This window comes from Rattus norvegicus, chromosome 6 (genome assembly GCF_021556685.1).
Source record: "Rattus norvegicus strain SHRSP/BbbUtx chromosome 6, alternate assembly SHRSP_T2T, whole genome shotgun sequence".
Taxonomy (NCBI): domain Eukaryota; kingdom Metazoa; phylum Chordata; class Mammalia; order Rodentia; family Muridae; genus Rattus; species Rattus norvegicus.
Genome location: NC_141539.1, coordinates 57,875,357 through 58,163,714, shown reverse-complemented (window position 1 = coordinate 58,163,714; position 288,358 = coordinate 57,875,357). Strand labels below are relative to the sequence as shown.

The following is a 288,358-nucleotide window of genomic DNA, read 5'->3' as shown; positions in this document are numbered from 1 at the left end:
AAAGTTATTAAAGTTATAATCTCTGAGAATTTTCAAAGAGAACATATACATATACACACACTACACACACACACACACACACATATATATGAATATATGACAGAACATCTGAAAAAAAGCTCTTTGTACCTTTTAAACATAAAAGACAAAACAAAACATTTTATCCTTGAGACTGCAGCACACGTCTGTGATATTCAGATGCAGTTTTGATTTAAAGTGTATAAAAAACTCATTAATGAATCTAATCACCCAAAGGCTTTGTTTCTAGTGAAGCTCTAGTCATGCCCACAAAAGTGACATAAGATTAGTGAACATGATGGGTTGGCTTATGCTCTGTAATCTCTTTCACTTCATACATTGAAATTATTTAAAGACAAGCCTCTACAAGAGCCAACACTATAGTCAGCATCCTGAGGTACTGTGTTCTCGGTGCTAGTCCACAGACTTCCTAAATAATCCATACATATGTATATCCTACCATGTTATTATCCCACCTCACTCCTACACCCATGCTATAATGAATGGTTCCCGTCTTCTTGACTCAAACTGTCTTTCAGACACCATGGATATTCTGCAATCTTGCTCTGTTTATAGACCATGCAACTCCAGTTACCATTTTAATCTCTGCATTCATTTTGTTTTCTCATCTAGAGTGCTCTGTTCCCTACAGTCATTCTCATTCTTCTTGGTTGACTTTAAACTGTATCTAAGAGCTCTCATGTGTTTCCAATGTTAAAGCTCTCCCCTGCACGTCTCAGCAGGCTTTTTGAATGCTACTGAACACCCGTGGATCAAACAAAGTAAGTATCTTTGCTAAGTAAATGTGATCTCTGTGTCAGTGTTATGGATCCATTGGTACCCAATGCCAGTGAATCAATTCTCTTTACCATTAGTACAAATCAGAAAGTCTCAAAATTAGCTGTTTTCTTTTTCAATCAACTGAGGCTTGCGTAGGAACAGATCCTGTACTCTCCTTAAGACTATGACTGAATAGGCTTTCAGCACATGTACTTTCAAGGAGCTCCTTGGGTTTCAGTATCTACCCAGTGCCAGGACATTATTTTTTCCTAAGAAGATTCCATCTGACTATTTATCAGCTGACCATGAGAAGCCAAACAGCCTGTGCAAACCACAGGAGATTTAGTGATGATCTGTAGATTAAACAAGGCAGAAGTTTTGCCTTCACATGTCGAATCCAGCAGCATCTACATATTTGATCAAACAGTTCATAATGTTTTCTTGGTTGCCACAGTTATAAACTGACAACTGGAGCCAGAATTCCCCAAGTATGACAGAATCCAGAACAATCTAGAGGAGAAAAAGAGGAGCCAATAAATTTTCATGCTGAATCAGAAACTCTGAGAATGGAATCTGAGTATCTATACTTTTAAAATCTCTAGGTAAATGTTTCAAGCAGAAGGGTCTGGAAATACCTTTTCAATGTAAATTTGTGGTATATATTTGTTATAAGTAGTGGATAGTGTCATTACACTATTTTTAATGCCAGTGTAACACATACTTTGAACAAATTTACTCCCCCTTACACTCTTTCTCCCTAGTCCCATTCATTCTCTTGGACAGTCCTTTTTCTACCTTCCTGTCATGAATGGATGGGATGGATGGGATGGATGGATGGATGGATGGGATGGATGGATGGATGGATGGATGGATGGATGGATGGATGGATGGATGGATGCATGGATACATAGGTGGGTGGTATGTCTGTTTAATATCTAGTTTCCACCAATGACTAAAAACAAGCATTATTTGTCCTCTGAGTCTGTGTCTTACTTTCTTGTTATGAGTCGCACCCATTTTCCTGTAAACATCATTTAGTCTTTTGTGTTGCTGAATCGGGCACTCCGATTAATATCTGTATCAACATCTTTGCTAGTCAGAACTTGCCTGGGACGAAACACTTGGTGAGTTAAGTCTCTACCCAATCCCAATAGTTCCTCCTTGCCCAAGTCCTTTCACAGCATTCCAGAGGTCAGTATGTGGAACTCAAGTGACATAAGGAAGTAATAAGGGGACTGAAGTGGAAGGAGGCAAAGCTTTTTGGGGTGAGGTGATGGTCTTTAATCTTCTCAAAGGTCATCACAATGATTGCTCAACCAAGTCATTTTATGCATAAGGATTTGTGTTGTATGACTTCCTTGGGACATGTCTCCAGTGTGTATAGCACTGGTTTTGTCTGCCTAGAATATCCTTTGTGAACGAAAGACAGAAAGCAGCTAAAGGCTTACTCTTGGCAAAGTGTTGGGTACAATCTCAGCTGGACATTCATTTCAGGAGCTAGCCCCTGGAGACAATTTTTCTTTCAATTGAAATAAAAAAAAACAACCTCATAATGTGTCTTCCCTTTTTATTTTACCACAGTAGATACTTTGATACACATCAACCAAGAAGAAAAGAGGATGTTTGTCAGTTGGGATTTTGCTCTTGTGTAAAATTGGAGGTGGAAACAGTGGTTTTGAGGAAAACATTGAAATTCCAGTAAGTGGGATTAATCAGACTTTTATGTTCCAAAGTAAGATTACAAACAGCAAGTAAAAGTTCCCTGGCCCACCAGTGGAAACAAACTTTCTCAAATGAAAATAAAACGGACTGCACAGATGAAGCAGAGGCAATGCTGCAGTGAGTAACACTTGACATTTGGAGACCGGAATCTCAGCTCGCAGCTCTCTCCCGCAGGAGACACTTCTCACCAAATAGTTGGCTCCTTGTGGTATCTAACTTTCTTTGAAACACCAAGCTTGGAGTCTTTAGGGAGATGGGAAATTAATGTAAACCATTTTGGCTTAACTCCTCATGGCCTGAGAACTGTCGCAATCTAGAGTCTAGAAATACAGACTGAAAATGAGTTTTAGAGTCCAAGTGTCTGAGAGATGGGAATAGCATTAATGGGAATAGATTGTTGACAGGCTTGGGCCTGCCACCAGCCACAGAAACTCACTCAGTATGTATCTTGGGACTTTTTCCTGACATTTTTAATAAAGTCTCATTGTTTTGCAGAAACATTTGGACATCCTTATTTATTTGGTGCACCAGGACAGTTGCCATTTTAAATGCAATGAAATATTGAATAACAACGAGATCAACAAAACAATGAAAGCAGCTGTCAAACGGGTTCGTCACGGGTGAAAACCTTCCACACCGTCATCAGCATCACTCATAGAGTTAAAGACAGACATCCAGGCAGATGGAGAAATGACATAGGGGTGGTTACAAGAAGTTCCAACATTGGACCAAAACATAAGATTTGTGTGTGCTCTATGCCTCTCCTAATGCTTCAGAGCTGTGGGGTTCAAGTAACTTGTTGCTTAAGAGCAGACAGAAAGTTGACCATATTTATATTTTTTCTCTAAACCATCTTCACATCCTAAGCAATCCCTCTTGACATCACAGAATCTTCCCACAACTCACACGGAAAAGCCCAGCTTCATTCCACTCTTCTCCATGTCTCCCGGTCTGAAGAGCATAAAGCAATACCACTTAGTAAGCCTTGGGTGGCTGTCTCTGCCTCCTTGACCTATTTGGCACAATGCAGGTGGCATTTGTATCCATTCACACAATGTGTGGACAGTACATAAGGGTCACTGGCAACCTGAGAAGCAGGAATGTCAGACCAACTGGACCAACAATCACCTTGTTTATATCTTTTATAGGCTAATGACAGAATTATGTCCAAAAAGCTCCTGTGAAGAAAATACGTAAAATACAGTCAATATGATTATCTATAGAACACTTTTCTTCTACATATGACAGATTCTTTATTATACTATGACACAATGAACCTAAAACCACAGCAGGAAATAATTATGCTTATAATAAATTTGGTCTTTCCTGTAGCATCTTTTTCTTAGTCAAATAAGACAATTCTCCATTTGTACATTAAACACTAAAGAGTGACCTAATTGTATCATGCTTAAGCATGACTCTCAAAATCCTTAACCTCTCCTGGTAACACAGCCATAACTTCAACAACCATCAACATGGTGATGAGGTTTTCTCTCTAAAGAATTTGACCACAACCTGCTGAAAAGTCCCACAGACAGGGCACAGAGACTGGTGGCTTTGTTCCGTTATCTATTGATAACATGGTTAGTGTTTTCTCTTATAAAGTTCTTATCTTGGAAGACAACTTCACTGATCCAAGAATGAACAATGCTACAATTCTCAAGCTATATTGCAAACCCAGTTAGAGAAACAGTCCACCTATCCAAAGAATAAGAGTGGTTCCAAATAACCAGAGTACTAATGATAGGTAGGGAGTGCTAGTTAAAGCTTGAAATTAGCAGAAATATCAAGATTTCCAGATGTTCAGTATAAAGCATCATTTAATACAGAAAGCATTCACCATTGGCCAATCACACACTGAAAGTACAGAGCTGCCCTGCCAGGGTCTACCTTCCTTGACTGACCATAATTAGAAGTTAAAAGTTGAATCGTGCAAACCATATATGTTATAGATGATTAAACTTTTCAGTTTTATGTGGTTCATTCAAATTCACTGTTTCATGCATTACTTTAACTCTTCCAAAAATCCTGCAGTAAGAGTCTTCCATCGCCAGGGCTCTGCCCTAGAAATGCATGACATCGACACTAGGAAGATTTTCAAAACAAACAAAATCTTACTGTGAGTCATAACAAATCTAAAATTATTCTTCCTCTATAAGCAACTGAGAAGAGGAACAAATATAAGAAATCACAATTGTTGACATTAAACCAGAGACAACAGAGAACTGGGACCCTAGAGAGAAATGAAATATTGCCCAAGCTTTTACATAGAAGTACTCTCTGGCTTACTGGGCAATTTCTCTTGAAACTACTTCCTTCCTGGGGAGTGGAGAGGGCCTGAAGTGCTCTTTTTTACATGTTCATAATATCCAAGAAATGGGAAGTCCACATAGAGCATTGCTAGCATGTGTGGCAAACATCATCTGCACTGCAAAGTATAAACATATGACAAAAGCCAGAAATTATTTTCTGAGGGAAGAAAATGGACCAGAGTAGAGGGTTACAGTGGAGTTTCTAAAACTCACTCAAAGTAAGGAAGAGTTCAAGTTCAAGTCCCTACAGTGAGAAGCAACAACTCTGTAGGTACATGAGGCAATCAGAACAGATCCCACAGTCCAGTATAAATTGAGCTTGTTGGCCTTAAAGGTCATTCTAAATAATCCTGGCAGCTCTCTTTAAAAGATTCAAACAAGTAACCTGGTTTGCAATCTAATCCAAACAAAAAACCCATCAGGTATGTGAAGAACCGAAAAGGAAAGGTAAGCCAAAATCAATGGAAGCAAATTAATCATTAGAAAAAAACATGAAAATAATACATATGAAATTAAAATATCACTAGCTAAAACTTATGGGAAAATAGGAAATGCACAAGAAAACATCAGTGAATTTGAATATAGAAATAGAAATTATCCAAAATCAAACACGGAAATTTTCCTGGAAAAAAATCAGATCTTTAACTTTAATTATAGTTGTGGTTCAAAGAAAGGAAGAGAAATTATTTAAATAAACCATAGTTTAAAATATTCCAATGTTGAAGCAAATGTTAAATCCACAGAGAGGCTAGAAAACTTTAAGCAGAAGACAGGGAGGCAGGAGAGGGATAGACAGAGACAGAACCATAGTTTGGCTAAAAAACAATATAATAAGAGTCATTCAAAGCCAGCAATAAAGAGAAAAACCTTTAAAAGATACAAACAGTAGAAACTGTCACATAAAATACAGAAATATGGATAAGAATATCACATATTTTTCTTTTAAAACCATATAAACTGGAAAATAAGATACCAGATCTTTTTTTAAAAGTTAAATATTTGTGTATATGTGTATGCATGTGTATATAGTCTGTGTGTGCACAGTATGTATCATGTGTGTGTAGGTCTGTGTGTAGTGGAGGGGGTGTGCATGTGTGTGCATATGCATGCATGTGCTTGTTGTGTGTGGATGTGTGTGTAGGTTTGTGGGGGTGTGGGATATGTAGGTATGGGTGTGTTCAGGTACACAAGCATTCATACATGCAGAGGATGAAGGATAAGGTGTTCCTCTGTCTCCGTTATCTCTTCTCTATTTACTGAGGTAGAGTCTTTCGGTGAATTCAAAACTCACAATTTTAACTTCTCTTCTAGATTCATAGTCTCTGTATTCATAGTCTCATATCCATACTCTGGGCTTAGTGATTGGCTGAACTTCCACTCAGTTTTCACACTGGCAATCTGAACTCTAACCTTCCTGTTTCCACAGCAAGCCCTTTGTGTGGTGAGCCATCTCTCCACCAAAGAACAGAACTAACATACAGTCCAGTGATCTAACTTTCAGACATATATACAAAATACCTGGCATCAGCATCTATAGAGGATTCTTTGTAACATGAGTGACAATCATCATGAGGCTGAAGCAACTCACATGTCTACCAGTGGATGCATGAATTCACTAAATGTATTCTGGTTAAGGGGGATAAATGATTCATGATTCACAAACATAATGATACAACATGGAAAGAAAGGGAAGCTTTTCACAGGCTTCAACATAGACATGCATGGAAGATATTCCATGTCATTTAAACAATGTCTGGCAAGACTTATATGAATTCACAGAAATAGAGGGTAAAGGACCAACAAGGGCTTGCAGCAGTAAAGAAGGAAACTGTAGGTAGAGTATCCCTAAGGCTCCCTGTATAAACTGTGGCACATCTACACAATGGAGTAATACTCTGCTATTAAAAACAATGACTTCATGAAATTCATAGGCAAATGGATGGAACTAGAAAGTATCATCCTGAGCGAGGTAACCCAGTCACAAAAATCACACATGGCATGCACTCAGCCCAAAAGTTCTGAAATCCAAGATACAATCCACGGACAACATGAAGCTCAAGAAGGACAACCAAAGTGCGGATGCTTCAGTCCTTCTTAGAAGGGGGAACAAAAACATTCACAGGAGGAAATACAGAGACAAAGTTTGGAGCAGAGACTGAAGGAAATGCCATTCAGAGACTGCCCCACCTGGGGATCCAGCCCATAGTCATACAGCCACAAAACCCAGGCAATATTGCTGAGGCCAAGAAATGCATGCTGACAGGAGCCTGATATAGCTGTCTCCTGAGAGGCTCTGCTATAACATGACAAATACAGAGGAGGATGCTAGCAGGAAACCATTGAACTGAGAATGCAGTCCCCGTTGGAGGAGTTAGAGAAAGGATTGAAGGAGCTGAAGGGGCTTATAACCCCATAGGAACAACAATACCAACCAACCAGAGCTCCCAGAGACTAAACCACCATCCAAAGAGTACACATGGACTGACCCATAACTCCAGCTGTATATGTAGCAGAGGATGGCCTTGTTGGGCATCAAGGGGAGGAGAAGCCCTTGGTCCTGCCAAGGCTTGATCCCCCAGTGTAGGGAAATGTCAGGGTGTGGAGGAAGGAAGGGGTGGGTGGGGGTAGGGAAACACCCTCATAGAAGCCAGGGAGGTGGGGTGGGATAGAGGGCTTATGGACAGGAAACCAGGAAAGGGGATAACATTTGAAATGTAAATAAAAAATATCCAATAAAAAATAAGATTAAAAACAAAAACCATGTAATGTGGCTGGCTGGGAAGTCCCCACTATCCAGTAGCAATTACTGTTTATATACAATGCAAGAGACATTATGAATCATGGAAGTTTTAGAGCTCCATGATCCTTGTAAGCTTTGTTTAGTTCCCGAGCCTTATAAGTTTTCATTGGTTTTCTGAATTTTATGGTCACTGTTCTTTCTTTACAGAAGGGAACTTTTTAATTTTTAAGAAGTATACACATAACATGGAGCTAGAAGTAAAACCAAACCAAACTATACAAACAAATGAATAACCCACAACTAATCCAAAAGAAAGTGGGAAAGTAGAAAAGGAATAAACAGTACACATGAATAAATAGTACAAAAAATGGTACCCTTAAAAGTTAACCATACTGCCAATGCCAATACATGTAAATACTGAAATACTCCAATGAGCAAAATAGAAAGTAGAAGTTTATCTCAGTGATAGAGCAATTGCCTTAGCATGTGCAAGACCCAGTAGATGGAGGGACAGCTGCAAATCAACTTTCAACTATATAGTACCAAGAAATTCATCTAAAAAATGAAACCAACCAGATAGAATGGTACATCACACAATACCAGTACTCAGAGGTTAAGCTAGAAGGATGATGAGTTCAAGGTAGGCAATGTAGGTTATATAATAATAATAATAATAATAATAATAATAATAATAATAATAATACATATGTACATTGGATATGCATATGTATCCACACATAATGATACAGATAATATAAAAGTAGATGAAAGAGCGAAATTAAAAGCTACTTATAAAAGCAGTAGACTTTTAGGAAGATTGGAGAACACTTAAGAGATTGAGACTGGCTGAAGGAAGTGAATCCTGGTCCCATATCCTGTTCATTCTCTACTTTGATTGCTGAGGCAATTTAACCATCTGGCCTGTTGTTCCTGCTGATGTGTCTTCCCAGCATAACAGAATGTGTCCCTTGATTTGATCCCTTACATTTGTGTAGGACAAACTAAATCCTTCTTTCCTTGAGTGGCTCTGGTAAGGTATTTTGTTGCAGCAGAGAAAAGAACTTGTCCACCCATCTCCTGGCATTCACATCCTGGTGCAATCCTCTCCCCTTGAGGATGTACTCAACATAATGACTTGTTTCTAAGAAGTTGAACCTAGAAAACGACTGAGTATAACTTCTGAAAATCATTTTCAAGGTCTGTGTTCCCGTCAGACCCTGTCTTTCTCCCCAACCCATTCCAACTTGTTTGCCTGCTTGCTTGCTCTCCTCAAGTAAACTACCATGTTGTATGATGGCCTATGGAAAACCACATGTAACCAGAAATTGACAGTCATCTCTGACCAATACCCAGGAAGAAACAAAGATCAACTAGCAAGAAATGGGTCTCCCTGTGAGGAACTTGAAATGAAGCCTTCCCTTATCATAATTCGAGAGGAGCCAGACTTAGCTGACTATGATTGTTGTCTTATGAGGGATCCTAAAGAGGGGCCCAGCTAGGCCATGCCCACATTATTGACCCACAAGATATTGTGAAAAAGCATTTGTTTCACAGTTTTATATTGGGGGTAACTTGTTTTACTACAAAAGATAACTAAGTCACCTAGATTTCTGCAGTAACCTTATTTCTCCTATTGCCTGCTCAGAAAATGGCCAGATTTACACTTCCGCAGCCTCCACAAATCATCTCTAAAATATCCATATTCAGAATAAAATGAAAAGATCTTGAAAGACCTAAAGTAGCCTACAACCACCTATTTCTTTGTCCTCAAATGTTAATACTCATGCTTCAACCCATAGACTCATGGGTGTTCCTTGGGAATGCTGGGTGTCCCAACAGTGACCTTTCCCTAAGCCATCTCTACATATGTCTTCTTCCATTGCCTTTTTCAAATCTTTAATCAAATGTTCTCTCCTAATGAGACATCACTTTGGAAACTGGCATGTGACTTTGTTCCTTCTTCCACTTTTTCTTATCCATAGCATGTGTCACCATCTAACTTGTTTATTAACTCTCTTGTTAAATCTATTCTTCTAAAACATGTGGACATGGTTGAGTTTCTTGCCTACTGTGAATGAAATCCTGGGTTAGATGACCAATAACACATAGAACATACATCGAAATTTCAAGGCCAGCCTTAGCAACATGAGACCCTGTCTCAAAAAAAAAAAGAAAAAAGAAAAGAAAAGAAAAAAGAAAGAGGAAGGAAGGCAGGCAGGCAGGCAGGCAGGCAGGCAGGCAGGCAGGCAGGAAGGAAGGAAGGAAGGAAGGAAGGAAGGAAGGAAGGAAGGAAGGAAGGAAAAGAAAAAATGGACTTTCAGTTTATTAACAGATAATAAAAAGAGCAACCCTAATCCAAGTAATAGCAGTCCATAAAAAGTTTGCATCAATTCAAAGATTAGAGTATGCTTGTGTAACGATCTTTCCAAGAAGCCAGAACTATTATGGAATAAGAACTTAAGAATTAAAAATAGAGGCCTGTAGAAATGGCTCAGTGATTGAGAACTCAGAGAACCCAGGTTCAAATCCCAGCACCCACATGGCAGATCACAACTATCTCTAACTGCAATGTCCTCTTCTAGCCTCCATGAGACCAGTTGCATGTGATAATAGATACACATGCTGGCACCAGACTCATATACAAAAAGTAATCATTTTAAATGAATTAAAAAGAGCATGATGACATAGACAGACTAATAAACTAACCACATGTACAGTGTTTCCTTATTATTGAATATGTTGAACATAATAAAAGCTCACACTCACTTGAGACTATGATATGCAAACTGGATGTGTGCCTGCTGAGAGTTTTCACAAAATACCATATCTCTTTTATTATGGAAACATAAAATAGTCCCAAGGCATACTCTGGACTTAATAGAACTTTACCATTAAGCAGTAGTTCTGTTTCCCTGTTAAGCTTTCTGGGTTTCCGTCATACACATACTGAGATCCTGAAACAATCCCCTGGCACCAGAAACAGGCCTGTGCTTGCCAGTGCCTACAAACAAAGGACTATTTTATTCTGCTCACTTCCTTCTTAGAGGAAAGGCCTTCACTCAATGGTGGCAAGCACCCCCATCCCCAAGGCAGTTTGAGTCTAAGTGTTGAAAGGGTGTTACTGGTGGTAGTCTACAAAGTAGAGAATCATGCTGTGAGGGTATTAGTGGCCTGCAATGCTTGGCTATCCCAACTGAAGCTTTTTGGAGGGAGTTGGGGTTTTGGTTCTGGTTTTTGTTTTTTCAAGACAGGGTTTCTCTATGTCTACTTGGCTGTCCTGGAACTCACTCCATGGACCAGGCTGACCTTAAACTCACAGAGATCCACCTTCCAGAGAGCAGGGATTTAAAGCACGTGCCACCACTACCTGGCTACCCTTTCCCTTTTATCTAGGTATGCATTCTTATATACCCACACACATCACAACACAAACACACACTCATGCACAAAGGAGTGGGGGATGAGAGTTATTTTCAAAAACTGCTGTAATAAGATCAAAGAAACTAAATGTTTCATATCCAACTTCTGAAAGTGATTCCATGATTTCTAGTGCTGTCTATGCCCACTGACAATAATCAAACACATCACAGGTGCACACACACACACACACACACACACACACAACACAACACACACACACACCCCTTAAAGCACATTAACAAAGAGAAAAGAGAAGTCTTAAATTGGCCCCTTGGCTTATGCAAACATTAGTGAATCCAGCATGAGTCAATGGAGTCCATGCTGTTCTCTGTCAACTTGTGGGGGCCTATGATGAGATCCAGGGCGCTGGTGACTATACCAGGACAGGCTCTGCAGAACTTCTGACTCAGCTGCACATCAAAGAGTCTGGTTATGTGGGTGCATGGGCAGATCACCCCTAGAGGCATCTGGATGGTCAGCTCTGTGGCATCTAGAGCAGACTTTCCCCAGCACTACATCCATGGTTGAGGGGAGGGTGAAGGATGAAGGGGCAGCTATACCATTTAGGCTGAATGCTCATCATTAAAAAAGTGTTTATTATGAGCCTAAAAGCAATCTAATACCACATGAGCTGATACAATTGATAAATGCTGAAACCACAGCCTGTGTTTAATCATAAGGCTCCCACTTCCTGATGATGTAGCTTTCAGGAAATCTGCTTAATTTTTTCTAAGTTTCAGTTTTCTCATTTGTAAAATGTTGATAAAAATGTTGCGTATCTCCAAGAACTGCCACATCAGGGCATGTGAACATCAAGTGCTTTTGCCAGGCACACAGTGCACCCTCAGGACGTGTTGCTGCTCAAAAGTCCTACATGTGCATCGAGAAGGAAATACTGAGTGTCCGTTATTATGAGGTGCATACTTACTGGGGATGTCAACGGTCCATAAATAATCAAGGAAATATAATGTAAGCAAGATGATAAACAGTGTGAGAAAAGCAAAGGAGAGATTGGAATGATGAAATGACTTGCACCTCCATTGAGAATAGGAGGGATGCAATAAATAGAAGGCAAGCACTCAGTGTCCTCCCTCATACTCAGTGTCCCTAACCTCAAAAAGGAGCAGATCAAACCAGGTAACTCCCCTTCTTCATCATGCAAAATAAACCCTATCTGGAGAGGTGCCTCTGCTAAGTTCTGGCACCTAGACGTCCGAAGTTGCTCCTTTTCCCTGAGGTTGCTATTCGGCATCTTCTAAGGATAAATGTTTTGTATCCCAAAGTCCTTGTCCTTTTAATTATATTACTGATCAAAATTCTATGACCAGTATACCTACCCCAAGCCACCAAATACTCTTAATAGAAGAAGCAAGAGTACTGTATTCCCTTTGCAAGAAACAGCACTCTTAAGCTGAAGAGGAAAAGCAGCTACAGGATGGTACAGAGCACAAATCGCTTTTCATGTCTACATTTAATCCCTAAAAATGCCTTCAAGAGGCTACTGAAATGGAATTATCTCCTCAGTCCCAATCACAATTTCCTTATCCTCGTCTGTTGCTTGCTCCGTCTCTTTAAAGTCGCCATCTTGTCTTCTGTGTTTGGGCTGCTTTGAAGCCTCACATGCTTTGAAAGTGCTACATATTCACATCAAATGTGACCCATGACATTTCCCTTGAGTTAAGCAATGCTGACCTGGTGAGCATGTGACATTTAAATCTGCAAGGAGTCATCAAGAGAAAGAAATCCTTAATGAGTCCACATGAAAGAATAGTGATGCAGGCCTTTCCTGTGTTGTAGTATATCATCACTGTTCATCACCAAGGAGGAGGAGGAGGAGGAGGAGGAAGAGGAGGAGGAGGAAGAGGAGGAGGAGGAAGAGGAGGAGGAGGAAGAGGAGGAGGAGGAAGAGGAGGAGGAGGAAGAGGAGGAGGAGGAAGAGGAGGAGGAGGAAGAGGAGGAGGAAGAAGAGGAGGAGGAGGAAGAAGAGGAGGAGGAGGAGGAAGAAGAGGAGGAGGAGGAGGAAGAAGAGGAGGAGGAGGAGGAAGAAGAGGAGGAGGAGGAGGAAGAGGAGGAGGAGGAGGAAGAGGAGGAGGAGGGGAGGGGAAAAGGAGCAAGAGAAGAAAGAAAAGCATATCATGACTTGAAATATCATCCTCACACAAACATTATCTTTCATTCTTCTTCAAGAACAGTGAATGACATCTTCAACACCCACTAAAAGCTGGAAACCCCCAAATTCTCTCAGTGTCCATGGAAAGGGTCAAAAGGATCATTCCCAGACTTCTGTGCAAGATATTGAAGTAATTGCCAGTCACAGGTAAATCACAGGCTCAGTTCTTCAAGATCAAGTCAGTTACCCCTGAATACCTCTAGCTAAGTAGCAAGGACAGTGGAGATGCTCAAGGAATGTGTGCCATGAATGGGCGGAAATGAACAAATGTCTCCAAAAGCAGCATTTGAATGTTTCCCTGTGGTTGTGTGTCCAAATGGCAGAGAGAGAGGCAGTAAGTGCCCAGCTGCGAGGCCTGCTTGTTAATGTTCCACTTAATTGAAATAGTTTCATGTCCTTGGTATTCAGATGGAGTTATACTGTTCAAGGAAAATAATGAGAAGCTGCCAAAATTCTTGCGCAAATGCATTTCTTATGAAAATACTTATGATTTGGGACCTCTCCTGAACCGTCATCAAATAGTTCGAGCTGCAAGTCATGGCTCTTGAGAAAAGCACGTATTTCACTGAATTTTGTTCCATTGAATATAATAACCCACTCTTACACAGCTATCAACACTGTTAACACACTCTGCAAGTGTGTGGATGCGCACATACACACCAACACATATGCGCACACAATTTCTTTTACCAAGGGTCAACATCACCAAAGGGATAATTAGAATTCAGAAACTGTCATTTGCAGTCCCAAAAGAGCTTGGCTCACACAGGGATTTCATCTCCTACTTACACAGATACAGCTCTGGGAGGGCATGGGACTTCATCCCAATTCCCTGACTGTGGTTTGTACTTGCAAGAACTCTACAGGCAACACCTCAAAAAGGTTTCTCCAGAGCCTTCTCAAAGTGGCTTTCAGCTGCCTTAGCATTGGACCCTACCTAGCCCACCTATGGAAGCTGTGAAGTTTCATTATTTTGTTTCTTCCCACGTGCTTCTGCCCTGGAAGTTTCAATCTTCTTTCAATGTATTACTTCTTCCAACTCTAAAGCTTTTCCTGGCATCGTTTCTTAAGCTTGGCTTGCCTCCCTTCTGCCCGCTCAATCTCTGCCTCTGACCTCCCACTCATTGTTTAAAACAGGGCAAACATTCATTCCTTTCTGGAAGGCCGGCCTCTTCCTCCAGGCAGTTGTATTTCCTCTGTGAGGAGATGAATGCTGTTTTAGGGTGGCTGTGTGATTGTATGAAAATGTGTGAGTAGGGCAGCAGATAGGCTAGGAGTGGATTGTATCTACTCCATACCAGCCCAGGCAAGTCCCTCTGCCTGACTGAGTGTCTGGTCCCTGCTGTTCTTTTGGTGGAAATGAGCACACATGCCTTAGGGTTCCTGGAAATGACAGGAACTCAGGAATTGATAAACTGAGCCCACAAAGATTAGAAGCCTGTGGTTAGAACACTCATGTTATTTTCTATGAAAAGTATATTTTTTTCATAAAACATACTTTGATCACAGTTGCCAACCCCCCAACCCCTCCCAGATCCTCTTCAGCTCCTTCCCTCCCAAATTCACACCCTTTCTTTACTTCTTTACTAAAAAAACAAAACAAGCATCTTTAAAATTAATAACAAAAATTAAAAATAAGACAAAATATAAACAAGCAAACCTAAATAGGATGAAAGAAACAAAGAAAGAAAGAAAGAAAGAAAGAAAGAAAGAAAGAAAGAAAGAAAGGAAGGAAGAAAAAAGAGCCAAAGAAAAAGCACAAGAAGACACAGGTACAGAGAGACACACATTTGCATACATAGCATTCCTACAAAGACACAAAATCAGAAACCATAGTATATACAAGATACGAAATTAGAAACCATAGTATATAAGCAAAAGACTTGCAGGGTCATAAACAAAACAAACACAAAAGCCCAGGCAAAGAATTTTGAGACAAAAAACAAAACCTCCAAAAATACCACTGAGTTCATTCTGTATTGACCATCTACTGCTAAGAATAGGACTTGCTCCTGTGCGGTCTGTATACCCAGTGAGTCTCCATTGGAGAAAACAAAGTGAGTTTTTCCTATGTGAGTGGTTATCAATTGGACGTAGCTTCTAGGTTATGGTTGGAGGTTTGTGCTCACTTCCCCTCTCGGTGCTTGAACTCCGTCTGACTTAGACCAGTGTGCAAGCTGTCAGTCTCAGTGAGTTTCCATGTGTGTCAGGCCTGTTGAGTCCAAGGGCCTTTGCATTTCCTTTGTTCCTCTGTGTTTCCTTTGTGTCTCTCATCCCCAGTAGTTCTTAAAATCTTTCTACTTGCTCTTCCATGGGGTTCCCTGAGCCCTTAAGGGAGGAATTTGATGGAAATATCCTATCAAGGACCAAGTGTTCCAAGATCTCTCACTTTTTTTAAAAAAGGCAGAGAAAGCTTGTCTTCTGTTACTAGATCTCTGTTTAGGATGTCTCTTCTCAAAGAGTGGATGACCCCATGCTTTTGTTCAAGTCAACCTTTCCTCTTCTTCACATCTATTTACAGGTGAGTTCTCCATCTTCAAAACAATCCCAGTCAACTTGACACAAGCTAGGGTCACCAGGGGAAGTGGAACCTCAGTTCAGAAAATGCCCCCATCAGATTTTCTACAGACAATTCCATGGAGCGCTTTCTTGATTAGTAGCTGGACAGTTGGTCCTGAATTATATAAGAGAGCAGCCTGAGCAAGCTATAAGGAACAGGCAGTAAATAGCACTCCTCCATGTCCCTGCTTTAGTCTCTGTTTCCACAGTTTGTGCCTTGACTTCCCTTGTTGATGGACTATGATGAAGAGTTATAAGCCAAAAATCCACTTTCCTACACAAGTTGCCAAGTTTAGTCAAAATCTTTATCACATCAATAGAAATATAACTAATATAGAAACCATTTGTCTTCACAATAGGGTCTGGAATGATACATTGGCATTATAAGAATTTAGTCATGATGGCTTCTCTTTCCCAATTCCCTCCAGGATTAGTAGCTTGGCCATGTAGCCTCCATCATGGGAAAGAGGGTAAGGTTATTTTGTGGTACAGGATGAAGATACCACCACCCTGATATGGAAGAGGGACCATCCAAGAGACCAAAGTGTTTCTTGCCCGACTTAACTATTCCCCTCTGCCAACCCCTGAAAAGTGAGTAATAAAAGTCACTGCTGTCACAACCTACTGTGGTCTCCTTTGGAGCCATAACTGAAAGAGACCACAGAGCTTGAGAAGCATCAAGGGGTTCTTGACACTGGGAAGTGTGCAGAAAGTAAAGACCAAGGGTGGGGAAGCATTGCATGACCCTGTAAGCTCCCTGTGTTAATGCCTCTTTCTATGTAAAAGTACAAAGCCAGGACGTGGCTAGGTTGCTGCTCTCATGTTACTGAGAGATCGAAGGGTAGTGTTGGGAAGCCCAATAGCAATCAGTCCATGTATGCATTGCTCAGTATGTTCCAACTTTAAAGTGTGTGAGTCGTTAGTCAAGAAGTGTGCCGTGAGTCATTCATCGCTAGCCAAAGTCCTGGAGTTTTCAATAAATGGCATCTAAAAATAAGGAAAGATATGCTTGCCCTTTACATGCTAGCATGTTGCCCTTAGTCTTATGTTGTCGTGAGTAGGCAAGAAGCGGGTGGGGTTATAGCCATCTCCTAAAGAACAGAGTTTAAGCACAGTTACACAAATGGTGTGAGAACGATTTACATATGTGCTATGACAGAAAAGCAAGGTGGCCCTCACTTATCTAAACTACAGTCATATTTATAACTTCCATATTGCTGTGAATGGTTACATATGAGTTCTTGCTGGCCAGACAGTGCACACAAAGAACCAAAGCTATATTTCCTTCCTCATCAAACCATTTGGTCCAGACGGGGAACACTGTGTCTGCTAAGGGCCATCAATTCAAAGGACATTGGGGGTCTGGTCTAATGATAGTTACATGTTACAAAAAATATATTGCAACATGTGGCATGAAGTACTTCATCTATACATTTCTAAGGTATAAATAGAGCTAAGTAATGTAAGAATTTCCCAATGCATCTCGCTGAAATCTGAAAATAGAAGGGTTTTTAAAAAAAAAAATTCTGATCATAGTTGGGATAAAGCATTTGCCATGCAAGTGTGAGAGGCAGAGTTTGGGGATCCTAAACCCACATAAACACCAGTAGGCATGGAGGCCACCTATATTCCCTGTGCTCCAGAGACAGAGGATTCCTCAAACAAGCTGCCCAGATAAACTAGCCAGGTCAGTGGGTTACAGACACAAGAGGACCTACACCAATACATAAGGTGAAGAGCAATTGAGGAAGACACCGGATATCAACCTCTGGCTCCACATGTGTGTGCACACACATGGACCCACAAATATGCAAGCACATACACACATGCACACACACCACACACATGACCAACAGTGGTGGTGGTGGTGGTGGTTATTATGATGATGACGATCTCTCACACTACCAGGAAAGAATTAGCTTTGGTGAACTTATCCAGACTAGGAGTTAGGCTGTGGGCAATATCTAACAATGAGCTTTTCCCATACTTTGCTCAGGACTTGGGGCAGGAGGTGAGGGCTTCACACCCATATTTTCTAGAAAGGCGAGTTAGCAAGAGGTCTCCATCTTTCCAAACAGAGACACTGGTTTGAATGGATCATTTAGAATTCCCTATGTCCCTGATTTCTACCTAGAAGCAACTTGGCATACTCAGAAGGGACAGGACTGAGGAAGTGCACCCTCCGTCAGGATCATTCTGTGACATTTTGGAGGCTATGTGGGGTGTCCCAGAGGGTGAGAAGGGTAAGGGAAATGTAGTGTGGACTTGAAAGCCCGGGACACTTGGTGCTTCCCAGGGAAGTGCATGGCTGTCAGAGGCTCTTCACCGTCACAACCAAATTAAATGATTGCTCTGTTTTAGTTATGGGGGATAAGGTTTAGAGAACACATTGCCTGTGTTTGCATATTTTCTGACCTTCTCAAATTCAAACCCTCTTATTTATAACCAGTTACTTTGTCCAATAATTTGGCTTAAAGTCAGTAACAACCTTTGCCTGAGAATCAGGAAGAAGATGGCTTGGGGCAACTGGGACACAAGAAAGAAAGAGATACAGTGTTCACTGAACTGTCCTTTGTACATTTAAAATCTTGCAGCATTAATTTTCATTTTTGTAGATTCCTTATTCCTTATACATTTGCCTACTGCCTACAAGTTATTTGTAACCTCCTAAGTGGTTTTCTTTTCGAGGGTCATTTGCTGACATGCATAGAATGACAGAGACTCTGAGATGCTCCAATAAGCACATTCTTGGCTGAGGTAGAGCCAGGTTAGACTGGGCCTTCCAGCTTCTGTTCTGGAATGAGCTTCAGTTTTAGGAATGAGTAAAGGATGGAGACGAAAACCTATTAGAGGCCATTTTCCTGGGCCAGCTGAGCTACCTCAGTTTGACCCTCATCTCTGGCACCTGTCGGTGTGGCCTCAGGCGAGTCTCTTAATACTTTTGAATGTTCTCTTTCCATTTTGAAAATTTAAAACGATAGAACTTACTCAGAAATGTTTATTTGAATTTGAATTTTGAATTTAAGGTTATAATCTATAAAGATTCTGTGTGACTGTGTTTACACTTTTTGAAGCAGCCATGACTCAAGGCCTTCTAATTCAGTGTTCACCGGGTATGCAACTGCATGAGTAGTAAGAATTAGCACACATAAATGTTCACCGTTTTGTACAGGAGGACTCAGGCATGGGTGTGTTACGTGTAATTACATGGGTGTAAGAATTGCCAAGGCATAAAAAGAAGGTCTATTCCCTGAAGCCCTGTGGACAAACTCAAGACAACAGCCTAGTCCAGATTCTCAACTCCAAATTACAGAGAGGGTTCCATCAAAAACAGGGAAAATGGGAGAGGTTCTTCCTGACCGAGACGAGGACAATAGTCATCGTGCAACTAATGCAGAAGTGACTTTGTCTTTCAGATGTGAAGGAGTGGGTTCTAAGCTCTCAGGCTGGAAAAGGACTCCACCAAGGTCTTGAAAGCCAGAAAGCCAAGATAGCAGGATTCTTAGCCAAGGATCTCTCCCATTCCCCAGACTCAAGAGCATCTGCAGTTGTGGGGTCTTATGTCTGTCTGAGAGACAGGATGAGAGGAGACCAACAGAAGGAACCCCTAAGCCAGCCCCAGCAGCAGACACTGGGGGACAAACTGTGGAAAGGGGAGAGGCTTGAGAAACTGTGGTAAAGCTTTAAGGCATTGTCAGCACGGGTGCCCATTTGAACTTAGGGTGTCTTCTGGGGAGAGGCCCTGGGGAAAACTCAAGTCTTCAAGGGGTTTCCTAACCCACCACAAGGCTAAGAACTTTACTCATAAACTTTCCTTCACCTGTCTTAGTACATTGACTTAGATTTGTTATTTTTGCTGTTGTTCTCCTGATGTTTTCTAAAATGAAATTGAGGCTGTCCTGGCAAACTTCTGAGAGTGGAGCAGTGAGTGGGACAACCCACCATGCTGGGGTTCAGCTCCTGCTTCCTGCTGTGAGGCCGGGACAATACAACAGGTCAAGCCCTGATCCTGGGATAGAGGGGACTTTGTAAATGCTTTCCCTCTGGCATTTCTGAGCCTTTCTCTAGGCACAGTGTCTGAGAGTGCTTCCAGAGAGACACCTCTGTCTCTCCATATCCCTACCCTAAAATGCCTCCGGATCTGAAGGCCTCACTCGCCCTGTACTCTCTCATCGGCAGCTGCGCTAATAAAATCCTTACGTGTTTAATCATGCCTTGGGAGCTGCTTCTCAGATGACCTGGACCAACAAAAGAAGCAGCTTTCTTTTGCATGGTGAGAACCAAAACAGCAGAGACTGCCACCACTCGCTCCCTTCCACATGATCCTCTATCCTGCCAAGACTCAAAGCCACGTGGACTCATGCGCTGGAACAAATTACAGGTTACTGTATGTTTCTGGCTATGTGCTTAGCTCAAATCCTTTGAAGAACACACACAATAGAACTTGAATTTCCTAGCAACCAAAAGACTGTGTCTAAAATAACAAGGGAGTCTAGGAAGGCCATGGCCTCCATGTCATTCCACGTACCCTTCCTCCACATTTCCCTGCGTTCTCTACTAGTTCTTTTCCTCCTTGTTTTGGCAAACACAGTTCAAAACTTTTACTCACCCGATGACCGGTCCCCTAATTTCCCTGCCGTAAGATTATTACGACCCAGTATTACAGAACAAACGTCCTAGAGGGAGCTTTGTCAATTATTTCATTTTCCTACAGGGTGATCAAGTGTCATCAATAATATGCCCCTTTTCTGACTTCTCATCAGTCATCCCCAATGAATCAGAAATGTTGCCCTATCAGGTTGATCAATCACCATGCCGAAACACCACCCATAGCAGGGAAAGAAGTTCTAACCGTGGCCTCTCATCTTTCATTAGCAAAACAGGCCCTTCCAGGAGTTTTCTCCCATTGGTCAGAAATAGTCACATGACCATTGCAGTCAATCATATCACGGAATGGGTAATAGGGTTTCACAATTGGTTTAACCCAATGATTCATTCCATTAGTGGAGCTTTCAAGTATTACTGTTGCTCTCTTCCGTACCTCCACTCCGTCCCTCCCTCCTCACTCCCTGCCTCCCTCTTAGCACTGACTCGGAGATTCCACCTTACCCTTGTCTCTCTGCCGGACACTGTGCCTTTTCTGGGGTGCCTGGATGGGGCTAGTTCTTTACATTACCAGCAACCAACCAATGAAACATTCAGGAGCGGTTTTGCTAAGCAATTTATGGACTCTCTTGTTCACTGAATGCAAAACGCAGTGCACATGTGGAACTTAATGATTCTGAAAATACACATTTTAAGTCAAATATCAGACTAATTAATCCTCCAGTGCTCCCCTGAAAGATTATGAATTCTTTTTCAATCTGAGGGGGATTATGCCGAAGGAATAGCTAACCACAGTAGAAGGTTATGAACATCTGGTACAGTCTGCACTTAAAACTCTAGTTGATAGTCACGCCACCACCTTGGTCTGTCTCCTATTTTGTCATCCCCTCCTGTTCCTCCTCCTCTCCCTTTTCATGTTTTTTGAGGCAGGGTTTTAGACCAGAATTACCTTAAACTTAGAATAGTCCTCCCGCCTCAGCCTCCCAAGTGCTGGGATTAACATTCATGCTCCACGAGGTCTGCCTGCCCCACTGGTTTCCAGATATAGTGTCTCACTTAGGGACTCGACAATTTAAATAATAACTGTGGAATGCATAGTGCACCAAGACATGTTTTCATTAGATAAAACGATTTTTTTGTTTTGTATTGGAAAACGCAAACAACCACAAGCAAAGAGTTTGATTTCACATGAGATCAAATACATACTAAAAGCCTTTGCAGTGTTTGCACTTGAGTTATAAAGTAAATCTCTCTGAACTGGATTCTTTTCATTACATTTTCTTAGTTTTGATCACCTCGTTTGAACGGGTGTTGTTTTTGTTGGTATTGTGTGTTCTTAACCTTTTTGTTCCCCTTGATTTTAGGTCTATAGTAAAATAACTGTCCAAATATTGGTATCTTAGTTACCGTTTCTTTGCTGTTAAAGACACCATGACTCTCTAGTGGCTTCCCCCATTCCCCCTTCCCCCACTGCTACACACCTGACCCTCTGTACTTCTTCTGTCCCCTCTCACACCTGATCCTGTACCCCTTTTCCATTCCCTTTCCTCTTACTCCCAGATCACTCCCTCCTTCTACTTCCCAAGATTACTTTGTTCCCCCTTCTAAATAGGACTGAAGCATCCACAATTTGGTCTTCCTTCTTCTTGACCTTCAAATGATCTGTGAGTTTACACGTGAGTATTCCAAGCTTTTTTTCCCTTATATCCACTTATCAGTGAGTGCATACCATGTGTGTTCTTTTGTGACTGGGTCACCTCACTCAGGATTTTCTAGTTCCATCCATTTGCCTACAAATTTCATGAAGTCATTGTTTTTAATAGCTGAGTAGCACTCCATTGGGTAAATGTACCACATTTTCTGTATCCATTCCTCTGTCGAGGGACATCTGGGTTGTTTTTAGCTTCTGGCTGTTATAAATAAGACTGCTATGAACATAGTGGAACATGTGTCCTTGTTATATGTTAAAGCATCTTTTGGATATATGCCCAGGAGTGGTATAGCTGAGTCCTCGGGTAGTATTATGTCCAATTCTCAGATGTCAGGAAAGCAAGAGGCTCCCTGGACCCACTGGGAATGACTTTAGATAAAATACCCAACAAAGGTGAGAGAGAACCTGTAGAGACCACATCCAGAAGTTAGGCATGGCCACCTGTTGAGGGATGGGGCCATTCACCCATCTCCAAAATATTAACATAGAATTGTTCCTGTCTAAAGGAAATGCAGGAACAAAGAATAGAGCAGAGAATAAAGGAAAGGCCATCCAGAGATTGCCCCACCTAGGGATCTATCCCATATGCAGACACCAAACCCTGACATTATTGCTGATGCCAAGAAGTGCATGCTGACAGGAGCCTGATATAGCTGTCTCCTGAGAGGCTCTGCCAGAGCCTGACCAATACAGATGTGGATGCTTGCAGCCAAACATCGGACTGAGCATGGGGACCCCAATGGAGGAGTTAGGAAAAGGACTGAAGAAACTGAAGGGGTTTGAAACCCCATAGGAAGAACAACAATATCAACCAATGAGATCCCCGAGTTCCCAGGGACTAAACCACCACCCAAAGAGTACACAGGGAGGGACCCAGGGCTCCAGCTGCATATGTAGCAGAGGATGGCCTTATCTGGCATCAGTGGGAGGGGAGGTCCTTGGTCCTGTGGAAATTCAATGCCCCAATGAAGGAGAATGCTAGGGTGGTGAGTCAGGAGTTGGTGGGGATCACCCTCATAGAAGCTGATGCTGAGGAAAGGAAAGTGGAGGAGTGTGGCATGAAGCCCTGGGACCCTCAGGGAGGAGCTGAATTAGCTTCTAAAAATGTTCCCATCTTGTTTGGTGTCTGTACCACCAGCTGACCTGACAGAATGGCCCAGGCAGCTTGAAGCTGAATCCCTCTCCAGCTGAAGCAGGTTGACATGATGATGGGCTGAAAGGGGAGAAGGAAGGAAGTGAAGGCGTTCTTTCTTTCAGGTTGTGACACAGTGGTGAGGTCTCTGAGGAGTTCTAAAACGCCTAGCCAGGAACAGTATAAGATATCAGTATTAGCCTAAGCTTCCCAGATGATCCTTGTGTGCAACCCAACATAGAGTTTTAGGGAAGAAAAAAAAGACCAAGCCTGAGATCAATCCAGGAAGACACCTGTGAGACAAGGCAGACTTCTATTGCATCCAGGAGGAGACTCTCCAAACACAGTGTGGTTTGAACAGGAATGATCTGCATAGGCTACTAGATTTGAATGCTTGGTCACCAGTGAGTAGCACTATTAGGAGGTGTGACCTTGTTGGAATAGGTGTAGCCTTTTTGAAGAAAGAGTATCACTAGAGGTGAGCCTTGAAGTTTCAAATGCTCAACCAGTCCCAGTTTCTCTCTCTCTCTCTCTCTCTCTCTCTCTGTCTCTCTCTCTCTCTCTCTCTCCCTCTCCCTCTCCCTCTCCCTCTCCCTCTCCCTCTCTCTCTCCCTCTCCCTCTCCCTCTCCCTCTCTCTCTCTCTTTTCCTGCTGCCTGCTGATCCAGGTGTAGAACTCTCAGCTCCTTCTCCAGCACCACGTCTGCCTGCACACCGCCATGCTTCCCACCATGATGATAATGGACTAATCCTCTGAACTGTAAGCCAGACCCAACTAAATGTTTTCCTTTATTATAAGAGTTGCCATGGCCACAGTGTCTAGTCACAGCAATAAAAGCCCTTACTAACGCATCTTGCCTCTTTAAGCAGTGCAAGCAGAAGCAATTTCACAGTGACCCTCCTTACAATAGGTATAATGCTGTCCAACAAAAATGGGTTTTCCCCAGTGTTCCTCAGGTATCCAAAGACAGCATGAGGTTCCAGGGTCCCTCCTGCAGACAGATTTATACAGAACCGCTTCCTTCTGTTTGCTCTCTATCGCTGTGACAGAGCTCCCTGAGCAAGAGCGCCTCGGGAGGGAAGGGTGTGAGGCGGTGTGGTTTTCCTTTGTTTCTTTCTGTTGTTTTTCGTTTGCCTGTTTGCTTGGTTTTGGCTTATGCATCCCCATCATGGTCCATCACGGAGGAAAGCTGAGACAGAAACTCGAGCAGGGGAGGAACCTGGAAGCACTATCAATGCAGAAAATCGCTCACTGGCTTGCTCTCCACAAATGGCTCGTGATGCTTCCTTGTACAAAACTGGAGCAGGCTCAGGTTTGCACAGCCCTCTGTGGGCAGGGCCCTTGTTCATCCATCGTTAATCCAGAAAATACCCCCACAGAGTCCCCTCCTGTCGTATGACATCGACTTGTATCAAGTGGACAATACTAGCCAGTGCAACTTTCCACGTAACATCAATCATTAAATAAATGGGAATTTGAAGTTGCTACGGTTGTAGTCACTGTTGTCTAGGGCTATGGCCCTGAGCAGCAGTGGCAGCATTTTTAGGAGACTTGATAGCAATTTAGGGTCTCAGATTCTACCCCAGTCTGCCTAAAGTTGTACAAATAAGGTACACACACATTATTTGTGTGTAAAGCTGATACACAATGTGCTGAAATCATTTACCACACCAAAACAGACAAAAGAGAGAATGAAAATGCTCCCAGACTTGCAAGCCACCCAGAAAGGCTTAGAAAACCAGACAAAAGAAATATGTCAGATTAAAACAGAGGCAGAAGGAACACCCATTCAGAGCCTGCCCCACATGTGGCCCATACATATATAGCCAACCAATTAGACAAGATGGATGAAGCAAAGAAGTGCAGGCCGACAGGAACCGGATGTAGATCTCTCCTGAGAGACACAGCCAGAAAACAGCAAATACAGAGGCGAATGCCAGCAGCAAACCACTGAAGTGAGAACGGGACCCCCATTGAAGGAATCAGAGAAAGGACTGGAAGAGCTTGAAGGGGCTCGAAACCCCATATGAACAACAATGCCAAGCAACCAGAGCTTCCAGGGACTAAGCCACTACCTAAAGACTATACATGGACTGACCCTGGACTCTGACCTCATAGGTAGCAATGAATATCCTAGTAAGAGCACCAGTGGAAGGGGAAGCCCTGGGTCCTGCTAAGACGAACCCATATAGAAGGGGAGCGGGAGGGGTTAGGGGGATGTTGGCCTGGAAACCGGGAAAGGGAATAACATTCGAAATGTAAATAAGAAATACTCAAGTTAAGAAGAAGAAGAAGAAGAAGAAGAAGAAGAAGAAGAAGAAGAAGAAGAAGAAGAAGAAGAAGAAGAAGAAGAAGAAGAAGAAGGAAGGAGAAGGAGAAGGAGGAGAAGGAGGAGAAGGAGGAGAAGGAGAAGAAGGAAGAAGAAGAAGAAGAAGAAGAAGAAGAAGAAGAAGAAGAAGAAGAAGAAGAAGAAGAAGAAGAAGAAGAAGAAGAAGAAGAAGAAGGTCAGAAAGAGACGTGCTGGAGTGGTGTTTCAGGGGCAGAGGTGCCTGCTTGCATGAGGCCCTGTGTTCAGTCCTGGAAACTAAAAACAAAATACAGGGTCACTGGGGATAGGGAGGAGGTGGGTGGTGGAGGGGGGGTGAGGGAGGTAGGTGGGGGGAGGAGGGCGGGGGGGGTGCTAGTGTTTGCCAGTAGTTTTATTTTGCTCTGTGATTACCTCAGAAAGTACACATATTGGGTCTGAATGTTTAAAACTTGAGAGAAAAAAGCTAAGTGAGCACACAAACTCACAAGAACAAATAGCTAAGATCGGGTGGGGAAGGCAGATGGGGAGAGGGAAGATAGGCTGTGAATCAGGAACCAGGGATCATCAGCCAAGCCATTAGCCATATGAACCTAAAGGTCAGAGCGTATGACTTTCCATAGGACTCAGTTTCCTCGTGTTCAATATGATTCACTGGACATGAGTCACTGCTGGGGTCTCTTGCTCAAATTTTTACCCCAAAAGCATCTTTGGTGTGATAGGCAAGCACAGTGAATTCCTTCGGCTTTATGAACCAGTTCACCACTAGGTGGCAATGTTGATTCATGAATGCTAGAAAGCCAGGCTAACCATCAAAGAAATAAACCCTTCAGTTGTGGCCAACTTACATCTGTTTTCCAAAAGTCAGAACAAATAGCACATTCAGCAAAAACATAACCGAAATGTGAAATCTACACGAAATCATCAGTAAGAGCTAAAACTGAGCAGTGGAAAGAAACGGGGTTCAGGTGACACACCGAGACGACTGAAGAATCCAGCAGGCCAAGAGTTCCCAGAAAGGTCAGCCTGGGGGAGGGGGGGGTGGGGATCTAGCAAACGTGGACACTTGGCCGTGGCAGTGCCCCCAAGGAGACTGGTACCTTGAGATGGCGAACGTGTTTTGGACATAAAATATCCTCATAGCCTCAGGTGTTTGCACACTTGGACTCCATCTGCGATGCTGTTCGGGGGAGTTTGTGGAACCTTTAAGACTTAGAGCCTAACAGGAAGACCCAGGATATGGTTGCCCTACAGATCTCCCTTCATCTAGCAGATATCTATGCTTCAGGTCTGTAACCTGGGAAGGCTGCCACTGCTCCTAGCTTGACAGTAGTCGCTTAAACAGTCTGTCCAAACGAACTTTGCTCTCCTTTGTCACGGAGATGAGGGACGCAGTTCACACGGGACTCTGAGTGGTAGCTAGCCTGTGATTCTCCATAGCTTTCCTGAAGTTTCTACTCTGGTTTCTAAGTCCCATCTGCAGGGTCAAGGGGGACTCTGAGTTCACCCGATTTTGCTGAACTGTGGGACCCCACTGCCTCGTTTGGATTCTGCCTCCTGCACAGAATGTAACTGCCCCTCCTGATCCCAAAACCTGCTAGACCCTGAGATGCCTCACTCAGATGTTTGAGCCAAGAATCGTCAAATGTTAGGAAGGCTATAGAGACATCACATCCAAAGTCTGGTCTTTCGGGAGAGTGGCGAGTCCTCTTAGCCACGAAACAAACACCGTCTCTCCAGTCCCTTTCATCAGTTCTCAGTCTCATCAAAATTTCAAAGTTAAAATCTGAGAGATTTAAATTTAAATTTTTTTCTATTTTATGAATGTGGAAGGTTTGCCTGAATGTATATCTGTGCGCCTGGTGTCTCTGGAGGCTGGAATATGGCATATGATATCCAAGAACTGGAGTTATCCACAGTTGTGAGCCACCATACCCATGCCTGGAACTGAACTCTGGCCCTCCAGAACAGCAAGTGCCATCGCTCCCACCCTTAATCGTTTAAAGACCCATAGATTATTCTAAGACAAAAGATTCCCGGCCTCAAGTGCCTCGCTCGGTACTGATGCTGGGTGATGCTCCATTAAAAACAAACAACTGTCAAGTAAAACCATTGCTCTGCAAAAGTGCGTAGTTGACACTAGGAGACTAACTATAGAGGGAAATAAAAAGCTATTTAGCCACCATATCTTTAGAATATTTTCAAATGGGGAGAGTTTTAAAATGCGAAATCATAGGTTTTAGAGAAAGTAATATTTTTAGAGACACATGGGGGAAAGGTTAATCTCTTAAGGTGAGTTTTGCTAATGTTTTATTGTGTAAAATAATAACAGGCTGCACACGTTGTTTGCAAAAGTAGATCCTTCGTCTCTCGCGCCATGAGTGGCTCTTGCTGCCTCCGAGTCACTGCTAAAAGCAAAGAGAATCAGGGAAATTGATGGAAAGGAGCCTTTGGTAGAAGATGCTTTCCCATCTCAGAACTCCCCAATCGATCATTCTGTTCTTTGCTTCACCTGTAAGTTTCTTGGTTTCCTTGGACCAACCGTCCAGCTTTCCCATTACCTCCATTTCTCAGGACATGCACTATGGTTCAGCTCATGTCCACTTAGGAAGCACTGGTAACAAAGCAGAAGCTGGAGAGGTTCAGCTTGTGCCCATAATGAACGTTTACAGCTCCCTGGAGCAAGACAGGTTGAAGTTAAAAGTATCATTGTTTTTGTAGTTAGAGCATTAGAATCCCTCCCCCATCACGGTGTACGCCTTTGAAAGGGCTCCTTGTTTTCTGCCTACGCTCTGGCCCACGGGGGAAAATATTCTATCTTTCAAAGGGTTTCTTTCATAAACAGGTCATTCTTTTTAAGTGGGTCCCACTGGCTGTGTTTATTAACATGTAGTCACACTTAAGGAAGGCTTCATTTGTTACTGGGAATAAAGTGGGGTGGGCACTCGGCCATGCCTTAACCTAAAAAAGCAATAGTGTGTGGGGAAAGGCCTGGGGCACCTAGAGAGGCCAGCACTGCTTCAGCTTGCTGAGGGGTTCTTGTGCCACTCAAACCAAGTTCTGCACAGTGACAGGGGATCCCAGAAGCCCTTCTCCCAGCCATGACAGTGATGAAAATCACCTGGTCGCAGAGTCACTGCCATGGTTTCACCAGAGAGACATCTCTGTCACTACAGGAGAAGCTGAAGATACTCAAGACAATGGACAGCAAATGGACTAATTTAACAAGCCACCTTGTCATGCTTCCCTTCTGGGATGAGGTTACATTGCCCTCTGTTTTCTACGTCAGACACCACTGCCTTCGATTTCCACCATGACTCGGTCACCTAACTCTCCCTGCCGTCTTCCTCTGATGCTCCATCTCACCACTTGTCTTCCTGCTGTTCCTCAGCCCCCTCTCCCGGGGGAGAAACAGAAATCCATTCAAATAATGCCATCTCTACAGATGTCTAGACTTTAATAAATTTTCCTGCAAGGTCACCCTTGGAATTCTTTACAAAGGTAAAATGAGGCTGAAATGTGTGTCCAGAATAGTCTTGAATAAGTCTAGTCAGAAGGGACACCGGTCTACACCAGCTTCTGGAGTTCAAACCAAGTTAGAAGAAGCAGATATATATATATATATATATATATATATATATATACATATATATATATGCTTCATATATATATATATGCTTCATATATATATATGCTTCATATATATATATATATGAAGAAAAAGAAAATCAACCAGTTTTATCAGGATAATACAGCAATGCATTGTTTTGGAAACATCACAGTTTCCCTCAAATGTGTTCTGCTTGTTTGAGTTTACTTCCTGGTCTGTAAGCACACATGTAGATGGTGTGCTAAGGACTGTGTCCCTGCACTTCCATGCACTCTCTGCACATATCACCTGTACTAGTCAGGGTTCTCCACAATAACAGAACTTGCAGGATGATTCTCTCTCTTATACACATATATGCACATTGCTGTGAAGAGACATCATGACCACACCAATCTTATAAAGGAAAACATTTCATTGTGTCAGGCTTGCAGTTCAGCAGTTTAGTCCTTTATTGCTATGGCAAGAAACATGATGGTTTGCAGGCACACATGATGTGGAGGCGCTGAGAGTTCTATAAATCTTAATCCACAGGTAGCAGAAAGAGAATTGGCAGCCTCAACGCCTGCCCCTACCGTGATACGCTTCTTCCAACAAGGCCACACCCCCTAACAGTGCCACTCCTTATGGGCCAAGCATCATTTAAACATGAGTCTATGGGGCTCATCTCTATTCAATCCACCGTGTGTGTGTGTGTGTGTGTGTGTGTGTGTGTGTGTGAGAGAGAGAGAGAGAGAGAGAGAGAGAGAGAGAGAGAGAGAGAGAGAGGGAATGTCCAAAGGGTGGAAAAGGTTTCCAAGAGATGGAAAATCCATCCTTGTTTGGTTTTTAGAGGAATATGTGAGAAGCTGGGCCAAGACCGAGGTAACAATCTTGGAGTTAGTAAGGACTCTGGGTTATTACAGGCCAAACCAAACCAACCGCGGGTCCACATGCTCTATGCAGATCCCTCTGGACCAACCATGAAGATGATCATGTGCTGATCATAGACCGCCAACCCAAGCACAGGTTACTGCAATCCATCTATGACTCACTTTGTGTTAGCAGCTGGTCTTGACCTACCTGTTAGTCACCGATAGGTGCTGCCAGCCTCGGGCCTTTAATGTGATCAAGTGCTGGTAAGTATATTGCACCCAGTTTCCATGACTACCAATAAGTACCTGCATCTGCTCTTCAAAACCCATTGCCTACAGGATATTCTGAGTAGAGGACTTCTCAAGAGCTACTCTTACTTAGTTTATGACAAAATATTAGCTGTGTTAAAAGCAAGAGTATATGAAGGTGCCTTATACATGCTCACTAGGGGTAGAGTTGGGGAGCCAGTCTGCCATCACTGCCATCCCTGCCATCACTGCCATCACTGCCATCACTGCCATCACTGGTTTTGCTTCTCCGAGCCTCTGTGTGTCTCCAATCACATCTGTTTGGCCGACTATGCCCGACTATGGGTCTTCACTGTTAATTCTTGGTATTCCAAAACTCACCATTTTAACCTCCTAACAGTGCCATTCCCTAAGGCTAAGCATGGAAGCACATGAGTCTATGGGTGCCAAACCTACTCACAACCAGCACTGCGTATATTCTCCATGGCACAAGAAGAAGCACTTAGAAATGGAAAGGGGAAAAGACAACATGGAGTTTTCAGGAACTGCAAGGAGAATTACAGGACTTGACAGCTGAGTATTTTTTAAAAGTTCAGATTATACAAGAATTAACACCATAGATTTATCTCACGTGATTTCAAAGCAATTTTTATTCCAGGGATGAGACAAAAAGGAAGGTTTTTAGACAGGGCGCAAAATGGTCAGTTCTGAGTTTTACAGAATTGATTTGACTGATGTTAGTAATAATGGATGGAATTGATTAGTGAGCAGGAAGAATTGTTGTGATCTAATTCATCCAAGACAATAAAGAGGTGGCCAGTAGTCTTAAGAAATCTTTGCATCCCTTAGGAAAAAGTCATCAGGCTCCTGCCTCGGGACACTTAAGTTAGACAACAGGATCTTTTCTGAACAAGGAGCAAGCGGTCTGTAGAACTCAGCTGCTTTTTTCTCTCTTCCCAATGCTAAGGACAAAACTCAGGGCCTTGTACATGCTGGGCAAGTGCTAGGCCACTAAGCTATGTCTCTACCTGCTTACCCTGTAACCCCGATTTCTATTCCAGTCAAACATAAATTTCTACTAAGCCTTGTGAAGTGGCCATTTTCATTAGACATGGAGAGCTGGGAGACAGCAAAGGAAGACTGCGGTAAGTCAAACCAAGAATCTGCAGATGAGGAATGGTGACATAATCATGTGTGTGTTAGTCAGGAGTCACAGAACTTGTCCAATGTGTGTGTGTGTGTGTGTGTGTGTGTGTGTGTGTGTGTGTGTCAGTGTATGTGTGTGTGTCAATGTATTGTGTGTGTGTGTCAGTGTATGTGTGTGTATATGTGTGTGTCAGTGTATGTGTGTGTGTGTCAGTGTATGTGTGTGTGTGTGTGCAAAGAGAGTTCAGCAGAACACACCACAGAAAAGGAGTACAAAAGAGGAGACAGGAAGCACTTTTTGTTGTTGTTGTTGCTGTTGTTCTATAATTGTAACTCTCTTTTTTTTACTTTAGAAAATGTCACTTTAGGCTTACTTTTTAAGTGTTGGTGGTGGTAATGGTGACTTTTTTAGTTTTGCTGTTGAATTGTAGGTGCGCTGAACATTTTGGATATCGACTTCTTATCCAATGTATCTTGGCAAGCGCTCTCTCCCATTCTCAGTTTGTCTCTCCACTTGGTTTGATTGTTCTTCTTGCTACATATGCAGACTTCCTAGAGTCACTCCTGAGGTCAACAACAACCAAAGGCCACAAATGGCTCACAAAGGATGGTGCAGACATCGCTGACAGACGAGTAACTCCCAGAGAGGCATGCACAGGGAAAGAGACCAGGCCAAGAGACCTAGGAGCCTCCTATCCATCAGCCTCTGCTTACCACTGGCACCCAGCTGCATCCAAGATGTACGCACCATCCTCCAGGGACCGACACAGCAAGAGCACCTGTCGGCGAGAAGTCACCTGGCCCTGTCTGGGCTGCCCGGCTCCTAAGTAACAGCCCAGTGACTGAGAGTTTCTAGGTAGATTGGGAGAGTCTGTCTCTGGTGTACTATCCTCTGGATTGTCCTTCTAGTTACTACAGCATTCTCACTTGACAAAACTTCTGTTCTATACACTGTTTCAGTTCTAGTAATTCTTGGCATCCCCTATAGGTATCTACCTCTTTGTGAAAGATAAATTAAGGAAAGCTTCAGACTCATGTCCTAAAATACAGAATTATTGTGCAAGAATGTATGTACCCATACAAGCTCAAAGGAGGCAGTTACTTCCACTTCGGTTAGGATACGCTTGAGGTAGAATGCAGAAAGCATTACCTCTGAGGAGGCCGGGAGACATTTAACTGGTACTTACGATCATGTCAGTAACATGCTGGAAACTAAACGCCAGATCTGGTTTGTCGTCCAACGGCACCCCACATCTGCCCAGACTACACTGAGAAAACAGCCTTTAGGAAATTCACTAATTAATCCCCTTCACTAAAGGGTAATTGTAAGGAAAGAGAATCCTTTATTAGTTGTGCCGAGACCCTGTCCCTTCCTCACCATGACTGCCAGTCACAGTTCATGACAAGTGAGGCAACCATGAGTGAAACCAAAATTACAGTGCATAGGAGCAAAGTCTCCAGCTAGCACGGGGGTTGGCGTGACCCTGGTTACTGGCTGACTGTGGCCGAGCAGGTGAATAAAAACGCCTTTGGCATCATTAACCAGGGGAAGGCAAGGCAAACCACAATGACCTCACACTCGTCAGATAGGCGACTGTCAAAAATTTATGAGCTAACAGGGGTTGGCTAGGATATAGAAGTAAAATTGTCCTTCGGTGCCATTTCTTGGAGCGGAAACTGGGATAGCCATTCCGGAAACCAATAAGGATTAAAATTAAAATAGAGCTTTCACACAGAACGCAGGAATCTCATCGCTGCATATCCACTCACAGGAAATAAAATCAGTATCTCCAGGAAGCAACGACTTCCACAGTCATCCCAACGTCATGCACAGTTAAAATATGGAAATATAAATGAATGTGCATATGTGCATGTGTATACAGGTATATAGTTAGGCATATATATGGATGTCTGTACATATGTATAGCTATAGAATTTGCCTAACATGACTCCAAAGCGCCCAGACTTTCAGTTATAAGAGAACAAATGCTGCAGAAGGGGTTAACAGGAAGGGGGTAGGAGGAAAAAGGAGGGCGTAGGAGGAGCATATGCTCAACATAGAATATATACCTGCAAAATATTTTAGAAAAGGTGGCAGGGAATCAACGTAGGTGACCATTAGTAGATGATAAATTCAACGAGACATCTATAGACTTGAGAGACAGACAGACAGACAGACAGAATGTGTTCTGGAGGTTTCAGGCACAACATGTTGACTACAAAGGCAAGCACATACCCCTTACTTTATAGTCACTAAGGCAGAGGCATGAAGTAATTACACGAGATGATGAATGTGCTCATTAACTTGATTAGAGCAGTCATTTCACAATGCATACCATCAAAACTTCACCCTGTAGACATATGTTAGCCAGCAAGGTAGCTCAGTGATAAGGGCACCTGAATCTCTGGAACCCATGTGGTGGAAGAAGAGAATTGGTTGCTACAGTGGTGACCTCTGACCTCCATGTGGGCCCTGTGGCACATGTCTACCCCTCCTCCTCACACATATGCACATGCATCATACCCACACGTCGCTAACTAAATAGATAAATTAAATTACATTTTGTTGTCTCAGCCATAGCTCAACAAAGCCAACATATTTAAAAAAAAAAAAAGAATCGAGCAGAGAAATAACGTGTTAAATGTAAGTAGGAGAAACAGAGCTGAAACATATACAGTAAAACGGGTAATGGTAAGAGGCGACCCTGAGCATTTACATGGGTGTATCTAGACAATGTGTGAACAGAAAGTTTCCTTGTAATAATCTCCGAGGCCACGACGCCCAGACTCACCAGGAGGGGAACTGGGAAGGCCCATCCCTCTCGCTCCTAACCTAACCACGCTACAGGACCCATCCGTTTCCTCTAACTCAGTCCTGCTGCAAGATCCATCTCTCCAGCTCCTAAACTGTGCTGTGGGTTCATCTTTTGGTTAGCTCCTTGTTGCCATAACAACAACAACAGAGCAGAAAGCAGCTTGAGGGGAGCTTTGCTGGGTCTGTGCTCTTGGCTTCGCCTTGCTTCTGGGCAAAGAAAGTGTAGGCAGGGAGCATGCAACCGGGCAAAGGGACTCACCCCAGGGTGAGGAAGGTGAGCAGATGGGGAGGAAGGGTCAAGGGCTGAAACACATCCTTATCCCCCACTCCCACCCCCATCCTCCCTGAGACTAAGATGCATCTCCTAGCAGCCCTCAACAGCACCATCTGCTGGAGAGCAGGTTTCCCACACAGGAGCCTTCTGGAAGGGTGTGTCCCACGCAAAGTGTAGCAAGGCGCTACCTCTGTACAGCAGCGAGGCCACTGCAAGGCCAAGGAGACAACAAGCTGAGGCGTCCATTCTGTCTCTGACCTGATTACTTCCCAGCCAACTCTTTCACGTGAAGCACAAATGCAAGATCATAAAATGGCTGTAGGCCGAGGAAGGCCAAAATGGACATCTGCAACAAGTAAAACAAGGGAGAACGCACTCATCTGCCAACGAGCGGGCTGCGCGCACAGCCCACTGCACTAAACACCTCATGCGGGGTCACTAAGCCTCTCACCTGCTCCGCTCCATCCCACATCACACTGCCGATGGCTTCTCTCTGAGCCTGGCAGCAATTTCTCTACCCATCTAGTTCCCAAGGCAGGTGTCCACCATACCAGACATACACATACCAACTCCATGGCGGCCCAGTGTCTCCAGACACTGCACACTCTCTTGAACTTAAATCAACACATGAAAGAACACACAACACACTAGCCTCTGATCTAATTGATAAGATATAACTGCCCGCCTAGACAGACAAAACCCTGTACACATCCATCCCTTAAGAATATTCATAACAATTTGTAAATGTGCAGAGAGGAATCTTAACATCAGCCTCCATGTTCTCTCCACTGCTTCTTCTGCCTTCTCCCGTCTCCTCCTCTCTCTAAAACTTTTCTCCCGCCCATCCTTCCTTCTCGTCTAATGACAGGCCTCGTTCTATCTTGTACCTGCCTTCACCTGTTTGGCATCCTACACCAGGCTGGCAGGCTTTGTGACATGCAACCCTAGAATAAATGTTTACTGAATGAAAGCCTGCCTAGCAACTGGGACAGGAGGCATGGGTGTCAACGGCAGGTGGCGCTGTCTTAGGTATTGAAGGTGAGTGTGTGTTAGACAGGAAAGATCCCTACTGTCTATACTCTATATTCAATTGATTTACTAGTGTCATAACTTTTAAAATGAAAAGTAAAGATTGGGTTGTTTTGTTTTGTTCTCTTGTTGTTTTTTTTTTTTTTTTTTTTTGAGACAGTGTTTTGTTATTTGTCTAAGCCTGGTCTCCAACTCCAGCTCCCCCTGCCTCAGACATTTTGAGTGCTAGGGTTCTATCTCAGTCGGCTAACAATAAGACAAACGGTATAAACGAAAACAATGGCCCAGCAAGTAAAAGCAAGACTTGCCACAAAGCCTGACACCGAGTGGATCTGAGGAGCACTCCTGGTGGAAGTGAGAACCAAACTTCAGAAAATTGGCCTTCTCCTCCACTGGTGGGCATGTGCATGGCATGTGTGCCTTCCCACCCCCACCCTTACACACACACAAATAAGCATCAACGAGAAAACCTCTTTTTAATGATCAAGTTAAGCCCTGATCTGTTAGAAAGACAGAAATGTTACATAAGCCACCTTTTACAGCTTTGTCACATTCCTCCTTGAGAACAAGTCTGACCTGGGCGCGAAGACGGTGATTTACAGGCATCTGCTTTGATCCTGCTTGGTCGCTGGGCCTCCGGTTTCTCAGGCCCTAAAGCAGTGATTCTCAACCTGTGGGTCATGGCCCCTTTGAGGGGTTAGGGAGTGGTGGTCACATGCCGGGTCTTTATATTATAATTTACAACAGTGGCAAAATTATAATAGCAAAGATGTAATTTTATGGGTTGGGGTCACCACAACACAAGGAACTGTACCAAAGGGTTGCAGCATTAGAAAGGTTGAGAACTGCTGCCGCAAAGGAAGCTAACAGTCGCACCCATTCTCTCCGTGTCTCCTCTTTTCTGTTCCCTGCTGTGGGAGCGCTTTCGCTGAGGACACAGCCACAGCTGATGTTTAGCAACGTTTTATGAGACACATCCAAGTTTTAGAAATCTAAGAAATACTAACACTGGGAGCAGTAAGGGGAGAGCGGTCGAGACTAATAGCATACTAGGAACATTCTAGCACTTAAGCCAACTATCTGAAGCACTGTGAACTCCTGTTGGCAATCTGTGAAAGACCATGGTGGTTCCAAACTTCAGGTTTCCATTATGAACAGACCAACCCATTGTCTTTTTCGATTTGGCCACTAGAGGGGGGTGCTGCTTAACAGTTAGAGCCTTCTGGTTTTAAAAACAAGGCTGGCTGGCTCCCCCAACTGTTTGTTCCCCGCAGAGGTCAAAAACTAAGAATCTTAGTTTTTAGTTATGGTGAGTCCCTGTCGCATTATAAAGAAAATCTGAGCAAAAGGTAGGTTTTGTCTTCTTTGAACCCCACAGAATGAAACCAGCCACACCACAATTCTTCCCCATCCTCAAACCCTGCCCTTGTCCCTAAAAGATGGTTATTTCAACAAAAGTACCATCTGCTTACGGCTGAAGATCTCTGAGAGATGCTCATCGCTGTTCTAATGCCTGTTATTGGAATTTTGAAAGCTGCCCTACCTACAGAGTTGGAAACAATATTTAAAATGCATATATGATAAGAGTCTCCTGTCTAAAATCTAAAAGGAACTAGACACGGACAATAAGAAAGTGATGTCATTTTTTTCTTGGATACGCAAGAGTTTGAAAGCATGACCGGTGAGCTTGGAAAGACACTCCCTGTCTTCACTCATCGGTGAAAATATAAAAGAGGTTACCACTTGCCCCCATTAGGATGGTGTGCTAAGGCATACTGCTGGACAGATGTGCGGAGGAACCAAACCCATACACTGCTGATGGGAGTGTCATATCTTTTACAAAGCAGTTGGCCAGCACTGAAAATGGGATGGGGTGGGGGACTGAGCCCAGCAATCCAGTTCTTCCGATGACCAAGGTAACTGATGACAGAAAGTGGACTCGGGGCAACTGGAAATAAGCTCACACAAATCCTTGCATGTGAACTTGTGCAGGAGTGCCCACAGTGGCTTTGTCATGGTCCCCAGCATTTTTAACTAATCTAAATGTCCTCAGTGGACATGGAGGAACATGGGGTAAATTAAACATGAGACAAACCCACATAGCAAGAGAGCAATTCAGGGGTCAAGCTGCTTAGCTTCGATGTAAACTTATATAATTATCCCCACTCATTTTTGTCTTCCCATGAGAAAAGTTACCATTTGGAAATACTTAAAAAAATGTGTGTGTGTGTGTGTGTGTGTGTGTATGTGTGTGTGTGTGTGTGTACATGTGTGTATGTGTACGTGTGTAGTATGAATATAACTGAATTGATTTTTTTTGCCTCATTTTACAGTTCCTACAGACTCTAATGTATACCTTTAAAATCCAGTCCATTAAGCTTGTTAGTATGTAGTGACATAGGCAAGTTGCTGTGGAAAAAAAATTAAGTAGCAAAGTCCACAGTGGGGAGACAGAAGACAAGTGTCAAACCACGGGGCTCTTGTCAATAATAGATCTATTGCCAGCAGTCCAGAAAGCTGGCTCAGAGGAAACAACATCTGAGAGAAGCTGAGACCCGCAGCATCGTCTTCACTGACTAACGCTAAAGATACTTAGAAACCTTCCACAGAGCCTGCGTTTTGAAGCAGCAGTTTTTGCGAAACACCTTTGCTGACAGCACTGGTAGTGGACAGTTCCTCTTCCTGCAGCTCCTTCATATGCAGTCTGGCAGACTAAGAGTGATCTCAAAAGGTAAGAGAGTTGGAACCTAGGGAATGGCATCCTTCGGACAAAACTAAACGTCTTGCCCATGCCTGACAGCTAACCACATCTAGTCCTCCCTCATTAAACAGTCCCCGAGCTGATAGAGAAGGAGCCTCGGTTAGCAATGGTCTAGCATTCACAGGGAGGGAAAGTGACCGGAGAAGACAGAAACCCTTTGTCACTCTCCTCCATTGGATTGCACAGTATGTTGTTATTGATCATTAGAGCAAATACAGAAAACCGCATGAGTTATAAGGAAGCAGTTGGATGGCCTTTCTCATACAGTCCCATGATTGGTCCAAATGAAGAGCACTCCAGATGACCCCCCAAAGCCTTGCCATCGCTCCTGCGAAGGTAGCATGTTTCGGTCCCTAACATTGCCTGTAACCTTTACCTCACTTTAAACTTACATCCAGATGTAGCACTTGCCTAGCCTGTGCAAAGCCCTGGTATGGCATGGCGGAAATTCTCCGAGGCCTCCACGTGCCCTATTTGTGTTTTGCCATTTTTGTCAAGTACTAAGGTTCCTCCAAATCCATCTGCATGGTGAGCAGGATTGTTGCTATGGACACGTGATGCTGCTTCCTGTAACCTGAACAGCACGTTTCATTTCACTTCATCTTTCCGTAACTCCTCCAGGCAGGTTCAACTCTGCACATTTCGCTAACTAGGTGGTTTCTGTTGCATAAACTGTATCCATATATCCTGATTTTCTCATGTCTCTGTTTTCAGATACATTGTGCTGCTTCTTCAGAGAAACATTTATATCAAAATAATTGTCATAACTAGCCGTGCAAATGTGGTTTTGGTTCAAGGAGCCAAGGCAATCGTTCTTTGCGTATGCAGGTCTGTCTTTACAGGGGCCCTATCCCGGATCCCTTGACTACGAAGTTACCCTTATCGCATCCTCATTATAGCCATGAATGAAATGAAAGGTGTGAGCACAGGAGGTTGGTGAATTAGACAGCGTAGAAATGAATGAACTGTCACAGGTATGCTCATTGCAGAGGTTCATGGGAAATGACGTCAAGCTGGGAAGATAACAGGGCGTGGCGAGCAGCTGGCATTCTCTCCCTGGTGTGACGTCTGCTATGCTCAACCATTCTAAGTGTATTCAGGCCAGACTGCAGCACCCGGCTGTGCTAACAAGCAAGTGCAAACACAAGCACTGTTCCGATGCTGCCACACAGTGAGTGCCACTCGGGACAGTTGTGGGGCTGTATTCGATACATGTGTACATAAGCTTCCTATGCATGTGCCCTGGTGCGTAGAAGGACTACAGTACATGCTAGTTTCCTTTCAAACGTTTTCTGACGTAGTTTTCATAAATTTTATTTCCCACTCTTCCATGTCCTTCTACTTGGTGCATAAGGGTATTTTTATGAAAAACGACTTCATCTTTTGCCCTGAGGCAACATGCATGGTTTCCAAGAGTTACACCTCCTCACGTTCCCTCTAGTTTATCTTGGGGCTGAAGTTTGGTTCTCCTCTTGCAGTCTCCTGCCCAGCATGTTTAAGTACCATCAAGTCCTCTCCAGATGTCAGATAGCACACATGCCTGTTCTCCCCGGGATCTCTGACCCTTGTCCCTCCCTCCCTCCTACCTTTCTTGTCTTGTGTCCCTCATCCCCTCCTTCTGGACAGCAGCTCGGTCACTGTGAAACAGGCAGTAATGTCACGTTTAAGGTGGTAGTTAGCTTTGTGAGGAAAGTGACCTGCACGTGATTAAAACGTAGATTCCAAGATTTCGGATTCAGACAGTCTTACTATACCACGTTTGCATTTTAATAAGGATCACGAGTGATCATAAAACATCTAATCCCATGCTTGGGAAAAGTGGCTTAACTCCTCTGAGAGACATATCACGTAAGGTCTGAATGGCAAAATGGTAATCACAGTAATAATAATGAGGTCTTTTCAGACAAGTGATGGTGAATAATAAAGTGTTCTCCAGGCTGGGTGTGTATAGTTGACTGGAATCATTGTATGTACAAAGCTTGCGTCAAATCCCAGAACGCCATTAAAATGTCCGTGTTGTTTTGAGAGCACAGATTCCTATGCCCATAAAATTGAACGTATCTTCCCTCGAGTTAGCAACACTGTGCTGACCCCTTTGCTTACAGCTAAGACAAACACTTACCGCCTGCTGGCTTATCCAAAATCAAGCTGAGTACTCTCAGTCAATTCCTGCGTGGTTACACAACTGGTGTCTGAAGACTAATATGGCCAGGCCTTGTCCCTGTGTGATGCACTAATCTCACCACCTGAGCAAGGAATCAAGGAGAGATAGCAAGTTCCATGTGCAAATGTGCACCTCTGATGCTATGTATGTATGTAATATGTATGTATGTATGTATGTAGTATGTATGTAGTATGTATATAGTATGTATGTGCATGCTATGTGTGCACATAGTATGTATGTATGTGTGTATGTAGTGTGTGTATATATGTAGTATTATGTAGTATATGTATAATATGCATATATGTATATATGTGTGTATGTATGTGTGTATGTATGTACACACACACAAACTCAGCATCATTATTGAGTCCTTTAACAACTTTCTTATTTTAAAAGATTTTTAACTATCTGCTATTAAAATAAAATATAGATCATTAAATAGCATGTAACCATTGTCTTTCTTACCGAATAACAACTACAACCCCTGAATCTCTTACTGGAAAGACGGACGAAATAAAGTAAAATAGAAAACCTTGCCTCATACCACAGCTGGCGTTGACAGCAGAGGAGTCCTGGGAGAGCACAGAGCAGGCAGAGCTCACCCCAGCACCTGCAGCTTTTCACCCCAAGTGACTCATGGTCATTTTAGGCATTATCCCTGCACAGGCTCAATCTCTAAGAACCCAGGGGGAAGGATAGCAGCACCGTGAACAAGATTCCCGTGTGGAAGAGACCTTTGTGCTAACACGGTGGGGCAGAACGGAGGGCCAAGGCCTTTGGGTATAAATATTCTCCTAAGAGCTCTCTAAGATGCCTATGACAGAATTATTAGTGGCTCTGTTTGATCATCAAGTGGAGGGCTGTCATGAATCACAAAGATAAAAGACAGTTTGATCCAGAAGACTGTGCCGTCTTCAAACATCTGGTCTGCAAAGGATCAGGGGTGAGTGTCACTCAGAGAGCCTGCTGGGAAATAGGCTGCTAGGCTATAGATGACATGGTCCAACTGTCACGGCTCAGGGATTAATGACCAGACAGGAGGGCTAGTGACCCAAGCACACTCTTATCATTCAGCCTGGCTGGTAGAAATCACTTAAGGGTTAGCCCTTTGCCCTGTGTTACTCTGTTTATTAAGTTAATTAAACTTTGCTCCTTAAAAGGAAAAATTATGTTTCCCTCCTTGCTTCATAAATTTTAATTATAAGATGTACAACATATGCTTCACTACTTTATCCACCACCAGGAAGCAACACTGTGGTGCTTCCTTGGGGAGTCAGGAATGGAATAATTCATCCACCTCTTAACACTGAGTTGAGTTGGTACCCTAGGCAAAACAGTCCAACAAAGCAAAGCAATAAGGAAAGGAAATCTCTGGCTCTATCTTTATCTATACTTAGGATGCTCAGCAAATAGCATGAAAGTGCTAAAATAATACAAACACACGCGCACACACACACACACACACACACACCACACACACCACACACACACATGCATGTGCACACACTCGTGCGTATGCATGCACGGGCACACATACACACCTACATGCATACACATACACCCTGCAACACACACACTAAAACATACATTCACACATGCACACACATACACACACACATGCATACACATATACCCTGAAAACACACACACTAAAACATACTCACACATGCATACACACACCCTGAAAACACACATACTAAAACATACTCACACATGCATACACACACACCCTGAAAACACACACACTAAAACATACATAGACACATGCACATACACACATATTCGTGTGCATCTGCATGCACACGCACACATGCATGCACACCCAATTTCTGGATCCCAGAGCGTCTTCAGATGATGTGGACTCGGCTTGGCCTGTGTTCTGACCCAGTCAAAACTGATAATGCAGAATTCCAAATCCACTAAGAGCAGCAAGAAGATTCATTTCTCCTGTTTCAAACTTCCCAGAAATCTTATGTCTGTGGTGTCTCAGAGAGATGTTCTGAGCCACCTTCTGTGTTTTATTCAAATCCTTCTCATAAAAACAATTTCTAAGACTGGGGAAGTCCAGAGGGACAGTTCTCATGGGAACCTTGGTCCTACCCCTCTCCAGAAGCAGAACGTTCTGATATATTATAAAGTCAGATAGTTTCTCCTGAAAACACTTGTCTGAGAAGCAACCCTAGCATCATTGCCAGGATGCTACAACAATGGCCGACAGTGTAGCCCCCCTCAGGGACTTCCACATATTTCTCTGCATAGGCCAGGCATATTTGATTCTATCTACTTCTCTGTGCTTCCAGTGGTCCTTTCATCAATAATTAGAGCCCACTGTCAGCATGGCTTAGTACTCAGACACGTTCTGTTTTTAAGGAAGCCATGAAATTGTCACTTTCTGGGAATTAATATTTGCTCGGCTCCCATGCCCACCAAACGAAAACTGAAATGCCAAGTCAAGTACCAGGAAGCCATAGTGCTGTGTGTGCTGGGTGTGCTGCTGTGTGTGCTGCTGCTGTGTGTTGTGTGCTATTGTATGTGCTGCTGTGTTCTGTGTGTGCTGCTGTGTGTGTTGTGTGCTATTGTATGTACTGCTGTGTGCTGTGTGTGCTGCTGTGTGTGCTGCTGTGTGTGCTGCTGTGTTGTGTGCTGTTGTGTGTGCTGCTGTGTGCTGTGTGTGCTGCTGTGTGTGCTGCTGTGTGTGCTGCTGTGTGTGCTGCTGTGTGGGCTGTGTGTGCTGCTGTGTGTGCTGCTGTGTGTTGTGTGCTGTTGTGTGTGCTGCTGCTGTGTGCTGCTGTGTGCTGTGTGTTCTGTTGTGTGTGCTGCTGCTGTGTGCTGCTGTGTGATGATGCTGCTACAGCATCATGATGATGCTGTGTGATGAATGCTGTATGGAGACAGCTCAGTCAGAATCTCTCTGTTCACATGGGTCTGTAGAGATTGTGGGCAGAGTTGTGTTTACATGTTCTCGGCAGCCCTTGTCAGGTGACCTTTCTGCTTAGCATTGCCTCCATTTACAGATGAGCAACTTTTGCTCAAGGAGGGTTGGATCAAAGGGCTGGGAAACTGATCCGATAATGGCTCTGGGGAAGTAACTGAGAGAAGCAACTGGCCCTGAGACTCACTTTTCTGCCCATGTGTTCTCTGTTCACCTACACAAGTTCATCCCAATGCCGCAGGTGTGCCAACTGTTGTCTATAGAGACTGAGGCACAGCTCTGATGGTCATGGGGAAGAACAAATCAGTGAAAGAATTCCTTTTAAAGACATGACTTTTAGATTCCTCCCTCACAAGAGACCCTGCGATGTGTGTGTCCCAACTACGCAGAAGAAAACCTAGCAGATGGGACGATGGATCAAGGGAACCAACCTGGACTTACCATGCACCATCCTGAACATGAGGCTGTCAGTTTGGCCACCACTCAACTTGGTTGTTTTAATCCAGAGGATTTGAGCCAGTCTTGTCCCACCACTCTCCTACCCCAGCAATGCAGCTGCACCAATCACAGAAAGATTAAGAAGCTGAATTGTCCTCCCATCCTGAACAACAACCTGGTCCCCGGAGGCTCCTCACAGGTTCGATGGGAAATAAGTACAAACAACAAGTTCATTAGCTTATGATAAATGTTTATAAAAGAACGAGTGAAACACTTTTTAAAAGGAATAAAATTGTTACTTTGATAAAGATGTGAAAACAGAGAAATAATTTGGTGGTGATAAAATAACTTGTTGACAAAGTGTGTTGTATGTCTATGTTATGCATGTGTATTTTGTATGTGTGTGGTATGTATGTATGTGACACATGCACATGTGCATTTAGGTATACACACCCATGCCCATGTAAGCAGAGGCCAGAGGGGGCTATCCGGTGTCTCCCTCTATCACTCTCCACTTTATTGCCTTGAAACAGTCTCTCACTACGTTGGAAGCACCTTCATTCAGCTAGGCTGCTGCTCCAATGATCTAGCTGGCTGTGTGCCTTGATGCTGGGGTTATGGGCATGGACAGCCAAACCTGGCTTTCTGTGTTGGTGCTGGGGAATCCAACTTGTATCTTCATGCTTGGATAGCAAGCTCTCTTATCCACAGAGCCATGTTTCCAGTCCCCCAAATATTTTAGTTGGCATAGGAAATAGTATATATATATATTGGATACATTCAGTAAATGTGGTGATTTAAAATTGATAGAATATCAATTTAAACAAACAAAACATTCACAGAAATAATAGCTGTGCTGAGTAAGACTCCATGAATAATGTAGCAGTCCCTCTAGGTGCTATACTGTTGTACTAGAAAGAAAAACTCAGAGAATATACAGGGGCTGGGGAAAGGGCTCAGTGTTCAAGAATACTTGTCGCTCACGCAAATGACCTAACCAAGCAGTTCCCAGCACCCACGAAGGGACTGACAATCATGTGCAACTGCAGTTCTGGGGAAAACGATGCATTTCTCTGCCCTCTGTGGGAACCAGGCCCAAATGCACACACGTGCAGGTAAGCACTCATGCACGTACAATTAAGACTATTTTAAAAGAGCAGCATACGTAGCATTCTGTCTGTTGTATAATGTAGATAAAGGGAATGATATAATTTAGTAACAACCACACAGAGGAAATAAATCTACACTGAAACATAGTGTTAATGGACAGTGTCAGGGCAGAGAGAACTTCAATGTAACCCTACACTTTGGGGGGTGTTGGTGTTGGTGGCTCTGAAAGGGTAATGTACTGCAACTAGGAACAAACTAACAAATCCAAGGACACTGTCCAGAAGCAGAAGTTCCAGAAGTTGGAAAAATGGCTCATCCAGTGAAGAGGCTGCCGTGCGAGTCTAGAACCCACATTTTCAAACTTGGTAATGTATGCATGGATCTGAAACCCCAGCATTCCCCTAAAGGCAGATGTGAGGAGAGACAAAAGAATGGCCAAAACCAACATGCTGACATACACAGCAGCGAACTACAAAGGGGAGACCTATCTCAAGCAAGGAGGAAGATTGGGAGTGATACCCGAGGTTGTCTTCGGACCACCTTAAACCCACTGTGGCATGAGCACTTACAGACATACACACATGCACACGCGCATGCACCCACATACACCAGAAGTTTCAATGTAAGAGAAGCATCATATATATATATATATATATATATATATATATATATATATATATATATATATGAATGGGCAAATAAGAAGCATTCCTACAGGTTGATTTTAATTAGAAATATCAATGTAGCTGATAAACATAGAAGCCTAACTTAATCTATTGAAAAGGTCTGTATCTGGCTTTATTAACAGGGAACAGCAGTCTGTTTAAATAAATAATTGGTTACCAGATTTGTATCAGTCTTGAACAATTCATTGCACCAGAAACCAAGTAGCCAACATTAGTAAGACTCTAGTAAGAAGGCGCAGGAACTGACTTTAGAAGCGATGCACTGGGCTACACTCACAACAAAAGAGAACACAGCCGCCACTAAAAAGAATCCCAAGCTTAGAGCTCTGCAGGACATGTCTAGACTATTCCAAGGAGACAGTGACCAAGAACAGTGTGAGACAGTAGATTATTCTAACTGAGGGAAGACTAGAGATACATTTAAAGGCACAAAGTGTTCAACATAAACATAACGAAAATGTATCTTTTAGGAAGGGCATCAAGTTTACCAGTTTTTTTTTTTTTTTTTTGACAGTCCCAGGAAGAGGCATGGCTCCAGAGCCGGAATTCAATTCGTGGGATACTCATAGTGGTAAGAGAACCCACTCCCCACAAAACAAAAAAACCTTTTCGTATGTCATGTTACAAAACAAACAGGGGTGGAGAGATGGCTCGGCGGTTAAGGGCACTGGCTGCTGCTCTTCTAAAGGTCCTGAGTTCAATTCCAAGAAACCACATGGTGGCTCATAACCATCTATACCGTGATCCCTCTTCTGGCATGCAGGTGTACATACAGGTACAGTACTCATAGATATAAAAAATAAATCTTTCAAAAACACAATAAAGTAAAAAACAAAGACTTCCTTAGGTTTTGAATTACATCCGTGAAGTTATCAGTTCGGGTATGAATGAAACTGGTCACCATCATCCAAGAAACCATTTTCCTTCTTAAGTTAAGGGCTCCAAACATAAATTTGTGTGTTTAAAAAGTATCTAGTGGGAAACAGCAGGAATTTGTTCTAAGGAGTGGAGAATGGGATTGTTGAAAAGCATCTGCCAGGAACTGCCGAGTAGCCACCAGCATGGAGTGGGTATAAACCTCTGTGAGCAGAGCATGAGACATGCCTCGATCCCTATACTCTGAACTCTGAGCCAGGAGAGTCCAGGGTTCTAGACCAGCCTGGGTTATACAGTGAGCTGTCATGAGCTGGGGATGTAGCTGAGTGGCAGAACCTCATCTCCCCGTTTCACCTCAGGAAGAAGAAGTTAGCACAAACCCCATCAGCCTCTGGTTTTACCTATAAGCAGATTCTGGATTCTTGCCATATTTTTCTTGAGAGTTGTTGTTATGGAAACAGGTGGTCTCCTTTGGTTGATTGGTTAATTGGTTGGCTGGCTGCCTGATTCATAAGCCTGAAGATCTTATAGCTTAAAAGGCCAATGAAGCGAAGCTCCCCGCTGCCATCCTGAATGGGAATCTGCTTTAAAACACAGTGTTGGAGACCAGGACAGGAAAAGGTCTCTAGTCTCCACCGAGATTTTGCCTTCTGTAACAAAGCTATTAGACAAATGATTAAATGATTTGGGAAGCTAAAAAAAAAATCACTTGAAAATTAAGGATGAGTCCGTGTGAATGTCACAATAGTGTTCTTGCAACTTAGGGGAAACATGGCAAGAGATAGTCTCCTTTTGGTCAAAATGAAGAAACCTGTATTCATGCCTTTGAGTGACCCTAAGGTGCTATATAAAACAGAGGCTTAATTTGACAGTGTTTATTGGATATTTCCTTAACAAACTTTTCTTTGGGAAATCAAAATGCAAAGAGACTAACTACATCAGATTCCACTGCATGAACTACAAGCAGAATTTTTTAAGGGGGACAAGGAAGGTTGGAAGAACAGATGAGTGATGGGAACCTACCCCCACCCCCCACGCCATCCCCCACCCCATCCCCGTGAAAGGAAGCCTTCACTTCACTGCACTTCAAAGGGGACACTGGGGAGCAGGTGGGCTGCCCTGTGGGGAAGGTGAGGGGTAGTTGCTTGGTTGGAATGCACATGTGGCCAGGCAGCAAATAAGGGTCCAGAAGATCAAAAAGAAACCTGAAAATCACAAGTCACCCCAATCTGTCCCTCAACTAGGATTACAGCACCAGGCATCTGAAAGAGAGCACCTGATCCATTCAAGGTCAGGAACCAGAACCCCAGCGCATCAGTAACAGACGCAGGACAGTCTGCTTCACTGCTGCCCAGCAGAGAAAGCATGGCAGCTGCAGAACTCAGCTCCAAGAGCTTTAGAGTTCACAGAGGAAACTTGCATTCCACAGGCTCTGTGCTTCTCTGAGGCATCTCTGTAAGCAAAAGGATCTTTTAGCTCTGCTCACTTACAGTAACTGCTCACCAACAGTAACTACTGTTTTCCCCAAACTAGCCCTGTTTTGTTTGCTAGCACACAGGTTGACACCCAGGTTGACCAGGTTGGCAATCTTGTACCCTACTGCCCTGTGAAATAGTCACACACATGTAGAAAAAAATAATTATAAAAATGTTGTTGACAAATAAAAAAAATAATTATAAATCCTTTCAGGTATAAATGGGATCCAGTTCCAGTAGCTTACTTGTTAAGTCCTGGTCTTTTTCCAGACAGACATAGAAAAAGAAAGAGGGAGGGAGGGAGGGAGGAAGGGAAGACAGGAGATCCCTTTTAGGTTGATTTAGCTTTAATTTCCCATATGCAGTGTTAGCAGAATCAGGGAGTGAACAGACTCTGAGATACAGAGAAGGGCCTGGAGGGCACTATTTCCTTGCACCTTATGAAAAGCAAAATAACCTAGTCATTGATTCTGCTAATGACCTCTGTGAATAAAAGCAATGCATAGGATACTCTGTAATCTACTTCTCACTCTCCTCAAAGCTCGTAGACCCAATGGTACATATGAAAAATGTTGACTAGGTCAACCTAACATCTTAAATGGTGGCTCACAGACTAAAAAGTCAATCAGTGTTTTGCTCCTGTGTGTCATAATAGATCCCATTTCCAAAATTAAATATTTGATGGACTTCTACTACTTCTCTTTAAATACTAACATTGAAAAACGCATGTAAAATGTAGTCATAGTTTGGACCTCCTTGGAGGAAAGAGCCTCCAGACTGAAAATAATTTTCTTCTAGTTGAAATCCATACTTATGTGAGTAATGTAAGGACTATTACATAGGGCTTTTCCTCCTCGGCTAGTGCAAAAGTATCTGGATAGGTTAGACAAAAGCAGACTTAATTCTGTGACTGATGTGGGTGATTTAATACATTTCATATCTCAGCTTATGATGTGAGCACATATCCAGTGTGCCCATCAGCAAAATTTCACAAAATAACAAATCCAGTCCAATAAATGTTTAAGTCATGCTCTTTCTGTTCAGGTCCCTAGTGATATTTATTTGATTTGATTACAAAAGAGCAAATCAATAAAATGCTACCGCCAGAAAATATCAAGCTGTGCCCACTCAATAAATGTATTCATTCGGTTGTCAGAAAACACGGCAACTCACAGAAAATCCATATTAGCTGATTGTATGGGGTTAAAACTGAAGCACACCTAAATAGGAGACAATGGTCGTTTGTACAAAAACTCTGGTAGGGAATCTCCAATCATAGGACAATCAAGTTTTCTGTTGAGGAATTATAAAATTTGTTATTTAGAACCTTTAAAGAAAATAGGAACTGAAAAACATGAACTCAGTTATAGAGGTCTCAGTTCCAGGGAACGTAAGTGCCAGTGACTTGTGGTGACTGTCACAAAAGAATAAAAGGGAAGGTCTCATCACTAAGCGGATTGATGAAGTGGTGTCACTGAGGCAGGGACAGCAAAGGTGCAAGGTGGCATGGTGTCACAGTGACATCCTTGCGGGTCATACAGTATCGGGGATGCACCCAACCTGTCATGGTATCTACTTGCATTGTTTTCCAGCATCCCCATAGACTGCGTTCATCTGTGTATGTTTCTGATAGATGCCGTCTCTCCTTCTAAACCACATTTGCTCATGGCTACCCCGACTCGTACTACAAGTACAAAGCATGATTGAGGAAGAAGCGTGGTGAATACAAGAACATCAATGTAGATCTGTGTGGGGGACTAGGAAAGAAAGAAGCAAGAAACCACTGGAAAGTTGCTACTTATCTCAGGAAATGGTACCGCAGCTGACTAGAGAGCTTGGGGTTTTTCTTGTTTGTTTGTTTGTTTGTTTGTTTGTTTGTTTGTTTTGGTTTTTTGGGTTTTTTTTTAAGCTTGAGGTACTGAGGCTCCATCAGCAGGAAATGGAGAAAATGTATTCTGTTGGCCTATGCTGGTAACACAGCAGGGTTTGGGGGAGAAATATGGGCAAGGTGGTAGCCCGTTAGAAAGCAGAAGATTCTCATATTGCTCGGCTGCTGAACGCAATCGTGTCTGGGCTTCCTCTGTCAGTGTTAAATCCCTCCCTTCACAGCCTCATCAGTGACTTGCCATCAAATCCGTCTCAATACAGCACTAAGAAAGCGGAGTCTTCATCTGCGTCTTGGCTACATAACATGTTCCCAAAAGGAGCATGTGAGGAGGCTCCATTCTTGGCTCTCTCCTCATAGGAACATTTTTTCCTTGATTCAAGTTGCAATCCCTGGCATCCAAATGCTGGATAGTCGAGGCATAGACACTCTATCACTCTTATTCCTAATGGTACTACCAAAGTCATGACCACAGCTTCTTGGTGTCCACCTTCCTTTGCATTAGCTTGAAATGCACAATCCCACAATGCCTTGCCTTATGCTCCAGGCCACTCTCTTTTTTTTCCTCCAGCTTTTCCATTGTGGTTGAATCAAGAGAAGCTGGGTGTCTTTAATGGTCATGCGTTTGCATGCTGGAAGTGTTAAGATCAAGCGAGGCAATCTCTTCCTCAGAAAACCTGTTCTAAGCTTGCTAGCTCATACAGCCTCTCAGAAGACAGCCCTGTGAGGCCGAGCAGTCAGCTGCATTGGTATCACATGAGAGCAAGCTCAAGGTGCCAGGCCTTGAGCAGTTCTTTCTTAGCAATACCATTCCTATTCCTTCACCTCTACTTCTCTGGGACTGTTCTCCCAAATAACACATTGATAAGTAAGAGACACGAGTTTTGCTGGCTGCATTTTCTCTAGAAGCTGATCTGAAGCATCCCTGTATTATAAAGTGTATCATCCCAACCTTCACCTTAGATCTCAGCCTTATGTCTTCATCTCCCCCCAAACGGAAGATATCCTACATTTAAAGTATGCCATCCAGCTTGATATTCACATTGAGGGAGAATCCAGTTGGTAGCCTACGGTTTTGCTTTGTTTCTCTCTGCCTTGTTCTTTCCAGAGTTGCTCTTTCTCCAGTCTACCTTGAAGTCCAGGATCACCGGTCTGACAGACAAATTCATTTGGGTCCAGATCATCAAAGATGTCACTTCTTTTCATAATGCCCTCCAGTGTTGATGGAGCTCTCCTCACGCTAGGTTGTACTGTACAATTCAGCAGGAGAGAACTGTTTCTGGTTCTGGCAAAGCTCTTCAGTATCTACAAAATACCCTTTTAGTCCAGAATCCATGCTTATGCTGACTGATTTTACTCATGGTTTCCTATGACCTCGAAGCTTGGGTTTCAGAACCCTGAAGATGTGTTCACCAAAACATGTGCGAAGCTGGGACTAGATGGGGTTCATCAGTCACTACCAACATAATGAAGAAGCTCCCTGGGTACAGCAGAGGGGGGGAGGTGCAGAGGCTTGGTAGGAGGACTCTGGGTGGGCAGGCTCGGGCTGTAAACATTGAGTGGAGGCTGCTGCTGTGCTAGTTTTCGCGCACTCTGATAAATCATCCACACATCCCACACTCACAGTGGGCCTACCGACCTCTCTACAGCCTGACCAATACCGGTAAGGGCTTTGCCAATTGCCCCAGGGGTTTGAGTGCCTTGGAGTGCTGTATATGTGTGCAAGTACTCATTCCCTCAAAACGTCACCACTGAAGCTTCCTCCTCCACTTCCCACAATGGCTGATGATAGCTCCCAATCCAAGAAAAGACTGCAGCCTTTAAAATCACATTCACCCTTGGAAGTCATACTCTGAAAATCTTACTTCTCTTTATTAGTGGGATATTTAAAAAACGTGGTTGACAGTGGCAGACTCACCACCAGAAGGCACTGTGCGTCTCGGAGCCCGTTGACTCTGTCCATAATTCAGATAAGTCTGCTAATGATCATCAGAGATATTCATCTTCCCAAAATACTGATGAGAAATAATAAAGTGACCAGAACTGATTCTAGTTGGCTGTTTTATAAATATGTACTTTTGTCATAGGGAGATAGTTAAATGAAAAGACCAACCGTATTGTGGTGACGCATTCCCACACTCTAGCACTAGGGTATGTCTTTCTCACGGTTTCTACTGCGGTGATGAAACACCATGAAAAATGTCACTTGAGCAAGGGTTTTACTTGGTTTATGTTTCTACACCACTGTACAGCAACTCAAGGAGGGCAGGAACCTGGAGGTAGGAACTCCTGTAGAGGACACAGAGGAGTACTGCTGACTGGCTTGCTCCTCATGACTTGCTTAACCTGACTTCATATAGAACACTCAGGACCAACAGCCCAGGGGGTCCTCCCTTACAGATCACTAGTTAGGAAAATGGCCTAGAACCCAATCTTACAGAGGCATTTTCTCAATGGAGGCTCCCTCCTCTCTGATGACTCTATCTTGTGTCAAGTTGACACAAAACCAGCCAGCAGAGGGCCATTGTGGAGGATCCTGCTTAAAGTCAGTCTGAGGTATATGTAGAATTTTATCTCAAAAATCCAAGGTCTGGGCATGCAGCTTAGCACTCGTGTACTTATCTATCACTCACAAAGGCCTGGGTTTGATCCCCAGCACTGAAGAACAACAATAAAGTCCTTACTCTGCTTAAGTCTTCTGTGCCAGAGACTACTGCAGTCACAGTAGTGAGTCTGTGCTTGCTTAGATCCTTGTGTCTGAGGCTGTCACAGTGTTTTTACAGTTACCTATTAACACCATTGTGTAATCAGGGTGCGGGTGACCAATGTCTAGATAGCATAGCTTTTCCCTACCTTGCTTTACAGATACTAGAACCCAAGACTATAGAAGGGCAGAGGAAGACACAGAGAAGGCTGGGTATGCTCTTAGCCACTCATTCTATGTATTTCTTGCATTTGAGCAAAATTATGTTCATAGCCAATAAAGCCCATCCACTGAGAGCCTGCCTTTCCAAGAGGTTTACATTATACTAAAGGCACACTGCGGGTAGATTATCAAGAATATGCCTCTCCACTACAGTGCGAAACTAAGCCTATCCCAGACTAGGCTGTTAGGGGGAGCAAATGAAACATTTAAATGTAAAATAACCACAGAGATTATCCAACACAACTCTTCAAAAAATTAATTTATGACATACATGATTGATATGAAAAGGTGCCATATGAACTCACAATATATATATATATATATATATCCATACACATACACTATATATATATATATATATATATATATATATATATATATATATATATATATATCCATGCCATGGCCTTCAGCTAAGTATAAATAAGACAGTTGCATATTCTGGTTTTTGAAGAACAGAATGATACTGCCTTGAAGGGAGAAAGCTGAGGCTATATTAACACTTGATAATAATATATGTAATCCCACTCCCTTCAGAGAGGACAGTGCTGTTGGTAAAATAGGTCACAACATCGTCCACCTTTTGGTTGTCTCAAAAACTAGGGAGCTGTGCTGACATTCAGTGACAACAGGGACTCCAGTTAAGCTGACAATACAAAAAGTTGTTCCACGGTCCTTGGAATGTCCAAATAGTGATTCATTTCCAGCAATAAGCAAAAATATCCTATGTTGTAACTGTCTATAAACACTCAAGGTGGGATCTATTGCTTTTTGACTTATAAACTCCAGTGCATATCAGCATGCTTCTTTAAAAACTCAGAAACTTGGGAGGTTATGTGCCAACTGCAATGGGAACACTTCAGCATTTTAACAGCCGAAGGTCCAGATTGGTCCAGATGAGCTAAGGCTCTCAAAGCTTGCCGCTGCTTTGTCAGGGAGACTCTGATCCTGTCCTTTGCTCTAGTGCTCAGAACGTGAAGCTCTCATGCTAAACTTACAAAGGCCTGTCCTTTGCGTGGCTCGTAACTCAACATCTCACCTTGCATTAGATGTGACAATTTGGAAGTGAGCAGAGCTTTCAGGATAATGAATTTATATCATAGTTCCTAACTTGCAATTAAATTGTCATTTCTCTTTATACTAATTCCTAGCAGAGTAAGTGGATCACACAGATCAGATTTCCTGTCAGAAGGGTAATTGTCAGAGTCAGGGCTATACGTTTCTTTTAAAGTTTTATTATTTAATTTAAATTGGAAATTTCATCTGAGTGTGGAGTTATGTTTTATATACCTCGCTATAATATACATTTTTATGTTTTGTGTAGTACGTATGTATGTATGTACATATGTATGTATGATATATTATGTGCTATGTATGTGCATGCTACAGCGCGTGTGTGAAGGTTGGAGACCACCATGGAGGAATCAGTTTTCTCCTTCCACCATGTGTGTTCAGGGAAAGGACTCATGTAGTCTGCTTGGCAGCAAACTCTGTATATGGCTGAGCCATCTTTGAGATCCAAAATACTATACCATATATACTTTGCAAACTCAAAATGTAATCTATAGGTGGTTCTCAAAATTTTATATTTCAATAAATGATGTAAAAGACCAGAGTTGAGTATTCCCCAGCAATGCTCACTGCCTCAGGCACCATGGTCTGTCTAGGGATCCTTGGACATCCACCTTTGTCCTTCTGCACTGCCACGGCACTTCTGTGACACTCATGGTGACATTGTTCCAACATCAAGTGGACAATGGACAGTCCCCATTTGTTTCAGCCTATTCAAGCAATGTGGTCCTCTCAGCACACAATTCCGTGAGCAATGATTTTACCGTTGTGAGCCGCATTTCAGGATGGCAATGAACCCCTAACTCCAGCCATATGCAAAAGGCTCATATATACCCATTTCTTCTCTTGACAGTGGCCCATGCTATCCTAATGTTAACCTTCCCAACATGGGGCCATCTCCTCTGCCTCTCATGCCTAACCCCAGGCCATGGCCAACACGCTTGACACAAATACCAAATCCTGCACACCATGGGCCCTGTGCACCCACAGGGTCCTCTGGGGCATGTGAAAACAAAACAAAACAGGTTTCAAGTAATTTGCATGCCCATGCTTTTTAAGGAAAGTTTAATTCTGATGTTCGTCAAGCTCTCCAATTAAAAGGGCAGAGGTGATAACAAGCAGACAGGTTACATCGTGTGTGCAAAGCCCCCTGGAATTGTAAATGATGTTTGGTTATTTATGGGTATCCCAAAAGAATTTTAATACTGTCTGTGGGGAGGAAAACGTCTCTGAGAATAGAATACAAGTTCACACATAGGAAAAGGCACTTAGATATGGATGGAGGGTACCAAACGTGCTTTTATAGTTAAATGTCTCATTACTTGGTAGGAGAGGTTCCTATTGCTTTACTCGGGATGGTTTCTTAATCCCTTCTAACAGCCCCCTTAACCACGAATAATGATTTGCCCTTTTCTGTTATTTCTGCATATCAAGTAAGCATTTCTCTCGAGGTACATTGAGACTTTGCAATGTTCCTTCTGCAGAGTTACTGGAACTTGGATCATCCTGAGCTGGGGTTATAGGTTTGCAATGCAGTACCTGGTGAAGCAGGCTGTTTCAGAGGAAAGTTCCTTCCACCTCATTTCTTTTTGAGGCCAGCTTTTTGCTTTTCTGTCTTGAGTGTGCATACCCAACAGGAAAGCAGAAAATTAAGGAGAATGGCTTTTGGCACGCGACGGTCGTCTTTGGCCTTGTGAGCCTTTCTGTTAGTGAGCTCTTCCTGGGCATTTTCACGTGTGTTAGTTACAAAGTCCAGTGAGGCTTACAGAGTACAGTATATTTTGATTTTTGCTTCAGAATAAGTTTGGAATCGCAAGACAACTGAAGGACAACAAGCAGTACTGTACATTGTCGCATACGCTAACTTAACTAAAATCATAAACATCGCAGCCATTATTTGTACAGGCCTTTATACACTAGGGCTTTTAGAAAAGTCTCCAGAAAATTTTGCCCATAGGCTTCCCAGCATCTCATAGTCTGGGGCGAATACCTACCACTGAGCTACTTCTCAACCCTCTCTGTTTTAATTCTGAGACACTAAATTAGCCAGGCAGGCCTTGACTTACAACCCTCCTTCCCTGTTCATATTAAATATTTTGTAAGAAGTAGTCATGTAGGACACAGGGGGAAAGGGGGCAGAGAAATGGGCAATGGTAACAGCATCACTGAAAACTCTGTGTTGATTTGGTTTATGACCTTTGAGGGAAATGTTAGTGGTTTTTCTGCTTCAGGTACAATGGTGACTTGCAGGAATTTATAAAGCTGACAACAGGTTTATATGATACCATGTATTAATAGTAATCCCAACAGCAATTTATGTAAAACTGCCCAAGTACGTTTCTACATGCAGGTCCATAATCATGACCCCTTAGAACTGAGTACATCAGAGTATACAGTAATATTTTGGCTAATACCTAGGGTGACTATGTTAAAAAAAAACTTCCTACCACCATAGTTGATTTACTTTATAGAAAGAAAAATCAGCCAGACATGGTACAGAACTGTAATCCCACTACTAGAAGGCTGAGTCAGGAAGGTCATAAGTTCAGGGACAGCCTGGGTAACAGTGAGACTGTGTCCTACAAACAAATGGAACATATGTTGGTACAACATTAAAGCCAAAACATGTTTCGGTCCCTGAGATAAACATGAGCCCTGTTCTGGAATCCCCACACAATGGACCAAGGACACAACCCCTTGCCCACATGAGCCTGCTGCCCTCCAATGGTTTTCCAAAGGCCAGGGTGAGAACACTATTCCCTTGAGTTCCTTGGTCAACAAAGCCCTGCATACAGAGACCCACCAGTTATGACCAGATTCTCTAACCTCATCCCACCTAGCAGACAGAAGCCCCATGGCGTTCTGTTTTTCTGTCAGTATACCTGGAATGCAGTCAAGGTATCTGCTGTTTCAGTGGGGTCATTTGATGATTCTGAAACACACCAATGTCAATGTATCTAGACCAGTACCCCAGGATATGTCCTCATGATGGATTGGGGCTTTCTGTATTCTCAGCATCAGTCTGCCTCTGCATCCTCAGGCTACCCCTCAATAAAATGGTGAACCTGGGCAATGCATATTAGAATTCAGGCTCCTCACCAGGTTTAAGGACACAGATTTCATGTTAAACCATGCCTGGCTATCTCTCTATGTTGCAGAAGCTTTGAGCATCACAAATGTTATACAGTCAGAACCCAGGTTTTGCAGCTGATGACTACTTTTGAGTCTGGCGATGTTGTCATGAATAAAAACAGGTTCTTCAGCCATTAAACAGATGCATTATCTATTTCATGTTATTCTTTTATTTTAATAGTTCATTTTACTGAAATTTAGTTACATATGATGCATTTCAAAAATACAGTTAATGGCTTGCAAAATGGCTCAGTGCACAGAGACACATGCAAGCTGACCTGACAATATGAATTCAAGTTACCAGATCCCACAAGGTGGCAAGAGAGAACCGATTCTTGAGAATTGTCCTTTGACCTTCAAGTGTGTACTTTGACATTTAAATGTGTGCCTGCTCCAGTACTCAACTTTACCCACAGATCCACTCAGTGAACTCAAGACACTTTCTCAACATTGCCAGCCGCAGAACTGATGATCTGGGGTTTGGATTGAACAATTACAGTGCATGCATCTTGCTGCCATACCATCAATTTCAATTGTATATAGCACAACAGTAAGTTTTAAACCTTTAAACTTTCCCTTTTCTATAGCATCTCAAAGCAGCATTATAATATTAACATGACTTCCTCAAGAATACACACACTGGACTTGGGGTTAGAAATACAGTTCCCTGACCTCCACATAAATTAGGATGAAAACCACAGATTGGCTGAAGACAGTTACAAAGTGAGCACCTCGATAAAGCCAGCAGCGTGAACTCTGGAACCTTATTGGACCTGTCTCCTCTGGGCTGGTTTATGATGTTATAGAAAACTCATGGTTTACTTTTTAAAGAACTTGAACCTGACCAATTTCCCTAAGGCCTTATACTTTAACATCAGAGTCTTCTACCCAAGGACCATTGTCACTGCTTAAGATGCTGCTGTTTTCTCCATATACACAGGCAGCAGAGGATGGCCTTGTCTGACATCAGTGGGAAGGGAGGCCCTTGGTCCTGTGGAGGCTGACACCCCAGTGTAGGGGGACGCTGGAGGGATGGAAAGAGAGAGGGTGGGTGGGTGGAGGAGCACCCTCATAGAGGCAAAGGGGAGGGAGGAGAGGGAGGTTTGTGGGATGGAGGACTTGTGGAGGGGTAACTGGGAAATGGGATAGCATTTGAGATGTAAACAAATGGGATGATTAATTAAAAACATAAATATTAAAAATAATAAAAGATTTTTTAAAAAAGATGCTGCTAATCACTGAAGTGCAATCCCAAAGCAAATTAATTAAAATGCAGCTTCCAGAGCCTGCCCTCCCGCTGAATGGATCCCAGCTGGTGTACTTCTGAGCAGCTCCTCACTGGAAAGGAAGCCGCCCAGGAGGTTGTTGCCTCACCCTGGGGCTGACTTTGCCCCAGGAAGGAAATAATCTCTCTTTAACTTCTCTCAGGGATTGGCACTTCAACAGACTGTTTCATAACTTTCTCTGGGAAATAAATTCTGCTCAGCACAGACAAGAGACCAAGACGAAAGCAAAGGAAATATTGCACTGAAGTCTACCTTGGCCAATCAAGGAGTTGAATTTCCATCTCAAGGGTGGCTACATCAAGAAAGGAAAGGCTCCTTCTCCTAGTCATCATTAGCTACTTGGCATCCGCAAAGATGGATAGCACATGCACACTGCCTCTTGAGCAGTGTTAGTGGGCCCAGCCCTGTATCTCCTGCAGGCTACCACATCTGTTCTCATTTTAGTACTGCACTGGCCATACCACGCCTGGAGAAAGGGTTTTATGACAAGGCAGAAGTTTATAAAATCAGCAAAAAACTTCTATTGTCTAGAATGCAGTGATGGCCATGACATTTCCGTCATATTTATCCTGGCCCAGATGCTATTCTAAGTCCTTTATCTATATATCAATAGGCTGGATAATCACAGCAGTATAATATTGACATTATTAATATCAAATCTCTTCCATACATTCAAGGCTGCGAACTGAAGTTCCCGAAATTAAAAGTCACACCTGTTTTTAATCCTCCACAAGGCACATTGCCTGATAAGAACCACAGAGATTGCAGAGACATGGACTGTCATACAGGTCAAAGCCAAACCATCCTGGCTTACTTCAGCTCCCTTCGTAGCCATCCATTGTCTACTTCTGTGTTTGACTTAACCGCCAAGCTTGTGATGGGTTATTAGGCAAATATTTATGAAATGTACCATCATCTTCCAGCAAAGCGAAGGCTGAGGATCTCACCAGATCATCTGAGTCCATAGCAGTCTTCCTCACTTTGGCATAACCCACCTGACAGTCTCATCAGTAAATCTGAAATGTGCATTGAATATAAAACCTTCATGAAACTGTTACATTGGAACATGCTATTTTTGAGTACATTAAACGAGCCCCTCCAGGCTCTAGGGACCCATTTTCAGCCCTGGAATAACCTACCTCTTATTCCACCTGAGACAGAGGCATTTTGTATCAACAAGGCCAAGTCCGTGCAGATTGAAAGCAGGAGAGTCAGAACTTGAACCACAGGCAGTCAAGTCCACAGTCCGCACTCCTAAACGCTGTAGTTCTTCCTCCTGGGAAAAATGACTTGATGATAAACTGGGGCAATTGTTTTTATCAGAAGTGGGCTGGTTAAAGATACCATTCTCCCAATGAAACACAGTACCCAAAGGTACCAGAAGCCCTCGTTGAGCTGAAGAGCAAGGTGAGGATCAGTACCACACACACTGCCTTTCTAGTGAAAATTATTTGTTAAAAATAATTTTGGGGACACTTGTGAATATCGTGTGTATTTTGGCACCTTTCAGGTCAGTTTCAGGTTGTCAGCTTTGCTTACGAATAATTTACAAGTTGGAGGGGTTGTTATGCATCTTAATTAACCCTTATTTCATGTCTCTTGGATTCCCACGTCACCGTTAGAAACATCTTCCTCATTTCAGGAATACCAAGGAATTCTCTATTTTCTTCGGGTGCTCTTAAGATTTCTTTACAATGGGAATTTGTAGACTTGTATAAGGTCGCTATGGCATACAGGTGGGACGTAAACAAACCTATCTATGACAACTCACATTGTTAACTTGCCTCCTTCTTCTGTCCCCCCCGTTCCCCACCTCTGCTTTGAGATGCCTTCTCTCTTGAAGTAAATTCTCTTGTGCAAATATCAGCCTAGTCCTGGCCTCATTTTATTTCATGGAGAGGGGTGTGTGTTTTTCATTTCTAATGAGCCTTTGTGCTCAACTATCATTTTATTTCTTGAGATAAATTTTTGGTGTGTTTAGTATTTTGTCAACTTTCCTTATCATCCTGGAAAATTCACAGAAGTGCTTTTCTTGCCATGCTCTCACCAGAAACAGGCTTCCAAGAAATACTTACCGGGATCAGACCTCTCTCTGGTTGACTTTCAAGTTTATGTTTTACCTCCTTAATTCTATAGGTAACTTGCCTTTTGGAAAGTCTACATGGCCTCTAACTTGCGGTTCTGCTTGCAAAGGCAAGAGGCATTCAATAGAAAGCAAGCTGGACCTCTTTTTCCTGTATAGCAAGCCACACCCACAAGTCAGTCATGGTCACAAAGTGACCAACACTCTGTACCGTGCTTACATTAATGTTTGGAAGTAAACTGCACACATTTTAAACTCACAATGATGTTAACTTAGAATGTGTGTAATAGGACATGACTGACACTACCTCTGTCCATCTACATCTCCCTGGCATTGTGGAAAAGCTCAAGACCCAAAGTAATCTTTCTAAATACCTAGGTACATGCATCTGATGTTTGCTCCTAGGGTCTTAAGAGTTCACCAAAATTACAGCTGCAGAAGTATGAGGAGGTCAGGAAGGCTACTCTAATCAAAGTGAATTTTCATATTACAAAGGCCAGAGATGCATAGAATGCGAACTTGGCTAACATCTACAAGGCCCTGGGTTCAGTTAGAGAAAGGGAGGGAGGGAGGGAGGGAGGAGGAGAGGAGGGAACCTGACTGCCCACACTGCAAAGCTCATCATGGGCCACTCGTTGATTGAGGTTCCTTTAAAGTCCGTTATAAATCTGTTTGAATACAATAAATGTCCTGAGATTTTGAGCTTTGCACAGTACACAAAAGATCCACAGTCTCACGTTACCAGTAATGGGATGAGGTACTGTTCTGGCTGGTCCTCAAAGTCTCAATGTAATGTGGCCAGTGATCATGGCTTAATCCCTGATCCCTGTCAAGCTTCACCATCACCAACTGCAGTGGGAGATTCTCTCTCTCTCTCTCTCTCTCTCTCTCTCTCTCTGTGTGTGTGTGTGTGTGTGTGTGTGTGTGTGTGTGTGTGTGTGTTTGTGTGTGTGTGTGTTCATGTGAAGCTTCAACATCACCAGCTGCAGTGGGAGATTCTCTCTCTCTCTCTCTCTCTCTCTCTGTGTGTGTGTGTGTGTGTGTGTGTGTGTGTGTGTGTGTGTGTCTGTGTGTCTGTGTGTTCATGTGAAGCTTCAACATCACCAGCTGCAGTGGGAGATTCTCTCTCTTTGTGTGTGTGTGTGTGTGTGTGTGTGTGTGTCTGTGTGTCTGTGTGTTCATGTGAAGCTTCAACATCACCAGCTGCAGTGGGAGATTCTCTCTCTTTGTGTGTGTGTGTGTGTGTGTCTGTGTGTGTGTGTGTCTGTGTGTGTGTGTGTCTGTGTGTTCATGTCAAGCTTCAACATCACCAGCTGCAGTGGGAGATTCTCTCTCTTTGTGTGTGTGTGTGTGTGTGTGTGTGTGTGTCTGTGTCTGTGTGTCTGTGTGTTCATGTCAAGCTTCAACATCACCAGCTGCAGTGGGAGATTCTCTCTCTTTGTGTGTGTGTGTGTGTGTGTCTGTGTGTCTGTGTGTCTGTGTGTCTGTGTGTTCATGTGAAGCTTCAACATCACCAGCTGCAGTGGGAGATTCTCTCTCTTTGTGTGTGTGTGTGTGTGTGTGTGTGTGTGTGTGTGTGTCTGTGTGTCAAGCTTCAACATCACCAGCTGCAGTGGGAGATTCTCTCTCTTTGTGTGTGTGTGTGTGTGTGTGTGTGTGTCTGTGTGTTTGTGTGTCTGTGTGTCTGTGTGTTCATGTCAAGCTTCAACATCACCAGCTGCAGTGGGAGATTCTCTCTCTTTGTGTGTGTGTGTGTGTGTGTGTGTGTGTGTGTGTGTGTCTGTGTGTCTGTGTGTCTGTGTCTGTGTGTCTGTGTGTCAAGCTTCAACATCACCAGCTGCAGTGGGAGATTGTGTGTGTCCCCCCCTCACCTCAGTTTGGACATCTGGGAAGACAGCCACAAACAAGTTAAAAGGTGTAAAATTTGGTGGAAAAAAATAACAAAATAAGATGACAAAAACAGGTGCCAAAGGGCGTTTGCACTCAACTCCATCGGTTTCAGTTCTTTGTGTGTGACTAGCAGCGGGGCTGCAGGGGGCACATTCCATGCTTGTTTGCTCTTTTGATGTCCTGGACTGAAGGAGGAGCACCTGCTCCTGAGTGTTCCAAGACAACCTGCAGGCAACTGCCCTACAGTAGGCAGAGCCCTAGACACCGGTCCTTCAGAAGCTCCTCAACACAGATGGCTGAGCACTGTAATGGTGCCCGTTATCGGGATGTACTGAATTGTGAGGGGAATATCTAACGTCTTGGCTTTTCATTAGGAAGCTGCAAGCTTTCATGACAACAGCACTGACTGCTCTGTCACAGTCCAGTGGTCTGATCTCTCACATGTCCTGATCATTCATAAATTCTGAGCCCACTTTGAAGGCAACATCTCCACAACTCCATCCTATGCCAGTAGGCATTGACGTGTCACTGCACAACACTCGGTTGCTGAATGGGCTGTTGTTGTCGGGACTGGCGGCTGTATTTATGCCTCAATTCCTTCTGAATTGGTCTAGGAAGTATCCTTGTGGCTTAGCCTGATCTCTGGAGCCCTCCCTCCCTCACCTGCTCAGGCTTGCTGCGTTGTGTTAACTGCCACGGTAGAATGTCCTCCAAGGTTACCCAGGAACTTCTATCCTTCCTACACCTTATGAACTCTGCATCAAAGGGCCGTCTCTTTGTGCTAGTGTTCAGATTTCTGACACCATTTGTTCTTGGCATGCTGGAATGACTCGTTTTGACCTACCCTGTCATTATAGTCTTCCCCTTTTGGATTCAAAGTGATAAAATTTAAACAATCTCATGAGCATCAGGCATCCCACTCTTCTCTTAGAAGCCTACCAAAGTGAGTCCCCTTCCTTCATTTGGCACACGCTATATCCCAGAAGGTTCTCAGTCCCTGCTGGGTGTACACCTCTGGCCTGTCCGTTCACTCGTTCAGTCCTCAAGCAGCTCAGATCCAAACCAAACACATGCTGGTCTTCTCTTCCTTCTGCTATTCCAAGTAAACCACTTTAGACATTTTGTATCTTCTTTAAATTGGAGTTCTGAATGTATGATCTTCATAGAAGTGGCTCAATAGTTTCACCTCTGACAATTATTAGAACTTCCTTATTTCTTTCCAAATTACTGAAATGGGGTAAGAACTGATAATACGAGGAACCTGATCCATTCCTGATACGTCACAGAAATATGCCTACTAATCAATACAAGGTAATGATGACATCATTGCCTCCAGAGCACTATGATCTCAGATTCATGAAACAGCCAAAGACTGTTTGACCTCTCATGACCTATGCTGTCAGGCTTTAATGTCCTGGGTTTACCCCAGTCTTACTCAAAATTCAGTCTCATTCCTTCCAAGCTAGGATTTCAACCTGGTCATGTTATACACACTATTCATAGGTAGAATTATGTAGTCACGGAGAACAAAGTGGAATTCTGGATCCACCAAGTCTTAGCAGTATGCCTTTGCACAGGCTGTGTACTGCCCCTGTAATTAAGTCTCGGTAGGTACAGGACAGGGCAATGCTAACGTTCATCTCATGATGATCCTTTCAATGACACCTGAGATAAAGCATGTAAACCACTTGAGCATCAAAACTCAAGAAATATTACCTAGTGTGATTCATCATCAACCAAAACTCTAAAGGGCCACTCTAACCTTCAGTGTTAGAAGATGCAATGCTATTCTTATGAAATGTAAACGGAGTCTTATGTGGTTTAACCTCCATCACTGCAACAATAGAAATAAACTGACTCTGAAAGCAGAAGGCTAACACGTTGCACTCGCCTTGCAGTAACAGCAGAGGGCGCTCTGTGTGTCCTGGCTGCCAGACAGACTGGAGGGATAGACGATTTTAAACACTACCGATTGAAACTTTGGTATTTTACCCATGCAAGAAACCGCTCCCACCCTGCAAAGTAATCTGTACAGTCAGCAAAAACTGAGAAATTACAAATAGCCCTGCAAAGGACAGTGCAAACATCACAAAAAAAAAAAAAAAAAAAAAAAAAAAAAAAAAAAAAAACAAGGGTAAACCTGGCCTGGCAGAGCACACCTCTAATCCCAGCAGAGTAAATAGGACCTCTGAGTTCAAAGCTAGCCTGGTCTACAAAGTTAGTTTCTGGACATCCAGGGCTAAAGAGAGAAACCCTGTCTTAAGAAACCACGGTGGTGAGATGTGGGCAGGGGATTTCTCTCTCCCTCAGACTGACAGGAGAATAACTCCTAGGGAAACATGCAGAGGGAGAAGGGCCAGGGACTTCATGTCTGCCAGGTCATGGGCCTGACAAACACAGGGCCAAGATGTGTCCTGTCCTCCAGGGACCTGGTACAGCAATCCTGCTGGTGAGAATTCATTCTGGCTCCATCTTTGGGTGGCACAGTCCCTAGGTAATTGTCCTGTCCGAGTCAATGCCCCTCATTATTTCTTCGTTTCAATTATCTGGGCAATGTGGTTTGGCAGACACTCCCTCACTTGTCTTAGGGATTTCTCTTGTAAGGACACTCTAGTAACCTTCCTGGGAAGAATGATTTTTGTCAGTGACCTGAGAACTCACTGTTAGGCTGAGTACTCCATTGTCCTTTTACGCTGCCTGTTGCCTCGCTGGGTGACAACAACTCATGTAAACTGAATAGCAGCCATAGTTTAGGAAGGGACAGGGTCTCAGCACAACTAATAAAGGGTTCTCCTTCTCGGGAATCACTCTTCAGCAGAGGGGATTAGTGGATTCTTAAAAGTCCCCCACCCCAACTCCTTTCTTTTGTCCAGCTCTGCTTTGCCATCTGAGGATAGGAACCCATGCACCTATGACCCAAGCTGCAGTTCACCACTGGAGGTAGGGGACACATGCAAGCCTTCAGCCCTGGTCTATTCACCATTTGAGGTTAGAGAGCCTACACTTCATCCTTAGCTCTGGGGTTAGCCACCTAAGGTTGGGAGTATACTCATACTTTAGCCAGTTTCTGGTCACCATTTGAGGTCTGGAAGTACACTCTGACTCTGGCATACATACCACATGGCCCTGCTAGCCCAGGGCATCAGCCAAGAAGACACAGTCCCACACCCAGTCTCTCCCAGCTCTTGCTGCTCTCTCACATTCTCCCTTATCTATATAATCCCCAAGATCCTGCCAGTCCCTGGGTTTTGTTTGCATCTGCCATATCCCAGCATCTTTCCTTGGCCTCTCCCAAAGAACACAGACCAGCCCAGGTTACAGTGTCTGTGGCACAGCCTCCTGGAAGATGACGTTCTTCACCCCTCTCGTCATGCATCATGAGTTACATTCCTGTAGCTCGCTCCTTACTCTTGTTTGCTTCTGCCAGTGTCCCTCTTGTCCTCTGCTTCTCTACTTCCTAGCTAGCAAGTGAATACTATTTAATCTTTCTGGCAACTAGTATTAATTCTTTCTCTTTTCTAATTTTTATTCAGTCACAATAAATAAAATATAATTATATATAACATTGTAACTTTAGAAAGTTAATTGGGAGTTGCTCTTTAAATAAGAATTTATATTATAATTTAGAAACCCTACCCTGAAGATTTGTCCATAGACTTGTACATGAGTATTTATTCTGATATCACCTGGTTTTATGCTAATATGACAGCTAGTCTCATACTCCACAGTCTGAAAACATAATCCAAAGAAGACTTATCTTTGTCTGATACCAGTTTTTCTTGTCAGTAAACAGGTTACTGGGAGTTTGGATCAACTGGCAATAAATCCTAAAGGATTTATTCTTAGGGGCTTTGAAAGTTCAACAGAGTGAATTCAGAATCCAGGAAAACACTTTGCCCCCGACTGTAGTGTTACTATAACAAAAACAATTAGGGCAAAGAAAAAGGTGGTTTTAGAGGCTGTGCAGCAGTGTTCCAGGCGGCTTCCTGTGGAATCAGATGATGACGGCAAAGGATACAGCAAAGCCCAAACAGAATCACATGTGCTAAGACTTTTCCATCACCAAACTGAAATCTAAGCTGTTTGCTTCTGAGAGCTGACCTTCATAGAGATGAGGAAATGACAGCTAAACCCAGTGAAGCCAACAAGATTCATTTATATCTTATAATAATGTCCAACCCATTACGTCTTCTCTAATCTTCCCTCTGCTTTTTGCTGCCGATAAACCCCTTGCTCTCTGCAGTTCACTGGCATTCCTTCTGATTTTGTAGACAGGATGCTGACTGATTCACAGGTCATTTTAAAAAGGTCATTTCCAAATCTTGGAAACTACATTTATTGACATTTTGTTCTTTGTATTCATTTTGCACACCTAATGTGCTCCCCAATCATATAAGCATGCTGGTCTATTCAGACTTCTTATTGGAGTTTCACTTTCCCGTCACAGTTGACTGGTCATGACTGGAGGGCAACCCTCATCTCTTTTTTCATGGATGATCTTTCTGGAAGTTGTTCCATCCTAAGTCATTTCTAGATTTTTTTAAAAAAAATTTATTTATTTACATTCTAAATGTTGCCCTCCCTTTTTGGTCTCCCCTCCAAGAGTTCTTCACCTCATCCCCCTTCCCTTTTGCCTTGTACAGGGATGATTAACAGAACACTCTTAATATCCAGGAAAACTTACAAAATAGTTTCTTCTAATACTTGTGACAGTGTTGTTAACAATCACCAAAGCCTTAAAATAACTCAATTTTCCTCCAAATGGGTAAATGGATAAACTGTGATTCCTCCAAACAATATGATTTTGTTAACAATAAAAATAATGTACCAAGACAGATAAATTTCAAAAATTAATCAAAAAGGCTATCAATATGCACCATCGTATAATTTCAACTGCAGAGGAATAATCATCTTTTATGAAGCTCTGATTCAGCTGTTTTCAGATCAGAGCAACTACTGTGTGGATCAGTTTGTTCTTATGGAAGGAGCTATAGAATGTAAGTGACATCTGTAGCCTCTCTCCATTAAAATACAAGCAGCAGCTTCTCTATGGCTACCAAATGTGTCTACTAAATAAGTACGAAGTCCAGGGGCAAGTGCAGGATACTTCCTTTTGAGTTTTTTGACCACAGAGAACTCACAATCTAACCCCTCACACCTACCAATATAAGTAGTTGCCATTATTCTAGGTTGCCCATTTGAATGAGATACAACCCTACTGCTAAAGATACATTTTAGTCACAGAACACAGAGAAATCAAGCAGGAGCTGAGCTGGAAACTTCTGTCTGCTAGCTTTTATAGTGCTCAAAGGTGCTATACAGACTAATGGGAAATTCATTAATGGTGTTAGGGAACTGTGAGCCCTGAAAGTACAATATTAACCTGCCATGAAACTTGTGCCCATTGGAGTAATAGTAGCAATGTCTATTAAAGGAGTAATCAATTGCTACCTTGTAGGATTCCAGGCATGCTCCACACAAGGGAATTCACACGCAGTGCTGCTAATCTCATCAAAACCCCATGCATGGCCAGGAAGGTCACAGGCCCTAGATGGAACTACTACTGCTATTTTGCTATATGAGCATGTAAAAGTGGCTTCCAAACACTTAAGTTTTTACCTACAGATTGGTGCAGTGCCCAGCCTTGGTCAGAGACATGCTTCTTGCAACTGGCTGTGGTTAATGTACCCACTTAGAACTGGTGATACTGGGAGACTGTTTAGTGCTCAGACCTACATGTGACTCTGCATTACTTCCTTCAAGGCTCAGGGATCATCACAGAAGAGGCTGAGAACATTTACGAGACCGAGGATGGGAAAGGGTGCTATGAAAAGCTGTCTTCTGAACATGAAATAGTCTGCTGCATTCATCAATAAACAGCAGAAGTGGTTACTTGTACAAGATTTATAGTGTGGACCATCAATACTACCATGGAGGTGGGGCTCATAAGCCCCCATCCACCCCTTCTAAGGAGGTACAGGCAAGTTAATGGTCACTGGGGAACTGGGATGTTCCTCACTGGAAGCTGCTAGTTAGGCTGTCCTTGTAGAGGGTAAACCCCCATCCATGGTCATGCCAAGTGACCCTATTTAAATGCAGTAAAGAAGCCATGAAGATGAAGAGGGAGTTATCAGAAAGAAAAGGGAGGCTGGCAGGAGTAGGAAGCATAAGGACACCTCAGATATATTAAATGTGGATTCAAGAAATAGTGGGTCTAGGGGTATTCTCAAATATTCCATGAGGATGAAATAAAATATCTTCCAGCTTGGGGAAAAAAATCTCTGAGTACATTTTTTTTTTAAATTATCAGAATCTTAAAATCCTTTGGGGACACAAAAAAACTACTTTGAACCACTTAATTAGAGTTAGAAAGTCAGTACTCAAATTGGGCTTTCCAAAAGGGAAATACAACCAAGTTTTACGTGATTAGAATTTAATATTGCTAGTCTCTTTAGGAAAAATGTCTGTTTATTTTAAATTATCAAACATACATAATTTATCCAAATATTTTGTTTGGTATTACCTAAGCTTCTTCACTATTTTGCACTTTAAAACCAAACGGCACTGGCACTGATTCTTCTCGCAGTTATTTGACAATGTATGTATCCTGACTTCTTGTAATGCAGCTGTTGAGGCCATTACTTTAAACCTCTTTCCTTGTCCACTTTCTTTGCCAGAGTCGAGTTGCCATAAATACTTAAGCTAGCAAATGTACCCACTCCTGTTTTGGTTAAGTTCTAAAAATCATTTGGTTCTCTTAAATTGACAGCAATCCTACTTAAAGTAGCCTGTGTGGAGACCTAGGGACTGAGGGGAGAGGAAACAGAGCCAGCATGGCACAGGAGTCATCCCTGGACCTGAGGTGTGCCGGGGGGCGGGGGGGAGGCAATGAGCCTTCTCTGTACCATCACTTGGCATCTCAGTAGGACATCCACCTGCCAAAAGAAAACTCTTGGGAACGTGGTTGTGAATTCACCTTCATGTAAACCTTTGCTGCCATGTTTCTCCTTGAGGTTGTAGATGCTCCAACACTGAAAGTTACAGGGAAGTAATTTTCAGGCTTCAGAAGGACAGACTCAAAACAAAAATATTTGAAAGAAAACCATCTTTTGTAAATGCCACTATTACTCAGTTACCTAGGAAACAAATGATCAATTTTCTCATACATAATTGTCTCACTACTTCATGTACCCTGAAAAATCTATTTTCTTTATGCCTCTAAACTCAAGTTTTGGAGTAGTTATGACCTAAAGGTAAGAAAAAATGCTTGTTTTTTTTTTTCTGCCTTCACCCGGCCCTACTTAAAGCAGGTAGGAATTTACTTACCTTTTCTTAGGGAAGCCACAAGCTTTTCAGATCTTTTCTCTTTGAGCAAGGACTCCTTTTGTTGTCAGGATGGCTGCCCCGTGTATAAGACAGCACAAAATGTCACATGTCTGTGTTAGAGGCCAGACCGTCTGGGGCTGGCTGCTTTAGTACTTCCCAGTTGTCAAAGTTTGGAGAACCAAGTCCCATCCATAAACTGGAGAAGGCTAAATGGCACATCAATGACCTGTTCACTTTGGTCACCTTTACTAGAAATGCGAATCATTCTTCCCATTGCTGGAGTGCAGCACACAGTAACTACTGAACGCTCTCCCTTCACATCATGTCAATCTTTGCTGCCATGTTTCTACTTGATGGTGTATATGTTCCTTATCCCTTCCTTGGAACGACTGGGCTGAGAAGTGGAAGAGTCAGCCTGGCTGGTGCCTGAAAGCAGGGCTGTTGGTCAGCATGGTTGGTTCAGCTGTCTGAGAACTTCGTTTTACGAGTGTCCCACTAGTAGGATAGCTCGCGAAACCTAGACTATATGAAAACCAGGGTTTATACAGAGTATATGTTTCCTTTGAGTCTGGACTTTTAGTAAAAGCCAGGAAGTCAGGGAAGAGGATGTCAACGATTCTGTTTACAATAAAGTTTAGGAAGTGGGTAAGGTGTTTCAAAGACTCTAGTATAATATACTGGGCTGTCACCATTGTGGCATTCTGGCCACCACTACTGACGGTTCTGTCAAAGCACATCTTAAATGACATCTTAAAGCACAGCAATAACTCATCTTAAATGGGGCTGATATTTACAGTAGTATTCTAAGAAATATTATGCCAGTTCTTAGTAAGGTAACAGGTATTGACTTGATGTCTGAGCAGTTTCTGGATGTAGACCAAGAAAGCTATACATATTTGACCAACCATATTACTGAATGTCAAATTGACTATCTTTTAGGACAGAACATGTCTAAATACCAGCCAAAATGTGAATTGCAAATGACATCAAATAAAACTTGCTAAGTTCTAGACCCTTGTCTTTCAGAAAGTCACTATATAATTTTATGTGACAATAAAATACAGTTTCTTTAAAAGAAAAAATTAAATCCATCCAGTTTTAATTATTCTGTAGCTAATCTATAATCTTGAAACTTGATTGCTCAAATTCTAAGCTGAAACTAAATTACTCAGAGACGATAAAAACAAGACTACCGAGCAAGCATTTTTTAAAATAATAATATTGCCAAGTAAACTCAACAGAATTGTTTGTTAATACTTTATTAGTATTTTCTAACAGACAGAACATAACACAAACCAAATAAAAATTTTAATTCTGTAGTTAATAAAAATAACTGACATTCTGATTCTTTCCCCTTGGTTAAAGAAGGAGAGCATTGATAGAGCGGTTAGGCACAATTGACACTTATGTACAATGATATGCACAAGGTAATTTTTTAACAATTAAAATCCTAAAATGTGCTCTTTAGTTTTCCCTTATAATACAGGAGCCAGGCTCCCATAAGCGAAACTTTCTACTAAGAAAAGAATTTTACAAGGAGTGACAAAAAGACTTTTAAACAAGTCCTTAATTAAGGTGCGGCAACAACGGAATGAAGTTGTTGGGCTAAGAAGACAGTTAAATTAGATCTCAAACATTAAAAATGTAGTTATTTTACAGTTACTCAAATAAACATGCATTAAATGAAAATATTGCACAAAATTAAAACTGCAGATTGTGAAATTTATGTTGTTCTTAATTTATTTTTTTAAAAATGGTACACTTTCATTGCACTTAACTGTTTTTTCCCCAAAACACCTGCAGCAAACTTATAGTGATCAAACTGATATATTCAAGAAAATTTTTTTTGTTTTAAATTAAGGCTAACAAAGTGCATCCACTGGTCAATGGCACAACTGTTCCAGCAACTACGTGGAACACTGGAATTACAGGAAATACTCATCTAAGTGCTACATTTAAGTCAGACAATCGGACTTTAGGAGAGTAAGCTGTGATAGTTTCTTTGCAGTTTTACGGTACCTGAAAAAATATCAGAAAACCCAAAAGAATGATTAATTTCGATGGTTCTTGCCTAAAGGCACCACTGACTTAAAAGCATTCAGCAGAAGACATAAAGCCTCTTTGTGTTTATGTTCATATGTGCAACAAATACACAAAATATAACTTTGTGAAACGCAGAACACTGTACTTTGCTTATGGGTTAAATACTCTACATGGCTAGACCAAGCCTAGGCTATCTGCAGCTATAGCATGACCTCAGTCTCCGTTGTAAAACACAGACGTGCACACAGACACGTGGCCATTCGACATTTCTGCTCCTGAAATATACAAATGCTTTTCAATAAAAATTACCTTAAAAAACTATTTACTCAAATAGTTTTCTCTTTGCTTTACTCTGTTTGGTGTGTTTGCAGTTGTCTTGCAGGGCTATTAGAAGAATCTGCATTTTACATGACCTCTTTTTCCCCTGGTTGACAGTTTTCTTTATATAGAAACACTTTTCACATGTACACACTAGGCTCTTGCATCATGAATCCTTCTGTATACACTTTAATGTATTCACGTAAAAATATAATTGAAATTGGAGGCTATTTATGAAATTATTGCACTTGTGACCATGCTGATTGATGCTTCCTAATTTTAAGCCTGGGGCCGAGGAAGGGCCGGCAGGGCAGGGGCAGGAGCATATGATGAGTACAGGAAACATGTCTTCTGCCAGAGAGACAGAATCTTTTCTCACTTGCAAGTTTCAAAAAGGGGTTTTACTTACGTGATTCTGAAAGACATGCAACACATGCTGAACATGTGCACACTAAACATATGCACTCAGCACTGACAGCTCCTAAAGCTTCACAGGAATGCTTCCCTCGCATTACCAGGCTGCACTGCATAAGAAGGATCTGAGTGACGACAGCAAGAGCAAATCCTATTCCAATCTTAAAGCTCCCAAGTAACTGGATCATCAATACTCTGTCCCTTTACAGTGAGCACCCACACATTCTTTAAATAGCAGGGTACTGGCTCAGTGGTCTGAAAAGTAGTTTCACTATTTTAAGGTTTTAGTGTTAAATATTTTTAAAACAAAAAGAGATGATATATCCAAACCCCTAGTCATTGGAAGTATTTAAAAGTACAGAAATCCTGCATATATGGGATATGAAGACTTCCTAATGGACAAAATGGAGAACACTAAGAAATGCAAAGGCTTCACACCTCGAAAAGGTATTTGTTTCACTGATATAAAATATTAGGGCGTTAAATGTATACACCAAAGGGTTTTGTGTACTAGCTTTATTTAGAATTTTACATTATGCGAAATATAAATAAAAGCATATTTTTAAAAATAGTACAGTTCTGTTTTCATTATTTATTTTCATATATGTACACATAGTAGAATTAGGCATTTGTATGTTTACATAGGACTATAAGCTCATTAATCCTTTGATTTGCTATATTGGTAGTTACCTAAGGCATGTCTAGATCATACGATTTAAAGTTATCATATGGTAACTTTCAATAGAGTACTGTTTTAATTTCCAATTTTTAGAAGGACAATGTATTTGGCAGTTCTTACAATAAATAATTTCCCTTCTATATAATCAGTAATCTGTTAAAAGATTAAAACCTGAACTCCTAAGAGAGCTACCACATGCTTCTGCCCAGATGCCAAAAGAAGGGTGGAGAGCTGAGCGCCGTAAGAGCGAAGCCGAGCCCCAAAGCACATGGACAAAGACAGTCAATGAAAACTCTATCAATGAATAATAAACCCAATCAAGTTGTGGTTTTGATTGGTTTTATTTTATAGTGCTTTACTTTACACAAGACTGCAATTTGGGAAGGGCTGTTTCCTACACTAAGGGCCTTCTTTCTCTCACTTTGCCCAGGCCGCGTTGAAACAATTGAACAATTGTTCTAAAGATCAATCTTACCTGCTAACCCACATGATAGCAAAATGCTGACGACCCACAAGATCCTTGAATGAAACCAATCTCTCCAATTGTGCACTGCGCTCTGCAGCTACTAACCTAGTTAGTGAAGTTACCTATGACCCACGGTGGCGTGCTTCCCTCAGCTCTCACACATACACTCTGGCACTCTGGCACTAGGAGAGAATGCTGATTAGTTTGGAACGGAAGAGGCCAACTCCATTCTTGAACGAGATGGGGCAGTATCCTCTCAATGTTGCAAATTATGCACCAAATCATGTAAGACACAGGAATCTCTCTTGGTAGTGGCTGGATTACAGAGGAGAATGAGAAGACCAGTCTATGGGTGTACTAGGAATCTGTGTTGAGACACGGAAAGACTGGTGTAGACGCAACAGTATGTGAGTTACATCCCAGAAGATCTGTCCACACCATTAGTCCTGGACAAAATGAACACCACCTTCACAGGTTGGAGTGTCACCTTTTTTGTAAAGAAGGCGCTTGAGTACTTTGAAGTTTTTGTTTATATTTCTGCATTTGCTTTGACCTTGAATGAAGTTTGTTGAAAAGTTCACGAAATTTATACTGTGGAAATAAGGTTTCTAAAAAGCCTTCTAAGAAGACATACACCATCCTCCTGTTTAACTGGTTGTGCTGAAACATTTCAAAAACACGAAGAATACCTTTCCGTGTTGTCTCAGCGCCAATAATGTGCTTCAGTTCATCTGAATGAAGTAGAGAAAAAACACAAATATTCATTCCTCAGAAGGAAATACACACCTAAATTATGATCCTAAGTGTGAATCTAAAGCACACAGCAGAGTAGCTCGTAAACAGTAAGTATACAGTTATCAAGCTCTGTGTAACTGAGTCTTAAAGCCTATGCATACCTGTATCTAGCATTATCTACACACCTATACTAGAGAGAGAGAGAGAGAGAGAGAGAGAGAGAGAGAGAGAGAGAGAGAGAATGAGAATACAGCACAAGAAAGTGAGGAGCCATACTCACAGGTTATGGACTACAGTCACATTTCTCTCTTAAATCCCATGTGGTAGTCACTTTCTTTCCCCCACTACCGAATGAAGATTTCTAATAACCAATATCCTTATAGTTGTACAGATTTGTAAGAGTTTAGTAAGATGTAGAAGCAATGACTGTAGCCGATTTTGTTAAGTGGACAGGCTGAGGACAGATACAAGGAAATTAAGGATTATCCCAGTCACCAGCACATTAGTAACCAAATAGGAAGCACATAGAGAGTGGTGAGAACTGAGGTAGAGAAATCCGGCTGGAATTTACAATGCCAATAAGAGAAAGTAAAAGACAGAGACACTGTCTGGACTATGAGGGCAAGCTAGTGTGCTGCTTACATGGACAAACCAAATTATCAGAGAGAGAGAACACTGGAGAGCCACTTGGGACTGTCCTGGAATCATTTATAAGGACCCCCAAAACAAAGCCACCATTTTGCTGTGTTAGGAAGAAAAAGCAAAATTTATAAGTTTACAGATGTAAAATGTAATAATATTAAATAAGAAAGGTCGCACAATCTCAGAGAAAAAGAACCATGCTCTCCCTCATATATGGAGTCAACCCAATAATGTAAGTATATATGTAAACAAAGGAACATGTCTGTATTGCAAAACATGTAAAACAATGAAGGCTAAATATTAGATGGGGAACAGCTGAAAGCAGGTAATGCCCATGAATTATGAAAGAGGATACACAGCTAACTGTTTTTCTAGTTCTAATTCTGTGGTGGGGTTTTCATTTTTTGGTGGTAGATAAATACACAAAAATATATTCAATAGTAAAAGAACTAACTGTGTAGAAATTCATTGACATGTATAGACTCTGGATCTGATTAACTTGGGTATATGAATTATGTTTATTTGCAAATTTTTAATAGTAAAACATTTTAAAAACATAAAAAAGACTTGCAACTTCCAAAAGGTCATCATTTAATTAGAGATACACTATAATTTAGCAAAAATATATAACCATACCACAAAACACAGGATTAAGTACATACAAAAATCATACAGTTCCATCTACCATCAACCCTCTTTAGGTCTTCTTTGCAGGAAGAGCTTCTCTGGCAATTCCCTCTGCAGCTGGAACATATGTGACACAGCTTCTCTCCTACTGTACTATTTTTTCTTTAGAACTGATCACTATTATATTACGTCTTACTTGCTTGGTTTGCTTCTTGTTCCCTCTAAAATAAGCTTCAGGAAAGCAGAGCAGTGTGCGTGAATGCCTAGCACACTGTCCGCACGTCAAGTAAGTACCTGTGTGACTAAAGGGTTCCTGCAGCAGGGCTGGCCACAGCACAGCCTCTTTCATTATAAAGCTGCATGAGAAGTAGTCTAAGTCACTGTTTCTTTTATTTTTTCTAAAGTATCATTTCTTTATGCCACCAAATTTAAACAAGTATAAGGAGAAAGTAACAGCAATGTGACCGATTTCTAATTTAAGATGGAAAAGTAAACACTCAAAATCTAATTATAAGTCATAACAAAGGTCAGGCACACGGGCTTATGCTCATGTCTATAATACAGAACTTGGGAGGCTGAAGTAGGACTGCATTGAGGTTAGACCAGCATGGGCTACCCAGTATCAGGCCAGCCTGATCTACAGCATGGGATAGCAGCTCAAAAATAGTAAGAAAAAGAAAAGAAAGTAAAATTGTAAGTAAATAGGTAACTACAGATGAGACAACTTGTAAATTCATTTTATCCATTCTCTACATCCATAATTAACACAGGAATATATCTAGGCATTGGCTAGTAGTTATATACATTTTTCAAATACTTGTGGCCCAGTGACAAAACTACCCTCATCATCCCCTACTCAGAAAAGCCCATTGGTCACAGGCTCTCTTTCTTAGAGGAAAAAGAAAAAAGAACAAATAAATCTATATTAATGACACCAGAGTATCATAAATATTCAAGTAAGATCAGCAGAGTGCTCATTTAAGAAATTAAGCTTTAATATGCATAGAAGTTATGACCAATCAGTTACCTGTACATAAATGTACTTGAATATTCCTTCTTAAAAATTCACATTGGTTGTTGTTGCTGTTGTTGTTTCAGTTAGGGGAATCATGTAAAACAGGCTGACTAAGTGCTAGGAATATGGGCATGTGCCTGTGACGCCCACAATATTCCGTGCTAGGGATCAACGCTAGGCAAGCACTCTGACAACTGACCTACATTCATAGCTACATTCTCAGCTACATTCACACCTCTCTTTGGAAAGACAGACAGACAGACAGACAGACAGACAGACAGATGTAAGCAAATAAGTTAGGAGGGGACGCGGAGAGGGAGGGAGAGGGAGAGGGAGAGGGAGAGGGAGAGGGAGAGGGAGAGGGAGAGGGAGAGGGAGAGGGAGACGGAGAATTAATAAAAGGCTAGCCCCCAAACCATGACCTATCTAGTTCCAGGTCATACTCACTTCTATTAGCTCATTCATCTGTCACGTTTTCTTTACATAATTCTCAAGAATATTTTAAAGCAGTAGAGTAGGTTTTACTCATTCAGACATGAATTGGAATCCTGCTACGTACTACTTACAAACCTTGGGTAGGGACTTCGAGCCTGTATCCTCATACATGAAATATAAAGTAAATATTGACTTGTTTCAAGTGACTTGTTAGGGAAACACTTACATAGTCCTTGGTAGATAACAAGCCATCATTTGGTGGTCATTAGAATAATAAAAATGAGGTCAAAAGTCAGAAGAAATAAAAATAAGTCAAATTTTAATCAAATGTTTTCACTCACCTGGCATAACTGCAAATAACTTTGTTTTTCCTGCAATTCTTGTTCTCATCCTAATGGCTTTATCCCTGCACGGAGCAGCCTCTGCTAAAATGCCATTGGGCCAAAGTGCGTCTCTATTTAAGAAAATGAAACAATGTTGTGAGCAGTTTCATCTGACTAATGATACTAGTTACAACTCATTACAAACTGCTAAAAAATATTCAAACAGAGAAAGCATTTCTAAAGTTTTATATAGACAAATAACAAGGAGCATCTAGGAGCAGGGTTCGATTTAGGGGTGAAAGAATATATACATGAAAAAGTAGCAGGTGAGTCCTGCTCCTGGTACTTCACTAGTAAGATGGGATTATATGGATCAGCGCATGAAGAACATTTAAACTCAAAAGTGGGGGCCTATTAAGTGAATATCTTCTGCAAATCCACACATAGCACCCTAAAAAGGGACAGCCTAGCATCTCAACAGCTCTTCTCTCTTGGTTATGCCATCCCATTGTCATCCTAACTCAGCCAGCAAGAATCTCAAGTTGGTGTCTGCAGTGTACCTCACTCAATCAATTCATTCTCCTGGACTCCCACCCTGCTTCCTATGGTTTGGTTCACAGGTACCTGCACTGAGCAGGTCTGGAGGAATGGGACTCTACAGGCCATCAGAGTTTTCCAACCTTTTGGGACAGAGACATCATCTCAAAACTGTCATCTATAGATATGCTAAGCCCCTTCCATTGTTATCTGGGCCACTGGTTGGCCATGCCCACAGAAAAATCATCTTAATGTGCCCCAGAAACACTTTAGATATCATGAAATAAAACGACCTATTGTGCAGACCTTCTACCTGTTAAACCAACCCAATCATCTGGAGAAAGATGCACACAGAGGTAAACTCCCCAGTTGAGTCCCATTTACAGTCAAGGCTGAGAATCACTGCCACAGAATTCAACTGCCCTGAGTGAAATGAACAGGCCAGGGCAGGCAGTCCAACTTTAGGAAACAATAGAGTCTAAAAGGGAGAATCTTTGGTTCTGAGCAGAAAACCAGCTCCCCTCTTGCCATCACTAGAGCCTTTGGGAAAACTGCTTTTCTTCTCTAACCCTCTGCTGCCTCATAACCAAATGAAGAGAAGTTGCTTGGACCTGATGAAAAGGATGTAAGATCGCAAAGCAGATGGGGCTCACGGAGAAGAAGCAAGTTAGGACAACAGTGACAGCTCCTTTCTCCTTCCTTCCTGACCGCCAAAGTCCAGTGTCAGGAGTTCCTATGCCTGCTTCTCTTCCCACTCACAAACGGGTTTACTGCTCTATTCATCAGTTGTGCTTCAGCTTCTGATCCTCTCGCCTCTATCCCAAACACCATGCCAAGTTTTCTAACACTATGTCAATAATTTCAAAGATATTCTATAGGATAAATATCTAGCCTATCATTGTAGAAATGTTTCCTTTATGCCTTTGCTAGTCTAGATTAGAAAAAAATCAATAGCTCTACAGAACAAAATGCTTACGTATTTATAATTATCATGTATGTAAATGCACAGTGTGTGTGTGTGTGTGTGTGTGTGTGTGTGTGTGTGTGTGTGTGTGTGTGAGAGAGAGAGAGAGAGAGAGAGAGAGAGGGGGGTGTGCATGGGCCACAGAGAACACATGGAGGTCAGAGGACAACAGTATAGAAGTCGATTCTCCCTCCTTTAGGTGGATTCTGGGAACAACCTTGGGTTGCAAGGTTGGTGTGGCAAGTGCCTTCACCCTCTAAACCTTCTCAGCAGCCCCCAATTCTTATTATGATTCTCCTACGTCTTTGCTCACCAAACACACTGTTAAGGCCAGTAAAGACACAAAGGTCATTAAGTGAAAGTCGACTGGGTATAGCAACACTAAACTCTGCAGTGTGTGGACAAAGTGACTGTCCTGAGATATACCTGAAACGCTTCACCGAGTCAGCCACTTGTTCCGGTGAGGTCATCCAGTCAACATGGTCAACTATTTTTCTGAAAGTAAAGGATCTCGAATGAGTAAGCTTAAAGTCTTTAAGGCAAATAAAACTGACACAAGTTTCACAGAGTGATGCTTTCACTTCAGGATAAGCTGTTTCTGAGAAGAGGAGCTCTAATGCTCTTTAAAAGCCCAGAGAAAAAAGTCCACAATAAAGGCCTAGCAAGTCATTTATAGAATTAAACTCTACTCATCAATGGGCTTGAAGCAACAGAACGGGAGACACAGTTACCTGTTAATAGTATCACCATATGTAGCTCTAATAAGTTGTTGGAGTAAATTCTTGATATTCCTTCTCAACCACTGGTTTCTCTCTTTTAAGTCAAATACCTCATCCATTAGAAGCAGCATTACCCTAAGTGGAATATTGTCATCCACCTGAAAAAAAGGAGAAAAAAAGATTAGGATAACTGATAATAGCTTTGTACTGTGAATGGCTATTTCTATGTAGCAAACAGTACAACTGAAAGAAATCAGAGACTATGTGACATTAAAGCCTCCAAAGGCTCACATTACATATTAATTCAATAAAAATTATTTCCTACAGCCACATTTTGGGGGATATAGAATTTTATAATCCTTCATCCAGAAGTTCTTTTATTGTTGAGAAATGTTTTCGCTGTCCAGGATTTTTTGTTATTCCAAATGAATTTGCAAATGGCTTTCTAACTCTATAAAGAATTGAGTTGGAATTTTGATGGTGATTGCATTGAATCTGTAGACTGCTTTCAGCAAGACGGCCATTTTTACTATATTAATCTTGCCAATCCATGAGAATGGGAGATCTTTCCATCTTCTGAGATCTTTTGTTTTTTTTTCCTTCAGAGACTTGAAGTTCTTGTCATAGAGATCTTTCACTTGCTTGGTTAGAGTCACACCAAGGTTTTTTTTATATTATTTGTAGCTATTGTGAAGGGTGTCATTTCCCTAATTTCTTTCTCAGCCTGTTTATCCTTTGAGTAGAGGAAGGCTACTGATTTCTTTGAGTTACTTTTATATGCAGACCCTTTGCTGAAGTTGTTTATCAGCTGTAGGAGTTCTCAGGTGGAAGTTTTGAGGTCACTTAAGTACACTATCATACCATCTGTAAATAGTGATACAATGACTTCTTCCTTTCCTTCTTCCTTCTCCCTTTGACCTCTTTTTGTTGTCCAATTGCTCTCACTAGGACTTCAAGTATCATATTGAATAGATAAGGAGAGAGTGGGCAGCCTTGTCTAATCCCTGATTTTAGTGCCATTGCTTCAAGTTTCTCTCCATTTAGTCTGATGTTGGCTACTGGTCTGCTATATATTGCTTTTACTGTATTTAGGTATGAACCTTGAATTCCTGACCTTTCCAAGACTTTTATCAGGAAGGGGTGTTGAATTTTGTCAAATGCTTTCTTGGCATCTAATGAGATGATCGTGCGGTTTTTTCTTTGAGTTTGACCTCAAGCTGTATTACAGAACAATCGTGATAAAAACTGCATGATATTGGTACAGAAACAGGCAGGTAGATCAATGGAATAGAATTGAAGACCCAGAAATGAACCCACACACCTATGGTCACTTGATCTTTGACAAAGGAACTAAAACTAATCAATGGAAAAAAGACAGCCTTTTCAACAAACGGGGCTGGTTCAACTGGAGGTCAGCATGTAGAAGAATGCAAATTGTACATTTTATCTCCTTGTACAAAGTACAAGTCCAAGTAGATCAAAGACCTTTACATAAAACCAGATACACTAAAACTAATAGAAGAGAAAGTGGGGAAGAGCCTCGAAACATGGACACAGGGAAAAATTTCCTGAACAGAATACCAATGGCTTATGCTTTAAGATCAATAGTTGACAAATGTGACCTCATAAAATTGCCAAGCTTCTGTAAGACAAAAAGGACACTGTCCTCAGGACAAAATGGCAACCAACAGATTGGGAAAAGATATTTACCAATCATACATCCAACAGAGGGTTAATATCTAATATATACAAATAACTCAAGAAGTTAAGACTGTAGAGAACCAAATAATCCTATTAAAAATGGGGTACAGAGCTAAACAAAGAATTCTCAACTGAGGAATATAGAATGGCTGAGAAGCATCTAAAGAAATGTTCAACATCCTTAGTCATCATGGAAATGCAAATCAAAACAACCCTGAGATTTCACCTCACACCAGTCAGAATGGCTAATTTCAAAAACTCAGGTGACAGTGGATGCTGGTGAGGATGTGGAGAAAGAGGAACACTCCTCCATTGTTGGTGGGATTGCAAGTTGGTACAACCACTCTGGAAATCAGTCTGGAGGTTCCCCAGAAAATTAGACATGGGACTACCTGAGGACCCAGATATACCACTCCTGGGCATACACCCCAAAGATGCTCTCACATATAACAAGGACACGTGCTCCACTATGTTCATAACAGCCTTATTTATAATAGTCAGAAGCTGGAAAGAACCCAGATGTCCTTCAAGAGAGAAATGGATTAAAAAAAGGGGGGGTACATTTACACAATGGAGTACTACTCAGCTATTAAAAACAATAACTATATGATATTCTTAGGCAAATGGATGGAACTAGAAAATTTTATCCAGAGTGAGGTAACCCAGTCACAAAAGAACACACATAGTATGCATTCACTGAGAAGTGGATATTAGCCCAAAAGCTTAAGAATACCCACAGGAAGAACAACAGTATCAACCAACCAGACCACACTGGAGTTCCCAGAGACTAAACCACCAACCAAAGAATACACATGGGGGGACCATGGCTCCAGCTGCATTTGTAGCAGAGGATGGTATTGTCTGGCATCAGTAGGAGGAGAAACCCTTGGTATGTTTGGGCACTTTTTGTTTCACTGGTCTTTTGCTATAATAAATTGTGGTTTCCAATTTGTGTTTTTATGATTTGGGAGTTTTGTGCATGAGTATCTTCCTTGAGTATTTTCTCTATTTCAAAATGATTTGTTGAAGTCTCCCATTATTATTGTGTAAGGTGCAATGTGTGCTTTGAGCTTTACTAAAGTTCCTTTTATGAATGTGGGCGCCTTGTACCTGAAGCATAGATGTTCAGAATTGAGTTCATCTTGGTAGATTTTTCCTTTGACAAGTATGAAGTGTCCTTCCTTATCTTTTTTGATAACTTTTGATTTCATTTGATATTAAGATGGCTACTCCAGCTTGTTTCTTGGAACCATTTGCTTGGAAAACATTTTTCCAGCCTTTTACTCTGAGGTGGTGTCTGTCTTTGTCACTAAAGTGTGTTTTCTGTATCCAGCAAAATGCTGGAATGGGGTCCCCAATGGAGGAGTTAGAGAAAGGACTGAAGGAGCTGAAGGGATTTGCAACCCCATAGAAAGAACAACAATATCAACCAATCAGACACCCCAGAGTTCCCAGGGACTAAACCACCAACCAAAGAGTACACATAGGAAGGAACTCATGGCTCCAGCTGCATATGTAGCAGCAGATGGCTCTGTCTAGAGTCCCTTGGTCCTGTGAAGGCTCATTTCCCCAGTGTAGGGGAATACCAGTGCACAGGAGGAAGTGGGTGGGTGGGTGAGCACCCTCATAGAAGCAGGGAGAGGGAGGATGGGATAGGGAGCTTATGGACAGGAAACCAGGAAAGGTGGTAACATTTGAAATGTAAATAAAGAAAATATCCAGTAAAAGAAAAGAAAAAGAATAAAAATGGTTTGTCTGTTTTCTAAAGAAGGAGAAGTGGGCTGTGGAGCTGGGTGGGTGAGATGTGGTGAAAACCTGGACAAGATGGGAGAGGAAATCCATGACAGAATATATTATATGGAAGGGTTTTATCAATTAAAAAAGAGAAAATAAATTAATACACTTTAATTGCAAAAACTTTCAATGATATACAAAACAGAAAAAAACAGCTATAATGCTTTAATGTGAAAAATTATGCATGCCAATAGATAATAGCTACTGATTTAGAACTATATATAAGTGATCATTTAATGATTTTCAATAGTCATTTCCTAATTAACGCTATAACTGAAAAGACAAGAAAAAGTATAGGTTTTTAATTTTCATAACTATGTTCTAAACATTTGATTAATATAATTGTTATGCCATGAAAGGACAGTTTATAACTTAAACAGTCCACAGGGCAGAGGGATTCACTTTATTACTGTGGTAAACTAAATACTGCTCAATTATCTAATAAAAAAATCAGTTTAATGATCCAAGACATTAAAAAAAGTAACTATATAATCCAGAGTAAAAGATGTTACAGATATTACACATTAAACTCAGTAAGTGTCTTAAAATGATCTTGAAGAAGGAAAATATACACATATATGATACTTCATTATTAATAAATCTATGTGGAAACTGAAAACAGAAAATTATAAATTTAAGATAAATCTGCGCAAGAGCCCAGAAACAGATTAAAAAATTCAAAAACAGAAGCATACTTAATATGGTAAAGAAAAATCCAGCAGTGGGGACAGATGGACTTTTAATAAATGGAGCTGAACTCTTTTTTAATCTATACATATAATTTACCACAGATGAGGTACAAATTTAAATGTTACCATGGCAAATCAAAAAGAACTGCAAAAAAAAAAGTCACAGAGCAACATACAGAGTTACAAAAGCAACAGACAGAGTCGGGGGAGGTATTTCAGAAATCCATAATATACATCATATCTATGTTACTCATACTCAGATTATATTCAGCACCCAAATTAACAAAACACATAAAAAATAAACACAGCCAAGTCAATAGAAAAATGAGAAGATTTAGACACCCATAAGACATGACACTAATGGCTAACATACATGAATCTACAGACATATAAATATTGGCTCTTGCCAGGATGTAGAATATTAACGTTCATATTGTGCTAGTAATAGTAAAAATGGTACGGCTTTGGAAAAGTATTTAGTAGCACATACTACAACTTTATATACATATATATTTTTTTCCTGACTCTTAGGTAGAAGAATATATATTTATCTTTTTTTAGTTTTAAAATATGCATCAAAATATTCAGGGTGCTGTGCATAATCCAATATATAAATTCACAAGACTAAATACAAACACTGCAAAGACACAAGAATTGAAATATAGCTACTAAATAATATGACATAAAAGACTATCAGAAGGTTGAACAACAACAAAACAAAGGAAAATAGACATAAGGGAACACATACTGCATAGTTTCACTTAAAGTATAAAGTGTAAAACTGGGATAAAAGTTAGGAGAGCAGTAAATCCCTGGTGGAGGAGCAGGCTGTGACAGCAAGAGAAGAGAGTGGTTTCTATGCCCTGGTAATAGTTCGTTTGTTTGTATTTGTTTAAATTCAAATGTTGAAGTCAGGAACATAGGCAGTCTGTAAGAATTTCTCGTGTTTAACAATATGGGAAACTGAATGAATGAAACATATGCACATTTACTAAGATTATCTGCCAAAAAATGATTTGAATTATAGCTTAAATAAAATTATAGAATAAAGTCAACTCACATTATCATCAAGCTGAGCTGAGACTCGACAATGCTCAGGATCCGAATCAGTCTTTGTAATTAAAGGAGGTACCTAGACATTTAAAAAATAAAAGTGAACACAGTAGCACAGCAAAAAATTCTAATACCAGCAGAAACCAAAACAAACCAGAATTTGATTTGATTTGATTATTGGTGCAATGTGTTAACAAAGCTTAATGTTCTAAATTCTGAACTTAGCATCCCCAGGGAACAAACGTCCAATCTTCTAAGCTCTCTTGAAAGCATGTTAATAGGCTTAAGCAGTTAACAATTACTTGATAAGGGGAAGAAGAAAAAGCAGAAGGAGCGGAAAACCCACTGCAACAGGAGAGTCAGCTAGGACTATGTAGGGCCTGGAAAGGTCAATGGCTTCTCTGGCCAGCCAAGGTCACATGGCTGACTGCCAGCAGAAGCAGGGCTGCCCCTCACAGCAGGGTTTCACTTTCACAATTGCAGCTAGGGACAGAAGGATAATGGTGAACAGAAAAGGAACAGCCTTTAACACACAAGACAATCTGCCTTCAGTAATGTGTCTGGATGGAATTAGTTATGACGCTCTTCTACCACTCAAGTTTTAGGTTTATGGTTTGTTATTTACAGCTTTGATGGCATCCTTAAAAAGGAAAAAAAAGACTGTCAAAATTATTTTAAAAGTGTAAGGTGGAAATGCAACAAAAGTACTTAGTTTAATCCCATTATCTAGACATCAAATAAAAATGTTTCCTGGAAACATCTATACCACCCAGAGGTGTGTATATTAAGGACAGGTGGAGACACTGACCAGGTGAAGGACTTCTTACTTTGATTTCATGACCCTCTACTGTGTGAAAATGGAGAAATCAGACTTTATATTTCAGTGGATGAAAAGTACAACTCATTTGCAAATATAACTTATTTGCAAAGCAATCTATATCATTAAAGAATCAAAACAGCCCAGTGCAATAAATTGATACTTAACTAATTTTAAATTTGTATTATAAATGAATTTGCAAAATTCTACTAAAGACTGATGAATGAAAGGATTTTCAGTATCAGGATCTAAATAAATTTTTCCTTTTAACTTTTCTTTTTTATGAATATACGTCTGAAAATTTTGGAGAAGAAGCCTAATATATCATAGTGACATAAAAAATGTTTGCTTTAGAGATCACTGGAAATGTCTTTTTACCTTAAAAAATGACTGCTTTATGTCTTGCCCTAATCTCTCCGACATTCTGCCCACGTTGTCCGACATTTTTGTCACTCCTTCTGCCAAGCTGTCAGGAAGGGACTTGACTGCATTTGAAACATTCCTCATAGAGTTACGAAGGGGATTTACAAAAGTGTCCATCTAAAATGAAAAAGAAATTATACTCAGATCAGTTCCAAACTCAGGAGCCTAAGAAAACACAGAGTTGCAACCACGTGAAGGTAAATGATCTTCCAGTCAATAATATGCCATTGCCTTCAAAACAAAACACACACACTGTTGACATATCTTAAAAACACATCTTAATACACACATAGATGACTTTAAAATCTGACTGAGGAAGATACTATTAGGATAGGAATATAAGCCTTCACTGCTTATTAAATTCTGAATACCTTCCCAAACAAAATGTGATACAAACAGAATTAACTATCCCATACTTTCACCACAATCCAAAGTAATGGTAAGTAATGCTTTGCCAGAGCATGAGATATCTACCAAAAACCACAGAAAGAGTGGGACCACACAAGAGAGACAAGTTTGCTGCACACCAGCCAGCAAAGCTGAGGAGTAGAGCCATAAGCCTTTTGACAGCAGGCATGGAACTAGAGCTACAAACGGCAGCTTCCCTGGGGGATTGTGGATGTGCTTTGGTCCAGTATTTTCTCACTATTACCATGATCCTCCCTTTTGGAATAATAATAATGCATATTCTGTGAAACTGTATGTTGGAAGTATGTTATTTGCTTTTGATTTTTACAGAGGGTTACAATTAAGAGATTATCTGAAGACTCAGAATAGACCTTGGACTGTGCAAGGAAGGCTCTGGGGACTTTTAAGTAGACTAAATGCATTTTGTGTTCTGTATGGCCATAAGCCTATGGGAAGTCAGAGAGTGTGATAGAGTGGCCTGAATGAGAGTGGGCCATATTGTTGAATACTTGGTCCCCAGTTGATTGAATTGCTTGAGAAGGATTAAGAACTATGGACTGAAGGATAGGATATTAGCAATTCTCATATAGTATAATATTCATTATAAAGAGAACGCCACAAGCATAGGGACATGTTTTGAGGTTTAAAAAGAGATACACCATTCAGTGTGCTATCTGATCTTGCAGATCAAGATATAAGCTCTCAGCTCCTGGTGCCATGGACTCTAGCCCTCTGAAACCATGTGGCACAAATAAACTCTTTCAAATAAAAATTGTCTTGATCATGGTGTTTTACCACAATAGAAAAGTAACTGAGACAGCCAACAAATAAAGCAGATATGCTTTATGGAAATAGTCAATCTTAGTAAAGAACACACAAATAGAATTCATTTGTTTGCCTGTTTTGTTTTTCAAGAATAAGTTTCTTTGTGTAGGTTCCGGGAAGTCCTGGAACTGTCTCTGTAGACCATGCTGAGCCTGGAATTCAGAGATCTCCCTGTCTCTGCCTCCTAAATGCTGGGATTAAGGGCCTGCACCACCATGCCCAGCCCAGCATACAGAATTCTAAGAGAGTCCTTAAGAGAATATCTATGAAGCATCTATTACATTTAAAACATGCAACTATAGAGAAAATTGCAACCCTTAAATATAATATTCACTAAAAAGAACTTCGCAAGCATGAGAGTCCATTCTACATTAATTCTACAAATACAGGGTTTGTTTAAAATAGATCTAGAAAGGATTCTGAAAAAAAAAAACAGGAAAAAAAAAAAAACCTTAAAACTATGAGACACAAGAGTAAATCACAGAGGGCCAGCACAAGCACACCCTCAGCATAATTTATACAGGTGCTGTCTATATAAGTTACCAGCTCTACTCAGTTCTGTTCTAGTAACATAACATTCAAATCGAATTTTAACTTAACACTTCTAACTATGGTTTCACATAGTGATTCGCATAATGATTTCACACAACATATCCTTAAATAAAAAGTTACTTCAACCAGAGAAAGTATTCTTCTTACTTATTCTATGAATTAATTTTTCTACAGATTTTTTAAAAAAGAAACTGACAAAAATCAATGGTTTCTAAGGCATTTGTCAAGCTGTGAAAAGCCTCTCATAAAATGTTGCAGATTATTTAATCTAATGACTACTTACTTAAAGGGGTCTTTAGACTTTATTAGTAATTTAAAATGTAATATGCAACTAACCTGCATATACTCCTGCAGATTATTTAAAATGATGGTGCATATTTAATATAAAACTTAGTTTATCTCAAATGACTGTTATCAATTCTATAGTTAGAATTAATGTAATCATAAAATAGAAAATAAGGCAGAAAACTGAAACACGTCTCTATTAACATGTAAGACTGCATCCTGAATACAGATACTCAGGAAATAAAGCGTGAAAATATGCACATGCATATATGTGTACCTATATACACATACATATATACATATAGATACACACACACTTTACTATTTTAAAGTCTATTTATGAGAATTTATTTTTAAAACATTTAACTTAGGAATGTTAGCATCCATTAAGATGTTGAAATTTAATATGAACTCCAATTTATAAATCCTAAGTATTATTGATTATTTTGTATCAACTCCCCAACCTCATGTTTTGCTTTTGGTTTTGGTTTTGGTTTTTAATGGCGAGATGGGAAGAAGTGTGGTTGAAGCTTTTCAGTTGTTATTTTAAAATCATCTAAAGTTCTAAAATACTGGAAAGGGTTACTGCATACCATCCTAAATTTTGCTTTGCTCATATTATTTATTACCAGCAAACATTTATTAGTTATATGTGGGATATAGTTAAACACAAAATAAATCTTACTTGATTTATGCAGTGGCTTAAAAGAGAAAAACCTTGGTTTCTTGAGAAAACTAAAGTTATAAAATGAAAAATTCACTGATGGCCCCTAGCAAAGAAGGAAGCAGGACTTTGAGGACTGTTTATAAGGCTTTTGTTGATACCACAACACTTAACTCCATGTGCAGGCCTGGTACCATATTTTAAATTAACTGAAACAGTTTTGATAACAAACATTTCACCTAGGAGGTAAAAATACTTTCAGGACACATCCTATTTAACATTTTTCTTGTCTTTAATTCAACTGAAACACATTTCCTCTCAGTGAAATAATGAAAAGTTTGTAACCTAATTCAGGCAAACTTTCATAATGGACTAACTACTTTAGATGTTTGTTCGTTTGTTTTTTCTTTCAAGCTCCACTAGATCATAATGTAAACTTATATATATATAAGATATGATAAATTAGCCTGTCCCCATCTTTGGCTTGAGAGCCATCCTATACTAAAGAAAACCTAGGTTCATTCTTCCTTGTGATTAAATCTGTTTCTCAAGGATTGGGCTATTAGCTTGCCTGTAACCTTAACTATAAATGGTTTACATAGCTCTTCTAGGAAACCACAGCCATATCTGTTTCAAAAACTTGTTACAACCATCTTACAACTGTATCTTTGTTTTAAAAGGTTTTTATGACTACTTGCTGTTACAGCTCCCTGTGGCTATGACTGTCTTATGCGTACCTTGCAGTCATATCTTTTGTTTCAGGAGGTCTTCCTTATGGTTAACTTGGTTATGCTTCTTCTGCTCCTGTAGCCCTGCCTACTTTGCCTGCCATATTCTCTGTTTGGAAGCCTCCTCCCTCTCAGCAGTGAAAACCTCATCTTCGTCACATCTAATGTCGACCTCCTGAGCCCCACTTGTAGGGAGAAGCAGCCCATGCACATAAATGTTTAAGAGTGTGCTTCAATTAATTGTTTGCATGAATTAATGTGGCCATGATGATTTGGGTCAGTGGTCTATCTTTTGCATCTTTGGTACTAACAGATATTCCAGGCAATAGCATATTGACTAAGCCAAGACATACTTAACATATCATTTTAAAATATATGTAAATCTATATCTTCCTCTATTAAAAAAGAAGCAAGAAAGATCTTAAAAGGAAATTCAATAGTATGCTTACCTTTCGAGCAAAATCGCCCTTCCCTTTACTGTAGGCTTTGTTCTCAAGGAAATCATAGACACAGTGAGCCAGCGCAGGGGACGCCTTCAACATTTCAGGGGTCAAAAGTAACTAACAGGGAAAAGAAGAAATCATAAGAGGGTAAGATAGCACTGATTACAATTCTATTTTATAAACTGTCTGGCTCTACAGCTTATCCATACTAGAAGACTGTGCTGTTGATATAATACTGCTAAAGTTTAAGAGTAATAAAAATAGAATTTTATGACATACATATAGAAACTTTCAAGTGCTATAAAAAAAAAGTCCAAAACATATTGCCTTCACAAATGCAAATGAACTTAATAATTTAGTTTAGTGGCTTCTAAGCCAAAAGTGGTGACACACTTAGTGCAGGAGCTAAAAGTGCAATAGAGCCAGTCCCCTTTAAGAACAAAATATACTACCACAATTGGGAATGTCATTTTATCAATTGTAAAAACATGAACATTAGGGATCTTAATACAACTAAAACTCAGTATTTTTGAACTAAAGTGTTTAGCAAGTTTTATAAATGCAACATTTATGCACTTCAGTTCCCAGTTGGGAAAGTAGGAAGTGACAGCCAGCTTTCTTCCTTTGCCTCCTGGCCTTTCAATACACAATAGCAATTACCACTACTGGAACTATACAAATCTGTTACTTGTGAAAAACAAAGCAAAACAAAACAAACAAAAACCCATCTATAAGCCACAGATATAAATCCATGTTCCCAAACAGGTGGTTTCTAGCTGTAGAACACAGGAAGCTAAATAATGGAATGTTTACTGTCCGATGGGATGACACCTTCCTTAGATATACAAATCATTATAAACCACTAACTAGATGACCTGAAAAGGTTCATTACTCTACCTGGGTTTGGATATTCAGATGTAAAATCAATCTCTAGGCACTCACCAGTCTACACAATATGTAACTTGTAAAATATGGTATGTCATGTGAGAAAATTTTATGACCAAAATGATGGACCCAGAAAACATCTTCAGCTCTATTTCTCTTGAACTATTCTGGGAACAACAAAAAGGTACCAGTACCAGGTTTTGAGGTAACCAAAAAAGCACATATGTATTAAGTTATAAGCATTTAACTGTTGGGTACACCTTACTATATACCTAGTTGTAATAACCTGAAAACCATGTTACATATACTCATCTAAACACAAGTAAGCAAAAGTCTTGAGTGCTTAAAAGAAAATGTCTAAATTTAACACTGAATACAGAAACAATAAACTATCTAAAAGACTACATGTCACATTTGATACACTATTAAAATTGGCTATTCGTTCACAATTACAGCCAGCCACAATATTTGGTTGTGTTGTTCTTACTGCTAATAAGGCTGAATATTGGGGCACAGGCATGCCATGTATATGCTGCACCAAACATAACTCAGTAACAAAATCGATCTACTTATGTGCTGTAACAAATGAAATCTGAAGGAAATAGTAAAATGGCCTTACCTGCAAATAAGCATTTAAATCCTTTTTCCTCTTCTCTAAAAAATCTCTATCCATATTGTTGAAAGTCTTTTTACCAGGAAGCTTCAATATACTTGACAGATTTTCAAACTAGAAGACAAAATACATTTAATACTTCTCTTTTCAAGAGAAATAATTTCCACATAACAATTTCCCTACATGTCAAATATCTTAATAATAATATTAATAATTCAGAGCTATATTTCCTTACATTAAATAAAACATCACATATATTGTCCACAACACCAAAAATACAGTTACCCTTCTTAATCATAAAGAACTGGCAATGGGGAATAATGCCAGTGAAAACCTGATGAAACAAGCATTCAGACATACTGCTTTTCATTTTGGGGTCTAATTTTCAGATTAGTCAAAATTCCATAGTAAAGCAGTTATATTTTTCTTAGCAACCATTTGTCTCACAAATAGAGTATTAATAAATTTAAATTTGATTCAAAGTTATGATATTATGACTTGTTAAAATCTAAGGGACTATTTCAATATTAGTGACTATAAAATAATCACTATAATATGATCTTTAAAAAGCAGAGAAGACAAATTACTAATTACAGGCAGGAACTGTATTATAACGCTGCATATACTTATAATAAATATTAATAAACTTTTTCTCATCATCATATGAAAAATAAGCTCATAAATTACACTATGAAAAAGACCCAAGAGTCACTCTTATTGTTTTCTCTGTAATGTAAAAAATACAGAGCAATATAGCAGTCTAGGCTTTTCAGACTTAACATTAGGTGCAACCAGGACAGTAATCTACTATATCTTCTCAAGAACGAGGTGTTACTACACCTATTGCTAGAATGATCTAGGACGAGGCCTGGCCAACAGCCAGTACCTAAAACTTTAGGCAGTCTCTTCCCTCTTTGCATATTACACACACTGAGGCAAGCAAAATTTTTTGTTGTTTAAAATATATTATCTTTATGAAGAAGACCAATTCCTGCTGCAGACATTAAGAGGAAGAGGAAGAGGAGGAGGAAGGTGGGAAAAAGGGAGGGAGGGAGGGAGGGAGGGAGGGAGGGAGGGAGGGAGGGAGGGAGAAGGAGAGGGAGGGAATATATGAGCTTCAGAATCATCTCCATCCCAAACAGGAAGATTCTGACAGTTAAAATCAGAGAAAAATATAATGGTTGTTCAGAATGAAAACATGAACAAGTTCATTGCACAGTATACACATAAAGTAATTATTTTGCTTCAATCATTATCAAAAAGAAAAAACAGATAGGGGCAATACATTGAAAGTATAGAATAGTAGTGACAACTCACAAATTTGACTATATAAATGAAGCCAGAAGAAACAGTATTCATTGCATCTATGCAAGCCTTTAAAAAATTTCACTTTGTGGAAGTCAACATGTATGTTGTTTCCAAAGATACACAATTTCCTAAAATATTACTTATACATATGACTCTAAATTACCCATTCATTTTTTTTTCAGAGTGGATAGTATATCCTTTCTTACTAAAGAACAGAGTCTGAACTGCATTTCACCAAATTCACATGTGGAAGGCCTTACACTATAACTACATATTCTAAGACAGGGTCAGCCTGCCTCTGTGCTATACTCATAGCACACACCGTGAATGCACAGATACAGGGAAGAGGCCAGGTTCTTGTCTGAAACAACTGAGAAGCCTTAGGAGAAGCCAAACCTTTTACCTGATCTTAAGACTTTCAGCTTTTAGAATTTCATCAAGTTTAGATTTGTAATACACCACTAAAAGTTTGAAGTAGGTTTAAAATTATGTTAAGAAAAATTCAAATAGGGGATGGGGGCTTATGGAAAAAAAAGAAAAATTCAAAATGTGTTAATACTCAAACGCATAAATTTACTCATTTGAATAATGAATATTTAATATCATCATTGGCATCAGTATGTTTGTGTACTTATACAGACTTTACAAGGGGAAACAGAAATGTGCAGTATCTATACAAATGTATATAGAATCTGACTGTCTGGTACACTGTTATTTTCCTAGAACTGAGAAGAGTCAGACACACAGGAAAATCTTAATAAAAATTTCTCGAATAAATAAATGAGCAATTCAATTATTTAAAAACGCATGTGACATTCAATTCTTAACTTTTAGTTTATCAACTTTGTCTATAAATATAAGACCTTTATAAATATAAATACAAGGTCTTTAAAGAAAATAAGGGATTTTATACTCATTTATTTAGATTGATAAAAAACACTGCTCGCTAAATTAAACAAAATGAAGCCAATTTTAAAATAATTTCACCTTTAAATATTACTTAGACTTAACAGTTGTGTTAAGAGAAAAATTTACAAGTATTTGTACAGAGAAAATGTCCTACAAATTCAAATTCCCATTACTTTGTACTAAGTAAAACAATTCTTAGCTGTATATAATTTTTAAGAACCTGTGACTGGGTCAGAGCATGAAGAGAAGCGATAGGGGCTTCATGCTTTTAGACAATGATCTAATAGATATAAGTGAGCACTCTTCCTCCAGTGGAGCAGGAAACTTTGTATCTACAGATAAACCAAGCTAAACATGAAGAACTACTAGCACCAGAATGAATACATGAAAAGACATATCCAAAGGCTAAAGGTATCATTAATGCTGTTACCAAGGCAGAGGAGTGCATCAACACCTCTCCTTTTTAGTCATTTTAAGGCTATCAGCATGTCTTACTCTGGATGTAGAATATTTTAATGAGAAGATTATCATGATACCAACCATAGTTTTCTGAATATATTAAGTGAAAAGGATATTTTCTGACTCTACAGTATATGTCATTTGAAATCTGTGTTATCTTTTTTATTGACTTGATAGTACTTATACCATTAAACTTTGACTCAATCAAAGACTCTCCAGAGTAACAATAAGCCCCACAGATTATCTTTTCTATTTCATCTGGTATTGCTTTCTTCTAAGTCAAGGAGGAAAAAAGTCTTTATCAAAATAGGAAGAAACAATTTCTTTTCATTTAACTTTAAAAATCTTTATACTTAATTCTACAAAACAAGATTAAATTTAGTAAGAATTTAAAACAGTATTTCATTAATGTCAGGTTCATTTTAGACTGTGGTTCAAAATGACTTAAGCAAAGGATTCAAGCTTAGCAACATTTTTGGATGAAGTACCATTCAAAATAACGGTAGCTTTGACTTAAGCCTCTGAAACCCACCTTTGTGGTCACATGAGACACAGCAGTCTTCTTCCCTGTTCCAAAGCAACTCCTCTCAAAACACAGGCTCTCCCTCCCTCCCCTCACCCACTTGCCTTTTTCTCACAGGACAGAAATATACATACATTTAACTATCCCATTTGAAATACCATTGGTGCTTTGTTGTTACTCCGCAATGAACTAGATTGCCTTAACATCTCATTTAGTAGCTCGCTGCTCAAAACTATGCCCCCCAATTATGCCAAGTATATAAAATATCAATACATTTATATAATATGAACATCCTTACAGAAATGTAATATCAAAGCTGAACCAAGAAACAGTGTAAAGCCCATCAGCTTGACACAAGCTTTCCAAACCTCATTACCTGCTCAGTGATTCTCATGTGGAAGTCATGGAAGTCACTATAGCGCCGATAGGTTTTCCACATCTCCTCAGTGTTGAGGCTGCGCCGGTGCACAGTGATGGCATACAGTGCATATGTCTTGCCATGATCATTACAAACGCCTGCCACAGCATATGGGTCATAGTCAGCATATACTAGTCATTTCAAACAAAATGAAGAGGAGGGACAAGACACCAAAGGAGGGAGATGAAGAACAAAAACAAACAAAAAAGACAACATGAAATGAAGAATTTGAAATGACAGACTGAGACAAAAGAATGGCAGCAAAGGATAAAAGATTCCTATCCTCTGCGCACACATGCTTATGGTATTATAAATGATGACTACAACATAAAACATCCTCAACTTTATGATGGCACAATCCATCATAAATTGTGGTGTCTGCACTGAATTTTCTTCCCAAGAGCTTTTATTCATTATTAAGGATGCTACCACAGTACTACTCAGAATGAAACAGTACAGTCTCCTAAATCCATACACCAGGAACCCAGAAACCAAACAATAAGCTTTTACCTTCCCTTCATATTTAACTAAAACCTGTTCAACTAAACAACAATAAAACAGCCACAGGGTAAAGCTTATCTCCTGGTAATTCTGTTCTCAGATGACATTGAGCATTTCTCAAATGTACTTTATACTGGGACTTAGCAACAGCAGGAGAAAAGACAAAACCCCGCAAAACTTTCCCACATACCATACGAGTCAGGGAGCCTTTAAAAGTGAAATCTGCTCTGTTTCTGATTTTGCTACTCTTAGATAAAGAGAAGAACTCTGAATTATGTTCGTGTCTTTCTGAGCTTGTTTTCCATTTCATTCTAGGGTAGTGGTTCTCAACATTCAAAGCTGTGACCCTTTAATGTACAGTTCTCAGTTGTGTTACCATCAACCAAACAATTATTTCATTGCTACTTCATACTTGTAGTTCTGGCACTGTTATGAGTCATAATGTAAGATATGCAGAATATCTGATTCCTGTGGGCACTGTGACCTACAAACTGAGAAGCACTATTCTAGGTCTCCCAAACCTTGTTGCTTCCTTTTCATATCTATCAAGTGTGTGTATACATGTAGATGTGCAAGCATGTGGGCATGTGTGCATATGCATTAGAATAACACAGTATATCAATGTCAGGTATCTTTTTCAGTCTCTCATAGAACTTGGAGTTGTCCACAGAACTGACCAGACCAGTTAACCAGTGAGGCTTGGGACACTCCTGTCTCTACCTGCCCAGCACTAGGTTCACAGGGGTAGGCTGCAGTGCTGACATTATACATGGATGCTGAGAATCTAACTGTGATACTTTACCAACTGAGTCATCATGTTTCCTCAAAGTCTATGGCACCTACATACTCCGTCCTTCAGTCATTTTATCTAATGCCATGTGTGGCAGATAGCATGGCGTTTACCCTGCTCAAGGTCTTAAATCAAGTGCTTATCTAAATTTCAATCATTGTATTTTTTATTTTACATTTTTTATTGGTTGTTTTGTGTTTGTCTTAAAATTTATTCTTCTGAATAATTTTCAACATATCTAATTACCATTAAGATTGTCATTTCTGACTTCTCAAAAATACAACTTTTCCTTACTGTGACTCTTACTTGCTCCTGGAGTTGCTCTCTAAAATTCACTTTCCACCTTAGCCATATATATGAGTGTTCTGTACTTATGAAGGGACACACTAGGACTGCTGTTACCGTTGTGTATGCAGTCTTCACAGTCAGCCCTCCTACAATCAGCAACTGAGCATCAAGCATCGTTTAGATGTGCTTGTATTAATATGTTCAGACTTTTGTTCTTTCTCTTATTCTCTAGTCATCAACTGTTTACACAGCGTTTCACTGCACGGGGTTATATAATCATTCTAGAGCTGATTCAAAGTATATGGGGGGATATGCATAGGGCATATATAAATATTCTATAACTTTATATTTAAAAAATAGCATTTTTGCTATCTGAAGGTTTGCAAATTCATAGCCCATGACTTCTGAAGAGATACTGTATTACCTGTCTGGAATTGAGACCATGGGGTATATGATCACTAGAGACAGTAAACCACAGTTACACTCAGGTTAGACATAAACTGAGGCTTTGCCTTTCTGTGGATTTCGGATACACTTCCCTACCATGGTCCTCACAGTCCTCAATCTTTACACCTGAATCTAAAGAAGTTTCCTAGTTCTTGCTTCATGTTTAGCTGTCCTTTATGATGCTAAGTTGTAAATAAAGAACACAGTTCTGCTGTTTCTCAACCCAAAGGCATAAAATCGCCATCAAACCAAGGCAGTGGTCTTCCTGTTTCTCGTGCCTCCAGGCTTCACTGCTTCTTCACCTCCCAGAACTCGTTTCTCCTCATGCCCTATGGTGCCTGGACACTTCCTCAACTATTTTATAGCATTGCCATGTGTGGGAGGCATTGTGGTAGTTTAGACTATTAGCCAAAAGTCTAAAAATGATGTAATGATATGATACAATGATCTGTAATTGTGAAGAATTAAAAAAAGAGGTTTTAGAGCTGACTAAATGTTTTTCTGTTTTGCAACCATCCAGTAGTTTCTATGTACCTTTTTAGTAAATTATTTCAATAACAAAAAAAGTAGATATCTATATTAGCAAATACACATGAACTAATTCTAACCATTCACAGTAACTTTTCTAAAATTTGCACTTCCTACTTAAAATTTGCTTTCCTTCCTCTTATATATATTACCGATATTTTTGGCCAATGATAATTATACTGATGATAATATTAATAATAAAAATACTTTGGTCATCACATTCTACCCACACATTTTAGGTGTATTCACTGCTAACATTTTACTGTCAACTTTTTCATACACTCAAGCAGATAAAAGGATCATAGACACATTTTTCATCAAGTTAAAAATTTGGCTTTTCTAAACACTGTTGACACATCAATAAAGAAATGGTTTTATCAATTTTGATCAAGACATGTTTGGAAAAGGTAATATAGAAGCCAATTAGGTAGCTCACCATAACTAATTACAAATTGATAAGACGAGGAGAATATCAAAGAATAGAAAAGAGACAGACTATGTATTAAAGTACTTTTAAAAAGAATCATCCAGACTGGCTACAGATTGTTAGGGAGAGGAGCCTACCCAGGTACATGTACAACAGGGGAAAAATGAAGCTCATGTTTTCAAATGCACATAACACACAACTTGACTTTAAAGGAAGACAAGAAGCTACCGTGTGCTATAAAGTTTAAGAAGATGGAGACAGAACTGGAGTATTTTGTTTTAAAAAGGCCACTGCCACCCCCAGAAGCCATATACACATGACCATGTAAAGAATTAATTTGCCAAATTTAAATCAACTTCATCATGCTAATCACATGTAGCTTGTCAAATATTTTTAAAAACGGAATTTTGATGAAAGAAGACTCTAGAGGTCATGGGCTCAGCAGTGCACTGGATTCCAGTTTTTATCTTCGATAACAGAAATGTTAAGGACATGAGATCATGAATCAGTGACCAGTTGGAAAATATTTTCAGTAAGCACCCATACATGATGCCTGTCATACATAAGTACCTGCCAGTGTAATTAGATAGACCAACAGCTATCTCACAGGATAGGCATTTTTACCCAGGTTCCTCTTGACAAAGGGAGAAATTCCAATAGAGCCCTCACAGGAAGGAGTTCATCTAACTGAAGCTACAGAGTGCGTAGTCTGAGCCCAGGCGACTGTGTTCCTAAACCTACTGTATGATGCTGCTTCCCAGAATTTCTCTATGTTTGAATGAAAGAAACAGCAATTTATTAAAAAAGCCTTCTGCTTTCATGCCTTTAAAGGACAGTATGTTGTTGAAAAATAAACAAATAAATAAAACAACTAGAAAATCATAACAGCCTAAAAATAGAAATATTAACACCAGAGACATGGACATAAATGTCTTCTCCTAGATATAAAATTTAATATTCCTAAGAAATAAAAACCTACTCTATGAATAGACATTTAAAATTAGAAGAAAAGTCACCAAAGAATATGGAGACTTTTTCAAATCTTTAAAAATTTATGAAAGGAAAAAGTAAACAGTTATGCCAAAAACTTGAAGGGAAAAATAAAAAGACCTCTACTTGAACTGACACTGTGTTCTTGAGTGATTTCTAAAAGAAGAGTAATAGGAATATCCACTACATTTAAAAGGTGAAGAAACGGGTGACAGATAACTTAGTATAACTTAGTCCAGCAACAAAAGAGTATAAAATGCATCTCTAACGCCATTGAGAATCACATAAATTCAAAGCCACTTTTAAAAATTCAGACTATTTTAAAAACTAGATTTACATAACAAAATCTTTTTAATGTGTAAAATGAAAACTAAATGAAATCTAATTGATGCACACAGCTGTATAATTTAGCATGTAAGGTACAGCAAAAACACTTCTACACTCCAGGAACAGGGAGAGGCCAGGGAAGAAAACTGTAATTTCTAATATGCATTAACAGTATTAAGTTGACAGTTAATGATAAGGATATTATTTTACGTATTTATTTTTAATTATCTATCTATCTATCTATCTATCTATCTATCTATCTATCTATCTATCTATCTATCTATGTATCCATCCATCCATCCACCTACCTATCTCTGCCTAGTGCAAAGTACTAGGTTACTCAACCTATTAGAATATAAGTGAGATTCTGTGAGAATGTGTTCAATTCCGCCTGCCCTTGGTATTTATAACAACTCTTGAGTACATGAAAGCAAACACAGATCAGAGATCTTCGTGAAAAAAGAAATGGGAATTAGGAAATTGACTATCAACAACATTCAAGCACAAAGAGGAAAAGAATGGCTTAAAGAATTTACTGGAAATGATAAAAATGCTTAGAAAAGTAAGCACTTTCAAATGTTAATAGGGGCAACCACAGAAAAGAAAAATGTACACAAGCAACCAAATATTACAGGACTTAATAAAGAATGTGCTTCAAGGAAAAAATTAGAAAATATAATCATAAAACAAACTGAATGTAATAATTAATATAAAAATAACAAGGATATTAAAACAATTCATATTAAATAGTAATGTTTTCTACAAGTCTCTTACCAGTGTCTGAAATGTAGGCATGAAGTTGTACAGAATCATCAGACGTCACACTTGAAAGGTCATCTAAAGACTGTAAGGAAAAATTAGGGACAAAATATTACAGGACCAGTATTAAGAACTGTAAAGTACATGTCCGCCATTCACACCTCCTACATACCTTTTATGGCATGTGCTCCAACACCCCCCCCCTTACTCCATGCTCTCACTACACTGAGGGAGCTATATTCCTGTGCTCCTACCACTTGGGAACCTTAGGACATAGATATTATCTACGTTAGATGCATATACCTCATGATCTAGTCCCAGACACCTAATACAATGATGCAAGTTATTAGTGAGTGTAATACATTTAAATGAGTTAAACTCAGTCATCCACTCAACAGGAAGTCATTTATCACAAAATGCATTCCATAAAAGAGTCCTAAAACAAGTACTTCCTGACAACAATTCCACACTGGTGATCTTCAGCAGTTCTCTGGTTAGTTTCCTAAGATAATCGGATAATGACGTTTAGTCCTGGTGACACCTGACACCTGCACAGATTTCAGGCATCATAGCTACTCTTTTCCATTTTCATTTCCAAGATAAAATGGCATTACAGTTTCGCCCAATTCAATTCACTGACTTCCCATATGATTTCTGATCTAGAGATTTCTGGATCTCTCTTACATTTATTTAATGGGGTTATTTCCACATAAGAAACCACATAGTTGCCAGAACAAGACAATAAATCTCTAAACACAGCACAAATCACAATAAACTTCTGAACTTATTAGAGAAAATTTAGAAGGGAAAGAAAAGTAGAAGTTTTGAAAAGCCATCCTTTACCTCTCTGCCTTCTCCATCTCCCCAATCCACCTTAATTCTGAACTGAATATTTCACAGAACATCATATTTCTTCTTAACAATATTTTAGGAAATGTTATCCAATGGCAAGAACAGATGCATAAGAGAAATATGTTCATTATTGAACATAACATCAAATATTACCCGTGGAGTTTATAGGCTAAAAACCTATCATTCTTAATTCTTAACCTAAATAATAAGATAAAACTGCTATAAAAGTCTGAATAAAAGCATTTTGTTTTTGTGTACATTTTATGCATATGTGGTAATTGAATGAGAATGCCCCCCATGGACTTATGTTTGCATGTTTAGTTCCTAATTTGTAAGCTGTTTGGGAAGGAGCAGGAGGTGTGGCCTTACTACAGGAAGTGTTTCTAAGGGTAGGCTTTAGTTTCCAAAGCCCACAGCAATCTCTTTGTCTGCAGATCAAGATGCAGCTTTCAGCTACCTCTCCAGCACCATGTCTGCCTGTCTGATGCCCCAATTTCCCTCCATAATGATAATGGCCTAATAAGCCTCTGAGGCTAGAACCAAGACCTCAAAAGTTTTCTTCTCAGAGTTGGCTGACCATGTCTCTTCACATGTCTCTTCATAGAATCGTAGCTAAGTTGAAGGCCAGCCTAACAACTCAATATTTCCTTTGAAAGTAAGAGAAATGATTTAAAGTTTTAAAGATAATAAATATGTGAACACAGTATTTTAAAATGATGAAATTTAGCTGCTTTTTTTTCTTTGAAAGATATGGTCTCACTATCTAGCCCTAGCTGGCAGGGAACTCTCTATGTATATCAGGCTGGCCTTGAGATCAGAGATGCCCTGTCTCTGCCTCCAAAGTGCTGGGGTAAAGAAATCAATTCCTTTATAAAATGTAACTGTACCTATGCAGAAGTGATCTACTCATATTTCTTAAAAATGAAAGCTCAAAGTCACATATATCTTATTGAGTTTGTATTTCTTTAAAAGCCACAACAATGTCTTTTCATTCTAAGGAGTAAATTGAGGCTCCTAATATTTACTAACATATATCAAAACTCTGTCACATTATTTTCAAATTACTTTACTAATTAAAGTACCCATAAGTTGTACTTACCAAATTTATGCTTCCTGTAGGCGACCCATTAAAAGATTCTATAAAAGAAAACCACAGCTTAATACATAGAAACAAAAACAAAACCTAACAAAAATGTACAAAGCTGGTGTTTAAAGTTTAAACATCAACGACACAGATCATATACAGTAATGTTTTTCACTTATAGTATCTAACCTCTTAAATATCCAAACAAATTAGGCATTAAATAAAAATATGCGTCTGCCTGACAGGTGGGAACAAAGAAGCTCCCACTTAAGTACCAAGTACCAGTGCGAACCATCTTTACACTTCTTCTCATGCGTCATCAATACTGTTTAAGGCAGCATGCACATGGCAAGAGCCTGGAGGTAAGGAGCACTAGGTAACTGCAGAGACTAAGAAGTCATATAAATAGTATCGGTCTTCAGTGTGAGATACAAATATTAGTTTTAAAGTATCTAATAGTCCACTGTTTCCTCATAGATTTGGCATAAAAACACTGAAGTCTAGATTCTGAAATTATTTGTATGCAATGTCATTTAATTAAGCTAAGCAATAATGACAAGAAAACAGTTTTGTTTCGTATGTAAATGAATATTAGGAAAGTATCTGGTCCTGAAGATGGGTGCTTATAAAGAGACAGAAACATAGTCAGAAATAGGAAAGGAGAAAACAAGTACAAGATGTCATGAGACTCACTGCTCTGTAAGCTGACTTAAAACAAACAAAAATCATAAATAAAACATTAGCAAAGCAGTCAAAGATTATTAACAAGCAGTAATCTGCTCTTCTTTCCCCTTGGGTTTTATTACATATCTAAGCAAATAAAACTTTCAATTAACGTGTCTCTGCTAAAAAAAAAAAAAAACAAAAAAAACAAAAAAAACAAAACAAAACAAAAAAAAAACCCAAAAAACACCCAAAAAACAAAAGAAAAAAGCTATGCTAAAACAATATTCACATACAGATTAAAGTTAATGTACCTTTCCAGATCTTAATAATTTATAAATTTAATTTTTTAAAATGAATCTTCAAAAAGACCGAATTACTGGTACAATCCTGAAAGAGGTAGCTGGTGTGGCCTTGTATTCTAAACAACATGTTATACAAAGACCACTTCTTAGTTCCCCAAACCTCTGACCTACAGAAAATTTCATTTAGCAATACTCTTTGGTTTATAAGCAGATAATTCTTAAAGTAAATAAATACATTGACTGTCCTTCTTTGGAATTAAATGTTTCCTACTCATTCTGTGGTCTGGCGACCTCTTAAGCCTTGCCAGCAAAGAAAAGTTTCAAAAATAAGTAGTAATATAGAAAGAATTAAACAGAAAGCAGACAACTTGAGATGTTAGACCTGTGGACTAGAATCTACATATAAAAAACAATCAAGTTGACAGTCATTTAAATCATATTATTTCTCTAATATAATGTGGCTTTCACAACTGAGTTACTTTCTATGTGCAAAATGTATAAAAATCTATCAGTTAGGATAGTAAAGTATTAGAAAGCAATAAAACACTATCCTAAAATGTGGGCAACGAGATGTCTTAGCAGATTAAGGGTGACAGCTATAAGTTGAAAACCAAGAACGGATCTGCCAAGTAGTACTCTGACCTTAACATGTGTCTCTCACAAACATGTGCATGCGCCCATGCACACATATACACACATGCACATACATATGCACATACACACATATACACGCATAAACACGCACATGCACACACAAACACACACATATGCACACAGATATACAGAGACACAGACATACACGCACACACATGCACACATTCACACATATACAGACACATACACACACATGCACACATGCACACACATATACAAACATGCACACACGCACACACATGCACACATACATGCACACACACACATAGACACACACACACAATATAATTACAATCTACAATCAGTGATTCAACATGAAGACACTCAATAACGGATACATGAGAGAAGTACATGTACTTTAGAACAAAGCCAATTCAAAACATCTTAACCTAATTTATGTTTAAAGTATAATATTTGGAATGAAAGGCTAGAAATGTGAACTGACACAGTAAGCCAAGTCTATTCACGTAGAATATGCAGGTCCTATCAGAATTTTTAATCACATAGCACTTAGGTTACTTGACCATGACTCCGTTTATCTTGTTCCATCTGGACTAAACAACAAACCCACTTCAAAATTAACAACAACAATAAAAATTTCTGAATGGATGAAAATACAAATAAATACTTCACAATAGTTACTATTTTAGTATGGTAAGTTGACAGATGCTTTTGCAAATTTCATAAAACATGTAACATTTTCCAGCAGTGATATGAAATACTGGTAAACTGTACAGCTTTACTATACTCTGCCCTGCAAAACAAATTACATTTCAAAAAAATAAACTACTTCCTTAGCTACACAATAATAAAAGGCTTGAGTACTACCCTATCTCTGTTTTCAAATGATACTGTTCAAAAAGTTTATGGATAAGTAAATGGTCACAGTCAAAAACTTTCTTACAGTAATTAGTTCATCTAAAACTTCCACTATCTTTATACTGATTACTTAATTAGAACATACCAGAAAGTTCCAACTCAGATAAATAGTTGGTCCTTAGCACAATCTCTGAATGTTATCACAATTAAATAACCACTGGAATTAGGAGTTTGTGTTTGAAGGCCACTTGCTCCCCAGAATATATTATTTTCCACTTAGTAACTTTAGGTTGTGCTTTCCCTCATAAAACATTTTAACACACAAAAGTTTGGAGGTATGACGATGGAATATCACTCCACATTGACAAGAAAAGGAGCTTGCAGCAAATCCCCTGCTCCACAAAGGTGGTGAGGAGCGCAAGGAGGGGGACATCTAATGTCCTCTGACCTCAAAGCATTTCAGTAGAACATGTCACACAAATCCATTTCATTCTCAGTGTCATCATTTGACAAAAAACAAAAGCTAGAAACGAATGTCCTCGGCTTCTAGTAAAAGCCTCATCCTTAATGACTGAGCAGTTGAAAGTGACACAATTAGAGGACGCAGCTCTAACCGTGTCCTCAGCTTTTCAGCCTGCACACACTCTCAGAGGCACTGCTTCTCTCCTCAGTCATCACTCTCAATTACTCGACCTGTCACACAAAAGGGTCACTTCTTGATTACTTATTAGCAAAAGGGAAATCATCATAAAAATATTTTGGCTGACCTACATAAGAAAACATTCTTACTCTGACATTCATTTATATACTTTAAAATATATTACAATTCACATTTAGATTTTAAAAACAACCATCTTTCATTATGTTTCAAAGGTCATTTATTTGGTAATCAGAATGCACACTGAGGCACACACAAACACTTTCTACCTTACCTCCGTCCCCATCATCTGATCCTCTGAAACTGGGATCTTTTAACATGTCAAGCTCGGCTAGCATTCGCACATAGAGTGGATTCTGCCTAAAGGAAGGATAAAATCTTTCATCTCGTAGCATCAATTCATATACCTGTTAAAATAATTTAGGTATTCAAAAATTAATGCACATTAACCAATGCTTTTACTACATAAAGCATTGCAAAAGCGTCACTGATTTTTTTCTACAATGTATCTTTATTTTAAAAGCATCAACAATAAGATAATGTAACATATCTGTATCTTTCAATGACTAAAAGGGTCCCACCTTAATATAAGTTATGTGAAACTACACCATTTTTATGCTCTAGGAAGCAATACTTTCTAAGAAACAATTATATATTTTGAAGACTTATTTTAAGATGAGGTTTTGAGGCATATATATATATGTGTGTGTGTATATATATATACGTATATATATATATATATATATATATATATATATATATATATATGGACTCTAAGACTACTCACTGTCTTGCTCTTAATTCAGACTCAAACAAAGCAACTCAAAATAAAGATTTTTCTTATTGTCCATACAAGGAAATAAAAAGTCATTTACATTTCTGTAATTAAGTTATTACTACCCTACCATCATTTCAGTAACTAACCTGTATGCAAACAGAAATATTTTTTCAAGAAACAGACTACTAGTACCTTTCTCTGAATGTCATCAAAGATTTCTGGAGTTGGATCTTCATGATTCAAAGTATCTGCTAATTTTGCTACTAAATAGTCATCAACAATAACTCTTGGAGATGCCTAAAAAAAATAATAATGTTCTTTGTAATTTCTAAGAATAAGTAAGCACTAATAGGAGGTAATAACAGAATCACATCATTTATGATTCTGATCAGAACCACTGCCTTCAAAAAACCACTTCAATGTTTAAGTTAAAAGACAGCCATAGTGTTTTCTCCATTCTGTAGATTGCATAAGACTGACTTTTTTTTCTTTTTTAAGAGTTTTTACTTTAAATATCTAAGTATTCTTTTGTTCTATGTATCACAGGTATTCCTGGTGCCCAAAGAATTAAGAAAAGGGTGTTGTATCCCTTGAAACTGGACTCACAGGTAGCTGTAGGCTGCCCTATGGGTGCTGTGGATAGATCCAGGTTCCCTGGAAAGGCAGTCAGTGCTCCTGCGTCCTAAACCTTCTCTCCAGCCCCGGCAGACAGATTTTAACTCTTGGTTTTTACTGAGCAAATTTCCTCTTACTAGGCCCTACTCCTCAATTGGAAAAAATGGAGATAGTTCTGCATAAGTTATTCAGGATTCCTATTAAGGATTAATAAGGATTTACTTAAGTCATCCTGGTAGAGTTTGGCATACAGAATACATTGTCATCAGGAGATAATCAGTCATGCAGTGAGTAGTTAAGAATGTAAGTATTATATAACTCACTTATTTGACACCAGGCAACCCTTCTGAATGACTTCTGTTACCTGAAATTTGTTTTAGTAACCAATGTTGTACCAACTTGCAATGTGATATAGGAACAAACTAAATCAGAAAGCAAATCTATTACTAGAACTTCCATTTCAAAACATATGGTACAAATGCAGATACAAAGTCTTGTCTTTCTTTCTATATGGTATTGGGACTGAACTAAAGGCCTGTGCAAGCTAGACTGGTGCTGTACGCTAAGGTCCACCTGCAGCTCTCTTCTCCTTCTATCACATGTTCTATTTCTGTACCCTCATTTCCAGCCATCATGTCCTTGAATCTAAAGTCACTACCAGTCTTGACCTAGTCAATTTGTATTTTTCCATGAACCTGGACATATTTATTTGATTTTATAAACACTGGATTTCTCTCTTGAGCAATGATAATAAAAATACACTGGAAGATTATCCTCAGGAATAAACCAGGTAAGGTGACTGAAGCCAACATGTCCAGTATAGTATCACAGAAATCATTATGAATGATGCTGCCAAAGATAGAAAATGGTGGCCATAATGAACCCTTACCTTTTCAGATAAATACTGTTCATAAATTCCAACAGCTGCTGCTCTTAAAAGACCTTTGGTTTGGTTGGTCTGTTGTTTACCATCTCTCTGACGACTCGATAGAACCTCTAGCTGCTGCTGGGCTGTAACCCGGTACCCTTCCACTGTCATCCAGAAGAAGAGATGTGCTTGGCCTCCAGTTTGCTGCATATAATCTACCACACAGACGCCACAGGAAAGACAGTTACTAATGTTGTACTTTTAGGTTCATGTTACTGCATGACAAATACGAAGGATACAATTCCAAATATCCAGAACTCTACATTTCACATACTGAAGCGGACTGGAAAAAAATCCTTGTGTCCTCAAGCCTACACAAAGAACTACAGGCAACTAAGAAAAGCTGAGAGGGGAAGAGCACATCACCGGGTCATCCAACTCCAAATGGTAAGCCCTGAAAACAACACCTACAAGTACCATTATACAGACAGGTCAGGCTCTGTTGGATATTAAGAAATATATATGTATATATATATATGTATGTAAACAGTTAAAGAAAAAGGAGGTCACCAATTTGAAGAGCAAGGTGGAGTACATGAGAAGGTGTAGAAAGAGGAAAATGATAAAATTATATTAATCTTAAAAAATAAGTAAAAGCTTAAAAGCAAAAGGTTTTTACTAAGTCTCTAAAGTCAAAAAGTAATGTTAAAATGTAATTGTAAATTGGTTATGCTAAATAACAGTTATATAGGAAACAGGAGAATACATTTTCTTTGTTTTTGAGAAAAAAAAAATCTCACTAGCAGTCCAGGCTGGCTTGTGACTTAAGATCTTCCTACTTAATCCTTATGAGGATAGGCACAAATTACTATGCTCAACTCAAAGCTTTTTAGTCATGTCTTGAAGATAAAATTTCTAGTGAACATGCTTCATGAGACTTTACATTACTAACTACTTTATCAACATTCAATATTCAATCTGAATAAAAGTTAGTACTAACATGAAATCTTCTAGATATATTAAAATTAAGATTAGCATTGTATGAAACCACATATACTTTGATCAAACAAGATGACTCAAGGATTTTTACTAGAAATGTCTACCATATAAAGACAATTCTAATGTGATATTAAAAATATGTAAGTACTATAAAATCAGCATAAAAACAAAATCATTCACAACTAAATATAATTTATATATTACATGTTTCCAATAAAGCACTATTTTTGTATGTTTGTTTTGAGACAGGAACTCGTGTATCTCAGGCTGGCCATGGAACTGCTATAGGGATGACAGCCTTGTTCTCCTAATCCTTCTGCTTCCATTTACCAAGTACTGAGCCAATAAAGTATCATTTCTCAATGAATTTTAAAACATACTAGAATTTCTATGATTTATGTTAAAAATGGTTGGCCAAATGTTCATTAGTTATGAAAAGCATTTTTATTTCCAAACAAATATCTACCTCCATAGTTTCTAAAGAAAAAAAAATAAGCTCAAATTGGAATGCAAAATAATCAGCCAAAATTCACCAATACTTTAAATTATTAAATGCAAGATAGCAAAACAAGAAGCCAACTCCATGATGAAGTACTAGCAGAGCCTGAGAGAATTCTAAAGGAAGCCTAGAAAGACCTGGAAGAGTGAACTAGTGAAAATGTAAAACGGGGCAGTCACTGAAAAAAAGTATGGTGGGTTTTCAAGAAATTAGTACAAAAACTTAATATGATTCACTAATTCCAGTTATTGTGATATACCTAACAGAGCAGAAAGAAGTATCTTAAAAAGCTACTTATATATCTATACACACTGTCACCTGACTCACACTAACTAAATTACAGAAGCAACCCAAGAGTCCTGTGAGGATATGCAGACATGCAAAGGGGACTGGGGGACAGGGAGGTAAGTACACATGCACACATGTGTGTTCATGTAGACTACAGCCTTGAAAGGAGGAAACTTCTGGCATATGCTACAACATGGAGGAATCCTGAGGATGCTGAGAAAGTAAGTCAATCACTTCCATAAGTAGGAAGTCTGCCTGAAGAAACAGAAGAACCAGTATAGAGAGAGAGACGTGGAATGCTTGGACCTCAACAATGTATTTAATATCACTGAACTATACACTTAAAACTATTATGTTTTGGAAATTTTGTATTACTTGTATTCATACCACAAGTTCAAAACCCAAAAAATATTAATTTCTCTATTATTTAAATAAAGTTTTACCTACCCATAAAAAATTGTAGTGCAACATTGTCTACAAGAATGCTGTCCAAGGGGACTGTACAAAGTTTCCCAAAGTTTGCTGCTAGCTTCACAGTATTTATTTCCTACAAACACAAGTGGATACAATCTTCAATACTTCAATCATTAATCATAAGGGTCGGACGTTTATGTGAATATAAGAAAATGCAATATTCTATCAAAATGTGACAAAAACAAAGATTCCCCTCCATATATGATGGTTCCCAATAAAATACTCTTCTCAGTAACTCTAAATGCCTATTCATTTTAAGAAATAGTTAGCAAATAACCATTTAAAATAGAATAAACATTTATCTTCTCCAATATAAAATAATCTGTATCACTGTGTTTTCATGTATTCTCTATTTCTACATATTCTACAATAAAACACACATTACAGGAAATAAAAGCAAAAGACTATGTTTGAATGTTTCATGTATTCAAAAATCCATAATGAACCTCATTAACTTTTCATTTTGATTAGCATTTATCTAAGAGGAAGAAATATATCCAAAAAAGCAATGTTGCTTTTTACACAGTAAAACATCTATTACTATTAAACCTATATATTTCTTTCAGACTATATAAACAGTAAACTATATAGTCAGAGCAATACAGTAAAATAGCTACCCACAGAGAAGTAGAGAAAAGGTTCAAAATTAAAGCAGCATTTAGTGCCAGGCACTACCCTAGATGCATTCCATATATTACTTCATTTAAACTGTATAGCAATTCTGTTAGTTACTATCAACCTGACTTTACAGACACGGCAAACAGACACCAGAAAGGTTGGTTACTGTCTTTACTGATAATGCAAGTGGGAGGGCACGTCCCACTATGGACAGCTCACTAGACTACTTGAGTTTGTACTGTGTAAGAAACTAGCATCAGGAGCCAAAGAACAAGTCAGTTAGCAATATTCTTTTATGGTTTCCACTCCAATTCCTGCCCTAACTTCTCTTCATTATGGATTGTGACCTAAAGTGTAAGACAAAAATGCTTCCTTCTTGAAGTTGTTTTTGATCAGTGTTATCCCAGCAAAGAAAGGCAAGCAAGAACACACATGATATACAAGTTGACCATGAACACTTCCTTTTCTGTACTCATCTCTAGTCATCTCCAATTGGGCTTCAGACTTTGTTTATACCAACTAACTAAAACATTGTGGGCTAGCAGTAGACCAATATAATCTGCTGTACCATTACCTGTTAGGACAATTTGCACATCAGATGTTGGTAGTGCACGTGCTGATTCGAGAGACTACCACATCACTTTCTCTGTGTCCATAAGCAGTCTCAGAAACTAATGTCCTGATACATCAAAGTGTTTCAGAAACAGCTGTCAAATTCATCTTATCATCACATAAATTTTACTAATAATTGGGTAAAGCAAACCACATTCTTGACAACTTTAACAAACCTCATCCTATAAAACTGAGACCTTGCTTCATAGCTTAACAGAGGTCACCAGAGTCCACCAGCACTGCACAACTTTCAAGCAGTGTTATGATGAGTCTTCCTGACAGCTTTGGAAAGTAGCATACTGTATCACGTACAGTTATTGCTTTGGGGCTAAGAATATGCTCAGCTGGCAAAGTGCTTGTTGTGCAAGCGTGAAGATTTGAGTTCAGATCCCCAGGACTTATCCAAAACACCCAGCCACAGAGGCTTGTTTCTACGTCCCGAGTACTGGATGATATGGAAGAGACAGTGACCAGCTACTGTAGTTGTCGGGTAAGCTCCAGGTTCACGGGAAGATCCTATCTCAAAATAAGTTAGAAAATAACCATGGAAGATACTTTTAGTACACACACACACACACACACACACACACACACACACACACACACACACGAGCAGTGCAAGCATACACATACATGTGTTCTTTTTGTTTAATTCCTGTTGTAAATAGCTCCATTAATTAATATCCTAGGTTTTTCCACAAACTAGGCATTATTTTACAAGTATTTTATACTTACTTTGCCCGACTGTAACCGCTGTATTCTTGAGTCACATACTTTCTTTACAAATAATAAGCTATTTATTTGATTTTTGATAGTGTTAATATCTGAAAGAAAAACAAATTTATTATAAGCTAAAAAATGGTTGAGATATTTCAAAATATTTTCAACATTATCATTGTAAATCAACAAAATAATATAGCAATTTTCTTTCAATAAAAAGATAATTGTTTCATTAAATTACTTATATCCTCTAATTTAATCATACCTATTATCTGCGTGTTCGATGGAGAAACTGCAATGCCATCACCCTCACATTTACGAAAACAATGCTGCTACTCTAAGAACATGTTAATACAGCAAGGAATGCTTAAATTGAGCATTAAAAAGTAGATGTTTAAGATTCCTCTTATGTAACTTCAAAGTTTTATTAAGGCTAGGGTAGCCCTTGAAGAGATCACTTACCATCACCGGCTGTGTCTAAAGATCTAAGGTACTGTAGCTCTTCTGCTGCCTTATCTCTGACTGCTTCTAACTCTCCAATATTGTCACTTAATTTGATAATGTTCATAAAGGCCTCATAGTTGCAATTTGAATCACGGATCTAAAAATAAAATTTTAAAGAATAGGTTGGCAAGGGATTGCTTACTAAGACAAACGTTCACTATGAGACCACAGGCACACACCATTTACGACAAGCCAAGTGTGTAACCAAAGGACAAAGCACCGTGCGGGCGCTTACATCAAAATGTCACACACTATACATAAAGCAAACAGAAGCACACATATTATATACTGAAAAGCACAGCACCATGCTCAGAATGAGTGACAAGTAAGAAAGTCGAGGTGGCTGAAGCTAAACCAAAAGACTTCAAACCAGAAGATGAAGTCAACAGGAACAGAGTCAAAGTTCGTTAGTACTGTAAAGGGTGGAAAGAAATCAAGTCAACTAGGGCTAGACACTCATCTCTATTCTTACTCTGCCTTGTACTCTTGGTATTTTCCTTTCTTTCTTTCTTTCTTTTTTTTTTTTTTTAATTTTTCCATTACTTGTACCTTTAAAAAAAAAAAAAACCAGTCTTGGTGCTGTATGGGAAACTTTTCCTGGGACACCCAGTATGTATACGTCTCCTCACTCCAGAAAGGGAGCCCATGGCAGACCAAAGTCAAGTGAACCAATGAATTATTATTGGGACTACTATGGGGATGTAGACAAGGTGTTTCTTACATGGGGCAGGGATGATTTAAAAGCAGGTACATAACTGAATAACCTACCCCCAACATGGGAATTGACTTAGAAAAGTTGTAGCTCTGCAAGTTTACAAAGTTTCTCGGCCTGGGCTGGTATTAGTAGTCTCAGTAATAAGTCATTGTTTATTTGGTGTAATTATTACTTTGGTCTGCCATCGGTTCCCTTTCTGGAGTGAGTAGACATACATCTTGGGTGTCCCAAGAAGTTTCCCATACAGCACCAAGGCAGTGTTTTGTTTTGTTTTGTTCTTTTTTTAAAGGTGGGAGTAATAGAAATATAAAAACAAGAAAAATATCAAGAGAACAAGGCTGAGTAAGAATACAGATAGGATGAGTCTCATTTACAAACTCATAGTGATGAACGATCCCTTATTACAAGCACAGTCAGCAACTACAGGAGGGGACTATGTTAGACTTACTCATGGCTTTGTTATCACACGGTGAGTAACTGAGCATTTAATAGCTGCGCAATGATCTCTATTTTAATCACTGTTTTAGATAAAACACTTCCAACTAGGCCAAACAACAGAGCTATGAACAGGTAGCAAAACTCCTCTAACTCTCAGCAGAAAGCCAAAGAACTAGAGACTCCACTGGTTCAGAGCCACAAAAACAGACTGTCATGATACTGACGCTTGCTTCTCATTAGAAACAAGGAAAGCAAGAAGACTAGCTTATTTTCTAATCAAATACCTTTAAAAGTACTAACATAAAACTGGCGAGCACTCTAGAGAAAATAGAGGTATTACGGAATATTAGAGAGAACATTTCCCAATAAGCGAAGGCTCAGTGAGCTGAACACTATTGTGGCCAACAAGTATAAAAATTATACAAATCCTACAAGAAAATTTTCAGAATAAAAGAAAATAAGAAAAAAATTAAAAATTATAAGAAAAATGTGGATCATTAAAAATGATACATGTAGACTGATACTCAGGTTTTCTTTTTCCTTAGTTTTTTTTTTTTAAAGAAACTATGATACAAAAGCCTAAGTCAGACTACTAAATGAATTCTTTACATGTACAGTATATAAAATATACGTGACATGAGTCCACAGGGCAAGGCACAGACTAGACATGAAACACTGTTCTATACTTACGCTGTTGAAGCAGCTCATTCTAACTTTTACAATAACCACTAAAACTGTAATAGTTACAAAAGAGGGGGAAGAAATTCGCTAAAAATTCACCTGACCTACTAAAACCTACTAAAATGAAATACTACAAAATGAAGCCTGAAGACCAGAATATTAAAACCATAAGCCTCATACTTTGGGGCCAGCAAGACAGGTCCTAACCATTTCAGATAGGTAAGATGTAACATATAGAAGCATTGTTAAAAGTATGTCTAGATAACACCGGCAGTAAAAGCCATTACTGTAAAATAAATGGTAGCAGCACCATAATAGTAAGGAAGATACTAGAAAATGTAGAGCGATTTTTTTAAAATTCCTTTTATTGGGGCTGGGGATATTTAGCTCAGTGGTAGAGCGCTTACCTAGGAAGCGCAAAGCCCTGGGTTCGGTCCCCAGCTCCGAAAAAAAGAACAAAAAAAAAAAATTCCTTGTATTTCATTTCTTTAACATACTGTTGGTTTATCAATCTGATCTCCAGACATTACTTTTACTGCTAAAATCCTATTTTAGACACTCAAATACAGGTCACAATTTAAAAGGTACTTACCATCCATATGACATATTGATTAATATAATCAGGATCACTGAGTTGATTTATTAATGGAAGAAGAATTCCTCGTGCAAGGATCTCCTAAAATTAGGTTAATAATACATAGCTGAATTAATTTAGCATATTGTCAAGTCTATAGTAAGAGCTGTAACACACAGACATGGAGTCACTGCGGCCTTATAAAAGGTGAGTCAGGAAGCAGGGGAGATGGCTCACAGCCACAGTATAAAAGGTGAGCCAGCGCCTCCATGTAAATCAGATAAAATTACCCATATCAACTTAAACCACATCTCTGTGACAATTAGAGGGGAATTATTTAAAAAAGCAATAAAGGGACACCTCTGGTATATTAGTATTTATGTGAATTCTTAAAAGACAAAATATATAAAGGTGTTTATAGACTCAAGAATCTGCATTAGATGTATCTAAAACTAAAAAGGAGAGGATACACATCAGCGTGAGATCACGTTTACTTCAAGTGATGAGATGGAACAAGGACCATGGAGTATCAACATTAGATAAATTTGAATAACTGGAACACAAGTGTCTCCTCCAGCTGAGTATTTTCACAATAAAAAAATAAATAAATACCCGCATCATCTACAGTCCTAGGCCTTGCAGTTTTTATGCCCTTCCTTCTAAGAACCAATGATTCCCTGAGCCTTCCAGCTGAACTTTGTTCACTTGCAAGTTTAAAGCACAGCTGTGCCTTTATTTCCAATATTTGTCTTTTAGTATTATTCTTATGTCTTACATTTCCCTGACACAGAGCACTGCCTAGGAACTCCCATATATAAACACAATTCCTCAAGTAACCTAGTTATTTACTTATCTTTAAATATATTTACCCACTCCTCTAAGCTATTTTAAGTCCAACATGGTCATTTATTTGCACATTTATAGAAATGAAGACATAAGGATTTAGAACTGATACTAACATAGACTTTTTTTTTTTTTTTTCGGAGCTGGGGACCGAACCCAGGGCCTTGCGCTTCCTAGGTAAGCGCTCTACCACTGAGCTAAATCCCCAGCCCTAACATAGACTTTTATAGAAGGTTTCAGTTATACTTTAATACCTGTGATATCTGAAATTATCAAAATTCATTCTTGAGAATACGCATAATGCTAACAATACCGTATTTACATAACTAAGTAAGACACACATGCGTGCGTGCATGCGTGCGTGTATACACTTATGCATTCAGAAGTCTTTTTTCTTTAAAGAAATACTGTATAATCCTGCAAGAGCAAACAGTGTCACCAACACCCATTACCCCCCCATACTGAATTAGAATTTTAACAAGCAATAATGTGGGGACGAATAACCTAGACACTGAGATTGAATTTCTTTACGGTTCTAGATTATAAGGAATTGATCATTTCAAAGTGAGCTGCAGCTTCTAACTTCCTTGTTTTACTCCTGAGACTGGGTCTCAGGTAACAGAAGCTGGCCTCAAACTTTTTATGTATCTGAGGATGACTTTAGATACCTAACCCTCCCACCTCAGCTTCCTAATTTTTGGGATTATAGGCACAAGCTACTATGCCAAGCTTTCTAATGTCTTTAAAAATATTTTTATATATGAAAATTCCTTCAAATTCTGTTTCTAATCCACAAGTCCAAAATTTAAAATGTACTTTATAAGGAAAAAATTCAATTCCCCAAAATCGGTTTTCTAGTTTCTTTTCAAAATGAGAAAACAACAGCTTGGAAAGAAATAAATGTCATTTTATGTTTATTATTTAACATAATTAGTGACTCTGTCTTAGAAAACTACTCTGGCCTTCTAATTCTCCTCATAAAATGCCTGGCAGGACGAGGGTTTGTCACAGGATTATACTGTATCCCTGTAGGCCCAGGGATGCAATCCCAGGGATGCATAATAGTGTGCCTCTGGCTTGCAACTCTTAAAGTAAGGCCCTCAACCTTTCATGTTTTTTTACATGGTGGTTGGGGGGACACAACTCAGCACGCGTGGACAGAGGAAAACTTGCATGGCCTCCTCTTCCATTATGTGGACTCTGAAAACTGAACTCAGGTCATCAGGCTTGATGCAAATGCCTTTACCCACTGGGCCTTCTTGCTGGTCCAAGAGCTCAAATTTCTAAAAGACTGCACCAAATGCCAATAGAAGTTACTGAATCCATGAATCCTTCAGTGAATAAAGCACAGTAATAGGAGGAAAGGAGAAGTAGTTCAATAGCAATCACCTCAGACAATTACTGCATTTGTACAATCTATGCATCAACAAGATCCATACCACAGAAAGACCTCTTTATCATTTAATCTAAACAAAACAAGCCAAGTAAAAGTTTGAATTTAAACAAAGAAAACTGATAAAGAGCTACCTATAAGTGAACAAAACTGAAATCAGTGTTGTACTAAAGTAGATTTGACTAAAAGAATGAAATCTGTCCTAAAGCAATCGACAGCAAGACAAACACGTTGACTACCTTTTTGTATATTTCTAAACAATAATGTCACTTCACACAGCATAGCTTCATTCTTGGCTCTGCATTAGCATGTAAGCCACAACCACCAAAAAGACAAACAGGGCTTCATCTTTCATCCCAAGAGTCACTGGTTTGTATGGGCTACATATCACACACTGAGCTAACCACTAGACTTAACAACAATATAGATACTGGTTGGTATAGTCTCCATTCCTATCCCATTATGGAGAAAATCACCAATTTGTAAACACAAAAAAACAATTTATCGCTTTAAATACAGTAAATACTATGAAGGAAAAGAACTCAGCTATACCTTCAGAACTGGGAAAAAACAGAACATAAACTAGCTAAGAGAGTAACGAAAGTCATTCTGAATGAGAATAAAGAAGCATGAGACAACCGTCAGTGAGGAAAAAAGAAAATGGTACTTCTGTGGGGAGAAAGCAGTGTAACTACAGTTGACTAGTACAGCTTTTTCCTCAACCCAACTCTAGTTAAAGCCTCTTCCAAGTTAGACCTCAACCTGCTTTCATCATTGTGGCAAACATTTTCACAATAATCTAACCAAAGGTGTTTAGCTAGAATGCCTCTACCCTCAATCTTGGATCAAATTTCTCATCCTCGCTCTTGCTATCTGATCATCATGGTCTACCTCTAGCAAGAATCCTAATGAGGGTGTGTAACCATGGCTACCCCTTATCTTTCATCTGTCAGAGTTAGCTTTAGCTATCAACTTGATATAGACTTGAAGAGTCAATAAGGAAGCTCAACTAAAAAACTATCCAAGTCAGACTGGCCTGTAGTCATGTTTGTAGGGCATTTCTTAATTGCTAATTGATGTGGAAGGACAGCACCATGGTCAGCCTAACCTATGAAAATAAAGCGAGCTGGCGTGCCAGCGAGGATGCCGGGTAAAGGGAACATTCGCCCACGCTGGTGGCTCCTGAGGAAGCTGGGAATAGATCTACCTCAAGAGCCAACTATGTCACTCTTGGACATACACCCAAAGGACCCTAGATCCTACCACAAAAAAAATCCATGTTCATTGCTGCTCTATTCGAAATAGCCAAAAACTGGATCAGACTAGATACCCACCATTAGAAGAATGGATAATAAAACTGTAATGTTCAATCCACTGATCACCCCCCCTTCCTTGTCTATAAATTTCCATTTCTTTTTCCCATACTCAGATTTAGTTGTAGCTCTATAATAAAGCTTTATTTCTCCCATTTGAACCATCCCTGAATATAATCCCTTTTTGGAACTTTACATCACAAAGTAAGTTTTCTTTGACACTATGTCATAAAGGCTTGCGATAAAAACCACATCACACAGAATCCAGGAGGACTCCAGATTTGAAAACCTTGCTTGATGGCTATAATATACTCTCTGGAATGTAAAGGAAGCAGGGGAGCGGTAAGCTAAGTTGGGGACATGACATAGAATCTAAAATAAAACTTGCATTTTGATGTTCCAGGTTTTTTTCTCTTACCTGTCCATGTGCCTACCTGTGTATGTGTGCTACATCATGAATGTGAGTACTCTCAGTAGCTCAAAGAGGAACTTGGCTCTCCTGGAACAGAGCTACAGATGTTTGAGAGCTACCTGATTTACATAGTGACTACAAATTTGCACTCACACAGCAGTGAGTTCTGGCAACTGAACTCTGGTCCTCTGTAAGAGCAGCTAGCCAAGAAACCGTCTCTCCAGCCTTAGCACTTTCATTGTGGTTAAGAGTAACTGAGTTAATCAAGTAGCTATTTCAAGTGAGGAGCTGGTCAGAGTAACAAGGAATTCAGAGCAAAGTTTGAACGAAAGACACAAAGTCACAGCTCATCAGCATTTGGACAGGATTTAAAGCCACAGGATGGGTAAGAACAGGGCTTAAGACTGAAAAATTTAAATACTGATAAACTAGGCAGAAGAATTAAAAAAAAGTGCAGATCTGAATCTAGTAAAAGACATAATGGGAACCCCCTTTACCAGGATATGCACTTCTCTTTTCATTCCGAACCATCAGTCAAAGCCAAAATTTGTATTTACACAGAGTTTTATAACTATGCCATCAAACATGGAAGAGTTAATCCAGTGTCTAAAGAGAAGCTTCACCCCTAATGATGAGCACTCATGATACTGAAAGGTCATCTACTGGAGGGGGAGAGCAATCAGTACCACCTAGCTATAAAACCTGAGACTTGCGATGGTGAACTCCCTCGGTGATGTGCTGGTACAACAGTGGCGCTGGGGTAACAGGTCTAATCGATCACTTTCTCACTGGATGTTAAGGCTCACTGATTCAGAACCCATACCTGACACTGCTAAAATGACCAAGAGCCTGAGAATGGATAGGGTCATGGGCTTAAAAAAACCCTACTAATATTCTTCAGCTAAAGGAACACAGCAATAAAGGAACATAGAATCAAGTGACTCTTAATAATATATTGCTATACTCATAGATCTATGAGGGTTCTTGTTGAAGCAGAATGGAATTAGCACAGAGACTCACAACTGAATAATATGCAGAAAGAGTGAGTCTTTGCCACACTCAGTCCTAAAAGTGGTATTTTCACCAAACCCCTCATTTAAGGGTTCAAAAAGTGAGGTAAAGGAAGAAGCAAAGGGATTTTAAGAGCCAAAGGTGATGGGTAACTTCAAGGGAACATTATCATTCAGCCACAACAGGACTCACATATAATCTCAAATACTGTGGCCGCATACATAAAACCTATACAGGTTCAAGACAGACAGGGTCCCGGCACTGAGAGGGGAAGTCAATACAAAGTCCAACCTGTAACCAAGAAGCCATCTATAACTAAAGCTATTGGCAAAGAGGAAACCAACTTTCTCCTCTGGATTCTCACAGGGTATACCAACCACACTTCAGGGAAGGTCCCATGCCCAGGAGTAGTTGGCCAACCGAAGACGAACCCACTGACAGTTTGTGGACTTCATGTTTTGTTTTGTTTTGTCTTACTGTATTTCTGCTAGTTTGTTTGAGATTTTTCTGTTTCTTGTTTTCTGCTTTGTTTTGTTTGAAAAAAGACACAAAAAAGGAACATGAGGTAGGTGGGTAGGGAGATCTCAGGGAGGAAACATGGTAAGAATATATTGTATGGATATTTTCTCAATTAAAAAAAAAAAGTCTATGTATTATAACCAAAGATTAAAGCACCTAACTCTAATGCAGTTCTCAAAAGTATTGGCCAATGACCTCTGGAGAATTCAGAAAAGGTCCCCAAGGTCATACTAACCAGGCCCAACCCTGCTTAGCTTACGAGATCAGACAAGATTGGTGAGCTCAGGGTAATGTAGCCATAAATCCAAATGTCTCAAAGAATAAACTCGGTCAAACCCATTTATGTAATGACACTTTATTTACATTTTATTCTCAGACTCTAACAAGCATATAGTAAGACTTTAAAAGTAACAAGGTAACTGTCCGTGATCTATCAGTTAATGGAGTACATACTCATGGTTTAAAATTATGTTTTTTTTTATTTTATAATACATATATAGTATAGCATATACAGTATATAGTATAGATAAGAATCACATTTTAAAAAGCTCCTTGATGCTTCAATAATTATGAAGTTTAATTGGGTCTCGTGATCAAATATTCTGGGAACTATTGCTTTACCTTCCTTTATGTCATTATTTGGTATGAATTTAGTCTTACCCTGACAAAGTATCGCATGATCTTGCTCTGGAAATCTCCAGGAGGTAGCAATAAATATAATAAAACCTCACACAAATCCCTTAGGAATCCTAAAAAGAGAAAACGTAGCTATAACAACATGAGAAAATCTAGAGTCTCTATCTACTCTTATTATAAAAAACATTTTTAAGATTGTCCATGTTTGTAACAGCTGCCTACTTTGCTACTTACACATGTTCACTAAACTGTCTTCGCTGTTCTCCAAATATGACTTCATTAATCATAACAGTTTGAACCAGTCTTATTAAGCATGAGAAATTCTAATGACAAAATTGTTTTTCTCTAAGACAGTTTTAAGTGCACAATGTACTTTTCACCTCTGTTATGTATTGATTATCCTTGCATACTCAGAAGTTATTTGTGCATGTAAAGAAAACGTAGTAGTTATTTCAGGAAAGCAGCACTTTTACAATCTCAGCATGTGAAAACCATGTGGCTATAAGCTCTTCTAGTATACTGGTTTAAGAAAACTCACCTCAGAAGCATACTTCCTTGTTACTTAACTACTATGTCACACAATGTTTATGAACCGGCAGTGAAAACTGAAACTGAACTTAATAACAAGTATAAAAAGGAAAAAGGAAAAAATGGGAAAGAATAAAATAATAGTAAAGGTAAGAAAAGTTTAGCAAATTCTTAACACTAAAAAAAAAAAAAAAAAAAAAAAAAAAAAAAAAAAAAAAAAAACCCTTCCAAAACTACTAATTCTTCCTTATTGTTGTTCCCACATGGAAATTTCCTGCGAAACAACTCAACAGCTAATCCCACTGGTAAAAGTACATGCCGAACAGGAAACACCTAATCGTGAGACTAAACTGAAATTAAAGAAAAAAATCTCTACCTAAAATTTGTCTAACTTCTCATCAAGAGAAATTTTATTTGAACATCAAGAAGCACTGATTCCAGTATCTAGTCAAATAAAAAAAAACAGCATAAAACAATCTAAACATTTTATTTGAAATTAATTATACTCTTGGGGTAGAGATAATAAATTGAAATTACCATTGTTCTTAAAATAATAAATGTTCAATTATTTAAAGATAACCTTCAGGATGGGAAAAGAATGCAGAAACTGAAAGGATTACAATAAATCCTTTTGCATATGTGTTTTGTTTATGTGTTTTGTATACAAAGCTATCCTGTGCAAAAAAAAAAAAAAAAATGCCATCTTAGACTTGCTCTGCCAACTTGTCTCTATCCTGCGACTGGACTCAAAAGGGTTATAATAAAAGTAAAACCTTCTTCATCTTTGGGAGAAGTACACACTAGATCCCGGCAAACATCCTTCTCCATTTCAACTTCAACTTCAAAAAAAGTTTCTACCAGATCCTCTGCTGTACCTAGAACAACAAGGAATAACTGAGAATACACAAAGAAATAAGAGATTTTTAAATCCTGAATTTCAAATGAAATAAGTTCAGTACCTTTTACTTGATCATCTTTCTCTGTTACTCTCTGTTGGGCCTTTCTGAATACTCGTAGGTGAGTGCCAAAATCATCTACCATGCGTGTAGTAAAATAAGGTTGCCAGTCTATTTCTTTTGACCTTGTAGAAAAAAAAATTAAATCATTATATAAATGCTTTACAAAAATTTACACCTACTTTCATGAAGGTAAACGTCAGATCCCCTGGAATAGGAGTTACAGCAGTTGTGAGCCCCTTGTCTAGGGTGTCAAGAAGCAAACTCTGGTCCTCTGCAAGAGCTGGAGGTGCTCAGAACCAGAAGCTTCCCTTCAGCCCCTCATGTTGAGATTTTGTTCCTTAACTACTCTTCTATCTCAGAGTTTATTATGTAAACTCTTAAGTACATCAGCTCTTATTTCACTTTGTTTTCTGACATTTTTAATTAACATCAAAATGTATAAAAATTGTATTTAAATTCTTAAAATTAGCAAATATAATAAAATGGTTTCAATTAAATCTGAAACAAGCCTCCCCATAGGTACATCATATAATTTCTCAGCCCAGATATAAAAACACCTGAGAAATTCAGAATCTCTTAGTTAAGAGTGTTTCAGGCATTTCTTGGTTAATACAGAATCCATTCTAAATTTTCGACTCATTCTTTAGTTATACAGCCTGTCTTCTGAAACCAAATGTCTGTGGTAACTTATTCTTTCTGTATATACCAGCACTTAAAGCTACAACCACTAAACAACAAGACATAGAGAACTGTTTGTCTAATACATGATGGTAAGCACAGCATGTACAAAACAGCTTAGAATACAAAATGTTCAATACTGAACATTTTGTAATTATCCTATGAAATTATCTAGTTCAATATTTCAACAACAACGAATCTCAAGAAACATTTTAGTAACTAGTCATACAAATAAAAATAGCATATAACTCTGATAAAACTTCCAGGGTCATACCTACAGCAAAGAGAATTAAGATATACTCATGAAGATGTTGGTCAATGAGAGACCTAGGCCAATGGGACCAGGAAAGAAAACAAACTCACTGTGACCACTGACAACACATATAAAATGAACAACTCATGTAAATGTTTACTTGATGGCTGGCCCTGTGTTCTTCTCAATCAGAGGCTTTGTATTCTAGCAAATAAACCAGTTTTAATAAGAAAGACAAGACACTGAAGAGTCAGATAAACAGCAAAGACAAGATGAGCATTCTGCCTTTTCTGTGGATATCAAACTATCACCAAGCAGGCTGGTGGTCCTATCATCAGGCAGCACACAAGTAAATGTCCATAAAACCCAAATCAAAACAGAACTGCTAAGAGGAAACATTGGAGAGTAATGATGACACTGAAAAAAGCATGGATTATTTTCCAAAACAAATCTTGTCTATTAATTATAAAGGCACACTTATAGTTTGATAAACAAACCTTATCTATTAATTGTAAAAGCACAGTTATACTTTGACTTACATGAGAAGGTAGAACACTGAATTTAACAGTGTTCAATCTTTAGGAGCTGAGAAAGAATCAATGGTCTCAAACTATAAACACATGTTTAAGCACACAAACAAACCTGGCAACAATATTACGACTTAATATAAAATACGAAATAAAAACGTAAACCTCCCCCTATGCCTTATTAAAAAAACTAAACAAACAAATGAACAAAAAGGTCCAGTCTGTCATGTTGATAACACATGTGTGCTCAAAGCAAGTAGCAGCTGAAGGATCTCAAATCAGAGGCAAGTCTAGGGATACACACTGAACCAGAGACCAGCCTTGGTTACCCAGTGACGCTCTAGTCTTAAGAACCATTTAAGTCAAAGTTTATGTAAGCAACTTTCAGTTTTATAATGTACAATGTACTCACTATAGGCCTTTTATTCCATAAGAGGTTCCATCAAGGGGTTGGGGATTTAGCTCAGTGGTAGAGCGCTTGCCTAGCAAGCACCAAGGCCCTGGGTTCAGTCCCCAGCTCCGAAAAAAAAAAAAAAAAAAGAGGTTCCATCAAACAACTTTGGGAAAAAATATACTATTTCATATTTGTTTTTCTTTGTAGAACAACGCCATTCATTACTGAATTTTTCAAATGACATAAAAATTGCCAAAATTAAAAGGCATTTTAAACCCATCTCAATTCATTAGAACACCTGACATTTAAAATTAATAAAAACCATCAAATAATGCTATTGTTTATTATAGACGGTTCACTACTAATCTAGATTTCTATTTCTCAAAGTAGAAATAAAAGGGTGAAAAACAGTACTCTCCATTTATTTTGACTTTCTTACAATTACATGCAAACCTAACAGAAATTTGAACTTCAAAGAATTTCCTACACTAAGAACAACCACATTATTGTTTTTTCATTTATACTAGAATACATTAAAAATGTTTAATATCTGTCTTGACAAAGCAGAAAAGTGAAATGAAGTACTTTATAAAATGGTGCATGATAAATATGTAAGAATTGAGGTGAATATGAATAGAAAACATTCAACTGCACATTCCCAACACAGCTTCCTAAGAGAGTCTTAATTTCAATGGCTCTAAAGTTACAACCAATGCCACGCCTTTGTTCACACTGTTTACAACACTACTCTCAACGGTAACTACTGTAGTAAAAGCATTCAGGTTACCGCACAAGGAGACTGACAACTAACACTTCCAACTTGTCATTAGTTATGAGGCAATACTCTTTACACTTAAAAACATGTCATCAAAATGTAAAAAGGGAAATAATATGCTCTAACCTAAAGAAACAAGTGCATGTGCCCCCCGCAGCTTATATGCTTTGACAAAATGGCCACAAAAATAAGAAAATTAGCCGCCAATGAAAAAAGGCAATGGTATTTTTTTAGCACAAGGCCAAAGCATTACACATTATTTTCTTCACACTTAAGTTCTGTGTGCCCTCATTTCTGTGTCTAGTCTAACATCTTACTCCTTAGCACCTCCCTGTTTCTAGGTCTCCCCCACCTAAGTTTTAAATACAGATATACAAAGAATTAATACAAAATGAAAGCTTTACAAGCCCTACAACACACAGCCCTTGTTATTATGGTCACACATAAATATATTCTCTCCAATCCTGCATGCCTTAACCCTTGCTAACCCTCTTCAGTCTTCAGTTCCCCTCCCTCAAGCTCTGCAGACTGGAAGGCTCTCACTGCAATTCTCAAGCTGAATGGACTAACTCTTCAAATGTGTCTAGGTGCCACTGAACAAATAAGCCCCTCTCAAGTCTCCACAGACTTCCCTTTGCTCTCCCATGCTTTCTTCAAAAGCCCAATTTCAGCTTTACACAGAGCTACCTAAAATGGCAATACTTATATGGTAGGCTTCACTGACTCTTACCCACACCACTAAGGCCTCAGATTAGGTCAGGTTCTCTAGTTACATGTTCTCCTATCACCACACTATACACTTCTTACTGTACAACTCATAATTAAATGTTCTCATTGTTAAACAAAAACAAATCTCAGGAAGGCATACTGTCTTTTAATGTTTCCCTGCTTTATTTACACTTGTATCCCTCAGTGCTAAGAGGAAAATTCATAACACTAAGTGCACTGGTAAAAAAAACTAGAGATCTTACACTAGCAACATAACAGCACACCTGAGAGCTCAAGAACAAAAAGCTAATTCACTCAAGAGTAGTAAAAGGGAGGAAATAGTCAAACTCAGGGCTGAAATCCACCAAATAGAAAAAAGAGAACAATGCAAAGAATTGGCAAAACCAAAAGCTGGTTCTTTGAGAGAATCAACAAGACAGATCCCTAGACTAATTAACTAAAAGGCCCAGAGGCAGTATCCAATTTAGCAAAATCAGAAATGAAAAGGGAGACATAACAATAGAGGAAATTCAAATGGAGGAAATTAAAAAACTCATCAGATCCTATTACAAAAGCCTATACTCAACAAAACTGGAAAATCTAGATGAAATGGATGGTTTTTCTAGACAGATACCACCTACCAAAGTTGGAACAGGTAAATTTCTAACCAGGCCCATATTCCATAAGGAAATAGAAGTCATTAAAAACCTCCCAACCAAAAAAAGCCCAGGGCCAGATGGATTTAGTTCAGAATTCTACCATACTTTTATCAAACTATTCCATAAAACAGAAACAGAAGGAACACTACCTAATTCATTCTATGAAGTCACAATTACTCTGATAACTAAGCCACACAGGACTGTATCCCCCCCCAAAAAAAAAAAAAAGAAAAAAAAAAAGAACTTCAGACCAATCTCACTTAGGCATATCAATGCAAAAATAATCAATAAAATTCTTGCAAACCAGGGAGAGGCAAAGATTAAAACAGAGACTGAAGGAACACCCATTCAGAGCCTGCCCCACATGTGGCCCATACATATACAGCCACCCAATTAGACAAGATGGATGAAGCAAAGAAGTGCAGACCAACAGGAGCCGGATGTAGATCGCTCCTGAGAGACACAGCCAGAATACAGCAAATACAGAGGCGAATGCCAGCAGCAAACCACTGAACTGAGAATAGGTCCCCTGTTGAAGGAATCAGAGAAAGAACTGGAAGAGCTTGAAGGGGCTCGAGACCCCAAAAGTACAACAATGCCAAGCAACCAGAGCTTCCAGGGACTAAGCCACTACCTAAAGACTATATATGGACTGACCCTGGACTCTGACCCCATAGGTAGCAATGAATATCCTAGTAAGAGCACCAGTGGAAGGGGAAGCCCTGGGTCCTGCTAAGACTGAACCCCCAGTGAACTAGTCTATGGGGGGAGGGCGGCAATGGGGGGAGGGTTGGGAGGGGAACACCCATAAGGAAGGGGAGGGGGGAGGGGGATGTTTGCCCGGAAACCGGGAAAGGGAATAACACTCGAAATGTATATAAGAATTACTCAAGTTAATAAAAAATAAAATAAAATAAAATAAAATAAAATAAAATAAAAATTCTTGCAAACCAAATCCAAGAAGATATCAAAACCATCATTCACCATGATTAAGTAGGCTTCATTCTAGGGATGCAGGATTGGTTCAATATACAAAATATAATCTACCATATAAACAAACTCAAAGGAAAGAAATCACACAATCATCTCATTAGATGCAAAAAAAGCATTTGACAAAAATACAACACCCCTTCATGTTAAAAGTATTGGAGAAATCAGGAATTCGAGGCCTATACCTAAACATAATAAAAAGCAATTTACTGCAAACCAACAGCCAATATCAAAGTAAATGGAGAGATACTTGAAGCAATCCCACTAAAATAGAGGACAAGGATGCCAACTCTCCCCATAGCTCTTCAATCTAGTACTCGAAGTGCTGGCTAGAACAATAAGACAACAAAAAGAGATCAAGGGGATACATATTGGAAAAGAAGAATTAAAGGTATCACTATTTGCAGATGATATGATATGATATGATAGTATACTAAGTGACACCAAAAATTCTACCAGATAATTTCTCCAGCTGACAAACAACTTCAGCAAATTGGCCGAATATAAAATTAACTCAAATAAATCAGTAGCCTTCCTTTATACAAATGATAAACAGAATGGTTAAGATCAAAACCTCGGGTGACAGCACATGTTGGTGAGGATGTGGAGAAAGAAGAACACTCCTCCATTGCTGGAGGGATTGCAAACTGGTACTACCACTCTGGAAATCAATTTGGAGGTTCTTCATAAAATTGGACATAGACCTACCTAAAGAACCAGAAATACCACTCTTGGGAATATACCCCGAAGATGCCCTATGATGCCACAGGGGCACATGTCCCATGTTCACAGCGGCCTTATTCATGATGGCCAGAAGCTGGAACAACCCAGACGTCCCAAGATGGAAGAATGGACACAGAAACTGTGGTCATTTACACAATGGAACACTACTCAGCTACTGACAAAGAGGGCATCCTGAGTTTTGCAGGCAAATGGATAGAACTAGAAAATATCATCCTGAGTAAGGTAACTCAGACCCAAAAGGACATGCATGGTATGTTTTCACTAATAAGTGGATATTAGCCAAAAAATAAAAATAAAAAAGTACAGAATACACAAGATACAGTCCACAGAACTCAAAAAGGTCAACAAGCTAAAGGGCCCAAGTAAGGATGCCTCGGTCCTACTTGGGAGGGAGAAGAAAGCAACCACAAGGGGAGAGGGAGGGAGGGAGGGACAAGGAAGGGAATAGGGATGGGGAAAGGGGGAGAGGGGAACATGATCTGATGTTGGGTCGGGGAAAAGGACTGAAGAAGCCCTGAGAGCCAGCAGAAAGAATGGAAACAGGCAACCTCAGGAGGAAGGAGGTTGGACAGACCCTCTAGAATGTACCAGAGACCTGGGAAGTGAGAGATCTCAGGATTCAAAGGGGGGACCCTGGATGAAAGGCCCTACAGTGGGGAGAGGGGACTTGTAGAACTCATCTCCAGCAGAAAAATGGAGCATCGAGTGAGGGGATGGGGTTGCTATACCACAGTCAGAGCTCTGACCCATAATTCTTCCTGTCTGAAAGAAATGCAGGGATTGAAATGGAGAAGAGTTTGAGGAAAAGAAGGTCCAGTGACAGGCTCAAAGTGGGATCCAGCTCAAGGGGAGACCCCAAGACCTGATACCATTATTGAAGCTATGGGGTGTTCACAAAAAGGGACCTATCATGACTGCCTTCCAAAAGACCCAACAAGCTGCTGAAAGAGTCAGATGCAGATATGTGTACCCAACCAACCAACAAAAGCTGCTGACCCCTCTGGCTGAATTAGGCAAAACCTGGAGGAAGCTGAGGAGGAGGGCTATAGAAGAACTAGCAGGCTCAATTAACCTGAACCCCAAAGATGTCTTAGACACTGGATTACCAACCAGGCAGCATATACCAGGCAAGATGAGGCCACCAACACATATACAACAGAGGACTCCTGGGTTTGGGTTCAGTCAGAGAAGATGCACCTAACCCTCAAGAGACTGGAGGCTCCAGGGAGTTTAGAGGTCTGGTGGGGTGGGTTGGATGGGGACATCCTTCTGGAGACTGGGGGGTGGGGGAAGGTTATGAGATATGGAACAGTTGAGGGGTGGAATGGGAGGGGAATAAAATCTGGAATGAGTGAATGAATGAATGAATATTAAGAAAGAAAATATTAGATCAGCACATATATCCCTTATTAAAACTGATCAGTTCATTAGCTATGAAGTTATGCATATCAGAGAACATGCTAGAATCTGTCTTCCCTAAGAATACTTACAGCTTTGTAAGTATAATCATACCAAGCTAACAATACCCTGTTGACCAAAATAGCTATATAATACACTGTAGCATCAAATAAGGAACCCAGTTCTACACTGGGTTCCAAATTCCGTGGATGCCAAAGTTCTGGGTATTCCAAAGGACTTGGATCTCTACATACAATGAGCAGTCCTTAGATAGACACATACAAAGCAGCAGCACCCTTTTAAGGACTGAGATGAAAAACAACAGTGGAAAGCCTTAATCAGGTTCTAATAAAAGCAATAACTGAAACCTTAGGCTAAAATATATCAGTCAGGTAGATGGTAAGAAATGTGAAAAAATGAACTCAAGATGTTAAGCATTTCAATAAACAGGAGTCTTGCTAAGATGTACTTGTGAAGTAAGACATTCAGTCTCAACATGTATGTAAATATAGGCATATGTATATACACAACACTCACAAATGGAAATTCAATAAAAATTTAAAGTTCTAATATTCAACATTCTATCAGATACAAGGCAAATACTGCATATTAGTTTCTATATCACTTCCCAAACAATAGTGAAAGCAAATGAGTTTCTTTTCAAAGAGTGTCAAGTGTGGTGGTGCACTCCTGCTGCACCAGCATTGGGAGGGAAAACTTAGAGGATCAAAGGTCAGCATCATCCTCAACTGTACAGGGAGTTTGAACCCGCCATGGGACCAAGTGGCCTGTTAAATAAAAGTACCTTCTGCCAAGACTAGACTTGAGTTCAATCTCTCTAACACACACACTCACACACACACACACACACACACACACACACACACAATCTCTCTCTCTCTCTCTCTCTCTCTCTCTCTCTCTCTCTCTCTCTAGCACATGCGCAGTTATACATTAATTAAAAATGCAACCTAAATAAGACATCTGTCTCACACTTTCTTGTTCCAAAGTTTGGGGATCATCAAAGAGGGAGCAGAAAAATCCTAAGAGCAAGAAGAAAGGGAAGGTCTGTAGCAACAGTATTTGCCAGGCATGACAAGTAGCAGCACACGTGGACCAGGAGCCACAGGAACTGCACACACAGGACCTGCTGAGATCAAGCCAGCCACAATTTTGAAATTAATTTTACAAGAGAATAGAAGAATATAAAAAGTCATCTTGGATATCTTTACTCTGATTATTGTATGTTTTATTGCCCATCTATGACGATAAAGCAAAATACACAATTTATAAAATGCAATTTTTTCTTTAAATTTATGGAATTAACTATACTTAATCATAAATTGCAAATCACAAAATCAATGCTGGTAGTTGTTGTACTTATAAGGTCACTGTCATATATATTTACAAAAGTAGGTAAATGATACAGCATAACTACTACTTTGATACATTTCATATATGTTTAATGTTTCTTAAAAGACTTGGTGGCAGAGATGAGGAGAGAGCAAAGCGGGTCCGAGCACTGACTGCTCTTCTAGAGGACCAGAGTTCAGTTCCTGGCACTACACAGCAGCTCCCAATGGTTTGTAATCCCAGTTTTAAGTGAACTTGACACTCTCTTTAGCTTCTCTGGGTACCACACACAGAGTACACATACATAAATGCAGGCAAAATGCCTATAAATATAAAACAATAATTTAAAAAGATTTTTAAATGATGACAGATAAACTTCCTTTTCTAATGAGACATATAAAAAGTATTTTATTGAATGCCCTTCACCTTTGTCACAGCCAGACAACTTAACCAGAGACTACGAAGACTGAGAGAAGTACAGACAAATGTGTGTTAACTATCCAAATGGAAAAAGGCTCTCTAGGTCAACCTGGCTATTTTGCTGTCCTGGAACTTGCTAGGTAGACCACACTGCCCTTGAATTCACAGAGCTTCTCACTGCCTCTGCCTCCTAAGTACTAAGATTACAGATGTGCACTGCCATGTCCCATGGGGAAATATGTCAAGTAATAAAGTACAAGTAACCTTATCTTAAAACTGAGCAAGGGTGTGACTAGACATCTCCTTACTGTTGATAGACAATGGCTAGTAAGCATACGAGAGGATGTTCAATGACAGCTTTCAGAGAAATGCAAGGCAAAACCAAAATGAAATGCTATCTCACTCCTACTAGGTAGCTATAATCAAAAATGATGGGCATGCAGCTGTCAATAAAAAGAGAAATACGAAGTTCTGCACACTGTTAATAAGAATGTAACACAATGCAAACACGTCTAAGAAATGTGCATTTACTCAAGATATTAAATATAACTCAGGTATTAAATAGCTTTTTAGATATAAGTTCAAGAAAAGGAAAATAATTATTCATGTAAAGAATGTGATCATCATATTCCATAATAAGTCTCCTTTTCTACTATCTTTTAGTTAAAATCCCCCTACATTTGGAAGTTGTTTTCCTGTTGTAATATGACATATCAGAATTTTTTCTATATAACCATAGGCAGAAACTTACCTAGTAGCAAACTGAATGAGTGCATTTTGAAGAGTTTGTCTAATTTCAAGAAGAAATGTCTCATCATCACTTAAAGTGTAATACCAGTACTGGACATAATCCCTTAAGGAAAACTGGATAACCTACAGCAAAACATTAAGGGAAAAAATGCTTTAAGGATTTAAAAACTAACAGCAGCAAAAACAAAAACTAAGACATATTTTTCTTACATTCTTCTTCCATACATCTTAAATAGTGATAATAAACATCGATCTTCACTAAAAACTTCATGTTAAAAGCCATTATAAAAAAACTTTTAAAACCCCAACTCATTCACTTCTAACTTTTAAGCAAACTCAAACATCATTTAAGACTACCTACATTCATACAGAGTCTGAAAAACATTTTCAGTCAACTTAACTCAGTTCAATGGATGAGATGTAAATAATGCTGACAGGCATTCAAAGAAACAAATGTTTTGAAGATGCCTTCATCAAAGCCATTATAATCTAATTACAATAACTAACTTAATTCCATTAATACCTTTAATGTAGTCAGTGCCATTAGTCCATAACATCAAGATTATGATTTCTACAAGTCATGTAAGTTAATGAAGGGTTCATTTATAAAATGTTAAAAGTTTAATGTATAGATTATTTAAAATGACTACATAATCAAAACATTACCAAAAATATCTGTGAGGTAGATATCTTTATCTAATTCTAATTAACAATTTTGACCAAATAAGAGATATGCAATTTTAAGAAATGAAAATAACTCAAATTTAATTTACCTCACCAATGAAATTACTCAACAAGGTTGACACATTAATATTTTAAATTACAAAATTACTAGACTATTAGATGGCAGCAAAAGTTTTCTAATCTAGAGCTAACCCATAATAGCTATCACATTAAATAAACTATCTCATTACAGGTACCTTGTAAGTAGAATTATTAAGTACAAAATTTAAAAATAGCATTACGATATAATTTCAGAACATTTCTTAAATACCTAAGAGGTGTAACTTAGCATTTGCAAAAGAAACATACATCAAATACAATAGATGAAATTGAAATACCACATACTGAAACTCACTTGCTGGAGAGGCTCATCAATTATATTGGCACCCGTCAATCTTCTATCAATCTTAATAGTCCTGGCTTCTCGTTTCATTTCTTCTAAGCACTTAAGGAAAACCGTGATCCATTACTGAATATCTCCTTGATTTCAGATCTCTACAATTAGCTTCAAATTGAGGTGTTATTAATACTTTCCAGTATTTCCCAGCCATTAAATAATTTAATAAAATAAGTATAAGCTAAATTTTATTTCTTAGGGCAATAAAATTAGATATCATTATTTAGGGAAAACACTATTATTTTTTTGTTACATTAGCAAAGGTGAAAAAGGTGTGGAAACAGAAAAGAAAGGTAATTGCCATTGTTTGACCAAACCTTCAAACTATGCAACTAATATTTATGGTCTGTCCATTGACTGTTCTTACTGACCATCTAAGTTTTCCTTCCTAGTCTAGCTACCACGAGTATACAGTCAAACAAATTTTAAAGTTGATTCTAATTAGAGGCAATTTGAAACAACAAGGAAAACACAGTTCTCTACTTATTAGCAATCATCAGAACAATCATTATGCTGGGAATAGGGAAAAATGAACTAGGAGTCTCTTAAATAAGTCCAAGGATCAAGATACAGTCATACACCAAATAACACCAGCAACTATGGGCCAAGCAGCTGAGAAATTCCTACCACCAGTGAAGAAGCCAAAAGGGAAAAAAAGGAAATACAGATGATATGTGCAACAATTTATGCCTAAGGTTTAGCAGAAGTTTTTACAGACTTCTACAAGCTCCCTTAAAAACCTTGAAAGCAAAGCCCTAATACTTAAATGGTTTTATTAGACCACTTTGCTTGCTTGCTTGCTTGCTTGTTTTGTTGTTTTGTTTTGTTTGAGATAGGATCTCACTATATAATCTTGCCTCGCCTAGAACTCACCATGTAGACCAAACTCTCCTCAAACACAAAAAAAACTCCTTCTGTCTCCCAAATACTAAGTTTAAAGCAATGAAAGGAGTGGCCCGCCACAGTGTCTTTGCTTCTTTTCAGTTTAGATAATGCCAATACTTACCATTGACTAGTGTGGTCGGAGTATTCATTATAGAAACATACTAAGCAGTGTGTTGTCTACAGCAAGATCACATGCGCTAGGTAGGCAATAGGCTATACCATTTAGGTTTGCTTCTGCACATTCTATGATACTCACACTAATAAAATCCCTAATAAAGTGGTACTGCTTAGAATGCAAACTTTTTTTTTCCGGAGCTGAGGACTGAACCCAGGGCCTTGCGCTTACTAGGCAAGCGCTCTACCACTGGCTAAATCCCCAACCCTTAGAATGCAAACTTATTGTTAAAGAATGCACAACTATATTCAAAACTCATTTTAAGTATAACATGAACAATAAGGATTTTTTCTTAGACTATATTTATAAATCACACATTTAAATAAGAAGTCAAAACTTACAAAACTGATTTATAAAAACATAACTATCTTTATTATCACCATGAAAATCTTAATTCTTATGTTTGTTATTCTTTGTTTTGCACCTTCCAAATGAATGAAAACTACAGATGGTTAAGAAAGAAAATGCCTAATTCCTTAGAGTTTTGTAAACAAAATCAAAGAATATGCAGTGATAAAAGTTCTAAAGAAACAGAAAACAAGAAGTTCAGGTAACTAAGAAGGTTTTAAGAATGACATCTAGCTGTACCACTCCACGGTATTCACCTTTGGAAAGGTAAGTCAGTATTCAGAGATAGGTGCACAAGAGCCAAGACAGTCACCCCGAAGATGAGGAAGTCAGTATAGACATGCAAGAAAGTGTTACTGTGCCATAAAGAAGAACGAAATGACGCCACTTGCAGAAAAAGACATATCTTGAAGACAATGTATTAAACAAAATAAGTCAAACAATGGATGACAAAGTTTCATGGTTTCTCTCATATCTAGAAAGTCACAGACAACCTGGTAGTGTAGAGGGACAGCAAGGATAAGGACAGAACTAGTGAGGAGGGAAAGATGAAGAAAGTAGGCCAAGGGTGAATGTGATCAAAGCATGTCTATATAAAGATGTTATACTGAACCCACTAATGTCTATAATTATCTGCACTAATAATCACAATAAACTGTATTAAGAAAACAGTTGTAAAATGTATAAATGAAACATCAGCTGATAAACATAAAACAGAATGTGGGATTCTTTCACTTCTATAATATAAGCTAACACAGTACATTACTTATTTATTTGTTACATTTTAGCATTAATGTTACTGTAAGGTTAAATTATTGGCATCAATTTTAAACCATTTCCCTCTCCACATAAAATGAGACCCACATTACACAAAACTTGAAGGTACAGCAACTATGAAATCTATGTACCCACAGAACCCAGTATCTACCTCATTTATAAACTTTAACAGAAAAATAGCATTATTCAGAATGATAGCTTAACTGCAATCTATGCTTTTCAAAATAATTAAGCAAAAAATGTACATTTTTCTGTGAATCCTATTCACTTTATTTCACGCAAACCAAGTCACTGGCATTCTTATAAATTATATAAATGAGCTTGATATTAAGACAGGAAAACTAAAGTAAGCTAATAAATTTCTATCTTTGCATCACATTTACATTCCCATTTGTTTACATCTAATACTAAGAAAGTTTCCAAGATGATGTTTAAGATCCCAGTAAGTTCTCAGTAAGATCAAGCAGCTCTCATTACCATGTACACACACTTGTAAAGGACAGCCTTGCTTGGCCATGCAGATGCACTGATTGCTGCAAAGAAGTGTACTGTGAGGAGTACATTCCTTTACACCACCTACCTTAGGAACCCCAGGTGATGTTGGAGGAAGAAATGAGTGTTCACACTGCTCTAGGTATTTTTCTGAGTTAGTTTTCCCATACAGAAGAGTAACCACTAAACCCCTATGGGGGAAAAATAATTATAGGTTAAAAAACAAAGTATTTCTATACTTTATAATATTTATTAAAATACATTTCTCAGACTTTATGGCTTAGCATTTCTTAAAACTTAAGTCTTGAAATTTCAAAAATCAACATTGACAGATTTTTGTTAGGCTCTGAAACAGCTAGAAGCATTCAATGAATTACAAAGTGTTTTTTCAAAGTTTTACTCAAATAACTTTAATTTTTAAAACCTTCAGTCCTACAAAAAATAGAGTATGCCTTTAATTCTAGCACTCAGAAAAGATAAGGGCAAGCAGATCTCTTGCATTGGGGCCAGCCAGGGTAATATAGAGAGACTGTGTGTCAAAAGACCAAAACCAAAGCAAAACAAGGGGAAAGGAGGAAGAAGGTCAATACAGAAGGAGGGAGGAAAGGTTAAAATGACACTGATAATGTGTAAGAAGGTTTGAAAGAATCATTTTATTATTTATTTACCTAAAATACATATTACATCTGTGTGTGTGTGTGTGTGTGTGTGTGTGTGTGACAGAGAGAGAGAGAGAGAGAGAGAGAGAGAGAGAGAGAGAGACCTGCACTCGTGTAATTTGTCTTCAGAATTTGTGATACATATCACCTGTAGATGATATGCCCTGTGTTTTGGTCCTGTGTTTCAGTTTGATTATTAGGAGCACTTATAAATACAATAAAGTGATTATTTAAAGTTGTACTCTTAAGATCATGACTGATAAGCACTAATCTTAGGCAAGAGTAAGAAAGCAAGTTCAAAGAACACTTGTAATTATAAACTAGTCAATTCTTCTAGCTGATGCTTAAGTACAGCTAGAAGCTACAACTGGCCAGAGGATAGCTGAAGCACTAAGGTTTTGACTCATAATCAAAACCTAGGGGCTATAAATTATTAAATAATCCATCTAGCTGGGCATGGTGGTGCATGGCCTTTAATCCCAAGGCCAGCCTGATCTACAAGTGAATTCCAGGATAGCCAGGGCTACATAGAGAAACTGTCTTGAAAAAAAGGAAGTAAATGAATAAAGAAATAACCCACATAATAAATACAATAAAATGTCCTGAAATAATACAATGCTAAAAATTATCCAATGATTTAACAACCACCACCACCCTTGTGCTTCCCCCTGTCCAAAGTGTGTTTCTTAATATTGCAAATAAATGAATAAATGATTAGCTTTAACTGCAAAAAAAAATCTATTATCACCATCATTTTTGATGAATAAACTATAGAAGACTTTAAAACTTGATAAGTTCTTTTATCAAAGAGCCAGATGAGTTGTTCACAGGAAAATATACTCCTTTCAAATGTGTGCTTTAGGTAAACAGCAACACATCTTTAAAAGTTAAGAAAAAGCTAAACTAGCAAATGACTTTGAATTTATAAAATGTCCTCACTTGACTCTTAAAAAAATATATTTTGTTGCTTAATTTACAATACATTGAATGATAGAAAGTTTCACTGAAAGGACAATCAGTCCACATAATCAAGGTCACAAAAAGAGAAGATATGATTCAGAAAAATACAACCTTGTTGGCCATAACGAAGCATTCTGAGAATGTCTGATTAGCTAATTTTCTTTAACTGGGCTACAGGGAAAACAAAAGACCCTTATTTTTTTTTTTTCCTTTTCTTTTTTTTGGAGCTGGGGACCTAACCCAGGGCCTTGCAAGTGCTCTACCACTGAGCTAAATCCCCAACCCCAAAAGACCCTTATTATGTCAGGGAGTCCAATAGGATCAGTGGGCCAGTACAGAATCACACTAATTCACAGCACAGCATTAGTTTGGAATCTCACACTCTGTCCTATGACTATAAACATTATTTAAAGAGGTTTTACTAATTTCACCACACCTTCCAATAATCTATTTTTATCTAAAACCTTTACAGAATTCTAAGTATGCAAACCATTTTGGAAATTATTCCTTGATAAATTAGCAAAATCAGAAAAAGGTCAATAAAACTTATAGTAACTGTAGTGAGTAGATGATTGCCCTTTCATTTATACATTCTTATGTAATTTACTGTTAAGAAATCCTTCTCAAGGGGGCAGTGGTGGCACACACGTTTAATTCCTAGATCTCTGAGTTTGAGGCTAGCCTGCTCAAGTTCCAGGAGAAGCAGAGTTAAAGAGAAACCTTGCCCTATCTCAGAAAAAGGGAGAGGGAGAAAGGGAGAGAGGGAGAGAGGGAGAGAGGGAGAGAGGGACAGACAGAGAGAGGGAGAGAGAGGGAGAGAGGAAGACAGGGAGAGAGGGACAGACGGAGAGAGGGAGAGAGAGGGAGAGAGGGAGACAGGGAGAGAGGGACAGACAGAGGGACAGACGGAGAGAGGGAGAGAGGGAGAGAGGGAGACAGGGAGAGAGGGAGAGAGGGAGAGAGATCTTGATCCTGCTTATTGTCTTAGAACTCTCACCTTTGTCTCTAAGGCTACAATTTCCTCTCTTTCCAAAGTACTGGGGAATATCTTTAAATACTTTTCCTTCAGTCTTGAAAAAGGACTTATTTTAATTATGAAATTAGAGGAATCTCTACCTTTCAGACTCTTAAAGTTTAGAAAAGCATCTCTTTATGAAAAATAATCTTTCCAGTCAGTAAAAGCAGCCTTGACCCTGTGGCAACTCAGTGTAGTTAGAGATCTCTTCTGGCTTTGGACCGGCACATTTGGTTTCAGACATCCTGTACCAATGCTTTCATTAAAGATATTCTGAACTCTGTGTCACCTGACTCCTGTGGCTGAAATAGATTTAAATACTTCAGTTCAAGACACTGCATCTAGGAAATTTACTAAGAAAATATTGAATCTAACAAAAATATAGTTTTGTGGCAGAACTGCTCAGTAACCAATGGTGTGCTCCCTAGAAAACGACCACACATAACTTTCAATATACACATATATATACACACTGCAAGTCCACCTCAAGGAGAGGATGGGTAATAGATATCTTCAGAAGCCATCCCGTCCATATCTCACAGACTCTATGTCCTAGTTTATGAGCTCATTCAATCAGCTAAAGCCACCTGAAACTGTATGTTCAAAAATGCATCCAAACAGAGGCTTCAAAATACTTTTAAAAAGTATTAGGAAATGTACATTGTATTACATAAAATGGACTTTATAAACACAAATGCAAGTCAACAACAAAATATTCATTCTAGCTGAGCTACACTGGATGGTGTCTCACAGGCATTCTACCATCTAATCTTTCCTTATAATTTTGTCAAATACCAACAGTTATGTGCACAAAGTTACAATATAGTTTGGCTGGAACCTTCGTAAATGTTTATAATTTAAGGAAAATTACAATACTATAAATCGAGCAACCATAAAGAGAAAACTATGAATGCAAGTATTTATCTGAACTGTCTGGACCAAAGTAATAACATTCATCTGAAGGCACAATGATTATTTTGACATCTAATTAATGAAATTGTATTTCCTTTAATTTAAAACTAGATGTGTTATCTCAGCTGATCATAGTTCCCCAATAGATAATAAAATTCTAACTTTAAACCAAGAATATTGATTTTTATAATATCAAAGATATTTTTATGTTTAGTAATTAAAACTTCATTTCTAAAGATAACCACGACATACAAAAGAGTATCTTAATTTCACTTGAAGTTTTTGTAAACTTTGGTAAACAAAATTTGAAAACTAGCATTCACAAATAAATGATACTCCTAGTTCTCAGTCAATTTGTTTCTATTTCAACAGAATATCACATATAAAATTATAAAATATTCACCGCACATACTTACCCTCCCACAAAGCAGAGGATATAAAATGCCAAATAAAATATTACAAAGGGTCCAAAGGTTATTAGAAAAAGGACAATGCCAAGGCTTCCCCATCCCCATATGGATAGACTGGCCTGAAATAAAGCAAAGGAACAAAAGGGGGGGAACGTAAATAAAAACAAAAGAGAGAATTCTTCATATAAATTAGAAAAAAAAACTTTTCAGAGGTTTTTAATTTCTCCTTTTAAACAACAATGACTTAAAAATTTTCATTTTATATATTTACAGTATAATTTAGTAAGCATTAAAGTATTTACTTTTATAAATGTTCCATATCATTGGATATTGATCTCTAAGAAACAGTACACAAGAAATTTAGTGGTATCATTAATAAGTACTGAGGGGAAAAAGTGGTAATACAAAGTTGCAATAAGAGATAGTTATACAAATTACTGAATGAAAACCTGCATAAGAAATGAAGTATTTATAAGATAAATGAATATTTCTATTTGTAAAAGCATACAGAAAAGTACTGGGATAACTGACTAGTTTACAAAGTTATTATTTACAATAGTTTAAAATTACATCTCAAGAACTATAACATAAACATTTTAATTAAAATTTCAATGTACATTATCTTACTGAAAACTATATTTTTATTATATCCAAGTACTACACAGAAACTCAAGAAAATATACTTGAGAAAACTCCAATTTCTATCACCAGAGCTCGTAACAAGTCTAACAAAGTATGTCCAAAATCTCCATCTTCTAAAAGAAAAAACAAACTAGTTATAGAAAAGCACACTGTTTTATTCAGTAAAAGTATTCCTTTGTTAAAAGCAAACTGGATTTCTGCAATTTAAGTCTTAATGAATAAATAAAGATATTCAATTCAAAGAGCTTCTCCATAAATTTGCTATGTACTGTGATATATACAAAGATGGTATTTGTCTCACTTCTGTTACCAAGAACAGAGACGACTGTCTTATGAGACAAAACAATTAGACAGTGAACCAAAAGAAAGAGAGAGAGAGAGAGAGGGAGAGAGAGAGAGAGAGAGAGAGAGAGAGAGAGAGAGAGAGAGAGAGAGAGAGAGAGAGAAAGCATTACAAGATGTTACACTAAACAAAATTAGCACCAAAAAACCTATAGCACAGACAACACATATTTTCCATTATGAATGAAAGGGTTCTATGTAGTCATTCACCAATCACTGACTCCTTTGTATGCAGCTAAGCACAGTTGAAGGTGCTGATAATCTAAGTAGCAAAGCACAACCTTGTCAAAGAAGCACAGACATGCATGTCTACATGGCTCCACATGTCTACACTGTGGAGAGAGTAAACACAAACTAGTGAAGATAGTTCATCAGACACGGCAGCTCCTCCAGAGCAAACAAGCAGCTGAGAGTGATTAGAGAACACAGAAACAGAAGACTCTTCGGCAATGATTTTGTATTTATTCATATTCTCTTCTATGCTCTTCATCAGTCTTTTTGCCATCACCACCTCCCTGCTTCAAGGAGTAGCACAACTATTGTTCATTTTTATTTTTGTTATCCTTTTTCTGTATCCTGGCCACTGATGCCTTATAGCCTGAGTCAGAATAGTCATAAATTAAAGTAGGACAGAGGTTGGAAGTAAAGCAAAAAGCACCCTTGTCCCTGTGATCATCACTCAACTCAACAGATAGCACCTACATCTCACCACAGTATTGCCAGATGCACAGCAACAAGAAACATTCTGTCTCCCAACGTCCACCTTTTGCTTTACTTACAGAACTCTTGGGGGAAGTTGGTAAATTCCCCAGAAAGGTGAAACTAGATGGTTCAGCCCACCTTCTCTACTGCAATCTGACTTAATATTAACATTAATTCTCTTTATGTATACAGATTGATGCTTGTTAACTAAATAACTTGTTGATTAATGATATATTCATAAGTTTTTAAAACAGTAAAACTGCTATCTCAGCTTGGAGAACAAGGGAGCCTTCTCAAATACTTAGTCACTAGACTATTTAGTTCTAATTGTATAAATCTTCTATTTTAGTCTTATGTTTGAATTATATCTTTCTCAATTAAACAGATATTCTTTTTTCCCCCAACTTTATTAATTGGGTATTTCTTATTTACATTTCAAATGTTATTCCCTTTCCAGGTTTCCAGGCCGACATCCCCCTAACCGCTCCCCCTCCCCTTTTATATGGTTGTTCCCCTCCCCATCTTCCCCCCAATTACCACCCTCCCCCCAACAATTACGTTCACTCAGGGTTCAGTCTTGGCAGGACCCAGGGCTTCCCCTTCCACTGGTGCTCTTACTAGGCTATTCATTGCTACCTATGAGGTCAGAGTCCAGGGTCAGTCCATGTATAGTCTTTAGGTAGTGGCTTAGTCCCTGGAAGCTCTGGTTGGTTGGCATTGCTGTTCATATGGAGTCTCAAACCCCTTCATGCTCGTTCAGTCCTTTCTCTGATTCCTTCAACGGGGGTCCTATTCTCAGTTCAGTGGTTTGCTGCCGGCATTCACCTCTGTGTTTGCTGTATTCTGGCTGAGTCTCTCCAGAGAGATCTACATCCGGTTCCTGTCAGCCTGCACTTCTTTGCTTCATCCATCTTATCTAGTTTGGTGGCTGTATATGTATGGGCCACATGTGGGGCAGGCTCCGAATGGGTGTTCCTTCAGTCTCTGTTTTAATCTTTGCCTCCCTATTCCCTGCCAAGGGTATTCTTGTTCCCCTTTTAAAGAAGGAGTGAAGCATCTGCATTTTGGTCATCCTTCTTGAGTTTCATGTGTTCTGTGCATCTAGGGCAATTCGAGCATTTGGACTGATAGCTACTTATCAATGAGTGCATACCAAGTGTGTTTTTCTGTGATTGGGTTACCTCACTCAGGATGATACTTTCCAGTTCCATCCATTTGCCTATGAATTTCATGAAGTCATTGTTTTTGATAGCTGAGTAATATTCCATTGTGTAGATGTACCATATTTTCTGTATCCATTCCTCTGTTGAAGGGCATCTGGGTTCTTTCCAGCTTCTGGCTATTATAAATAAGGCTGCTATGAACATAGTGGAGCATGTGTCTTTGTTATATGTTGAAGCATCTTTTGGGTATATGACCAAGAGAGGTATAGCTGGGTCCTCAAGTAGTGCAATGTCCAATTTTCTGAGGAACCTCCAGACTGATTTCCAGAATGGTTGTACCAGTCTGCAATCCCACCCACAATGGAAGAGTGTTCCTCTTTCTCCACATCCTTAACAGCATCTGCTGTCACTGGAGTTTTTGATCCTAGCCATTCTGACTGGTGTGAGGTGGAATCTCAGGGTTGTTTTGATTTGCATTTCCCTTATGACTAAAGATCCTGAACATTTCTTTAGGTGCTTCTCAACCATTCGACATTCCTCAGCTGTGAATTCTTTGTTTAATTCTGAACCCCATATTTTAATAGGGTTATTTGTCTCCCTGAAGTCTAGCTTCGTGAGTTCTTTGTGTATTTTGGATATAAGCCCTCTATCAGTTGTAGGATTGGTAAAGATCTTTTCCCAATCTGTTGGTTGCCGTTTTGTCCTAACAACAGTGTCCTTTGCCTTACAGTAGCTTTGCAGTTTTATGAGATCCCATTTGTCGACACTCAAACTAATAGAAGAAAAAGTGGGGAAGAATCTCAAACACATGGGCACTGGAGAAAATTTCCTGAACAAAACACCAATTAAACAGATTTTCAAGGAGCTGGCAAGATGGCTTAGCGATAAACATTCCTGCTACGAAGCCTACAAACCTTAGTTCCTACCTGGGACCCATACAAGAAGAGAGGACTATTTCAGGCATGGTGTCTTCTTTACATGCACACAGTGAAACGTGTATATACACAAAATAAGGAATAAATGCACAAATAAATATGTAATATTTGATTTAAAAATAAAATTTCAAAGTAATCACAATTAACTGGAATTAGTTAACAAGATTAACTAACACCACAATTAGTTACCATGGAAGACACAAAATTTGTCTTACATCCCAAGTTTTCTGTAGTGGGGGTAGTGAAGGAGAATGCTCAGGCAGACTATATCTAAGACTGGCCTCAAACTGGTCATACATATAGTCTAGACTAGCTCAAACACTGAGCAATCCTCCTAGTTAGTGTGCATAACTATACCCTCAAGTTTTTCAGATTCTTCCAAGTCTAACAGGAAATTAATTGTACACATAAGAAAAAGTCAACAAACAATGATTTGCTTAATTGAGGAGAGAAGTTTTGTTTTGTTTGGGTATGCTAGCTTGTTTTGTTATTTACTTTTTTTGCAATTTCATTATGTGTATGTGTGCACATTTTGGTTATATTCTGCAATGCCAAGGATCTAACCCTCTGAACCTGACCTTCTTACACTCTAGGCAAGTGCTTTTTGTTCAGAGCTGTATCTCTAGACCCAGGAAAAAAATTTAAAATCCTACAGGATAACAAAATTAAGCATGTTCAATTTAAGTCAAGAAATCATTTGTTTGGCTGTTATTCTCTTACACCCATCTACTAATTTCAAATTAAAAATTCCTATTGAAAGATCAGAACAGTGCATTATCAAAAAGATTTTTTCATTAAAAATTTTATCTAATGCTAGTTAATCTAAACAGTTGTAATTCTAATAACTTCCTAAAATGATCATGGATGATGAAATTTAGGATAATTTTGACTATGTCAAAAATCTTCATGAACTCAGATAGTATCACCAAAAAAGGATGTCAAAAAGAAAAGAGAAAGAGAGAGAGAGAGAGAGAGAGAGACCTACATTTACATTAAATAATCCTTCATATATTACCATTTTCTTTCTAAATTCACAAATCAACACTGAAATATCCATCCTGGTTTATCCAGGAAGCACTCATAACTCAAAGCTGAAGTCTTTAAGGTCATCACCAGGCTTCTTAAACGTCAAGTACCTAAGCTGCAGAGCGACGGCATTTGGAGCTGAGGTAGGATTTTTTCCTAACACACTGTCAGAATGGTTTAGACTTTAGACCAAATTATATAGTTATAAATCTTCCTAAATCCAGATCCAGAAAACATTATATACAATTCTAAACTCTAAAAGGCTCTAAAAATCAAAATTATACTAAGCACTGTACTTACTACTTAATTCATTCCTTGAAATAACTTAGAAAATAGTGAAGTAGATGTTTATACTAATACAAACATTTTCTGAGCTCTGGAGTTAAAGAACTGAAGTTCAAATTTCAACTCTACTATTGATTAGCTGCCTATCATGTGCTTTCATTTCCTCAGCAAGATTATGTTGTCACTGTGAGAACAAATGAGCCCATGCCCCACTGGCCAGTTTTAATTCAATCACTATTGTCATTTCCAATTTAAGAGTAAAGAGCAGCTGGAGATGTATGCAGCTCAGTTGGTACACTTTTGCCCAGCACACAGGAAATTCTGGACATGGTCCTCAGCAGGAAGTGTTAAACGCCTGTAACCCAGCACTCCAGTGGTGAGAGCAGAAAAATCATAAAGTTCACCATCCCCAGCTACAGTGAGTGAGCTCAAGGGAAAATTGGGCTACTTGAGACCGTGCCTCAGAAAGAAAGGAAGGAAAGAAAGAAGAGAGAAAGGAAGGAACAAGCAAACAAACTGTATGTGTAACACACACGCAAACACATATTAAAGAAATTAAGATATAAGGATTTCTTTCAATTTTCAAGATCACATACCTAATACTGCAGTGGATGACAGTTAATACAGACACTCTATAACTAGCCAAAATGCCAAGAATAAGTGTTTGGTGATAAATGGGACAATATTATCAATTCTCCAAAGTTTCAGGGTACATACATCATAGAAGAGGGAACAGGAAAACAGTATGATACCATGAGGATGGCAGAGCCATATAACAGAAAGGTGGTGTGAGCATGACAAAGCCATAGCATTCATGCATTTGCTGCAGCTGTGGTTATATGCACGAGCTGGAACTTCTAAATACGTTATCATACATGGGGGAGTGACCCCAGAACCCACCCCTCAGAACCTATTGACAGATAATGGTTACTACAAGAGGGAGTGTCCTTTTCTTCAATGGGGTAGCCTGATACTGTATTCATACTCCAGTAAATAAACTCCAACCACACTCCTGCAAGCAACTCTAATTAAACTCAGTGGGGCACACACAGAAAAAAACTTGAAGGTTCAGGTTGTTAAGAAGGGATTACTGGGCAAGGGAAGATGAAAAATAGAACAAAAGCTTTGTTTTTAAAGACTAAAACTCCTATATACATGCATGCGGTGATCAAAAATTTTATTTTTTCAAGACAGCGTTTGTCTGTATAGCTCTGACTGTCCTGGAACTCACTGTGTAGATGAAGCAGGCTAGACTAAATTACACAAAGGCAGGCACCATCACTGAAAGCGCAGCTGTCACATGTTCCACTATGTTCACAACGGCCTTATTTGTGATAGCCAAAAGCTGGAAACAACCCAGATGTCCCACGACAGAAGAATGGATACAGAAAATGTGGTTCATTTACACAATGGAACACTACTCAGCTATTAAAAATAAGGACATCATGAGTTTTGCAGGCAAATGGATGGAACTAGAAAATATCATCCTGAGTGAGATAACTCAGACCCAAAAGGACATACATGGTATGTACTCGCTAATAAGTAGATATTAGCTAAAAATGTACAGAATACCCAAGATACAATCCACAGAGCTCAAAGTCAATAAGCAGAAGGGCCCAAGTGAGGATGCCTCGACCTCACTTGGGAGTGGGAAGAAAACAATCATCGGGGACAGAGGGAGGGAGGGACCTGAGTGAGAGAGAGGACAGGGAGAGGAAAAGGGCAACATGATCAGGTATTGATTGGGGAGAGGGAACAGAAGTGAAGCCCTGAGGGACAGCAAAAAGTATGGAAACAGTCAACCTCTGAGGGTGGGGGGTGGGGGCTCTAGAATATACCAGTACCTGGGAGGGGAGAGAATCTCAAGACTCAAAGGGAGGGCCCCTTAGATGAAATGTCCAACAGTGGGGAGAGGGAACTTGGAGAGCCCATCTCCAGCAGAAAGACAGGACATCAAGTGGAAGAATGGGGTTGCCATCCCACAGTCAAAAACTCTGACCTAGAATTGATCCTGTCTAAAAGAACTACAGAAACAAAAATGGAGAAGAGACTGAATGAAAGGAGGTCCAGTGACCAGCCCAACTTGGGATTCATCTCAAGGGGAGCCACAAGGCCTGACGCTACTGAGGCTATGCTGTGCTTACATATAGGAGTCTGGCATGGCTGTCCTGAGAGGCCCAATAAGCAGCTGAAAGAGTCAGATGCAGATTCATATATCCAACTAATGGACAAAAGTCAGAGATCCCTGTGGTTGAATTGGGGAAAGGTTGGAAGAAGCTGAGGAAGAGGGTGACCCCAAAGAAAGAACAGGAGTCTCAATTAACCTGGACCCCCAAGATCTCTCAGACACTGAGCCACCAACCAGGCAGCATACATTAGCTGATATGAGGCCCCTGACACATATAAAGCAGAGGACTGCCTGTTCTGGCCTCAGTGAGAAAAGACACACCTAATCCTCAAGAGACTTGAGGCCCCAGGGAGGGGGAGGTTTGGTTATGTGGGGGTGGGGTGAGGATATCCTCTGGGAGATGGGGGAAGAGGAATAGGATGAGGAACTGTCAGATGGAGGGCTGGGAGGAAGATTAACATCTGGACTGTAAAAAAAAATGATTAAAGAATAATAATAACAAAAAAATCCTTCAAAGGTCTCACAATCAAGAAATAGAATAAAATGATCATAGCAAGTAGAAATCATTCATCTTCTGACACTTTATGTCTATCAAAACACACTTACGTTCAAAATTTGAAGTTCACACATACAGCTAATACTAGAAACTATGCATTTCTACAAAATTACTATGTATCTTTTAATGTAGAATTCTCAAAAGAGATATCTCTCAAGTCAGTCTGACCATAGACTATTGTTACCTAAGCAGTGGTGCTCATAAATGCACTGCATATTGCATTTTAGTCAGTCCTAGAACGTCCTAGCATGCAAAAACAGCTATTTTTGATCAGCAGGTGAACAACCTGTCAGAATCCCCACATGAAGTACTTTGGGCTCAGATTTGAGTTACTAGATGGAATACTCTCAGAGGTATAAAAATCAAGTACACTCTTTAAATTTTTATATATTTATTTTATGGCTGCTGTTTTGCCTTCATGGATGTCATGTGTGTACCTGGTGCTCACAGAGATAAGATATGGGTGTCAGATTCCCTAAACTGGAGTTACAGACAGTTAGGAGCTGCCATGTGGTTGCTATGAATCAAACCCAATCCTATGCAAGAGCAGAGAGTGCCCTTTACCTCTAAGTCATCTTGCCAATCACCAAGTGCATTTTAATACATTACATTCAGATGGTAACCAAACAAATAGGGCCAAGAATCAAAGTGTATACAAATTTAGTGCCAACCTAGGAAATTATATATAGTTCAACAACCAAAACAGCCCTAAGAGTGGCATTATCACAAGTCTAGCGTGTCTCCCTCCCACCTGATTCTATCTATAGTGAGCTGGAAGCTATTCTCTAGGAATTTCATTGAATGTTATCTTGACAAGGGACCCAAGCCTCATTTAAGACTATAATATAATCAAGGTCTGGTATATACATGCCAACTTACTAAATATTAATCCATTTAGTAGTTCAAAAGGAAAAATAGAAAGAGAATAGAAGAGAGAGAAATACAGGGCAGGATATGGGGAAAGAATGTAAAAAGCAATGCTAAATGGAAGTTCACCTCTTCAGCTGACCATATGGCTTCAAGCATCACATGGTCCTGAAGTACAACCCATGCCAACATCCCTTTCCAAAACAAAACCAAATCAGAGCTCTATCCTCCTTCTCCCCGGGGAATAACATAAAAATAGTAGCAATCTCTTGGCTAACTCCACGTTCTCTGGCACAATCTATCTAACCATCATGATTTGCAGGAGCAGCCATACAGGCATCTGAAATATAAATGAGCTAAGGGCCAACCTTCACTTCTCATGCTCAGTAACAGAAGAACAGAAGAATCTTCCATTCACCCAATCCAAGGTCCCTAATGTACCTTTGGGAGGATGCCTAAAGATGGTGACATGGTATAAGTTTTCACTACAGCTGCTAAGTAGACATGGACAGAGGATTGGTGAGAACAGACATTTCTGTCAGGCACTTGGGTCTCAAAGCTAGCTAACCGGCCAGCAGGAGAACATGATTATAACAGAATACCCTCAGAGTTTCTCTTTCCTGTTACAACTGGAAGATGACCACAATAAGTAAATTATATATATATGTATATGTATATATATATGCATACATACATATTGGTTCTTAGGTAATATAACTTTCTCCTTTATACTTTATAAGACAATTACTTGCATATGTGTAGATGACTTCCAAACAAATCCTTAATATTTTTATTAAAGCAATGGTAATATATTATCTCTCACAAGCTAAGAGGACACCAAGAATCTAATAATAAAAAAATATGAAAACAAGCTGCTATGAATTCAGTAGGTTTTAAGAGTGTGTTTCTTCTTATTACTTGTATAACTGACGCGCACATGCACAGGGTAGAGGACTACTCTCTGCAGGGGGTACTTTCCTTCCACTTTTGCATGAGTTCTGGGATAAACTCGTGTGTACAGCAGTGCCTTTACCACCTTATATGCTCAAAGTCTGTGTTTTTTGAACTAGAGTTTATCAATTCTGGATTACCTACATAAAGTATAAAATAATAGGCAAAAAATTAATATATACTACTATTCAGAATACAAATTAGATTATGCTGCACTCTTCCTCCTTGCTCCTATAATGTAAACAGTGGAATCAATGAATTAGGGACCAGAAGCAGCTAGTGTTAAAATTAAATTAAAAAGTCATTATTTCCTGACTGCTTTCTCTGATCCAGAAAGAACATTAAGGCTACACAAAATGCTGACAGGGTGTACAGAAGTAAGCAATCCTAGCAGACTTCCCACAAATACTCAAAGTAAAAAAATGCATGACTGGTTTGCTACAATTTTCTGGACTTCTGATAAGAGGTTTAGCAGACAGTGAGGTAGGAATCAGGCTAATCAAGAAACTACTAGAAACTATTTATTATACATATCAAAAAAGAGTTTTTAAAAATAAAATTTTAATAAAGTTTTTGTTTTTGTTTTGTTGTTGTTTTTGTTTGTTTGTTTGTTTGGTTTTTTTTTTAAATGAAGGTGAGGGCTGGAGAGAAGACTGAGAGGTTAAAGGCACTGGCTGCTCTTCCGGAGAAGCTGGTTTGATTCCCAGTACTCACACAGTGACTCACAACCATATATAACTCTAATTTCAGGGATTCTGACAACTTGTGGCTTCTGTTAACACCAGGCATGCAAATGCTGTAGACATATATACAGGCCAAAAATCCACACACATAAAAAGTAAATAATTCTTAATTTTTTAATCATTTATTTTTATTTCATGTACAACAGTGTTCTGCCTGTATGTATATTTGTGTGAGGGTATCAGATGCCCTGAAATTGGAATTACTGTGAGCTGCCATGAGTGTGCTGGTGGTAACTGAACACAGGTCTTCTGGAAGAGCAGCCAGTGCTCTGAACTGCTGAGCCATCCCTCTAGCACTGTAATCTTTTTTTAAATAAACTTTTCAACACTCACCAAAAAACAAAACACACACACACACACACACACACACACACACACACACACACACACACACAATGACGATGCCCTCACTTGTCCATTATGCCTTAAATGTTAGTACATGCTATTAAAAGAATGCTTACTTCAGGAGGATGATCTTATGACAGAATTTTCACTATTTACAAAACATGTTGGTATTTATAAACATTTCCCTTTGCCAGATTAATTAAGGTCAATTTTAAACTCTTTAGCAATAACACTGATGTACATCTTATCTAAAAAAAAAAACTCTTAAAAATAACTGAAATAAAAAAAAATAATTAAAAGCCAAAATTAAATATACCAAAGATTAAGACACTAAAATTCTCACTGTGGGTTAATTATGAGTTAACAGAATTCATTACAGCAAAAAAAAAAAAAAAAAAAAAAATTAGTCCTATTTATTTTGAATAAACTTTTTCTACCAGCATATTTATTCTATTATTTTCACTAAATAAAACTGTATATATACTGTTAACATATGCACAGCTATCAGAGAAAATTATAACGCTCCCTTTTTAAAGGAAATGATAGGCAGGTTCTATCAGGTAGTGGGATACAGGAGACGGGTGAGAGCTATATATTTCTAAAAATACCTTGTTCTATACATGACCTTCGAACAGTACAAATACTTTACATGATTATGAAAATTATGCTCAGTGAGAATAACCACATATATATAGGCAAACTCCTTCCAATGTTTTCACAGCGTGGCAAACTGATGGTGGATCTTTACTGGAAAATAACCTAAGAATAGTAGCCAAAATGCTTCTATCACTTTAAAGAGCCTTAAGTATTTTCTCTTTCTATAAAGAGCAATGTTGGCAATAAGATGCATCAAGACTAACTGGAAGAATGACTGATCTGAGTCAGGAGCAGAAATGTTCTTGGAATGAACCCTCAAGCACCAGAAAGTGGCCAAGTTACACAAAGACATCTGCCTCCCCACACACGACATGGTCAGAGCAATGGCTGACCCTGGATGGGCTCTGCTTTTAAGTCTTAGTGATCTTTTCTAAAGACTGACAAACAGTCCTGTCATTCTTCTTAAAGGTAGGAGAGAATCAAACATCCACCAAGGTCATCAGTGTTGACAAAAATAAAGGTTGTTAAATATTTCATATGATGATGGATGGATGCAATTCCTAATCAATTACATGTCTACATAATCTAGCTGCTAATCCTTGAACAAAGAGTAACAGACACAGATGCCTCATGGAATAATGCTTTACAAATACCACTATCTGGAATGTGCTACTGGGAAAATAAAATTAAACATGAACCTTACTTTAAAAATGCAGAAAACTAAGAAAATGTTACAAATGCCATGGAGATAAATTAACCAAAATTTGTATGGTGGGAAACACCAGAGGGCAAAATCAGGAGGAAACAAAAGTGAAATTCAAGAGGAAAAAGAATGATGTGGAATAAGAACAGGAAGCAATCTGTAGATTAAAACAGCATGTGTTGAAATTTCTCAAACTAATTATAAACAAAGTATTGGGGGGAAGCAAGAGGAAAAAAAGACATTTGGTAGTTCTAAGCATTATTAGAATAATGATATCAATAAATTGCTATTCATTTTTTAGCTGGCATAATGACATTATAGTTGTTTTAACAAAAAGAATCTTTTAAATATATTTTCAAGATGAAATCAAGTCCCTGAAATTTTCTTCAACATCATCTTCATGATTCTTAATGGAGAAAAAGTAAAAAGCATGTACCTACAGCAGGCTGCGGGTTGACAAGTGCCTAAGCTGGCATGAGCACAGGGTGCTTAGTACATTGTTCTTCCTACTTTCCTGTTTGTACATCATGTTTCCTACTTTTATACTTGGAGTCTTTCACTGGAATATTTATAAAACCCAACCATCCTAGCGCTCAGCTTGACACTACTACACTTACTCTCCAGTAGTCACTGCAGAGAAATACTGTCTGAACAGGCCGCATGTTTACAGACTAGACACTCCATTGAGTCAGGCATTTCCTATGACTAGTTAACAGTGGTGCAACACACATGAAGCCATTACACTACAAAAAACATTATTCTAAATACAAAACTACTGGGCATAAAGAAATACACCTATACCTTTAGTCCCAGCAGCACTCAAGAGGCAGAGGTAAGTGGATCTCACGAGTTTGAGGCCAGCCTGGTAAGGTACCAGGACAGCAAGGGCTACACAAAGAAATCCTATCTCAAAATACAAATTAATAATAATAGTAATAATAATGATGATAAACTAAGTACTGAGCTCTAATATCTTGTTTTATATATAGGAACGTAAACACTTGATAGAAAAGCTATTGTCCTTTGAAAGATTGTTTTGGACGTTTCAGACTGATTGTATGATAATTGGTTAGGTATGTGTCAAGCCTTAATGTTGAAAATATAAATCAAATAGCTTCTGCCTCCAAGGGAAAGAGAATAATATACATTTTGCATGGTGGTTTGTGCCAAAATCCCAACATCTGGAGCTGGATGCAGAAGGATCCAGGCTGTGGCCTGCATGTCCTAGAATGAAAAAGGATGGGGAAGGCAGCTGCATGGCTCAGCAGGCTACAGACTTCTGTACACACCTGGCAACCTATGGACAGCAGAGACTCTACTCCAAGTCTTTCTCTAATCTTCCCACACATGCACTGTGGCACACACGCAAATGCACCTTGTACACAAGCACGTATATACTACAATACATTCTTAAAGATAAAATACACATGTGGCAACATGAAAAGTAGCACATATTAAATGAGGAATAGTTTTTTAATATAGTTAGTGCTTCCAGACCTGAAGCAGTTCTCAAATTCCTTTTGAACTGCCTTCAAAGGGTAGTTTTATGGTCTGGGACTATGTATTAGAATAGAGTGCATCTACAAAAGAGAAACCCATAAAAAAAGTCATGGCCTTAGTTCCCAGTATCAAAAATAAAGCTAACACCAACACAAAAGACACTTTTGCAGTTTGACCAAAAAAAAATCATATTTGTGTCGTTTTGCTAAATTGACATATTGTCCAACTGCCTTCTGAACATTTGTGCTTATCCACATAGGTTAGTTCTGCTCTCGTCCTAGCCAGAGACGCTTCTGTGTGCAGTGGGCAGCAGTTAAAGCAGTGACTCATAAGCGGTCAAAGCGCTGACAGTAAGTTAATGTTCAGGGTTCAGCCCTAAACAGGATATCCACAACAGCAGCCCTACTCACCCAATCAATGCTCAGAGAACATCACAGAAGGGGGGCAAAACTTTCTAAGATCCAGAGGACATTCTGAAATGTTGTCTGCTAACCCATACTCACACATTCACTGCACAGGATCAAGCCAGCTTGGTCAATCAGCATTAGAGCAGGCCAAAGTAATGAATCCTCAGGATTATAAAAACAGAAGATGAAGAGGAGACAAAATATGAAGGTGAGAGAAGAAGGAGATGCTGGCGATGACCTGAGAGAGCAGAAAAGGGAATTGAAGATGGTATTATCAAAATATACCAAAGAATAAACAAAAGGTATGAAAGAAAAACCATCTCTTCCAGGAGTTCAGCCCATCTTTTCACTACTATCAAGAGCATTGCAAAATGTTGCAGTGAATGATGCTGTCTTGTGCTTATTACAAAGGATTGAAAAACTGAGAAAGGGCTCAGAAAGTCAGACCATTTCATTTGTCCAACATATATATTTTTCTTCCCTAATATTCTAGGTTCTAAATAAACATTTAAAAAATCATTATGAATTGATGTTTCTGACTTAAAAGAAAGGAAGAAAGAAAGAAAGAAAGAAAGAAAGAAAGAAAGAAAGAAAGAAAGAAAGAAAGAAAGAAAGAAAGAAATTCTGGCTCGGATCAACAAACTTGAGATCTTAACAAAGCTGTAATCAGATGAAGAAAGTCCAACAGTGACATCAACCATGAAAATGAACGTGATATGCACTAGAGCTCTGGTCTCCACACGTACTAGTACACTTGATGCTGAGTCTAATTTTGATTGAAAAATGATCTCTCACTAGGTTACCCTCTCTGGTCTTGAATTCCTAGCCTCAAGTTAACCTCCTGCATCAGATTTAGGAGTAGCAGTCATGCTGTAAAGATAAAATTTTACTCCTGCTTTAATTAAAGAGACAACTGTCTATACATAAGTCACTATCAAAGTGAAAAGACAAGAGACTAATTATTTTTAAGCTGCAGACAGTCCATTTCTTAGTGAAGGTTAAGGCATAAACACATGCCCATTTCACAATGGGATTTGACTTAAGCATTCCTTCACCCTAGTTTAAATTTATAATAAATCCAATTACCTAAGGAATAAGTAACTCAATGGAGTAAGGGAGGAAAAAAAATCAGAGTTTACAAAAGGGGAATGCACACAGAAAGTGTTTGTAACCTGATAAGAGAAAAGGAACCAAGGAAAATAAAAATTACTCTGTAAATATACCTGTGGGTATTTCTAAACACAAGAAAATATAATCCTCAGGACTAGCCTTACAGTTATGCACACAATCCTCAAATGTTCTTGGTTTTCTAACCCATCACTTTTTCTGAACATATAACATCAAGTTTCAGTAACTTATATTCAACACAATCTACTTATGCCAAAACTTTTCATGGGTACTATAAACTCATCATGGGTACTATAAACTCATCATGGGTACTATAAACTCATCATGGGTACTATAAACTCATCATGCACAAAATCAAAATCGCTGCATTCACCCAGTATCTCCTTTATTCCCTTCCTTAAGAGACTAATGCCTACTCAATAATTATGGGCCCATATGCTCATATGTTTGAATGTTTGACTCACAGTTGGTGGACTGTAGGTAGGGTTAGAATTAGGATATGTGACTTTGTTGGAGGTGAACCACTGGTGGTAGGTTTTGAGGTTTCAAAAGCCCACAAGAGACTCAGTCTCAAGATGTCTCTGTCTCCATCTTGGGGATCAGATGTAAGCTCTCTGCAACCACTCTAATGCCATGCCTGCCTGATTGCCACCATGCTTCTGCCATGGTGATCATGAAGTGACCTTCTGAAACTGTAAGCAAGCCCCAATCAAATGCTTTCTTTATAAATTGCCTTGGTCATGGTATCTCTTCAGAAAAACAAAACAGCGGCTAAAATACACTTACTCTCCTACATTTATTTTCCTTAGTGTCAAAACAATCTTTGATAACGATTACAAAATACTTTCCCAGAATAAGACCAGTTAATTCTCTTGCTTCTGTATGCTAGGATGGAATACTTTTCCACTCCAGAAAGATTCTCTTTCTAGCAAGTTCTTTCCAAGAGCCAGCACAGTACTATCTTTCATGAAGCAAAAACCTTCCCTTTTAGACACCTGTACTGGATAGTTTATGTCAACTTGACACACGTTATCTGAAAGGAGAAAATCTCAATTGAGAAAATGCCTCCATTAAGATTTGACTCCAATTTTCTTAATTAGTGGTTGATGGGGAAGGGCCCAGGCCATTGTGCATAATGCTATCGATAGGCTGGTGGTCTGGGTTCTCTAATAACGCAAGGCATGGCGAACAAGCCAGTAAGTAGCACCTCTCCATCAGCTCCTCCTTCCAGGTTCTTACCCTGTTTGGTTTCCTGTCCTGTCTTCCTTCGATGAAGAGCAGTGATATGGAAGTGTAAACCAAATAAACCCTTTCTCTCCAAGTCGCTTTAAGGGTCATGGAGTTTCATTAAAGTAGTAGTAAACTAAATTAAGACAGCCACTGTGCATTCGTATATCCTTAATTTTAAAAGAGTCTAATATTTTTTCATAATGTAGTGTATGTTGGAAGTTCCAAAGGAGTGAAGACCTTGGGACATGGGCATAGCCTGTTGAGAACTCTAAGACCAATTGGCCCATGAGAAACTGGCCAAGTCATTACCCATATGGCCATGCTGAAGAGAAAAGACAAAGCTGATCTCAGGAGTCCAGAAAGAGTGTTTATGAATGACTGGTCATTGTGCAAAAAGACTAACAACTGTGGCGTCCTCCTCCCTGATGTCGACAGTGGCGGAGACTGCTAGCCTACAGAGCCATGCACTGAAACTGGCCAACCTTCCCATACCCTGTCTCTAATAAACCTGCTGAGATCCCAGGTAGCCCTGGAGCACTCCATCTGTTCTCAGGTTCAATGTGCAAGTCTGTGTGTCTGTCTTTTCTTTAATGTCAGATCACCCACGCCAATGCGAGAAAGGAACATATAACAATAAGTAATAAAAAACAGAAGGCATGAAGTTTAAAGAAAGCAAGGAAGGATATATAGGAAGATTTGGAGAGAAAAAAGGGTAGGGGGGATGATGCAATTATATTAAGATCTCAAAAATTAAAAAAAAAAAAAAACTTTTAAGGCAAAATGCACCCGAACTGGTCTGTAGATTTCTAATTTTTAAAACCAAACTAAAAAACTTTCATTCAAAGAGTCTATTCCAATTCTTTCCTATATTATAAAAAAGGCCCTATTATTTTTAGTGAATCCAGCATGAATGTCCTATTAAGTGGGATAAAAAGTTTTAGGTATTTTTTAAGAACAAATTATTCAAACAAACCCCAATTCTTACATAGAACCTAGAAATGATGCAATATAAATCTATTTCCCCTTCATTTCTATATTTATATATACTTTTATTAATAGGATGATACAACATACACTAACTAAATATCTGACCATGAATAATCCATTTAGCAAGATCTTATTAATGCAAATCGTGTGCTAAAATTAGTCTATTAGTCAAACTATACACAAAGACAGAAATTAAAAAACCTAATCATTACTGAAAATAAATGAGTAGTAATTTTAAAATAGAGACTCTAAAAGAAAGGTTGGAGTAAATTACTCACAGGCCTTTTTCTACTACCCACTTTGCAGGCTTTGAGGGTGCAGACTCAGTCCCTGACTGCTGACGTTCTGTGCTCGGCACTTAGTACTCCCCCATCAGAGCTGGTAAACCTGTACCTAAAGCTCAGATGGGCTACAAGAGTACAGAAGCCCCACCATCCCAAAGTCAAAGACTACAGCAAACCCAGCTTTGGATATATTCCAATATTGCAAATGATAACCCGAGTTACCTAACAATAACACCATACAGTATAAAAAAGATTTGGAACCTAAAAATTTTTAGCAAATGTCACCTGTCACAGCCAAAGAAAAACCATAGTACTCCTACAAACACTCTGAGCTATAGCACCAAAACTGAGACTGCACAGTGAACCTCCAAAGACATGAGAGGTAACTTGCCAGCTAGAGTTCTCCGACAAACACCAACCAAGGTTTTAAAACGTGAGGAAGAACCATACCCACTAAGCATCGGATAAATGAGAGTAGTTCACGCAGGGGAACACGAGCACAACTCTGCTCCTCAGTTTCCATCTTGCAAGTAAGCATATCTAAGACTATGAATTCAGAGATCACTGTGAACACATCACAGCCCACCTCTAACAGCATACTTTTGATATAGCTTAAACCCTGTAACACAAGCCAAGCTTCATCTACTTGGCATTACCAAGTTATTCTGAGTTTTATAACTCAAATACATGTGAAATTAAGTAAAAATATACAAGATCATTTAATTTAAAAAGAGTAGGGCCAGTTAAACAGTTCAGTAAGTTTCAGCACTTGCCAACAAGCCTATCAACCTGAGTTTGCTTCCTGGACACACAGTATGGAAAAAGAAAAAAACGACTGCCAAATTCCTCTACGCTCCAACACAGCAGCAAGTGTGCCCACACACAAAATAATTATAATAAAAATTTAAATTTTGAAGTATGGCATGTGTTCTGCTTAGTTAATGGGTTTTAATTACTAGTTAACGTGGTAATACTATAATTATGTGCAAGTTGTACTTTCACAGTATGGTTTTCTTATTTCTCCTATAAGATATCAGCAAACTTGCTTTACAGTTCACCTAATTCTCACTAAACACTTACTGAAATTATATGAAAATATTTTCAGTAAAGTCCTTATTCATACTCATCATATTTGCCCAGGTCCTTTGTTAAAGTCTGTATGTACTGAACTTCTAAAAGTGTTTGGTTTTAAAAGAAATTAAAGCAATTACTGACAGTCATGTCTGACATCTCATATTTTCAAGTTCAATGGAAAAAACAAAAACTACATGTAAAATTAGCAACATGTGTTGGCTGACAGGTTTGGTGGTACATGCCTGCAATTCATGCACTCCAGAGCATGGTCAAATTCCAACGCTAGCCTGGGCTGCATGGAGCTCTGCCAAGTGTATAAATAAGTTAAGGATATGCTGATCTTCTTTCAGCAATATGAATCAGTATCAATCACAAATTTTCAGTCCCATGTAGGTTTTTCTTGAGAATAAAGTAATTTCTTTACAAAAGGTTTTTCAAATCACCATACATAAAATCCTAATGCAGAAGTAAGAGAAATTGGCCTAAATAGGATTGTCTCTCATTCTGTCTTAAGTCTGTACTGTTATACATTAAAATCTATCAAATCTGGAACTGCACAACATAAATTATTTCTGAAAGGCAGCATATATAAAAACAAAAGCATATGCTAGCCTTTGCAGTTCACTGCTAGGCACATACAGAACACAACCCCCTGCCCAAAGCAGAAATGGGCAAAACTGGTGTGCTAGGCTAGGAAGCTCTGGAGCCTTGGTGGTCCATGTCAGAACAAGCAGCCTATAACAGTGCACTCACTAAGGAAGCCACCAAGCAACAACACAGACTTGGGGCTCTCCTTGTACCTCACAGAATCAATCCAAACCCCCTAAAGAGGACACACCCTACAACTTTCTAAAATATTCAATACATCAAAGGTTGCCTGAGGACTCTTCATCCAATATCCAATTATAACCCACCATAGGATTGGTCAACATACTCTTAAGAGTATTTCTGAACCTATGAGGCCCTGTTACCATGAAGCAATACATTTATTATTAGTCCTGCCCCATACTCTAACAATAGTTCTTCTCTATCCAGTTTCCCACTTTTCCCTCCTGTCTAAAGCTTCCCTTTAGGCTCATTCTATTCCATAGTAAAAACAAACACTCGCATAAAACCAAGACTTCACGGTCTTGTATAAAGAAGAGTCGCTTTCGCTTCCCCTACAACCTTCTCCAAAACTAATTATAAATTATAAATTTATAAAATTCTTCATTGATTGCAATCTGTAGACACATTAAAAAGTACTAATTCCCAAAGCAAAGCTAGCCTTTCAGTGCACAAGGATACGTGGAATCCAACACTCTTTTTATCCCATATACCAGATATCCCAAGTCATCTCAAAATACACATGATCAAGCTACTTCATACTCTTTTTTAATAAGCCTTTCATCTCAGCCAACATTCACTGCAACTCCACTTAATCACGGTAAGACCACCCACCCTTTCTTTCACCTTGTCTTCTAACTAGGACATGCCAAAAACGCCTATTTAATTCTCTAAGCCTTCTAGCTTTAAGTCAGTTGTGGAGAGTCCGTATATGGTTCATTGTCATTAAGAGTTTCCAACAGTTGGTTACCCTACTTTTCCTTTTTAGCCCACGTCTACAGCTTTAGCCTTCTAGACTGGACTGCACAGGTTCACCGTTTGAAGGCTCTCTGGCCAGCATCCTCATTTATTACTGTATGCTGGAATTACTCTACTTGCCCATGGTTACCACATGCATTACATCTTATGAGAACCTACAACTGTGTTTGCCCTGTTCATTGTTGTATACCTGATGTGGCACCTAGAGTAGACTCCTAAAACTATGTACTGAGTAAGTACAAGCATACGTAAAGACAGATCTGGTAAAGCACCCTAAGCTAAGACCTTGGAAATTAGGATTCTCTTCCTCCAACTCCTGGGGATACACCCTCTCCACTGAACTTCCCATTTTGAGGATTTACTGACTTCTGTATACTAGTGTTTCCTTTGCCTTTGAATTCTGTGTTAAATCAGTTTACTAAAAGACTACTTTTTACTGAGCAGGAGTGTAACAATAAACAAAAACTACTAAGAAATTAAATGAAAACTATCAAAGAAGATAGTTTACAGCATTATACTGTTATTTTTCTAAATTTAATGAAAAGTCTTTCGTATGCATATACACAAGAAAATAATATAAAAGGAGGATTGTTTAAAATAGAAAACTGAGGTGCTAGGGAGATGGCTCAGGTAAGCTGCTTGCTGTACACGCATAAGAATCTGAATTCAGAACCCCAGTACCAATAAAAAAGCTGGGCCAGGCAGATGCATCCATTCCAGGTTCAGAAGCAGAGTAAGGCAGATCCCTGGGCTTACTGAGCAGCCAGTCTAGAAAACAGGAGTGCTCTAGATGCCTCAAAAGTGAAGTAGAAAGGATAGAATTTGGCTTAGTGGTAGAGTGTTTGCCTTGTATGAATTATCCCTGAGTTGAATCCTGAGCATTATAAAAATAAAAAATTAAGGTGGAGAATTATAGAGAAGATTGCCAATGTTGAACTCCGGTATCCACAAGCACACACACATGCTCCCATCACCATGGTCACATATACACACACATAACACACTCATATACTCACACAAAAAAGGAGAAATATTTTCTACATCTCTTTATTAATCAAGTTGCATGTTATTTTGAAAAAACAAAAACAAACAAAACAATACTGTAATCAGTATTATTTTCCAGTGGACAGGTCATCTTTCCGGTTTAAAAAAAATTCATCTTAAGTCATGTTTTATATCTTTGATTAACAGCCAATGTTTTAATAAGAAAGAAGAAACCCAATACTACAGCAAGTATATAAATTTTCATTTCTGTAATAAAGATGAAAACTTTTAAATCAAAATTGTTTTTAAAAATGATTCTACAATATTCTATCAACACTTGTTTAGATATAAGATGAGCCTGCCTATATAGCTGTTGTATTAAGAGACCAAAATTATTTATATGCTTAAATATCCATAATTTTTATTTATATAAGCAAAAATTTTATTTCCCATAACAGCCCTTTACACGAGTGTATTCTAGAGGGGTTAATTTTACTATTTCTCACCTTTTAGTTCCCCGTTTAATAAAAAAACTCATTAGAATTTAATGAATTATAAAATAATCCATCCATTTGACATTCTAAGGCTTGCATTTCAATTATTTGGAATGACTTTACATGAAACTTTATCGAGCTGACAAGAATCATAGTCCTTTGCATATGAGAACACTGTATAGCAATGATACTTTGAAAGTGTAATATAAGTGTCCCGTAATGTTCTCTTTCTTTTTATCTACATTAAAAGCTTTTATAGACACAAGAAAAATAATAGTTAACCAAATTTTCTGAATTTTGGCCAATTTATATTATACAGGTGCAATCCCTCTTGATTTCCCTCTGAAATTAAGTATAAATCTAATCTTCTAATTCACACTAGAAATATAATGCCTAAGATAAGTTACTTAAAACTGACAAAGGAAAATACTAGATTATCTGGCTCAAAGAGGTTCAGAAGACTAGGCACTTCACCAAAGTCAAAAGGCTTAGAACGCCAAAAGCTATATTTAAACCAAGCAATCCAGCACGTCATCACTCCTAACCAAAGCACACACGCTTAAGAAAGCTAGTTTGTCATCAAACCAAATAATCCAATTTAAAAATGAGTACAGCCCTACACAGAGAATTTCTCAACAGAGCAATCTCTAATGGCTGAGAAGCACTTAAAGAAAGTACAACCATTCTGGAAATCAGTCTGGAGGTTCCTCAGAAAATTGGACATTGAACTACCTGAGGACCCAGCTATACCTCTCTTGGGCATATACCCAAAAGATGCCCCAACATATAAAAAAGACATGTGCTCCACTATGTTCATAGCAGCCTTATTTATAATAGCCAGAAGTTGGAAAGAACCCAGATGCCCGTCAACAGAGGCATGGATACAGAAAATGTGGTACATCTACACAATGGAATATTACTCAGCTATCAAAAACAATGCCTTTATGAAATTCACAGACAAATGGTTGGAACTGGAAAATATCATCCTGAGTGAGGTAACCCAATCACAGAAAAACACACATGGTATGCACTCATTGATAAGTGGCTATTAGCCCAAATGCTTGAATTACCCTAGATGCATAGAACACATGAAACTCAAGACGGATGATCAAAATGTGAATGCTTCACTCCTTCTTTAAAAGGGGAACAAGAATACCCTTGGCAGGGAATAGAGAGGCAAAGATTAAAACAGACACAGAAGGAACACCCATTCAGAGCCTGCCCCACATGTGGCCCATACATATACAGCCAATTACACAAGATGGATGAAGCAAAGAAGTGCAGGCCGACAGGAGCCGGATGTAGATCTCTCCTGAGAGACACAGCCAGAATACAGCAAATACATAGGCGAATGCCAGCAGCAAACCACTGAACTGAGAATAGGTCCCCCGTTGAAGGAATCAGAGAAAGAACTGGAAGAGCTTGAAGGTGCTCGAGACCCCAAAAGTACAACAATGTCAAGCAACCAGAGCTTCCAGGGACTAAGCCACTACCTAAAGACTATACATGGACTGACCCTGGACTCTGACCTCATAGGTAGCAGTGAATATCCTAGTAAGAGCACCAGTGGAAGGGGTAGCCCTGGGTCCTGCTAAGACTGAACCCCCCAGTGAACTCGATTGTTGGGGGGAGGGCGGCAGTGGGGGGAGGATGGGGAGGGGAACACCCATAAAGAAGGGGAGGGGGAGGGATTAGGGGGATGTTTGCCCGGAAACCAGGAAAGGGAATAACACTCGAAATGTAAATAAGAAATACTCCAGTTAATAAAAAAAAAAAAGAAAGAAATGTTCAACATCCTTAACCATCATGGAAATACACACCAAGGCAACTCTGAGATTACATCTTACCCCGTCAGAATGCCTAAGATCAAAAACTCAAGAGACAGCACATGCTAGTGAGGATCAGGAGCAAGGGAAACACTCCTCCATTGACCGTGGGAGTGCAAACTTGTATAACCACTTTGGATATCAAGTTGGCAGTTTCTCAGAAAACTGGAAATAGTTCTACCTCAAGACCCAGCTATACCACTCCGGGGAATATACCCAAAAGATACCCACCATAAGGTCACTTGCTCAACCAAATTCAAAACAGGTTTTTCATAATAGCCAGAAACTGAAAACAACCTAGATGCTTTTCAACCAAAGAATGAATAAAGAAAATGTGGTACATTTACACAATGGAGAAATTTGCAGGCAAATGGATGGAACTAGAAAAGGCCATCCAGAGTGACATAACCCAGACGCAGAAAAAATAAACATGGTACGTACTCACTTACAAGTGGATTATTAGAATAACTATGCTACAGATCACAGACCCAAAGAAGCTAAGTAAGAAGGAGGGCCCGGGGGTTGGGAGGTGGGGGGACTGAATCTCACTGAGATGGAAAAATAAATTAAGACATTTGGTGTTGGATAGAAGGCTGGGAAAGGGTAGTATAGGTGAGAGAGATTGGAATTGGAGAAACAATTGGATTGGTGGCGGAAGGCAGGCATCTCTGGGACAAGCTAGAAACCTAAGGCAATGGAAACTCCCAGGAATCTGTGTGACATTAGCTAACACTCCTAGCAATAGGGATATGGAGCCTGAACTGGCCATCTCCTGTAAGTAGGCAAGACCTCCAATGGAGGGACTGGGACACAGACCCATCCATAAAACTTTAGGCCCACAATTTTTCCTCCCTTCAAGATGTGGAAGGTTAACAGATGGAATAGAATTTGAAGGAAAGGCCAACCAATGACTGGCCCAGTTTGAGACCCATGCCATGAGAGGAAGCCCAGCCCTGACACTATTAATGATATTCTGCTATCCTTGCAGTCAAAAGCCCAGGATACTAGTCATCAGAGAGGCTTCACCCAGCAATTGATGGAAACAGAGACAGAGACCCAAAGTCAAACAGTAGGCAGATCTTGGGGAATATAGATAGATGGATGGATGGATGGATAGATAGATAGATAGATAGATAGATAGATAGATAGATAGATAGATAGATAATCACATAAAAATACTGATTCGAAAAAAAGAAAAAGGTTTATTTCAAATTCAGAAGCAGAAATCAAGAATGGATTACAAAGTATCTTATGGCTTGAAGAAACACTGGATAACATATATCATCATATCTTGACATCGCATCATTACCTTATAAAATTTATGTAATAACTGAAACATGCTGAAACTTTTGTTTCAGTTATTTCTTCCATTGAAACAGTACTTCAGTCCCTTTAATGACCTCCAAACCTTAAAAGATGGTGATCTGAAAGGCTTATCTTTTGCATATATTGGTGGTCAACAATGAAAAAAAAAAACTTAAAAACTCACAATGCAAAGGATTACATATCTATCTTGTTCCAAACCTCAAGCAGGCTAAAAACAGACTCAATATTTCAGGAATAAAATCAATTCAAGATTAAATAAAGCAACATCCAAGGACTTTTCAAATATGAGGTTCAGGTCAAGGATTAAAGCTCAAGGAGTTAAGATTCACTTTAGGGTTTTCAGAAAGGCATGAGACTTAAAAGGGTGTCTCAGGAAACTGGAGAAAATGGTGCTACAAAGTTAACATGAGGAACTATCTCAGTTGACACATTCTTGCTTCTCATGCTACAGAACTCTATGTAGATCATCACACTACTTTAAACATCTAAACAGGGCAGAAATGTGTTATTAACAACAGCAAACTCTCCTGATACATATTACTTCTGTAAACAACAGATAGATGGACAAAATGACCCAGTAGTAATCTATGCAACTAAGAAATATTTTAATCCAGAGAATCTGGTAAGACCTGAACATTTTGAAAATGTTCCCTGCCCCAAATTTTCCAACTCTGAAATCAATGATAACATTTTTCATTCATACACATTTGTAAACTTTCACAGGAACATTAAAAGTCATCAAACTGAAAAATTCAACAAAGTACCATGGAAATCAGTCATTTTGTACTATTATAAGCAATCATATTTAAGTTATTTTTCACTTGTCTTAATTTCTCTTGAGGAACTGTTTAAGATTTCTTCTATCAACACATACTTTATTGTGAAGTATCCAGTTTAAAGTTCTGTTTCAGGCTGGGGAATGAAACTTTAATCATCACATTCAAGTACTCACAATGGTAGGAAAAAAAATACACTAAATAAACATAAAGCATACATCGATCAGACCAGAGTGCAAGTATTATTCCACTAGGTGAATGGGATTTGGCAGTCTGTCAGTAAAATGTGATATACTACTCTAACAATATGTAAATCTTTTGAAAAACAAAGAACTGGACTCAGAGGTCTTACAGCTTTTGCTCAGTAACAGAGCACCTGCCTATGGCATGAATGCCATAAACTCCCAACACCCAAGGAAGAAAAAAACCCAAGATTCACAGACTTTCTCTACCTAGCCTTCTGGATTCTTTTCTAGAGCAACTGCAGGTGGACAGGAAGTGAGGACAGTGCTGCTGTTAGAAGCTGAATCAGGATTGCCAGCTCACCCAAACACAGTAATAGCTTCACCTGGAGTTGTATGGCTAAACCAAGGCAGATTCAACTTTAAACCACATTCTCAAACCTTCTTTTCCTCTTAATTTCACTCATTAATGAAATAACTTGTTTCATTCTGGCAAAAGAATTTAAGACCTCAGTTTTAATGGCCAAAGTGTGGCAAAGAACTAAATTTAGCCATGACAGTGAGGCGTCTGAACACAGGTTTCTTAGTCTGACTCACCACATCACCAGATCTTATTAGCATGCGTTTAACACAAAGTAGTCAGAGTCTCATTTGATAAACAAACGTACCTCCAGTACAATTTTAACTAAAGCCTTAAAGATATTATTTATAATAACATGTTTCAATCTTCTTTTCACAAATTTTCCAAGGTTGTTATTATCTCATTTTTACTCACTAGGAAACTAATGGTTACAAAGTTCAAAGGACTACTTCATGATCCCATTATTAAATAGGGATTGTGATTCATTCCTTATAATGCTCAGGGTACAGGCTAATTTGTATGTTGTCTCACTCCTGTAATAATATTAGCAACAGATTTAAAGTATACACCACCATTATTCAAACATATGCATTTCCTCAATTACAATATTTTTTAAATACTTAATTTTTTAAAAAGATTTATTTATTATGTGTAAGTACACTGTAGCTGTCTTCAGACACACCAGAAGAAGATATCAGATCCCATTACAGATGGCTGTGAGCCACCATGTGGTTGCTGGGAATTGAACTCAGGACCTCTGGAAGAGCAGTCGGGTGCTCTTAACCGCTGAGCCATCTCTCCAGTCCTTAAAACAATTTAAAAGCTATCATTTGCTATAACTCAAAAGTTCTCTCTACTAAATATTTGGGACATTATATTATCAAAATAAAACCTGTCTCTAAAATAGGAACAATTCTAGAGTATTGCCAGGTGAGAAATCCATGACAGCCTGTGGAATCACGAGATTAAGAGCCACAATCTGAGAAGCTTGCTCAGGAGAAGAAATCCGTGAAGTCACTTATCTTTCCCACCAAATGGCGTTCATGGGCCAGCACTGGGCTCAGGACAGAAGGCAGTTCCTCTCTTCTCTAGTCCATGCTCCCTATCTTTCACTGCTGCGGTGGTAGGCAGCAGTTATTGTTGCTTTCCTCCCATCACGATCTATTTCAAATATCCCCGCAAGCCTTTTAATGCAACTAGAAATAGCACAAATCTTCAGTAAGTGTGAGTACTACACCTAGCAATATTAAACATAACATTAAAACATACAGCCTTTTCTTATCTGCAAAAGTTTGCAGGTAAGTGCTGGTAGTGTTTAAATTAAGAGATGTACAACAAAAGATTTTGCAATGACCATATGATTTATAAAGGCCTGAAATCTTGAAGTTATTTCCTACTCCCACCCCAACGTTCAACTTATTTCCCCCAAACTATAGGAAAATTTGTAAATATATACCAATGTCAGAGAGCTTCTTATCATACCCTAAAAGTATACCAATTATATTTCTGCGAAAAACTGATCATCAAATTATTTGGTGTGCAAATACCACTTCCTTAGCATGTAAAAGGCCTTCAGATATAGGTGTTAACTAAAATATCACTTCTGGCTTTTGTTTGCAGCCATAACACCTCCTTATAGACAGGTGGCATGGTGACAAACATCTATAACTTCAATTCTCAAAAGAATAAGACCGGAAAATCTAAAGTCTAAGGCCAATTTGTGCTACACAGTAAGACCCTATTGCAACAGAAAAGAATTTAAAAAAGAGAATAAGGGCATGATGAATTAAAAATAATAAAAATAAAAATAATCACTTTATTTTGATGTCTAACCTCTGAAAACTTGAAAAAAATACAAAAGTCAAGCCCCTTAAATTTCTTGAAAATATATATACCATTATTATTTAAAAATTAAAAATAAATCTCTTTTAAAGTTTTGTGCACAGGATGGAAAAAAGAGAACATGTATAGTCTGGATCCGAGGACAACTCTGTGAAATCAGTTCTTTCTATGCATTCCTTCATGTGAATTCTAGAAATTAAACTCAGGTCACCAAGCTTGTAAGCAAGTGGCTTTAAGTGCTGGGCCATCTCACTGGGGCCCCAAATTAAAGTTCTGGGATGGGGAGTTCAAATATGTAGTTAGCAACACAAATATGGTGTCTATTACTCCTCTGCTAGGGGTGACAGATACAGGGTAGATACAGGGGGCTTGCTGGCCAGCAAGCTTAGCAGAATCAGTGAGATCCTATCTCAAAAATGAGGAAGGGAGCACTAGAGAAAGACCCTTCCAAACACAAACACACACACACACACACACACACACACACACACACAAACGATAAGTAAAGTTTAAAGATAAAACAACTCATAGAATGGTAGAAAATACTTGCAACTCTGATAGGGTTTACTGTTCACAACATATAAGAGATTCTAACATTTTAATTTAAGAAAACCAATAACCCATTTTAATCCTGAGCAAAAGGTCAACATAGAAATGAAAAACTGCTCACCATCAGGAAAACGTAAATTAAAGCTACGATGAGATTACTTTATATCTACCTGTTAGAGTAGCTATTATCAAAAAGGTAAAAGATACCAACAGTAGCATGGAAATTGTTATGGCTGTTACAGAATAGGACACATGGCCATTCTTCAAAAAACTGAAACAGAAAAACTTCTATGATCCCACAATACAAATTCGGTATATACATGTGAAGACTTGTCAAAGGGATATGTGCACTGTACATGACAACACTTTTCACAGCATCCAAATAGCTAATCAACTTACAGAGTCCATCAGGATGAATAGAGGGAGCTTCTACTACAAGATAAGTGAGCATGGAGTTCATTATGATAAATTAAATAAACCAAGCAAATACTTCGGAGTCTCTCATACAGTCTGCAAAATGAGCTCACAGATGAAAGGAGAATGGCATTATCATCTGGTAGATGGCAATGGTTGGTCAAAAGCTACAAATTTTCAAATAGGGAGAAATGTTTAGGTAAACTAAACAGAGGGACTAGTACCAATGTATTTATTAAAAAACTACAGAAAGTTCATTTTAAAAAGGATGCCTGTAAACCCTGGAAAGGCTGTAACTGCTATTGATACTCAACAACATGCTAGTATTGAGGTATCTGTGTCTCAAATTATATAGATAAAATTTGAACTTTTGGAGGTTTTAACTGTGCTATCAACTTAGCAAAAGCATATACCAATTTACTATGGTAAAAGAACACTACACAGAAAATAACAGTCATATTTGGCTAGAAATAGTAAACAATTTTCCACTTGCACAGAGGTAATGTACTGTATTAAATATGTAGTCCTAGCTATAAGAATTTGACTACAGAAAGAAATTAAGAATTCTCTAAATAATGAAAGAAAAGGTGGTGATGGGTGTTATTTAGCTTCACTGAATCATTTCAAACTGTATATATTAATTTAAATACCACACTGTACTCTGTTAAACATACAAGATTGTGAAAATAAACATTCATTTAAAAATTAAATCTTGTGGGGTAGTGCTGATGAATGTTTTTGACCCCACCACTTGGAAGCCAGAGGCAGGAGGATCTCAGTGAGCTCGAGGCCAGTTGGTCTACAAAGCAAGCTCCAGGTTAGCTAGGGCTACACAGGAAACCCTGTCTCAAGAAAAAACACATTTTAATAAAATAAAAATTAAATTAAAAGAGAAGTAACATTCAGCCATGCGTGGTGGCACACGCCTTTAGCCCCAGCACTGGAGAGGCAGAGGCAGGCAAATAGATCTCCATGAGTCAAGACCAGCCTGGTCTATATAGAGTTCAAGAACAATGAGGGCTACATGAGACCCTGTCTCAACAAAGCAAAACAAAGCAAACTACTATTCAGCTCAGCTCTTATAAACACGCCAAACAAGGAAAGTGTAGACTAGCAAGCCGGGGTCCCTCCAGTGAAACCTTCCACTCCCTTTGTACAGTTCCTTTCACACCTCTTCACAGGCCTTCAATACCAAGAAGCCTTCAAAGTTCTTGTTCTGGTTAGCAGCCTTTACAATGCCATTAATAAATAAAGAAGCAGCTCATATAGTTTAAAGATTAATCGATCCCAAGAGTATTTCCACCATAAATACACTAATCAATAAAATCCTGCCATAGTATTTTACATAGTACTTAGAGGCAAGGGTATTTGTACAGTTGTGTACTAAAGGGTCCCTAGAAGCTCAGCCCTTTCCTTGATGCACAACCACCCTCCACTAAGTCTCAAAGCTTCACTACATAAAGCACAAGCATTTCTGGAAGTCTCCATGGTCACATAACTTTGCAATAAGCTATAACTGTATCACTTTCTTTCTGAGTCAATCACCCATAGAAAGCAATGAGCAGTCCTCCAGAGAGGAAACTGATTTCATTTTCTTTGAACAAGTATCCTCCTAATTCATCTGAACCACAAAGCCTTTTAATTTCTTAACAAGCTGGGACTGCTAAAAGTCCTACCATTAGGGTCTTTTCCATCTGTTTCATATCTGTTAACCTTAAAGTAAAAAGCCAGTGTTCATATCTAAAAATCAATAAAGCTGGGTGAAGTGATTTAACACAGATATAAACTATTTTATTTGAAATTCACTTAATGTTCCATATATACAAGTCTAGGCACTTTCTATTTCTATCTTTCACTGCACTTCTCATTCTCATTTTCAGCTGTTGTCTGTTTCTGAGGCAGGGTCTCATGTAGCCCAGATTGACTTAACAACCAGATGCTGGCCTAGCTCCTCTGGCTCCTACTTCTCGGTGCTAGAGGTGCTAGAACTGCTAGAACTGAAGGTCTGAACCATCTTGCCCATTCACTGTCCATGCCCAGAAACGGCAAATGACTGACAACTGATTACACAAAACAGCCTACTCCACATTACACAATCAATTTAGCACATTTTCCTCCATCTCCTATTGCTTTTACTTAGCTATCATAAACTATTTCCAGAATTATCATAGCTTCTGAATCAGTATAGCTTCTGAAATATCAAGAAAACTTTAAAAGTGTACTAATGAAATTCAGTGATATTTAACAGTATTTTAATACTGAGAAAATTCACACTAATTAAAACAAACGTTGACATTAAAAAAGCCCCAATTTTGAGATGTAAAGTTTCTTATTCATAAGCAGAAAGCCAATGTTATAAGAAAAACATTAAAAATAGTGACAAAATCATAGAGAAAAAAATCTTAACTGTATATTAAAAGTACTTGTTTCATCCATGATGGAAAATATAAAGATATACAAATACAGAAAATAAATAGCCTTCCAAATAATTCAACTGCACTAACAAATACTTTAAGGCAAAAAATGAAGCCAAAAAATTAAAGATGAGAACTGCCTAACCAGGCCTGTACTTTCATTCACACTATTATCTTTTCCAGGTTTCAAAGTTCAATGTAGATATTAGTTTGCTTAATTGAGTAATTTTCCTTTTACCTTATTTAAAATTGCTCTTAATGAATAACTCATGTTATCTCATTCCTGAAGTTTCAACTAAATGCATAATTTGACAAATGCAAAAGTAAATATTTTCATATGAATCATTATTACTGATAGTATGATCATATATCTATGTACCCCTACTTTATTAAAGACTAGCATAGCGAAAATATCAGAAGTGGAAACAAAATAAAAAGGACAGGAATGGAAGAAAGGAGAAAGGAAGAAGGGAAAGAGAAAAGGGAGGAGGAGGGATTCTACATTGTGTGGGAGATCACAACATACCACAGAACTTTAAATAAGAAGGCTTAAGTGTGATTCTTATTCTGTGGTTTTTAATCAAGTTATTTTCACCTTCTCAATCCATTTTGTCACACAGCTAATGGTGACAATATCACCTACCCTAACTCACTGCCTTCTGACCAGGGAAAATGTCTGCTCAACATGACTAATAAAAAAGTAAGAAAACCTTTCACGATGCAGCTCATCACATTCGATTTTGAGATCTAACGATTAAATCATATCCCCCAAATCCTAAGACCTGCTGACTGGTGTAAGTTACCACTTGCAGACACACAGTCATTTGTATCTACAATACTTCAAAAAGGGACTGTTTATGGGACTTTAAAAAAAAATGGCAAGCTAAGTTCAGCAAAACTCTCAATGAATTCTTTTCTGTTCATCTGATGACAATATTCAGATGAGGAAGTAAGATGTTTTAAAATTGGTCAAGAAAGCTGCAAACTACTCATTGAAAGGCTGCTGAGCAAAGTGGTTGGTCTCTGAGCTGAGTTAGGGGATGCAATTTCTAGTGTCAACTATTTCACTAAGAACTGTTTGACCTTGGACAAGTCTCTAGGCTTCTGTCTGCTTATCTATAAAATGTATACTGAAAATCAGAGACGAGATCAAAGTACAATTTAATCTGAGTTTTACTTTAGAGCAGCAGCTCCAAGTACTGCTTGATAAAATAGCTCTACAGGAACTACCGGCATTGGAACACTACTCTGCCATAACAAGGCCATGTGATGTACACATACGTACACATGTACACACACACATAAAAGGACAGCTTACTACCATCTCTGACCTGTTTAAAATGCTTCACTGAAACATTAAGTCATATTAAAATACACACGATTAGAACCCTCAGGGTATCCAAATCAAGACAGTATCCTTGCATTAGCTCACTTTCATGTGAAAAGATCAAAACTCTAAAAAGTTTTTTCAAAACATTTCATGCTATATATTATAGACACCACTGAAAAGTTATTAATACTGATATAAGAACAGCTTCTCAATGAAATGCTATTTGCTTTTTAAATCTACAACTAATGACAACTTACAATATAACCAAAGTCTATAACAATGAAAGTAACTTCAGAAATATGTAGAATTGGGACACCTAAAGTGAATGTCTCACTCCTAGAAATATGTGGTTCATAAGCTAACAATCAAACAACAGGGATTTCCCAGGCATGTCCTGTATGCCAGATTCTGGACACAGATGAAAACAAACGGTAAAGTACAAGACGGCTTAGCTAGACAAGTTCCCAAAACTTGGAAAGTTCAGAGTGTCCTATTGTACCATCGCTTTTCACCCAGTAAAATCCACTTGTTTCGAATGTTTTTATGTCCTTTTGGCCCGTGTAGGACTGCTTTCCAATGACCATCAACGTTATTACCCTCACATCAGCTCACAAAGATGTCCAAACCAGTCCCTGACATCAGGATCCTAAAAGAACATAACTGAGCAGCTCCTGGCATTTTTTATCAAATCTACAAGCGTCAGACATCCACACCTGCAATAGACCATTAACACAGCTATGTCACCTTTGGTCATTAAACTAGTTGCACCGATTATGTTCTTCTCCCTAAAGTATTGCTAGTGCAGGCAAACTCTACTTCTTCAAAAGTCTGGTTTTTGCACTGGACAGTGGGCACTAAGGAAAGGGAAACTGATTGGTTCATCGTTGTTGCCCTACTTCCATTTCAGGTCAAATGAGAAAAACTTGTTCCACAGAGAGAAGCAAGGGGGCCATCCGCAGGTCAGGAAGGTGGATGCCAAACTGAACTTTGGGATCAGGGGACTGAAGGAACGTGACGGGATGTGGGGGCAGGGGAGGAGGGCACGAGGCCAGCGAGTGTGGCTGGAGGAACCTGGCTCACTTCTCGGAGCAGCCAGAGTAGGGGTGAAAGGCAGAATCGCTCAGGCTGGCTGCCACCGCCAGAAGCTTGACCCAGCCGGGAGGGGAAGGGCCCCGCAGCCCAGGGACGCGGACAAGGGCCGGCACACGGACGCCGGGACCACGACCGCCTCAGGGCAGCGGGACGCGGACTCCACGGAGAAGCGACAGCTCGGGCGAAGGGGAGCGGCGGCAGGAGGAGGTGGAACTCTGCCGAGTCAGCACCGCGCCCACTCGGTGGCACTTGTGGGAACCCTGCGGCTGCCCGGCCGGGCCGCGGCTCAGGTCGGGCCCAGCGCCGGGAGCGGCGTCTGTGACGGGCTGGCGCCGGCCGCTCACCCGCCTCTCAGGTAAACACTGGGCGCCGCTTACCTCTGTTAACATCATTACACCCCGGGGGAGTGACGTCCTCCCTAGCCTCGCCGCATGGCAACAGCCGTAGCAGCAGCGGAAACTGCCCGGGCCGCCGCCAACGGCGGCAACTGCTGCTTCAGTCCTGTCCCGGGCGGCGGCTTTACTCGGCTTCGCTGGCTTCCCCCCGGCCCGGCTGCTCGCGACGGACGCGCCGCCATCTTGGAAGAGCGACGTCCGCGTCTCCCCGCGACGTGCGCTCCCATTGGCTGGCGGGCCGGGCGCGAGCGTCTTGTGACTGTCTCCATGGCGCCGGCGCGCGCAGGGACGGAGGCGGGGGTTGGGCCGCGCGCGATCCGGGACCTCGGCTGCTGGCTGGATCCTGGACCACGGAGGTGGCCGGTAAACGGGCTGGTGGCGCAGTGCAGACTGCGTGCTGGCGGAGAAACTTCCATCGCGCAACTCCCCGACCCTGTGGAGACCGTACAGTGCTCGGGACACTCGGCTGTGGTCCCCTCCGTCGCGCGGTGACCTGAAACTGCCGCCCGCGCCGCGCCTCATTCCGAAACTTTGGCCGAAACTTGTCTCTGTTGCTGCCAGCGCTCAGTAAGTCCTGTGCTGGGTGAGCGACAGGTTGTAGACGTGATCCGGGCAGATCGCCTTCACTCCGATCCTGGCAGAGTTAAGGGCTGCTGCTTTGCTGATTGGCCAGAACCTGCCCAATCTAGAAGGCTTAGTGTTTCTTCCTCCATGGAAAGCCTTTGAAATCAAGCAGCTTTTACCCGGTAGCTGCAGTTTCCAGAGCTATATTGGGGTAATTTTTTTAGATACTTATAGAATATGTTTATCAGAGTGAATGAGTTTTAACAGATGTCTCTATAACAGTAGTTACGAATGAAATGAGACGAACTCTGAAATCCTGCTGATAGCATGACACCTGTCTCAGCCTATTTCTACACGAATGCAGTAAAATTCGCTCAACTTCTTCCTGAATTGCGGTGAAGTAGTTTTCCTGAAAAGCCTCTGCCGTTACAAATCAATTTATAAGGAAATTGAGAAGTGTTTGGACTTGAAAAATAAAACACTTGTATCGCGTTCTTACAAAAAAAAAGTTTATAAAAGGAACTGTGGAAAACTAAGGCCAACAGTTACTTCCTCTGTACTGGAATCTTTGCACTTAACAGTGGTACTATTGTGCTACATGTAATTTAAGTAGGTACTCATAAGTTCTCACAACAGTGAATAAAGCAAGTGCATTACAAACCCTGTGTTATCTCTATTCTGCTGTTTCCACCCAAGGAAAAATTCATTTATGATATCATACAGACTTTGAAGAAAAACCCTGACTGTTCCATTCATCGAGTTTATAACAAAATCGTTTTTTTGTTTTTAACTGGGCAACGTATATCTAATTTCTCCATTACTGGAACAAGAGCATTCTAACTTCTGCCATACAATAAAATATAGTTGGCAGATTAATCTATAAATAGGAAACAAGATTGAAAAACACAAACTGCATTGACACTAAAAGAAACCAAGAGAAGAAATAGAGGAACCTGAAAGAAGATACTGTTCCATCCTGTAAATAAGAATGCAGAAGGTTCATTAATGTTTAAAACACCAACTACTGAATTAAACCTGTAATTTAGGTGGCTTCCCTGGGTATTCTGTTCCACTTTTTCCTTTCCATCGTTTTCCTTTTGTAGAAGCAAGATGTCTTCCCTTTTTATAAAGGTGACAGATTAGGAGCCATGGCTGAACATGCACAGAGCCCTCTCCATTAAATCCCCAGTACCACATAAGTCAGGTGGAGCAACAAATGCCTGTAATCCCAGCACTGGGGCTGTAAAGCCTAGAGAACTAGACATCCGGAGTTACTGCCAGTTAGAAATAAGTAAAACAAGTTCAAGACCATCCCAGGCTAAGGGACCCCGTGTGAAAGGGGAGAAGAATGGAAATGTATTTGCACACAAATCTGTGCTGTGACATGGGTAATGCCTTTAGCTTTCAGAACTTTGTAAGCCTGGGGACAAATCAAGATTTCTAACCCTCCCAATCAAAGCTCCCAACCAGAACTTGCTTCGACTATACAATTGGTTCTGATAACATAGGCCCAGGCCCTGCTCCTGTAATAACTGGACATCCTATTGTCTGAGACAGTAATTAGCACAGCTAGACAGTAATAATTAGCACAATCAGCTCTATTCAGAAGAATGTATCAATACCAGGAAGGAGACCTACCCTCCGCTCGCCTTCACCTACCATCTTCTCTTCTTGCTGTGTTCTTTTCACAGTACTTACACTGGTTAGTTTTCTTTCTGATTTTTCTGTCTTCTCATAGAATGCAAGTTTCATGAAATCAGGAATCTCGTGTTCATATGTCTCCTTGATGCCCCCAAATACTGGACCCAGTCAGTATGTGGCACAGAGTGGGCGTTCAATGTTTCCTACATGAGCAGTGAGCCATTTCCTGAGAGACCTCTGGAAAATACCCTAATGAAAGCTAGAAACAAATCCTTTGAATTAAAAATTAAAAATATTTAAAAATTAATGTTACCTATTCTTATTTTGTAATTATGGGACCATCACTTTGGTCACTGTAAAGCTAGAGGGTGTCAGGACAGACTGTGAGCTTTGTATTGTCCTGGTGACACTAGGTATGAAGCTAGGCCTCACTGACTACTGAAAAGAGCTGTACCAATGAACTACATCTCTAGATTTCTTGTTACTCTATTTTCATATAGAGTCTCAATGTGTTCCTCCAGCTGGCCATGAACTCAGGAGGGCCTTGAGTTTTCAGTCCTGCCTTGGCTCCTGAGTAGCTAGGATTATTGGCCTAGTTTCTCATGGCCATCTTACAATATTGTTGTACAAAAGTGTTGGATATATGTCAGTTTGCTAGCTAAAGCAATAAAGTAAAATGTGCTTTTGCAGAAAGTTACGGAAACTGGAGAACAAAATGCTTACACAAGCAAGTAACTCTAAACATCAAAGTAAGCCTGCAATTTAGAAAGGGTGGAAACTTCATTCCTGGTGGCCTTGAGGATGTCCTATTCCTACCAGTTGGTTTAGAGGAAACCTAAGATAGAAGGTTGCTGGACTGCTGATAAGAAATTTAAAACAAAACAAGCTTTCTTTAGAAGCGCGTGATACTGCAAAGGGTTTGCTCCTAACAGCTGTGTGGATCAGCCTAAGCAACAGAGAAGATGACCCAGAAGAGGTAATGAGCAAAAATTAACTGTAGATCAGGCCACCGATGACGTTGATGGCTAAGCCTCCAAAGACGGAATATCTATTGCCAGCTTTTTTGGTTTTGAAACAAAAAGAATTTCGACATATTCATCTTTCCACAAAATGGGTCCAATTTCATTTTGAGAAACTGAGAAGGTATGTGTCCTTAACTTCCCAAACAAATTGCATCGATCCAGAAGTTTTCATGTTTAAATTTTTGCGCAATAGGCCAATTTTAGTTGTATTTGTAAAGCATGATTATAAGATTCACAATGTTGCAATATATGTATTCAGTTAAACCAAATTAGGAAAGTTAAGTATTTTATTATCTCTATGATGAAAACTTCCAGATCCTCTAAGAAATTTGAAATAAGTCATTTGCTGGTGTTGTACACTGTCCTCTAGTGAGCATTGAGCATCATACTTGTTTACAAGGTCCAGAGCCAAACCCCATAAAACAAGACTGAAATAACACATTGACCGCAGATGTACACTCTAAGAACAGACAACAGTGTATCCCCATTCTGTTAGAAGTTAGTAGGATAATTCCAATGTCAGAGCTGTAAAATCAAGCTTTGAATAGCCCAGCATAGTCCTTCCTTCTCTTGCATGGCACTTTATTGAGGATCTACTGACCCAATTCAACAGTAAGACAGGCAGAAATAATAAGGAGCCTCTTCATAGAGAGCCCCAAAATGACAATGTTCGTATATCTCTTTATTAGTAGCTCTAAAACAACATTACACTAAGATCTATATAAAATGAATATGTTACAAATATGTAATAGCCTGATACTTTAGTAGTATAATAAGTTAATAGTGCTCCAATCATACTTTTAAAAACAAATACTTCAGGCTGGGAGATGACTCAATGGATAATGCTTGCTTACTATACAAACCTGAGGACCTGAGTTCAGATCCCCAGAACACATGGAAAGCTGATCTAGGTAGGTCAGATCTGTACCCTGGCTGCTTCTCCAGGGAGACAAAGTTTGAAGGCCATCTTGCCTGGTATCTGAAACAGGAAGAACAAAAGAGACCTTGCCTCAACCAAAGCAGAAGGTGAGGACTGGCACCTTTGGTTGTCCTCAGACCATACATAGGCCATAGCATATACATGCCTCCACCGCACACACACATACAAATAAGAGATTCTTTTTTCTTTTGAGTATTTAAAACCACAAAAGCTAGATATAGACCACTTTTAAACTTTTTATTCTTAACCACAGAAACTGTTGGTAGCTTTTAGTATAACATCATAGCAGGCATTTGAAAGAGCCCTTACAGATCCATGACTGGCTTCTCAGGTCACCTGCTTATGACCTCACTGGGACTGATGTTTGTCCCTGTGAGGTGCTTCCCTCCTTCATGCTGTACTCCTGGAAAGTAAGTCACAAGGGGCAGTCTGTTCCTAGAAAATGGAAACGTGTGCTCTCTTCCCTGGGGACATTGCATTAGCAGATTTCTTGGAATTCTTCTCCATGAGAGGTCTGTCGATTCTCTATTTTGAGAGACTTGTTTGACAGTTTCATACAAACAGTATTAAATTTTAGTCACTTACCATCTTCTTTCATACTTTCCTTCCCTCCCTCCCTCTACCTTCTCCCCATCAAGCGCGCTCTCGTGTCTGCTTTTTGTGTCTAACACTCCAAGGTTAATCACAGCACAGTCGTGGGTGAGAGGTTACCTATTGGAACACAGGAAGTGTCAAATCACTCATACAGAAATGGGTCGTAGTCCAGCACTGCTTTATTGAGCCGATGCTCTGCTTTTTATCCAGTGCTGGGCTTTAAATTGCCCTTTGTCCCTTCACGTGTCCTGGTCAGTGTGGGATGAGGGTGGTGGTTGATGTTGTGGTGGTGGTTGTTGGGGATTGATAGGGGTTGAGTTTTCTGTTTGTTGGGTTTTCCATTGACTACTTCCTCTACTTATGGTTGCGTAGGCCTTAACTGGCCCTTCCTTGGCCAGGCCTAAGACAGTTATTTCTCAAAGAAACCTCCATTCATTGAGAAATAATATTAGAAAAAAGACCTGGATCTACAAGTGCTCTTTGCTGCTTGGACGGCTTTTCATCTGGGGCCATCAGAGCTAACAGAGCCAAGAAACTTCCTGGGTTACTTTTCTTGTTGCTGGGAGAAAAGCCCTGTTAAAGTAATTGAGAGATTAATTTTAGATCAATTTCAAGAAATGCATCCCATCATGGCATGGTATTATAGATCAGTCTACGGCAGCAACAGATGGCACCTTGTTCAGTGCAACCAACCAGGAATAGAGACCACCTTTAAGGCCTACCCCAAGAACCATTCCACACCATCCTAAAGATTCTACAACCTTCCAAAACAGCACCACATGGGTGTCACCAAGTGTTGAAGCACATGCATCTATTGAGCACACTTTGCATTCAAACTAGAACAGAAATGCATGTGTATACACTCGTCTACATGTACATTTGTATATAATCATCTGGATTAAACTAAACATAACTGTTCATGCTAGTTCAACCCTATAGTCCCACTGATTGGGAGGCTAAGGCAGGAATTCAAGACCATCCTGGGATATATGAATCAATATCTATAAACAAAAGTGTATGCAAATTTCCCCAAATCTAGTATATTACCAGAGGGTCATTCTAGCTTTCTCTCCTTATGTGCGATTCCTACTTCAATAGTAAGAAACCAGCTTCCTGTCATCGGTCTATATTTAATTGTTGCTTTCAATATATAGAGAGACCAAAGAAAGAATTGACTCAGTAAAGTGCTTATTTTGAAAGCATGAGTTTGATCCTCAAAACCCATGTAAAATTTCTGAGAATTACCGTGCACACTTGTAATCCTGGCCCTGGGGAGACCTACCCAACCAATGGCCAGCCATCCCAGCCAATGATGAACTCCAGGGAGATCAAGACTGTGAAAGGAGGTGGACAGCATTCCTGAGGATTAGCACACCTGAAGCTGCCTTCTTGTGTACACATAAGCACGTGTGTGTGCACGTACGTGCACACACACACACACACACAGGGTACACATGCATTTACAAATGTGTATATTGCAATGTCAGAATTATTAGCATCTACTCTCATGGGAAATGTTTATTTCCCAGAGTACAGAGCTTATACCTGCAGACTCTTTAGTTTTACAGACTCAAATGTTTCTAAAGTTACTTGGAAAGTTACTCTTCTCCCACAACTTTCAATGAGATTGCTTCATGTTTTTATAATACAGCTGGATTCCTGGTGGCCATTGGCTTTCATTCCTAAGATCTACACCATCTAAATGGCTTGGTTATCTTTTTATTTCTGAATGTTATTTCTGAACCTTGCTGCCTGTGATGTGAAGTTCCATGAGTTTCATTCATAATGTCATGTACTCACCTTCATAATGTTATACAGCTTACTCTCATGACCCTAAAACATAAGGGGAAAAGATTACATAATTGCTTTCACACGTTCATCAGTAGATCCGAACAACCAATGCCTTTATTGAATGAACATATCCTCTATAATACCCAACCACCTAATATTTAGTAAGTTTTACTTATGCCAGATTCTAAGTGCTTTCACAACAACCCCTTAAGATAATAACTGTTATTATTCCCATCTTACAAAGAAGAAAATTAAAGCCTGAAAATAAAAATATTTTGCCCAAGTTATACAACAAATATAAGTACAATCAATATTTTAAAAAGTGTATATGCATAGGTGCCTTTATCTTTGATATATACTTACATATAGTCTTATATAGATGTGTATATATCATGAGAGTTATATGGTTAGTATTATGTTTGTATTTATATTCAGAAGCACTGAGGTAAACCTTAAAACTAAGTCATTTCACCTATCTTTGTCTTTGATTTGACATGAATAGTGAGTGTGACTGAACTCTGAACTCCTGTTTTTGTCTTCAAAGGAGGAAATGAGAAACGGAATCAGTTCTAGACCAAGCCTAATATGTCTGCTTATATAAGGCTTACCTCAGCTATTTCCATGTTTACAGAGGAAGGGTGAAATCAAAGACTGCCATTATATTGCTTCCTGTCTTACTGGTCTAGTAACTAAGGTTGCTAGCTTTCTTAATAGTTTGTTTTAAGAACTCTAGTATATTTTTCCATAGTAGTCGTGTGTTAGTGGGCTTGAAGTTAGCCTGGCATGCCTTCACCCTTTCATCAATGATATTTTGTTTTCAGTGAAAATTTTAAGCTGAAAACTACTTGTAGTAAATATATAAACAGCTAAATGGAAGAGAAATTACACATGTGCCCTGGATAATTATTGCCTATGGAATAAAAATAAAGCTGAGAACAGAATGTTTGCAGCGTGGCCCTGCCTCTTGATATTAATAGAACAAAATCCTTGCAGTGAAAATCACCAAATCAGTTGTAGTTTCCTTTTCTGTAAAGGTAGATTGAAACGTATCGTTAGATTAGCCCTACTATGTGGCCCATAATGCAGCAGGTTATCTTAATCACTGGGCAAAAACCTGTGCAGCAAATCAAAAGCTTCTTGGGTTCTTTCTGCTTTAAAACTCGCTGACAAGAAGCAAGCTGCAGTTTCCTATCGCTTTTCTTCCACAGGCACATTCGTCCCCCACCCACTTTTACAGAACCTCACTGCTGAGCCTGCAACACTGGCTGCTGTGAACTGTGTTGGGTATGGTAATGAGCTTGCATTACCACCTTTCCACCTAGGACACCTCCCCGCTTCTTCACAAAGTGTATGTGTAAATGATCCGAAATCAGAAGAAATGGGGGAAGAAAAAAACAAAACAAAACACCAAAACAACCGCCAAAGCCCTGCTAACATATAAGAAATCAGATCTGTTCTTGAATCTATAAGGACCTTTCACCTCTCTTGGATGGGTAAGACTTATAATTTGTCTTGTGTGTTAAATCAGCAAAATGCTGAGGGTTTCACATTTTATTTTTAAAAATAGATGTCCTTTTTGGGCTTTCCTGTTGCTGGGAAGCGTTCTTTCCGTTGCTAACCAAAAGCTAAATGTTCTGCTTTGAATGGGACCTGTTTGCTTATATTAATAGAAATGCGAGATGGATGAGTGAATGAAGGAATGTGTGTGTGCACATGTGTGCGTGTGTGCATGTATGTGTGGTGTGTGTGTGCATGCGCATGCATGCATGTGCATTTTTCCATTTCTACAAGAAAAGCACCTGCTTTGAAATACATGATTGATAGAGGGCTAATATCCTAAATATACAAGGAACTCATGAAGTTAAGACTCCAGAAAAACAAAAAACTCAATTAAAAAATGGGTACAGAGCTAAACAAAGAATTCTCAACTGAGAAATCCGAGAATCACCTAAAGAAATGTTCAACATTCTTAGTCATCAGGGAAATGCAAATCAAAAAGACCCTGAGATTCCACCAATAAGAATGACTAAGATCAAAAACTCAGGCGACAGCAGATGCTGGAGAGGATATGGAGAAAGAGGAACACTCCTCCATTGTTGGTGGGATTACAAGCTGGTACAACCACTCTGGAAATCAGTCTGGAGGTTCCTCAGAAAATTGAAAATAATTCTACCTGAAGACCCAGCTATACCACTACTAGGTATATACCCAAAAGATGTTCCAAAATATAACAAGGACATGTGCTCCACTATGTTCATATTTATTTATAATAGCTAGGAGCTGGAAACAATCCAGATGTTCCTCAACGGAAGAATGGATACAAAAAAAATGTGGTATATTTACACAATAGAATACTACTCAGCTATTAAAAATGACGACTTCATGAACTTTGTAGGCAAATGGATGGAACTAGAAAATATTATCCTGAGTGAGGTAACCCAGACCCCAAAGGACACACATGGTGAGTTCTCACTGATAAGTGGATATTAGCCAGAAAGTTCAGATACCCACGATATAACTCACAGACCATATGAAGCTTAACAAGAAAGAAGGCCTAAGTGTGAATGCTTCAGTCCCACTTAGAAGGGGGAACAAATAATAATGGGAGGCAGAGGAAAGAAGGGATCTAGGTGGGAGGGGTAGGGGTAGGAGAAAAGGGGGCGCAGGACCAGGTATGGTTAGAGATAGGAGAGAAGTCCAGAGGGCCAATGCAATGAATAGAAATAAGTAGTAGTGTGAGATGGGGAACTTGAGGAACCACTAGAAAGTCCCAGACACTAGGGATGCAAGCGGCTCCCAGGACATAATGAGGTTGACATTAGCCAAAATACCCAATAGCAGGGAGATAGAATCTGAAGACATGGACCCCAGTGGTGGGATGGGGCCACTCACCCATCTAAACATTTTTAACCCAGGATTGTTCCTGTCTAAAGGAAATGCAAAGACAAAAATGGAGCAGAGGCTGAAGCAAAAGCCATCCGAAGACCACCCCATTCTGTGATCTGATCCAATCCATCCACAGACACCAAACCCAGACACTTGCTGATGCCGTGATGTGCTTGCAGACAGGAACCTGGTATGGCTGTCCTTTGAGAGATACAGATACAGATACTCAAAGCCAACCATTGGACTGTACCCAGGGACCCCAATGGAAGAATTAGGGGTAGGGTTGAAAGAGCTGAAGGGGATTGCAACCTCATAGGAAGAACAACAGTGTCAATTAACCAGACGCCTCAGAGCTCCCAGGGACTAAAACACTAAACTGGTATACATGGGTCAGTCCCAGGCTCCTGCTACATATGTAGCAGTGGACTGCCTTATCTGGCATAAGTGGGAGGGGAGGTGCTTGGTCCTGTGGAGGCTTGATGCCCCAGAAAAGGGGGATGCTAAAGGGTGAGGTGAGAGTGGGTGGATAGGAGGGGGTACATCCTCTTAGAGGCAAAGTGGAGGAATGTGGGGTGGGAGTTTCATGGAGGGGAAACTAGGAAGTGGGATAACGTTTGAAATGTAAACAAATAAAATGAGTAATAAAAAATTGTTTTAAAGAAATATATGATTGGCTAGTTACAAGGTAATTCTTTAATAGAATCATGGAATTTGCTCCTTTGTTTACACATTGTTTCTGATTAACCTTAAAGTGGGCTGACTATTCAAATGTAAAGATTGCAGATGGCTGTGGAATTCATTCTAGAAACACTCAGCATCACTCACCATCTGGTGATTAGGGGTTTCAAAGAAGACTTTTCTGCTCTTCACATTTTTGCCTGACATAATTTAGCCTCAAATAAGAGGAAAGAAATATATGGACTCTGACTCTCCCATCAAATCCTATGGTCACAGAATTAAAACGCAGTGTGATTCTCTGCGTCTCAAGTTGCTTTTCCTGTTGCTATGATAAGATATCCTGACAAAAGCAACTACCAAGAGAAAGGTTTTATTGTAGCTCACAATACAAGTACAGTTCATCATAACGAGGAAGCCTCAGCGTCTGGAACTTGAATCATTGGTCACATCACTTCCACAGTCAGCAGACTGGAAAGGAAGGATGTGTATGCTACTCAGCCCTTTCTCTATACAGTCAAGGATACCAGTCAAGGGAATGGTGCCACCCACAGCAGGCAGATTTCCCACTTCAATTAATGCAGTGAATATGATCCCCACAAGTAAGCCAAGAGGCCCATCTCCCAGATAAGTTTAGCTTTGGTCAATTGACTAACCATCACTCTCTATTTAAGGAAAACTTATGGGGAAACATCACCAACAATATAATGCAGTGTATCTGTATACCCAGTGCCCCAGGCTGTGAGAAAACATACTAGGGACAGTAGTACAAGACTGGAGTCTGGGTGGACATTGAGGCAGGAAGATGACAAGTTAGAGACCAACGCTGGCACATAGTCTGAGGCCAGCCTAAGTCACATAGGGAACTGTGTTTAAACACAACAAGCTGTGTGCAGGTGTGTGGTTCACTGTCATCGTTTCAGCACTAGAAAAGGAGATTGAGACTGGACTTTGAAGACATTCTGGGTTACAACCTTGGATTAGCGGCCAACCTGGGCTACACAGTGACACAATAAGACCCCCTTCTCAAGGAAAAAAGAAAGAAAAGACTATCTGATTATCCCATGCTTATGATAGGACAGAAGCTAGAAAACATAATGTTGTCCAGAACCTTCTGGACCTGAACTAACAAGTTCCTGCATAATTGTGAGCCACTTTTTCTGCTGTCGACCAAACTGTGTCCCTTTGGGAGAGCAGCAAGTGCTCTTAACCACTGAGCCATCTCTCCGGTCCTAAAACTACCCGGGTTTTGTTGTTTGTTTCATTTTTTTGTTTTTGTTTTTGTTTTGTTTTATAGTTTTGAGAAAATATCTCATTTTGTAACTGTGGCTTGCTTGGACCTCATCATGTAGACCACTTTGGCCTCACTCAGAGATCTACCTTTCTCTGCCTCCCCAGTTTGAGGAGTAATAGTCTGTACCACCATACTTGTCCCCAAACTGTTTCTTCTTAAAGAAGAGTTTTTACTTTAAGGTATGTTTATTTCTCTGGGTGTTTTGTCTAGCTTTATAGTTATATCAGAAATTGTGGTTACCAGGAATCTCTACTCCATGAAAATATATTCAAGTTTATATCTTCCACATGTAAGAGCAAATTGATATTAATTTATGAGCCACCGAAGTGGCACATAATGTCTGTGCCACTCCGTATTGATCTGTGGTGTGTCATCCTGTGTGCTCAACCATTCTGTTCTTCCTGAGCATGGAAGGAGATTGAGTCTCCTGTCTATCAAGGTAGGGGTAGGGAGCCTGATTCAGTGTCATTGGTAGAATGTAGCATCCCTCTTCTTTCTATCCTCTTAAGAGACTCTGGATGCTGCAAGTCAAGGTGTATATACTCAAGATGGGAAAACTCATCCACTACTTTAGATATATAGGTTTTTATGTGAACAATTATTATTATTGATTATTGTTAGGGCAGTCAGCAAATTCAGTAAAGCATTCTCTGGATTAAAGCATTGTCTGGTTGAAAATCAAATGCATCTTACCTGGGAAAAGCTTCTCCTACCTTATAGTTCCTCATAATGATTGGCCCATTTAAGAAACATTGCCGAAAGAGATCTGCAACACATACACAGTTCTCTGAAGAGACCTGCTTGAATAAGACCTGCATGCTAGAGATTAAATACACACTCCACAGAAATTAAGACCCGGAAGCCTATGTGGTAGCTATGCCTGTCATCCCAATGTTTTGCAAGTAAAGGCAGAAGGTTCAGGAGTTCAAGATTGCCCTCAGCAACATAGCAAGTTAGAGGCCAGCCTGAGCTACATGAGACCGTGTCTCAAAAATGAAGAAACAAACTCCAACAAGAGTTCAAGAAGGGTCAGATCAGTTTAGACATTGCTGTACCCTAACTACCCAGAAAAACAAGCCAAGGAAATAATTGAACGGTCATATGTATTAGTAAGAAACAAGTGAGAGTCACAAGCAAAAATTTTGAATTAATAGACCTTCCTGGAGAATTTTAACAGTTATCGACCAAAACTGTGACCAAGAGCTGAGGAAAAGGGTGCAGTTGGTGGAAGCAAGGGGGCCCAGCCCTCATTAATCCTACCTCATATTAGCTGTAGATCATAGCACAGGATTGCTGTCTACTCTTTTTAAAACAGAGATTAACACTGCCATTTTTCATTTGCTTGTGACTCCTCCACTAAGACCTAGCAAGACAATTTGGATCTAGAATTTTCTGAGTCAAAAATGGACTCCTTTTTCTACTCTTCTCCCACAATCGGAGTTCTGAGTTCAAGGAGATAATTGCTTAATAAAAACTACTTTCCATTTCCCATTTATCATGATTTTACCCACAAATAAAGATGACTTGCATTTCTAGTTTAACGACTTTTCTTCCCTCTCACAAGAAGAGAGACTAGCTTGAGCCCATTGAAGTTGTATCTCTCTTCTTTTGCTCAGTTGTAGAAACCTTACCAAGAGTTCAGTTCTAATGCAAACACACTTTTCTTCTCTTGACTGTAAACTGCTAATTCCACAATTCATTGCATCTTTCTTATTAACTTGATACTAATCATTCAGTGAAACGGATCAGAGGTGGGAGCAGCATGGGTATCAACATGATTTGTGTACTTCTGCCTTGTGTCCATAAAGCACCCTCTACTTCATGCTTGGTGTACTATAACATAAGGTGCTTGAGTCTGTTACAGGCAACCCTGCCTGCCAAGTGAACGAGGAGCTTGAGCTGCTACAGCTGCACTTTCTTTAACTTTCCTCTTCTAGGAGCCTAGACTTTTCTACTCTCCCAGAGCAATTGCACTTCCCTCCAGTCAACTGATGATCAACCATTGGCCAGCCGTGCTCTCTCACTTTAGGCTAGTCCCGAGCTCCTAAACCATCCTCTACAACCAGGAGCACAAGCTCCATCAGACTACAGAGAGATGACCCAGTGATCTGACGCTTGCCAGGAAGAACAAGTCACAAAGCCCACGAATGTATATCCTATTATATACATAAACTGATCATGCTATTGTTCTCTAATTGGTTTATTAAACTCTTTTAGCTTTAAACCAGGTGCCTAGAAACATTTTTGTTGTGATTTTGAGACAGGTTTGCTCTACTTTTCACTGGTTGGCCTGGAACTTGCCATATAGATCAGCTTGGTCTTGAAGTGACAGAGATCTGCCTGCCTCTGCCTTCCTAGTGCTGAGATTAAAAGTGTTAGCTGGCCTCAGAAACATTTGAATGCATTTGTATCTCTCATATTTCTTGGGCTTTCTTTGACTATCTTAAGGAATGAATGCAGAGAATTATGGTATCTGCCTATAAAACTCTAAGGCAAGTGTCTGAACTCAACATAAAATCAGGTAAAATAATTACCAACTGATGGAATACTATGCAGTTTCCAAATTCATTTACTGTAAGATTAGTCTCATTTACTTGTTCCTCCTGTTTCTTAAAGCTTATATGAGTTTGGATTACAAGAAAGCCACCGAGCAAGAGACTTGTTTTCCTTGTTAAATACATAAAAATAAGATAAATATCAAATGTTTCTCAGCGTAATTTCTGTCAGTCTTAAAAAACAAATAGTACTTCCGAGCTTAGCAGCATGTCCAGACTGTCTCCTGTCACACTTTGCCTCTCACAGTTGTCCAGAAGATACCTAGAAAATGAAAAAGACAGATTCAAGTCGCAAGATGAAGAACCAGAAGTCATGTTCAATCATACGCACCAACCATAAAGCGAGAAAGGCTTCCAGAGACTCTGCTTCATCTCCTTAATCAGTTAATCTATAAAAGGATAGAAATAAGATGTTTCGTGAAAGTGATACAAAAAATGCTTTTTTTTATCATTTACACTAATAAAAGAAAAAATGAATTTGAAAAAAAATCCCAAAATAGTGGATACTCTACAATCCATCAAATCCTAAAGTACAATTATTCAAATGAGAGTTACTTTTAACATAGAAACCTACAAAAATATGGTTTGAGGAATCTGTTTTCCCAGATAAATCCCAGCAGAGAGAGCTACTGTGGCAGCTCTGTAACTGAGGAACAATTGCTCAGCTGTTTCTCCCCTGGAGCATTCCTTTCAGGATCAAGCAAGCCATCTGCTAAGATTGGGCCGAGCTGGTTCACAAGAGCAATTGTTAAACTTTTATTTTTCCAGATGACTTCCAAAAACAAATGGTTAAAAGTTACAGTATTTAAGCCAGGTGCAGCAGTGAACAGCTGTCATCCGGGGGTTGGGAAGAAGTGTCAGGAACAGGACAGGTTAGTTTAAAGCCAGCCTTGGCTTCACTAGGAAGTTGGAGACCAACCTGGGCCCCAAGAGGCCCGTTCTTTAAAAACCAACCATCCAACAAACAAAAAAAAAAAAAAAGGAAAGAATAGTTATTAAAGTATATAAAGTTACAATTAATAAGTTACATATAAACGTAACAAACATTGGAAAAAACCTTCATGATTATTTTATTGCTCGGTGAGATTAGAATTCACTGGTGGCTGTTACATGAGGAAGCACTCAGAGAAGTGTGCTGGAGTGGAAAAGAAAGATTAAAACATTGTTTGGTTGATTCTGCAGAGTTGAGAAAGAGATCGGAAAGGCACAGTAAAGTTAAAGGTGCCATGCCTAGCTTTTACATCATCAATGCCACCATAGATTGAACTGGCCTTTGAGTACCAGCAGTGGCTCTGTAGTTCAGCAAAGATGTTGCCCACACAACTGACAAACGACGAGAGTCCTGACAGCTCACTGCTAATGAAACAGAAAAGAACAGGCACCGTTCTTTATCAAACACTTTTTTGTCAATATTAGAGCCCTATTAAGGTTACAGAAGTTCAACAAAAGCATTAGAAGTCACAAAACAATAAATGTTATGTTATTTTGTTTGCTACTTGTTATAAAAATACAATACACTTTAAATTTCTAAGCACACGTGTACACATCACATGCATCCTATGCACAATCTGTGTACCCCCAGGAAGCCGGTTTATCTGCATAGTGCTAATACTCTAACCGCTCTACCACACAGCCTCAGTTTATCCACTGGTTGTGAACACATCTCCTTCTTCCTTGTCTCCTTCGAGTACTTCTCTTAAAGATGAGGAAGGTAATTCCTTGCTGATTATCTCAGCCACCTTAGAGACCTGATTCAGGAGCCCTGAGATGTCGGCTCCAGAATTTTAAGAGTCGAGTTTTCCTTCCAGTTACAGATTCTGCCTCCCTATCCTTCCTACCACAGAGGTCATAAAACTCCAACTGGATTAGTGTTAGAGGCAGTGGTTAGAGGCTAGTAGGCCTCACTGGAGAAGGACATCATCTTCGTGTTTGATATGTAGATATTCTTTCAGCCCTTGCAAAACTGGATTTGTTGGCAAGTATATTTTCTACCAGATGAAAATATGTCTCTAGAAAAAAGAATGCGATCATTACATTCAACCAGAGGAGCAGACATGAGCAACAGATAGTTTCCACCCTGCAGCCCGCCGTCATGACTCACTATCTTCCCAGCCTCAAGAGCCACTGCACTCTCACACTGAAAGATCAGTCTTTGCCTCATGGCAACATAAACCATCTCTCCCCTATCTGCAGTGAGTTCTGACCAGCACAAAGCCCTGTGCAATCAGTGGCATGCCTCGTTTCGCCTGCAAACTTCTGAAACTGTATAAAACTTTGGGTGATTGTTTTTAAGTGCCTTTTTGCCCTGGAGCAGGGTTCGTGGCTAACATCAGATTCACGAAAGGACTATAAGTCCATAAAGTCTCACTGAACTTCACATGAGTCAAAACAACCAAAAAAAAAAAAGTCGTCAGCATCTTTTGCTCTGGTCCGGTAGTAACTACCAGCACCCGAGGGTGATCTGAGTGCCTTCACCTGATTTTTTAACCTAGATTTGAGGCCTTCCTCAAAGTTTGAAATCCCAGAGCGACATTAGGTTTTCACTTGATCTTCTTTGCTTTCTTCACATCCTAGCCTATGTGTGTGTGTGTGTGGTATTTTTAGCACACCTCTCAGGAGACTCCAAAACACGCATTTTTGTCTGTTCTCTGGGTCTCTGAAATTTTAAGGGAGATGAGCATCTAATAAGAAATCAGTGTCTTTATCCTATCAAAACTTTAACAAGTAGCTTCCGTGAATCCTTAGAAATAACCTGAAATGATCTTAGGTGATAAAGCCCAGTCAGAAGTCAGTGCACTGACACACTTCTGCTATCTTAGCACATTGAAAACGGAGACAGGGGGATGGCAGTTTGGGGCTGGCCCTCGTGTGCTACGCACTGAGACCCGTCTTAGTGATCTTCTGTTCGCTTTCCAGATATTTTAATATTACTTGAAAACAGACTTCTGTGCTTAGAGGCCAAGTTATGAAATAGGAAGGATCATTATTGAAGACAAATTAAAACCAGACTCGGCATGAGTGGGAAAATGGCAAACTCTAAGAACCTATCGCGTTCTCTCGTGACGCTAGCTATCAAGCAGAAAGATAATTGCACTCGATGAAAACGCCAAATAACGCCCTCCCAACACTACGCACTCAATACCTTTACTTCAGGGAAAGTTAAAGCAATTTCAGAGGGCGATTTTTGTCTGAAAAGTAATTTATTGCTTGGGTAAGCATGACACACAGGGCTTTGTGAGCCCTGCTCACCTGACTGGAGCAATATTATGTCAGCCTTTGTAGTTTGGGTTCCTTGTACCTACTGCACTAAAAAGAAGTCTTCGAATCTCCCTTGGAACACAGTGCACACAATGGTATATAATACAGTACTTTCATTCAAAGTAAATTTGGTTTGGAATTTAAGATTTTTTGGAATTAAACCTCTACCTCCTCAGACCCAAGAGACAACATTATAAGTATCCTAAAGTGAGCCTGAAATACTTAAGGCTTACACACGAAGACAGCTAGACCAAAATACCAGGCTAATAAGCACAACTCCTGATAACCACGTGGATGCTGAAGCTTGTAAATCAGTGGCTCCTCTTATTAAGAAGTTTACTACTTCCAGCGTGTATGATTAGTTGAAACTTAGCGTCACCCTTAGAAATATCACACAAGGGCTGGGGATTTAGCTCAGTGGTAGAGCGCTTACCTAGGAAGCGCAAGGCCCTGGGTTCGGTCCCCAGCTCCGAAAAAAAGAACCAAAAAAAAAAAAAAAAAAAAGAAATATCACACAAGCCATTAAGTTGCCATCTGACAAGCATTAGTTGCCACAAAAAAAGCAATTCTGTCTCCCAAGTCTACGACCGAAGGCTGTTCATATGGGTGGTTGAGCTTAGTCTGACATTTAAGGCTCTACTTTTCTGGAGTATCTTTGGCTTCATGAATCTCTCTTACTCTATCAACTTCTTTAACCTAAGCGTCTATAGGGCTCGGCTGATAGATACACGTAACACTGAAACTATGTTGAAATGCAGATGAAGGAGACACAGAGAGAATAAGGTCCATGGGTTTGTGGGCACAGCGAGGTAAAAGAATTGGTCCCTTTGCATTCCTTACAGTACTCAAATCCTCCCTGTAGGTCCTGATGATAGATTTGATAGCTAGCTTGCTATCAGGAGTTCAGCTCTTGAAAGGGAAAGTTAGATCCTGAGAAACACGGTCTGGAATAGTGCTACGTAAGACACTGATTTTGTTAGATAATCACTCACTTGTAAATTTCTTCTACAAAATACCTTAAGGTGACGTCAGTATTGTCCTAAACAATGAAGTGTAAAACTGAGCTTAAGGCTGTAGGTGTCAGAGGGATTGAAGACACTAGAAGAACTCGGCTCGCAGAATCAACTAAGCAGGACTCAGGTGCTCAGAAAGACTAAAGCTGAAAACTCGGGGCCTGCATGGATCTACACCAAGTCCTCTGCATACATGCTATAGCTGTTAACTTAAGGTTTTTGTGGGGCTCTTAACAATGAGAGTGGGTGCTCTTGGGACCTTTTCCTCCTATTGGGTCACCTTGTCCTGGCTCAATAGGAAGGCCTTTGCCTTGTATTACTGTATCTCGTTTTGTCCCGTTTGACTGACATCTCTTAGAGACCAGCTCTTTTCTGAAGGAAACAGGTGGGTGTGGATCTGGCAGAGACTTAAGGGGAGGGGAGACTAGGAAGAGTGGAGGAAGGGGAACTAGTGGTTGGGGTGTAAAAACAAATGTTGTAAAACAACAAAACAAAACAAAACAAAACAAAACAAAACAAAACTGAGTTCGTTACTGGTTAAGTCATTTTTCTATGTGACATGCAGGAGTTCGAGACCAAACAACCGACAGATCTATGTGGCCACTCATTACTAAAGGCTTTATGGGCACTGAGGAGTCTGTGAAATGCGCCATTCAACATAGATGACCAAGGAAAGAGTTAGAACATTGTCACCTTTGTCCTGCTGCAGAGAAAATTACGAGCGAATGACACGCACAGGCTTAGTACAGTTGCCTAAGTGTAGGGAAATATCAACAAAAAAAGGGAAGTGCTTCCTGGTTGCTGCCGCTGCAGAGAGCCCCTGGGCAGCACCCCACGAGCGAACCTGAGCCTCGGGACCACAGGTAAGACCAAATTTTCTGCTGCAAGAAAGCTGCCTGGTGAGCTTGGGACACACGGAAGCAGAATTTCTCTAGGACCAGGCACGTTCTGTGTTTACCGGAAGTCCCACACCCGCGGATCCCAGCCCGCAGCAGCTCTCTGCTCCCAGACCCGGTGAGAGAGAGACCCAACCGCCGGTCAGGTGGGCACTCCTGAGGCTGCAGAGCGGAAGAGACCACCAACACTGCTCACCCCTGCCCACATCCCTGGCCCAAGAGGAAACTGTGTAAGGCCTCTGGGCTCCCGTGGGGGAGGGCCCAGGAGCGGCAGGACCCCTGCCACAGACACTGCCGGAACCTGAAAGAAACAGACCTGATAAACAGTTCTCTGCACCCAAATCCCGTGGGAGGGAGAGCTAAACCTTCAGAGAGGTAGACAAGCCTGGGAAACCAGAAGAGACTGCTCCCTGCACACACATCTCGGACGCCAGAGGAAAAAGCCAAAGACCATCTGGAACCCTGGTGCACTGAAGCTCCCGGAAGGGGCGGCACAGGTCTTCCTGGTTGCTGCCGCTGCAGAGAGCCCCTGGGCAGCACCCCACGAGCGAACTTGAGCCTCGGGACCACAGGTAAGACCAAATTTTCTGCTGCAAGAAAGCTGCCTGGTGAACTCAAGACACAGGCCCACAGGAACAGCTGAAGACCTGTAGAGAGGAAAAACTACACGCCCGAAAGCAGAACACTCTGTCCCCATAACTGACTGAAAGAGAGGAAAACAGGTCTACAGCACTCCTGACACACAGGCTTATAGGACAGTCTAGCCACTGTCAGAAATAGCAGAACAAAGTAACGCTAGAGATAATCTGATGGCGAGAGGCAAGCGCAGGAACCCAAGCAACAGAAAGCAAGACTACATGCCATCATCGGAGCCCAATTCTCCCACCAAAACAAACATGGAATATCCAAACACACCAGAAAAGCAAGATCTAGTTTCAAAATCATATTTGATCATGATGCTGGAGGATTTCAAGAAAGACATGAACACACTTAGGGAAACACAGGAAAACATTAATAAACAAGTAGAAGCCTACAGAGAGGAATCGCAAAAATCCCTGAAAGAATTCCAGGAAAACACAATCAAACAGTTGAAGGAATTAAAAATGGAAATAGAAACAATCAAGAAAGAACACATGGAAACAACCCTGGATATAGAAAACCAAAAGAAGAGACAAGGAGCTGTAGATACAAGCTTCACCAACAGAATACAAGAGATGGAAGAGAGAATCTCAGGAGCAGAAGATTCCATAGAAATCATTGACTCAACTGTCAAAGATAATGTAAAGCGGAAAAAGCTACTGGTCCAAAACATACAGGAAATCCAGGACTCAATGAGAAGATCAAACCTAAGGATAATAGGTATAGAAGAGAGTGAAGACTCCCAGCTCAAAGGACCAGTAAATATCTTCAACAAAATCATAGAAGAAAACTTCCCTAACCTAAAAAAAGAGATACCCATAGACATACAAGAAGCCTACAGAACTCCAAATAGATTGGACCAGAAAAGAAACACCTCCCGTCACATAATTGTCAAAACACCAAACGCACAAAATAAAGAAAGAATATTAAAAGCAGTAAGGGAAAAAGGTCAAGTAACATATAAAGGGAGACCTATCAGAATCACACCAGACTTCTCGCCAGAAACTATGAAGGCCAGAAGATCCTGGACTGATGTCATACAGACCCTAAGAGAACACAAATGCCAGCCCAGGTTACTGTATCCAGCAAAACTCTCAATTAACATAGATGGAGAAACCAAGATATTCCATGACAAAACCAAATTTACACAATATCTTTCTACAAATCCAGCACTACAAAGGATAATAAATGGTAAAGCCCAACATAAGGAGGCAAGCTATACCCTAGAAGAAGCAAGAAACTAATCGTCTTGGCAACAAAACAAAGAGAATGAAAGCACACAAACATAACCTCACATCCAAATATGAATATAAAGGGAAACAATAATCACTATTCCTTAATATCTCTCAACATCAATGGCCTCAACTCCCCAATAAAAAGACATAGATTAACAAACTGGATACGCAACGAGGACCCTGCATTCTGCTGCCTACAGGAAACACACCTCAGAGACAAAGACAGACACTACCTCAGAGTGAAAGGCTGGAAAACAACTTTCCAAGCAAATGGTCAGAAGAAGCAAGCTGGAGTAGCCATTCTAATATCAAATAAAATCAATTTCCAACTAAAAGTCATCAAAAAAGATAAGGAAGGACACTTCATATTCATCAAAGGAAAAATCCACCAAGATGAACTCTCAATCCTAAATATCTATGCCCCAAATACAAGGGCACCTACATACGTAAAAGAAACCTTACTAAAGCTAAAAACACACATTGCACCTCACACAATAATAGTGGGAGATTTCAACACCCCACTCTCATCAATGGACAGATCATGGAAACAGAAATTAAACAGTGATGTCGACAGACTAAGAGAAGTCATGAGCCAAATGGACTTAACGGATATTTATAGAACATTATATCCTAAAGCAAAAGGATATACCTTCTTCTCAGCTCCTCATGGTACTTTCTCCAAAATTGACCATATAATTGGTCAAAAAACGGGCCTCAACAGGTACAGAAAGATAGAAATAATCCCATGCGTGCTATCGGACCACCACGGCCTAAAACTGGTCTTCAATAACAATAAGGGAAGAATGCCCACATATACGTGGAAATTGAACAATGCTCTACTCAATGATAACCTGGTCAAGGAAGAAATAAAGAAAGAAATTAAAAACTTTTTAGAATTTAATGAAAATGAAGATACAACATACTCAAACTTATGGGACACAATGAAAGCTGTACTAAGAGGAAAACTCATAGCGCTGAGTGCCTGCAGAAAGAAACAGGAAAGAGCATATGTCAGCAGCTTGACAGCACACCTAAAAGCTCTAGAACAAAAAGAAGCAAATACACCCAGGAGGAGTAGAAGGCAGGAAATAATCAAACTCAGAGCTGAAATCAACCAAGTAGAAACAAAAAGGACCATAGAAAGAATCAACAGAACCAAAAGTTGGTTCTTTGAGAAAATCAACAAGATAGATAAACACTTAGCCAGACTAACGAGAGGACACAGAGAGTGCGTCCAAATTAACAAAATCAGAAATGAAAAGGGAGACATAACTACAGATTCAGAGGAAATTCAAAAAATCATCAGATCTTACTATAAAAACCTATATTCAACAAAATTTGAAAATCTTCAGGAAATGGACAATTTCCTAGACAGATACCAGGTATCGAAGTTAAATCAGGAACAGATAAACCAGTTAAACAACCCCATAACTCCTAAGGAAATAGAAGCAGTCATTAAAGGTCTCCCAACCAAAAAGAGCCCAGGTCCAGACGGGTTTAGTGCAGAATTCTATCAAACCTTCATAGAAGACCTCATACCAATATTATCCAAACTATTCCACAAAATTGAAACAGATGGAGCCCTACCGAATTCCTTCTACGAAGCCACAATTACTCTTATACCTAAACCACACAAAGACGCAACAAAGAAAGAGAACTTCAGACCAATTTCCCTTATGAATATCGACGCAAAAATACTCAATAAAATTCTGGCAAACCGAATTCAAGAGCACATCAAAACAATCATCCACCATGACCAAGTAGGCTTCATTCCAGGCATGCAGGGATGGTTTAATATACGGAAAACCATCAACGTGATCCATTATATAAACAAACTGAAAGAACAGAACCACATGATCATTTCATTAGATGCTGAGAAAGCATTTGACAAAATTCAACACCCCTTCATGATAAAAGTCCTGGAAAGAATAGGAATTCAAGGCCCATACCTAAACATAGTAAAAGCCATATACAGCAAACCAGTTGCTAACATTAAACTAAATGGAGAGAAACTTGAAGCAATCCCACTAAAATCAGGGACTAGACAAGGCTGCCCACTCTCTCCCTACTTATTCAATATAGTTCTTGAAGTTCTAGCCAGAGCAATCAGACAACAAAAGGAGATCAAGGGGATACAGATCCGAAAAAAAGAGGTCAAAATATCACTATTTGCAGATGACATGATAGTATATTTAAGTGATCCCAAAAGCTCCACCAGAGAACTACTAAAGCTGATAAACAACTTCAGCAAAGTGGCTGGGTATAAAATTAACTCAAATAAATCAGTTGCCTTCCTCTATACAAAAGAGAAACAAGCCGAGAAAGAAATTAGGGAAACGACACCCTTCATAATAGACCCAAATAATATAAAGTACCTCGGTGTGACTTTAACCAAGCAAGTAAAAGATCTGTACAATAAGAACTTCAAGACACTGAGGAAAGAAATTGAAGAAGACCTCAGAAGATGGAAAGATCTCCCATGCTCATGGATTGGCAGGATTAATATAGTAAAAATGGCCATTTTACCAAAAGCAATCTACAGATTCAATGCAATCCCCATCAAAATACCAATCCAATTCTTCAAAGAGTTAGACAGAACAATTTGCAAATTCATCTGGAATAACAAAAAACCCAGGATAGCTAAAGCTATCCTCAACAATAAAAGGACTTCAGGGGGAATCACTATCCCTGAACTCAAGCAGTATTACAGAACAATAGTGATAAAAACTGCATGGTATTGCTACAGAGACAGACAGATAGACCAATGGAATAGAATTGAAGACCCAGAAATGAACCCACACACCTATGGTCACTTGATTTTTGACAAAGGAGCCAAAACCATCCAATGGAAAAAAGATAGCATTTTCAGCAAATGGTGCTGGTTCAACTGGAGGGCAACATGTAGAAGAATGCAGATCGATCCATGCTTATCACCCTGTACAAAGCTTAAGTCCAAGTGGATCAAGGACCTCCACATCAAAGCAGACACACTCAAACTAATAGAAGAAAAACTAGGGAAGCATCTGGAACACATGGGCACTGGAAAAAATTTCCTGAACAAAACACCAATGGCTTATGCTCTAAGATCAAGAATCGACAAATGGGATCTCATAAAATTGCAAAGCTTCTGTAAGGCAAAGGACACTGTGGTTAGGACAAAACGGCAACCAACAGATTGGGAAAAGATCTTTACCAATCCTACAACAGATAGAGGCCTTATATCCAAAATATACAAAGAACTCAAGAAGTTAGACCGCAGGGAAACAAATAACCCTATTAAAAAATGGGGTTCAGAGCTAAACAAAGAATTCACAGCTGAGGAATGCCGAATGGCTGAGAAACACCTAAAGAAATGTTCAACATCTTTAGTCATAAGGGAAATGCAAATCAAAACAACCCTGAGATTTCACCTCACACCAGTGCGATTGGCTAAGATCAAAAACTCAGGTGACAGCAGATGCTGGCGAGGATGTGGAGAAAGAGGAACACTCCTCCATTGTTGGTGGGATTGCAGACTGGTAAAACCATTCTGGAAATCAGTCTGGAGGTTCCTCAGAAAATTGGACATTGAACTGCCTGAGGATCCAGCTATACCTCTCTTGGGCATATACCCAAAAGATGCCTCAACATATAAAAGAGACACGTGCTCCACTATGTTCATCGCAGCCTTATTTATAATAGCCAGAAAATGGAAAGAACCCAGATGCCCTTCAACAGAGGAATGGATACAGAAAATGTGGTACATCTACACAATGGAATATTACTCAGCTATCAAAAACAACGAGTTTATGAAATTCGTAGGCAAATGGTTGGAACTGGAAAATATCATCCTGAGTGAGCTAACCCAATCACAGAAAGACATACATGGTATGCACTCATTGATAAGTGGCTATTAGCCCAAATGCTTGAATTACCCTAGATCCCTAGAACAAACGAAACTCAAGACGGATGATCAAAATGTGAATGCTTCACTCCTTCTTTAAATGAGGAAAAAGAATACCCTTGGCAGGGAAGGGAGAGGCAAAGATTAAATCAGAGACTTAAGGAACACCCATTCAGAGCCTGCCCCACATGTGGCCCATACATATACAGCCACCCAATTAGACAAGATTGATGAAGCAAAGAAGTGCAGACCAACAGGAGCCGGATGTAGATCGCTCCTGAGAGACACAGCCAAAATACAGCAAATACAGAGGCCAATGCCAGCAGCAAACCACTGAACTGAGAATAGGTCCCCTATTGAAGGAATCAGAGAAAGAACTGGAAGAGCTTGAAGGGGCTCAAGACCCCAAAAGTACAACAATGCCAAGCAACCAGAGCTTCCAGGGACTAAGCCACTACCTAAAGACTATACATGGACTGACCCTGGACTCTGACCCCATAGGTAGCAATGAATATCCTAGTAAGAGCACCAGTGGAAGGGGAAGCCCTGGGTCCTGCTAAGACTGAACCCCCAGTGAACTAGTCTATGGGGGGAGGGCGGCAATGGGGGGAGCGTTGGGAGGGGAACACCCATAAGGAAGGGGAGGGGGGAGGGGGATGTTTGCCCGGAAACCGGGAAAGGGAATAACACTCGAAATGTATATAAGAAATACTCAAGTTAATAAAAAAAAAAAAAAAAAACAGAGACTGAAGGAACACCCATTCAGAGCCTGCCCCTCAGGTGGCCCATACATATACAGCCACCCAATTGGACAAGATGGATGAAGCAAAGAAGTGCAGACTGACAGGAGCCGGATGTAGATCGCTCCTGAGAGACACAGCCAGAATACAGCAAATACAGTGGCGAATGCCAGCAGCAAACCACTGAACTGAGAATAGGTCCCCCGTTGAAGGAATCAGAGAAAGAACTGGAAGAGCTTGAAGGGGCTCAAGACCCCAAAAGTACAACAATGTCAAGCAACCAGAGCTTCCAGGGACTAAGCCACTACCTAAAGACTATACATGGACTGACCCTGGACTCTGACCCCATAGGTAGCAATGAATATCCTAGTAAGAGCACCAGTGGAAGGGGAAGCCCTGGGTCCTGCTAAGACTGAACCCCCAGTGAACTAGTCTATGGGGGGAGGGCGGCAATGGGGGGAGCGTTGGGAGGGGAACACCCATAAGGAAGGGGAGGGGGGAGGGGGATGTTTGCCCGGAAACCGGGAAAGGGAATAACACTTGAAATGTATATAAGAAATACTCAAGTTAATAAAAAAAAATGGAAAAAAAATAAAAAAAAAAAAGGGAAGTACGGCCAGGCATAGTGGGACATGCCTTTACTCCCTTCAGTGGACGGGAAGAGTTGAGAGGGTGTCTCTGTGAGCTCAAGGCCAGTTGGTCTGCATAGCCTGTTGCAGGTTAGTCAGAAATACTTAAAAACACCCTCCCCCCACAATGGACTCACAAAAAGGAATCACGAATAATAGCATCCCAACTATCAGGAAGTTAATCTTCCTAATAGGGAAGGAAGGACATCTTCGGAGCTGGCAGGATTTCTGCTAGAAGCCTGCTGAGTAGTTCTCTCTGGAGTGACTCCTGCCTCATTTTCACTTGCAAGCTTGTGCTTCTGTGCAAAAATCCACTTAGCCATCTTAATAACCCCGACTCCCTTCTTGTTTGTGAATAAATGGTTCACTAAGCTAGAAAAGTAGACCTTGAAAAGGTCTTGAAAAGTAGTATCTCCTGGGATGGCAGCATCCACCTTCAATCTTTCTCTTTCTGTTCCTGGTTTTGACCCATCTACCTTCCTTGTTCTTAGGTGAGCTTAGGTGAACACTGAACATACCTCAAACCCAAGTAACACAAGGATTTTGTTGTGGGTATGGCACACATGCTATATGTGTAACTGTACCGATTCAAGCTGAAGTACAGGTGAGACCAAACATTGATCTTGATGTGTCTGCCCACTGGACAAAGGCCTACTACACTTTAGGTTGAATAGCTCCCTTTCTCCAACTGGTTGTGGACACACCTTTAATCCCAGTAGTGGGGAGGCAGAGGCAGGTGGATCTCCGAGTTTGAGGCCAGCCTAGTCTAAAGAGTGAGTTCCAGGATAGCCAGAGAAACCCTGTTTCAGGAAAGGAAAAAGAAAGAAAGAGAGAGAGAGAGAGAGAGGGGGGGGGGGAGGGAGGGAGGGAGAAAGGAAGGAAGGAAGGAAGGAAGAAAGAAAGAAAGAAAGAAAGAAAGAAAGAAAGAAAGAAAGAAAGAAAGAAAGGACCATCACCCATATCCTTGGAATTTGAGTTTTTTCATTCACCTTCAAAATGAATGAAAAAATAAAAAGTAATGAAAGCCAGTGGGCACTAAGAAGAAAAGCACACATATCAAAGTAAGAGTAGGTTTAAAACATTTAAATGGAAATTATTTAATTTAAAAAAAAAAACAAACCCTTGCTTTCATTTTTTTTTTTTTTTGGAGTGGGGAGAGATCTGTTTTATACATAGCTGATTGATCCTTGATCATAAAATCGTTAAAAATCTCCAAATGAATCATTTTCTTGCTATAATCCACACATAGAAGCAAGGTAGGGACAGATAGGGATTTGGATTTATTTTTAATGTGGTCACGAGTGTACATTTTCACAGGTATGTTTGTGTGGGCTATGTATGCACATATATGCATGTGAGTGGGAAGGCAAGTGGCTAACCTCGGTGTTCCACAGGATCTGTCCCCCTTGCTTTCTGAGGTCTCACATGGAGATGTGGGGTTCAACTTCCTACGGCAGGGATTACAAGTCCATACCATCAAACTTGGCTTTGGTTCATGTGGGCACTAGGAATCCAACTCGGGTTCTCACACTTGGATGGCAAAGCACTTTTCCGAAGAAGCTACCCCCGTATTCCAGTAAATTCATAATTTTATTTAGAGATCATAATAATCTAAACTGATGTAGATTGTGACTATCAATGAAAGCCAGTTTCGAATTATTTATAAAGCAAAAGATGATAGACGTATAAGATGTAATTTACAGGACGAGTGCATTGGGAGGGAGCTGTAGGAACATTCAGGTAGAGATGCTGCTGGTCACATACTTGCCACACCATAGTAATTGGGTTGAGCACCATTACCTTGAGGTCTATTGCCTTCTGTTCAACTGAACTTCTGAAACTGAAAGGCCTGTTCTTATATACTGAGGTCCTACACAAAATGCACAAAATGCGACTCAGTAAATATTTGTGTAGTTGGTTAATTTACTATTGAGCAACAAGGAATTGTTCTCAGGTGAAAATTTACCTTCGAATCCTTTCTGATGGTTTGTATAAATGGCATCCCCGATCCTCACCCCAAGTCTACACACAAGACTAAAAGTTCTAGAAATTGGGAATCATTTTCATAGCACAATGTGTAGAGAGAGATACAAAGAGTCCCTGGAAGCAACATTGGCAATGCCAGGAACAAGGCAAGGATGACAATTAGCTTCACAGCTACTCAACTAGAATTGGAGTCTTTGGATAATTCGATCAAAACAGAGAAAATAAGAAGTATAAGGATTGGAAAAGAGGGAAACTCTAGTTACAAATACTATGTTGGTAATTCAGAGTACAAGATGACACTAAGGCTAGTAAAATTTTAAAAAGAAAGTCGAGATTACATTCACTTAAAAATGGCTAGTTTGCACAAATAGAAACAACCACCTAAGTTATGTAATTTAAGAAAAAAGGAAGTTAATGAGGACAGAAGCGAAGTATTTAGAAATCTGAAGGGGGGAAATGTGCTAAGTTTACTTAAGGAAAAGCTTTGAAACATTCTTGAATTCTGAAAGTATACCTGAAGGAGTTGAAAGGCATTTCCTTGTTTTTGGAAAGAAAAACTCAAAACACAATAGGCAAATTTCTTCAAAGCTAGCATGTTCAAAATAATCTGAAAATATTATTATTTGATAAAGGCAGATTAATCATAAAGTTCATGCAGAAAAATACAAATATTCTAAATAAAGACAATCTAATGAGTTGAGGCTAGCTTTATAGCATATAATTATCCCATAAAATTTCTATAATTAAAAAATGTGCAATGTGGATGCGTGAATGGAGAGACCAGTGGAACAGAATGTCAAATCCAGAAATAGGTCCAAGTACATATAGAATGTAGGAAATGAAAAACCATGCCAACTTAAATAAGTTAAAGAAATGATGGATATTTTAGCAAAATAGATTTAAAATGTAGAATTTTAGAAAAAAGATAAAATTAGACCCATACTTCATCCATACAAAAGAAATATCCCTAGATACATCTGCTAGCTAACTGTGAGAAAAATTAAATCACACAAAAACTCAAGGAAAACTTGAGTAAAATTCATTTAAAACATGAATATAAGTTAAGATTTTCTAATAAGACTTAAAATTTCTAATAATTCACAGAAAATATTTTTCTTTGTGGTCCTTATTGCTGAAAAAAACCTTGGTCTGTTCTCACCAGAACAAGAAAAGCCAGTAAAAGGTGTCTAGGGTAAACCATGAAGTCAACTACAGGACTAGCTAGTTGAGAAGTTCCAACAGATCTGGGCAAAGCTCTCCATACGAGTGCATGGACATAACCCTACACTCACGGTGTTGTTCATCTTGTTCAGCTGGGATTCTGCCCTTGCTTTCAGACCTCATTCTCCTCCAAGACTAGAGCATCTGGCATGTTTGTCTAGCACTATGAAACCCTGTGTGGCACTTTCTATACTCTTCCTGCAATCACAGTATGTATTATCCCCATTACCATTATTTCCCCATACCACTAATTATTGACTGAGACCTGTTGTGCAATAACCCAGAACCTGATTATCATCAAATTAGTCTCTTCAAGTATTTGTGTTTCTTTTAATATACTACGTGTGTCCTGGCATTATATGAGCCTTTGTTCTGTGTGTCATCTCTGTAATTACTGTACAGTTGACTCTGTTCAAATGATAACTTCTGTTCAAATTAAGACCAAGGGTTTGTTGTTGATGTTTGGAAGTTTTTGTTTGTTTGTTGTTTTGTTGTTGTTGTTGTTGTTTTAATGTTTCTCTTTGGCCTACTTGTCTTGCTTCCTCAGTCTCCGTGTTGGACTCAGGTAATTCTTTACCCTCAGTGGCCCTTGCCCATGAAGCACTGTCTTTTTGCTCTTCCTTAAGTAGTCCTTGTTGCTGGAATCAGATAGCTGGACCCACTGAATTCTAACCCTTGCCTTGTCTAAATTACCAAATTGCTTTTGATTGCACTGTGGTAAACACTATAAGGTAATATAAAGTCTTTGTTTCCAGAAACCTGCTGCATTATACTTCTCTGGCATTGAGGTCAGCAACATGGTTTCTGTGTGTATTCTCAAAGATAAACATATATCAGCAAGGGATGCCTTAACAATATATTCTCAGGGAACAGTGAAAAGGAAGCATGTTATTCAGTTTTCTGATACTGTAACAAATACCTTTAATCATCAACCTTATGAAGAGAAAAGGGTTGTTTTCACTCACAAGTTTGGAGGTTTCAGTCTATGGGAAAAACCTTTCCTGCTAATGTTAGGATATCAAAAAGATTATTAGGGCCCCATAACTCCTTTAGGAGCATACCTCAGTGTCCTAAAACTTCCCAGTAAGCTCCATCCCTTAAGTTTGCACCATGTCCTAATAGTGCTAAGCTGAGAAATATACATTTACTCTGTGGACCTTTGGGAGACATTCTAAATCCAAACTGTAAGAGAAAGGGATAAAGGCAACATTGAATGAAACAGACCAAGCACAATATTATTTAGGTAAAATTTTCACAAAAGTGTTGTATAGTCCACAGATAACACAGGTGGCTTCGTAGAAGAATTGTAGAGGAAAAGAAAATCCTCACAGTTGTTTCAACCAGTGAAACCTTGTCATCCCACACTGCTGAGCCACTCCTTCTGACCCGTGAGGGTGTTTATATTAAGTGTGCACTCTTGTTGCTTTTCTCACTGCTGTGACGAAACTCCTGACAAAAGCAACTTGAGGAAGATTTATTTTGGCTCATGGTTGTAGAGCCCACAGCCCATCGTGGTGGAGAAGGCATGGCACAGGAGCGTGAGATGGCTGGTCACATTCTTCTGTAGTCAGGAAGCAGTGAGGGGAAGTGTTGGGCTCAATTTGATCTCTTTGTTTGGTCTGGGACATTAGTCCTCTAAATGGTCCCTCTCACTTTCAAGGTGGGTCTTCCTCAGTTGTCTCTGGAAATGCCCTCACAGGAGCTCCTATATGATTCCCATCCAGTCACCTTGACAATGAAGATACCATCACATTGAGCAATAAGTGTACACTGTAATATTACAGTACAGTCTCTCCTGACTGATGCATATATCATCTTTACAGTCTAAGCTGAAAAATATTTCTGGAGCCACTATGTTGTTCTAGGCATCAGTGCTAGGGAGAGAAAAAACAATCCTATTTTTCCCAATATTACAATAGAGCCCTAGTGTCACGATATGTTGTGAGATCCAAGAGGCAATGTGAACAATAAACAGGAGAGCTTAAATGAGGAGGGGGAGGTGAGCGACTTAAGGCAAGGCTTCTAACATACAAGTACCAATTAGCTAGGAAAACAAGGGGCTGGGGTCGGTCAGTCGGGCAATGAAATGCGGAGTTCAGATTCACGAAGCACAGGATGCCCGGATGACTCACCGACATAAAACAATATACAGATTAGTATTTTGATACTTTGTTTGTTGTAGCTGGGGCTGTGAGGCAGGAAGTCAGTTCAAATACAAGCGAGCTCCTGACGTAAGGCAACATTATCATTTTATTTCTCTGTGTCCTGTTTACCCACTCTCGGGGATGAAAGCTCCGACCTGCCTCACAAAGATGTCATCAACCCAATACTTAGAGTGTTCTGGAAACACCAAGCCCTTTGCAGGCCTGAAGCAGCAGCCCAACTTTCTTGTGAAGTGGGCTGGTAAAAGGCAACATGGTTTTTAAACCTTCAGGCTTGAAGCAGTGTAAAGAGGAGACCTTTCTCTCCTGAGATCGTGAAGAAATATCTACTTGCGTCATTAATGATCTCAGCCGAAAGGGAGTGGAAAAGATCTCATGACTCCATGGGAAGTAAAGATACTTCACAGATGACACAAAAACATTGAAAGCTAACAACACCAGAAGGGATAAATACAAGAATATCTTATTTCGCTCTTTCAAATTTAAATGCCTATAGAGATCGTGGTGGTGGTATCTTGAAAAATCCATTAGAAAAGCAGAGTCACGTCTACTTCCTAAGTGGGCATGCCCTGTTAACTTTTTCACATGCAATAGTAGTCACATTTAGAAACATTTTAGTTTTACTTTTAATTATGTATAAATATGTGTATCCGTGTGTGGGCCTGTGCCTATGAGTTCAGTCCAGAAGAAGGCATCAGATCCACTAGAGCTTGAGTCTTAGGTTGTATAAGCCACCGGATAGGAGTAATGAAAACCAAACTCAGGTTTTCTGCGAGAGCAGTACACTCTTAACTGCTGACCCAGCTCTCTAGCCCTCCTAGTCCCATTCTTAATAGTCCAGTCATAGACACATCTGCAGGGCAGCTATAAGAATGGTGGATGGTGTTCATAGAACGTTTACCATGTGCCTGTCAAGTCTTTTTATCATCTCATTCAATCTTCATGTTTCTGATTCATGATACATCCATGAATACACCTATGTGCTAATTGATTCCTTAATTGAAAGACAGCAGATCATAAGTGTATATTTCCCTTACCTTTCCTTATGTTTAGACTGGACAACAGTCTTACGGGTATGATTTTATGAAGAGTGAAGATTTCATTTAACCATGCTGTATTGACGTGGACTTTACTTATCGCCTGCCTCCAATAGAAAATAACTTTTGTTCTCCATAGATTAACTTGCTTCTCATAAGCCCTAACAAGACATTTAGTGTAACCGTGAGATGTTATCAAGTGTCAGGAATTACTAGAATGAGACACTGGGAAAGATTAAACAGGGAAAAGGCAGGGCCCAGAGTTCAGCATCTTCATTGGTTCAAATGGCAGTCAATCAAAGTCATAATTGAGTGAGAAAAGACATAGTAATTGTGAAGAAAAGGAAAGGAAATCATAGAAAGTGAAATGATTCACCTTGCATTTGAATCGTGACACTGGTTAGAGGAAGAAAGAGGAATATAGGTGACCAGGAACCACATAGCCACACAAATTATAGAATCTAGGATTTAAATAAAATGCCTGTTCATTCCCCCCCTTTCTTTCCTTTTTTTTCTTTGTGTGTATAATCACATACATATGTATGAAGGACAACAACAAAAAAAATCAACCTTAGGTTACATTCCTCAGGAGCCATCCACCTTGTGTTTTGAGACAAGGTCTCTCGTTGCTCTGGAGCCCAACAGTTAGTGGAGGCTGGCTGGCTAGCAAGTCCTGGGGATCTGCAAGGCAAGCGAGTTTGCTGAGGGTATCTCCGCAGCCCTGAATCCACAGCCTTCTTGGCATCATTCAGCTTTGAAGTGATGTAATCTGAGTGCTTGGTGCTTGGTTACCAGCCCTGGTTGGGCAGGCTTTCCAGAATCCTCACGGAGCACCTCCCACCCCCCGACCTAGGCTTGCTTGTGGTTTTTTGATTTTTCTTTGTTTCGTTTTGAGATTTATGGCTGAAAAAGAATGCTAGGATGGCTGCAGAGGCTTAGAAGCAGCATTGCCTGGTAAGTGCTCTGCTCTGCATTATCTGTTGAGTTCAGATTCCAACCCTAATCTCACTGACTCTGCTCCTTCGGGAAATTACTCAAACTCTGTGCACAGGTTTCTCTATCTGTAGGATAGAAATTATAATATCTTGCTCTGGGAACTTCTCTCTCTCTCTCTCTCTCTCTCTCTCTCTCTCTCTCTCTCTCTCCCTCTCTCTCTCTCACATAAGATGAAGTGACATAGAACTGTAAGCATGTGGAACATTGCTTCTCACACAGGAAGTAGCCATGCCAAGTTGCAGTGTTACATCATGAGCGGCAGGTGACTGCTAGGGTTAGGTATGGTGCCTGAAAGGCAACAGGGTAAGGAGTGATGAGATCCTGTAAGGGACAAAACAGCTGAGTGAAGGGAAGGTGAAGAGGAGCTTGCAGGCAAGCTGACCTAACGAATGAGACGCAGTGTCAGAGTCTATGGTGTGAGTGATGGCAGTGTAACCATGCAGAAATACCTAGAGGGAAGGGGTACACCTGTTTTGCTTCTGTTCTGCTGTGTTTTGAGGCAGCTGGAATACAGGAGTATTACAGATGTTGAAAACTGCAAAAGGACACCTGGGGGAAACTTAGGAGAAATAAGGGCAAGGAAAAGACATAGCACATGTCTTCTCAAATAGAGAATATAGATTTGAACATATGACGTGAAAGCTAGGGGGGTGGTAGCATGCTACTGGGATTAAAGAAGGGGGAACCTGAGGGAGGGGAGAATAGCAAGGAGGGTGAATATGCTGATTTACTCCTATGAAATACCCATAATTAAGCCATTATTTTGTATTCTAACTAAAATAAAGGGGGAGAGGGAGTTGAACCAGGTTGGGCATAATTCCGCCCCCAGGCCATGGGTCACTGATCTACGGAGATAATAATGAAGAGAGGAGAAAGGAATGCTGCAGAGTTTTATGGGAGAGAATGAATGTAGTAAGCTTGTGGGTGGAGGGCCTGAGAATGAGGAAGTAGTCAAGTAGGAGAAGGAAACAGGCCATCACATGAGGCGTAAAATGTCAACAACCCATTTCCCTCTCCCTGGCAGCCTTATAGATATCATTCAGGTGCATGGCCAGAGTACAAGGTCACCCAGGTGGCTGACGTAAGTAACTCAGGATTCTGTAATTAATGCAGGGAGAAGTAGCTGACTTCTAAATTCTCAGCTCAGACATTCTTGGCTTAATCTCCAAACTGAAGCCCCTCATTCCTAGAGAAAAGTGAGGCTGGACCCACAAGGCACGTGTGTGGTAAGACACAGGAAGATTTCCACACTGTGGTTAGGTAAACGTTTGGGGTGGAAACGAAGCTCTTCACAGTTTGCCAAGCCATGTGAATTTTCTTCTTGTCACTGTGCTAAGTACTCCACTAAGGGTGTGTTTTTAGAGAAACCTAGATAAGGGAGTGAGCTGTTAGACCTCAGCACTTAATTAAAACTGACCAGTTCGTTCAGATTTGGACAATGATCCGATCATGCCCTGGAAGCCTCTGCCCCTGGTGTGTGAATGTGTGAAGAAACAGCAAAACCAGCAACAGGGTGTGCTGAAAATATTCCAGGGATTTATACCATGAGCCATCCCAACTAACTTGACCTTTGGTGTAGTATCTTTATTTGCTAGTATTTAATCAATTCCCCAGAGATGTTGTTAAAAACGTAACCGATGAATCATGGCATTTTGATTCTCATAGATAGTCTGTACTCCTTTTAGTCGAACTTCAAACCTATAGAGATGTAGTTTCTATAGATACAGGACAGATCGACCTCAGAGGGAAGGACTTTCGAGCTTCATTTCATGTTAAATATGAGAAGGATAAGTCAGAGATCCCTCAGGCTGACGGGCTGGCCTTGATACTTCATGTTGAGCTGAATTCCAATCTCAACTCTAGGTGGCAGTTTACTCCATCATTTCTTAAGCTATTTAGACAGGCAATGGATTCATTCACAGTTTTTTCATGAATGCATAATTCTGTGTAAAAATTAGTTCCTGGCTCTCGGGATCTGTTAAAAATAGATCTGATTTTCAGAATAAAATCATGGCTCGAGGTACAGGTTTTCCATGTATCTTGCCATTCTTGATTTCATCAACTGAATAGGATAAAGCAGAAAAGAACACTGAGAGAGAGATGAAGGTTTTAACCGTCCTGTGTTTGGAAGAATGTAATCCGCTTAAGCACAGCAATAGCTCTCTGTCAAAGTTGTATTCCCACCACGCAGAGGAGAATTCAGTCTGAATGATGCCTCTGTGAATGTGAAATGTTCACAAACACCAAGGTTAGGCAGGACTCTTAAGTTTTCTGAGACCGTTTAGGATACAGACTTAATTGAAGGAAAACTGTTCTACAAACAGACAAGCCAAAATGAAAATTACTTACGCCTGTGTTTCTTTGCATCGTTTTTTTTTTTTTTTTTTTTTTTAACCCGCACATAGTCAAAGTTTAGATAGCGAATCGTAAGAAAGGTGCTGCACCTTTCAGAACAGTGCTCCCTCACGGCACTTAGACCTAAACACACTGGCATGGGACGCGCTGTTTTATTTTTAGAAGGGACTTAAAAATAGGATATGTAAGAAGAAGATAACTCTTCAGTACCTTCAGGAGAAAATGCAGGCATGGCACACCGTGCTCCCGAGTGTGCCCAGAAGTCAGAACACTGGATTCTGAGGTAGCCCACGTAGCTTGTACCTGGCCCACTGATGACTGCACCCTCCACCTATCCTTTTCTATGCTTGTCTGCAGAGGCGCTGGTGGTATAAGCACCCCCTGTCAGTGTAACGCTGTCCATTGTTTACATGAATACTGCTCCCTAAACCTGCCTCTGGAGTGGATATCTCCATGCCCTTTTCCAACCCACAGGAGCTGTGGTCTGGTCCCAGGAGCCCCCGTAATGCTGGCAAGCAGCTATCACAGAAACTTTTCACTTGAAATTCTTTCATTTTTAGTATCAGCAGAAGAAAAAAAATGCATAAAGGATTTAAACTTTGCCTTAAAGATAGGATTTCCTTAAAAAAGAAGCTAAAAATACAATCCTGTGTCTTTTTGAGTGAGAAACAAGATTATGTTTGTGCAGAGTGCCCGGTACATGGCATCCTGAAGTTCTTACCGTTCTGTATTTTCTAAATGGTCCAATGAGAACCTCAAAGACCCTGCCTGGCTAACGTGCCTAATTCCTAAGAAGCTGTTATTTGGAATTTGCTTGCTTGGGCTTGTCCTACTCCTATGCCCTCCTCTGTTTTTAGGAACACTAAGAAGCTGCACATCACAGGGCACCATCATTTGAATGAAGAGACATCCTACAGAATGAGAAAAAAAATATTTATAAGCAAGATGCCTGTCAGAGGATTAGTACCTAGAATATATATATAAAAAAAAGCAAGAAAGCTCTATTTATCAACAAAACCCCAACAGCTTCATTAAAAAATGGTATACTGAACTAAACAGTAAGTTCTCAAAGGATGACACACAAATGGCCAAGAAACACTTTTTAAAATGCTTGACATTCTTAGGCATCACCTTACCTGGACGCTGTCGTGGATGTAGCAAAGGGGAACACTTGTTTGCTGCTAGTGGGAGTGCAAACTGCTGTAGCCACTATGGAAATCTGTGAGAAGATTTCTCAAAACGTTGAAAATAGATCTATCATATGATCAAGTTATACCATTCAAGTATATATCCCAGAGACTCCCTATCAATGGCTGCTGCCACTTTAGTCACTGTAACCATAGTTTTGGCTACTCTATTGGGTTCTTTTCCCTACCATTCTTCTGCACTCCAATCCCTTCCAACACCCCACCCCAACATTAGGTAGGAGAGGAAGAGGGTTAGAGGGGAAAAGGAGACATCAATCTTGTTAGACTACTTCCTGCTGGTTAGTGTCATGCTCCTTGGGGCAAGCCCAATCTTCATTGTCAGGATACCTGCCTTCTTCTCTGCTCTTCGGTCACGCCCACTCGACAAACCACACCAGGAATGAGCAGCAGCAGGGGGAGCAGCAGCCTCTCAGGACTCTGGCATTTTTATACCCTCTAACGAGTCTTCAGAATTCCAAACATGAACTACCTCCAGTTGGCAGAATCACACCCTTGCCAGAGCACCAGACAAATGACAGGTAGCTGCTGTGGACGATCTGAAGCAGCCCCATATTCCACACCTGGGATTAAAGCAAAAAACATATGCACATAACATAACTGGCCTTTAAGGAAACCATAATTCTCACTGCAATTCACAATATACAGGAGACGGAAACAGCCTAGATGTCCATCAACTGATAAATACGTCAAGAAAAATGTGGTACGTTTACTCAATGGAATATTATTCAGCTATTAAAAATGGGATTATGAAAGTCACAGGCAAAGTAATGGAACTAGAAATTGTCATTCTGAGTGAAGTAATCCAGACCCAGAAGGATAAACATAATGTGTTTTTCTCTCATTGTGGATGTTGACTTAGAATCTTCAGACATGTGTATTCTATTTGGAATATTCATAGAGGTCAAGAATTCAGTAAGGGGCTATGTATGTGGGAGTTCTTAGGAAGGGAGATAGAACACACAAGGATTAAAAGTTAAAGGGGAATAATAAAACAGGAAGGAAGAAATGAAAGAAAGAAATGAGGTGGGGCCTGGAAGGACAGCATAAAGTAGGAAATATGTTGAGGGATAATTAACCCTGAAGACATTTCTAAAAAGTTACATGAAAACATATTATTGTGAAAGCTCCCTAAAATATATACATACATATACAAAGAGCTTAAATGGAGTTACTCCAAAATGAGGCAGCAATGTTTCTATTAGATAAAACAGGCTAACAGCTAAGCCAATGCCAGGGATTGGTTACCTCTTTTAGAGTTGTTGGCCATTGAGATTCTCTAGATTCCTCCAAACATTATAGGCCACTGTAGCCTATAGAGGCTATAATTTATAGCCTCCAGAACTTGATGGTAAGACCCTATTGCTGAAGAGACTACATACTTACATCACAGAACACAGAGAAACCAAGCTTGATACCCACCCGGAAGCTTCATATTTACTGGCCAGTTTTCATAATGTCGGGAGAGTCTACGCATATTACCTGAGGAGAAAACCAGTCACCACTCTTACCTAGCCATGAAGCTTACGAACTACAATGACCTGCAGGGCAAGACATTCCCCACTGGTGTGACAATGGGATGAATGTTGTAGGAATAACAAATGACTTTCTGATTTGACTTAAGGTCCCCTCTACACGTTAGGAACCTCCTATCTGATACCAATTTGAAGTCAACAACCTACGGCTGGCCAACTTCAATGGCTCACACTCATAAATCAATGCATCTATAAAACTCACCAAAGGAGCTTTTTTACTTTTTATTTTTGGGTAGTAAATGATGGCAATTAACTCAGACTCACCACCGAGTCTCAGTTGACCTTTCTTTCAAAGGCTCAGGCATCATTTTAGAAGAGGGTTCAGAAACATCGTAAGAGCGTGAGACCCAGGATGATTACAAGAAAATGGTGTGCTTTCTGGTCAATGGTGGGCTCAGCAGGTCAATTGAATTTGTGAATTCATAGCTGTTCAGACAGATGACATAAAGACCTACGAAGATAAGCTTGAGGGTGTGGGGACCGGTCCCACCTCTAACTGAGGAGCTGTTGGCATCTGATAGCTGCTGGTAGATGGACCACTTTTCTTTAAGGGTGGGACCCTGGTGGTTTGAGAACCATCCCAGCGGAAGACCGCACAGTCCCAGAGGTGTACAGGCAGCACCAACTGTACTGGATGGGGCACGACGGATACAAAGCTGGATGGGTAGGGAGGATCTGGGAGGAGTTGGAGGCAGAGGAAGAATATGAAAATTCATTGTACAAACATTTCAAAGAACTAGTTTTAAAAGTAGGAAGACAATAAAATGAAAAGTTAGACCAGCACCAAGAGGCAGGGCGACAGCGAGACTGGGATTCTAGAATAGGGCATGTGCACTAGGGTATAAAGTTTGGACAACTGGAGAAGGCTGAAGCTCGGTGCCGAATGGCCAATGAGAAAACCATGAAACCATCTGAGGAAGCCTTCGTAATAGCAGACAGGCAGGGCACCGGAGGCGTACTAAGGAATACTTGGGATTTCGACTCAATCTGGGAGCTTTTGTGGACATTTGGAATTTTCAGCCTGTCTTAGCTGTTGCCCAGGCATACTGCCTCTGGCTGGACAGCACTCCCGGGATTCCTACAAGGGTTTACTACACGCTGTCTAGGCAGCCTTCTCTCCAGCTCTTAGAGGGCTCCCTGTAGCTCTCTTTCTGCTTCTCTTCCTCTTCAAGGATATCAGCTGTCTCTTAACACCTTCACTGTTAGCCACCACCTTCGTTCCCTATGAAGCACCTTACAGTGAATGACAAGTCTCTTAGCAGCACCTTTAAAGGGTCTTCCCTCATTCCTGCAGACTCTCATCTCTGTGCTGATGTCACAATTTGTCTGTTGTGTTTTATTTCTTCAAGTTAAAACCACAGCTGCAAACTATTTCCTGACTACATAGCATGAGCCCATTCCGAATGTAAACTTGCTAGTCTCCTTTGGCTGCTTTGTATTTAAATTTTTAAAAATATTACTCCCCCCCTTCTCTCTCTCATCTCTGTCTGTCTCTCTGTCTCTCTCTGTGTCTCTGTGTCTCTGTCTGTCTCCGTGTGTGTGTGTGTGTGTGTGTGTGTGTGTGTGTGTGTGTGTGTGTGTATGCAAGTGCAGATGTGTAAGCTGTCCCTGAAGCTGGACTTACAGGCAGTTGTGAGATAATTGGTGTGCTGTAGGTGGGAAGAACTAAACCTGAGTTCCCTACAAGATCAGTATATGATTTTGATCTGTGAACCATATCTCTAGCCATTCTCCTGAATGTTTCTAATAGTACACTTTAGTTTTTAAAATTTTAATGTAGTTATATCACTCCTACCTTCTCTTTCCTTCCTTCAACTCTTCCCATGCATACATAACCACTCTCTGTAAAACTCATGGCCTCATTTTCTTTTAATTATTATTATAAGCATACACACACACACAAACACACACACACAAACACACACACAATGTATATATATATATTCTTATATAAATAAACCCTGTTATATCTGTATGTTACCTATATGTATATGATTTCAAGACTAAGCGCTTGACATTGAGTAACCAACTGGAGGACTCTTCCCTGCAAAAGACTGTTTCGCCCACCCACTCTGGGCAGTTCTATGCTGCCTGTAGGATTGTGGGTTCTAGAGTTGAGGTCCGGAGAGCTTTTCCTGCTTCCATATTAGCATTCCCAATGGTGTCATCATAGTAGCTTTGTTCAACTGATACATCTACAGCACAGTTCCTGCACCTACAGCTCAAGTTTCATTGTGGAAGGAGGGGACACAAGACTTTAAAATCCAGGGGACAGGAGGTTGGTTGTGAGACTGTGACTCCTAGAAATGTCAGGGGCTACACCCATGAAGTCTCATCAACAGGGCCCAACAAGAACCTCTGTGTTTACCTTCTCTCTCTACCAGCTCTTTCCTCATGGGCTCTGAAGGTGATCAATCTTCAACTTTCACTATTCACTTTCATAGTCAAGCTTCATGGAAGAGTGTTAAGCATCTCTGATTTCAACCCTTGTAATTGTGAGGTCCAGGAGGGTGGAGCACATATCTGTTCTGTGTGGTGCTCTACCAACTTGCTTTCACACTGGGCGTAATGCAGCAGGCATTTGCTATAGGCTTACATGGTTACTGAAAAGATGCATGGGTGCATGGGATAAAAGAGATTTTGTGGGGCTAGAGAGATGGTTCAGCAGTTAAGAGCACTGGCTGTTCATCCAGAGTACCCAGGGTCAATTCCCAGGACCCACATTGCAGCTCACATCTGTCTGGAACTCCAGTTCCAGGGCTTCTGACATCCTTACACAGATATTCACTTATGAACATAAAATAAAAAGAAATTATCTATTAAAAAAGGAATGATTTTGATCAACATGATTTGAAAGAGTCATGGTCCTGCTTCATAAAAAGCAGCACTCATTTTTCTTTCCTATCATTTCTTCTACAGTAGCTTTCTCCTTGTGTGTATATATATACATCTCCTATGTGTATACACATCTCCTATGTGCATACATACACAGCAAACATGAGGTAAAATGTTTATATCAAACAAGTATCACTTGTGAAATATGACAAAAGTATTAGCATTTGTCATCCACTCTTCTTTGAAGTATTTCCTCTAGGACAGAAGTTCACCTTACCTATGGATGAAATCTAGGGAAAGGCAAGATTCTCTGTTTATTTTTAGTGACTAGTTTTATCACATTTCTGGTCTCCCTGAGCTCATCTAAAACCTTCATTTTACAAAAACCGATTCTCTCCTAAAGGGAGAGTATCACATTCCAGCACAGTGACAAAATTCCTGTTTTATCCACATAACTGAGGAAACTTTATTTTGGCTCATCTTCTCAAACATTTCAGTCCATAGTCTCTGGCTCTGTTGTTTTTAGGATTTGACAAGGCAGACCATCGCAGTGGGGAGCATGTAGCAGAGGACCACTGTCCACCTCACTGTGACTAGGAAGCAAAGAGAGAAAGGAGGACCCTGGGTCCCAGTGTCTTCACTCAAGGCACACTTCCCGTGTGTGCCTAGTGTCATCCCAGTAGACTTCATCTCTTTAAACTTTCACCACCTCACAAGCACCCCAGGCATCCAACAATTTTAGGCAGGTCCTCCTGCCCCTTCGCATAATGCTGATGGGCTTTCTTGTCAGTCCTTGAATTTGTATGCCTCTGGGGAATGTCAAAAGTCATTTAGACCAATTTAGACCAGGAGAATTTAGACTGAGTCTGTGTATATGTGTGTGACCTATGTTTGTATGCACATATGATAAATATATTCAAGTTAAATTCAACTGTCATCTAAATGGTATATAAAGTTGATACACATATATGCATATATAAATTTCATGTTGACATATTCTAGTTTCCTTGTTATTTCTCAGATTCCCTCATACCAAGCCTTGTTTCTTTCTCTTGGCCCAGTCTTTCTGAATTCATGTCTTTTAATGTGGATTTCTCTGCAAGACAGTTTTTAATTGTTTCTCTTGCTCAGTGCATGCAAGTCTATCAGCCAGTTCCAGTCTGTGGACGCAAATCATCCTTGAAAGGAAGGGTGCAATTTCCACCCGCTTGGGAGTGCTTTAAAGGAAGGCATCATCTCCTCTCATTCTCTGAAAATGGCACGATCCTCCTGGCATCCTAATGCCGCTCTTATCTTACATGTTCCTTAAGACCCAGTAGAATACAGAATCCTAAGCTGTCAAGCCACACATTTTGAGTACAAAGTGTTAGACATGTGAAATATTAGGCTGAACTCAGATAATAAAAACTCTGGTTATACGTCCTACTGTCTCTACATGGGTATGTCACAGAGCCGGTATCAAAATTTGCCATAATAAAACTCTTGAGAGTTTCAATATTACAATTTTAGGCAGTTCTGCCCGCCCCTTTCCTTAACACCCACTGATGGGCTTTCTTGTTACTCATTGATCATGCCCGCCCCCATCTATTTGACCCTCCTGCCATTCACTTTTTGGCATGAGTAACCCAGCCTCTGTTTGTGCCTAGGTTCATTATGTGGCAGCTGTTTTCATTACCATCTCATTATGTCACTGAGGGGGAGAGGTTTCCATGGTGATGCTGAACTGCATAAATAGAGATTTTACTACATTGAGATTTTATCTACTTGGGGTAGCAGTTAGAGGGGAGTTGGGCTAGAACCTTTCCAACAGGAAAAGAGCTTGTAAATCTCCCTTCTGTTTCCTAAGTCTTTGCTTTATTCAATGAAGGTATGCGGTTATTACGAATTCTTCACACATAGAAGATGATAAAAAAGAGCCGATATTTTTTTTTTATATTTATTTGACCTTCTGCTATGTACATGGAAATTTCTAAACTAACATTGCATGGGAAAAATTACTGGATTTGTGGACTTTCTCAATAGGTCCACCAGAAAAAGAGACTGCATTCCAGGAAAAAAAAAATCTGGATGGAAATTAGCCCAACCATTAATGTAATTATTGCTTATGCTTGGTGGCTTCCTAAGTTGTCATTGCCTGGGGAAACGAAGGTCATAACAACATTCAAGTGATTAGATCATACTTTCTCCACTCGTGAATGAGTGATCCTCAATTTTCATTAATTGCCTTGTGTTTAATCCTGCATGTGCGGGAGGATTTTGTTAATAAATTTTCCCTGGCAGTAAGCCTTCATTAATTTGATCTTCTCCGAAAGCAAATCTATCCATGACAGAGTTTTTTTTTTTTCACCCTTTACTTTAAGACTTTTAGTTAAGGCAAGGCATATCGGTTTAATACCTTTAAGTTTTTTAAGGACTGGCAATTTTATTTGACATGACAACATTGTGCGACTTAAAACTCAACAGCAACTAAAAACTTTTAAAAATAGGTAGATTTTACATTATATGATTATCAAGTATGCTTTAAAGCAGATGGACTAGCAAGGCAAGTACAGCCACCATGATTAGATCAATTATGGCATGGAATTCAGTGTGCCACGGTTTGGATGTAAAATGAGGATTCCTTAGCTCACGTGCTTCAACACTCAGTACCCAGCTGGCCATGCTGTTTTAGGAAGCTGCAAAACCTTTGGGAGGAGGAGCTCTAGCTGCAGGAACTATGTCTCTGATCCTTAAGGTCTAGACCCTGCCCCACCTCCTGTCCCGTTCTGTTTCTTGACCATGGGGGTGTGGGCAAGCAATTGTCCCAGACTCTTACAACCATGGGGGTCAGGGATTTGATCGCTGTGCTGGTTAGTTTTAAATGTCAATGATAACCTAGAATCAATCACCTGAGAAGGAAGTCTCAAAATGGGGGATTACCTAGATCAGGTTGGTCTGTTGGGGATTGTCTTTATTGTTAATTGAGGTAGGAAGACACATCCTGAATGAGAGTGGCCGCACTTCATAGACTGGGCCCTGAACCATACCAACGAAGAAATCTAGGGGAGAAAATAAAAGTAAGCAAGCGGGCAGCATAGATGCATTTAATTCTCTCTGCTCCCGATGGTGGATGTGGTGGGACTAGCTGCTTTTCTTCCTGCCTCACTTCCCCTAATAATAGAGCAGAAGCTGGAACTGTAAGCCAAAGAAGCCCTTTCCTCCATTGCGCTGCTTTGGGGTAGGATATCCAATTACAGTGACAGAATGAAAAACAGACTGTCAACAAAGATGACCCAAACCTATGGATCAATATTTTGATCACCAAAATATTGTTTCCATGTATGTGGTGAAGTTTCACTATTAGCACTATAGAGATCCTCCTACCATGGCAAATCTTCAACAAAAATCTCCAATAGGAGATTGTCTTACAGTTTCATTGCTGTAAAGAGACACCACGATCAAGGAAATTCTCATAAAGGACAACATTTAATTGGGGCTGGCTTACATTATTGTTATGGTGGGAAACACGGTAGCATGAAGGTAGACATGGTGTTGGAGAAGGAGCTGAGAGTTCTACATCTGGATTGGTAGGCCAAAGAAAGAGACATTGCCATACTGGGCCTGGTTTGAACTTCTGAGACCTCAAAGCCTACACCAAGTACCACACTTTTTCCAACAAAGCCACATGTACTCTAACAAGGCCACACCTCCCAATAGTGTCAGTCCCTACGAGCCCATGGGACCATTTTCACTCAAACTACCACACTCCACTCCTGGCACCCATGTGCTTATAGCTATATCATTGTGCAAAATGGATTTAGTTTGACTTCAAAAGTCCCCATAGTCTATCACAGTCTCAACATTGTTTAAAAGTTCAAAGTCTCTTCTGAGACTCATGCAATCTCTTAATTGAACCCCCCGTAAAGTAAAAAATGAACAAAAGCAGGTCACATACTTCCAACATACAATGGCACAGGATATATATTACCTTTCCAAAAGGGAGCATAGTGAGGAAATACTGGCTCAAAGCAAGATCAAAACCTGCTGGACAAACTCCAAACTCTGCATCTCACTATCAAAGCGCTATTCATATCTCCAACTCCTTTCAGCTTTTTTGACTGCATCCCATTTCTTTCTTTTGGGCTGGTTTCAATCCTTTTTAGCAACTTTCCTTGGCATCTCCAACATTTTGGGGTCTCCAAGGCAACCTAGTCTCTACCTTCACAGCCTCACACAATGGCCTTTTGAGGCCTCCATGCATGGACACCCCCTGACATATGCCTGGCCTCAGTAGCTTTTCTTGGCTACAAAGAGAGATTCCATAACCCCTCTCTTCTATCCTTAACTCTAAAACCAGAATCAGGTGACTGAAACTGCCAAGTTCTGCTACTTGCTGGGACAGAAACATGACCCACTCATTCAATTGTATAGTCATTAGCTTTCTGTTTATGATGGCTTCCGTCACGGCCTAAGCTTTAATATCCTGAAACTCAATCCGTAAGCCAGGCTGGCCTCAAACTCAGAGATCTGCCTGCCTCTGCCTCAGGAGTGCTGGGATTAAAGGCAGTCAGGCACTACTATACCCAGCCCTAAGCTTTATTTTAATTCCTTTTCACAAGTTGGAAGCTCGGGTGGGGACTTGCCCTGCTATCACCATTCCCTTTATTTCACTTAACATCAGGTTTTTCTTTAATTTTTTTTTAATTTCCTTGAACACAGGATTTATCTCCATTCCACTTCCTGGTTTTCCTTTTTTTTCCTCCTGGATCTGTACATTTTGAGTAATCCCCTTGCTCAGCATGTTCATTTTCATTGTAGATCTTCATAAGAGTTAATATTAATAACTACCTTGCAGAGTCAATACTAGGCTAACTTTGAATTTCCTCTGCCTATGCCATTAATCTAAGACTCTTCAATTTAGCCTCAGGCTGATTTTTTTCTTTTCGTTTCTTTTCTTTCTTTCTTTCTTTCTTTCTTTCTTTCTTTTTTTTTTTTTTGACAAGGGCAAAAAAGCAGCCATGTTCTTAACAAAAATATCACTAGAATGATCTCTAGTCCACATATTAATATTCTTCTCTGAAACATCTTAGCCAGACCCCTACTGTTTGAATAACCCTCAACACCACTGTCTTTAATACTCCTACTAGTTTAGACCATTAAGCACCACTTAAAGTATTCAACTGCCTTTCTAGCCCAAAGTCCAAAAGTCCACATTCCTGCAAACAAAAGCACAGTAAGGCCTATCACACATCCTGGTACCAACCCTGTCTTAGGGTTTTTATTGCCGTGTATTTCAGTCAGGACATCACCATGGCAACTCTAATAAAGAAAACCATTCAATTAGAGCTGGCTTGCAGTTTCAAAGGTTTAGCCCATCACCATCATGTCAAGAAACATGGTAGTGTCCAGGCAGACATGGTGCTGGAGAAGAAGTTGAGAGTTCTATGTATGGATTATCAGGCAGCAGGAAGAGGCGTCATCACATTGGTCCTAGCTTGAGCATCTGAGATCTCAAAGTTCTTACCCAGTGACACACTTCCTCCAACAAGGCTACACCTTCCTGTCGCACCAGTTTCTATGAGACTACATGACCACTTTCATTCAAACTACAACAAAGCTGGAACAGAATTACCTATGTGGACACTTCTTGGGGGGCTACTGTGTGCTAGGGTTGTCAGTCAACATTTTCTGTGTCTCCTCACTTATTCTTCACAACAACATGGCGTGGATACTGCTGTTGAGATTAAGTATCTCACCAGATGCCGCGCACCCAATTGGTATTAGCATTAGCACTGGGACGTTCTAGTTTGCTGTTCTGACACACAACCAGGAGGAGTCCCTTGTAGTCATCGTCAGTCTATAAAGAAAACAGGGGAGCACTCTATAGGTCCTCTCTGAACAACTCCAGTGTACAAAGGATAGAACCCCAAAATGTAGCACAAAAGTCTATTCTTATGAAGAACTTTACATATTAATACATTGCATTCTTTAGTATTTGGGTCAAAGAAGTCATATATAAAATGGAAAGTAGACCAAGTACATAGGATATATTTTTTTTTTCATTTCAGTATCTTTTTTTTTTTTATTAACTTGAGTATTTCTTATATACATTTCAAGTGTTATTCCCTTTCCCAGTTTCTGGGCAAACATCCTCCTCCCCCCTCCCCTTTCTTATCAGTGTTCCCCTCCCCACCCTCCCCCCATTGTCACCCTCCCCCCAACAGTCTAGTTCACTGGGGGTTCAGTCTTAGCAGGACCCAGGGCTTCCCCTTCCACTGGTACTCTTACTAGGATATTCATTGCTACCTATGAGGTCAGAGTCCAGGGTCAGTCCATGTATAGTCTTTAGGTAGTGGCTTAGTCCCTGGAAGCTCTGGTTGCTTGACATTGTTGTACTTTTGGGGTCTCGAGCACCTTCAAGCTCTTCCAGTTCTTTCTCTGATTCCTTCAACGGGGGACCTATTCTCAGTTCAGTGGTGTGCTGCTGGCATTCGCCCCTGTATTTGCTGTATTCTGGCTGTGTCTCTCAGGAGCGATCTACATCCGGCTCCTGTTGGTCTGCACTTCTTTGCTTCATCCATCTTGTCTAATTGGGTGGCTGTATATGTATGGGCCACATGTGGGGCAGGCTCTGAATGGGTGTTCCTTCAGTCTCTGTTTTAATCTTTGCCTCTCCCTTCCCTGCCAAGGGTATTCTTTTTCCTCATTTAAAGAAGGAGTGAAGCATTCACATTTTGATCATCCATCTTGAGTTTCGTTTATTCTAGGCATCTAGGGTAATTCAAGCATTTGGGCTAATAGCCACTTATCAGTGAGTGCAAACCATGTATGTCTTTCTGTGTTTGGGTTAGCTCACTCAGGATGATATTTTCCAGTTCCAGCCATTTGCCTACGAATTTCATAAAGTTGTTGTTTTTGATAGCTGAGTAATATTCCATTGTGTAGATGTACCACATTTTCTGTATCCATTCCTCTGTTGAAGGGCATCTGGGTTCTTTCCAGCTTCTGGCTATTATAAATAAGGCTGCAATGAACATAGTGGAGCACGTGTCTTTTTTATATGTTGGGGCATCTTTTGGGTATATGCCCAAGAGAGGTATAGCTGGATCCTCAGGCAGTTCAATGTCCAATTTTCTGAGGATCCTCCAGACTGATTTCCAGAATGGTTGTACCAGTTTGCAATCCCACCAACAATGGAGGAGTGTTCCTCTTTCTCCACATCCTCGCCAGCATCTGTTGTCCCCTGAGTTTTTGATCTTAGCCATTCTCACTGGTGTGAGGTGAAATCTCAGGGTTGTTTTGATTTGCATTTCCCTTATGACTAAAGATGTTGAACATTTCTTTAGGTGTTTCTCAGCCATTCGGCATTCCTCAGCTGTGAATTCTTTGTTTAGGTCTGAGCCCCATTTTTTAATAGGGTTATTTGTTTCCCTGTGGTCTAACTTCTTGAGTTCTTTGTATATTTTGGATATAAGGCCTCTAACTGTTGTAGGATTGGTAAAGATCTTTTCCCAATCTGTTGGTTGCCGTTTTGTCCTAACCACAGTGTCCTTTGCCTTACAGAAGCTTTGCAGTTTTATGAGATCCCATTTGTCAATTCTTGATCTTAGAGCGTAAGCCATTGGTGTTTTGTTCAGGAAATTTTTTCCAGTGCCCATGTGTTCCAGATGCTTCCCTAGTTTTTCTTCTATTAGTTTGAGTGTGTCTGCTTTGATGTGGAGGTCCTTGATCCACTTGGACTTAAGCTTTGTACAGGGTGATAAGCATGGATCGATCTGCATTCTTCTACATGTTGCCCTCCAGTTGAACCAGCACCATTTGCTGAAAATGCTATCTTTTTTCCATTGGATGGTTTTGGCTCCTTTGTCAAAAATCAAGTGACCATATGTGTGTGGGTTCATTTCTGGGTCTTCAATTCTATTCCATTGGTCTATCTGTCTGTCTCTGTACCACTACCATGCAGTTTTTATCACTATTGCTCTGTAATACTGCTTGAGTTCAGGGATAGTGATTCCCCCTGAAGTCCTTTTATTGTTGAGGATAGCTTTAGCTATCCTGGGTTTTTTGTTATTCCAGATGAATTTGCAAATTGTTCTGTCTAACTCTTTGAAGAATTGGATTGGTATTTTGATGGGGATTGCATTGAATCTGTAGATCGCTTTTGGTAAAATGGCCATTTTTACTATATTAATCCTGCCAATCCATGAGCATGGGAGATCTTTCCATCTTCTGAGGTCTTCTTCAATTTCCTTCTTCAGTGTCTTGAAGTTCTTATTGTACAGATCTTTTACTTGCTTTGTTAAAGTCACTCCGAGGTACTTTATATTATTTGGGTCTATTATGAAGGGTGTCGTTTCCCTAATTTCTTTCTCGGCTTGTTTCTCTTTTGTATAGAGGAAGGCAACTGATTTATTTGAGTTAATTTTATACCCAGCCACTTTGCTGAAGTTGTTTATCAGCTTTAGTAGTTCTCTGGTGGAACTTTTGGGATCACTTAAATATACTATCATGTCGTCTGCAAATAGTGATATTTTGACCTCTTCTTTTCCGATCTGTATCCCCTTGATCTCCTTTTGTTGTCTGATTGCTCTGGCTAGAACTTCAAGAACTATATTGAATAAGTAGGGAGAGAGTGGGCAGCCTTGTCTAGTCCCTGATTTTAGTGGGATTGCTTCAAGTTTCTCTCCATTTAGTTTAATGTTAGCAACTGGTTTGCTGTATATGGCTTTTACCATGTTCAGGTATGGGCCTTGAATTCCTATTCTTTCCAGGACTTTTATCATGAAGGGGTGTTGAATTTTGTCAAATGCTTTCTCAGCATCTAATGAAATGATCATGTGGTTTTGTTCTTTCAGTTTGTTTATATAATGGATCACGTTGATGGTTTTCCGTATATTAAACCATCCCTGCATGCCTGGGATGAAGCCTACTTGGTCATGGTGGATGATTGTTTTGATGTGCTCTTGAATTCGGTTTGCCAGAATTTTGTTGAGTATTTTTGCGTCGATATTCATAAGGGAAATTGGTCTGAAGTTCTCTTTCTTTTTTGTGTCTTTGTGTGGTTTGGTATAAGAGTAATTGTGGCTTCGTAGAAGGTATTCGGTAGTGATCCATCTGTTTCAATTTTGTGGAATAGTTTGGATAATATTGGTATGAGGTCTTCTATGAAGGTTTGATAGAATTCTGCACTAAACCCGTCTGGACCTGGGCTCTTTTTGGTTGGGAGACCTTTAATGACTGCTTCTATTTCCTTAGGAGTTATGGGGTTGTTTAACTGGTTTATCTGTTCCTGATTTAACTTCGGTACCTGGTATCTGTCTAGGAAATTGTCCATTTCCTGAAGATTTTCAAGTTTTGTTGAATATAGGTTTTTATAGTAAGATCTGATGATTTTTTGAATTTCCTCTGAATCTGTTGTTATGTCTCCCTTTTCATTTCTGATTTTGTTAATTTGGACGCACTCTCTGTGTCCTCTCGTTAGTCTGGCTAAGGGTTTATCTATCTTGTTGATTTTCTCAAAGAACCAACTTTTGGTTCTGTTGATTCTTTCTATGGTCCTTTTTGTTTCTACTTGGTTGATTTCAGCTCTGAGTTTGATTATTTCCTGCCTTCTACTCCTCCTGGGTGTATTTGCTTCTTTTTGTTCTAGAGCTTTTAGGTGTGCTGTCAAGCTGCTGACATATGCTCTTTCCTGTTTCTTTCTGCAGGCACTCAGCGCTATGAGTTTTCCTCTTAGCACAGCTTTCATTGTGTCCCATAAGTTTGGGTATGTTGTACCTTCATTTTCATTAAATTCTAAAAAGTTTTTAATTTCTTTCTTTATTTCTTCCTTGACCAGGTTATCATTGAGTAGAGCATTGTTCAATTTCCACGTATATGTGGACATTCTTCCTTGATTGTTATTGAAGACCAGTTTTAGGCCGTGGTGGTCCGATAGCACGCATGGTATTATTTCTATCTTTCTGTACCTGTTGAGGCCCGTTTTTTGACCAATTATATGGTCAATTTTGGAGAAAGTACCATGAGGAGCTGAGAAGAAGGTATATGCTTTTGCTTTAGGATAGAATGTTCTATAAATATCCGTTAGGTCCATTTGGCTCATGACTTCTCTTAGTCTGTCTACATCTCTGTTTAATTTCTGTTTCCATGATCTGTCCATTGATGAGAGTGGGGTGTTGAAATCTCCCACTATTATTGTGTGAAGTCCAATGTGTGTTTTGAGCTTTAGTAAGGTTTCTTTTACATATTTAGGTGCCCTTGTATTTGGGGCATAGATATTTAGGATTGAGAGTTCATCTTGGTGGATTTTTCCTTTGATGAATATGAAGTGTCCTTCCTTATCTTTTTTGATGACTTTTAGTTGAAAATTGATTTTATTTGATATTAGAATGGCTACTCCAGCTTGCTTCTTCTGACCATTTGCTTGGAAAGTTGTTTTCCAGCCTTTCACTCTGAGGTAGTGTCTGTCTTTGTCTCTGAGGTGTGTTTCCTGTAGGCAGCAGAATGCAGGGTCCTCGTTGTGTATCCAGTCTGTTAATCTATTTCTTTTTATTGGGGAGTTGAGGCCATTGATGTTGAGAGATATTAAGGAATAGTGATTATTGCTTCCCGTTATATTCATATTTGGATGTGAGGTTATGTTTGTGTGCTTTCATTCTCTTTGTTTTGTTGCCAAGACGATTAGTTTCTTGCTTCTTCTAGGGTATAGCTTGCCTCCTTATGTTGGGCTTTACCATTTATTATCCTTTGTAGTGCTGGATTTGTAGAAAGATATTGTGTAAATTTGGTTTTGTCATGGAATATCTTGGTTTCTCCATCTATGTTAATTGAGAGTTTTGCAGGATACAGTAACCTGGGCTGGCATTTGTGTTCTCTTAGGGTCTGTATGACATCAGTCCAGGATCTTCTGGCCTTCATAGTTTCTGGCGAGAAGTCTGGTGTGATTCTGATAGGTCTGCCTTTATATGTTACTTGACCTTTTTCCCTTACTGCTTTTAATATTCTTTCTTTATTTTGTGCATTTGGTGTTTTGACTATTATGTGACGGGAGGTGTTTCTTTTCTGGTCCAATCTATTTGGAGTTCTGTAGGCATCTTGTATGCCTATGGGTATCTCTTTTTTTAGGTTAGGGAAGTTTTCTTCTATGATTTTGTTGAAGATACTTACTGGTCCTTTGAGCTGGGAGTCTTCACTCTCTTCCATACCTATTATCCTTAGGTTTGATCTTCTCATTGAGTCCTGGATTTCCTGTATGTTTTGGACCAGTAGCTTTTTCCGCTTTACATTATCTTTGACAGTTGAGTCAATGATTTCTATGGAATCTTCTGCTCTTGAGATTCTCTCTTCCATCTCTTGAATTCTGTTGGTGAGGCTTGTATCTACAGCTCCTTGTCTCTTCTTTTGGTTTTCTATATCCAGGGTTGTTTCCATGTGTTCTTTCTTGATTGCTTCTATTTCCATTTTTAATTCCTTCAACTGTTTGATTGTGTTTTCCTGGAATTCTTTCAGGAATTTTTGCGATTCCTCTCTGTAGGCTTCTACTTGTTTATTAATGTTTTCCTGTGTTTCCCTAAGTGAGTTCATGTCTTTCTTGAAGTCCTCCAGCATCATGATCAAATATGATTTTGAAACTAGATCTTGCTTTTCTGGTGTGTTTGGATATTCCATGTTTGTTTTGGTGGGAGAATTGGGCTCCGATGATGGCATGTAGTCTTGGTTTCTGTTGCTTGGGTTCCTGCGCTTGCCTCTCGCCATCAGATTATCTCTAGTGTTACTTTGTTCTGCTATTTCTGACAGTGGCTAGACTGTCCTATAAGCCTGTGTGTCAGGAGTGCTGTAGACCTGTTTTCCTCTCTTTCAGTCAGTTATGGGGACAGAGTGTTCTGCTTTCAGGCATGTAGTTTTTCCTCTCTACAGGTCTTCAGCTGTTCCTGTGGGCCTGTGTCTTGAGTTCACCAGGCAGCTTTCTTGCAGCAGAAAAGTTGGTCTTACCTGTGGTCCCGAGGCTCAAGTTTGCTCGTGGGGTGCTGCCCACGGGCTCTCTGCAGCGGCAGCAACCAGGAAGACCTGTGCCGCCCCTTCTGGGAGCTTCAGTGCCCCAGGGTTCCAGATGGCCTTTGGTGTTTTCCTCTGGCGTCTGAGATATATGTACAGAGAGCAGTCTCTTCTGGTTTCCCAGGCTTGTCTGCCTCTCTGAAGGTTCAGCTCTCCCTCCCACGGGATTTGGGTGCAGAGAACTGTTTATCAGGTCTGTTTCCTTCAGGTTCTGGCGGTGTCTCAGGCAGGGGTCCTGCTGCTCCTGGGCCCTCCCCTACGGGAGCCCAGAGGCCTTATACAGTTTCCTCTTGGGCCAGGGATGTGGGCAGGGGTGGGCAGTGTTGGTGGTCTCTTCCGCTCTGCAGCCTCAGGAGTGCCCACCTGATCAGGCGGTGAGGTCTCTTTCCCACGGGGTCTGGGAGCAGAGAGCTGCTGCGGGCGTGGGACCTCCGGCAAACACAGGACGTGCCCAGTCCTAGATGAACTCTGCCTCTGTGTGTCCCGATCTCACCAGGCAGCTCTCTTGTAGCAGACAAGTTGGTCTTACCTGTGGTCCCGGGGCTCAAGTTCGCTCGTGGGGTGCTGCCCACGGGCTCTCTGCAGCGGCAGCAACCAGGCCATAGGATATATTTTAGCGGTAAATTCGGGTTTCTCTTCTCCAAGAGACTGCATCTCAAAGTGCCCCGGTAGTCTTCATTACTATTTTTCCTAAGCCGCTTCTATTTCAAACAAGGCCCACTTGCAGGGAAATAACATAGTGTCTACATGAAATGTAACTCAACCAGTGTATTTCCTCAGTATCCAGATAAAAGCCTTGGGGCACAAGACCTTGACATTTATAGTAAGTATTGATTCAAGGCAGGATGGTCAGTTTTGCCTTATATGTCAGTTTGCATTTGAATTTCAAGTGCATTTAACCCCCTCCCACACTAAATAAACCTCTCTTTTTGCTTATTGCAATGTTTCATTTATATTTCTCACTTTCCCCAAAATGATAAAGGTAAGTAGTGATCTGGGAGTAAGATGGAGAGAAGTGTAGTCTCATAAGTTGATCAGAATTCCCTGGCCAGTTTGATTTCAAACTATGGAAGATGGGCTTGAATAAGCAGAACATTTAGTCAAGTGTTTGTGGGGCCGAGTCCTTTAAAAATTCCAATTATAGATAAAGCAGAGGTCCACTGCACTGCTAGCTAAGTAGCACCTGGCACTATTTTGGGGTAATATATTATTACCAAGCAGTGTCTTCCCACAGAGAGAAAGTATAATGGCCTTTCTGTCCTATATCTGCAGATAAGAGTTCAATGTCAGAGTGCATCACTATGCCTTACCACATAGCCAGAAAGAAAATTAATCAACATTTTATGTGTGCAGATGGAAATGCTTAAGCCGATTTTACAAACCAATTACTGTTTGGTTCTCAAAATCTGAAACTTGTTCAAGATTTAATACACGCTGAATAGCTTCAGAACTCCTTGAAGAATAATAATTCAAGCTTAATGTAGTGCGGAAGCTGACTCCCATTCTGAATTCTTTAGCTTCTTCTTCTTCTTCTTTTTTCGGGAAAGGTAAGTTATAATCCAGGGCCATGCAGGAGATATCTATGTAAAATACATTTTCTGCTGATTGGCCCATTTAAGAAAGACTTATGCAGCATATTTCTGGCGATGTAGTAGTGTTGCTATTAGGGGTCTGATTCTGCACTCCTTGTTCAAAAATAAATGTCCTGAGAATTGTGGATAAAGATAGCTTAGTATAAGATCAAGAGGAAGGATTTTATGGTAGCTTTTCTAGTGGCTTAGCCTTCAAAATTATAACCAAAGTTACATTTTGCAGGATTTTCATTGATTTTTTTTTCATTGATTTTTTTGATTCTTAGGTAAAAAAAACTTTCAAAGTTATATTTTATTTTTTCTGGACTACAAATAATATGTATTTCGGGTATACAAATAAGAAATAAGATAAACTAAAATGAAAATCACTCATAATTGTACCACATACAGATAGTCTCATTAATGTTTCAGTCTCTGATGTTTATAATATGGTCTCATTAGTACATTTAAATAATTGATAGGACAATAATATTAATATATTGAAATTTATCACTTTTGCCTAGCTTTTAAACTGTGATGCATCATGCTGTACATCTTTCATGTTTTCTGTGCTTGCAGCGAGCATTAGCCCCAAGAATGCCGAACTCCCAAGTAGAAATTGTTTCATTATATGGATCTTCATTTTTTGTTTTATTACTCCCTAAAAAATGTTTTGAAAAATTTATATACCCATTACTAATTTTAAGTCAACACTTAAATTTTTTATCATGAGTTTCATAGTTACAAAGCATGTCATTTCCACAGTATTAAAATATTAACATTTTAAATTAAAACTGTTAACAGTGCTTTTAAATATAGCTAAAGAAATTTAGCATCATGATCATTTGAAATAGTTGGTCATGTTTTTCGAAACATCTTCTGCTTCTATTAACAAGTTCTCTTAACCATTGATGGTGAAATTTTACCAGTGCACACCTCTTCAAAGAAAACTGAAAGTTTATGTCATCAGTAGTTTTTTTTAGCAATATTTAGTGAACATATTTTTCTTGTGTTTAAAATATTAACAGCCCACTAACCTAACTGTAACCTTGTTCTTTCTACTCAAACTTGAGATATGCAAAAGGGGTATAAACAGATTTTGTCGATTACTTCATATTCCCTGGAAGCCATTTTCTTAACTAACAAACCAACCAGCCAGCCAAATAAATAAACAAACAAACAGTCAACCAGCTAGCCAGCCAGCCAGCTAACCAACCAACCAACCAACCAACCAACCAACCAACCAACCATGTCTTAACTAAAAGAGATTTCACAGATACCAAAAAATTGAATTCTTATTGGCTAGCATCCAACCTGGGGAGCAGAGTCTTAGAAGGCTGCTGAGGGGTAAGAGCTGTGGCTTCTGTTAGGTAAAATAGACAAAAGCATTAGGCACAGGTGAAGGACAGGAAAGTGCATATGTTGTCAGGACACAGGAAGACACGTTCATAGGTGCATTGGGTTTTAGGAGGAAAGCTAACTTTTGAAAATAAAATCTGGAAATAGATTTTTCTGAAAAACTCTCAATATTTGCATTCCCTATGGTGCCTCTTCAAGTTTCTTCAAAGATACTCAGTTTTGTGTGGGGTATCATTGGTATACTGATTATTTTGCATGTAAACATTAATCTAAACATATTGGCTTAGGTGGGGAGTATGTATTTGTTATTTTAATTAGCTATTCATTTTGATATTTACTTATTTATTGTTGTGTGTGTGCCACATTTGTGGCACTACTGCAGAGGCTGGAAGGGAGCATTGCATCCTCTGGAGCTCACGTTCTGGTTGGCTGTGAACCACCTGTTGTGCATGTTGGGAACAGAACTGCAGTTCTCTGGAAAACATCAACAACAGCAACAACAACAACAACAATGATCACTACATTTAACTCCTGAGCCATCTCTCTAGCCCCCTATGTACTGTCTATACTATCAGAGAGAAAAGTCTAAAATTCTAGACTTACTTCTATGCTACCCATACCTTAAACCTTCAATACTATTTATGGCTGATAAACACGAGGTGGGTACATACAGAAAGCTGAAGCTCATCCAGGTGCATGCTAAGTCGTAATGGAGTTCTTATGATTGGAATCCAAGTGATTTCTTTTAATAATCCATTTGAACAAGGAAAGTCCAGTTGTAATACCTTATATCAGGTGAAGGAGCTTCTCTGCACACAAGCCCCCTCTGAGGAGAAATATCATCTATGCTTCAGCCCTGAGCTCTACTCCTCCACCTAGTTATCAGGCTTTGTAGTTTACCCTCCTGGTCTTGTTAATCATCTTTTTTTTCCCCAGAACATGGCCTGAGGCCTTTCCTGCCTTACAGGCCTTGGCTGATGCCGCTTGCTGCCTGTCCTCCATGGTGCCACACAGAAACTGGGCTCAGGTGAATTTTATGGATCCAGGCAAGTCCGGGAGAGCCTGGGAAGGTGTCACGGAGCTTCACCAAGGACACAGTATAGGCCCTTGCTTGGTCCTTTCCTCAGTTTGAGTGTCTTATTAGGTCATTTCTCCCATTGTGTTACATCCTCACCTACTCTTCTCTCTGGACTCCTTGAGCATTTTCACCACTGGTTGGCTTTTCATTAACTCCATTTCCTCATAGCCCTTTCTCTAAGTTTTTGTTATGCATCCCCTTGGCTTCCTGACTCCTTCGATACTCACATGTATGATTTTACTCAAGTATGGTGCTGGTTTACTTTAATTTCTGCTCTGGTAGTTTTCTGTGGCTGTGGCCGCTAGTCATTCCATAGTTCAGAAGTCATTCTTGTTCCAACCAGCTTTGGTGAAGATGAAGCTGTCCCTAGAGGCTTCAGTTGTCTCATTAGTAAGGATCTCAACAAAGACACATCATTTTGAAGCATGTTGCTGTGTTCCTACTTATACTGTCTCCTATTTGGAGTCATTTTGCCATTTATAGTACATGACGTAGCTGGTTGATAACTGGGCATGTCTACAATTTCAGCTGACAAAGGAGGACTATCATGATTTCGAGGTAACCGTGGGTTATGGCCTGAGAACTCATTGCAAACAACAACAAAAATCAAACCAAAACAAATAAAGCATTATGTTGTGATCATCCATCCACAATCATAAATAATCTTCTTCATCCATCTCATGTAATAATTTCTAAAGGATTTTGCGCATTGTACCCAACTAGCTTTTAAAAAAAATCACAGTGCCTATAGTTAATCCCCAAAATTATGATTTAACTGGTATGAAATGTGTCTTAAGGCTCTGAAATTTTTTTCTTCAGATGACATATTTGGGAACCATAACAAACTATTGCACAGTTTCAATGACTAGACACACAATTTATTTAATGCATCTTGACATATTTTCAGTTGTTACAGTTTCATTATCATGAACAACATTATCAAGAATTTCAAGGCTGGAGAGATGGCTCAGTGGTTCAGAGCACTGCCTCCCCTTCCAGAGGTTCCGAGTTCAATGCTCAGCAACCACACGGAGGCTCACAACCATGGAATCTGATGTTCTTTTCTGGCACAAAGGCATACACGCTGATAGGGCACTTGTATGTGTAAAATTAAATCTTAAAAAAAAAAGAATTTTCTTTTTGTAAGCTTTGTTTTCTTCTCATAACTTTGGCGACTTGCAGAGGACAAAGTCTTACTACTAAAATGATTGGATAAAGGAAATGAGAATATTTCCCAACCCGCTTAAAAAATAACTATAGTTTATACTTCTGCCAACAGTAATCAGAGACCATTTTCCTAGATGTGATGGCAATCTGGCTCTGACATCTGTCATCCCATTGATTGCCACAGTTTAGCTGGATAGACAAACCAATGTCCCTTTCCACCCTCACTTCTTTCCTCACTGCATACTTAGTTAAAGAAAGCCACCTCCACTGGGGGAAAAATGATTGTGATTTGATCAAGGGTGCATCAGCATTCCTCTGATAGCATTTCCAAACAAGCTCTTGAAAATCTGTTTTCCCCTTCCTAACTAGCATTGTTTATTGATTCCCTTTTCCTGACTTGGTGAGAATGAATAGTACGTTTTAACACACTGTTTGTGTGCTGCTTAAGTTTGAGTCTTTCCCTCTGTTTATTCTGCCTCGTTATCTCTTCTTCTATGAGTTAACACCATTTGTTTGCTCTCCTCTCTCCATGGCGATCATCTGTTGGATTTCTCATCATCCACTAAAGCTGTGGTTACAGAGACCTCATCAGATGTTGTACATGGAGTCATGTTTAGCACTTGCCTTTTCTTATTTGACTTTGCACATTTCTTGTGAAGTCAAAATGGTCAATATTTAAAATCCTGTTTGTTTATTTTGGTGCTGAAGATCAAATTCTTTGATCAACAACTGAGCCAAGTCCTCAACCTCCTTTTCTATTTTTGGGGTAGGGGTGCTATTTTATTACAGAACAAAGAAAACCCCAGATAAATGAACAAAAAACAGCCAACAGGCATTACCTTGCAGTTGGTCCACTATTTACATCCAAGTCTTACTAGAGGTAAAGCTGAAAAGCAGGAAGTGCCTGTGAGAGTTGAACCTCACCAAATAGTTTCCACAGTCAACAAAACACCGGGAGCTCGCAGCACTTACTAACACGTAAGGAGATGACCATGGCAGAAGGCATCACACAACCATCTTGGTCATTTTCTCCCATAATCAATTCCTAAATTTGAATGGTTAAGAACCAAGTTGGTTTCCCACCCGGTACCTGGTATCTGTGTCAGTCTGTAATGTAAGCCATAGACGTAGCTCTCAAGTTCTGTGGAAAGTTAGCATTGAATTACCGGCTAATGTTACTCTAGAACAACTCTGTTCATTACAACACGGATCTGAACCAACTCGCACATCCTTATATTCGTCCTTCGGTTTATGATGCTGAACGTATGGGGCTCTGGCTTACAAGAGAATCGCAAAGATGAGATTGCCTTGCGGTCTCATTTAGACAGTTAATTTTATCTTTGTTTTCTTCCATTGTGTTTCTCGATGGTGCAAGACTAATGGGCTCTTATCACAGTTACGTTACCTTCAAAGGCAGATAAAATTAATGCAAAGTAAAAGATCACTATAATCAGAGATATCTGGTCGAAATGGAGACAGCCTCGCTTAAAGCGGCTGCGCAATCCACAGAGGACTCTGGCAGAACAATAAATCACGACTTTCTCCAGGTTATCATCCTCCGCTCCAGTTCATTATTTTGTATCATTTGTTTTAACCTTGGGTTGTCCCCCTAGCATCTGCTCTGCTGTGATTAATTCTGCTGATGGAAATAAACTGTCGAAGGGCGACACCGTGCTGCATGACTAATTAGCAGACCGAATTATGTCCATAAATTAACATTTTGTTTTTATTCATTTAAATAAATCAAAGTTGTCCAAAATCATTATGGGTAGACCGCTTTAATATCAATTTAGGTTTGTAACCTTTAGCTGGTCGGTTTGCACTCTTTTCGTGTGCCTTTTAGCCAATTAATTCTTAAATGTCTTCCAGCCCAAACTTTCCTGAAACTCTCTCAGCTGGGCTGTTGTTTCTGCTCACCCACAGGGGAGATGGCTTTTCCAGTTACACGTTGTTCCACAGGTTCTCTGCTTTAGTCCTCTCTTCCTCAGCTCCCTCCTGCCCAATTCCTAGCTCCATTCTCTCTTTTTATTGTCCATGTGGAAATGAGTGTTATTGCAAAAATCAAAATATTTCTTGAAAAAAAATCTTTGAAGGCCTCTACCAAAAGAAAAATCTACCTGAAGACAGGGACCAAGGACTATTCTTTAAAAAAATTATTATAGTTTTTGTTCTGGGCATGTGTGAGTAAGTGAGGGTGCATGTACTTGCCTAGGAACATGCCTGTGGACACCAAAGGTTGACACTGTGTGAGCCTGTTTAGGTTAGGCCTGCTGTCCAGGGACCCTCCAGAACCCACCTATCTCTGCCTTCCTAGTGCTGGTATTACAGATGTGCTATTACCCTGCTTTTGTATGGGAGCTGGGGATCAGACTCGGGTTCTCACATTACCCACTGAAACATCTCCAGCCACTATTTTTAAATAGCCTTGAATGGTAGTAGTAGGTCTCAGTAAATGTTAAAAATCTGCATAGGCATTCCACATGCATGTATATAAATTCTAAAGCCATGATTATTTCATCATCAGGAAAGACGTTCAGGAAATGTATGTATTCTGCAACAGTGGTTGGTTGCTTCTAAAGACAGTTTGTAGAGCATGACTCAGGCTTCCTGGAATACTGGTTCACTGGCCTTACTTTGATAAATGCAATTCAACCCTCGGCAGGAAGAGACCTGCAGTAAAACTGAATAACCTAAGCAGTAACAAGTCTGCAAGTTAATTGCAGGCAATTCTCTATAGGGCTGTAATCAGCATGTATACTGGGCTGTATATGGGACCTGTATATTGGGGCTATATACAGGGGCTGTATATGGGGGGCTGTATATGAATGCTGTATATGGGACTTTTATATGAGGGCTAAATATAGGGGTGGTTTATGGGGCTGTATACAGGGGCTGTATAGGGAGAGGACTGAATGAAGGGGCTGTATACAGGGGCTGTATATGACAGCTGTATACAGGGGCTATATATGAGAGCTATTTAAAGGGGCTGTATATGGGACCTGTATTTGAGGGCTGTATATAGGGGTGGTATATGGGGGCTGCATACAGGGGCTGTATAGGAGGGCTGTATTTAGGGACTGTATGTGGAATAGGCTTCTCCCTGTTTCAGTCATGCTTTTTTTCACCCAGTGGTCTTCCACTGACTGGCAGCTTGTATGACAGTGAGAGCATACTCTCCATGGGAATCTGCATCGCTAAAATCAGGACTTTTGGTTTCTTGACAGCTGGCTACTGCACATTCACTGCATTCCATATGATGCTAAGCACAACTCTCTTATGGTGCCTCTCATACCTAATTCTCAATTGGTTCATAGCAACGGGTCTGCACCCTTCTCTGCTTTGCTCTTTCTCTCACTTTCTCTCAGTATGCTTGGAATATACATCAGAGACATTAATGTTTGTAATCAATGTCTTAGTTGAGTATACTGGTACATGCTTTTAATCCACTTGGGAGGCAGAGGCAGGAGGATCTCTGTGAATTTTAGCCCAACCTGGTCTACATAGTGAGTTCTAGGACAGCCAAAGCATAGAGTGAGACACTCTCTCCAACAAAAAGAAAGTAAAAGAAAGAAAAGAGTAATAAATGCCGAGAAAATCTTCCTGAGTAAAATATCATGAAACGGTTATTGAGCAGCCCCAATTTACCTAGGCCAGGCGCTGTCTCAGCTGCAACCTCATCATTTCTGATGCTTAGAGAGTGAAAAGACGTAGCCTTAGACGGGTTGCTTAGAAGCACTTACATAAGCAGATGAGCAGAGGACATGTCCTGTGAATAAATCAGGTTCATTTAGGAACTATGAGGAAATTTGATTGGTTATATTATGGGAGGCTTTTAAATGCAGAGCAGAAGTTATTAAATGTAATTGGCAATAGGTATCTATTATGGACTGAGTATCCCTGATCCAAAAACTATGAAATCCCTTGTTCCCAAATCCAAACCTTTCATTCCTAGTGTAGTGTTAAAAGTGGAAAGCCTGTACCTGACATCCATGATGTTTACAGCAAAAATTCAGGTGCACTAACATTATTGTCTAAAATTCTATATAATAGATGCTTAACAGATTTCTAACTTTTGTTTTCCTGGAAGGAGGGGTGAAGCTTATGAGACCCAGGAAGTAAACAAGACACCAATCTCAGAAAGCTCCTGAAACTAACACGACTCACAGGTCTCCTCCCCTAGGTTACAGAATCAGTGAAGAACTCCTGGAGGAGGAGGTCCTCCCTCCTATCAGCTGCCTGGCCTGAAGAAAACCCTCTGATTTGTTCAGTTGCCTACATGCTATTCAGAGAGCTGTAGGATCATCACTTTCATGAGCTGTCTTCATTTCTGGGTTGAACTTGGGTGCAGCTACCTTTGCTTCATCACTGCTTCTGAAAGTGGCCCTTCACCTATAGTCCTGAAAATAATCTCTGTAAGCTCTGAAAGTTAACTTGGAGAGGAGTTTGAGTCAGAACAGCTGAGTTGAACCAGCCAGCCAGAGTTCAGAAAGAACTAAAGGGTGAACTTAATCAGCAGTAAACCTCTAAGATATTACAGCAGGTGAATAAAAGTTACTTATATGGGAGGTTGGAGTAGATGAGGGTTTTTTTTGGGTACAACTATAGATAATAGGTGAGCTTTGTTAGAAAATACATGGAAATTCATGGGGGAACAGGTCAAAGCAAAGGCTACTGTAGAGCTGCTCACTGAGATGGAGCCTGGGGTATAAGGTTAGAAAAGACAAACCCAAGAGCTCTGATGAAATAATATGGAAAAGAATGGAATCAGAGGAAAAACCTGAACTCATGGCTAATGAAAGAGTATGTCAGAGTGCTAAGGGGTGCCCAGAAACAAGAAGCTTGATCTGTAGGGTTGACATTAGGTTGAGCCACGTTGTTGTAAGGCAGGCACAGGAGACCAGCTGCTGTGGATAACTGTGGTGTTTTGTAACTAACCATAAGCTTATGTGAGACTGCAGGTTCAAACTTGTTAGGATTGGCTGAGAAGCTAGCAAATTCCAATGTGAGTAGACGAAGAAGCGGGAGACACAAAATAGGATCTACGGAGCTGAAGCGGCAACTAAATGGCTAAATGCTCGCCTTTTGACACAAGGAACTGAATTTGATCCCAGAACCCATGGGAAATAAAAGAGAAAAGCTGAGCGTGTTAGTATATACCTGCGAGCCCAGTGCTGGTATGGGTAATAGAGACAAGTGGTTAGAAGCTGTGGACCAGTGAGAAACCTTGTCTCTAAAAAAGGTGAAAACACCTGAGGAATAACACCTGAAATTATCCTCTGGCGTGCGTGCGTGAAGTGATGATCCTACAGCTCTCTGAATAGCACACACACACACACACACACACACACACACACACACACACACACAGGGAGGAGGGGGATCAAGGGGTCTACAGTAATAGGGATCATCAGTTTGCTATTTAACTTTCTGATCGTTTAACTTACTCATACATGGTTTTCACTCTTGGAGGTGCTCTTGGATTTGGAGTAGAGAAGACAGATCATCAGTGTTCAGTGTCAGTACACTTTGAACAGTTGTCAAGTTTCAGGCTGGGATTCTTATGTACCCACTTAGATGATTATGTGATTTATTTGAGACTTTGGGAGGCATAAACTAGATTTGCTCTTTTCTTAGACTGGCTTATTCCTGCCTCATTGGTAGTATAGTTGATGTAGGTCAATATTTCTCCATCAGCTGAGGATTAAACAGAACTCAATCAGTACTCTACTGATGGCTTAGCAACTCTGTTTCAGGGCATCCTTTGTTTGGCTCATGGATGTATATATGTGTGCATGCACACACAGACATGCACACACACATGCACACAGACATGCACACACATGCACATGCACACACAGACATGCACACAGACATGCACACACATGCACATGCACACACACACACAGGTGAAGTACTAATTTCAGTTATTTTCTAAACTTTTACCATATAAGCTCATATATTGTACTAATGATATTGAGGGTCTTATTTAACTTGGAAGGTCTGTGAGCCTAATGCTTTCCTTACAAATCTGTGGCATAGATCTATATACACATAAAAAGATTGGGAGTTTGCTTGTTTTGATACTTATTAGCTATGTTAATGTGGAGAAATAGAAATGCAGAGTATTCCTTAAGAATTCCACACCATGTTTCCCAAATTCTGTTACCAGAGAAACAAGAGGTAGACATTCATCAAAACAAACTTGTTAACTGAGAGACTTGTTACATGTAATGGAAAGGAAAAAAATTAGAGTTTATTTCATATATAAATCATGTACCAAAACAGTTGAAGCTGTTCTATATAATGTTGATATCATTTACTAAATAAATCCACAACATATTCTTAAGACTGAAATGCCGCATTCATTGTCATACCAGGAGATGAGCTTTACAAAGTTGTCATTGAGAGCAATGCCAGCCCCAGCATCTAAGGTGGCCCTACTCTCTTGAATACCATCAATAAAGTTCACTGCATCCACAAGAAAAAAAAAGATTGAAATGTCCTGTATTTTGGCTACATTACTTCTGGGTATATGTTCAGAAGAATCAAGACCAGGTACTATATAGATATCCTGACACATTGAGCATGGCCACACTCCCAATAATCATGTCAGACAGTCAATCTCAGTGCCCATCAACATGTCATACACAAGCACAGTTGTAAAATAGACACACAGTGGAAATTTTATGGATCCCTAAAGAGTACAATTGTATCACTTGCAGAAAACTAGTCTGCATATCATGTTAACAGAACTATAGTAGACTCAGAAAGACCAATATCAATGTTTTGCTTATATGGAATTTAAGGGGAAATGACCCGAAACTGGAATGACTATTGTGTATGTGGAAGGGGGAAAGGGACCGGGGGATTAGAACAATACTCGGGGGCTGAATATGACCAAAATATCTGCTAAACAGGTATGGGAACACATCTTAGTGAAGTCTCGGCCTTACATAGTTTACTAAGTGAAGTTTTAAAGTTCAAAGTGGGAAGGAAACTTTACTTAAACAAATAATATGCAATATTTTGTCTTAATTATGGACACAAAAATCTGAACTTTGAAAATCTATTAATTGGTTAGGGATACAGATAGTCTTTAAGATTAATATAGATGCAGGAGCCAGCTCTCTGTAGCTACTTAGGGAAACACACCCTTTGTGAGAACTGCATCATTGCTCAGGCATCGCAGTGAGAATCGAGGTTCGATTAGGGTTTAGTATAGCAGAGTCTAAAGTGCTGGGGCGAGGAATAAGAAACCTTGTAACTGGGTATGCTGTAGCCAAGCTAGACAGGTAAGAAGAGGGATGGGGTTCTGGACCAATGACACCCCTGCACTCCTCCCAAGCCTTGGAGGAGCATGTGCAAGCCACCACCGTCCTTTCAGAAGTTCTTCCTTCTCAAGAAGCTGCCTTCAATTTTGAGTTTTACTTAATTAACTTTTACAGGCTTATTTATTTTTTAAGTTTATGTGCACGAATACTTTTATCTTGCCTGCAGATGTGTCTGTAGACACACATGCACACAGTACCAACAGAGACCAGAAAATGCCTTTGGATCCCTTGAAGCTGTTGTGAACCTCCTTGTGAGTTCCGGTAATCAAACATGGGTCCTCTTTAAGAGCAGCCAGTGCTTTAAACCAATGAACCATTTTTCTAGCTTCTCGGGGCTTTTTTTTAAAGCATTCATTTGTTTATTTTATTTTGTATGTATTCTGTATGTACCGCATACATTCAGGTGCTCATAGAGACCAGAGAGGTTGACAGATCCCTTGGAACGATAATCACAGGTAGTTGCAAGCCACTTGGTAGAGGTTTAAGGAACTGGACCTGGATCCTTGAAAGAGCAGCAAATGCTGTTCCCTGCTGAGCCATCCCTCCAGCTCCTAATATAATCTAATTATAGCAGATTAAGTAAAGATATCAAAAACAAAAGCTTCCACCTATCTCAGGAAACCACCTCAGACCACTCCCAAAGACATGGAGCTAAGTATGAGGTAATTTAGAAAGATTGCAACTACATATTGGTGTCTGTGAGAAAGTTAACTCTTTATCATGGCAAAAACTGTTATGTAAATGTGAGAACAAAGACAGCTGAGTATAATTAACAGTATTTGAGACAGCTGAGAGGTCAGAGGATGTAACACTAGCCAGTGACTAACAGCTAGAAGACAGTCAGGGTCAGTGGCTCACAAAGCACTGGAGGTGGACAGAAGGGGCTGCAACTAACCCCAACTGGGTGGACAGCTTATGAACTGTGCGTAGCTACACATAGCTAGACTGTGAAACAGCCCTTTACACCCCAAATCCCTACAACAAAATTAAATTTTGACTTTTTTATCGGCCATTTTATTTTGGGTTTCCTTGACTCTTTGGAATTGCATCTATGTATAAAAACTTTTAGGTTAAAAAGTGATGTTTTTTTTTTTTGTAGAAACTCCAGTTCTGATATATAATCAATAGATACTGGATAAATAAAAGAAATTTGATACTGTAGATTAACCCCACACACTAGTACATTTTCTAAGTAATAATTAGGTAATATTTCCCAACTAACAATTACAGAAAAAGACCCCATTGTCTAGAGATAGCCTTGCAAGAGGGATAGCATTTAAGTGTCATCCCCTCTGGTCAGTCTTATAAATGAGCAGTGGATGCTGGGACCCTGGGATGGAGAAGCAACCTGAGGTTAAGTCTGTGGTTAGCAGAAAAGAGGCTTGAGGCTGATTGGAGATGAAGGCTGTGATCCTGGGGAGGGAGAGGAAGCGTATGCAGTGTACTGGCCAGAGACACCTAAAGTTTTAGCAAATTAAAATCCTATTATGATGATCAAAACTGTCTCCACTCTCACATTTTTCTCTATTAATCTCACTTTTGAGGCTGAGGATCTTATAAGCTTGGTTAATCATAAGAATTATTGAGGAAAGTTGTTAAAACTATTGTTGACCAAGCCTTGTTCTTAGTGGGTCAGGTGGTGAATGGCAGTGGCCAGTATTTTATAGTTACCAAAGTTTGGGATATCTAAGTTCTTCAGAGAGCCTCCACGAAGAACAAACATGAACGTTCTAGTTGTCAATACTTAGGATACAATCTTCTTAATAGTGATGGTCATTTATAGGTAGATATATATGATATTTGTATATTGATGGTGATCAATAATCAGAGAAACTGAACACATTGCAGCTTGTCTGTCTTCTCGTTAGTGTGTATGCATGTGTGTGTGTGTGTGCATGTGCGTGTGTGTGTGTGTGTGTGTGTGTGTGTGTGTGTGTGTAAAATTTGGATGAGAAATGGTCCCAAAATCTCCTTCTTGAGAGCTGATTGGATGATGGATTCTAAATTCAACAGTGGATAGGTCCCCTTGATGAATTCATAGCTGAATGGGCTTTTAGAAAGTGCAACCTGGTTGGAGGAGGTAGGTCTCTGAGGACATGGCCTTAAAAGATAGATCTTATTTCTATTCTCTCTCTCTCTCTCTCTCTCTCTCTCTCTCTCTCTCTCATCTCTCTATCTCTATCTCTATCTCTCTTTCTATCTCTGTGGCTCTCATGCTTGTTGGGGACTGAGAGTTATTCCACAAAACCACATGAACACTGATCTCAGTCAGACAAGGATGCTTTATTGGACACACACCCTAATGCCGATCGGATCAGAGACATAGCTCAGAATTGTCTGAACTATAACAACAAACATTTCTCAGGGCCAGCTTATAACAGGGAAAAAAACCCCACAGAACCCACAATGAGCTCATACCCAGGTGCAGGAAGTCCTTCCCAGTGGTCAGCTCCGACTCAAGCCATCTTAGACATAACAGTGCACATTGACCTATGTAAAGCTTTGTAGAATTTCTTAAGATTAACAAACCTCAGAATATACAGAACATAATAAGGGATGTGGTCAGCACAGCCCTGCTCCGAGTCAAGTTATTTTTCTGTGTCAGTGACTGGCAGACATGTGACAGCAACAATATGAAATAGCTGGCAGGCATGGAACAAAATGGCTATAGCTGTGATAGGGGCTTCGACAATTCTCTCTTGCAGTCCCACTCTTTTGCTCTCTCTTTCTCCCCTCTCTCTTTCTTTGGTGCCTTCTCCCCCATCCTTGTAATGATGACCTGCTTTGCCAAGGTCCAGAAACACAGGATCTAAGCAACACATTGGTGAACCAGGTGAACACATCTGAACCTTTCCTCCTGTAAGTTGCCTCAGGTATTTTGTCATAGCAATGAAAAGTTGATGACAACACTATGTGTGTTCCTACCTCAGAGTCTTTACAGCAGCTGCCCCTTCTACATCTTATGCTATTTCCCAAGTACTCAGAACCTGTTTCCTTAATCTTTCAGTAAGAGACTGTTTTGTAGAAAAGCCAGAGACTATTTAGTGTGGCAAAAGAGAACTCTCACTCTCTCTCTCTCTCTCTCTCTCTCTCTCTCTCTCTCTCTCTCTCTCTCTCTTTCTCCCTCCCCCTCTCCCTCTCTGCATGAAATAATGAGTTATCCCAGGAATTACATAGCATGTACAATTAAATCAGGCCTAATAATTAATGGATTTCCTGGAAAAAAAGAAAATGGATGATGAACAGGAAAGCCACCAAAGAAGTCACTAGCTGCATAACAACTACTCTGGGTGAGATGTATTATTTAAAGCCGTTCAATCATGGCCTTATCTTTTCTAATTCTTGCAGGATGCCTCTGAGTACAATCATCTGACTGCATCTCTGAAACAGCATTAGGATTTGGGAAGCATGTTAACAAACCAACTGCAGCCACTTTGAAGAAAACACCATTAATCACGCCATCTGAGAAGAGATACGTCAGGTGTGCTTAGACGTTTAGAGCGGGTTCCCGTAAACAATCCTTCCTGCATTACGGATTACGTATCTTCATTGTGGATGAGAGACATATACTGTTTAGTCTGATTTCTCAAAATACAGCCTACCCAAGGTGCTGTTGACTTCCAGTGCAGATGCAGTTTTCTTTGCCCATTTCAGCTCACTTGCCCCAAAATGTAAAATTCCCATTTCATCAGTTACCTACTGGAAAGAGAGAAAAACAAAACAAGCAAAAGCAAGCAAGCAAGCAAACAAAAGACAACCCATAAGAGTGACTCACTGCTTTTTTGAAAAATGAAAAACATTAGATTAATATCTAAGAAATTATTGTTAGGCTTATCCTTCATTAGGTGATTTTCTATCAACTTAAAAAATCAGCAGAAATGTAATAGCTGAGAATCTAAGGTTCTATTGTCTTTTCACTGTCTGTTCATGCCTCATCTGACGTGCCTGATTATATTCATGAATCATACCCCTAATTTCTTTTGCAAAAGGTTATCCAGGCATGCCCCCGGGGCTTTGGTCCAGAGCATGCTTTACCAATAAAGAGTTTTTCATGTTTTCATCTTTTGTAAATCTAGTTAGGCTGAGAACCTACATAGTGATTGGGTCCTGGCTCCTGGCTCTGTTTGCTGGGTTGTCCTTTCCATACGTTTTCAGTGTTTTCTCTTGTTCTATTGTTAAGTAGGAAGGAGGGTCGAAACTGTATCAACAATGTTTAGGCAGAAATCTCTTGAGCCAAAAGATGTCCAAGTTCACCACTTACAGATTGTTTTCTGTTCAAGGTAAACCAATAATTCAACTGTTTTCTACCATTTTATAACAAGTCTAGACATTCTTCTAGTTTATGATAATCTACTACTCCCCATTTTGATTTGAGGACTCACCAGGAAAAGATTTACTATTCATAGTTTGCTAGTAATCTTCTTATGTGACATACATATCCACACATGCTCTTAAACACAGACATACACCCACTCATACTCAAACACATCCACACATCCACACATGCACATACATGCACACTCATGTACTTTAACACACCATATACATACACATAAGTACACTCACACATTAACAACCACAACACACACACACACACACACACACACACACACACACGTACATATGTCAAAGCAATCTAGCAGTTTGCTTTTTATGTCTTTTTGCTTACATGTATGTCTATGCACCCCCTCAACTGTGCCCTGGGGGATATCAGTGCTCATCATTGCAAGTGTAGAACAAAGTAAAAAGCAGCCAGACACCGAGGGGACCTTAAATGTGAAAAAATGAATGAGGAGGAAACAAGATCCAGATGACGTCATGGGGCCCAGTGGCAGGAGTTCTGTAGTAGGTTGAGGGCTTCGAAGTCCGGACAGTGCCAATCATGTGCAAGTGCTCATCGGGGCCTCTTGGGGTCAGTCCACACTCAGCACCCGACTGCACCATGGTGCTCAGTTCTCACCTTCCTCAGTAGGCGCCACACTGCCTCATGTTACATCTGTGTAACCTGGATATCATGAGGAGAAGCAATCTCCTCAGCTGAGACTGTACCCAAGTCCCACAGAGACCAGAAGAACTCTGGTCTGGAGTTACTTTGTATTCTGGAGGAAATTTGTCTCAAATAATTGGTTGCATGAAACTGACACACTTCATTTCAATAGGGGAATCATGTTACAATGAGTGTTAGAGTCTTAAAGTTGCATTGTAGTATGTATTACTACATGTATATATATACATGTATATATGTATATGTGTGAATATATATACACATTGTATGTACTATTACATATATACCTACGCACAATCAAGGAACATGCATATTTCTTTTAGGGACACAGAAGGATTAGAGTGTTACAAAGTTATTGTTACAACACAAAGACACAGTATACATTCCTATGCTCTGGTTAGATGAACGAATGCATAAAGTCTAACAAAAAATATGGCAAAAGGCTCATTCTCCACTTCAGAGAAGGGAAGTAGCCAGCAGGAGTGGATGCCAAGACAGGGAATGAGGAAAGCATCTCCATGGGGACTCATGGTAATGATTATCCTAAAACCTTGATACAGTTATGTGCCTTCTTCCAGGCAACCAGTTGCTCCACTGAATGGGGCCCATGTGTCTGAGATTCCTGTAAGTATTCATGAATGTGTTTCGAGAATCAAACCCCCACAGCCTTGTGTGTATACTCCTCATTCCACTACTATAGCTTTGTTTCATTACACTGTAACAATACAACCTCAAGGGGTCCTTGATGAGTTTTGCTCACCTTTTTCCAGATGAATTTTGAGAAAAGCTGTCAAGCTGCTTTATAAAAAAACTTCCTATAAGGATTTTAATTGGGTTTCTGCTAACTAGATAATTTGAGGAAGCTGTCAGAATGCAATTTTATTCTTCCTATTCAGGTTTCTAGTACACTCAATTTAGGCATTTTCTGTCGTCCTCAGCAAATGTTTTGTAAGTTGACACGGGGGCTTCACACTAGTGATAGGTTTCATTGCTTTAGGCTGTGGATGTATGTAATATGTATGTGTGCATACTGTGGTAGAGTCTCACTGTGTCCCTTGGGCTGTCTGGCCGGAAACTCACTATGTAGCATAAGATGACCCGGAACTCTCAGTTCTCCTGCCTTGAGTTTCCAGATTCTGAGTTTTTTTTAGCAAATTCAAGCAATATTTTTTGAAAGAAACAATAATGGTAAAATTCCTTAATCTTTTAATACTAAAGAAGATTTGTAAATGCCTTAATACTGCCTTCAAATTTGAACACAAACATTAAGGCTTAAAATATTTCTTTAGAAGTACAAAGACATTGTTCCGTCCCATTTATTACTCGGCAATTCAAAGGAGAGGTCGAATAACACTTTGAATATTGCTTCTTTAAATCTGCCTTGTTTTTGTTTTATCCTTTAGAAATTCTTGGGGCTTTTTTTTCTATCTCCCTGGAGATGAGAAACTTCACACAGTCTTTGTAGCCATGCACTTCCACTCACTCCGACCCTGTATTGACTTTCCTTAAAAAGAGATGAGAACATTATCTTAAAATACAAAGCTAGGGTCTTTGAGGAGGCCAATCTACTCCACTGAAGGAAGATGACACACAAATGTTGAAACCAGCCAGAAGGCTCTGCAGTCTACCTAGACTCTACCGTGATGCTAATAGGCAGCTACAGCAAAACAATGTAACATTATAGATCACCTATCATTGACAGGTACAAGAGTCATTGCTTTCAACAAGACTATGGTCTATTGAAGACTTGAACCCAATTGCATATTTGCCCAGGAAGAGGATGCCTGGACAGCTAAAGTTAAAGAAGGATGTAGGATTAAGAATCTAAGATGAGTCTGCAAATAGATAGTCAAGGTCTTCTTTCTCAAAGAACACTTGCTGTACTTTGCTGTGTAGACTTATTGAACTCAGTGGTGGCTTAACCTGGAAGCTGCCATTTCCTTCCAGTGAATTTAGAATAGAGGAGAAGGTTAAGAAAGCCCAGGGTACTTGCTGAAGTTTACCATAGACTCTGGTGAACTTGGGGAATATGATTGCCTGTGTTAGATCAAATGGCTTTGTAACTGACTTGTCCTCTGGTAGTATGAGGCAATGTGTTGCAAAATCAGAAACCTTGTGGCAATGGGACTTTGTGAAAGTCAAAAGCTCACAAAATCAAAGAAGCCAGAATGAAAAGACCATGTGAGGAAACCCACAATCTCCTATCTACTGAGGCCATGGTGGACCCCACTGGATCTCTGACAGAACATTTCATCAAATACAGAAGCAAAAACGCGAACAGGGTTTATTTTTGTTTTATCTTACTGCCCTTAAATTTTATGTCATTCCGTTACAAGGGAACATGACTGAACAGATAGGAAACAGATTCTCCGTTATGGGTTCTCCGGATGGCTTCAGCAAGAATCATGGAGATGTCAATCACCTGGATTTTGCTACACTGTTTCATCTTGTCTTCTTGAGGTATAGTGTTAGTGACCACTACTGCTTCAAAGCATGCGCCATTGATGCGAGCAATGGCTGGGCCAGAAAAGATTCCGTGAGTCAAGATGGCATAAACTCTGGTAGCTCCCTCTGACAGAAGTTTGTCAGCCGCATAACAGATTGTACCACAAGTGTCAGCCATGTCATCTACAAGGATAGCCACTCGCTCCTTTACGTCACCCACAAGCACCATGCGGTCCACTTCATTGGCTTTCTTCCGTTCTTTGTGAATCAAGGCAAAATCCACATTCAAATGGTCCGCGATGGAAGTGACCCTCTTGGCTCCGCCAGCATCAGGAGAAACAATTGTGCAGTTTCTCCAGTCAGAAATATTCTCCTTTATCCACTTCAGGACGGCTGGTTCTGCATACAAATTATCTACTGGGATGTCAAAAAACCCCTGAATCTGAGAAGCATGTAGGTCCATGGTGATAATGTGATCTGCACCCGCTATAGACAGCATATTTGCTATGAGTTTCGCAGAGATGGGAGCCCGACTCTTATCCTTTTTATCCTGCCTGGCGTAAGGGAAGCAGGGGATGACCGCAGTCACCCGGCTGGCGGAAGCGATCTTGCAGGCATTGATCATGATCAAAAGTTCCATTAGACTGTCGTTGATTTCACCACAACCACTCTGAACTATGTAGACGTCTTCTCCGCGCACACTCTCACCAATTTCCACGCAGGTCTCCTGGTTGCTGAATTTCTTAGTTACCACCTTGCCGAGCTCGAGGCCCAGGCGCTCGGTAATCTTCTGGGATAAGTCCTGGTGGGAGCTGCCGCTGAAGATTTTGATGTTTGGCATCCTGGCCAGAGATCCTAGACTTAAAGCTTCCGTCTTGGAAGGTAAACTGGACCACAGACTAACAGTTTCCGGGCAGTGCACAGAGGGTGGTTACAAAGCCGTTACTGTCCCTTCCCCTAACGGTTGTGCTGATCTGACCTCAAGCCTTTTGAAAGAGAGAGAGAGAGAGAGAGAGAGAGAGAGAGAGAGAGAGAGAGAGAGAGGGAGAGAGAGAAAAGAAAACAAAACAAACACAAATAAGCTTGACTGGCAGCTACTACACACTTTCACATTTATAGGAAGATTTTATGACCCATAGGAATTTCTATTATTAATTTTTCTTTTTCTTTCTCCTGGATAAGGTTTCCCTGTGTAACGCTGGCTTTCCTAGTATTAGTTCCGTGAGTAGGCTGGCCTCCTACCCTTTAGTCCCTCTCAAGTGCTGGAATTAAAGGTATGGCAAACTGTTACTAACTTCTTGGAAACTTAAATTTGACTACATGAAAAAGCAAAACAGGGTTCTGAACAGGCTTACAAGATTGAAGCAGGAGGAGTTATGTGCAGGGTGTTGTTTAGTCTACCTGCTCAACAGAGAGTGAAAAGACAAAAGGTTGGAAACTGGTATAAATGGGATTCTGTTCCCGAGTATTTGCAAGTACCTTAGGATACATAGTACTGGAGCAACTGCCCTGTGTCAGTTGTGTTACCTCTTGCAAATGTATCAGAGTGCCCCGCCCCCAGCCACATGTATCCTGGCATAGCTGTGAGTGTAGCTTGACATGTTGGTAGATGACAACATCTCTGCTGGGGTTAAAGATAACTAAGTAGGAACTAGCATCTAACCTAGTTATTTAAAGAAACTGAGTCTGGAATTCAGCAAGTAAATCAGTAAATCAATTATTAAAACCATTATTATGTACAACAGAGTCTGAGAAACATATTACTTGGTTGTAAACTTTTATTTTTACATGTTGAGTGAGATATTATAAAGTCATGTAAACGACTAACAGCGTCTGTGTTAAAATGTTGCATCAGAAAGCAGGGTGATGATCTGAGTCCCTCTTGACATGAGAATACCTTTCTTTCCTATTCAGTTCATGTTCTTTGCAGTTGGTAATCCATGCCAACTGCTTTCTGTTCACAGTTCTTCATTCATGTTCTTCCCTTCAAAACAAATCCAACAGAAACACCTGTGCCATGTAATTCATCCCAAATGAGCTATATACAGTGATTTGTACAGAAAATCCTGTAGCTTAATTTAGAAGCACTAAAAGTACTTGCCGCCTCAATTAAATTGATTTTTCTTTTAGTGTTCTCAGTATGACACACATTTTCAGTTTCTAATGAAAAACAAAACAGATTTTTAAATAGATTTAATATTACCTAAATAGGACTGAATACTAATGTAAACATTTAAAACCCATAGTTGGTTATATTTTGCTCAAGTTGTTAAGTAGAAGCCATTTTCGTCTTGCTGTTATTTCTGTTCCAAGATCTGGCTGTTGCTGTACCTTGAATTTGTTTAGAATCATAATAGGATGGAAATGGTCCCAGAGGCCATGCAGTCATGTTAATATCCCAGTTCACAGCCAAAGAAACAAGCCACCCATGATCTTCTGATCATTGCAGCTCTGTGTGTACCAGGACGTGGGCTTCCTAGATTCTAAGCATGGCTTTCACTGCTCTGTCCTCTTAGACTCCTCTCCACTCCCAAGTTTATTAGGATAACAGGGGGAAAAGTGTGCAGAAATACTTGCACACTTACCAAGTACTTAGCAAGTAACTACAACAGAGAACAAATAAATATGAGTCAGAATGTCCTGTTGCTCAAACCAACCTCTAAAATTTCCAGAAAGAAACAAATCACTAGTGTGTTACAGTGTTCTTCTGACGTTTCTCACTTGGATACATCATCCGGGGTTTCCACTGTCCTTTTTGTTCTATAGGTTGAGGGAGAAAACTTGTCAATGACCGGCTGCTTCTGGAAAAAGATATGGAGTGATAACATGTTGTATAACACATCTCTCTGCTGAGGTGTTCTTTTCTTAGTAAATTGCTCTATTACTCAGAATGGTGAAGGAGAGAAAGGGCTTCATCTTTCTCCTTCTCAAAACAGAGTGTTTTAATATCACATGCACAGATCCGTGAGAACTGTTGCACTTCGAAGGTCTCGAGTCAATAACCAGAATACACACATTTCCTTGGTAATCATATCTTGCTTTCCTGATTGTTTCTTTACCCTTCACAATTCCAACATAAATAATTCAAAGACAGTTCTGATGCAGCTTGATCAGCAAAGGAGAAAAGAAATCCAGGCAGTCATTTCGGAGAGCGAGGAAAATGGCTGTGTTTTAAGTTAAATAAATGCTTTCACTAAACACACTTACAGTTGACAAAATGCTAGATGTTTAGGTGGCAATTATAGTTCTTTGATAAACTGTCAAATCTTGTCACAACACGTGTTACAAACAAGGACAGATTTAGATGTCCTTTCTGACAGCTTTGTGTAGGTTGGGAACGTGTGGCAGTTAATTTCAAGCAAGGAACATATTTTTCTTTCCAGCAGTTATCTTCTTGTTGATTAGGAAGACTTTCTTTGTGCCTTTAATCTTCCTCATTGACTCAGAGTCCCAGAACGTTATTATATTACTGCCTCAGCTCATCTATTTTATTCATAATCATCAACCTCAATACTTGGAGAAAACACTTCCCGCTGAGGTTCACACTCCGTACAAATGCTCCAAAGTTTGTTCTGTGATTGTTTACAATTGGACTTGAAGACTGTGTGTGTGTTTATCAAGCTTTTTTGGCTGGAAATCTGTCATCTTACATAATAGATGTGTAGATAACAGCGAGGTAAATAAAGCAGAGAGAAACAAACAGGAACACGAAAGGAAGTTCTGTGGTGCAGAAACAGGGCTTTGATTTTGAGTGTGATGTTAAGCCTCAGGAAGGTGTTTCTGAAGTGTATATTGGAGTTTCTCTTAAAAGTCCAGTAAGCCAGATAATCCTAGGATGAAATAGTAATCATGGAATAAAGACCAGGAGCAAACTATATACCATTGGAAGGACAGACAAGGCAATATATAGGGAGATTCTGGAACTACTCTTTACAAATAAGAAAATCTGTCTCTCATAGCCCTGTGAAATAATTTGGGAGTGTTTCAAAGCAGATTCTGGAATGACAGTTCCTTTTTCATGTATAATCAAAGGTCTTTTGCAATCAAAAGTACTTGTGTACTTTCGCACAAGTAATAAAAAGCTATGTTAATGAACTTTAAGAACACATAACTTCCATTTATGATATGCAAGTCTCTTTTAAAATATACTTTGTAGAACTCAGGAGGCAGAGTTAAGTGGATGTCTGTGAGTTCAAGGCTGGCCTGGTCAACATAGCACATTCCAGACCAACCACGATTACATAATGAGACCCTGTCTCAGAAAGTAAATAAATTAAAACAATTTTTGATGCTTTGAAGGGCATAGAAGAAACATATCTGTGGTGGTTTGAATAAGAATGGCGCCGACATATTGAATGCTTAATCATCAGGAAGTGGCACTACTTGAGAAGGAGAGAAAGGATTAAGAAGTGTGGCTTTGTTGGAGAAAGTGTGTCCCTGTTGGTAGTATTTGTCTACGCTTCATATTAAGACAAGTATGGCCCAAACCCCGTGGGAGAGAGACCTCACCGCCTGATCAGGTGGGCACTCCTGAGGCTGCAGAGTGGAGGAGACCACCAACACTGCCCACCCCTACCCACATCCCTGGCCCAAGAGGCAACTGTATAAGGCCTCTGGGTTCCCGTAGGGGAGGGCCCGGGAGCGGCAGGACCCCTGCGCCTGAGACACCGCCGGAACCTGAAGGAAATAGACCGGATAAACAGTTCTCTGCACCCAAATCCCGTGGGAGGGAGAGCTGAACCTTCAGAGAGGCGGACACGCCTGGGAAACCAGAAGAGACTGCACTCTGTGCGCATCCAGACGCCAGAGGAAAACACCAAACGTCATCTGGAACCCTGGTGCAAGGAGGCTCCTGGACAGAGCGGCGCAGATCTTCCCGGTTGCTGCCACAGCGGAGAGGACTTAGGCAGTACCCCACGAGCAAACTTGAGCCTTGGAACTGCAGGTAGGACCAACTTTTCCCCTGCAAGAAACCGGCCTGGTGAACTCAAGACACAGGCCCACAGGAACAGCTGAAGACCTGTAGAGAGGAAAAACTACACGCCCGAATGCAGAACACTCTGTCCCCATAACTGGCTGAAAGAAAACAGGAAAACAGGTCTACAGCACTCCTGACACACAGGTTATAGGACAGTCTAGCCACTGTCAGAAATAGCAGAACAAAGTAACACTAGAGATAATCTGATGGCGAGAGGCAAGCGCAGGAACCCAAGCAACAGAAACCAAGACTACATGGCATCATCGGAGCCCAATTCTCCCACCAAAGCAAACGGAATATCCAAACACACCAGAAAAGCAAGACCTAGTTTCAAAATCATATTTGATCATGATGCTGGAGGACTTCAAGAAAGACATAAAGAACTCCCTTAGAGAACAAGTAGAAGCCTACAGTGAGGAATCGCAAAAATCCCTGAAAGAATTCCAGGAAAACACAATCAAACAGTTGAAGGAATTAAAAATGGAAATAGAAGCAATCAAGAAAGAACACATGGAAACAACCCTGGACATAGAAAATCAAAAGAAAAGACAAGGAGCTGTAGATACAAGCTTTACCAACAGAATACAAGAGATGGAAGAGAGAATCTCAGGAGCAGAAGATTCCATAGAAATCATTGACTCAACTGTCAAAGATAATGTAAAGCAGAAAAAGCTACTGGTCCAAAACATACAGGAAATCCAGGACTCAATGAGAAGATCAAACCTAAGGATAATAGGTATAGAAGAGAGTGAAGACTCCCAGCTCAAAGGACCAGTAAATATCTTCAACAAAATCATAGAAGAAAACTTCCCTAACCTAAAAAAAGAGATACCCATAGGCATACAAGATGCCTACAGAACTCCAAATAGATTGGACCAGAAAAGAAACACCTCCCGTCACATAATTGTCAAAACACCAAACGCACAAAATAAAGAAAGAATATTAAAAGCAGTAAGGGAAAAAGGTCAAGTAACATATAAAGGCAGACCTATCAGAATCACACCAGACTTTTCGCCAGAAACTATGAAGGCCAGAAGATCCTGGACAGAGGTCATACAGACCCTAAGAGAACACAAATGCCAGCCCAGGTTACTGTATCCTGCAAAACTCTCAATTAACAGAGATGGAGAAACCAAGATATTCCATGACAAAACCAAATTTACACAATATCTTTCTACAAGTCCAGCACTACAAAGGATAATAAAGGGTAAAGCCCAACATAAGGAGGCAAGCTATACCCTAGAAGAAGCAAGAAACTAATCATCTTGGCAACAAAACAAAGAGAATGAAAGCACACAAACATACCCTCACTTCCAAATATGAATATAACGGGAAGCAATAATCACTATTCCTTAATATCTCTCAATATCAATGGCCTCAACTCCCCAATAAAAAGACATAGATTAACAAACTGGATACGCAACGAGGACCCTGCATTCTGCTGCCTACAGGAAACACACCTCAGAGACAAAGACAGACATTACCTCAGAGTGAAAGGCTGGAAAACAATTTTCCAAGCAAATGGTCAGAAGAAGCAAGCTGGAGTAGCCATTCTAATATCAAATAAAATCAATTTTCAACTAAAAGTCATCAAAAAAGATAAGGAAGGACACTTCATATTCATCAAAGGAAAAATACATCAAGATGAACTCTCAATCCTAAATATCTATGCCCCAAATACAAGGGCACCTACATATGTAAAAGAAACCTTACTAAAGCTCAAAACACACATTGCACCTCACACAATAATAGTGGGAGATTTCAACACCCCACTCTCATCAATGGACAGATCATGGAAACAGAAATTAAACAGAAATGTAGACAGACTAAGAGAAGTCATGAGCCAAATGGACTTAACGGATATTTATAGAACATTCTATCCTAAAGCAAAAGGATATACCTTCTTCTCAGCTCCTCATGGTACTTTCTCCAAAATTGACCATATAATTGGTCAAAAAACGGGCCTCAACAGGTACAGAAAGATAGAAATAATCCCATGCGTGCTATCGGACCACCACGGCCTAAAACTGGTCTTCAATAACAATAAGGGAAGAATGCCCACATATACGTGGAAATTGAACAATGCTCTATTCAATGATAACCTGGTCAAGGAAGAAATAAAGAAAGAAATTAAAAACTTTTTAGAATTTAATGAAAATGAAGGTACAACATACCCAAACTTATGGGACACAATGAAAGCTGTGCTAAGAGGAAAACTCATAGCGCTGAGTGCCTGCAGAAAGAAACAGGAAAGAGCATATGTCAGCAGCTTGACAGCACACCTAAAAGCTCTAGAACAAAAAGAAGCAAATACACCCAGGAGGAGTAGAAGGCAGGAAATAATCAAACTCAGAGCTGAAAGCAACCAAGTAGAAACAAAAAGGACCATAGAAAGAATCAACAGAACCAAAAGTTGGTTCTTTGAGAAAATCAACAAGATAGATAAACCCTTAGCCAGACTAACGAGAGGACACAGAGAGTGCGTCCAAATTAACAAAATCAGAAATGAAAAGGGAGACATGACTACAGATTCAGAGGAAATTCAAAAAATCATCAGATCTTACTATAAAAACCTATATTCAACAAAACTTGAAAATCTTCAGGAAATGGACAATTTCCTAGACAGATACCAGGTATCGAAGTTAAATCAGGAACAGATAAACCAGTTAAACAACCCCATAACTCCTAAGGAAATAGAAGCAGTCATTAAAGGTCTCCCAACCAAAAATAGCCCAGGTCCAGACGGGTTTAGTGCAGAATTCTATCAAACCTTCATAGAAGACCTCATACCAATATTATCCAAACTATTCCACAAAATTGAAACAGATGGAGCCCTACCGAATTCCTTCTATGAAGCCACAATTACTCTTATACCTAAACCACACAAAGACCCAACAAAGAAAGAGAACTTCAGACCAATTTCCCTTATGAATATCGACGCAAAAATACTCAATAAAATTCTGGCAAACCGAATTCAAGAGCACATCAAAACAATCATCCACCATGATCAAGTAGGCTTCATCCCAGGCATGAAGGGATGGTTTAATATACAGAAAACCATCAACGTGATCCATTATATAAACAAACTGAAAGAACAGAACCACATGATCATTTCATTAGATGCTGAGAAAGCATTTGACAAAATTCAACACCCCTTCATGATAAAAGTCCTGGAAAGAATAGGAATTCAAGGCCCATACCTAAACATAGTAAAAGCCATATACAGCAAACCAGTTGCTAACATTAAACTAAATGGAGAGAAACTTGAAGCAATTCCACAAAATCAGGGACTAGACAAGGCTGCCCACTCTCTCCCTACTTATTCAATATAGTTCTTGAAGTTCTAGCCAGAGCAATCAGACAACAAAAGGAGATCAAGGGGATACAGATCGGAAAAGAAGAGGTCAAAATATCACTATTTGCAGACGACATGATAGTATATTTAAGTGATCCCAAAAGTTCCACCAGAGAACTACTAAAGCTGATAAACAACTTCAGCAAAGTGGCTGGGTATAAAATTAACTCAAATAAATCAGTTGCCTTCCTCTATACAAAAGAGAAACAAGCCGAGAAAGAAATTAGGGAAACGACACCCTTCATAATAGACCCAAATAATATAAAGTACCTCGGTGTGACTTTAACCAAGCAAGTAAAAGATCTGTACAATAAGACTTCAAGACACTGAGGAAAGAAATTGAAGAAGACCTCAGAAGATGGAAAGATCTCCCATGCTCATGGATTGGCAGGATTAATATAGTAAAAATGGCCATTTTACCAAAAGCAATCTACAGATTCAATGCAATCCCCATCAAAATACCAATCCAATTCTTCAAAGAGTTAGACAGAACAATTTGCAAATTCATCTGGAATAACAAAAAACCCAGGATAGCTAAAGCTATCCTCAACAATAAAAGGACTTCAGGGGGAATCACTATCCCTGAACTCAAGCAGTATTACAGAGCAATAGTGATAAAAACTGCATGGTATTGGTACAGAGACAGACAGATAGACCAATGGAATAGAATTGAAGACCCAGAAATGAACCCACACACCTATGGTCACTTGATTTTTGACAAAGGAGCCAAAACCATCCAATGGAAAAAAGATAGCATTTTCAGCAAATGGTGCTGGTTCAACTGGAGGGCAACATGTAGAAGAATGCAGATCGATCCATCCTTATCACCCTGTACAAAGCTTAAGTCCAAGTGGATCAAGGACCTCCACATCAAACCATACACACTCAAACTAATAGAAGAAAAACTAGGGAAGCATCTGGAACACATGGGCACTGGAAAAAATTTCCTGAACAAAACACCAATGGCTTATGCTCTAAGATCAATAATCGACAAATGGCATCTCATAAAACTGCAAAGCTTCTGTAAGGCAAAGGACACTGTGGTTAGGACAAAACGGCAACCAACAGATTGGGAAAAGATCTTTACCAATCCTACAACAGATAGAGGCCTTATATCCAAAATATACAAAGAACTCAAGAAGTTAGACCGCAGGGAAACAAATAACCCTATTAAAAAATGGGGTTCAGAGCTAAACAAAGAATTCACAGCTGAGGAATGCCGAATGGCTGAGAAACACCTAAAGAAATGTTCAACATCTTTAGTCATAAGGGAAATGCAAATCAAAATAACCCTGAGATTTCACCTCACACCAGTGAGAATGGCTAAGATCAAAAACTCAGGTGACAGCAGATGCTGGCGAGGATGTGGAGAAAGAGGAACACTCCTCCATTGTTGGTGGGATTGCAGACTGGTAAAACCATTCTGGAAATCAGTCTGGAGGTTCCTCAGAAAATTGGACATTGAACTGCCTGAGGATCCAGCTATACCTCTCTTGGGCATATACCCAAAAGATGCCTCAACATATAAAAGAGACACGTGCTCCACTATGTTCATCGCAGCCTTATTTATAATAGCCAGAAACTGGAAAGAACCCAGATGCCCTTCAACAGAGGAATGGATACAGAAAATGTGGTACATCTACACAATGGAATATTACTCAGCTATCAAAAACAACGAGTTTATGAAATTCGTAGGCAAATGGTTGGAACGGGAAAATATCATCCTGAGTGAGCTAACCCAATCACAGAAAGACATACATGGTATGCACTCATTGATAAGTGGCTATTAGCCCAAATGCTTGAATTACCCTAGATCCCTAGAACAAACGAAACTCAAGACGGATGATCAAAATGTGAATGCTTCACTCCTTCTTTAAATGAGGAAAAAGAATACCCTTGGCAGGGAAGGGAGAGGCAAAGATTAAAACAGAGACTGAAGGAACACCCATTCAGAGCCTGCCCCACATGTGGCCCATACATATACAGCCACCCAATTAGACAAGATGGATGAAGCAAAGAAGTGCAGACCAACAGGAGCCGGATGTAGATTGCTCCTGAGAGACACAGCCAGAATACAGCAAATACAGAGGCGAATGCCAGCAGCAAACCACTGAACTGAGAATAGGTCCCCCGTTGAAGGAATCAGAGAAAGAACTGGAAGAGCTTGAAGGTGCTCGAGACCCCAAAAGTACAACAATGTCAAGCAACCAGAGCTTCCAGGGACTAAGCCACTACCTAAAGACTATACATGGGACTGACAATAAAAAAGACATTTCCCACAGTATTCCTGTAATTTCTGATCAGTTAATAAACAGTAAATTAAAGATAAATTTCACCCCACTTCCTCCTCAGCCGGGGGCATCTACTAGGAAGAATTTTTCAAAAAAGTACAGACACCAGCTCTCTATTCACAGAAGTGAAAATTGTCTGTGGTGTGTCTGAGGGAGCTTGTACATCCAACAATTACAGAGAGATTAGGGATATATTGGGAAGGTTTGTGGGGGCATGCAGATTTCCCGACTCCATTCCCAGGGTTTCTAATCAGTGCTAATTAGTTGGGGTATGAGGAGATGAGTCTGCCATTGTGTTTCTAACCAGATGCCTGTTGATGTCAGTGCTACCGGCCAGCTGACCACACCTCTGTGATTTAGTTTCCTGTGAATTGTCAAGATGTGTTAGTCAGTTAGGTTTGTTTTTTTTTTCCAACTTGACATGTTCAAGGAACATTTTCTTTTCTTTTTATTTTTTATTTGATTTTTTATTTACATTTCAAATGTTATCCTCTTTCCCGGTTTCCTGTCCATAAGCCTCCTATTCCATCCCTTCTCCCTTCTTCTATGAGGGTGTTCTCCCAACCTTCCTCCCACCTCTTCCTGCCTCCCAGCCCTGACATTCTCTTATACTGGGGGCTTGAACCTTGGGGGACCAAGGGCTTCTCATCCTATTGGTGCCCAACAAGGCCATCCTCTGCTACATATACAGCTGGAGTTATGGGACTGTCCATGTGTACTCTGTGGATGGCGGTTTAGTCCCTGGGAGCTCTGGTTGGTTGGTATTGTTGTTCTTATGGGGTTGCAAGCCCCTTCAGCTCCTTCGATCCTTTCTCTAACTCCTCCAATGGGGAACCTGTTCTCAGTTCAATGATTGACTGCCAGCATCTGCCTCTGTATTTGTCATGCTCTGGCAGAGCCTCTCAGGAGGCAGCTATATCAGGCTCCTGTCAGCATGCACTTCTTGGCATCAGCAATATAGTCTGGGTTTGGTGGCTGTATGTGTATGGTTTGGATCCCCAGGTGGGGCAGTCTCTGGATGGCCTTTCCTTCAGTCTCTGCTCCACACTTTGTCTTTGTAGTTCCTCCTATGAATATTTTTGCTCCCCCTTCTAGAAGGACTGAAGCATCCCCACTTTAGTCATCCTTTTTGAGCATCGTGTGGTCTGTGGATTGTATCTTGGGTAATCCGAGCTTTTGGGCTAATATCCACTTATTAGTGAGTGCATAGCATGTGTGTTCTTTTGTGTTTGGGTTACCTCACTCAGGATGATATTTTCTAGTTCCATCCATTTGCCTATGAATTTCATGAAGTCGTTGTTTTTGATAGCTGAGTAGTACTCCATTGTGTAGATGTACCACATTTTCTGTATCCATTCCTCTGTCAAGGGACATCTGAGTCGTTTCCAGCTTCTGGCTGTTATAAATAAGGCTGCTATGAACATCGTGGAGCATGTGTCCTTGTTATATGTTGGAGCACCTTTTGGGTATATGCCCAGGAGTGGTATACCTGGGTCCTCAGGTAGTATTATGTCCAATTTTCTGAGGAACCTCCAGGCTGATTTCCAGAGTGGTTGTATCAACTTGCAATCCCACCAACAATGGAGGAGTGTTCCTCTTTCTCCACATCCTTGCCAGCATCTGTTGTCACCTGAGTTTTTGATCTTAGCCATTTTGACTGGTGTGAGGTGAAATCTCATGGTTGTTTTGATTTGCATTTCCCTGATGACTAAGGATGTTGAGCTTTTCTTTAGGTACTTCTCAGCCATTTGATATTCCTCAGTTGAGAATTCTTTGTTTAGCTCTGTACTCCATTTTTAATAGGGTTATTTGATACTCTGGAGTCTTTGTTTCTTTGTATATATTGGATATTAGGCCTGTATCAGATGTAGGATTGGTAAAGATCTTTTCCCAATCTGTTGGTTGTCATTTTGTCCTAATGACAGTGTCCTTTGCCTTAAAGATGCTTGGCAATTTTATGAGGTCCCATTTGTTGATACTTGATCTTAGAGCTTAAGCTACTGGTGTTCTGTTCAGGAATTTTTCCCTAGTGCCCATGTATTCAAGGCTCTCCCCCACTTTTTCTTCTATTAGTTTGAGTATATCTGGTTTGATGTGGAGGTCCTTGATCCACTTGGACTTAAGCTTTGTACAGGGTGATAAGCATGGATCGATCTGCATTCTTCTACATGTTGACCTCCAGTTGAACCAGCACCATTTGTTGAAAATGCTATCTTTTCCCCACTGGATGGTTTTAGTTCCTTTGTCAAAAATCAAGTGACCATAGATGTGTGGGTTCATTTCTTGATCTTCAATTCTATTCCATTAATCTACCTGCCTGTCTCTGTACCAATACCATACAGTTTTCATCACAATCTTCTTGATTGCTAGTTAGTAAAGGTGGACCTTGCTCTCTGTGGACAGTATCAACCCTGGGAAGGGTAGCTCAATGCGAGCCAGAAAGCAAGCCAGGAAGCAGTACTCCTGCCTGATCACCGCCTCCGCTCTTGCTTCTGTGGTCCTTTCTTGGCTTCCCTCAATGACAGATCATCATGTAAAATGACATAAATGTTTTCCTTTACAGGTTGGTTTTGTTCAGTGTTTAACTGCAGCAAAGGAAAGCAAGTTAGACAGAGGTAGGGCTAGATGCTTTCCATAGCATCTGGTTCTGCGTTGTTTTAGTCACGGTCTGCAGTGAACGTGCCTTTGTTATTGTTGACATTAGATGGCAGTCTTCCTACTGCAGCCTACCAGTCCTGCGACTACAGGAATGAGCTGCTCTGCTGTGTCCTTTTGTCCAGGTTTTGTTACTTTTTCCAAGCTGGTCTTGAGTGGGTCTTCTATCCTATGGTCTCGGTCTCTTGAGTGCCAGGGTACTGGAACCTCATGCTTTCAACACTGTGTTTCCAGATAAATTTTATATGTTACTTTTGCAGCATTTCTTTCTTGACCAGGTGAAACTTTTTTTTTTTCAATTTTGCTTGCAATTTCTTCTATGTTTAGGAGTTTAAATGTGTCTTGCCTCCTACTGTCCTCTTGCTCACCTCTTGTCTCCTTGCCTTTTTTTTTTTTTCACCTCACCTTCGGTCTTTGACCAGAAGTCTCAGTATGCACATGGGTTATCTTAAAACTGGAGACTTCTTTCGCTTTTGTCTCCTAAGTGCAGGGATCAGAGGCTTAGGCCAATATGCCTATCTACTCTAATTTTTCCTCCTTAAAAAAAAGAGTATTTTTAAAATTTTTTGTATGTGTGTCTGTGTTTGGATATGTACACATGAGTACATGTGCTCGTGTTTACTCTTAAACACCAAGCCATCTCTCCAGACTTACACCCTCATTCTTGAGAGATTTACCTAGATTCTTGCTAGGTTTACAACCCAGTCTTATTTTCAACTATTGAAAATAGTTGAATCCGCCATGTTCACTCTTTGGGATTTAATTAGTATTATTTGGGAGGCAGCCTCCTTTGAAGATTAACAATTTCTCTCTTGCTTGCTTTTAAAGATTTCCCCTTATCTTCCTCTCCCTTTCTTTCCTAACAGCTCTCTTGCTCTGTAGATTCAATGTTATTTGATATGTGATATGCCCTTAGACTCAGAATTCCCAAAAAGGGTCGCTGCTACAGCTCACAAGGATCCTCCTCATCCACTTCCTCCCAGCATTTGTTTCTCTCATGTTTCTCACCACTTCCTGCTGTAGTGTGTGGGGTGGATCTCCTGTCTCACCATATCTCTCAAGACTGAAGACACACAGCTCTGCTGATCTAATTTAATGAATAGAACGTCCTCTTCTAGGCATTTCACCTCGGGAAGACTCCTGAGCCTTAATTTCTACCTGGCTTGGCCAATGACTTTTTAAAAAAAAATAAAACCTGAGATTATAGCTGCTGGTGATTCTTCCATGATTGAATTCTGTGACTTCCACAGCTCAGTTAGCATGAGCCAATCCTCATATCTCCTCCCTGAATGGTTAGACTAGTTGAATAGCAGTGCCTTGGCAAAAGGCCATCTTGAATGACAATTGCCAGTAGAAACTGTCACCAGATGCATCTTCAGGGTCTTGTTTAAAGTAATAGAAGCTAACAGTCTCAGAAACTTTTGGGAAGTGTTCACAGTGATGGGATAGTTTCTAGGATTCATGTCTTTCTTAGGGTTACTATTGCTGTGGTCAGATATCATAACCGAAAGCAAGTTAGGGAGAAAAGGGTTTACTTAATTTATACTCTTCGTTCATCACCGAAGGAAGTCAGGACAGGAACTAAGATCAGGAACCTTGAGACTGGCCATGCAGAGCCATGGAGGAGTGCTGCCTACTGGTCTGCCAGCCATGGCTTGCTCAGCCTGCTTTCTTATAGAACCCAAGACCACCAGACCAGGGATGGCATCACCCACAATGGATTGGGCCCTCTCCCATCAATCACTAATTTAAAAAATGCCCTATAGGCTTGTCTACAACCTGATCTAAGGAGTCACTGCCTTCATGGGCGCTCTTTTCTTTCTGACAACTCTAGTTTGTATCAAGTTGGCATAAAACTAAACATCATAATTAGGGATTATAAGTTTGTTCTGTGATAGTGAAAAGGACATCTAAGTCCCAACTTAACCTTTCTGACTGATATCCCCTGGGAAATGAGAGTTACATCTAGATTTATTTTATACTCCAGGCCTGGACTAACGTATTGACTGCATACTATAAATGTACATTGTATACACTACCTTCTGTAAATTCATCTTTACCATGAGTATTCCTTTGTAGTTGTTGTCTTTAGCAGTTTACTTTCCCAACAGTCACTCTTTGTGTAAATACATTCTGCTTCATATCCTCCTATGTTAATTTACTTCTTATCAATTCAATTCATGAGCTCCTGTTTCAAATGAACTACAATGAGAAAACCAGAAACAGCTTACTGGTGTCAATCTGCTTTATTCTTTTTGTAGGCACGAGAAAAAGAGGGCCTGTGAGTGGTTGAATGAATTCATGAGCATAAGCTAATATTTCCTGCCTTGAAATTTATGTGTTTTTAAGGCAGTGTTTTACTCTCACCATTTAGAGTGTTTTATCAGTTGGAGGCCTAGAAAAATGGCAGTAAATGGCGTTTCGAAATATGAGTAGGACAGAAATAATCAATTTCTGATTTCAGGTTTAATTTACCTGACGAGGCATAGGCTGTGGAGAAGCATAGGGTCTTAACAGAGCAGTGCGACTTGAGTCCTGTCTAGGTAGGTATATGACAAGCCTGCATACATTTCTTCACAAAGCTTTGATGTAATTTTCTCATTTATGAAATGATTAATGATGGTAGTAATAATCTGTTAGGGTTGTGAGGAGTAAGTAAGTTAAATGTAAATCACTTCAAATGTTATATACACAAATCACATCTGCTTTATAAGCATGTTTTGTAAGTTATTCTTCATTTATTAAGTTATTTCATTGTGTGTCGTGTGTGTGTGTGTGTGTGTGTGTGTGTGCGCACGCGTGTGTGTACTCAGACATTCCACAGAATATGTGGGAAGATCAGAGGATAGACAGTTAGTGGGAGTTATTTCTCTCTTTCTACCACGTGGGTCCTGGGAATCAAACTCAGGTCAATTGGCTTGATGGCAAGTGCTATTATCTACTACTCACCTATCTTGCTAGTCCATGAATATTATTTTCATATATAAAATACAAATAGGTGTCAACAGTTTCAATAAATGACATCAAAGTCCTAGTCCACATGGACCTCTGCATACTTTACTTTTCCTCCCACAGCCTTCCTGCTGGAGGGTCAACCACTGTGAAGCAGAACAGAGGAGCACATACTCTATTGTCATATTGAGACAGGGGAGCTTTACCTGGATTTCCAGTCAGGCAAGGGTAGGGAAGTCAGTAATCTGTCCCAATTAGAAGGGCAAGGTAGAGATAAGTGTTTAATCAATCAGTAGGGTTATTCTCTACAAAGCTGAAGGCAGGAATGTGTGGCCCAAAGAGGAGCAACATGGTGACCATGAACAGTGGGGCATGTTGCCAAGATTGGTCTTTCAATGAATGGTTTCTGTGAAGATTTCTAGGTAAGCATGATTGCTAGGTCTACAGCTGGACAGGAGTTTATTCCTTCTATGACCTAGGGTGTGTTTATATTCATCTTGACATTTTAATGTATCCTTATAGTAGCAGGCTCTCTGCGTAGAACAAGCTAAGCAAACATTTCCTTATGGAACTATGTGGAACATTATTGGTTAAACAACAGAAGGTGATGTTCCTCTTTCCCATCAAAGGTTAAGCATGCTTTAAACTACCAATAACAAAATCTTTTGAATATTTCTTTGTTTTACATTTTTGTATATCTTATAGAAACAAATAATGACTCATAAACATGATCTTTTTCTGATATGATTCTATAACAGTACATTATTTCTCACAACAAAATATCACTGAAATATTTAGAACAAGAAAATATATGCCTTACTTATAATATTTGGGAGGAAGAAAATTCCATGACCTGTTTGATGATTTTCTTTTAAATATATAGACCACATAGAAAATTCTCTAGCGTCTCGTTTTCCTGAAGTTTAATTCTCTTCTTGTCTGTACACTCACGGTGAAGATGGAGGTCAGATCAGATCATATGACCTTTTGTACACTGAGTACCACTATTTTAAAGACCCCTATTTTATCAGGCCCTTCACTTTTCATCCTATTTCTAAGTCAGTTTGATCAGTTTTCTCCTCTGTTTTTTAAATGTGTCTAAGAACTCTGACCAGGCTAGCAGGTACTGGATGGTGTCACCTCTCACGCCTAGTCCTTAGCTGCTGTTGTTCAATATCTCACTGTCCCACTTGCCATTTTAGAAACTGTAAAGGTGTTTCGTTGGAATTGGTACATTATTGCCCAGCACTTCTTTGAGTTCCCAATAAATTAAAGTCGTTTGAAGTTATTCATACCCTCTGTGCATAAGACCATACACACACACACACACACACACACACACACACACACACACACACAATGTGTATGTCTGAGAGAGAGAGAGAGAGAGACCCAGAGAGACCCAGAGAGACCCAGAGAGACCCAGAAAGAGACAGAGACAAAGAAAGTGAGAGACAGAGACAGGCCGAAATATATATATAGAGAGAGATCCAGAGAGAGAGAGCTTGTAATTGTGATAACGCATTAGTAATTATTACAGAACAACATCATTATGTTCTGGAACTATCTGAGGCTACTGGCTGTTTATTACATATTGAAAAAAGCACAGAGGTGCACAAACAGTAAAAGAAGAATGCGTTTTAATGACCAGCTAAATAGTGTTTCTCGTAAAAAGCAAGTGTATAAGAAATGAACAGTCTTAAATTGAACCATTAGATTTCACCAGTGATATGCTTTTAACCTTTCTACTTTAAAAGTTGATTGTCTGTGTGGTGTCTGTTTGATGTCTGCAATCTGTCATTAGCTAAGTAAAATTAGGATAATTATGTTATGGAAATGAGACCAAAATTGGTACAATAACTCAATGAAATTTAAGATTCCCTTAATCATTATTAGTCTACTAGACTGATTCTTGAACTTATGATTTAAAGTGTAGCCTAAAGTCTTTTATTAACTTTCTGTTTTCATTACAACATTCTTTTATCTGCTGAATTTTACTTTCTTTTTTGTATCTTTAGAGCCTTTACCAACTTTAAAAATAATTTCTTTTTATTTATAATTTTTACTTCTAATTTTGCATTTGTGTAATAAGTGTGTATGTGGGGGGAGAGTATGAGCGAGAGAGGGAGGGAGGGAGGGAGAGAGGGAGAGAGAGAGAGAGAGAGAGAGAGAGAGAGAGAGAGAGAGAGAGAGAGAGAGAGAAGGAAACCACATTTTAAAAATTTTAGAGAACCCGACCTAAGTTTGAACTCAGGTAAACTAACAGGCAGGTACCTAGCATTAGTTTCCAAGTTACCCCCCAACAAAATCTGAGCCTAGCTCCAGTTCTGGACCTGTGTCTCCAGGTTACACCCCCAACCAGACTAGGCTCTCTAGGTTATTCCCCTAACAAACCTGCACCCCCAGGTTACAGGCCCACCCCTTGTCTAATGACCACCAACACAGAGGGAAACAGAAAGTTTATGATATGACTCCAGCCATAGTAACTTCCCAATTAGATGCTTGCACACTCACTCCTGCTTGCTGCTTACTATAAAGTCTTGCCCCAGTAGATATTTGGGGCTCTTCATCACCAAAACCTTCCTGCATGACAGCGGTGCACTGAGGGGCCTGAGCTAGTTCAAATGAAAAGGTCCTACTGTGATTCCATCAGATCAGCTCTGGTCTGGTTTTTTTTTTTTGGGGGGGGAGGGGGTCAACCCTTCCCCGGCACTACATGTGCACATGAGTGTTGGTTCCCAGAAGAGGGCATCAAATCCACTGGAGCTGAAGTTACTAGGCAGCTGTAGACTGTTTAAGTTTGCTGGGAACCAAATTCAGTCCCCCTAAAGAACGGGAGCTGAGCCATCTGTCCAGCCTGTTTCTATCACTTTAAAAACTTTTTTAAAAACATATGTCTACATATATGTTCTAGCGCATATATGTGCAGGAGCTCACAGAGGTCATAAGAGATACTGGGTCCCCTGAAACTGGAGTTACAGACAGTCGTGAGCAACCATGTGGGCACAGGGCATCAAACTCAGGCCTTCTGAAACACAGCCAGTGCTCCTAACCACTGACACATTACTTCTACTCCAATCATTAAAAAAAAAAAGGCATTTGAAATTTTCATGAAATCCTCCTTTCCGTATTTACCCCTTGCTTTGTTAATTAAATCTTTGTTTTTCTTTGGGAACCTGCGAATTAACTCTGGCCATTAACAACTAATCAAAATTTACTTAGCAAAATTTACAAAGCAAAACAACACCAAAACCTAGTGGAATTTAACTCCTGGAAGGCTCCATAGGATTGGGCGTGTTCATATTAGTCTTTTCCCAATAACCCAGTTAAAGATCACTGAGATATAACTTATGTGCAAGCCCTGTTGGGATTTCATGAATATTCAGTACCTGTTTCTCAGTCTGTGAAGTCCCATAAATCAAAACTTGCTTCCCTCCATGCCACAGGGCTATGGCTCTGGTACTATCTCTTTGGAATTATAAGGCCTGAGTCACTCACAGTTTTCATATAAGAATAGTTCCTGAGAGGTAAAAGGGGAACCATGTTAAATCAAAGCTACCCATCACAGTTTAAGTAAAACAGCAGAGGGAAATATTAATTCAAGCTCTTACCCCAATTACTGCGTCACTTTATAGGCCAGGAAGAGCAAGACGCTATTTTTAATTTCATGAACTAGAATCCAAACTATTCTCACACATTGCTGCCTGAAATCTCCCTTGGTGGATCATCTTTCACTTTTAGATTTCAAAACTCGAAACACGGACCTCAGAAATTTTATTGTTGTGTTACCTGCTCTAGACCAGCAATCTTTAGTGCAGTCAGTCACGACATTTTTGAAATGCAGATGTACAGTCTCAGCCACACAGTAGCATTCAACCAATGCTTCTCAGTCTCAGCTGCCCATTCCCCACACCTCGTAGGTTTTAAAAGCTACCTCAGCTTGAACCACAGATTACAGTGTGTTGGTTCTGAGAAACCTTAACAGTAATCCCAACCCTGGTCTTCATGCTTAGCCTATCAGCAACCTAGGCTAGCAGTTCCAGATTCTAGGTGTCATTCAGAGTCTCTCATAATGAATATGGAATATGGGTTCTACGTTCAGCTTGATGATTTTTAATATTCATCTTCAAATATTTATATTTTTAGGCTTACAAACATTTTCTGATCTCCTAGGAGAAGCAATGGCTGACGTATCCAAATAGGCTCTGGTGTGAAGATGTGAAGAAGCCTGTCTATCTCAGCAGGAGAACTTGGAAGTTCTACAAAATCTTTCTCTTTCCATAGGAGAACCCAAAGACTGTAGGGACGCCAGAGTGAAGAAGCTCATGTTCTTGTGTTTAGGACAACTGGGCGGAGGTCTAGTTTTAGCTTGAGTTTGCTCCTCAACTATGTCATGACAGCAAATGTTGACTGAGTACTTGCATACTGACTATGAATATAGTGCCTCCATCCTGGACTGGGCGCATGGCAAGGAGACAAAGTAGTTTTCTAAGGATCACATAGCTAGGATGCTGTCAAGGCTGGACATGAACCCAGTCTGACTCCAGTGCACTCTGGGCCACCTGCGCCATCACGTTGGCTAGTGAGACTGCAGTGGGAAATAGTGGTCAGAAAGAAGCAATATGCAGGCAGGTTGAATCTCATCTCATTTGCATAACTTGGTTTTTCTCAGTTTTAATGATGCCATATGTAAAATGGGCTAACAATATTATGAGGTTTTTCCAATAATCACTCCAGTGTCTGGATTATCCAAGCTTTCCCACTCCACAGTGCCACATGAAGTTACTGACACGAGAGTTAGAATATTCAACTCTCATTTCCATACTGTCCTTCCTTCAGTGCTAGGAAACCTCGTTTGTCATTCACCCTGTTGAGTTTTTAGTTATCTTCTATGCAGATTTAGATGCTATATTATGTGATAGCAACGGTTCTTTCTCACTCTAATATTGTGTGATTCTGGATATTACAAAATAGCAACAAGGGTATATTTATATATGTAAACTGTACATATACCGAGAACTGCAGTTCTCACCCACCCGTTCATCTTTTTAGTTCCAACAATTTCTTCCTTATTCTGGGCTCATCTGTCAAAATGTAGAAGTGGAATACTGTGAATCCAACTTTTTAGGATTCTATTAATCTCTCTGTGTTAGCATCCATTTGCTTGGAGGGCAGTAGCTCCTGGGCTTAGCAATCCTTCGGATATTTGTGCATTTTCTATCACGATAGTGAAATACGTGGAGCTGGGTACCTTATAGACCTTATAGATAGAATTATTTCACTGTTTTAGAACTGAAGGTTCAAATGATTGAGTGCTAGTTCCAGCAAGGATTCCCCTATATACAGTGCATCGGGACTGAATGGCATCCTCATAATGGAGTTGTCTGAAAGAATCTGATAAGCCGGAGCAGGAAAAGGCCCCAGGCTGGGGATTGAACTCAGGACCTTACACATGTAGGTTAGGGTTAGGGTCAGGAGTACTCGATCACTGCATTTCAGCACAGCTCAGCCTTCTTGTTTATATTTTTATTTACCAACTTAACCTCTATTCTGCATACACTCATGTGTGTGATATTCATACAGGTTTGACTTATATGGGAGCATGAGTGTGCATAGGTGCACGTGCAGGTAGGTGAGTATAGTATGAAGGCCCAAGGCTAGACATAGAATCTTGATTGCTTGTTACCTTATTCATGGTTATAGAGTCTCTAGACAGAATCTGGAGCTTGTTTAGCGATTGAGATTTCTCCTAGTATCCTCTATCTCTGTATCCTGAACACTGGAACCACAAGCGTGTGGTCGGGCTCTATGTGAGCACTATGGATCCAAACTCGGCTTTTCATGCTTGAACAACAAATACTGTTTCCGTTAAGCCAATCCATTCAGCGCCTTACCCTTTCTCTCATTTAAATTACATATATGTATGTATGTATGTATGCATGTATGTATGTATGTTTGTACACACACACACACACACACACACATACACACTTGCTCTGTGGCCATACACCCCTGCCTCCCAATTCTGGCATACTCCAAATACTTAAGTACGGGCCACACCAGACAGAAGAACAGGTGAAGGACATACCAACTACAGAAACAGAGACCCCCTGCTGCACCAAAGGCCAAGTTAGTTACCAAAAGTCCAGTTTCCAACCTGACCAGAGGCTCTCTGATGGTTCAGAGGCCAAGTCAGCTACCTGACATTCAGGACACACACACACACACACACACACACACACACACACACACACACACACACGTACAACACTACCACCGCCACCAACAGAAGACCAAAAAGGAAACAGAAACCAAGGAACAAGAACCCTATCCAACAAAGACAAATTCAGAAACCAGCTTCTATACCTATAAGTACCCCAAGCTCAGATGCCTAAACCCCAGTGTAATAACATAATTGATAACAGCCAGGGTACTATGGCACCACCAGAGCCCAGCTATCCTAAGATAGCAAGATGGAATATTTCAATGCAGCTGAAGTGCAAGAAAATGACCTTAAAACCATCTTTATGATGATGACAGAGGTCCTTAAAGAAGAAATGAAAAAAATCTTTAAAAGGAATTGAGGGGAGAAAACAAATAAAAGTTGGAGGAAATCAAATAAATCCCTTAAAGAAAGAGAAGAAGAAGAAGAAGAAGAAGAAGAAGAAGAAGAAGAAGAAGAAGAAGAAGAAGAAGAAGAAGAAGAGGAGGAGGAGGAGGAGGAGGAGGAAGAGGAGGAGGAGGAAGAGGAGAAGGAAGAAGAAGAAGAAGGAGAAGGAGAAGGAGAAGGAGAAGGAGAAGGAGAAGGAGAAGGAGAAGGAGAAGAAGAAGAAGAAGAAGAAGAAGAAGAAGAAGAAGAAGAAGAAGAAGAAGAAGAAGAAGAAGAAGAAGAAGAAGAAGAAGGAGAAGAAGAAGGAGAAGAAGGAGAAGAAGAAGAAGGAGAAGACGAGGACGATGACAACAAACAGGTAAAAGAGACTGTTCAAGATCTAAAGTACAACACAAAACATCCAGGAAATCTGGACACCATGAAAAGATCAAACATAAGAATAATAGGAACAGTAGGAGAAAAATTCCAGCTCAACAACCCAGAATTATTTAACAAAATCATAGAAGAAAAATTTCCCAACCTAAAGAAAGACATGCCTATAAAAGTACAAGAAGCTATAGATTAGACAAGAAAAATGAAGTCTCCATTCCACATAAAAATCAAAACATTAAATTACAGAACAAAGAAAAAATATTAAAAGGAGCAAGGGAAAAAGGACAAGCAACATATAGAGGTAAAAAACAGACAGGTTGATCAATGGAATTGAATTGAAGACCTAGATGTAAATTCATATACCTATGGACCTCTGATTTCTAATAAGGAAGCCAGAGATATACAATGAATAAAAGAAAGCATCTTCAACAAATGGTGATGTACCATTTTGGTACCACAGTACCAAATGGACAATAACTGGTGTTTGTTATCTAGAAGAATGCCAATGGACTCATATCTATCATCCTGCACAAAACTCAAGTTCAATTGAATAAAAAACATTAACATAAAACCAGACGCACTGAGCCTGATAGAAGAGAAAGTAGGAAATGCTCGTGAATGTATTAGCATAGGAGACAACCTCTGGAACAGAACAACAATAGCACAGGCATCAAGGTTAACAATTAATAAATGGACCTCATGAAACTGAAAAGCTTCTGTAAGGCAAAGGACACCATCAGTAGGACAAAACATCAGCCAACAGAATGGAAAAAGATCTTCACCAACTCAATATCTGATGGAGGGCTAAAATCCAAAATATATAAAACCTCCAGACATTAGACATCAACAAACTAAACAATTCCGTTAGAAAATGGGGTACAGGTTAAACAGAGTTCTCAACAGAGAAATATCAGATGCTGAGAAACACTTAAAGGAATGTTCAACATCCTAAGCCATCAGGAAGTCACAAATCCAAAGGACTTTGCGATCCCATCTTACATCTCTCAGAATTCCTAAGACCAAAACCACACGTGACAGCTGACATCGGCGAGGATGTGGAGCAAGAGCACTCCTCCATTGCTGGTGGGAGCTCAAACTTGTTCAGCCACTTTGGAAATCAATAGTGGCAGTTTCTCAGAAAACTGGAAATTGACCTACCTCAAGACCCAGCTATATGTCTTCTGAGCATACTCAAAGTATACTCCGTTGTATTACAAGGACACTTGCTAAACCATGTTCATTGATGCTTTATCCATAATAGTCAGAAACTCAAAACAACCCAAATGTCCCTCAACCAAAGAACGGTTGAAGAAGATGTGGTACATTTACATAATGGAGTACTACTCAGATGTTAAAAACAATGATATCATAAATTTGTAGTCAAATGGATGGAACTAGAAAAGATCATCTCGAGTGAGGTAACTCGGACCCAGAGGGACAAACATGGTATGTACTCCCTCATAAGTGGATATTAGCTGTAAAGTAAAAGACAATCATGTACAGTCCACAGACCTAGCGAGGACAAGTAACAAGGGGCTTAAGGGAGGATGCAAGGTTCATCCTGGAAAGGAAAATAGGATAGATTTTGCATGTGGACTGGAGGTGAAAGGGGTTGGGAATGGGAGGAATCCAGTGTGTGTGCATGTGCACATGTGAGGGTGTGTGAAATATACTGGGAGAAATGACTGGAACTGGGGGCATTTCACAGGCCGGTGGAAACCTAGTACCAGGGAAACTCCATAGACTCTACAAGAGTAACCCTAAGAGACTCAGTAATGGTGGGTGGTGGGGGCTGGGGGTGGGGCTGGACATGAACCTGAACTGGCTGTTTCCTGAAAGCAGGAATAGCCTCAAGTGGAGGGATTGGGACACCAACCTGGCCACAAAACCTTCAACCTACAGTTTGTCCTGCCTGCAAAGTGTTTTGGGATCAAAACCATAGTAGAATTGTCATCGAAGAGACCAGAGAAGAGTGACTTCATCTAGCAATGATGGGAGCAGATGTACAGTTTCACAGGCTAACAGGAAGCAGAGCTTGAGGAGTCCTGCTGAGGGTGGAGAGGAAGGAACCAGAGGAGTCAGGGACTCACCAGCAGCACAGGGCCCACAGAATCCACTGGCTCATAGAAACTTGAGAGGTCAGGGAAGCTGTAGGGGCTGACCTAGTTCTTCTACATATATGTTAGTGCTGAGTAGCTTGGATTTCCACAAAAAAATTTCTTATGGAAATCCAAGCTAACAGTGGTAGCTGTGGCTGTCCCAGACTCTTTTGCCTACATGGGACCTGTTTTTCTATATTGGATTGCCTTGTCCAAACTTGATGTGATCATATGTTCTGGTTGTATTGTAGCTTGTTATGTGCTGTGTTTGATTGAAGTCTCTGGGAGGCCTGCTCTTCTCTGATGGGGTGCCACTGGGACAGGGAGATCTGGAGGAAAGGGGAGACTGGGGAAATAAGAGGGTGGGCAGAGGGGAGGGAAGGAAAACTGTAGTGGGGAAACTGAAGTTGGGCTATAACATGAGAGAAGATGGAAAATTATATAAATAAAATTTGAAAAGCATGATCTGAGGGTCCCAGGATACATATCGTAAGCCTCTTTAAGGACAATGCCTCTTGCTATGTACTGATACTGTACAATAGCCTACTTCTTAGAGGTTCCACACTGCCTTAGGGCATTGCCATACAGGGAATTGAAGCCCCAGTCATGGCACCTCAGCTACTCACTGATAACCCATGGACATTTATTTCATCTTTTGTTAGCTAGTTTTTTACCAATAGAGCATAATATTTATCAGATATCAATTCCTAGTTCTGCCTGTAAGCACAAAAATGGTGTAAATAGGTAGTTCTCTAATTTACTAAAAGGCTTGATTGATAGAAATTTTTCTCATGAAATACCTGAAAGCCTTGGATGCCCAGAGTCGTTGTATGAGAACAAAGTAGGATGCTGTGTCTGACTTAGGGCAGAATTGTTTCGATGAGAATTTCGCACTTGCTTTGGTTTGGTTATCCTGTGTTCTCTGTAAGTGAGAATTGAAGGTCAAGATTGCATGCTTATGTTTATTGAATATGGAATGTGGAAAGGAGAGAAGGAAAGCGAGGCTGGGAAGAGGCCAGGGGGTGTTCTGTGGTGCTGCCTGACCACATGATCAGGTCCAGTGAGCCCAGAAGAGGCTCGGTTGCTACTTGGTCTGAGACCTGCAGAAGTATTGAGATGAGCTATTTATAGATGTCACAATTTAGAGCACTCCATCAGAAGGAATGGAATCAAGGACCTGATTCTTTTCTGTTAAGCAAAAGCCTCACATGAGGGTGAAGCAAGTCCGTTTCAGAAAACGGAACTCTGAGGATAAGGAACCAAGCACACCTTCACAGAATGGGCAACCATAACATTAAGGATAAGGAAGAAGCCTGTGTTTCAGGGAGCAGGTAAGATTAGGGGTGCTAGCAGCTCATGTTGTATCCGATGCTGTACTATTATTTTGTGACACAAAGTTGTAAATATCTCCAAATTCTAAGCACAGTACTCTACCAAACAGCAGGTGTAAATGTATTAACTGGCATTGTTCTTTCTCTTCAAAAACCACTAGGAAAGTGCTTCTCAAACTTGAGCATGCAGGAAACCTCTTGGTGTAAGGTCTTTGATATTCTAGTTTGATTCAAGAACATATGAGGTGAGTGTATGACAGGAAGCCTCAGAACTACTTGAGCTCTTTGTATTTGTCTGTCTATCTATCTATCTATCTGTCTGTCTGTCTGTCTGTCTGTCTATCTATCTATCTATCTATCTATCCATCTATTTTTTTACAGTCCAGAGAATTGAACCAGAAACTCGAGTATGTCAGGTAAGAGTTCTAATACTGAGCTGCATCCCAGCCCAGAATCTTTGGGTTGTTGTTTGTTTTTGAATCTATAGGTGATCTGCACACATGTAACACTTGAAAAGCACCCCTTTAGCAGAATACTTCTCCATCTAACTGTATCAAAGGCACAGTTTTGTGTTTTCATTTCGAACCCACTGTAGATTAACGCTTTGTGTGGAATGAAGGAAGTAAGAATGAATTATTAAAATAGACTCTCATCAAAAAGACATACAACAGTTTCTATAGCCACATCACAGGGCACAGGCAGGTGGAGGACACCCAGAGACCCTCCTGCCTCCATGTCACATGGTGGTGTGGGTGAGGGGAGGACAATTAGAGACCCACCAGCTGTGTGGCCTGCCAGCAGCAGGTGCCACGACAGTGTACAGGCTTGTAGTAGACAGACAGGATAGAAAGAAAACCTGGACAGTTTGAGCATTATGGAGAAGGGTGGAAGTAGAGATTCAGAGGGGGGAGAGGAATGGACTGCTGTGAGCAGTCAACCTTGCCACCTAAGGCCATGGTGAAGAGATAGCCTGATTACCACTGAGCGTCTTATCTAGGTCCATGGTCACGCCAACAACAGGGATCTGTGTTGATGTCTGTGACTCATTACCAGTGAAGAACATGCAGGCATCCCTGATCTGGGCAGCTGCCTGGGATCATGTAGATGTCCAAGGTCTGTGCAGAGCTGGTCCTGCTCTTCACTGGCTGCAGCATTCTATAGAGCTGGTCCCGTTGATCACTGTATCATTCCTAAGCAGCACAGTAGGGTTCACCCCAGTAGCAAAAAAAAAAAAAGGGTGGTTGATCCCTGAGGGCAGGAGAGCAGAACTAACTCAGGCCCCTCACTGCCTGTAGCACTTGGAGAGTGAACCCCACACTTCAATCAGGAGGCACAGTAGAGCTACTGTGGCTGGGTGCCAGTGAGCCAGCCCTCAGGACCTAAGAGCAGGAAAGCTGATCCTGCCCCGACTAACTGCAGCATTGTGTGAGCTAGCTGGGTAGGACCAGACAGCTCACCGTGGTGGGATGGGTGCAGGAGATCTTGCAGCCTGACCAATTCAGCTACCACCCAGGACTAGATCCAGCTACCATCCAACCCCAGAGCCGGGGCTTGGAGTTGGCCCACCCAGAAATCTCCCTCATCTATGAACTGCGCTAAGGTGCGAAAGAGACCGTCCTGCAGACCCAAAGCTTGCAAGCTTTCCATGATACAGGACAGCAACAGGATGGCTGAGAGGAGTCCCAGCCATCCTGAACATTTGCAGGTAAAGATGTGTGGACAAAAGGGTATACCGTGTGACACACGGGGACACACAGCAGCTTCCATAACATGTTTTCTATGCTTTGTTTTTGTTTTTGTTTTTTTCTTTTATTTTCTGTTCATGCGATGGAGTAGGTTGCAAGGGCAGACATAAAGGGACAGGGAGATGAGTGGGACTGGGGTACATGATATAAAATTCATAAAGAATCAATAGAAAGTTTTTTTTTCATTTTTTTTTTATTAACTTGAGTATTTCTTATATACATTTCGAGTGTTATTCCCTTTCCCGGTTTCCGGGCAAACATCCCCCTCCCCCCTCCCCTTCCTTATGGGTGTTCCCCTCCCAACCCTCCCACCATTGCCGCCCTCCCCCCATAGACTAGTTCACTGGGGGTTCAGTCTTAGCAGGACCCAGGGCTTCCCCTTCCACTGGTGCTCTTACTAGGATATTCATTGCTACCTATGGGGTCAGAGTCCAGGGTCAGTCCATGTATAGTCTTTAGGTAGTGGCTTAGTCCCTGGAAGCTCTGGTTGCTTGGCATTGTTGTACTTTTGGGGTCTCGAGCCCCTTCAAGCTCTTCCAGTTCTTTCTCTGATTCCTTCAATAGGGGACCTATTCTCAGTTCAGTGGTTTGCTGCTGGCATTCGCCTCTGTATTTGCTGTATTCTGGCTGTGTCTCTCAGGAGCGATCTACATCCGGCTCCTGTCGGTCTGCACTTCTTTGCTTCATCCATCTAGTCCAATTGGGTGGCTGTATATGTATGGGCCAAACGTGGGACAGGCTCTGAATGGGTGTTCCTTCAGTCTCTGTTTTAATCTTTGCCTCTCCCTTCCCTGCCAAGGGTATTCTTTTTCCTCATTTAAAGAAGGAGTGAAGCATTCACATTTTGATCATCCGTCTTGAGTTTCGTTTGTTCTAGGGATCTAGGGTAATTCAAGCATTTGGGCTAATAGCCACTTATCAATGAGTGCATACCATGTATGTCTTTCTGTGATTGGGTTAGTTCACTCGGGATGATATTTTCCAGTTCCAACCATTTGCCTACGAATTTCATAAACTCGTTGTTTTTGATAGCTGAGTAGTATTCCATTGTGTAGATGTACCACATTTTCTGTATCCATTCCTCTGTTGAAGGGCATCTGGGTTCTTTCCATTTTCTGGCTATTATAAATAAGGCTGCGATGAACATAGTGGAGCACGTGTCTCTTTTATATGTTGAGGCATCTTTTGGGTATATGCCCAAGAGAGGTATAGCTGGATCCTCAGGCAGTTCAATGTCCAATTTTCTGAGGAACCTCCAGACTGATTTCCAGAATGGTTTTACCAGTCTGCAATCCCACCAACAATGGAGGAGTGTTCCTCTTTCTCCACAACCTCGCCAGCATCTGCTGTCACCTGAGTTTTTGATCTTAGCCAATCGCACTGGTGTGAGGTGAAATCTCAGGGTTGTTTTGATTTGCATTTCCCTTATGACTAAAGATGTTGAACATTTCTTTAGGTGTTTCTCAGCCATTCGGCATTCCTCAGCTGTGAATTCTTTGTTTAGCTCTGAACCCCATTTTTTAATAGGGTTATTTGTTTCCCTGCGGTCTAACTTCTTGAGTTCTTTGTATATTTTGGATATAAGGCCTCTATCTGTTGTAGGGTTGGTAAAGATCTTTTCCCAATCTGTTGGTTGCCGTTTTGTCCTAACCACAGTGTCCTTTGCCTTACAGAAGCTTTGCAGTTTTATGAGATCCCATTTGTCAATTCTTGATCTTAGAGCATAAGCCATTGGTGTTTTGTTCAGGAAATTTTTTCCAGTGCCCATGTGTTCCAGATGCTTCCCTAGTTTTTCTTCTATTAGTTTGAGTGTGTCTGGTTTGATGTGGAGGTCCTTGATCCACTTCGACTTAAGCTTTGTACAGGGTGATAAGCATGGATCGATCTGCATTCTTCTACATGTTGCCCTCCAGTTGAACCAGCACCATTTGCTGAAAATGCTATCTTTTTTCCATTGGATGGTTTTGGCTCCTTTGTCAAAAATCAAGTGACCATAGGTGTGTGGGTTCATTTCTGGGTCTTCAATTCTATTCCATTGGTCTATCTGTCTGTCTCTGTACCAATACCATGCAGTTTTTATCACTATTGCTCTGTAATACTGCTTGAGTTCAGGGATAGTGATTCCCCCTGAAGTCCTTTTATTGTTGAGGATAGCTTTAGCTATCCTGGGTTTTTTGTTATTCCAGATGAATTTGCAAATTGTTCTGTCTAACTCTTTGAAGAATTGGATTGGTATTTTGATGGGGATTGCATTGAATCTGTAGATTGCTTTTGGTAAAATGGCCATTTTTACTATATTAATCCTGCCAATCCATGAGCATGGGAGATCTTTCCATCTTCTGAGGTCTTCTTCAATTTCTTTCTTCAGTGTCTTGAAGTTCTTATTGTACAGATCTTTTACTTGCTTGGTTAAAGTCACACCGAGGTACTTTATATTATTTGGGTCTATTATGAAGGGTGTCGTTTCCCTAATTTCTTTCTCGGCTTGTTTCTCTTTTGTATAGAGGAAGGCAACTGATTTATTTGAGTGAATTTTATACCCAGCCACTTTGCTGAAGTTGTTTATCAGCTTTAGTAGTTCTCTGGTGGAACTTTTGGGATCACTTAAATATACTATCATATCATCTGCAAATAGTGATATTTTGACCTCTTCTTTTCCGATCTGTATCCCTTTGATCTCCTTTTGTTGTCTGATTGCTCTGGCTAGAAAGTTTTTTTAAAGACGTGCAATGAATGACATAGAGCACTGCCATTCTATCATCACATGATATGAAATCATCTTTGCCAAGCTCTGCTCTAGAATCCTTTGTAGGTTTGAGGTCCTCAGGCTCCTAATATCCATAAGCTGAGAGCGGAGAACTTGGAAGAGTTACCAGTCTGTGAGCAAGGCGTCGAGTGGCCCTGAAAAGTAAAAGCTTGTCTTTTGTCACATCTGTAAGTTTGAAATACTTTAGCAAAAGTAAGCATGTGGCAAGCTCTGCGGTGCAGCGTTAGCGTGAAAACACAGGGCACTTTGTTTAAAGACAACATTTTTCCTTATTATACATTATAAGATTGAGGCATAAATTATAACTTTTCCACTTCATCTCTACCCCTTCCCCTCCCCAGCCTTCCCCTTAGCTTGGATTGTTTCTTTAAAACGCAGGCTCAGGCACTTCTCTCCACGGTGGAAATGCAAGTGGATATTAAGTCTCCCCTGCACTTAACCTTTGTGGGAACGAGCTGCTCAGAGCCTTTCCTGATAACAGTTATTGATGGAAAGGAGAAGCGGAAGCCTACAGAGAGCAGCTGCCTCAGGAGGGCAGGGGAGATTATAACATGGGGACTGTGTTTCTGTGCTCACAGGCACCGCAGATTTATGAACTTAGCGACAGAACCATGGTCCAAGTAGAAAACAACCCAGAATACAGAGGAGCAAAGAAACACAGGGCAGACGATTTAGTTCTTTTACAGTAATATATTTGGGAGTTTGGAGGTCAGAGGATAACTCAAAGGGGGTCACTTGTCTTGTTCCACCATGTGTGTAATGGGGATCGAACTTGGGTCATTGGGCATGATAGGAAGCACCTTTACCCACCAAGCCACCTTACTGGCCCTGGTTTTTAGATTTCTCTCAATTCTATTTTGTCCATGAGGGAATATAGAAGCTATTTTATTTTACTTTTTTCAAATTAGAAATCTTACTGGAAATTCCAAGTGTCAAACTAGGTATATATTGTATATATGTACATGCTGGGGCTTGGGCTGGTGCTGATATGTATTCAAATGCTGAATTATGTACCCCCAAATCTGGTTGCCTCAAGATGGGTGAATTCCCCTATACACCAGCCTTGTTATTTATTCCTTGCTCCCCAACTTAAATTGGTTAATTGGTTAATAAAAGTCTAGAGCCTATGATTGGGTAGTAAAGAAAAAAAAGGTAGGACTTGAGTATCAAGCAAGGGGACTCAGGGGAGGAGTTGGCAAAGAAGCAGAGAGGCGACAGAGAGAGCAGCGGCTGACAGCAGAGGAGATGGGCCATGAGCATGTGGCTGGGAGAAGTGGACCCTGAAGATAACCCCGGGTGAGAATCAAACAGCAAGCAACAGGGACATATAGCTGAGATGTAAGTTAGAATAGCTCAAAACCTGCCCAATCTAAGCTTACAACTTGTAAATGAAATACCAGAATCTTGTGTCTTTATACAAGCTAGCTAGAATATTTAATTCATTTTACATGTATAGTTTTGTTTTTATGTATTATTTGTATATATGTGGGTAAGTATATAGAAGCACAAGTATTTATATCTAGGGCATATATACAGATATAACATAAAGATATACAGAGATCTATCTTTGAAAGATAGTTAATAGGGAAATAGATTTTTCCAGTCTTCTTTGAAGATTCATTTCACAGTTTAAGCCAATGGTTTTGAAACAGGAAACCTTACTTATCTGGCAGAGACAGAGATTATAAAGAAAAGTGACAAAGAGATTTCAGAGCATCTAGGATTTGCCTTTAAACCTTATCCCCCATGAATTTCTACTATACTTAAAACATTTTTACTTTCACCACATGGAATTCTATGCAACTGATGTAAAAAATCTATACCCATAGAATCTAAATAAAAACTTTGTAAGTATCTCTGGGGTATACGTCTCTCTTGCTAGTGTCTGAGGAATGCCATGCTTCCTCTATGAGGTTCAAATCTTTCCTTACTGCTACTTTCTACTGTCACTCATTCTATATAAGGCTCAGATAATGTAATGTACCTTTAAAAAAATCCCCGTAGGCTTAGATTTTTCAAAACCTGCTCTAATAAGGGTTCTCAAATGCTTTGACCTCGCTTCTAGCCCATCATACAAAGGCAGGGAAGAACAAATTGTAAATAGGACAAGAGGATGCAGACTTGTTTAGAAGTAGTTCTTTGGGGATGATTCCAATCTGTTTGTCAGGATACCAACAGTCCAGTTCAAAATCATCACCAAAAAAAGAATCAGCAAAAATGATGGCACAATCCAGCAGAACCTGCCAGGCCTCCACTGATTCCGCAGGAGTCAGCAGGATGACCAGGGCCAGTAGGAATGCCAGGAGTCCTCTGCCGTGCCTCTCTTGGTGAAGTGAAGATGAGCGAAGACTTGAGGCCATCAAAGAGCTGCACAGCTAGCTATGTAAGCACCCTGTCACTGTCCATTAAGTTCTATTTGTACTCTCTCCAAACATCGTGTGTCCTCTCATGGGCCTTGCCTCGGCAACACACCATCCTGAGTCTGCATCCCATGATACAACCAGAGACTTCTACTTCAAATCTCACTATTTTGCCTTTGTATCTGAAGGCTGCCACAAATCTTTGTAAGGAACATAATGAGATACCAGTCATCTGTCAGTTCCTTAAACATTGGATGGGTTCACCCACGAGCAAGCTGTCTCAAGGTCATTTGGAAGCCTGGTCAGCTTAAATCTAGTTTTCTAAGTCAACTACTTCTAAGGCAGGGGGCTTTACTTTAACTTTAGTGACCAGGGTCAGTCCTCAGAATTACATTGTTGGGATGGATGAATCTTAGGAGTATCATCAGTAGGGATGTATTTTATTCATTCTAGTAAGCACAGTATAAAGCATAGAACAATGTTCGTTGAAGACTGGTGGCTAAGCAAATGAATCTGGGTCTGAATCATATTTATATTTGGCTATCTGACCAAACAGGGATCAGAATGACTGGAAACTGTTCCTCATCATGTCAACGTGTTGGTGACTTACTACCTATCTGATTCACTTTGCACTGCTTTTGCATACTTAGTCTGTACTCTAGGACTACTAAATCTCTGGAAGGCCTCTGAGAGCATCCCGCATTCTTGCTCCAATTTCTCTTTGAGCACACCCACTCCTCTATCAAGGAAAGTGTTGATCCTTGAAAACTAGCCCTTCATCCCTGCCTTTCTGCTGGGGGATTTCTTTGCCAGCATTTGTGTTACTGAGTGCATGAGTCAGAGCCAGCTATGCCACCGTTACCACCCTGGAGGTCTGCCTATATTCTCACAGTGATATCCTATGTGTTCTTGATATCCACAAAATGTGTGATGGAGGACAAACACCAATATTGCAATTATGCAGGACTAAGTCAGGCCCTTGCTTGAGCACTTTCTGAGCTATGTAGCTCAGCTGTGTTACTTTACTTGCTGACGGTCGGCGTACTCGTTTAGAAATGAGGACAGTGGAGTCTTCCTCATGTGGGTTGTTGTGGAGGTTAAGGTAAATAGCGTAGGTAAGTGCTTGGCATGTAATTGATAGCGAGTAAATAAAGAGCTGAGTAGGCAGGCACTCACTGTCTACAATATACTGAAGATCATCAGGGCTTCTTGCAAAAGGGAAGCTAAAGTAACAGATCTATACTCTCGAAGGTAGATGCAAGATTAATGGGAGTGCAGAGGATGCAGCCGAGTTAGCCAACGCTTGTCTCATTACCAGGCCCCCTGTTCCATTCCCCTTACTGATAACACAATCGGTGTGAATCTTGATTTCAGGCATTAGTCTTAGAATTAAATCTAGTTTAGAGTTATACATATGGAAGGCAGGAAGCCTGTTAGCTTCCTCCTAAATCACACGTAGTAATGACTCTGATGACTGATCAACAGACTGTATGCCTGTCTCTCATAATTCCTTAAGTATCAGTGACAGGGTCAAGCTGAAGACCAATCAGCATGACAGTGGAGCAGTGGAGGGCTAGAGCTCACCACAAGGACCGCCTTCCAGTCGAGGCTATTCTTGAAACACTTAATTTAAGCTTTCCACTTAGCATTTTATGTGACTTATTTTGTACAATGACAAAGCTGCAGGTGTTAACAAAATCTAAGAGTTTAAAAATGTGCCTGTGGTATATTTAAAGTGACCAAAATAACTTTTTAAAAAAGATTCAAAAAATAAACTGTTGACATAAATCACCAAAATACTCCTGCTTAAGAAATAAGATTGTTGTAGCTCTTCCTCGTTTTTTGCTCAGAGTCAAATGTTCTCAGTGACCTCACCCCAGTTTACCTTATAGTCTCCTTCTGTGTCCAGCTTCCTCTCAGAACCTGTGCACTTCATTTTAGGGTCCATCTTTTTCTTGACTTCACGTTTATCATCATCATCTTCTTCTATACCGTCATGTTGTAGGGTAGTAATTGTGATGGTTTGAGTATGCTTGGCTCAGGGAGGGGTGCTATTAGGAGGTGTGGCCTTGGAGTAGGTGTGGCCTTGTTGGAGGCATTGTGTCTTTGTGGGCATGGGCTTTAAGACTCTTGTCCTAGCTGCTTGGAAGCCAGTCTTCTCCTATCAGCCTTCAGATGAAGATGTAGAACTCCCAGGTCTGCCTGCTTGGATGTTGCCATGTTCCTGCCTTGATGATATGGGCTGAACCTCTGAATTTGTAAGCCAGCCCCAATTATATGTTGTCCTTATAAGAGTTGTGTTGGTCATGGTGACTGTTCACAATGGTAAAATCCTAAGATGGAAATATACCTTTCTACATGCTTTTATTTCAACTAAAGCCAAAGCTCATAGCCCATATCTTGCGTGGATCCATGGAGCCCATCTGCTGAGAGGCAGTTAACCCAGACAGGCCCTACTAGAGTAGATATAGAGAAAATAGTCATGCGCCTTCACAAGTGAACTGTGAACTTCACATCAAGAGCCATAGTAAAGTTGTTGGAATCACTGGGTGGTTTCTAAAAACCGATAGTATCATCCTAATTGAGGTAACACAGACCCAAAAGGACATACATGGTAGGTACTCACTGATAAGTGGATATTAGCCCAAAAGCTAAGAATATCCATGATACAACTCATAAATCATATGAAGCTTAACAAGAAGGAAGGTCAAAGGGTGGATGCCTCAATCCCACTTAGAATGGGAAACAAAACAATCACAAGAGGGAGAGGGCAGGAGAGGGGAGGAGGAGGAAAAAAGAGGGCAAGACCAAGTATGGGAAGAGACAGGAGAGAAGTCCAGAGGGCCAGGAGAATGAGTAGAAATAAGTAGCGGTGGGGGGTGGGAAACTTGGGAAACAACGAGGAAGTCCCAGATGCCAGGGATCTGAGAGGATCCCAGGACCCAGTGAGGATGACATTGGTCAAAATTCCCAACAACAGGAAGATAGAACCTGAAGAGAACACCTCCAGTAGATAAACATGGACCCCAGTGGTGGGATGGGGCCACGCACCCATCTAAAAACTTTTAACCCAGAATTGTCCCTGTCTAAAGGAAATGCAGAGACAAAAATGGAGCAAAGGCTTAAGGAAAGGCCATCCTGAGACGCCCCACTGTGTGATCCATTTCTATCCACAGACACCAAACCCAGACACTATTGTTGATGCCAAGATGTACTTGCTGACAGGAGCCTGGCATGGCTGTCCTCTGAGAGGTTCTGCCAATACCTGACTAAGAAGGATGCAGATATCCATAGCCAGCCATTGAACTGAGCCTGGGGACCCCTATGGAAGAGCTAGGGGAAGGACTGAAGGAGCTGAAGGGGTTTACAACCCCATAGGAAGTACAACAATATCAATTAGCCAGATGGCTTAGAGCTCCCAGGGACTAAACCACCATCCAAAGAGTACACATGGAGGTACCCATGGCTCCAGCCACATTTGTAGCAGAGGAATGCCTCACTCATCTGGCATCAGTGGGAAGGGAGGTGCTTGGTCCTGTGAAGTCTTGATGCCCCAAAGAAGGGGGATGCTAGAAGGGTGAGATGGGAATGGGTGAATGGGTAAAGGTACACCCTTTTAGAGGCAAAGGGGTCAGGAGGAGATAGGGAGGTTCTTGGAGGGGAAACCAGGAAGGGAATAACATTTGAAATGTAAACAAATAAAATGATTAAAAATAAATAAATAAATAAAATTTGCTTGACTGTAAGAAAAAAAGGAAACTTTGGTTGTGGAGAAGGGGCTCTTGTCGAGGAGCTGAGAGGCGGGACCTTCCCTGTGTTGGCTGGAGACAGGCAGAGGATGAGGGAAAGGCAGTTGTGGGTGAATCCAAGGTCTAAGATTTAGTTGGTCCTCCAGTTCACCTCCCCTTCCCCCAACTCCTCTTTCCTCTCTGTGGTGACTTGAGGCAGAATCTTGGAAGAAATCTCTTAAGTGAGACGCTAATAAGTCATGAGGCAATAGGAGGTCATGTAGGTGGTGTGAAATTAATCTCCTTTTTATCAACGGTGTTGAAAAGGTGAGCCTGAGGTCCTGTGGCTTGGGCAGTGTAGACTGAAAGCTGAACGGGAAGAATGTTACACTTGAAACAGAATCCTCGCATCTTCACCTTCCTGATTTTACTCCTCCAAACCACCAAGCCTAAAGAAAGTTCTGGAATCTAAACTTTTCCTTGGAGAAAAAAAGTGGAGTAGCATTTCAAGTGTCTCATAATTTCTTAGAAGACATTATTTTTCTATAAAGTCTTTTAAATGGAAGAAACTAAACATGGCATTTGCAGTCTGGGAAGGGAGAAGAAGGTCCTCACTAACTGAAGAAAAGACATATTGCTCATCGAGATTTAGGCCCGGTTCTCTGTCATCTAATATCAGTTCTTGAAAATAAGTGTGGTTAGGCGCACTAAGTCCCCTCTTTAAAGCTTGTGGCAGCACTTCCATTCCATCTCGATGGCTCTGTGGGAAATGATATACAATCGGGAGACTTTACAACAGGTAGTCCTTTGCATACAAAACACTACTCTCGTGGGCCTCCATAAGAGTATCAAGCAAGAGGACGTACGGCTGAGAATCCAGGACCTGGGAAGTCTGCGTGCTCTTCCACAGGACTCTACCTGCCAACTCCATGCCGGATGAGCGTCATGGTACATATGGTGTCCATTACAAAGCACAGATGTTTCTTGCAGAGAGGGTAAGGTACTGATTTTTAATCCTGCAAATGTACATAGTGACTACATGGAATATTCTCTCTTTATCAAACCAAACCAAATCAAATCATTCACTGATGGTCCTTGGAATCTTCAGCCCCAGTGTATTAAACTTCTTTCCCATCACACTGTTTCATGGATTCTTTGAGGATATCACATGATATATCCCTCTCACATTCACTTCTCTGTCCTTCCCTGTCCTCCCCTCACTCTTGTGACCTCACCCCGCCCCCCAGAAAACAAATAAACAACTCTCCCATAAAGGTCTGATTTCTGTTATGTACATGTTCACTAGGACACGGACAAACTCTCAGTGGCTTACCCCATAAATGGAGCTAGGTCTTTCCCTTCCTGAATCCCTGCTGTAAGTCATCTACTATGGAGGGTGAGACCCCAGCATCCTGTCAGTTTTTAAGGGTACTCTCTGAAGGCTTCCTGTCTAGGCTGTTACTATGTTCGGAAGAAGTGAGTTTTGGGCAGAGATAAGGGTTGTCACTGAAGTCTTCTGTGCTCCTCACTCTCCAATGTATATTTTAAGTATTCGTATCACTCCAAAAGTAGCTTCTTTGCACTTTACAGACCTCAGGAGCATGGATTATGGACTTCCACATGGTTTCTAGCTTCAACACAAACACAAACAGGACTCCTGGTTAAAGTAGGGCCATGGACCTAGATAAGGTCCTAGAACGCCATTGAGATCATAAATATCAGAATGACTCCTGGCATAAACCATGTACAACTGACCTACATTTAGTGGCAACATGGACTACAGATAGCAACACAGACCAAGCCACGGTAAGACTATGGACCCAGACATCACCATGGCCTTGGGTGGCAGCAAACGCCATTCAGATCAATATGGCTCCTGGTGGCAGCACAGCCCCCAAACATCGACATGGTTCCTGGCAAAAGCCAGGACCACAGACCACAGACATCTACATGGCTTTCGGAGAGAGCACAGGACATGGACACCAATACAGACCTACTTGCAATTAAGACTATGAGGGCAGACATAGTCCTAGCAATTGCACAGGCCTTGGCCTAAGCAAGAATTCGGGTGTTAGTGGAGGCCACTCACATTGGTGTTGTCCCTGTCAGTAGCATTGCCCATGAACATCAACATAGCTCCAGGCAGTGGCACAAACCAGGAACATCACCTGTGCGACCTTTGATGGTAACATGGGCCATGAACATCAACACAGACATGGCTGTAGTAAGACCACAGACACAGACAAGGCCCCCAGCAGCAGCACAGACCCAGTCCTCACTAAGGTCTCAGGAGGCAACTGAGACTGCTCATATCAGTATGGTCCCTGGTGGCAGCACTGCCCAACTCTGTGTTGACAGAGACATTCACCTGGACCTCAGCCACACCAGGGCCACTGTCCCACACACAGCCCTCAGCTGCATCACAGGACACGATGGTCCTTTGAGGAGGTCAAATCCAGAAAGTGGAGCATTCCTCATTTTAGGCCTCCATCATTACCAAGCTCTAGAGTCATCTCTCATGCAGACATCTTGTTGGGGGTGGGGAGGGATGAATCTGCATCTGCTTAAGCTCCCAGCTGATGCACACCATCCCTCCTTTGGGCAGGGACATGATCCACCACCTACCTCAGCCCTCTCTCACACTCATCACCAGTTTGGCCTCTCTCCTCAGAGCACTCACCACTCTGCTCCTCCACCACTCCTCTCTCTCTGTCACCCGTTTACTTCTTGCAGCCATCATTCCTTTAATCCTGGAACACAGTGCATCGATATTTATGTATTTACCACTATGACCACGACACATTTTGTACTGGTTATCCTTTTGCTCAAGGCTCAGTCTCCTTTGCTACTGATTTGTTCAATTATGATTAGGACAAACACACACAGTAGATTCAGAATTGGGGCATTTGGAAGCTTTAGATTATGCCAATGCTTTCAAGATCCTTTGCAAAAAGAAATCAAATCAATGCTTGGCAGAAAGTGCCTGTCACAAACAACACAGACAGCAAATAGTAAGGCTGTGTTGTAAAACACGCCAAATCATAAGGGTGGGTTATAGAATAAACTATCACATGGGCTGTGTTATAGAATAAACTATCACATGGCTGTGTTATAGAATAAACTATTCGTGAATATGTCATAGTGCACAGCAGGGCACATGGCTATGTTCTAGAGCATACTAGATATTTTGGTGGTTATTATTCAGTGATGGACATTAGTTTCCAGCACTTTTACATGGTGTTCCACACTTATCTGGAGGTTTATGTTTGCTTATTTCTTATTAATTTTATGTTAATAGATAGTTATAAATTTCAAAAATATAAACAAAAGTGAATGAGTAAAATTAGTCATCCAAACTCCCAGTATTCACTTTGGCATATTTCTGATGTACTTGGTTTTATATGCACTACCACATTCTGTTCTTGCATTTAATAAGAATCCTCTCTACTCTTTTAAAACACCTACAATACATTTTCAAAACCAAAAAGAATATTTCTTTCTTTTCTAGTCTGCTGAAATGAATAATTCATGCTAGTTGTAGAAATTTCAAATATTCCCTAAGTGTGTGTGTGTGTGTGTGTGTGTGTGTGTGTGTGTGTGTGCAGCAATTGTTACCCATCACAGTGAAATAACTGCAGGAAAGTTCAGTGAATATCCATCCAAAATTTGGCCCATGAATCTAAACCAAAGTTGTATGCATGTACACAAGTAAGTAATATGTAAGCATGTGATGTTGGTGTCATAGCACATTATATGCAGTTTTGGCAGCCTACATATTTTGCATAATACATTTTAACCCCCTACTGTGCTTTATGTCCTTTATCCTCTGCTCTTTTGAACAGGTGCCTAGGGTACTTATCAGTTAAAAAAAGATCATCATAGCCGCAGAGAATAACACTGAATGTAAAAGTTCTGGTGCATTTAAACCTTCCTAAGTGTCTACTCCTCCGTTAATAAAGACTGGCTTATATACATTTCAAT

At 40.1% G+C, this 288,358-nt stretch overlaps 3 protein-coding genes and 1 long non-coding RNA gene across 8 annotated transcripts; 2 read left to right on the top strand and 2 right to left on the bottom strand.

Moving 5' to 3' along the window:
* Positions 1 to 26,373: 26,373 nt before the first annotated feature.
* Positions 26,374 to 32,360, top strand: LOC148005192 (uncharacterized). The gene is made up of 4 exons (XR_015622361.1): positions 26,374 to 26,494; positions 30,027 to 30,199; positions 31,246 to 31,329; positions 31,878 to 32,360. It is a non-coding gene; the product is annotated as an uncharacterized LOC148005192 (long non-coding RNA).
* Positions 32,361 to 70,732: 38,372 nt separating this feature from the next.
* Snx13 (sorting nexin 13) lies at positions 70,733 to 173,760 on the bottom strand. Of its 5 annotated transcripts, none has more exon segments than NM_001399694.1 (26): positions 70,733 to 74,140; positions 77,201 to 77,317; positions 79,114 to 79,182; positions 79,419 to 79,564; positions 84,651 to 84,722; positions 85,839 to 86,000; positions 89,795 to 89,905; positions 91,293 to 91,400; positions 94,862 to 95,034; positions 99,976 to 100,045; positions 101,912 to 101,949; positions 105,270 to 105,402; positions 105,966 to 106,070; positions 107,278 to 107,471; positions 109,490 to 109,589; positions 111,482 to 111,570; positions 111,929 to 112,067; positions 114,397 to 114,480; positions 120,530 to 120,618; positions 121,807 to 121,908; positions 121,993 to 122,114; positions 131,643 to 131,764; positions 132,720 to 132,809; positions 135,527 to 135,629; positions 139,401 to 139,513; positions 173,541 to 173,760. In NM_001399694.1, coding segments are annotated over 26 exon segments (2,670 nt in total). In that variant the 5' UTR covers positions 173,556 to 173,760; the 3' UTR covers positions 70,733 to 74,136.
* Positions 173,150 to 174,782, top strand: LOC148005191 (uncharacterized). Its single transcript, XM_087555082.1, has 2 exons — positions 173,150 to 174,125; positions 174,405 to 174,782. Exon 1 carries the CDS (start codon positions 173,595 to 173,597, stop codon positions 174,048 to 174,050), a length of 456 nt encoding a protein of 151 aa, XP_087411208.1. The 5' UTR covers positions 173,150 to 173,594; the 3' UTR covers positions 174,051 to 174,125; positions 174,405 to 174,782.
* A 71,625-nt stretch (positions 174,783 to 246,407) lies between these two features.
* Prps1l1 (phosphoribosyl pyrophosphate synthetase 1-like 1) lies at positions 246,408 to 248,081 on the bottom strand. The gene is given in 1 exon segment (NM_001105678.2): positions 246,408 to 248,081. A coding segment is annotated over 1 exon segment (957 nt). The 5' UTR covers positions 247,976 to 248,081; the 3' UTR covers positions 246,408 to 247,018.
* Between the last annotated feature and the right edge of the window lie 40,277 nt (positions 248,082 to 288,358).

Excerpts from the sequence above, each read along its gene's own strand:
- Snx13 (XM_087553784.1), bottom strand. Across the intron at positions 111,571-111,928 it reads TTTAGACACAGCCGGTGATG|ATATTAACACTATCAAAAAT; the intron begins GTAAGTGATCTC and ends TTTTTCTTTCAG. Across the intron at positions 105,403-105,965 it reads TTGATGACATTCAGAGAAAG|GTATATGAATTGATGCTACG; the intron begins GTACTAGTAGTC and ends TTATTTTAACAG.
- LOC148005191 (XM_087555082.1), top strand. The coding sequence starts at position 173,595 with ATGGCAACAGCCGTAGCAGCAGCGGAAACTGCCCGGGCCGCCGCCAAC.